This window comes from Canis lupus, chromosome 2 (genome assembly GCF_003254725.2).
Source record: "Canis lupus dingo isolate Sandy chromosome 2, ASM325472v2, whole genome shotgun sequence".
Lineage (NCBI taxonomy): Eukaryota > Metazoa > Chordata > Mammalia > Carnivora > Canidae > Canis > Canis lupus.
In genome coordinates this window covers 35099919-35362967 of record NC_064244.1, presented here as the reverse complement: position 1 = coordinate 35362967, position 263049 = coordinate 35099919, and the positions used below count along the sequence as shown (strand labels likewise).

Genomic DNA, 263049 nt, shown 5'->3' with positions numbered 1-263049 from the left:
CTCCTACTTTTGAGCCCTAGACAGTGGAAAGGACTTGCCCAAGGTCACAGAGAGAGTGTCTGAACCAGAAAAAAAACTCCGGTGTTCTAACTACTGAGATCTTGGCCTCCTATGGTGGGCTCTGGGGGTGGGGAATGGGAGTCGGGGTGCAAAGCAGGAGTGCATAGGGGCGTGCAATGGGGGGAGGGTTCAATCTGAGGATCCCCCAGCAGCAGCACTTGTAGTGTGTGTGTGTGTGTGTGTGTGTTTGACTGGTGGGGAAACTTCCTTCCTTCCTGCTGCCCCGTGGTGAGGGGACCTTGCTCCCTGGGGAGGAGCCCACTTGGATCTGGGTGACAGAGGTGCTGGGAAGCCAAGCTGTTCAGGCCCTTGGACTGGTGATTGACGTCATCCTAAGCCCCCCTGGGGAAGCTGAGAGTAGGTACCCATGGGGCAAGGCAGGCCCTGGGGAAGCAATCAGAGGCTAATAGCCTCCCAGGCTGAGATGCAATTAGGGGCAAATACCTAGGGGACCTGGAGGCTGGAGGGGGGCAGGAGGCTGTTTGGAGTTGGAGGTGGGGGCACACCTCTACCCTGGGCTCAGGGTCAGACTGGCTAGGAGGAGGACACATGTTCTGTAAAGAAACCCTCAAATAGAAGGAACGGTAGAGACACAGGTGGGTAGTGAGGCAGAGGGGGCCCTGGAGGTGAAGCACAATCATGGAAGATTAAGTGGGGAGGGATGTCTTCCCAGAACCCCCGATAGAACAGTGAAAGCCAAGCTAAGTAGCTGAGATCCTTAGCCTTTCTGAGTGGCAGTTTCCGTCTCTGTACGATGAGCATAATAACAGAATCTATCTCAGAGGGCTATTGGGAAAGTCAAATGAGAAAAAGCATGTAGAGTGCTTAGCTCAGAACCCAGCCCTTACCAAGCGCTCAGTAAATCATCATGATGATGATGGAGGGAAGTGGTGTCACATTTGAGGCCTACATAACACATTTGGGTATCATGCAGACCTGGGTTCAGAGCCCACTCCTCCACTGACCAGCTTTAGGAGGAGGTCTGTAAACACATCTACTAGCACTACTTAACCTCAGCCCGGGAGGGGTGAGGTGCATGAGGAGAGGCAAACTGCCTGGAAGCAGGTTCTCCCTGTAGCTCCCCAGGACTGACTGACTGATGACCACTGACTCCTGGACCCCAGGTTGCCACCTCAAATCTTCTGTCCCTGAGACCACAAAGCAGCTCTCCCTGACTGTGACCTCAGGGGCTCCAGCAGGGGCCACTTCCCCCTCTATCCAAGGTCTGCAAAGCTTGGCTTCCTTCCAGAGCCTTGAGGGGCTGCTGACAGGGACAAGTGACTGTGATCCAGAGGTGAGTTTTTTTTAAGATTTTATTTCTTTATTTACGAGAGAGAGGCAGAGACACAAGCAGGCTCCGTGCAGGGAACCGGATGTGGGACTTGATTCCGGGTCTCCAGGATCACTCCCTGGACTGAAGGCGGCGCTAAACCGCCGAGCCACCCGGGCTGCCCTGGAGGTGAGTTCTATTTAGAAACTCCCACCAGATACAGTGCAGCTGAGAGGCCCTGAGAACTTGTTGGACCAGTTCAGTCCTCCCGGAGCCACAGCCCCAGGCTAGCCTCAGCCCAGAACAGAGAAGGGAGGGTGTGACATTCTTCCCGAGTGGCCTTTCCTGAGCACTTTATCTACGTCATCTCATCATCTTGTGCAATCCTCACAACCCCCAGGTATCATCCCTAGTTTGCAAATGGGTAAAAGAGGTCGTAGAGATGAAGTACAAGGCCCAAAGCTGCCTAACTAGTGTCAGCCCCAGCATTCAGAGGCAGGTTTGTTCCAGGGCACGGCGCAGCAGTTCTGAATTGGAGGGAGAAGCTTGCAAATGACCTGGCCTGTGCCACACACACTCCTCCAGGAAGGGGACCCCTTCCCCTGCCCAGTTCTTGAGGTCTGTAGGCATATACAGGTTGGCAGCATTAACAAGCCCTGGATTTGGATGCTGGCAGTCTGAGGAAACGTGGGTAAAGGCCCAGAAGTGGAGAGCAGTGTCCAGCCCACGAGGCAATGGGCTGGGGTGCAGGTGTGGGTGCCCAAGGACACAGGATGGTGCCCAGTTCTGTGGTCCCTTTTCACCTGCCTCCCAGCCAGGGAATGAGTCCAGGTACTTTGAGATAAAACAGCCCCAAACTGGGGAAATACAGCCACAGACCTGCTGCGGTGGCTGCCTTGCGGTAAATATGAACCTGGATTTCCTGGTCTCCGGATGACTCAGCATAGCTAGGCCCAAGGTTTTCCTCTCTGTTGGTGGAGAAGGTGGAAATCGGCCACACCCACCCCCCTAGAGGCAGTTTCAGTGAAAAGGTCTTCCTCCCCAGCTCCCACACAGGCTGAGCCAGAGGGAGCCACACTCCATCCCCAGGGCCCAGCAGAGGCTGGAGATCCAGCCCAGTGTGGCAGCAAGAGCATGGCCCTGACCGGACCCGAGTCCCATCCTAGCCCTGCTACTTACCTGCTGTATGGCCTGAGTCCCAGTTTCATCTGTAAAATGGGAATAATCATATCCACCTCCACACAGATTAACCTGGAACATTTGCAAGGGAAGCACAGGTATTCTACGATTGTCTGATTCCTTTCCTCCCCAGCTCCCAAGGCTCTCTGGCAACTGAAATCCATCCTTAGCAGCAGAACCATCCCAAGACTCCCCTTTACAATGCACGGAGCTGGGAAGAGAGGAACAGCCATTAAGTCTGCCTGAGATGAAGCAGGCCCAGAGTCTGACTTTTACAGCTGCGGGATAGAAATGATGATGTTGTCCTTGTTATTGAGCTACTGACACCTGAGAAAAGCAGTGCTGATAAGGCCTTAGAATGCAGATTCTGGTCCCACTCCCTTATTTTAAGAAGTGGAAAGGCAGAGATGGGGGAGCTGCTGGTCCAAGATCACCCAGAGGGCCAGGGACTAGTGGGGCCAGGCCACAATCCAGTTTGCCCGTGGCTTGGCTTCCTTCACGTTGGGAGACACAGGTCCTGGGAGGGGAAGGGCCCTGACCCGGAGGCCCCGCTGCTCTTGGCCACTTCTGGGGCACGTTGGAACTGGACCTGGCACGTAGCGGACATCCAACAAGTATTTGTGGAATGAATGACTGACTGAATGAATGAATGAGGTGGTAGGAAGACAAAGGTGCGCTTCCAGATGGGAGGCTGTCTCTCTGAGACTGTGGTCACCTTGACAAGGAGCCCTTAGAATGTCCCCAGGGTTGAGTCCTCATATCTGTTCTGCTTGCTTTGCCTCCTGCAGACGGCAGCTTAGAGAGCCTAAGAGTCCTTAGGGACAAGGACTGGGGCCTCCGCTAGAGGGGTGGGCTTAGGCAGTGGGAGAGTTAGTTGAAGGAGGCAGGGAGGCTGGGCCGCTTCTTCTGCTGTCAGAGCTCTGTGAGGGAGGAGTGCTCGGAGTCTGGGGCTGGAGGGAAGGCTTGGTGAAACTGGGGGGTGGCTCGGGGAACCTGAGTCACACTTGCTCAGAGCGGGACACCTGGGGGGCTCTGCAGGCAAAGGCCACCTCCATTCCCCGCAGGTAGACCCAACTCAGCTCCCAACTCAGCTGGGCTGCTCCGGATCCTGTTGCTGTGGAGACACAGGGAGCAGGAGGGGTAGGGGTGCAGTTAGGGCGATGAAGGGGTTTGGTTGGGATGGGGTCAGGCACAACACCCACTGGCCTATGCAAGGTGACAGCCACTGGGTTTAGAGTCCACAGCCCTGGGCTAGAATCCCAATTATGAACTCGTGACCTTGGACAAGGGATATCACATCTCTGACCTTCAGTTCCCTCATCTTTAAAATGGGGTTATAATAGTCTCCCTAGGGGGGTTGTGCTGTTCACTTGAGCCTACATGTGGACAGCACAGTGCCAGGGCATAGTGAGACCCAGTAAACAGTAACTATTAATTCTATAATTGGGGTTAGGATTGGGGCTCTGCAGGAGTCTGCCCCGAAGGCAGCAGCTCCCTGCCCTCAGCCTGTTCTTTGGGACTCCTGGGTGAGGCTGGAGAGAAGCCTGACTCATTCTCCACAGACACAGGCGATCAAGAGTCAGGAGTTATGTCATCCTTTGAACATGGGCCTGGAGGCTCTGCCGCAGGCACATCTGAAAAATAAATAATAACAACTTGAATAATTCACAGAATCTGTGTGAATAATTCACCAGGGCCTCCCAAGCACCAGCCGATTAGTCACCGCAGACCCAGGCTCTGGGCCTGTCTGCCTCTGGCTGCCCCAGCAGCCTGGGGAGTGTGGCCTGGCCACAAGTGCAGGCGATCGCAGGCGTGAAGGAACAGTTGGAGGGGCCCTCCCGAGGCAGCTGGGTCGGGGGCAGCCTGGGACGTCGGACCATGGTCTCTCCAAGACAGAGACCCATGGCTGGGAAGCCAAAGGGGGCTGTACTAAAGTCCCTGAGTTAGTGAGACGCTGTAGCTGGCCACCCCTGTTTCTTCCCTCTGGCCTGCATTTTGGAGACCTGGAAGAAGGGGAGCCCCTTCTTGGTATATTTCAGTGACCAGTAGCCAGCCCCATGTAGCCCCATGTCCACAGGGACCCCAGGTTTCAAGGTCTTTGGGTCCTGAAATCTAGTCTGCAAAGCCCACATTGACCTCTCATGTCTCTTCTGGGAGGTAGTATGAGTCAGGCGTTAAATGCCTCTGCTTAGGACTCAGATAGACCTCAGTTTAACCTCTCAATGACCTCCTGTCTGTCCTGGCCAAGTGGCTCACACCTGCCAGGACTCCATTTGCTTGTCTGTAAAATGGGGATTAAAAATGCCCACTTCAGGATGGCCAGGTGGCTCAGTGGTTGAGTGTCTGCCTTAGGCTTAGGATGTGACCCCAGGGTCCTGGGATCGAGTCCCACATCAGTCTCCCTGCAGGGAGTGTGCTTCTCCCTCTGCCTGTGTCTCTGTGTTTCTCATGAATAAATAAATAAATAATCTTAAAAAATAGGGCAGGCCAGGTGGCTCAGCGGTTTAGCACCACCTTCAGTCCAGGGCCTGATCCTGAGGACCCAGGATCGGGTCCCACATTGGGCTCCCTGCATGGAGCCTGCTTCTCCCTCTGCCTGTGTCTCTGCCTCTCTCTCTCTCTCTCTCTCTCTGTGTCTCTCATGAATAAATAAGTAAAATCTTAAAAAAAAAAATCTTAAAAAATAAAAACACCCACTTCATAACATTGCTGCTGTTCTGCGGGTGACATGATGTAATGACCATCAGTTGCTTAGTGCAATGCCTGGCACATAGGAAGTGCTCAAAAACAGTAGCTATTGTGGATACTCACGTTCTTCCCAAAGTTAGCATGGTGGAGACTCAGAGTAGGAAGAGGGCTGCTCAGATGTCGCAGATGTTCATATGACACATGCTCTGCAGGCCCAGGAGACAGGCACAGACTGCTGGCCAATCCTATCTATTGCCATGTGGGTGGCCTGCGAGGTCCTCCAAGTAGACACTCCACTCAAACGCCTACCATCCTGTTTATTTGCTCCTCAGCACTTGCCACAACTTGTGATTATGTTCTTAGTAACTTATTCACTTTTTGATTGTGTGCCTTCCTCACTAGACTGTGAGCTCCATGAGGACAGGGGCCTCAACTGTCTTGTTTACCAATATCTCCCCAGGCCTTGGAATACTGCCTGGCACATAGTAGGTGCTCAATAAATATATGTCCATAAATTAACAGATTCATCAGCCTATTGGAAGAGAGCCTCCATCACTGGGGGTCAGAAGATGTTTGGGGCCAGTAGCTAGGTGTGCAGCTCAGAGTGAGGACAAAGGTTTTGGGGCTGGCCCCTGCCAGTTTGGCTGCAGGGGTGAGAAAAATGTCTATCTCTCCCTGTCTTCCCCCCCTTCCAGGTAAGTCTTCCCCAGACCAACGGTACCAGGGACACTTAATGGTGGCACAGGCTTGCTGCGCCTTCCCCAATAATGATTTAATCGCTGTTTAGAGTTTCCTGTGGCATTAATGATTACTCCCCAGAACAGGAGGAATAATTGGCTGCATTCTCACCGTGAGCGAGCTCCCTGTTAGTGGGGAGCTGAGCCTGTTCTTCTGTAATCTTGTTCTCTCACCTGCCTGCAACTCACTCGTAGGGTGATGGAGATGGATGAGCTCATGTGTGCAGAGTTGCTGGGAAGCCACCTGGAGGCTGCAGGGCCTGGCTGGGTCTAGGAGGCTACAGGGACAGGGGGAGACTGAGGACAAGATACGCAGGAATCCAGAGACTGCTGGAGGAAGAGCAAGAGCCGAGAGACAGTGAGAGAGAATGGTACTGCGAATCCACGTTCTTGGACCAAGTGACCCCCAGGCTCAGCTCCTAGCTTCCAGTTCTTCCAGCCGCCTTGCCCTTGCTGTTCTGCACAGGCTTCTGTGCATGAATGTGTACCCTCCAGTGTGCGTGCATCTCTAGTGCACTGGTTCTCAAAGAGCAGAACCCTGACCACCAGCAGCAGCACTTGGCATATGCTTAGAACACACATTCTAGGCCCTACCTCAGACCTACTAAATCAGAAACCCAGATGTGGAGCCTAGCCCTCTGATGAGCTTTTTTGTTTGTTTGTTTTTTAAGACTTTGAGAGAGAGTGGGCCAGCGAGAGAGAGAGAGAGAGAGAGAGAGAGAGAGAGAGCGCACGTGCAGAGGCAGAGTTAGGGCAGAGGGAGAGGGAGAAGCAGACTCCCTGTTGAGCAGGGAGCCCAATGTGGGGCTCTATCCCAGGACCCCGAGATCATGACCTGAGCTGAAGGCAGATACTCAACTGACTGAGCCACCCAGGCACTGCTCTAACGAGCTTTCTGGATGACTCTGGTGCACCCAGGTATGAGATGCCCTGCTCTAATGTATAGAGTATGTAGAGATGTGTGAAGTGGGTGTGTGTGCTGTGTGGGCATGGCCACTTGCACATACATATAAGGTGTCGAGCATGTAGAGCTCTATCCCCAGCCAGAGGCCAGAAAAGATAAGTCCCAGGCAGAAACCAGGTACCACCAGAGAAACCAGGACTTCTTGCTTCCTGGGTGGCCGCAGGACCCCCTGGCTGGGAATCGGAGGGGCTAAGAGAGGTCAACTGTCCCTGTCAAGGCCTCCATAAAGTAGGCCTGGGAGCAGAATCTGCTGAGGGGTGCTGGCCTCTGTTCTGATTCCTCCATGTGCTTCAAGTAAGGACCCAATCCTGGCTCTGCTACTCCAGGGATTTAGAGTCTTAAATCCTTCCCCCATTCCACCCCTCCAGGAGCCATTGCCTTTGGGCTTCAAGGAAGTGAATTTTCAGGGATTAAGCAATTTAAGAAGGACTATGCAGGGCTAGGGGGAAATGAATTATCAGTTGAGAGCCAAGAGAGGCGGTACCCACCCACAGGAGCGGCAGGCAATGCAGCACAATTTGGGGCTACACCCAAATATTTTATATTTTAGAGAGGAGGAGTGGGAGGCAGGGTAGAGTGAAAGCAATCCCTGGAGGTTCCTAGGGTAGCTCTGGGGTGTGAGGGCATTGCAGGGGAGGAGAGGGAAGGGATGGGAAGGGGAGGGTAAAGATAGAGGATGGGGAAGGACAGGGCATTAGGAAGAAGTGGGTGAAATGGAGAGTAGGAGACCATGAAACCATGGGCAGATGGGAGGAGTAAGGGAGGAGGGTAGAGGGGAGGGGAAGGGACAAGAGAAGAGAAGTGAGGCTCAGGTGGAGGAGAGGAGGGAAAGGGGTGGAGGAGGTCCAGGCAGCAGGAGAGTGAGAGTGGTGATCCCACCACAGGCACCTACAGGGGGCAGGATGGAGGAGAGTCACTAAGGATTAGGGATGCCCAATCCTCGGGGAGGAGGGGGCACAGGGGCCTCTTCCACCCTAGGCTAATCTGAAGAAAGGGGTGTGGGCCTGAGATCCATTAAGAATCTGAAACAACAACAATAAAAAAGAATCTGAAACAAAGGAGAAAGCAAGCTGCTTGTTGGGTTTTGTATTTAACAAGGCCAACAAATGGAAGGAGTATGAATAATTAGGAAGTAATGAAGACCTTGCAAAAATAGCTTTTTCCTTTGGAAAAAAAAAAAAAAGTAACAACAACAAAAAAAAAAAACACTCAGAAAACCAGAACATATGCAAATCGCCCATCTTGGGCAGGTGAGTGAGTCAGCAAGCCAAGTCACCCAGGCCCTAACAGCCCAGCTGGGCCTAGGGATATGGGGTGGGGGAGGTGGAAAGAAGGGGGCAGGGGGGGAATTGGCTGGGTGGCCCAATCCTGCCAGAGTAAGTTGGGAAGTTGAGATCCTGAACCTTTCCCATGCTTCCCAGCCTGCTGCTCTCTTGACTGGAGCACCCGGGACCCATTTGGTGGAGACCATGACAGTCCCCAGCAGTGATGCTGACTTCAAAAGTCTATCCTGAACCCCAGTATCTCTCACTTCTTCTAATTACCACCGGGGCCCCATCATCCATTAATTCTATGCAACCCTTTCTGAACTCCTTTCTATTTTCAGCTTGCAAAGACCCCTTGAGGGTAACAAATTCCTGGAGTTGGACAGCAGCTGTGTCAAGCAGGACTTCCCTTTAGAAATCCTAAATTAAGTAACTAACTTCAGAAGGGACCTCCCTGTTCTGGGCTAATGTTTCTTTATCAGTAACTTGGGAGGTTGGGGTCAACACCCCCCTCCCCCTCAGAGTTTCCAACAGCCCTTTTGCTCTCACATCCAAATATTGGGGTGAGACAGAGTTGGGTCCAAATAGAGGCTCTACCTCTTCCTAGCTGTAGGACCTTTGGACAAGTCACTTATCTTTCTGACCTTAGTGTTTCCATCTGCAAAATGAGAAATAATCATATATATATATATATTATTATAAACTATATATATGTGTGTGTGTGTATATATATATATATATATATATATATATATATATATATATATACACTTTATTTATTCATGAGAGACACACAGAGAGAGGCAGAGACACAGGCAGAGGAAGAAGCAGGCTCCCTGTGGGGAACCTGATGCAGGACTCAATCCCAGGACCCCAGGATCATGACCTGAGGGAAAGGCCTATGCTCAACCACTGAGCCACCCAGGTGTCCCTGAGAAATATATTGCCTCTTTCAAAGATCAGGACATGATGGAATAATGTACGCAAGTCATCTCAAACAGTTCTTAGCACCTGAGAAGGTGGCTGTAGCTCTGTGCTAGGCGCTGTTCTAGGCCTTAGAGGGAAAGGAGTGAGCAAGATAGGGAGGTGGCTGCCCTTAGGGAGCTTATATCCCAAGAGGATGTGGGGAGATCACCCTAAGCCAGGAAACCATTCATTACAGTGATTCCAAAGAGTAATGGAGCTCTGAGGACAATAAAGAGGTGATGGAAGGGTGGGAGACAGATGGCTGATCTGGGAAGGCCTCTTTGTTGAAATGACATTTGAGCTGAGAAGAAGCCAGATAAATGGATCTGGGGGAGGAATTTGTGTAACTAGTCTCAGGATTTGCAAGTAGTTCAGGGCCACATTTTCTCAATCCTGTAGGATTTCATAGAATTTTTTTTTTTTATTTCATAGAATTTGACCCCCCCCCAACCCTCATCCCACTCGGCTTTCCTTCTCAGATTTCTCTCTGTGCTTAGAGTCCTCCTTGTCTGTTCCTGGGTCCCAGGCCTGAGAAGTGGCAGAGGGAGCAGAGGGGCTGACAGCTCTACCTCCTCCTTCCCTGGCTCCCTCGCTCCCACGCTGTCCCTCCCCTGCTTCTCTCCCCTTGCTGCCTGCCCAGGGTGATGGATGCCTCCTTCCCAGGGCTGAGTCACGGGCTGCTTCTTACAAGCTCTGGGCCAAGCCTCTGCCACCACCCTCCTCCAGGCCCCTGAGGGGAGGCAGATTTATAGGGGGTTTCCCTAGGGACCTGCGTAAGCTCTGCTTCACGTTGCCTCTGAGGCTGCAGGAGAGGAGGCCACCACTCAGGGCTCAGAGCCACTTTCTTCAATGCACTCAAGCACACTGAGGCCCAGAAGGGAGAGGTGCTCCTAAGGTTGCACCAGCACCGGCAGTGGCTGAGCAGAGGCTTGAGGTCAGAGATTTAGACTCCATGTCCAGTGCTCTTTTTCCTGGCACACCAGGCTGCTTGCCTACATTTAGGGCTTTGTAGCCCTCTCTTCTACAGATATCTTTCTACAGATATCTACTGAGCCCCTACAATGTAGTAGGCACTGTGTTGGGCCCCAGGGGTCAATAATAAGTAGACAAAATGCCGAGTCCCTGTCTTCCTGGAGCTTATCGTCTGGTGGACTAAACAGGGGTTCATCAGCCAGTCACTCACGTGTAACAGAAGAGGAGCATTTCTCACACAATAGCATTCTCGGCGAAGGGAACAGCTGAGGTAGGAGCGAGCGGGGCGTGTTCAGGGAGCACAGACAAGGTGTGACGGCTGAAGTGAAGCAGGGGAATGGAGTGATGATGGATAGGGCCGCAGGGTCAGATCATCAAGGTCTGTATGTAGAGTGTACACAGGTGTAGCTTAAAGTGAGGAGGTGAGCTGATGGGTTAAGAGGGTCAACCCTGACTGCTCCCGGGAGCAGGGCTGGCAGGCTGCACTCAGAGTAATGGTGCGCCGGACGATGCACCCCCAGGAAGGGCCTGAAGGAAAATCTGCCTGCTGCGTCCTTGCAGCCTTGCAGCCGAGTACAGGCACAGCAGAGATACAGGGCCTCTTAAGAGATTTCCTGGACAGCCCCCCACTCCGCACCCTACCACCCCCCACCAAGAAAAAAGCAGGCTGTGCCTCAGGCACAGCGAAGAACAGGTGGTGTTTGGCAGGCATTTCCGTGACTGGAGGGTGTTTCTGAGTTGGGGGGACTGAGCCCCTCTGTCTTGGCCTCATTTCTGGGGCTCACGCTGCCCCTCCCCGGGGGCAGCCAGACTTGAGGGGGGGTGGGGCTTCAGCAAGTGCGATGCAGCAAGGAGCTATTTAAAGCTGCCGGCAGCTCGCCCCTTCTGTTCACGGCTCTGCCGCTCTGCCGGGTGGGAGCTGCCATCGTCACGCACCCACCGGCGCCACAGGAACACAGCAGCCCAGTGCACCCACACAGAGACGGGGAGGGGGGTGTCTCCGTGCACCTCCACAGCTTGCCAGAGGGGCCCGCTGCCTGTAGGACAGGGCTGAGACAGAAGTGGACCCTGGCCAGACCCTCACTGCCCTCCCCCCCACCTTGTTCGCATCCACAGCCCCGGAAGGTAGCCTAAATTTAGGACATCCCCCCCATTGGCTACGAGCATAACCAATTAACGGCTTTCTGAGGGTGTTGGTGGAGGCAGGGGCATCTTCAGGTCCATGTGGGACTGGAAGTGCTTCTTGCTTCCAGAAGTCTGTCCCAGGCCTTGGGGGAAGAGTCATGAGCACCCAGCTCCATCACTCACACCTCCCAGGGTCCCACAGCAGGAGTCATCTGTGGGGGCTCTTCGGGATCTGCAGGGATTCAAAGCACAAGCTGTGGGAACAAATGGCCCCAGTGTGAATACAGGCAGATGACTTAACACATCTGGGCCTCAGTTTCTTTCTCTGGGAAGTGGGGATAAAAATAAGGTCCACCTCATTGATAGTTGTAAGGATTTTCTTTGAATTAAAAATGTACAGAGCTTCCCCATAGGCTAGCACAGAGTAGGCTCCCAGGAAGAGACGGCTTTTGCCAATATTACTATCATCATCACACTACATTTTGAAATGGGCCTCCTCCAGGCCCCTGTGGATACAGACATGGGACGAGGGTCCCTGGGACAAGAAGTGGCCAGTGAATTTGGCCCTGAGTTCACTGCACCTGCTCTCTTTGGCCTGGACACACACAGGCACTGGGCATGTCCTGAGGTCCTAGCAGTGCTGACTGTGATGTGCTAGAGTCTCCGTCTCTGCTCTGATCCTTACCAGCAGAGCACCCAACTCGAAGACCTCTGGCTCAGGAGCTGGACTCCTCAGGAGATCCGCTGATTCCACCAGACCAGGGCAAAGGGGGAACTGAGGCTCTTCTTTCTGGACCAGAGAGGTCTCTGCAAGGTCAACCTTGAAATACAGTCTGTTCACCTTCAGGACCAGACCAAAATGATGAGGGGATCTATAGGGGAATGTCCTAAATGGAAAGGACCATTAGCAACTCAAAACTGCTTGGGGGAGAGGATAGATGGGCAAGCCTAGAGATTGCTAGAAGCAGCAAAGGAGTAACAGGGGCAGAAGAGTCCTGGCAGGGGTGCCAGTAGGGAGACAAGTAAGGTTCAGGCAAGGGGAGGCCCCAAGGAGCCCCATACCATGGCCTTTCATGGCAGCTAGTTCTTGATCAATCCCATAGCCCCCTTACCCACACTTACCACCCCCTAAATCCTTACCCAATGTTCTGTAACTCTACTCCAGGTCCCCTCCACTCACCCAGAGTTCCTTCATCTCACCAACGCTGTCTTCTTCTAATCCTGCCTTTCACTGAAACTTCTTCCTTTTCACCCCATCTAGTCCACCTTGTTACATTCAATGACCCCCACTCCCCTCCATCATCCCACCCAGGGTCCTTTCTGGGTAGCCTGGGTCCTCTGTGATAGTCCCAGGACTCTCTCCCTAGCTCAGCTCCCTTTTCCGGGCCCCCATCACCCCCTTCCGTCATCGTGTTCCGCAGCCAGCCGCCCGGGAGCTGAATCAGAGCCATAGAGCTAACATTTGCACACACGTCTCTCCAGATGACAGGCAAGATGGGCCTTCTGCCCTCGGCCCACACACACCCGTGCTCAGGAAGCACAGAGAGCCAGGGCTGCGCTCCACACGGGCTGAGGAAGAGGGCTGAGGGGGCCCTTCCTTTCTGGATAACTGGCCTGACCTGGCCCCTTGGGCCTTTCCTTGCTCAAGGCTGGGACTCACTGTCTAGGAGGCAGAAAAAAGATGAGATGGAGAAAGATCCTGTGATTGGCAGAGAGAGGCAGCAAGAGAGTTCAGATCAGAGAGGGAACAGAGGAGGAAAACAGGGAAGAGGCAGGTCCAGAGACTGAATAGAGACAACCATCCAAGAGCTGGAAACAAGCAGAGAAAGAGAGAGGGACTGAGGAGGAAATGCAGAGCGAAGGGAGCAGATGAGCAAAAGGATGGGCGGGTGGTGCAAGTGGGGGTGGGGAGGAAGAGGGACCCCAAGAGGGAATAGGAGCTGTCACCTAGGAGTGAGAGCTCAGACACTGCCAGCAGCACTAGCAAACCCCGAGGGGAAGCCTCAGAGATCTGCAGGGAAATCAGAATCCAGGGCTTCCACAGAAGGATCTAGAGCTGTACCTGGACGGGGGGAGCAGAAGCGTTTCCCAGGCCTCCTGGGACTGGAGGGGAGCTGCTGGCAGGTGAGTCTGAAGACAAAGTGAGGACCACAAAGCACCTCGCCTGGCAGAGCCCAGACCCAGAAGTTCTGCTGGGAAGGGTTGGGCTGATCCAAGGGGAGGCCTCCGGATGCCAGCCCAATGGTCACCTGCTGGCAGCAACACTTCTACCCAGTCATAGTTACCATGGCCACCATTTATTTGAGCACCTACTATGTGCCAGGTGTTTACATCCATTACATTGTAATCCTTTCAGACAAAATGCTTTCGAGGCCAATCCCAGCATTACTCCCATTTTACAGATGAGAAAACCAAGACTCAGAAACAAAAAGGGCCTTGTCTAGATCTGTCTGACTCCACCACATAATCTGTTAGCCTCTGCTTTTCTAGCAGTACATGTGGTTTCATCTCTGCAGTTTTCCCAACACATACACATGGGCAGACCCCAGGAGACACACACATACAAGTGCTCCCAGGGGGGACTTGGTATCTGTCCTTCATCTGCCCCTTGGTTTTCCCACCCCCAGCCCCGGCATATCTTGCTTTCCCTCCGCAGTATCTCAGATCATCTCCTTCTAGCTCGGCAGCTAAGAACAAGGATGACGTCATTGCTTTTATTTAAAGAAAAGGGCTGAGCTGGAGCTTTAGTATGGGGGTTCACGTGGGTGCAGGAGCCAAGGGACTGGCAATCCCAGCTCGTGGCCCAGCCTCTTCTGTCCCCCCAACTGCCATTGCTGAGCTGCTTCATGACCCTGCCCGGTCCCCTGAGAAGCACCCCTGTGAGGGCTCTGCTTAGCCTGGGAGCAGTATGGGAGGGACCAATGTGTGAAGGAAAGAAGGTGCCAGAATTCTGTGAGGACACTGCATTTGTTATAGAGTGCTAGGGCCAAGGGACATGCTGTTGTTAAAGCCATACTACAGGGGAAACTGAGGCTCCAGGACAGAAAGTGAGTCACTCAAGGTGGTTATGTATGCATGGTATTCCACCCAGTAGGATGGTCATGGGCAGGAGGATTAAATGGGGCACTAACACAGAGGCTAGGTCCAAGCTCTTCCTCTTTCATCTAATGGTCTGAGTCTAATTACCTGTTTCTCTCTAGAACACCTGAGGGGGGCATCAGTGAGGAGAGAGCCCAGGAGTGGGATCTGTTCAGCTTTCCCTGGGCTCCCAGTTCCCTTCCAGGGCCTGTCCTCCTACCCACGCAGGATCTCTCAGCCATATCTCTCACCCTTTCTGGCCGCAGCCTTACTCCCTTACGGGAGGCCTCTTTTTGGGAGGTATGGAACATTTATGACCTCATTTCAATCTAGCAACATTGCTGAGAGGTTGGTATGGCTATGATCACCCCCATTTTACAGCCAAGGCCACTGGGGCTTGGAAAGAGTGAGCAGCCCTCGCTAGTTACCCAGCCAGTAAGTGGCAGAGCCAGGGTGCAAATCCAGGTTTGTCATGCTCCAAAGCCACCATCCTCTGCTTCTTTCTTGCTATTCTATAGGCCTCTCCCTCAGCTCCCTCAGTTTCTCTGCACTCCCCAATCCTCTAACAGGGCTGAGGAGTCTCTCAGACATCTACGACCTTGTCCCAGCAAAAGGCTCCAGAACAGAGGATTGGGACCACCATCTTGTGCTCCCCAGTCCATTCCTGGGGCCCCTAACCCAGGCAGCTTTCAGTGAGTTACTGCCAGAAGCAGGCAGAGATGCTTGTTCTATATTTTATTTAGCCACTAATTGCCTGCATTTAAAAGGCATTGCAGTGCCACAGTCGTCCTCTATTTCATACCCTGATGCCTGTTTCTGCATGAAGAGACACTGGGGCAGGGGAACAAGTAGGAGAGGGGCCATGGTCTCTCCATGACAGCTTTAAAAGCCTGACCCCAGCACTCAGTGCTGGAGGATGTCAGGTTGTCACCCTGAGAAGCGAGAGGGGGCATACAGGGGCTGGGGCCTCTGCCGAAAGGAAGAGAGAGGTCGGAGCCCTGGCAAGGGCCAGGAAGGAGTGGGAGGGGGCGCTCCATGTCCCCACTCACCCCTAGGATGAGGGTCCAGCTGATGGAGCCCTACCCAAAATGCCTCGGGTCTAGCTCTGTTCTCAAAGCTGGAGGACTCTGCAATAAAGCAGCTGCTTGAAAAAAGGACACAGCACAGCCCTCAAGCTCCATCTGTTGTGATCAGGAAGGAGACAATACGTTAGCCCTGCCTTTGCCCAAGAGCAAGAGATGAAAATTTAAGGAGATGAGGGTACGGGTGGGAAGGTGGAGGTAAGTGGATGAGACGAGTGGTCGATGGCAGGTAAGCTCTAAGACAGCCCAGTCTTCCCACTTTGGGTTTTCCTCCTGCTGGGGAAGTACATACATTGGTCAATGAACAGAAAACTTGGTTCCCACCCTTTCCCAGTCTAATCCTGAGCCAAATGTCAGCTCTCACACTAACAGCAGACCTGTTGACCCTCACCTCATCTCTGACCCTAACTCCAAGCCCCATCCCAGCTACAACTTTATCCCGATCCTGTTCTCTGGCACCAAAATCAAGCCAAGGTCCACCCTGAATTCTTACCCTAACAATGATGACGATCCCAATCCCAACTCCAACTCCACCCCCCACCTACCTCCACTCCCAACCTCTCCCTGTCCCATGTGTCCTCATTCTAGTTTCTACCTATAGGGAAGGGGGGCCCTGCCTGGCCCTGCCTGCTTTTCCAGTGATTACCTATCATCTGACCCAGCCCTTTCTCCAACCCAAGTTGACTAGCTGCACATGATGCTAGCCCCTTATCCTGGCACTACACCTGGCGCCTGGCTTGGTCCTGTGGCACCCGACAAGGTTGCATGTGGATTAGAGGACTGCCACCTTGGAGCCAAGCTGCCCAGCCAGAGGAACTCTGGGGTGGTGCCTCCCATTTCTGAGTGCTCCAGGTCCCAACTCTGAGTGCAGGAATCTGGGCCCCCTCTGCTGTATTCAGCTCTCAGCAATCGGCCTGATGACACCAGGACATGGGCAGGGATGTGACAGTGCCCCCAGCTGAGGAGCCATGCTTCTCCTGAGGAATGGTGAGAAATTAGCACTCTGCAGAGCAGCCCCACCATTGCCACTCCTCACACCTCACTGGGTAATTTCTACAAGGCCGAAGGCTGAGCCTAATGGGCAGCCTGCTTCCAGCCCGCTGGACAATCAGGGAGAGCAGCCCCCAGGGTCTCCCACTGAATGAAGGGCTCTGCGCACTGCTAAAATGATGACATTTCCATCTGGCAGGAGAGAAGGGCACTGTGAAAGCTTGGAATCCTGTAGCCACTGGGAGACGACGAGCAAGTCAGAGTGCTTTGCTGAGCCCTTAGAAGCAGAAAAACGGCCTCCCTGGGGATGGGCATAGAAGTTATCCCTGTCAGTGGCTTGAGTGCCAAGAAGCCACCATCTGAGCTCAGCAAATGCTGAGTGATTAAGCCTCCAATGTGCAAAGCCTTCCAAAAAGCCCCTCCAAGAACAGCTCTGTGTACCTGTGCCCTGTTCCCGGGGCCCACCGCCTTCCACCCTTGAGCCACCAGTGACAAATGCCAGCTGTTGCCACCACGTGGGCTGGCAACCCCCAAACCAGCTATCGTCACCCCGCCCTCTTCCTGGGGTCTGTCTGTCTGTCTGCTCAGATGGAGAGCTGGCTGGCCAGGCTGGTCGCCAACACTGCATTTCCTGCCGGGCCCCGTGCGCTGTGGTTGCTCACCAAACACTAACTGAACGTTTGGTCTGAACTTTCTCCAGCTTCGTTTCCCAGCAACTTCCACTTCCTAAGAAGTGGGATGGTGACTTCCGCTCCAGCTTGCAGGGGGTGCAAGATGGCCTAGTGGTTAAGAGCTCCAGCTCCAGGATCAAACAGACATGTCTGGACACTTAGTGCACTCCCAGCCCCATCATTGGCTAGCTGTGTGACCCTGGACAAGCTGTCCTCGCTTCTCTGGACCTCAGTTTTCTGTTTTCTATAATGAAAGTAATTATGGTGCTTATCTCACAGAGCTGCTTGAAAAATGAGGAAGCATACGATACATGTGTGTATAAAAAGTTGCACATAGTAGCTGACAGTAAGTCCTAGTAAACACTACCTATGATGATAAGTCTGCAGACACTGGTGGCCTAACTTCAAGACTGGGTCCCAAAAGAGGAGGTCAGCTTGGGTCCATCTCCTGGGGAGAGAATGTTTAATATTGTTTATATTCCTGCCTGAAGATGTCTGTTCCCCTTTCTCTTCATCCCACCAGACATTCTACTCCCCTCCCCCAGCCTGGGCCAATCCAGTTATTCGTGCGTTCATTCACTCATTCACACCTTCCTCTAATAAATATTTATAGATTGACTTTTCTGGATCAGGCCCCATGCTAGGCTGGGAGATCGGTAAACAAGTCAAAGACCCTACCCTCACAGTGCTCATGGCCCAGATGATAGGGGGCTGGGTGCTTATCAGCACCAGAATGGAAGGCGCACAGAACCCCCTGCAGTAAGGGAAGGCAGGATGGTCCACGTTATGGCCTGGAGGCCAGGTAGGAGCTAACTGGGGAAAAAGCTTTCCAGGCAAAGTACACAGACCTGGTGAAGGCCTGGCAGTGGATGGGGGGAGGGGGGGGGGAGAGAAAAGCAGATGTACAGCTTCAGAAGTGTCCGGAGTGGAAATGGGGCCAGAGGCAATAATGTATCAGCATGGCATTCTGTCCTCAGAGCTCTTCCTTTGAAGATCAGACATGACCTGATGCTTCCTCCTCTCTGCACATACAGTCTCTGCCTAGGTAAGAAGACCCATCCTGAGTCCCTGCCTGGCTGCCGAGGTTTTGGAGATACGGGGGAGAGCCGAGAGAGGAGTTCACACCCTGGCTGCAGATGGACATAACCCAGGAGGAGGAAGATCTCAGCTGTAGAGACTATGACAAGAGCCAACATGATAAAGCATTGACTCCGTGTTCTTGCTCAATTTTCTTAACCACATTATAAAGAGATACCCTTATCGGTTCCATTTTATAAATGAGGACACTGGGATTTTCAGCAACACGCCCACGTTTCCACACCTACAGGATATGGCCCTGCTGTCAGTCCCCAGGGCCCGTGACATTAACTGCCTGGCTGCTCTGAATATGGGACAGCGCTGGGAGAGAGGACCTGGGACAGGGCAGGGCAGGGAATGGAGCCTTCTTGGGGGTGACCACCTTGGCCTCCTGACCAGCCCAGTCTCCCAGACACAGACCCTGAGAGCAAGCACCCTCCAGTCCCCTGAGGGGACAAAGCCCCTCATTCAGGGCTCCGAAGATCTCTGCTCCCAGCTGCTCAGCTCCTTGCAAAGCATTTTCCCTTAATAGCCTCCCATTCAGCTGGACGGCTGCAGCCCACATCTGCGGAAACCAGGGCACGGCAACTCCTCCTACCAGGCCAGCAAGTCTACCACGGCCACGGTCACCACATTCCAAAGTTTCTCCTTCTCCTTCAAGTCAGGAACCTTCCCGTCTCTGTCCACTCCACCTGCTATTTCCAGACTCCTGGGTTCTGATCCCTCCTCTGCTTCTGTGGGGCCTTGGGAAAATCACGTCACCACCTCTCTAGCACTCATGTTTCCTCAACTGTACAATGGGAAGGAAGCGGCCCAGGTGTGGATTCAGACCACCCAGGTTGAAATGCTGGATCCACCACTAATAAGCTGTGTGACCTTTGACATACCTTTCTGAACCTCAGTTTCCTGATCTGTATAAATGGAAGATCTGCCTCAACAGTCCTTGAGAAGATTAAAGGAGTTAATCCACATGAAGTATTTAGCATAGTGCCTGGCTCCCAGTCAGCAATCAATAAATGTTAGCTGTAATTATTATTATTACCTAATACATATTTTCCAATCTTTTTAGCTGCAGAATTCATTCTTTTTTAATACAATTTTTAGCAGAACCCTGATACTGCTAAAAGGGGAGGTGATTGTGGGAGAGCTTGTCCAACTCTTCTTCTAGCTCTTGCCAGCTCTGACCCACAGTGGCCTGTGGTTTATCAGGCCTTCCTGGAAAGGTGTGTGTGTGTGTGTGTGTGTAAGATTTTATTTATTTGAGAGAGAGTGTGAGTCGGGGAGGAGCAGAGGGAGAGGGACGAGCAGACTCCACCTGAGCACAGAGCCTGATGCGGGGCTCGATCTCATGATCCTGAGAGAATGACCTGAGCCAAAATCAAGAATCATATGCTCAACTGGTGGAGCCACCCAGGTGTCCCGTTCCTGGGAGTTCTTTATTTTTTATTTGTGTTTCTTAAAGATTTTATTTATTTATGAGAGAGAGAGAGAGAGAGAGAAGAAGAAGAAGAAGAAGAAGAAGAAGAAGAAGAAGAAGAAGAAGAAGAAGAAGAAGAAGAAGAAGAAGAAGAAGAGACACAGGCAGAGGGAGAAGCAGGCTCCCTGTGGGGAGCCAGATGCAAGACTTAATCCTGGGACTCTGAGATCATGTCCTGAGCCAAAGGCAGATGCTCAACCACTGAGCCACCCCAGGCATCCCTCCTGGGAGGTTTTTAAAACTGGTTTCCCAGGTTCCACCCCTGAGATTCTCATTCAGGAGATGTGGAGTGAACACAGACAATTGATCTTCTGGGATCATCCCAGTTAGTCTTAATGTTCTCTCAGGTTCAGGCTACACTAAGTCCTTTCTGGCCCTTAGGTGACATCAAGACTTTGAGTACAAGGACTGCCTCTCCCTTGAGGCTGAAAAGCCTCCTACACAGGCTCGGCAAGTACCCACTGTCCTCACACCCTGGCTCAGTTCCCAGCCTGTCCCCTGCCTTCATCGGGGCTCTCTTCTGTAGGTTCTTTGTCTTGGAGCCCTGATGGAGGGTAAACGTTTCTTCAACTGCCTCTGGGTCCTGGCTCAGTCACCCTCTGCCGACCCCTCCTTTCCAGGGCTGTCACTTTCACTAATAATGCCTACATGGCTATTGAGTGCTTACGGAGTGCCAGGCACCATTCCAAGCTCCCTACACTTATTATCTTCTTAAAGCTTCACAGAGTCCTAGGAGGTAGGAATCTTCACCATTCCCATCTGAGAGATGGGACAAACCAAAGCATAGAGAGGTTCGGTGACTTGACCAAAGTCACACAAGTGTAAATAGCCGAGCTGAAACTCGACCCTAGGTTGGCCTGACCCTGTAACTCATGCTCTTAACCTCTCTGCTGCCGCCCTCCCCTTGATGTCCCCACCCCTAGCCTGGCGCCATTAATTTCCACTCCCTGCCTCCTGCATCCCCAGGGACTTGCTAAAGCTTCTCCCAGGAATGTGGCTCTGGCCACAGCTCAGACGGCAGGCACTCAGATGGGCAGGCAAGAAGTACCACCAGGGCTTGCTCAGATTAATACCTCAGAATGCCTGGGTTCTGAGTTGGGGGACAGAGGCCAGGCACCCCCTTGGGAGATCACAGATGTACTGGTGAGTCCAGGCCCAGCCAGTGCCTCTTAAGTGGACACTCATCAGCCTTTCCATCTGCCATGTGGCAGTCATCCACCCACCGGGCTACCAGGTCAGCCTGCACCCACTAGCCCTGGTCATCTGTCAATCTTCCTTCTGACATCAGAGGCCACCAGATGGTCCTTATATACTTCTTGGTTCATCAATCTGCCAGTCCCTCTCTATAGACCAAGAGCCTTGATTTGTGAGTCCTCAGGGCAGAGATCCTTGACTCAAGGTCAGTGGGAACAGACCTAGCCACTGTCCCCACAGACCTTATCATCACAAACCCTAGGAGCCAAGATTTACACAGCAGCCTCCTAGGTCATGATACTGAGCAGCTCTCCCCCACTGCCCTCCCCAACACCTCACCTCTCCTGGGCCCCACTGTCCCCCATCACGGAGACCTTTCCCTTTGTGACCTGTCTAGGTAATTTGGAAGGTGATTAACAGCAATCACGCTTGAGGTTGACATCCAGGCACGGCTGCTAAATTGAGGCTCACAAAGCCTCCTTGACATCCAATATGTTATATGCTTTTCCCCTTAATTAGGAGCTAAAGTGGATAAATATGAAGTTGCCATGGCAACAGCCTCCCGGGTTGGTAGAGGGATGCAGCTCAGTTTCTGTTGGCTGGCTGGCTGACATGTTGGCTGATGGACCAAGTCAGCTTCTAGGAAGGGGTAGGATAGGGCCCCGTTTCACTTTCCTGAGGGCCTGCCTCCCAAGCCTCAGTTCTGGTTATTCTCTCTGTCACTGCTCATTAAACTTCACAGAGTCCTGGGATGACCCACCTGGATCTCAGAGCTCAGTCTAACCCTCATGGAGCAGGTGGGTGAACCCGGAAGAGGAAGGCTGCTGCCTGAGGAGTGAGAGGCAGACAAGATCTAATGCACAGATCTCCTGACTTCTGGACCAGAGTTCACAGTGGTTCTTAGCCGATTTGGGGTCCCAGAGCCCTTAGAGGATCTGCAGAAGGCTATGGATCTTCTCTTGGAATACACTTTCAGAAGATTCATGGACACCCCCCCAAAAAAAAACTGGTCTGTGTACCTCACCTGGCAGTTCCTCCAAAGTGTTTACCACCCACAGAAACTCTCACTCTGTATTTGCGCTGTCTTCACTGCTTCATTTCTGTTCTCTTTCCTGGGACTGTCTTGTCTGAGATGGCCTTCAACCTTCTCTCCCCAACCCCACCCCTGACAAGGTGCCTCAGCCCATTCTCCACCAGGATTCACCTAGGGGCAGGGGTGGGCTGCTGGGGGTGAGAAGCCCTTGGAACTGCAGCTGGTGGCTAGAGAGAACCATTTTTCCAGTTCTTCAGGTAGAGGCTGAGGTATATATTTACTTTTTGTCTGGGAGTCAGAGGCTTGGGACTTTGGGCGGGGGGCGGGGGGAGGGCAGTAATGGGGTGAACAAAGCCGGCCAGATCTGAGAGGAAATACTTGCAACATGGGCCTGGGAGTGGCCACACCGTGGGGCTCAATAAGATTTTGCTTTTAAGATTTCATTAACTCATAGTTAAGTACTTACTGTGTGTATTTTCTCACATTATCTCATTTGATCTTTAGCAATCCTATGGGGCAGGTGCTATAATAATCCTTCTTTTACAGACAAGAAAACAGACATCCAGAGACATAGCCATTTCCTCAATGTCACACAACTGGTATGTGGAGGAATAAGGTCTTGAACTTGGGTCTGTCTGACCACAGAGTCCAAGCTCTAACAACTACACTCTACTGTCCCCGAAACTGCCTTTCCCTGTCCCACAGGTAATGGCCGCAGCAGCTGTGGAGTTTAAGCCAGGGAGTCCTTCTCCTGCTGGGGAGGAGGCAACGCTGAAAATCTGACCCTCTTTGCCTGCAGCTCTGCTACTGGGTTGGGTGGAGTAGAGACTAAGGGCTCATGCCTCATACAAGTCCTCCACTGAGGAAAAGTAGGCCCCCAAATACCTAACAGAGGTCAAGATGTTTAAACCTTGAAAGAGGAGGGGGGGAAGGCTCCACTCAAAGAGCCAAAGCACGAACAAAAGTGCTGCTCTACCTAAGTCCTGTTTCAGGAGACTGCCATAGCAGGGGGACCTAGTGCAGAGCACTGGTGTTCAGGCAGGGAAGGGAGGCAACATTTTCTCCGCAGCCCCAATCCGACATCCCCTCATCATATCCATCAGGCCCAGCACCTGTGCACCTGTACTGGCAGGTGACAGAGAGCACAGTCCTGCCTCCCTGAGGAGCTGGGGCTCCCCCCCACCCCCCGCCGCACCATGTGGTATGGGTGCTGGCAGCAGGAGATGGGGCTGGTGGCTTGGCCCCCGAACTTCCTTTCCTTCCAGTTCTGACTAAAAATAGAGACACAAGGACGCAGCTCATTCCATCAGACAGTGTGGTGGGGGGACGCCTGTGCAGACATAGCTTCCCCCTTCTGGGCACGTGAGACTCAGCCAGCTCCCAGTCCCCCCCGCCATACCCTCTGCCTCCCTAGGCCTTCCTCTACCATGACAGCCCTGGCCCTGGACGCAGGGTTGAGGTGGAGGGGATCTGCTGCTTCCCCCAAAGCCTCCAGGAACGTTCTCACTGGTGTCTGACTGGAGGGAGGGGTCCAGGTCAGGGCTGCAGTGTAGAGGAGTGGAACACTTGACTGCAGGGGTTTCGGTCCCCTCTTCCTCCAAGTCAGGTAAGGTGGAGGGGCCAGGACTATCAGGACTGGGACCCCTCCATACCTTTCAATATTGGAACGATGCCCAGAAGCCCAGGCAGCTAAACGGAGCAATCTCAGCAGTAGTGCTAGGGGAGGGGAGGTGTGTTCTAAGAATGTCTCGGCATTTTTCAGGGAGGATGCCTTTCAAGCCCTAGGGTCCCTCCTAATAACTGCAGACCTTCCTGCAGGTCCTCTCCTGAGGTGATTGAGAGAAACCACTGCTGACCTGCATTTGGATGCTCCCTCCCTATCTAGCAGTAGCACCCAGCAGAGAGGCCTGGGAGGGGTCCACAGTTGGGGTTGCGGGAGGTGTCTGGTGGCTCTGCTGTTCCCCTCTGGCATCTCTCAGCCCGCTCCAGCTGCCCAGTCTGGAGCTTTGCTCAGGGAGAAATACACACACACACACACACACACACACACACACACACACACACACACATCTTCCTGAACACCGTATGAATTTATAAGCACACACCAGGTCCTGAGGGCATGAAAAGCTGGTTGCTGGGCTGGGGACAGGCATGAAAAAGATACCTCTACTGCAGTTCCCTGTCGCCCAAGGAGATGGTTTTCTCCTGGGACAGAGAACAGGCCAGAAACCTCTTCTGATGCACCACCACCACCACCACCCTTACCCCCTCACCCACCTTCCCCTGCCCAATCCAATCTAGGCACACAAAAAACTCTGGATCTCTGCTGGCTCAATCACACACAGGGTGCTGAGCAATGGGAGAGAGGAAGCAGTTTGCTGTGTGTCCCCAGTACCTGGAATGGCGCCCAGCACACAGTAGGTACTTTGGGAATATCTGTTGGATGAGTGCCTGAAAGGATGAGTAAATGCTTGAACAGCATGCAGTCAGGACCCAAGACAGGAAAGGAATCATTAAAGCTATTATTATGGTACTTTTGCAACAGGACTGGACTAATGAATAAGAGAGCCAAGGGCATGCTAATAATTCGGTGCCTCTTTCAACCAACACTCTTTCAATATTTGTTTAATATTTATTTGGGAGACAGGCTGCATAGGGACTGGGCAGGAAGCCCCCACTACTGCCGGGGCTGCGGGCTGCCACACACAGCCTCTCTTCCATCAGCTCAAAGATTTCAGCTCTGGCCCTAACCCTGCCAGTTCCACTGAGCTACACCAAAATCCTTTGGTTCTCCAGGACTCTCCTGCTCCTAAAGGAGTTTAACGAACAATTGTCATAGTTGGAGCACCCTGTGGGGATCTTACCTCCCTGCCCCGCAGCTTTTTGAAGCGTTCCTGCCAATCTCCATCCCCCACCCTGACGCTCAAGCCTGGTAAATACTCTTTTTTTTTCCAACTCATTAAGTGACTGGTGAAGCTTTAGCACCCCGTAGAGATGGGTACCCCGGGCAGCTGCCTGGTTGGCCTCCCTCCATTGATTGAATCTCCTCTCCAGGTGACTAAGGAGAGGAGACGCATGGAGGAAGGTGCCCTCTTGAGGTCCTAACAACCTCATACCCCCTATCTGTGAGGGAAGGTCAGCATGGGGAGGTTGAGCCTGTGGAGGAGCCAAACCTCACTGCTTCTAGCTCTGAGCAGATGCGAGGAGAGTGACAGGCAGGTAGGTTCCTACTCCCTCCCAGTGAGCTTTAGGGATAGACCTGCTACTCTCTTGGCTCCTATCCTGGAGGGTAGTGTCCTGAGTTCTGTGAGGCGGCCAGTGTAAGTGAGCCTGGGATAGATGGCATTGAAGCTGGTGAAGTAATGCTGTCTGACTTACATTCCCTGGGGATGTCCAGGAAAACCAGATGTCTGGCCAATGAGGTGATCACTGGAGCAAAATCTTTAAGTAAATAGTCACTCACTTCCTTTTCCTCTACTCTGCTTGCTCCATCGTCCCCAGCTTTCTGCATTCAGCCCTCACTTCCTCCCTCTGCCCTTCTGCCCCCTGGACCACAGTCTCCCTACAGCTGCCTTCCCAGCCCCTAACCCCACAACCAGCTTCTCCTCAGCTCTCTGCCATCTGAACAGCCTAAAAGGAAAGCTCTGTGCTAATGAATAAATGCTAGCAACATTAACACTATTTCTTGAGGGACACCTGGGTGGCTCAGCAGTTGAGTGTCTGCCTTAGGCCCAGGGCGTGACCCTGGGGTCCTGGAATGAGTCCTTCAGGCTCTCCACAGGGAGCCTGCTTCTCCCTCTGCCTAGGACACTGTCTCTCTTTCTCTGTCTCTCATGAATAAATTTTGTAAAAATCTTAAAAAAAAAACAACAACACAAAACACTATTTCTTGAGCACTTGCTTTGTGCCAGGCGCTGGGCTAAACACCTCTTTATGTGCATTATCTCATCTTCTCCTAACAGTAACCGTGAGATGTGGGTACCAGATACATTCAGTATAAGGCTCTGAAATCCAGTGGAGTCCCAACCTTGTCACTTACCAGCTGTGTGACTGTAGGAAAATCACTTAACTTCTCTGAGCCTGTTTTTTCATCTGTAAAACGGGGAGATCAATAGTACCTACCCTAGAGGGCTGTGTGAGGATATAAAGAAAATGCTTGGCACATAGTCAGTCAGGCTGGCTCATGCCACTGTTATCATTATTATTATCCTTTTTTTAGGTGAGGAAACCAGGGAGCTTGAGTCATGTGTCAAAGTCACATGCATGTTAGAGTCAGGGTTTGAACTAAGTCTTTCCAGTCCTATCTGAGGGGCAGACCGGGTCAGATATCTCCCCTTTCCCTTGACTCTGCCTGCTCTCAGCGTCATAGGCCCCTCTTTTTCCTTGCTTGTGGAGCAGGAGGGAGTCTCCTGAATCCCTAGTGACAGCCAGCATCCCACAATGCTCCTGGGAATGTGTGCATACGCCCACCTACAAGGCCCAGAGGAATCCGGGCTTTAGACTTGAAAGGTAATTTAATCTGCCGAGCTCCCTCCCCTCCCCCGCGGCACTGGGTGTTCATGATGGAGATGCAGACCCAGTTTTAGAGGAGCAAACCCAAAGTGCAGAGCCTGTGTGGCCTTGCTCTCAGGCAGCACCCCCTTGGTGCAGGCACATGTTGCCCTTCCTGGAGGCGCAGCTCACCCCTGGCCTCTCCACACCTCTGGCCTTGGCAGCTCTCTATCCTTCCCAGCTCCCTGGGTGCAGGCTTCTTATTCCAATCCCTTGCCCTTCCTCCCAGGCCCCAGACCCAGGTCACTTCTCATTCAAATGGACAAAGACAGCCTGTGTGTAGCCCTCTTCACCTACCACCTCTACCCCCATCCTCATCCCTGTTTCTCTCCACTCAGTGGTCCAGCTCAGCCTGGGCTCTGAGTCTGGTGCCCAGCCCTTGGGACTGGGGCAGGAGGAAGTCTGGAGCAGCTCAGAGCTCCTGTTTAATGTCAACATGCAATTGAGGGCCTCGGCTGTGCTCCTGTGCTCTGTGGACCCTGCCCTAAGGGAGTGGGCTGGAGCCCCTCCATGCATGCCCCTGTACACCTCCAGACTCTTGTCTCTGGCCAGATTCCCCTCTCCCTCACCCTCTCCAGTTCATCCAGGGTCCTGGGGCTGGCTCTCTGACCCATCTTCCCCATTCAGTGAGCCTTCAGGAACTTCCTCACTCAATGCTGCCCCAGCTCCTTGTCCCCTGCCTTCTCCACTGGGCAGAGGCACCCATTCCCCAAAGTCACAGGGCTCTCAGGCTCTCCTGGCATCACAGCTTTGTGAAGGGCTGTGCCAGCCCCCCATCCCCACCTAGGCCTTAAGTACTTGCAACAAGAGGTTCTCCAAAAGAATCCACATCTCTTCTGCCTCTTCCATTTGGCTCCCGTAGTCTGTCCCCTTCCATCAGCATTTACCCCATGCTTCTCACCCAGCCTGTAGGGCCAGAGACCTCTGGAGACCCTCCCAGTTCCAGGCAGTCCCCTGTCCTCTTCTTCCCAACTCCTGTGAGAGCTTCTTGGGTGGTGGGAAGGCAGCGTCCCCTTCCTCTCCCTGCCCTCCACACACCATTGCAGTGGCCTAGGAGGAAAGGGCCCAGAGGAAAGGGTGCCCAGGCTGGGGTGTCTGGGGTCCAGTTGGTCTAGAGGTGAGAGCTGGGGAAAGAGAGCCCTGCCTCTCTGCCCAGAACAGTTTTTGGTACTTTCTCACCAGTTCTCCAGATCTTTCACATACTCTACCCACATACTCCCACCCAGCACTGTCCAGCAAAGGGCCTGGCACAAAGGATCAATTAACTATAAAAATGATGACAAACAGGATCAACACTTTCCTAGAGCACATCATGTGTGTGTGTGTGTGTGTGTGTGTGTGTGTGTGTGTGAAGGGCCTGTCAAGCCTTGGGTTGCTCAGTTGCACAGCAGCCCCACAGCCCTGAGAGGGGAAGTCATCAGCCCCGTTTTACAGAAGAGGAAACAGTCTTAGAGAAATTAGATGATTTCCTGGCTCCCTCAGCCAGCAAGGGCTGAGTTGAGTCTGAGCACAGTGCCCAATGTTTCACCAGGAGATATTCAGCCCTCGTGGTTATTGAGGGAGGGCACAAGTAGGTGAGAAGGTGGTTTGGCACCTGGTGAGGGAAGAGGCTCATGTAGGGGTGAGAGGAGTGAAGTTGGAGGTGACAGAGCATCAGGAGCAGGAGAGGGTTTCGGAAAGCCATGTGAGGAAGGGGTGAGGAGGAAGGGAAAAGTGTGTGAGGAGTGAAGGGGGGCAGCCCGGGAAGAGTGAAGTGTGAGGAGTGAAACAGGAGGTGAGGAGTGTGTCGGGTGTGGGAGAGGGAGTATGGAGGAGTGGCAGGGCCCAGGTAAGGGAGGGAAAGGAGGTGAGGGGTAAAAGGGCAGTATAAGGATAAAGTAAGAGGTGCGGACAATGCCAGGTGTGTGTGGGTATGTGAGGCAGAGGGTGGGGAGGCATGAGGGGTATGAGGGGTGAGAAGACAGTGTGAGGATGAGAGGGAGGTGGGGGGAGTGTCAGGTGTCTGGGGGTGTAAGAGGCACAAAGTGATTGAGGGAGAAAGTGAGAAAGGTACAAAAAGGTGTGAGGCTTCTGAAGATTCCTGAGGATCCAGAGGACCTGAGCAGGGGAGAGAAGTGGAGGAAGAGGGGTATGGGAAGAGGAATAAGGGGAGGGGTGAATAGGTTTTGACAGTTTGGCTTTTGTCCCTGTCCACATTCCCAGCTGCCGCAGCCCCACCAGACCTGGCCTCACTGCCAGGCTCATTTCAGGGATGGGTGGAAATTTCCATTTCAGCAAAATCCATTTGTAAAGCCCTAGAGCTTTGAGGCTCATTCTGCTCTGCCTGCCTAGCTCTGCCTGCCTGGCTCTGGCCTGACCAGCTAGCCTCACTCTCTATCACAGACCTCCTTCTGCTTTCCCTCCCCAGCAGGCAGAGCTTGGCCTCCAGGCCTGGCTTCCCCCAGACTCCACTCGAAACCCACCACTATAGCCTACAGAGGAGCTCACCCCTGTTGAGCATCTTAACATCCTCCAGTGCCCCAACAGTGTGGCAGATGTGGGGAATTGGTCACTGCCAATTGGTCACTGCCTTGCCCTCAGTACCATCGGTTCACAGTCTGTCCCCACTGCTCCCCCTCTTCAAAATAATCCTATTTACAACTTTTCATTTTATAAAGAGGGAAATGGAGGTCCAGCAAGGAAAAGGTACTTAATAGTCTGGAGCCACACAACTGGTTGGTGTACACAGCCAATGTTACCCCCTTGCCTAGAGGAGGAATTGTAGGGGGAAAAAAGTCATGCAAACTTAGGTTCAAATCCTGGCTCTGTTGAAGAGGTGTGCCTCCAACAAGTGATTTCACTTGCATCTCAGTTTGCTCATCTGACAAATGGGGCTCATGACCATTCTCCCAGGCTGGTGTGAGGATGGTGAATTGACTACAGCCAGATACGGCAAAGGGAGGGTGGGGAATAAAAGCCCCTGGGACCTCAAGTCCTCAGGGCAGGCAGGAGCAAACACCAGTTCTAGATTCTTTGCCTCATGCTCTACACTTTTCCCAGGAACAAAGAAACTGCACTGATCAGCAAGGATGACATGAGGACTGAGGCTCTGACTGGGTAGATGAGCTGTGGATTCCTAGGGTAGAAAGTGACAGACAGGGCAGCCCGGGTGGCTCAGTGGTTTAGCTCTGCCTTCGGACCCAGGGCTTGATCCTGGGGACCCAGGATCCAGTCCCACGTTGGGCTCCCTGCATGGAACCTGTTTCTCCCTCTGCCTGTGTCTCTGCCTCTCTCTCTCTCTCTCTGTCTCTCATGAATAAATAAATAAAATCTTTATAAAGAAGAAAGAAAGAAAGAAAGAAAGAAAGAAAGAAAGAAAGAAAGAAGAAGAAAGAAAGAAAGAAAGAAAGAAGAAGAAGAAGAAAGAAAGAAAGAAAGAAAGAAAGAAAGAAAGAAAGAAAGAAAGAAAGAAAGAAAGAAAGAAAGAAAGAAAAGAGACGGGGCAGCCCGGGTGGCTCGGCGGTTTAGCACCTGCCTTCAGCCCAGGGCCTGATCCTGGAGAGCCAAGATCGAGTCCCACGTCGGGCTCCCTGCATGGAGCCTGCTTCTGCCTCTGCCTGTGTCTGTGCCTGTGCGTGTGTGTGTGTGTGTGTGTGTTTCTCATGAATAAATAAATGAAATCTTTTAAAAAAAGAAAGAAAGAAAGAAAGTGACAGACAGGTTGGGCCATCTCACTCCAGCCTCTTATCAAGGCTTTCCTTCCTGAGTCCCTAAGGATCAGCCCTCAGGGAGAAGGGTCAGGTCTCCCAGGTCCAAGCCAAAAATCCTGCATTGGAGGAAAGGTTGAGCTCTCCAGAGATAGGGGCAGGGTCTGTCTTCCCCACTTCTGTATCCTGGCATAGCACGTGGAGGAGAATTTATACCTCACAGGCCCTGCCACAGCTAGAGGGAGCTCAGGACAGACCTTAGTAGTAGGTCCAGGGAAGGTACCAAGGGCTACCTGACCTAGCCTGTACTCTACCCAAGTCCTACGTCCTAGGCACACCCTGTGGTGTGTGCCCGACCTCAGCTCTAGCACGTGCCCTAGCACATATTCCAGCTGCTGCCCTCCTCCTCTCAACCCCCTCAGGAACCCCAGGCCCCATCTGCTCCACTTCCCTGCATCTCCCCTGAACATCTGGACTGCTTCTGAAATCTGGCTCCTGGCTCCATCCAGAGGGAGCTGCTGGAGGGAAGAGGAGACTCCAGGGTCCCATTAATCCTGAGCTGGGGCCAGGGAAGTCTCTGTCTGACTCCCTACTCCCAGCCTACAGCTGCCAGAATGAACAGACCTAATAGGACTCTGGTCCCTATCTTCTACTTTCCCTACCCTTGGGCACCCACTCACCTGTAGGGTTGTAACTATCCCCTTCTCTCATGCATAACCTCCCTAATGTCGGCCCAAGGGTCACTTCATTCTCTTGAAAACAATATATAACATGAATATATTTAACATCACTGAACTGTATACTTAAAAATCGTTAAGATGGTAAATTTTATATGTACTTTACCACAATTTAAAAATTGAAAAAAAAAAAAAACCTCACCCCAAACCATAATCTGTCCATTTGTTTAGCTTTGCACTCTACACACAATGGGTTCCCAGAGCTTTCCCACAAGAACTGTGCTCCAGAACCTCGCACCCCAGAGCACAGGCTGCTCTTCCCCCTCCCACTCTCCTTGATGTGGTAGTGGGGGGCCTTTGGTCTGGAGCAGCAAAATTTCTCAGTCCCAGTTCAGAGTCACCCAGCCTAAGGGGGCCAGGCTGGGAATGAGCCTCACCTTTGTCTGTGCCTTTCCCCACCATTTCTCCCTTACCTCCACTTCACCAGCTCTCCTACCCTCTACTGGCAATCCAAATTCTTTTGTTCTGGGAGAGGGCCTAGCCTATGGAGGATGCTCTCCATGGTCCTGAATCAGCTGGTCTGGGGGCAGACTTGCTTCTCCTTAGCTTTGAGGAGTGGGTCACACCTGGCCAGCATCTCCAAGGCATACTGACCCAAGTAAGGAGGAGACAAAAGTGGAAGAGAAGACAGTGCAGAGACACAGAGAGACAGACAGCGTGAGACACAGGAAGAGAGAAAGGGATCAACACGAGCCTGCCAGGAAAAAAGAAAGCGACTATTGTTCCCTTCTAAGGAAGGTAATCTTCCCTCTGGATATTTGGGTGTGGGTCAAGGCCCCTCCCCTACCTCATGCAAATGCCAGCTCCTGTTTGTCCCTGGAACTCTCTAGTAGTACCACCTTCCAGTTCCTCTTTTCACTTTCTGTTTCTTGCCCCTCCCTGGTTGAGGTAATTGTGTGTTGGCAACCACTGCTAGCCCTGGCCCTAAAGGCTCAGCTGTTGCTGCCTTCTCCCTGAATCCTGAGAGAGACCTCTCTCCAGATTTCTCTCATCCTCTGCCTCTCCAGGAGCAAATCAGGGCACAAAAGGCCTGTTCGGTCACCCTAAAAGTGCCACCCTCAGTCCCCTCCCAAGAGGAGGGATGCCTGTAGCACTAGGGGTGGGAGGAAGGGCGCTTACAGATGCACCCAGCCTGGGAGCCCCCAGGACCACTCCTGAGAGGAATGAGCTGGGGAAACAGAAAAGAGTGGAAAGCGGTTTCCCACTCAGTTATGGCTGTTATTATTTATTTATTCATGTATTTTTTATTAAGGAGGAGATGTCAGCCTAATGAGCAAGGAGCCCAGCAGGCTCTGAAGGGAGGAGTTGGGGGTAATGGGGCGCTATCCATGCATGCAGTGTTCCTCTCCAGCTACAGGGGACCACCTCAGTGGCTTGAAGTCTCTAGAAACTCTTCTGGCTCCCTCTTCCTCTGCACTGCACCTCTGCTTCTGCTGGAGGGCCCCTCAGCACACACCCATGCCCCTACCCCATCCTCCTAACACTGGACTGGGATGTTTCTCCTCCTCATCCCTACCAGGCTCTGGGGATGCTAGAACCAGAGACATAGCCTTGGAAGGGATTCTCCATGGAGAATCCCCTTCTTGCACTTGACCCTTTAATATCCCATATATAAATCTCCCCAACTGGTCCCCCAAATCCTTTACAGTTGGTTTGTCAGAACCCAGTTTAGGGCCATGAATGGCATCTGATCATTAAGTGCATTAAATTGTTTGAGATGATGCATTCTACCCCCGGCCCCTTTTTTCCTTTGGTCACTGACCTAAACATCCAGATCACTTTCCCCATAGAATATCCTTTTTTTTTTTCTTTTTAAGATTTTATTTTTTTATTCATGAGACACACACAGAGAGAGAGAGAGGCAGAGACACAGGCAGAGGGAGAAGCAGGCTCCATGCAGGGAGCCTGACATGGGACTCGATCCTGGGACTCCAGGATCATGCCCTGAGCCCTGGCAGGGGCCAAACCACTGAGCCACCCAGGGATCCCCAATATCTCTCCTTTCAGATGTCTGGTTACTTCCTTGCACTGGTTTACTTCCTATAAACCAGAAATTAGATCTAAAGGCTGACAATAACTCAAGTTAAACATTTTCAGCTAGCACACATGTGAGGTGATGTCATTTATTTCACTTTGCATCACATCAGAAGACACATAATATTAATCCTTCCACCATTAGAAACACTCAGGTGGACACCAGCTTATTTTCTCTGCACCTTGATTCTAGAAAATAACATTTGTGGGTTACTCTAGCTCTAAACAAATGTTGATTTCCCCATCAACAATTCTCCTAAAAAAAAAAAAAAACAACAATTCTCCTAATGTTTTTTAATACTGGTCCATAATCTTTGCCCGATTGTGGATTTTTAAAGATGAGAAAACTGAGACTCAGGTTGGGGAAGAAAGTCCCTCAAGCTCACATAATCAACAAGCTAGGAATCTGACTAGTAGTCAAGTTTCTGTCCTCTTTTCCACCATACCAAGTCAGCTAGGTATACATTAGGTGCTTGGTACACATTTAAATGCATGAAAAGGGGGAAGCCCGGTTGGCTCAGCAGTTTAACATTGCCTTCAGCCCAGGCTGTGATCCTGGAGTCCCAAGTCTCATGTCGGGCACCCTGCGTGGGGCCTGCTTCTCCCTCTGCCTATGTCCCTGCCTCTCTCTCTCTCTCTTCTCTCTCTCTGTGTGTGTCTCTCACAAATAAATAAATAAAATCTTTTAAAAAATGCATGAAAAGTAGTTAAAAAGGGTGCTCGCTTCGGCAGCACATATACTAAAAAAAAAAAAAATGTAGTTAAAAAGGGATCTTCCCTCTTTGTAAATTGGTCTGATCAGAGGTAAAGAGGCCCCTGGTGAAGCCCAACCTGCCTCCGTGCCATCAATGAGACTGCCAGCTATGTGGTAACCCATCTAACATCAGCTTCTTTAATCTTCCCAACGAACCTTCGAGGTATGCATTATTACTACCCTTCTCCCCATTTTACAGATGAAGAAAATGAGACCCAGAGAGGTAAAGTACTTGCCTAAGGCCACACAGCTAGTGATCAATAGAGTCAGGACTAGTTCTTACAACCCCAAATTCTAGGCACTTTATAATCACCCTGACCTGGCCTCTCAGGCTGATCTTCCTCCATCCTGATACTGAAGAGTAAGTAAAGCTAGCGAGAGTCTTTGGGTCTCCTTATGTGGGCTGGTTCTGACACTGCCCACAGGTCTATAGCCATCTGTCAGCATTAACCAGGGCATCAGAGGGTTCCCTGGATTTCCTCTGCTGGCCTCTACTCACCAAGCAGCTCTCTCCAGTCTGTGAAACTGCCAGAATCTCATCTGGTTCCTCCAGCCTCTGCACCCAGCGAATCCCTTCCAGCCTCCATTCCCATCCCCACCCCCACCCCCACCCCCATGCCCATGCCCACCCTAAGGCTCAATGCCCTCATCACAGCTCTTCACACTGCACAACAACCCACAGCTTAGGAAACACTTCCTTTTTCTCTTTGGAGCCCCAAAACTGTTCTGTGAAGGAGGCAGGGACTACGGGCTCCATTTTAGAGATGCAGATATTGAGGCTTAATGAGGAAAGCTCTGGGGCCCAGAGCTGCTCACTCCCTCACTTATCAGCATTTTTAGAAAGGGATCTTTGTCCCCACCTCCCACCCTCATGCCAGCTCAAGACCAACCCCAGAAAATAGTACTTTGCTGCTGTTTGGAATGTGAGGCTTGTCTTAGGCAGGGGCAGAAGGGTGGGGGAGTGGGTGGTGCTGTGGCCTAAGCCCATCTGAGCCTGGATCAGGGGCCAAGGGGTCAGCTCTGTATCCTCCAGCCCCCTCAGGGAGCAAGTCTCTGAAATGTCACCAGCACCTAGGGCATCCTGAGAAATGTCAACAAATGCTGATTTAGGTCCCTTAACAGAGGGTGGAGCTAGCCTTTCTCTGCAAAGCCACCCTCCACCATTTCCCAGGAGCAGGAGGAGCAGAAGTTAAAGAACCCTTCCAGAGAGCTCAACCCCACCATTTTATAGATGAAGGAACTGAGATCCTGGCTCACAGAGCAAGCTGGTGGTTTTTGCTCTGGATATGCTGAGGATCCCAAAGGATCTCCACTGACCCATCCTATTCCTCATTCCTTCTTACTTTCTCTCTTCCTCCAACCCCTGGAGCCTGTACCCCCTTGAGTCAAGATACTGCAGCAAGGAGAGCAGAGAGAAGGCCTGAAGAGCAGTTCAGGGCTGTGAGCTCAGCATTAGGGGCTGTAGTATGGAGACTAGCTTGAGCCAGCACCTCTGTCCTTCCCACCCACTCACTGGACTGACATCTGGACCAGGCTCTTCCAGGAGAGAGAAAATAAAGGTCTTGCTGAATGGCAGAGCGTGGGCTGACAGTAGCCTCCATGTGCTCTGGGAACCTGCCAGCCTCTCCAGGCCCTGAGTGGCTGGCACGCCTGCCATCTCTCACTTCCTCTGTGGGAGTCCCTTACTCCATTATTCCCATATCCTAACCAGGGAAGGCTGCTCCTCGCCTCAGCCCAGTCAGTGCTACCAAGGCTTGGCCCACTGATTTTCATCTCTACTGGTGAGCCCCCCTCCCATCTCAGGGACTCCTCCCTGAAGCTCCGGGGAGTCTGGGTCCCCTGTTTTCAGCTGCAGAGTTCACAACTTTCTCTTTCCTGGCCCTCTCACAGTTGTAGTATACAGTGAAAGCTGAGCTCTCTCGGTGCCATGCCTGTTTCTGCACTGAGAAGAGTAAAGAGGAGGCCTGTCTGCATTTGTGCTGATCCTCTACATCTGCCAGATCAGAGGTGCATAATCACTGAGGAAATAAATACTGAGGTTCCCCATCAGGCCTGGACTTTACTTGATAGTCTGCACTTCCACCCTGGAACACTTTGCAATTGGTCTTCCTGGCAGATTATAAGCTCCTTGAGGGCAGAGATCATGTATTTCTGATTCACTTCTACATCTTTAATGATTAACTCAGTACGTGGCCCACAGTGGGCCCCAAATAAATATTCATGCAAGGGAATACATAAATGGATGGACAGACATATAAATGAATGAATGATGGAGGTAGGTTATTTTTATCCTCTTATTATGGTGGGGAAATAAGAAAGGATGGAAACCTGGAAGAGGTGTCCCAGATGTTAAACAGTAGATTCAGGATTTTAACACAGGGAAAGCTGGCCCAGGAAGCTTAGACTACTGACCAAAGAGTAAGGTGACAAGGGTGGGGTGAAGAACCAGATAAAGAAGCCTCAGGGCTGAGGCCCAGGCAGATGGAGCCTCTGCCCAGGAGAAAGAACTTTTCTGAAATTATCTTGCCTCCAGGTAGAGAAGCAGAGAAACCTAATTGGTTTTTTCAGCTCCTGGAACTGGGTCCATAAATCATAGCTCCATTTAAGACACGAGTACCTCCTCTCTAGAGACCTGGGTGTGACTTGATACACATTTCCAGGGACATGGAGAGGCTTACAGCCTCCATGTGCTGTTACACATGCCCCCACCCCTTGCCCAGAAGAGAAGGCACTGCTCGATAGGGCCTACCAGTCTGCTGCTGTGTGTGAGGTGTGCAGTCCCATGGGAGGAGCAGGTCGGGGGAAGGGGCCCAGGAAAGCCAGCCAGCCCAGGGAGGGGGACAGCAGGAGAGTGGCAAAGGCCTTAATAGCCCTCCTTCGGTGAATTCAATCCCATCCACCATTTACTGAGTGCCTCGCTTGTGTCAGACATTGTGCTGGGCACTGGGACCCCCAGGCTGGCTCAGATGCAGGAGAGGGGGAGGGAGATGCAGCTACAGAGACAATAATCACAACACAGGTGATAAGTGCTTAAGAGGGATGTACAAAGTGCTCTGGGAGCTCAAAGCACCAGGCCATTCATTCTTCCCTGGTGGGGAAAGATTTTGGAACACATCACAGAGGAGGAGGTATTTCAGCTGGATTGGGTCCTCTCAGAGGCTGGAAGAGGGAGGGAGGGGTATTTTAGGCAGAGGAATATGTGCAAAGGCAGGAGGTATGAAAGTAGGAACTAGAAAACTTCTGTATGACTGGAGCAGAGGGGAAACAGGAGGAGAAACTGGACAGTGAGCCTCAGGCTAGCATTTGCGAGGCCATGAATTCTACTACAGAATCTGGACTTGATCCAGTCGTGGGCAAAGGGGAGCCATTGAAGAATTTTAAGCAGGGGTGTGACAGGACTAGATTTGTGTTTTAGAAAGCCTTCTCTTGGGGAGATAGAATGAACCAGGATTGTGGCCAAGGGGCAGAGAGAAGGGAATGGATTCTGGAATTACTTTGGAGGAAATGAGCAGGACTTTTTCCTTCCTCAGTAATTATTTTGGACCTTCTTGCCTTTCTACCCAGACTCCATGTTCCCCAGGGGAGGGAGCTGCTCCTTCCTTTCTCTGTGTCTGGTGTAGACTTAAGCATTCATAGAGCTGAATTATAGGGTCTGATTGACAACAACTGAGCAACAGAACTGGTTCCCAGTGGCTAGGGAGTCCTGCTCTGAGCGTAAGCTGGTGACTTTTCTGCAATTCTGTCCACAAGCCCCAGAGCAGGGTGAGGCTTAGCCCAGGCCTCTGGGGAAGGCCCATGAGGTCTTCCCCTCCTTCCTTTCTCTTCTATTCTTTCCCTCCCTCCTCCTCCTCCCCAGAGCCCAAGCTTTCTTGCTGGGAGGCTCTCTGAGCCAGCAGAGCTGTGGATGAAATGGTTCGGTGGCTCCAGCCCAGCTGCTGCCATGGCAACCAGGCTGCCTGCCAGACCCACAGTCAGGAGCAGACCCAGCATTCCTGCTCTAGAACTACAATTCCCAGAATGCAAAGCACATAGGGGCTATGACAGAAAACCACCTCTTTGCTGGGTATCTAGTCAGAGCCTTCCAGCTTGTAAAGGGGCATATATGGGCACCCCCAGAGAAAGTAGAGAATATGGGAAACTGAGGGGCCAGAAAGCAAGGCATACTTCTAGGGGAGGCCTGGGAACCAACCCCTCTTTATGGTGGCCCACTGGACATTCCAGAAGGAGGCCATTGGCTACAGGAAAGTGCAAAGCCTGGGGATGGGTACTAATCCTGGTTTTGCCACCAGCCTGGGATGTTGCTTGAAAACTTTCTTTCAAAAACTATCTACTACTCTTGATTGCCACCAGAATCTTCACGGTCCGAGCCCCGGTGGCTGCCCTGCACTGCTTACTGGTCCCTTTGCCTCACTCAAGCCCCACCCTTCCTTCTTCATACTGAAGCCTGAGTGACCTTTTCAAAATGCAATTCTGATTATATCACTGCTGCCTGTGCCTGCCCCCCTGCTGTTTAAACTCTTCAGTGTTTAAACCCTTTGCTCTTAGATGAAGAAATAAATTCTTTACCTCACCTGGCAAGGCCCTGCAAGGTCTGGCTTCTGCCTGCCTTCAGCCTCCCATTCAAACCCACAACTCCAGACCTTCTGGGTTTTTGGTTTCTTGTAGAAGACACACTCCTTCCTGCCACAGGGCCTTCACACATGCTTTTCTGTCTCTTCAGAATGCTCTTTCCTCTACTGTTGCTCTATATAACCTTCTCCATCTCAGAGAAATACCACTTTCTCAGGAAATTCCCTGACCTACTTAACCAAACCAAATCCCCCTTTTGTATACCTTGTTGGCAACATCAACCTCCACAAAGCACCTGTCACAGTTGTATAGAGTCATCTATATGATTATTTGACAACTATCCATTTCTCCAACAGATTGCAGCCCCTGTGAGAGGAGGGAGAGTGCCCTTTTGCCTGCCACTGCATCTTTAGGGTCTGGCACTGTGCTTGACACATAACTGATGCTCAAGAACCATTTGTTGAACAAATTGCTCTAAGCCTCTGTCTTCCAAGCTGAGTGCCCACCACATGTTGGGTGCTGTGAGTGGTGGTACCAGGGATATGGTAGTGGACAACGCACAGGTGTGGTCCCTCTGGCCATGGAGCTCACAGTCTAGTGGGGAAGATAGATACTGAGTATATAATGACAAGAGAGCTGAGTGTTAAGCAGAGATTGTAGAGCTGTGGTATCAGAAGCCAGGGGGAAAAAAAAAAAAAAAGAAGAAGCCAGGGGATCTGGAAAGGTCCAGAAAGGAAGAGAAGTAGGAGTTATCAGATAAGAGGGATGGAAGAGTATAAAAGAGCACTGCAGGCAGAAGGAACAGCATGAGTAAGGGTACTACTGAGGCAGAAGAGAACCCAGAATTCTCCAGGCATGAAGTAAGGGCAGAGTTGCTGGAGCATAGAATGAATGGAAGGTGGTGTTAGTTCCATCTATATGCTCTGATTTTACTGGGCATAAGCGGCACAGAGCGAGCTATCTTTTAAAACTGGCTGGCCCTTGTCTTCCATATTCCCTCTCTATTCTCAGGCCCAGGCAGAGGTCCAGCATGAACATATCAAGGTGGTCCCACTGCTTGAGCATGCTGTCCTTCACCTCTAAGCACACACTGTGTATTTCACATGTCCTGTGTGGGCCATGCATGTATCTGGTATGATGGGGCTGTGATATTTGAAGTGTCGGGGGGGTATATGCTAGGGGAGCAGTCAATCAATCCTGGAGTATACATTGCTGATAAGTCTGGGGGAGGTCTCCTGAAGAGGCAGAGAGCCTGGCCTGGGGCTTGAGGCTGATCTGCTCAGCTTGCTTAGGAAATGAGGCATGACTTACCAGCTGCAGAAACATCAATGTGTTAGAGAGCAGAGGCCTCTGAGTATGAGACTGCCCCTCCTCACACCTGTTGCTGCCTTCTTCTTCCTCTAGGCTCCTGGATCAGGTGGGAGAACAGTCTCCAGTTAGGCTCCACAAAGGAAGGGGAGCTTTCCCTTTGAACTTCCTTTCACACAAGTAGCTCCCAGTGTGTGTAGAATGCAGTGACAACTGGCTGGAAATAATGGATTTTAGCTTCCTCAATCCCCTGCAGGTATTCTAATAATGACCCTTATACACACATACACCACACACACACACACACACACACACACACACACACACAGAGCAGCCGAGGTCCCGGGTTCTGCTGAGACCACCCTGGAACAGGAGCCTCCAGTCCACCCATTCCCCAGAATAGGGTTTCTCAAAGTGGAGTACTTGTGAAGATACAGGTTGCCAGGGGACTCTGATGCAGTGAATCACGGGCCACATTTGGGAAAACTTTGTTCTAAAGGATACCTAATTCTGTCCAAAAGACTAATGAAGCATTCCCTTCCCCAGAAATGTTTCCCCAAATCTAGTCAGTGATGATACCCTTGGCAATCCCACCCTGGACCTCTGCCAGGAGGGCAGCCAGCCCTGCCCCCCAGACCTTCCACCTCATGCAGTCAATAAGTATTTAGCAAGGACCTACTAGGTGCTAAGTGCTGGGGTCCTAGGAAGAACATAGCAGCCATGATCCCTGCCCAATGGGTCTTCTAATTTAGAGGTGAGGAAAACTATTTTATTTTTAAATATTTTATTTATTCATGAGAGACAGACACAGAAAGAGAGAGAGACAGAGACACAGGCAGAGGGAGAAGCAGGCTCCATGCAGGGAGCCCGACGTGGGACTCGATCCCGGGTCTCCAGGATCAGGCCCTGGGCTGAAGGCAGGTGCTAAACTGCTGAGCCACCAGGGCTGCCCAGGAAAACTATTTTAAAAGCAAATAAATAAACAAACAAGATAATAGTGCTAAGGGCTCTGAAGATGATAAAACAGAGCTATCAAAGAAAGTGGCCAGGGGACCTGATTAATTCTGGGATTCAGGGAAGGAGGCCACCTTGGTTCTTGTGGAGAAGAGGGTTCTGAAAATAAAAAGAAAAAACCGTTCTTCTCCCTTTGCTACTGTTTTTTTTTTCCCCCTCTAGTCTTTCTTTTCTTTACCTCGGCTTGGCATTGTTTCTCTGGTTAGACTCCCTCTTTGTCTCCTTCATTCTCTCCTCCTCTGCTTCCCTCCTTTCCTTTCCCATTGCCTCCCTCTTCATAGAATACCACCTCCTGCTCTTCTGCTCCCTCCAGAGAAATGGAAGAAATCAGATCTCCCCACCTCTTGGGCTAGCCAGCAGTATTTGAGCTGTAGGCTTGCTCAGCAACTGGCCCTGAGACCAGGGCTAGAGGAGGTCAGAGGGAAGCTAAAGGTGGAGGGAGAGTGGAGCAGGGAGGGGCCCAGAGAGGGAGAGAGCACTCAGAGGGGCTGGAGGTGGCTGCTGAGCCAGGTAATCTAATCAGGGGGTGAGTCATAAAGATCACTCGCTCCTGTGCACAGGACGGCCTAGGAAATCACATTAATTTGAAGAGGGTGTAAAATCCACGGAGAATTCCCCTCTCTCCACCACACACATGAAGATAAACTGTCTTCAGCTTCCAATATGATCTTACAACAGCTTGTCAGTGACAAAACAGCCTCAAATCCTCCCATTTATCAAACGGCCAATCCTGTTAGCAGCTTAAAAGAGACATAATTACCTGCGGCCTTTTGTGTGATTCTTTATACTAACGCCGCTTCCTTCTTCCTGGCAGCGTTCCAGAACGTGAGCTCAGAATTCATTCTCGGTGACTGGGGAGATCATCAGAGATGTTAAAGTTGGGGGGACAAGAGCAGATGGTTGGGGTGGGAAGTTCTGCACGGTGGGCACGTGTCGGGCTGCGATGTGGGCTAGCACCATGGACAGAGCCAGGGCGGGAGCCTGGAAGCGGCTGCCAGGTCGGTGGCGGTAAGGAGGGGCCAAGCCCAACCAGCGTGGCAGGAGCCCGTAGGCCATTGGGCCAGTCAGGAGCCGGGCAGGCATCTAGAGAACTAAGTTTCAGTGATGGAGACTCAGCCCATGGCACATCAGCACCGACAGAAGGTACAGGGCACAGAACAGGCTTGGCCTGTCGACGGGTCATTTGGGTAGAATTCTCCACCCTCAGGCAGAGCCAGGAGTTCCTTCTTCTGACTCCAGTGTGGCTGACACACTTTGAGTTTTCAGGACTTCAGACTCTGCCATGCTGCTACTGCGGGAGAATAATGATGTTCCCAGCTAACATTTACTGAATGCTTGCTATGAGGCAGGTCCAGTTCTAAGTACTTTATATATGTGATATTAATTAATATAAATCTCATGAGAAATCTGTTCTCTTATCCCATTTTATGGATGAGGAACTAGAAGGTGAGTGAGGCTAAGTCACTGTCCAAGGTCACCCAGAACTAATTCAAACTCATGGTCTAGGAGTTGGGTTGTCCATAAGGCAGGATCTGGCCATGATGAGGGATCACCTCTATGGCTCTGGGTTGATCTCTCTCCCTCTCCGCACTTTTTGCTATTCCAGCCCAATCAATGCAGGTTTCTGCTCTCACTGCGTTTGGGAGACGGATGAGAAAACCACATGACTGACCTTTCCCTCTGTGAGAAGTGAGACATTAGAAACTGGCTTCTCTCTGGTCAGGGCTGCTCTGCAAATTCATATTTTCATTCCCCCAGTCCCATCCTCTCTCTGCTGCTCTGCCCCTCTCTATGCCTCCCCCCCCATGCTAACTTTTACCCATTTCAAGAGGCCACCTAACTCCATTCCACCCACTGCCCACTGCCAACCCTCTACTTGCTACTCCTCACACTCTTTTCCATTTCCTAGCAGGCCCAAGGGAATTTTCTGCTGGGAGAAAACCATCAGAGTCCATTTGGAAGGCAGATAAAGAGGCAGACAATGAGACAGACAACAAGAGACAGACAAGAGACAGAATGAAAATGAATTTTGAAGCACTGTTGAGTTCATGATTGTGGTCAAATCCTATTGAAAGATAAAGCCAGGATTAGCTATCCAGGGGTATCTTACAGAATATCTAGAACTCAGCTTTAACTCACTTGGCTTCCCCTGCTCACCAACCCTCCAACTGACCCCTGTCCTCTGGAATTGCCTCCCAGACCAGCATCCTTTCCCCCACCCCACCCGGCCTCAGGGCATTCATCACTTGGGTTAGTGATTTATCAAAGGCTCCGACAGTCGCTGTTGGCAAAAATCGATCTGTGAAGAATGGGACCAACCCAGGATCCCCTGTTCTCCTGAGCCCCTACCATCAATTTGCCCCAGAGGAACTCCATAGCTCTGATATCAGCACTGCCCCCCCTGCCCCACCCTCACCCCAGCTTTGTTTGGGTCTCTGGGTTCCTTTCTGTTTTTAGAGAGAAGGAAGAAGAAAGGAAGGAAGGCAGAGAGGTGAGTTAGTGGTTTCTCTTAGATGTTTATTTTGTTGTTTTTAAGTGAGAAAGTCCCAGCTCTATTAAACACAATCAATAGTTGGCCCAAAGAGAAGCTTCCCTTCTCTGAGACATTTGGAATCTGGTCAAATCATTTTGCCCCAATACAAAGTAATTTATCAATTTCAAAACCCTTCTAATCAGTAGAGACTGTGGAGTTCCTGCTATCTTCTGCTGCAGACACACACACACACACACACACACACACACACACACACACACCTGAGCACAAACTCTATTCTCTAGTCAAACCCCCTTCCCTTCCTACTTCCTCCCTCCCTCTTCCCCAGGATGCAGAATGTCTTCTTCCTCAGCTCAGCCTCCAGGCTGGGTGCCATCCTCTGTCTCCAACTCAGCCTGTGTGCCCCTGGCCCAGAAAGGCTGTAGACCCCTGCAGGTCTGTGACGCTTAGCCCTGGGAAGGTGGAGGTGGGCAGGTGCCCAGCCACAGAGCACTACTGAGTGCACTTTTATTCACCCAGGTAAAAACCCAAGGTAGGGAGATTTTTGTTCACAGACACAGCCCAGAACTGGAGTCAGGGGACTGGAAGGGGCCCAGGGCCACCAAAATCATCCCCTAGGAGCTTGGCTCTGGTCTCCAAGGGGCAAGCAGGATCATCTGTCTGGAGAGGGGTTTGCTGGCTGAACCTGGGGATGATGTCACAACACTCCCGCCTCTGAAGCTGCTATTTTTGCCCTTGAGGACAGCCTGTGTCTAAAGGGAGAAAGCAACAGCAGTGAAATCACCTTGCAACTCACCCTTGGGCTCCCAGGAAGAGTGGCTGGAGTCTTTGCTGTTCCATTAGATTGGATTCTCAGCAGGTCTTTTGTGGCCACCAGCTGCAGTGGCCAGATAGGCCACTGACCTTTGGAAAAGGACCACTGAATGGCTGATTCAAATGCTCTCCCTACAATGGACTCGGTACACTGCTCCCTCAGAGAGTGACTAAGGAAATTGACTGAGTGAGCCAGGGACCTGCCTGCCCCACAAGGGAACTCAGGAGCACAGATGACACATGCTTTCAGAAACCTCCACCCCCAGACCAGTTGATCCAGGGGCCTTACCCTGACCTTCCAGGCTCCCCAGAGGGCATAGCCTAAAACCTCCAACAGACCTATAACAGCATGCCTAGTACTCTGTAAATATGTGTGCAATCAATAAATGTGAGGGCAGCCGGGTGGCTCAGCGGTTTAGCGCTGCCTTCAGCCCAGGGTGTGATCCTGGGGTCACAGGATCGAGTCCCACGTTGGGCTCCCTGCATGGAGCCTGCTTCTCCCTCTGCCTCTCTCTCTCTCTCTCTCTTTCTGTGTCTCTCGTGAATAAATAAATAAAATCTTTAAAAAAAAATCAATGTGTGCAACTCTGCGGAGTTCTGCCCCTGCTTTGTGCCTTCTATCCCCAAATCTCTCACAGCTCTTCCAGAGCCAGGGCCAAGGATTTTGCATATCTTTGGAGCCCTCATAGTTCTTCACCCAGGGCTTTGCTCAAAGTAATATTAAACCAGAGTGAGCACAGTGCCCTATGGTTTACGAGGCATTTTAATATTAACTGTCTATTCTGCAGTAATGCTGGGGCCTAGGTATTATCTTGTTTTCTACTGAGAGATCCCGAGGTTCTGTGGGGATCAAAGGCTGGCTGCCCCAAATGTGCCACTTTGGCATACCAATTATTCAAAATAAAAGTTCCTTAAGAGACAGCCTGGGCAAGAAGGACACTCAGGCCCTTCTCTGTGTCCCTGAAAGCAAGAAATAAATCTCCCATGTGAAAGGTACCCTTTCTATACCAGGAGGTAAAGAGACATCTTAACCACTAGAGATGGGAAATTTAGAGCCAAGAAGACTGTATAAACAACCCTTGTTACTTATTACTAATTTACTACCCCAGCTCAAATTCCATTGAGAATCCCTTACTAATTGAAGCTTTCAAAGTTCATTTTTGTCTTGTCAATTCCTCACAAGTTTATTGTCTCTTCATCTAAGAAGTATAAAAACTGCCTGCCTTGGTAATTTCTTTAGGTCTCCATTTCATTATTGGGCCTCCATGCACATGTAATAAACCTTTGGGTTTTCTTCTCTTGTTAACATGTCTCATGTAAATTGAATCCTTAGTCCAGCTGGAGGACCTTGAGGGTAGAGGAAGAAATTTTCTTTCCTTTTGGTTCAATGAGGTGAAGTCATTTGTCGCAAAGCACGCTGAAAGTAAGTGATAAAACTGGGATGCCAATCCAAGTTCTTGGAATCCATATCCTAAAATCCCCCACATCATTCACCCACTCCCCAGACACATGTGGAGCATCCTTCTTATGGCAAATGTTAAGCCTTTTTAATGGCAGTCTAAAACCAGCTGACATTATCCCACTTCCTCCAGTTGGGAAATAGAGACTTCCATGGTGAAGTGATTTGCCCAAGGTAAGACAGTAAATTAGGAGGTGGAAGTAGATTAAACCCAGGCCTTCAGATCCCAAATCTGGAGTCTTCCCCATCCCCCACAGTACACATTCAGGAGGGGCTTGCTATATGCCCAACAGTATCCTACAATCTTCACATTTGATGTGGTTCTATTAGCTCTCTCATCTTTTTCTTCTAAAGATTTTATTTATATATTTGAGAGAGACACAGAGAGAGGAAGCACAAGCAGGGGGTCGGGGAGGGGCAGAGGGAGAAGGAGAAGCAGGCTTCCTACTGAGCAAGGAGCCCTACTGACCTGGGCTGGATCCCAGGACCCTACGATAGTGACCTGAGTCGAAAGCAGACGCCTAACTGACTGAGCTACCCAGGCACCCCCAGAACTCCCTCCTATACATGAAGAAAACAAAACTTTGAAAAGTCCAGTGTCTAGAGGCCAAGATGGGATTCAAACTGTTTCTCCAACTGCAGAATCTAAGCTCTAGGTTTTTGGTTTTTGTTTTAAAGATTTTATTTATTTATTCATGAGAGACACACAGAGAGAGGCAGAGACACAGGCAGAGGGAGAAGCAAGCTCCATGCAGGAAGCCAGATGTGGGACTCTTTCCCAGGACTCCAGGATCACACCCTGAGCTGAAGACAGGTGCCCAACCACTGAGCCACCTGGACGTCCCTGAGCTCTAGGTTATACTGGCTAACTGACGATGATAAAAGCACTCACTACACATCCAAATAACCAATGTTTATTGATTGAGTGACTGTTCACTATAGATATATCTTTATAGATATAAAGTTCATAGCACAGCCAGGAAGGCAAGCTGTAAATTCTGGACTTCCAGGCCAGCAACTGACCCTTTGTTCACCCTATCCCTCACAGCCTTCTCTGTACCTAATAATAACTGCCCACATTTCTTGAGTATTCACTTCACGTCAAGTGCTGGGTATGGCCCCTTACATGTACTCTCTCTTTAGATCTACGTCATAGATATAATTTTCCTCATTTGAAGGATATGGAAACCAAAGCTCAGAGAGATTCAATCATTTATCTCTGGCCACACAGCATATCAAAGAGATATCAAGGTAGAGATGCCATCCCTCTCTTCTGTCTTGCAAGCCATTTGGGAACAGCTCTCCAGTCCTAGATCCACACCGGGACTGTACCTGGGGATTATAAATAGCATTACCCCAGGAGTTTGGGAAGACAGTAGGAATATGGCACGAAGGGCCACTACAGCTGGAGGAAGTGTCCAATGCTACAGAGAATAGACAGACACATAGATTCAAAACTAGACCCTGCTGGGAAACCTGTGATAACTGAGACTCATTGAGGAAGTGATTGAGTGAGCAGCTGACTTTGGGGAACTACAGTGCCATTACTGGGTTGGATCTCCCAACTGTACTGTTCTAAAGTGGACGACTGCCCAAACCTCCTCCAGAATGGGCCATTCCCCCACCCAGAGAATGGATGCAGCATGAGCCAGCTCCAGACTTGCCCCGATTGCTTCCCACATTGATGGATGAAAGTGCCTCTGCAAATTGGAAAAATAACTAATGTACTACTCCCAGACCCTGCTGCCTGTGAGTGGAGGGGGCCCTTCTGGGTTAACCCAAGAACTGGGAGGAATCAATCCCCTGAATAACAACCCAAAGCAGCAGCAGGAAGAGGCTCCCAGCCTGGTGGGGGTGGAATTACATTTCCTACAGGGTATTCTCAGTGTCGCCTCTCATCACCATAATATTTACATCAAATGCAAAAGGCCTCTTCGGAATAAAACCCTGAGGTTGTAAATGCCAAATCCAAGAATGTCAGCAAATGCAAAAGATCAGTTTCTTTGAGCAGCAGTCTCTCCCTCCCCTCCAGGCAATGCCTGCCACCAGCCCCTGGCGTGACCATGACTGGGTGGACTCCTGAGCAGCCATGAACCTCAGCCAAGATCAGGAAAGGCTGGGAGCACACAGGGAGCTTAAGGGTACCCAGCTCTGGTCCAGATATGCCAGGCAGCCTTGCCTTCCACCTGGCTTCACGCAAAGTCTGAGAACATGTGTCTACACATACTTCCTATGCAGAAAGGCAGGCCAGGTCATCTCATGGACAGATAGACAGGTGGACTATCTTCAATGGGGAGAGCCTCAGGGATCAGTCCTCAATGTAGCTTGCAAGCCAGCAGCCAAGTTCTCTGCCCAGTGTGCCCCCTTCCTCCTCTAGCTGCTCCCTTGGGGCCCAAGAAAGATTTTCTGAGGTCATTTGTCCATCAAACATTTATTGAGCACTTACTAAGCACCGGGCCCTGGGGATACAATGGTGAGCACTCTGAAGGAGCTTATGTTCTAGTGGCAAGACACAAGGAACAAGCTAACATGTAAATAGATTCAGATACTAAATGGTGTAAAGAATAAAAATTGAGATGAAGGAATAAGAGAGGGAAGGAGGAAGAACACAGTTGCTTGGGTAATCAGGGAAGGGATCTCCAGGGAGGTGGCATTTCGCCGGAAGGATGAGAAGGAGCAACTCCATGAAGATGTTCCAAACAGAGGAATGGTAAGTGTAAGAGCCTTGAGTGGATAATGAGCACATGTGCTAGGGGAACAAAAAGAGGCCTGCAGCAGGTTCAGGGGGTGTGATGAGCAGGGAGAGGAGGTGAGGTCAGAGGTGCAGGTGCTGGGTCTCACCAGCTGTGGAAAGGAAAAAGTTTTCAGGCAGAAGGCAATGGGAAGTGGTAGGAGTGATTTAGGCAGGGGATGGCACTATGTGATTTACATTTTTAAGTTCTGCTCAGATCATAAAAGTCTTGGTTGAGTTTTGGTTTCACAACTTATTCACCATGTGATCTTGGGCCAAGTTCTTGCATTATTAAACCGGAGTTTCCTTAAGAACTTCCTGGAGAGTCAGAGGATAACACGAGCTCTAACATGCACTGTGTGGCTAGTTCAGGACTTGGTGTCAGTAAGTGCACAATTAATGTCCCACACTGTTTCTCCTGTTCTGGATTTCCTCTGAGGCCTAGGCCAGGCCCCATCTCTCCATGGCAGTCCATGCTGTGTGCATCCAGGGCTTAGTGGGGTCCCATTCCTCGGGTAACAAGAGATCAGATGGCACAGGGACTCTCCAGGAGCCCCAGGCTGTCAATGGAGTGGCTAGGATGCCTGGGCACATTTGCATGCAGAAACTGCACTCCAGGTCATTCACTGCACCAGTAGGGCAGGCATAGCGTCCAGGAGAAAGGTCGTTGGTGCCACCCAAGGTCATGTTCTTCTACACTCATCTGTATCCCTTCTCAAGTCCTTTGTGCCTAATCTTTGAGCCCATAAGTTAGTTGCCTGAGGAGGAATGAGAAAAATTGACTGGTGGGAGCAAATGGAAGGAGTAAATGATACAGGTCTTGTCAGGCAGTTTGGAAACTTAGCCAGGGCTAAGAGCAGATGGGGTGACCCCCACTCCTTCCTGGAGCTGGGCTCACACTGCACGCAGCTCCAAAGTGGGGGAGTGGAAGCTCTGAGAGAAACTTGCCTAGCAGCAGCTTGGGTAGCCATTCGTCCACTTGACTATCCTCAACGGACAAGGTACTTCTCTTCCCTCCCTCCCTCCCTGTTCTGGGCTCCACAGAAAGGATGTGATGAGATTAATTAGTTGCTTATAGAAAGTTCTTTAGAAAAAGGAGAAGGAAAAAAAAAAAAAAAGAAAAGAAAAAGGAGAAGGGGGGATCCCTGGGTGGCTCAGCGGTTTCGCACCTGCCTTTGGCCCAGGGCGTGATACTGGAGTCCCAGGATCGAGTCCCGCGTCGGGCTCCCGGTATGGAGCCTGCTTCTCCCTCTCCTCTGCCTGTGTCTCTGCCTCTCTCTCTCTCTCTCTCATAAATAAATAAAAATAAATTTAAAAAAAAAGAAAGAAAAAGGAGAAAGAGCAAGGGAGCCATCATGTCTGGGAGCCAGAGGGTTCTTGACACAGTATAAGCAGTGAAGTCCTGTCAGCTACAGGGGTTGAGGAGTGTGGGGAAGCAGAGTGGGCAGTAGGACAGTGGCTGCAGGCAGGCAGGCACAGGAAGACAGTTGGGCAGCAGAGGAAAGGGACTTGGGAGAGGTCTTGGAGGACAGCATCAGGCAAATCCCCAATCCAGGGATGTTTGGGGAGTCCATAGGAGGAAGAGTTTGGTTGTGTAGGGATGTGTGGGGGCCAAGGGCTACTAATTGAAGCTCCCAAAGTTCAGTTTTCTTTGTCTTGTCAATTTCTCATCTCTTGGTCTAAGAAATATAGAAACTGCCTGCGTTAGTCATTTCTTTAGGTCTCCATTTCATTATTAGGCCTCCATGCACACATGATAAAACTTTGAGCTTTTTTTCTCCTGTTAACGTGTCTCATGTAAATTGAATCCTTAGCCCAGCTGGAAGACCTGAGGGTAGAGGAAGAATTTTTCCCCTCAGGTGGCAAGGTCCAGGTTGGCTCGGCCCAGTGCCTGAGGCAAGGAGGGGAGAAACCCACCCAAGCCACAGGTATATCCTCCTTCTCTTCCCACCAGCTGAGCCTGATGGCAGAAGCACAGCCACCATGCCTCCACTCCACCCCCAGCCCTGAGCCCTGAGTCTTGGGAGATCCCTTTCCCCTCCCTCTTTTTAGGGATCAGCATACTTCATTATCCATAAGAAGCTCTCCTGCCCTGCCCATCCAGCTTCTCAGAATGTAGCCCCAACAAGTCCCCCAACAATAAACTTAATTTTATATGTGGGTCTGTTGTATTTAGCACTTCACCTTACCCAGAGGCATTAACATGGGGCAGGCTGGGGGGCACCCGGGTGGATCAAGTCAGTGAAGCATCTGCCTTCGGCTCAGGTTAATGATCCCAGGGTCTAGGGATTGAGCTCCGCATCAGGCTCTATGCTCAGCGAGGAATCTGCTTCTCCCTCTGTCTTGTGCTTGTGTTCTCTCTCTCATTCTCTCGCTCAAATAAATAAATAAAACCTTAAAAAACAAAACAAAACAAAACAAAAAAACATAGGGCAGGCTGGCAGCAGGCAGAGAAAGCTAATGCTGCAGGAACCAATTCCCACCCATACAACCACCCTGCTACATCTCCAACTCTTCATCCTGAATGTGAACCATGTAAGGGCTGGTGAGTCACGTAGCTCACCTCAAGGGGCTCCTTCAGGTTACAAGCTTCCTCCAGAAAGCACCAGCCTCCATCCCTCCCATCCTGTCCTTAATACTGGCTCTGTCTGTTCTATCAGTCCTGTCAAGGACAGCCCCCTGCAATCTGACCATGGCAGCAGCTGGCAGGGCCCGGGGCTGCACTTGACATCCTGATCCAACCATATTCTCGGAGAGGAAGCAGGTTGAGAGTTCCGCATGCTTGCACACACCTGCACATACCACTCACACACTCCCTCCTTCAATGTCAGCCGAGACAAGAAAATTGGTTCTTAGATTTCCTGGGTCACAGACCCTCTGGCCATGATGGAAGCCAGGCACCCTCTCCCCAAGAGGATGCATGCATATACATTTTGCATGTCCTATCAGAAAAGCTGGGAATAGGGGTGGCTCTTACCCTGATTTCTGCCCTCAGTAGCAATCCTTGTTCAGGGTTGGGGTTCCAAGCAGGTGGGCATTTGGCCAAATCCCTGAGCGCCCTTTTATGGACTGAGTTTTGGGGACTGCCTAGAAGCAGCACCAGTGGGGTTGGGCCAAGGGGCAAGAGAAATCTGAACCGTCTCCAAGGCCACCTCGGACTCTTAAACTTAAGGACTCCACAGTTCTGTCCACACATGCCTCCTGCTTACTAAGGTAGACCAGGCATAGTCATCCCTGCATGGTCTTCTCCAACCTCGATAGGTGAGCTCAGAGCTCTGGGTGTCTACCTTAGTCATTACACAGTCTGACCAGGATTTTGCTATCCACAGTGAGCACCAATCATGTAGACAAGGATACTAGGCTCTGCCTGGCTTCAAAATTTCCTGAGACTGGGCACAAACCTTCTTTGGGTTCACTGCATACCTGCAGACCACATACATGCACTGGCATGCAGACCACACACACACACACACACACACACACACACATTAAGACACACACAAACTATGTGAGAGCATACAGAAACACACAAATCATAAACATAAGATGAAAAATGTGAAACTCCAAAAAGCACATACAGGAATATACAAACAGTTCACATACATGTAATCATGTCATGTGTACCATATGTATACACATTCATGCTCTAACATGTAACTCTCATTCATTCCTACCTCCTAGAGACCCTTCCAGCCCTATTGAGCTTTCTTTCTTTTCTTCTTCTTCTTTTTTAAAGATTTTATTTATTTATTCATGATAGACATAGAGAGAGAGAGAGAGAGAGAAGCAGAGACACAGGCAGAGGGAGAAGCAGGCTCCATGCCGGGAGCCCGACGTGGGACTCGATCCCAGGACCCCAGGATCACGTCCTGGGCCAAAGGCAGGTGCTAAACCGCTGAGCCACCCAGGGATCCCCCCCTTTTTTTTGAGCTTTCTATTTCTTTCTGCTATGCTCTCTCTGTAGTCTGCTCAGTGTGAGAGTCACTCTTCCCTCCTTTTCCTCATCTGGTAGATTTCCTTGTTAGCCTAGTAAGTCTCTGTATTAGGGCTTTCCTAGGGCTGCCATAACAAAGTGTCATAACCTGGGGGGGGCGGGGGGAGGCTTGAAACAACAAAAAATTACTCTCTCAAAGTTCTGGAGGCCAGAAGTCCAAAATCAAGGTGTCAGCAGGGTTGGTTCCTTTTGGGGGGCTCAGGGAGAAAAATCTGTTCCATGACCCTCTTAGCTTCTGGTGGTTGCAACTCTTGACACCCCTTGGCTTGTTGAGACATCACCTCAATCTCTGCCTCTGTAGTGGCCTTCTTCCCATGTGTGTGTCCAAATTTCCCCTTCTTATAAGGTCACTAGTCATTGGGACGTCTGGGTGGCTCAGCAGTTGAGCATCTGCCTTTGGCTCAGGTTGTGATCCCAGGGTCCTGGGATTGAGTCCCACATCGGGGTCCTCTCAGGGAGACTGCTTCTCCTTCTGCATATGTCTCTGCCTCACTCTCTGTGTCTCTTATGAATAAATGAATACAATCTTTAAAAAGAAATAAAAAGGACACTAGTCATTGAATTAAGGCCCATCCTTTTTTTTTTTTTATTGTTATTGGTGTTCAATTTGCCAACATATAGAATAACACCCAGTACTCATCTCATCAAGTGCCCCCTCAGTGCCCGTCACCCAGTCACCCCCACCCCCTGCCCACCTCCCTTTCTACCACCTCTTGTTCATTTCCCAGAGTTAGGAGTCTCTCATGTTCTGTCTCCCTTTCTGATATTTCCCACTCATTTTTTTTCCTTTCCCCTTTATTCTCTTCCACTATTTTTTATATTCCCCAAATGAATGAGACCATATAATGTTTGTCCTTCTCCGACTGACTTACTTCACTCAGCATAATACCCTCCAGTTCCATCCATGTCGAAGCAAATGGTGGGTATTTGTCGTCTCTAATGGCTGAGTAATATTCCATTGTATACATAGACCACATCTTCTTTATCCATTCATCTTTCGATGGACACCGTTTTTCTTAGTTTTTAAAAACTTATATAATCTAGGGAACAAGAAGGAGGGGGAGGCATTTCATTTCTTTTTTTTGTATATTCTTTTATTGGAATTTGACTTGCCAACATATAGCATAACACCCAGTGCTCATCCCATCAAGTGCCCCCCTCAGTGCCCGTTACCCAGTCACCCCGTCACCCCGCCCACCTCCTTTTCCACTACCCCTTGCTTGTTTCCCAGTGTTAGAAGTCTCTCATGTGCTGTCACCCTCACTGATATTTCCCACTCATTTTCTCTCCTTTCCCTTTTATTCCTTTTCACTATTTTTTATATTCCCCAAATGAATGAGACCATATAATGTCTGTGAATTAGGGCCCATTCTAATCCAGGATGACCTCAACTTAACTTGATGACATCAATAGAGATCCTATTCCCAGATAAGGTTGTATTCACAGGACCTGGGGATTAGGACTTAAACATATCTTTTTTGGGGGACACAACTTAATACTCAACAGACTCTTAGTCAAATATTTCCTTTTTCTTTTTTTTAAGATTTTATTTTTACATAAGGTATATAATCAACATGGGGTTATAACCCAAAATCCTGAAATCAAGAGTCATATGCTCCACAGAGCCAGCCAGGCAGCCCCCAATTCTTCCTTTGTCTGTGAGTCTTTCCCTGACCTTCTTTCTAGACTGGCTAAAGTACTTCTGCCATTTGCTCCCCCATCATGGCACTTAGCTCATATTATTGTTATTGCTTTTTTTTTTTTAAAGGTTTTATTTATTTATTCATGAGAGATAGAGAGAGACACAGGTAGAGGGAGAAGCAGGCTCCATGCAGGGAACCTGACGTGGGACTCGATCCCGGGTCTCCAGGTTCACTCCCTGGGCTGAAGGCAGTGCTAAACTGCTGAGCCACCCAGGCTGCCCTATTATTGCTTCTTTATTTTTTTATTTTTTTTATAAATTTTTATTTATTTATGATAGTCACACAGAGAGAGAGAGGCAGAGACACAGGCAGAGGGAGAAGCAGGCTCCATGCACCGGGAGCCCGACGTGGGATTCAATCCCGGGTCTTCAGGATCGCGCCCTGGGCCAAAGGCAGGCGCCAAACCGCTGCGCCACCCAGGGATCCCTATTATTGCTTCTTTAATGGTGTCTCTTTCCAGCTCTGAGGGGCTGGGCAGTTTATTCCTTTACTCACTATTAAGTCTAGCACCTGGGATAGTGCCCAGTTGTTACAGGATCTCAGTAAGTGCTTGTTGAATTGGTGAAACCATTTCTATACATGGTATAAATATGTTAGTCATATTCACATGCATAAACACATACTCTACATATGTGTACACATATGTGTAAATCAAGCATATACACAGACACATGAAAACTATGTACCCACACAAATCCAGGCCCTGAACACAGTCCAACAAGTTCTAATTAGTCAACCAATCACGGCTGGGTTCCAAAAAGTCCAACCCTTCTCTAAGTGCACTGGGAGAGGCAAAAAAGGGTCACCCTTGGTCTCCTGTCCTCAAGAGACTGACAGACTAATTGGAAAAACAAGACTAATATATGATGAGAGATACTATAGTATTTAGTTCTATTTTGTGAGCTATGAAGGCTCAGAGGAAGGAGCTCTTGCAAGCTGGAGTTGTCAAGGGAGGCTACCCCGGAGGAGGTGAAGGTTGAGTTTGACCCTCCTGCGTGGGTAGGATTTAGGCAGAGAAGAGAGAGAGAAGAGATAGTGTGTGTAAAGGCCCAGAGGCTTGTTTATAGGACTCTTCTAAGAGGAAGAATCCCCGCTAGTAGCTGGAATATTGAGGGGAGATCTGGATGCCAAGGCTACCAAAGCCAGGCTAAGGATCTCTAGCTTCTCAAGGCACCATCAGTCTCTTCCTGCCAGGTGCAGGGAGTAATTTCTCCAGGGTCTTGTGACCCTGGACTTCAGGGAGCTGAGGGTAGGCAGGGATATGCTGTGTACCTCAGGCCCTGAGAACATGGGGGCAGTCCCTGACAGGGCTCCTCTCTTACCTCAGAAGCTGTAGGTAGCAGCAGTACCTGCTGAAAAACATGGTCAATTTGAATGACTGGCCCCTCCACCCACCCCTTCCCTGGGGGAGGTAAGTGACAAGCTGGCAGAGAGCTTCAGTGATACCTTTGTTGGCAAAGCTGCCCCTGTCACCCGCCGATGACAGGGTGGGGGCGGGTGGCCAAGGGGCAGAGAGAAAAGCCTCACCAAGCCTCCTCACAGGCCCTGCCTGAGCCCTGGCACCGAAAGTCTCCGAAGGGATGGGCCATGCAGTAATGAGAGGCACAGCAGGGAAGAGCAGCCGCAGGGTCTGTCCTCACCAGTGAGGCTGGGGAGACAGCGAGCTCTTGCTTTTGGTCCTAGAAGAAGTGATAGTTGGTTCTCTCAAACTGCAGGGATGGAGACAGGCTGAGTCTAGCTCCTGACAAGCAAATATAAGGCTTCTATTATGTGACAGCCCCTGCCCCCATTATGAAATTGTCCATTTCCTAGGGACATGGAGCCAGAAGTAGAAATTGTCACAGGATTATGGAAAAGCCACTAAAAAAAGGGTGGAGACTACCAAGAAGAAGAGAGGTACTAGGTGTTCAAGGATAGGAAATGTGGCCTGAGCACCTTTGGACCATCAATACTCTGTCTCTCTCCCTTCATTGACTGCTCAGAAAGACCCCCAGTAGAGAGGAGGAAAGAATAAGGCAAGCTCTGTGTTTTGGAAGGTGAAGTGGTTTTCTTATACTTGCTGGATAGGGTTCTAGAAAACTGTTCTCTGGGGGCACCTGGGTCCCTAGAGAGCATCTGGGCAAGTAGGTGGAGCTGGAGCCAGGAGCCAGGGAAGGGATGAACACTCACTGGCTCCCGGGCATCATCGGTGGCTGCTTGAAATGCAGTGGTCCTGGACACAGCCTCCACGCAGGAAACAAGAGCAGGTGGGTAGAATCCAAGGCCACCATTCCAGGTTTGCTTTATGGGGCAGTAGGTATGCGTCACCCCAGATAGCCAAGCTCCCAGATTCTCCCCGGGTCCCCCCACAAGCCTAGGAATGTCAGAGCCCACTGTCTACCTTTTCCTCCTCTCTAGAGAACCAGTTTCCTGGGCCACAGCCTAGAGATAATGGTGGGGGTGGAGTGGGGGCAGTCCTAGATGTCACCTTCTCTCTTCTTTGCCTGGCCCCAGACCACCCTGCCCTTGTGGCTGCTGGGCCCCATGAGCTTCTGTGAAACCCCATTTCCTTTCCATTCAATGACAGTCCCTCCCTCAGACTCTGACTTCTGTCCCACATCCTGAGCATTTCTAGGCCAAAACCTCTAGCCACCAGGATCCCAAAAGCCTGCTGGCCCTGCAGCTCCAAGCAGGGAGGAACGCTAATTGGCATTAACAGAGGCCAGGCCAGCAGCTCACAAAAGATCCTCTCTTCCTGACCAGAGTCATGCCTGGGGCACAGCCAGCTTCTGGTGTCTGCTCATGGGGGGATGGGCTCCCTTGGATGGTGGCAAACAAAGAGAGGGGGGTGCCCCACTGGGACTCTGCTGCTGGTGCTCACATACACTCAGCAAGAACCTGGCCCTTCTTGCTGTCCCTTAACACAACTTCTGAAGCAGCCTAGGGCACACTAGGGAATTTGTCCCCTTGGAGCCCACTCTATGCTCATTCTAATCTGATCTCACCAGGAACAAAAAGCTCTGACGTCATATTGGCTGCGTTGATATTCCAGCACCACCACACTTAATCTGTGTGACTGTAGACCAAAAATTGGTGTCTCTGTTTTCTTGTCTGTGAAGAGAATAATACCACCTATCTCACTGGATTGTCATGAAGATTAAATGCTATCCATAAAAAGCTCCTAACATGGTCCCCAGTGTGTAGTAAGCACTCACTCAAGAGATGGTCATTACAGGGCACCTGGGTGGCTCAGTGGTTAAACATCTGCCTTTGGCTCAGGTTGTGATCCTGGGGTCCTGGGATCGGGTCCTGCATCAGGCTCCCCACGGGGAGCCAGTTCTCCCTCTGCCTATGTCTCTGCCTCTCTCTGTGTGTCTCTCATGAATGAATAAATTAAATCTTTAAAAAAAGAGAGAGATGGTCATTGCAGTTGTACAATTATGATTATTTTTTCTTGGATCCACTTCCCTTTGTTATAGACAGTTCTCATTTCAGGATTTCAACATTGGGCATAGAGAATGAAACAGGGCAGGCCCCCCAGAGATATTTGTTGAACAGATGGAAGGAAAGGAAGGGATAGGACAGGAGAAAGGAAAGTGGATGTATTTGTCATAGGTAAAACCCATTTTATGAGTGGACAAGAAAGACTCCCATTCAATCCTCCATTTAACAGATTGTCTGTCATGCCTAGAAGTTCACCGATTCATTCATTTGACTAAACCACTGCCCTCTTCCCACTGGTCTCCTTTAAGATGCAAACAATCACACTTTAGTTTGAATGAGTGACTGACCAATGACAAGAGGTGGTTTGAAGCACTAGAGCCTCTGTGGGGGAGGAAGCGAATTTTGACATGGAAAGTGCCAAAGGGATCATACAATTTCTCAAGAGGCTGGCTCTAAGAAAATTGAGTGCAGGACACTGCAATTTCCCTTCAAAACAGTTCAGATGTGACTGAACCTCATATGCAAAAATGTGTTCCTTGTCTCTGTCCTAAATCCTTCATGCTATGGATTACAGAACAAAATGATCATCTATTTCTCCATGTTATAGGCCCAGCACAGAATATATGACTGTATTTGTTCCTGAAGATTTTTTTCTTTTTCTTTCTCTCCCCTTTTTTTTCTTTTTTTTTTTAAGATTTTATTTATTTAATCATAGACAGAGAGAGAGAGAGGCAGAGGGAAAAGCAGGCCCAATGCAGGGAGCCTGACATGGGACTCAATCCTGGGTCTCTGGGATCACGCTCTGGACTGAAGGCGGCGCTAAACTGCTGAGCCACTCTCTCTCTTTCTCTCTCTCTCTCTTTCTCTTTTTAAGATTTTATTTATTTATTCATGAGAGACACACAGAGAGAGAGGCAGAGACCCAGGCAGAGGGAGAAGCAGGCTCCATGCATGGAGCCTGATGCAGGACTTGATCCAGGAAATCTGGGATCACACCCTGAGCCAAAAGCAGACGCTCAACCGCTGAGCCACCCAGGTGTCCCTGAAGACTTTTTCTTTTTCTCAAGGTACGAATTATCCACATGCAATCTCAATCCTAAAGTGATTTTCATTTACTGGGGAAATTTGAAGACTATCTGTAGCCAGTCTGAGGTTAAACACAGAGGAAAATCTAAATGCAATTTTCCTGTTTGAGAAGCAGTTACAATATTTTTAAGCAATTGAAGCTTCAAAATTTCAGATTCAACATGCAGTTAGGCCTCCATCACAGGAACTACAGATTTTGCAAAATTTACAAAACAGTAGAGTATCTCAGAGGCTTTTCCCAACTGCTGAATCTTTGAGTGTTTCATAAATGAAGATGTTCTGGGAGACTAGGTGCAGTTTTACTGGCGTTTGGCTTTTGGCTAGGGCATTTTAAAGCAAATGTTACACTGGGAGAAAGTAAGAAGAAAGATTCTATAACAAAGTATCAGAACAAGAATACATTTTAATAGCATTATTTATCAACATGTATTGGCGTTTGGAATTAACACTCTGGTCCATCCCATTGAGCATTTGCAATAAATTTAAAGGGCTTGTCTTGCCTTTGGCACAGTGAAGATGACCCAGCTAAGATCCTTGTGTCATTTTGCAAAGGCAGATTATCAGATGTGGGGATAGAAAGCATAGATACACAGACTGTAGTTAGTCTCCATGTTTTCCCTGGTCCATCCCCCAGGCCTGGAGAACCTAGTCTGCTTTATGAGTTCCCCCAGTTCTTCTCATGAACCTCACCCACTACAGCAAGCAGACAAGAGGGCTCTGAAGACATGTCAATCATATTGCCCCTTCTGCCCATTAAGGCAACTAGAGGGGCAGCAGTAGGGGCCTCGTCTCCATAGCCACAGCCGATTGGACCATTACCAAGAATGTGGTAGATGATCTACAGGCTGCAAACCTCTGCTGAGGCCTGGTGAGAGGAAGAAGGTGACTTGGGTCAATGAAATTTTCTCTTGAGGGAATCTAAATAGACAGGCATAAGGATTACAATGGCCATGTGCTGGTTTTGCCTGTGTAGCCTCACTTCACATTTTCTGGTGATAGACCCCCATACTCCTTAGGGAGCAACTTTTGAGTTAAGGTGACCTGGTTCTGCCCCCACATTCAGGGATACAGCCCCAATCCAAGGTCTGGCCTATCATCAGATTTTATCCCCTGACTACAGTGATGGGAGAAGTGAGAGAAGAGGGAAAAGTGAATTAATCAAGATTTTGATCTGGCTACTGAAACAAAGAGACTCATAGAGCAGTAGCTTCAACAAGACAAAAATTCATCTCTTTCTCATATAAAAGCCCAAGTGGATGTAGTAGCTCTGCTTCACCAAAATCCTTAGGAGCCCTGGCTCCTCTATCTTGTTGCTCTGCTCATGTGGGCAGTACTTTTTTTTTTTTTAAGATTTTATTTATTCATGAGAGACACACAGAGAGAGAGAGAGAGGCAGAGACGCAGGCAGAGAGAGAAGCAGGCTCCATGCAGGGAGCCTGACATGGGACTCGATCCGGGGTCTTCAGGTTCATGCCCTGAACCTAAGGTGGTGCTAAACCGCTGAGCCAACCGGGCTGCTCTGGGCAGTACTTTCATCACACTATGACCACATTCCAGCTAACCAGAAGGCAGAAAAATGGATGGAGGAACATGGGCTTTCCTTTTAAGGGAACAACCCAAAAGTTACACGTATCACTTTTGCTTATATCCCATCAGCCAGAATTTAGTCCCAAACCACATCTTGTTGCAAGGGAGGCTGTATGGCGAGCTGAAAACTTCTAACACATTAGAAGAGGAGAATGGCGATTACAGGACCACTAGGGGCATCATCACCATGTCTGGAGAGGGTGTTCAAAGATAGAGTTAACACTGAGGAAAGACAGATGACAGATGGCAAGGACGTCACGGAGGCTTGCAAGTCCAGCCATGCCGAAAGGCTGTTCTATTCTATTTTTGATTTTTCAGTTATACCAGCCAATACATTCCTTTCTTTTTTTCTATTTTCATTATTATTGTTATTATTTTGCTTAAACTAGTTGGATTTGGGTTTCCAGCACCCAAACCTAAAGAGTTCTGGTTAATTCATGGCAAGATCAGAAGGTAAAAGGATCCTTCATCTTTTCCTGGATTTTCAGGCACACATTCTTTATAGTACACTTTTTTCTCTCCATATAACCAGGATCTAACAATGAAGCCAGGAATGACAGGCCTACATTTCATGATCAAGTATTCCTTATTACTAAGTCCTTTTCCAGTTCTTATTCCCTAATTCTTCTTTTTTTAAAAACTATTTATTTATTTATTTATTTATTTATTTATTTATTTATGATAGTCACACACACACAGAGAGAGAGAGAGGCAGAGACACAGGCAGAGGGAGAAGCAGGCTCCATGCACCGGGAGCCCGACGTGGGATTCGATCCCAGGTCTCCAGGATGGCGCCCTGGGCCAAAGGCAGGCGCCAAACCGCTGCACCACCCAGGGATCCCTTCCCTAATTCTTCTGTTAGTCCTGGAAGGACATAGAATAGGTCTGATTATTATAAAACTGGCATAATGTAAATAATTTCACATTTGTAAATTTGATGGAACTTTTGTAATACAAAATCAAAAATGGATCATTTTACAGATGCTAACTTCTCAAACTTAAGGACATTGTAGGTTAGGGTACATGCTGCACTAGTGATGATAATGATGATGGTGAAAATAATTTGTGCAACACTTTTATGTTTCCAAAGAGTGTCACATATTTGCTTGCTTTAGATTCACAATAGGCTATAGATTTTATCCCCATTTTACATACAGGGAGACTGAGGATGAAAAAGTTGAAAAGACTTAACAAATTATGGAGCTGGTACTGCATCTTCTGGCTCCTCATCCTGCCCCCTCTCCTCTGCCTGTTGCTTAGTTATTGCAGGCATCTTTGCAGAGGAGAAGAGCACACACCTCCAGGACATGCTTGGAAAGGGCAATCAGGGACACCATGATTTGAATAAATAAGTGAATATATGACTAAATTAATGGCTGGCTGGCTGGATGATAAATGACAAGTGGATTGATGAGCAGATAAATGGATGGATAGGTAGATGGGTGATGGTTAGATGAATGGCTGGATGGATCTCTTTTGTATGGATAGACAAGTGGTTGGATGGGTGGATGGATGGATTTCTGTGGTCTGAGACAAAAGGCAGTGGGGTTCTCCCAGAGTCTGGAAAGCATGCACACACACACTCCTAATATTGTACCACCTAGAATGCCATATGTTTGGCTAATATCTTACCCTGCCTGCCCAAGTATTTTAATTCTGCCTCACCCCTAAGAAAATTAGAACGTGTTTTACTCATAAGGTTGTCTATTGCTACTCTACAGCTGATTAGCCTTGTTCGCTTCACCTGTCCATACCTCAGTTTCTTCTTTTATAAAATGGAATTGAAAAGAACACCTCCTTCCTAAGATTGTTGTGGGAACACATAACATATTGAGATCATTTAGTAAAGTGCCTACCATATCAAAAGTCCTTTATAAATAATAACTATTATAATTATTATTCCCTGAAGTTTAGGATGATTGCCTGTGGAAGTCAAGGTAAGTCCCCCATAAGCATACCATATTGTGATTCCAGTCTTTAGCCCTTTTTCATTAGTGGTGGAATCTGTAATAATACAATAACCTTTATTTTATTACACAGCCCTTGGAAATTGAGGGTTTCATCCATGTCAATTAATTCCTTTGCAGCCCACGTTGGCAGTGACAATCAGAATGTCAAAATGTCTCAGAGGATTCCTAGAAAATCTGAGGCACTTCAAGATGAGCCTTCCCCAGGCGAGAGACCAGCCCGAGTGAATCGTTAATACACTTCACAGGAAGGGGGACTCTTCCGAAATGCTAATACAATCAACCTGAAAGGCAAACTTCCAGCTTCCTGCTCAGTGATCAGACCTGCGATCCCAGAGCTGAGGTGCTCTCCACAGACAGGCCAGAGGCTCTGCTTCCTCACCTAGCTCCCTGGGAGCAGCAGGCTTTGTCCTCAGTCCTCAGCACTTCCTGTCACAGCCAGTCAGGGCAGCATGGACTCTGGCCGCCTGGACTGAGGTCTGTTCCATGGAAACAGCAGGAGGAAGCTTAGCCAAGAAACCACACGAAGTGAAAAAATGAGATACGTGGGTGAGTGAGGAACTGCCTAACTCCCAGCATGTGCTCCTGGGACCCAGTTTGTAACATCTTCTGGAGCCAGACTGCTTCAGTACAAACCGTGACTGCCCCCCCCCCCCCCACTTTTTAGCTGTGTGGCCTTGGGTACAGTACTTAACCGTGCATGCCTTATTTTTATCATTTGTAAAGCGTGTATGATAATACCTGCCTCCCGGGGTTGTGTGAGGATTTAATGACTTCATAAATATAAAGCACTTAGAACAATGCCTGATGCATAGAAAGCACCATATACATATTTGTTATTATTATCCATTCTTATATTCTTTCCTTCATACATACCTTACTTCTTCTACCCATCAATTTATTCTTGTTCTCATGCATACATCTATCTAACATTCCCATCTGAACCTCTGATGAGGTCATGTTATAAACGAATAGGTTTGAGTAACAAAGAGCTTTCATAGGTAGCTTGGGGAAGGTATCCTAAAGTTAGGCAATATTCTACAAAATCTCCAACTGTATGGAATTAATAGTGTTAAAATATCCATACTACTCAAAACAGTCTACAGATTCAATGCAATCCTTATCAAAATACCAACAACATTTTTCACAATACTAGAATAAATAATACTAAAATGTGTATGGAACCACAAAAGACTCCAAATAGCCAAAGCAATTTTCAGAGGGAAGAACAAAGCTGGAGATATTATAATCCCAGGTTTCAAGATATACAAAGTTGTAATAATCAAAAGAGTATGATAGTGGCACAAAAGTAGACACATAGATCAATGGACCAGAATAGAGAGCCCAAAAACAAACCCATGCTTATGGAGTCAATTCATCTACAATAAAGGAGGTGAGAATATCCATTGGAAAAAAAGACAGTCTCTTCAATAAATGGTGCTGGGAAAATTTAGACCACTTACACCATACACAAAAATAAACTCAAGATGGATTAAAGACCTAAATGTGAGACCTGAAACCCTAAAACCCCTTAAAGAATACACAGGCAGGGATCCCTGGGTGCCTCAGCAGTTTAGCTCCTGTTTTGGGCCCAGGACATGATCCTGGAGTCCTGGGATTGAGTCCCACATTCGGCTCCCTGCATGGAGCCTGCTTCTCCCTCTGCCTGTGTCTCTGCCTCTCTCTGTGTCTCTCATGAATAAATAAATAAAATCTTTTTAAAAAAAAACAAAAACACAGGCAGTAGTCTCTTTGACCCTGGCCTTAGTAACATTTTTCTAGATATGTCTGCTCAGACAAGGGAATAAAAGCAAAAATAATCTATTGGGACCACACTAAAAATGGAAAGGAAATTAAAAGTGAAAAAACCATTGGGGCTCCTGGGTGGTTCAGTCGGTTAGTATATTGCCTTCAGCTCCAGTCACGATCCCAGGGTCCTGGGATCAAGCCCCATAACTGGCTCCTCACTCGGCATGCTGCTTATGCTCTCTCTCTCTCTCTCTGTCAAATAAATAAATAAGCTTTTAAAGAAAAAAAAAGAAAAACCATCAACCAAGTGAAAAGGTAACCTACTGGATGAGAGAAAATTTAAACAAATGCCATATCTAAGAAAAGGTTAGTATCTAAAATATGTAAGGAACTTTTACAACTCAACACCAAAAACCCAAACATTCTGATTTAAAAAGGGGCAGGGGACCTGAATAGATTTTTTTTCAAAGACATATAGAAAAAAAAAAAAAAAAAAAACAAAGACATATAGATGGTCACCAGACACATGAAAAGATGCTCAATATCACTAATCATCAGGCAAATGCAAATCAAAACCATGATGAGATATCATTTCATACCCGTCAGAAGGACTAGAATCAGAAAGACAAGAAATAACAAGTGTTGGTGAGGATGCAGAAAAAAAAAGAATGCTTGTGCCCTGTTGGAGGGAATGCAAACTGGTATAGCCACTATGGAAAACAGTCTGGAGTTTCCTTAAAAAGTTAAAAATAGAAATATCATATGATCCAGTAATTCCACTACTGTGTATTAACCCAAAGAAAATAAAAACATTAATTCAAAAGATCCATGCACTCCTATGTTTATTGCAGCATTATTTATAATAGCCAAGATATAGAAGCAATCCACACATGTGTGTGATACATGAATAAATAAAATGTATATAAATATATATTTTTGGTTGGTTTGTTTCAATTTTTTATTTAAATTCTAATTAGTTAACATATAGTATAGTAGTGGTTTCAGGAATATATTTATTTATTTAAGATTTATTTATTTGTTTATTTATTTATTTGATTTTTGCTTTTTTTTTTTTTTAATTTTTATTTATTTATGATAGTCACAGGGAGAGAGAGAGAGGCAGAGACACAGGCAGAGGGAGAAGCAGGCTCCATGCACCGGGAGCCCAACGTGGGATTCGATCCCGGGTCTCCAGGATCGCGCCCTGGGCCAAAGGCAGGCGCCAAACCGCTGCGCCACCCAGGGATCCCAGTTTATTTATTTATTTGAGAGAGAGAGTGCAAACAGAGGGAGAGAGAGGGAGAGGGAGAAGCAGATTCTCCATTAAGCAAGGAGCCCGGTGTGCGGCTTGGTCTCAGGACACCAAGATAATGACCTGAGCCAAAGGCAGATGCTAAACTGACTGAGCCACCTAGGTGCGCCTCAGGAGCAGAATTTAGTGATTCATTACTTACATATAACACCCAGTGCTCACTATTATAAGCTCCCTCCTTAATGACCATCACCCATCTAGCCCATCCCCCACCCATCTCCCTCCATCAACCCTCAGTTTGTTCTCTATAGCTAAGAGTTTCTTATGGTTTGCTTCCTTTTCTTTTTTCCCCCTTCCCATATGTTCTTCTATTTTGTTTCTTAAATTCCACATATGAATGAAATCATATGGTGTTTGTCTTTTTCTGACTTATTTCACTTAGCGTAATACATTGTAGCTTCATCCGCATCATTGTAAATGGCAAGATTTCATTATTTTGATGGCTGAATATATTATATATATATATAATGGTATAACCGTGTATTACCTGTGTGTGTGTGTGTGTGTGTGTGTGGTATATATATAGTGCATCTTTATTCATTCATCAGTCAATGGACATGACTTTTGGGCTTTTTCCACAGTTTAGCTATTGTTTGTTTTTTGTTTTATTTGAGACAGAGATAGAGCAGGCATAAGCAGTGGGGAGGGCCAGAGGGAGAGCGAGAAGCAGACTCCCCACTGCACAGGGAGCCTGACTTGGGGCTCAATCCCAAGATCTTGAAATTATGAATTATGACCTGAGCTGAAGGCAGATGCTCAGCCAACTGAACCACCTAGGTGCTCCTTTAGTTTAGCTATTATGTGTAATGCTGCTATTAACATTGGGGTACATGTTGTCCTTCAAATCTTTTTGTATTTTATATACTTTGGGTAAATACCTAGTAGTACAAATGCTGGGTCGTAGGGTAGTTCCATTTTTAACTTTTTGAGGAATTTCATACTGTTTTCCAGAGTGCCTACATTCCTACCTCTTACTGTTTTCCAGAGTGCCTACATTCCTACCAACATTGTAAGAGGATTCCTCTTTCTCAGCATCCTCACCAACATCTATAAAGAATTTACCAAACTCAATGTCCAGAAATCAAATAATCCAGTTAAGAAATAGGCAGAAGACATGAATAGACATTTTTCCAAAGAAGACAACCAGATAGCCAACAGACACATGAAAAGATGCTCAACACCACTCATCATCAGGGAAATGCAAATCAAAACCACGATGAGATACCACCTCACACCTATCAGAATGGCTAAAATTAACAATATAATGTGTACATTTATACACATACACCGGAATAATACTCAGCCATAAAAAAGAATGAGATCTTGCCATTTGTGACAACATAGATAGACCTAAGGGTATAATGCTAAGTTAAATAAGACAGAAAAAGACAAAACCAATATGATTTTACTTATATGTGGGATCTAAAAAACAAAACAAACCAGACAAACAAAAAACCAGTTCCTTAAATACAAATAATAATGGCCAGAGGGGATAGGGGTCAGGAGATGGGTAAAAGAGGTGAAGGGGATTAAGAGGTACAAACCTGGGGATCTCTGGGTGGCTCAGCGGTTTGGCCCAGGGCATGATCCTGGGGTCCAGGGATCAGGTCCCGCGTCAGGCTTCCTGCATGGAGCCTGCTTCTCCCTCTGCCTGTGTCTCTGTCTCTCTCTCTCTCTCTCCGTGTGTCTTTCATGAACAGATAGAAACAGATAGATAAAATCTTTAAAAAAAAAAAAAGGAGGTACAAACTTCCAGTTATAAAATAAATAAGCCACAGAGATGAAAAGTACAGCATAGGGAATACAGTCGATAATATTGTAATAATGCTGTATGGTGACAGATGGTGACTGTATTTATTGTGGTGAGCACTGAATAATATATAGAATATGTGTACACTTGAAACTAATATATTGTATATTAATTACACTTCAATTTCAAAAAATCTTGGACCATATGCCTTTGCCCTTGTGGTTTTCTCTCTTTGGATACTTCTCTCCCTCTTTTCCCCTCAGAAAACTCTTAACTCATCCTTCAAGGCCTAGTTCAAAGGTGAAATTTTATAACTACCAGTCATAACTGTTTTCCATCTCCTTTTTAAAAAATATTTATTTATTTATTTATTTATTTATTTATTTATTTATTTATCTATTTATTTATTCAGAGAGAGAGAGAGAGGCACAGAGACACAGGCAGGGAGCCCAACATGGGACTCGATCTCAGGTCTCCAGGAACACACCCCGGGCTGCAGGTGGCGCTAAACCGCTGTGCCACTGGGGCTGCCCTGTTTTCTATCTCTTTAATAAATGCTTGTATCAATGAGTAACCAACTTATTAAATAAACAGAGGCTTCCTATGCTCTTTGTTCATATTAATATTATAGCCTGTGTCATTTGTATTATAATTAGATACTTATGCTCTTTCATTTACCTGGAACACTCTTTCCCTGCCAAGTAGACCATTTCTATTTATCATTCAGATCTTGGTTTAGAAGTTGGTTCTTCCAGGAAGCCTTCTTTGACTTCTCAAATATAATCTTGCCTCTCCGGCAAGCTGTCACAGCTCTTACTTCAGTCTCACCACACTGCCAGGTAATCCCTGGTCCATCTGACTATCACCCCTATGAGACTACATCTTCTGCGAGGTTAGGGACAAGGTTGGGCATTCCCAGTATCCAGTAAGGTGTCAGGTACACGTGGCCACAGTATGAACAGGCTCTCAGAGGGCTGTTTGCTGCACAAGTACCTATGGCAACTCTGCCCTGAGATAGTGCCTGACACTGAGTGAGCACACGGTAAATATTTGGTCAATTCATAGATGGTGGCAAAGATCAGCCATCCCCAGGTCTCTGCGCCTGGCGTCTTCCCATTGCTACTCCAGGCCCCACCCAGATGGGGCAAAGATATTGCAGGCTCCCTCTCTGCTCTCTCAGCAGCTATCCTGTGTTTGGGAGGTCTCAGAGCACTGGAGGTAAGTGGATGTTGGAATGGAATGGGATGGAAAGGGACGGGTTCCCTGAGCCTGAGAGTAAGGAGGGGACTGCTCTCATCCTGAAAACAGGAAACTCTGAGTGCCTTCTGGGAATAATGCAGGCCCTACCCATACCTCCCTCCAGCGCAGGCAAAGGCTACCTGAAGCCTCTCCTTCTCAAGATATTTAGGCATTGCAGGACTAATCCTACAAGAGGCCAAATAGGGGAGTGGTGAAGAGCAGACCACATTTCAAACTCCAGACCACTTCTTATTAGCTGTGTGGCTTTAGGCAGGTTGCTCAGCTTTTCTGTGCTTCACTCTTGTCTGTTTAAGAATATGTCACAGGCAGCCCCGGTGGCGCAGCGGTCTGGCGCCGCCTGCAGCCCGGGTTGTGATCCTGGAGACCCGGGATCTAGTCCCATGTCGGGCTCCCTGCATGGAGCCTGCTTCTCCCTCTGCCTGTGTCTCTGCCTCTCTCTCTCTCTCTCTCTCTCTGTGTCTCTATGAATAAATAAATAAATAAAATCTTAAAAAAAAAAAAAGAAATACATTGCTAAAAAAAAATAATATGTCACATCTTGAGATGTGAGGATTAAATGAAATAGTTCATGTAATATGCCTGGGTAAATGCTCCATGAATGTTTGCTGATATCGTTTTTGGGGTTGTTGTTATTAATCATCTAGTCAGAGCCAAGGGGGAGCTCAGAACAGAGGCATGGTGTGGTGTGGATCCATGCCCACCTCAATCCAGCCTCTCACTGAGGCCCAGAGGAAAATAGGGATCTGTCAGAACCACCATCTGGCAGCAGAACCCAAACATTCACATCACACCTTACATCAATGTTCTTCCATCACACGGCCTATAAAATGTCACTGCTGAGTGGGAACTTATGTCATTCCTTTTCTGGTCGTCTGGAGGCTACTTATATAGTGGAGGCTGAAACCGGATTCTGGATTGAAATTCTGTCTCTTTCGCACCTGCCAGTCATGTGAACTTAGGTGAGTTTCTTGGTCTTTCTGAGCTTCAGTCTCCTCATCTATAAGATGGGAATAATCATAATAGTTCCTGCCTTAATGTAAAGCATCAGTAAGAGAATCAGGAAATGCGAGGAGAGCACTTAGTACGCTGCCTGGCTCAGAGTAATAACTGTTCATTATTATTACCTTATTTTACCAGCAAATCTTAGTGTATGTGACCATTGAGAGAGAGAACATTTAAGCTGTGTCCTTGATGGAGGCTTTTTCTCTTCCCAGAATCCAGGCTCTGGTGCTCCTGACAAGAGCACACCCTATTCCCATCTCAAGCCTGGGGATATCTGCTCTCCTCTTTGTGGGATTGCTTCCCATTCCCTCCTACATTGTACCTCCAATTCCACCTAGGCAAGCTGTGGCCTTTCTCTCCTTTCCTGGTGACCCCACCAGGGGCCACTAACTTCTGAGCCCATTCTCCAGCATTCCAGCATATGTGAGATGCAGTTCTTACCCAATACCAGAGGAACCCTTAGGCTGGGCTGGTGGCTGGGGCTTGCTCTGTCTCCCACGGGCAGACACAAGCCTGCTCTGACCATGTTAGACGACAACACACTGCTAGGTGGCTTCTGTGTGCTTTGCTCCACCTGTCTGCAGGCAGAGCTGGGGGCTGGTCCTTGGGGATGGCCTGGGGTTTGTTGCCAAGTTGGCATCAACCACCCTCGCTCCAGTGTCACTCAAAGAGCTCTTTGTCTTTGTAGGTCCCTGATAACCTGAAATGGGCGGGGGGGGGGCTGGACTCTGTTCTACCTGGGAGGTGGAGTCCCAGAACTGGGGGTTATATTGGAGGGGAGGATCCTTGGACCCACCCCTGGCCCTCACATCTCCCATCAGGTTCCTTTCCAGGAGCAGGTCTAGGGCCTCCACATCTAGGTGCCCAGAGGCCTGAGGAGTTGTTGAAACTGCTGAACCTGACATGTGTAACTGTAGGAGACGCCAGCCGTCTCTTCCAGATGCGGGCTAAAAATACAGAGAGCGAGGGCCCTCGGTAATGGAGACTGTAAGAGCCTGTGACATGTGGCAATGGCTGTGCGGCCGCTAATGAGCTCTGAGCAGTTGGTGCCTGAGCCCTGAATGAGTGCGTGGGCTGGGAGCATGGATGGGGGTGTCACTCAGCATTTGTCTATCGTGGCTCAGAAACCTGGAATGTTGGTGTGGGCCCGGTGTTTGGGGACCAGCTCAAGCAACCCTAGGATGTCCAGGTGGGGGCACTGAGGCCACTGACCAGAGGGGAGAAGACGCATCTGACAGAGGCAGAGACTTCAAGGGACCTTTGCCTCTCTGGATCCGTGTCTTGCACCCAGCCCTGTGCCCCACAGCCTAAAATGAAACCTGCTCTGGGAAACCCTGGTGAATGGGTGATAATCGACTGACTGAATGAACAAATGAATGAATGAATGACAACCATTTTATTCACTGTAGCATGAACCTTCCCAGTAATGGGGACTGTAACTTAGTCACTGCCACTCCGGGAGTGCCTGGCACAGAGGAAGTGCTCAAACACTGCTTGTTGAATGATTGAACACCTGATCTGTTTCTTGATCTAGCCCCTCTCTGAGTGTGGAGACAAGAAAGCCTATGAAAATTGTGCTGGGGGTCTCTTTCCCCTGATCCTACCACTCAAAGAGCCAAGGTATAGTCCCTCCCACCAGAGAGAATAAATAACAACCGCAGCACAGCGGACTTCTATTAAATGTAATTGGCACAGCCCTAAGAACTTTGCACAAAGTAACTCATTTTGGCCTCATATCTAACGTTATGAGTGAAATTCTAGGTTTATGCCCATTTTACACAGAAGGAAACTAAAGGGCTTAAAGAGGTGAGATTTGCCTGGGTCTTTGGTCTTCCTCTAGGAAGAGTTGGGGTCAGTTTTCAAACTTGGACCAGCCTGCCCTCTTTATTTTATTTATTTTTTTAAGATTTTATTTATTTATTCATGAGAGGCAGAGAGAGAGAGGGAGAAGCAGCCTCCATGCAGGGAACCTGACGTGGGACTCGATCCCAGGGCTCCAGGATCACGCCCTGGCCTGAAGGCAGCGCTAAACCGCTGAGCCACCAGAGCTGCCCCCCCCCTTTAACCACTGAGCTACCCTGCCTTCCCCAGAACACAGCAGGAGAGGAGATGAGATTCGTGGGCCAGAGAAAGCCATGCAGAATAGAGGCAGAAAAATACCTGCAGGGCCCATAAAGTGTTTGATAAATTCTAGGAGAAGAATAGGAAGAAATAATGAGCATTTGTCAGAGCCTTTTATAGCATATAAGACACTTTTGCCTGCATTCTCTCATTTGATCTTCACCACAGGCCTGGGAGGAAGGTATTATCATTATCTACATTTTATTAGTGAGGAAAGTAAGGCTCCCACACCTCCCAGCTCGGCCAGGCAGGCTGCATCCCTGGGGGTGGGGGTGGATAGTGGTGCCATGATGGGGACTTGCTTCTCCTCTCCTGCAGGTTGTCATAACCTCTCCCTAAATTGTCATTGACCTAAAGAGTAAATCCAGGCTGAGGGCCATATGACATTTCTGGGCTCCCTGTAATCACAGGGGAAAGGCCAGTGGGGGGGGGGGGCAGAGGCTAGACTGAAGGCTACCTCCTCCAAGGAGCTTGCCTGGACATGCCTCCTCAAGAATCTTGCTCTTCTATGAGTTAGCTGTCCATCTTTTCCATTCCTTTGGCAACCCCTGCCAAAGCAGGGCAGGGTTTATTATTTCTGCGTCACCATCAAAGGTATTAGTCAACAACTAGCCACTCTGGCAGTTGGAAAGTAAACGCAGGTGCCGCAGGTGCCGGTTTGCTGGAGCACTGGTTGTTGATGTTTTAAGGAGAGAAGGTATGTGTGGAATGAAACCAGAGCCCCTTGCCCTCTCTAGGGCCCCTCTGGCTCTCCATCTCCTTCCCTAAAGGTCCCCTGGAGAAATGCAAATTTAGATCAAACACGATGGAGGACTGGTATGGGGCTCCTGGCCTAATACCCAGCTGCACTGAATGTGCACTTCTCAAAAGTGAATGGAGGTACCAAGAAGTGACTGCCCTATCATCATTGGGAATATCTTCAGTTCAGCATAGGATCAGTTGTGTACAGATAAGCTTTACCATCTTTAGATGGTAGAAAAATGGATGGAAAAATCCTGCTTCCCACCAACCCTACAAAAATGAGAACCCAGAATTTATGTGATGGAATTTTTTTGTACGCCAGTTAATGCATACAGTGGGGCTTTGCAGTCCTTGTCATTGAAAAGGGGGAGCCAGAGGGACACCTGGGCACTCAGTGGTTGATCCTGGGGTCTGGGGATCATGCCCGGCATCTGGCTCCCTGCGAGAGGCCTGCTTCTCCTTCTGCCTATGTCTCTGCCTCTCATGAATAAATAAATCTTTTAAAAAAGGGGGGGAAAAAGAAAGAAAAGGGGGAGCCAGAGCAGGAATGTGCCCAAACAGGTTTCATGCAGGCATCCAACAAACATATCTGGAGCCCCTCCTGTGTGCCAGGCACTGTACTAGGGCTTGGAGGCCATAGCAATGAACCAGGCAGATGCTCTCTATTGTCAGAAGTTTCCAGACCAGCAGGGGACAGGCAAGCAAACTTGGTAGTGCGGTAAGTGCTCCTAGGAGGCGGAGGGAGAGATGTTGTGAAGCATAGAGAGCTGTGCAAGCCCACAGGAATCTCCTGACCCTATCAAGGAGAGTGGAGGTAGACCCTCGCCTGCATCCTTAAAGGATCTCTAGGAGACAGGTGGTGGAGTGGTGATGAAATCCTGAGCTGGAACCTGGCTTCTAGCTGGTGACCTCGAATAAGTCACTACACCACTCTGTGCCTCGGTTGCCTTAACTGTAAAATAAGGATTGTGATGGTAACTTACCCTATGGCGTTGTAAGAACTAAGTGAGTTAATACATATAAAGCTCTTGGAACAGTGCCTGGCAAATGGTGGGCATCTACTACCTGTCAACTGCGATTATTTTTCCTTGTCATTGTTGTGAGGATTAAATAAGATAACATTTGGGAAACACTTAGCACAGAGTGAGTGCTCAATAAATGTAAACTGCTATTATTTTTGTTATTAAGTAGGTATTTGCCAATACCAGCCAGGTGGTTGGGAGGGGTGAGGAGGAGACAATCCAAGGCAGAGACAACAGGATATGCAAAGGCCTGGGAGCCAGAGAGAGCCTGGTACACGTGGCAAAGTTGAGAAGTTCAATTAGACTGGCACACAGCCTGGGTTCCAGGAGGGATGCAGCATGGGGCTGGAGAGAGGAGAGGCAGGGGTTGGATCTGGAGGCTTTGGTACTAATGAGCCTCCCTCTCTCATGGACATTTCAGCCAACGGTGCCTAGGATGATGCAGGCTGGCCTGGGGGAGGGGGATGGCACTGGCCCATCCCCCACCCTACCCGTGTGGAGCTGCAGGCTGTCAATTAGGCAGCCTCACACAAGAGGCTCTCTTTCCTCATGCGAAACATGTCACATCCGGGAACGATCAAAACAGCTTTGCTTTGGCAAAACGTCTTGTGCTATGTGTTTGTTCTTTGGTGTCTGAGTGTAACTCCTGTTGTTTCTGAGACACCTGTGATTTGCTGGTCCCTGACAGCCATTACCTGCTCAAAGTCTCTGCCTGCCACACAACCCACCTGGTGGTACCCTCACTCCTTTCACTGCCATTCCCGAGGCATTCACTGCCTCCCCAGGGCATGGGGGTTGAGGCTGGCACTGAATCAGACACAGCCGACAGGGATGGCCAATTTTAGAAATTACCTCTACCATTTGGGAATACCTACTGTGTGCCAGGTGCTTTGAATGCCTTATTAACCTGCCCAACCACCCCACGGTTAGGCCTTATGATCTTTATTTAACTGAGGCACAGTAAGGCTGAGGTACTGGCCCAAGACCACCCAACTGATAAGTACCAGAGGTAACATTTGAATGCAGATCCCTCCACACCACAGCCTGTACCCCTGCTAGGACACCAGGCTCTCTCTCTCCAGCTCACTTGTTCTACAGCCCACCGACTCTGAGGGAAGGAATTGGAGGGTGGCTGAGATTGAACAAGGGCAGGTCAGCAGATGAGAAGTCAGCTCACCTGACCCTAGACGCCCCCCAACCCCAGCCCCTGGAAACAGGTTTTTCAGAGGTACCAGCCCCCCAGGGTTGATTTCTAGTGCTCCAGCCCTGAGCAACAGTTCCTGCAGGCAGCCCCTCCCCTTTCTTTCAGATCTTGGATTTATCCTCTGGCCTCTGCAACCTACCTACTAGATCTCCCTTTGAGTTTATACCTGTCAAGCATTTAGTTTGAGTTAACTACTACTACTACTATTATTATTGGTGCTATCATAGCTTATGTAAGGCTTGTGGACCCACCCTCCCCCACCCCCCGACCACCACTTTCTGGGACCTCTGAGAGAGCAGAAGCCAGAGGAGGTACAGATCCTTCATTCTGTGATAAGCTCCTTGAGGGCAGAGCGCTCTTATTCAGCTTTGTTTCCCCAGTGCCTTGAACTACGGGATATTCAGAAAATATTTGTTGAATAATCATATCGACAGCTGCTATGACTGAGCTGCACTGAGCACTTCATTTCATGACCCGTTTAATTGTGATAGTAACCATATAAAGGGGGTATTATTTTCCCCAGATAGAGTCTCTGAAAGATGTGCCATGGACCCCAGTGAAGAAGTGGAGGAGCCAGGATTTAAAACTCAGTGTTGCCTGACTCCAAGCCTGTTTCTTCACCTCCTCTCTTCTCTGAAAGTCCCCCTTCGCATAATCAATCAATGAATAATCAATCAGTGAATGAAAGGAGGAGTCTCACTGCCCTCTGCAGCCAGCTGCACCCAGCCTGACCCTCCCACACTCTCCTAGGACACTGGAGCCCTCTGCCCATCCTGTCCCCTCCCCTGACAGGCTCGGGGCAGAACCTCTCCCAGCGAGGCTTGTTATTTCTAATCTTAGGAGAGAAGCCTCAGTTCAAAGGCATTTCAATTCCTTTCGAGTCAAGGAACAGCTCTCGATTTGCCTCTTTGACCCCCTGCCACCCCCACCTCCTCCTCCAACTGGCGCCAATAACACAAGATAAATCTTTCCTCAGAAATATAATAGTTGTTCTTCCTCTTTCCGTTGAAGCCTCTGCCAGGTAATTAGCATACGCTGACACCTTGATAGCCGAAAAGAAAGGCATGAGATAATTCCCTTTTTCTTTAACCATTATAGTATGAAACAGCCTTTCAATTTGCCAGTTACCCAATCCAGCATTCCCGAACGCAGCCCACCGTGGGACATGTTATTCTAGCTGAAACCACCGTCTCTGGTATTCATCGCCAACCCCAGGTCACACTTGAGAGAGCAAATTCTCCCTCTTCACATTGACACTTCTCCAGGAGGAGGGGCAGCGGGGGGGGGGGGGGGGGGGGGCTCAGTTGGTCTGGAAATTTGTGCAGATGATGTGGTCATACTTGGTTGGGTGCCCCCAGCTGGCAGTATGAGGTCGTGCAAGCGCTGCATGCCTCTAGGGGCACCTTCAGAATCCCTCCTCTTCGCTTCCTCTCCCTCCTCATCTCTTCCTCTCTCCTGCTCCTCAAAAGAAGCGGGCCTTTGAACAAGTCTCTGGGACTCCCTGCCTTTGAGGCAGCAGGAACCTCAGCTTGCAACTGGTGGTCTTCCCCCTTCTCATCAACACACACACACACACACACACACACACACACTACTTGTCTGAGCTCATGGGCCTTACAGCTTGAGGTTGTGCCCAATCTCTTTAGATATGACTCCATGGTCATATCTGTGACCACATATATATGATTTCCTCCTTGTCCTTTAGGGTGTGAGAGAGAGGGGAAGGAACTCCTTCACTCACTTAATTCCTTCATCTTACAAATAATTTATTAAGTGTCTATTATATGCTAGGCACTATTCTAGGTTTTTTTTTTTAATTTTTATTTATTTATGATAGTCACAGAGAGAGAGAGAGAGAGGCAGAGACACAGGCAGAGGGAGAAGCAGGCTCCATGCACCAGGAGCCCGACGTGGGATTCGATCCCGGGTCTCCAGGATCGCGCCCTGGGCCAAAGGCAGGCGCCAAACTGCTGCGCCACCCAGGGATCCCCTATTCTAGGTATTGAAGACAGAGTAAGATGGACAAGAGACAGGTTAGGGTCCCAGCCTTACAGAGTTTATAATCCAGTCCAAGGAAGCGTACAAGGAATTATTAATAAGTCAGTAAAAGATATGATTTGGTGACACATGCTTTCTAGGGAAATGAAACAAATGAGGTGACAGGCAGGGAATGAGAGGACTACCTGAGGCAAGGTGGCCAGAAAGGGCCTGAAATTTGAACTGGTAAATGGATGAAGGCTTATAAACTGGCTAGGTATGAGGTGGGGGGAAACATTCCTTGAAGTGGGAACTAAGTAATCACAACTCACAAACCAGACTGAGAACCTACAGTTGGGTCCATCACTTTGGAGAAGTCTGTCCCATCCTGACACAACTTTGGCTTTCCCTAGCACTAGGGAGGGTGGAGCAAGGGACAGGCAGCTTACTCCTGTTTTTAGTGAGGTCTGGAGAAGTAGCTGCCTGGGTCTACCAGTCACCCAGGCCCTCAGCAAGGCTGAGGACTAGGCCCTGCACACCAGAACAGAAACCAAAAACTGAATCAATCATGTCATCCTGTCAATGGCTGCCCAAGGGAATCTCCAGCCCTCCATTCCTCAACCCTCTTCCACTCTGGGCAGGAGGCTCAACTGCCCCAACCTTTCCCTCCCCTGTTTGCCCATCTACTCTTTCTCTTGGCTGGGACAAGTTCCTTATACCCTCATTGGGCCCAGGGGCTGGGCAGTGATGTTTCTGTCCAATTACTCAGGATTTGCCCTCTCTGTCCCTTGCCTAAGGATTACCATGATTCTCTCATTTGGCAAGTGAAGGCAGGGAGGAGGAGGTCCAGTGGTGGTCATCATCCATCTCATATCCAGGGGTCCCTGCATACCACCAGATCTCCAAACTACCTTGGGGCTTTTATGCTCACAGGCCTCTAACTAAACCCCAATCTGTGCTCTTGTTCCCCTTTTTCTCAATCCAACATCTGTCCAGATCCCTTCTCTGAATAGCCTCTGACAGCTCAGGCCACAATGTTTTCTCCCTCCCTGACCACCCGCTGCATATATCGACTTAACTATGCTTTCTGGCATTTGCTTTGACCTAGGCTGGCATTTGATTAGGTTCTGCCGCAGGTTCTCATCTCACTTGCCTGTGAGATCTCCCTAAATGGACTTTAATAGTAATAATAATAATGCTCCTTCATAGATGGGAACCCACTGGGCATTCATACAAAAGGTTTACATTTCTTTTATCGGTCTCCATAACTACCCCAGAAAGTAGAAAGTGGGGATGTCGAATCCTCCCCGTTTTACAAATAAGGCAACTGAGGTTTAGATAGGCTCACATCAACAACCCCTCACCTCAATTTGCTTCCCCTTCCCCAGCTCAGTCATGGGCACGACTGTTCACCAAGATACCTAGACCCAAAAATGGGGCAACATCACTGTCCTTCACCTCATCCTTTCTCTCACCACTGGACAGTCCCCAAACTCTTACAGACACCTAAGTATCTCTCCAGACCACTCACTGCTTCCCAACTTTATCACCTAGGCCCATGTGAACTGTCTATCAGCCCTCCCTGGGGCAAGTGCAAAGTTCTCCCATCCTGCCCCCACTATTGCCCCACTCCTCCTTCATTCTGTACACTGCATCACAATGGCCTTTCTCTGATGTACAGCCATTTATTTACTCATCCATTCAACAGGCAGTTATTAAGAGCTTACCATATGCCATGACACTGTCCTATACACTGGTGGCACGTCAATGAACAGGACAAAGCCCTTGCCTTCATGGAGCTTATATTCCAGCCGGGAGGTGGAGGACCAATAAGAAATAATCAAGTCAATATATAATATCTAGAGAGTGATAACTGTCATGGAAAGAAAAAAAGCAGAGGAAGGAACTAAGGAATGCTCAGGCAGGAGAGAGGCCTGTTATTCGCAAGATGGGCAGGGTGGGGTGGGGAAAAGCCCTCACAGAGCAACATCTGAAGGAAGTGAGGGAGAGAGCCTTGCTGACACGTGGAGCTCTAGCTTCCAGGCAGATGGAACAGCAAGTGCAAAATCCTCAGCTGGGACTGTGGTTGGCAGGTTTATGTTTGAGGAAGTGTACAGAGAGCAGCAAAGATAGAGGAGTAAGAGTAGAGGGAGAGATTTGGCAGGAGGCCACACCTTGCAGGGTTTGTAGGCCATTTTAAAAACTTTGGCTTTAACTCTGAGCGAAATGTGGAGCCATTGGAGGGTTTGAGCAGAGGAATGACACAATTTGATTTACATTTTAACAGGATCCCTCTAGCTGCTTTGCTTGGAGAACTAACCCTTAGGGAGCCAAGGAGAAAAGGAAGGAGATCAGTTAGGAGGCCACTGGAACAATGTGTGGGGAGATGATGGCTTGGACCCGGGTGGTGGTTCTGGAAGTGGTAAGAAGTGGTCAGATGCTGCATGATTTATGAAGGGAGAGCTGACAATATCTGCTAATGAACTAAATGTGGAGTGTGAAAGAGAGGAGTCCAGGGGGAAAAAAAAGAAAAGAGAGGAGCCTAAAGTGACGCCAGGGATGAGTGCAGATTTGATCTGTCACTCCACTAATTCTCTCTTGCTTCTAGGTTTGTTCAAACCCCTTAACATCGATTATAAGGTCCTTCATGATCTGACTCTCCCACTCACCTCTCAATGCTGTGGTGTAATCTTCACCAAATATTACTGTTCAACAGTTATTGAATGTTTACCTTATGCTAGGCCCTGGGCTAAGCCCTTTACAGATGTCACTTCATTAATTGTACACAACAATCCAATGAAGTGGGTACTATTATTAATCTCTTCTTGATAATATACCCATTTTACAGAATAGGAAACTGAGGCACAGAGAGTTTAAATAACATGACTAAGGTCACACAGCTGGTAAACAGCAGACCAAGGATTTGATTCCAGATATCTGATCCCAAAGCTGTTTCATTTACCATCATGAAAGACTGAAATTTCATTTCTAAAACCAGCCAGGAGCTCATTCTCTTAACCTCTGTGCCTTCCAACAGGCAGTTCCACATGCCTAGAAATTCCCTCCCAACCCTCACACATCCTCACCCCGTCCCCCACACCTCTGTCTGGCTAAACTGCCTTCTTCTGGGAAGCCAGTTAGTGTAAAGTACCCCTGCTCTGAGCTCCCACTGCTGCCTGTACTTTGCCATATTACAGCTCTGCCCACCCTGCCACGGAAGAGCCTGTCTAAGGACCCAATCTCTCCTACTAGACACAAACTCTCTGTCCATGGAGGCGGGGTCTACCTGTCTCACCACTGCATCCAGGAGGCAGAAAACAGTGCTTGGTACCTAAGCATTCAGCAATTATCTGTTGAAGGATGGCTGGGACAGAGTTTAGCTAGGTCTGTGTCCCACTGCTTCGCCTTCTCACAGCCCCTACACTGCTAACCACGTGGTACATAACAATACTAGCATTTATTAAGTGCTTGCTTTGTGCCAGGTACAGTACTAAGCACTTTACACCTGCGATCTCATTTTCATCTCCATTAAAAAAAAAAAAGGTTTTAAAAAAATTTATTCATTTGGGAGAGAGCGAGCAAGCAAGAGCAGGAGCCATGGGGGCAAGGGCAGAAGGAGGAGAAGCAGACTCCCTACTGAGCAGGGAGGACACTGCAGGGTTCAATCCCAGGACCCTGGGATCATGACCTGAGCAGAAGGCAGACATTTAACATTTAACCAACTGAGCCACTCAGCCTCTCATTCTCATTCTCATCTCCATATCACAGGTGAGGAAATTGTACCATTCTGAGTTTAATTCTCCAGGGTCAAAATGTAGTCCCAAGAGATGCTAAACAAATAGTTGATGCTGAGGACACTGATATGACCCTGTGCCTGTTTTCTCTGTATCCATGGCTCTCAGCACAAGGCCAGGCAGGCACAGAGTGGGCACTTGCTTAACCAGTGGGTGAGCAAACCCACAATCCAGCTTTCCAGCCTGAGAGGAAGCCTTCCTCCTTTCCCTGAGAGCTTCCCTTCCCCTCCATCATCTCCCCCCTCACACCCTTAATAAAGGCCCTGAGAGGGACTGACTGAAGGGTGTGATTTCCTCGGGAGAGCAGCAGCATTTACATGGGAACATTCAAACAGGAACAGAATTCTTTCACAGAGCATGGACTCCAGAAGACAGCTGTGGATGGAGAGCTGCTGTTGGGGGAGGGGGTGTCAGGGGGTGGGGAAATGATCTTTTATTTATTTCCCTCTCAGAGCCTTCACCTTTCATTAAAACAGCCTCCGGTTGTAGGTGCACTCAAACATTCATTAGACAAGCAAGGTGCATTAAAAAAAAAAAAAACTAACAATGCCCGAAGGAACACACACACACACACACACACACACACACGCACACACGCACAGCAATAATCAATCTTCGAAAAGAAACCGGTCCTTCAGGCGAGAACAGCAGGCTGTGTTCCTCGGCTCGGCGCTCCCTGGGCCTGCGGCCGCTAGGGGCCGTGGCTCGGTCCAGGCCGCCCACGTGCACGCCCGGGTCACCGAGTGGACCGGCCCAGGAGCTCTGACCCCGGGATCTGGCTTTCGCGCTGCAGCGCCGAGCAGTGGTCCCAGCCAGCCCCGCTGACACCGGGGTCCTTCCAGGCCCCCCCACTCTCCACCTCAGCAGGTTCGCCCACAGAACTGAAGCACACGCGGACTTCTCTCTTGCATCTGTTCGCACATCCTGACTCGAGCGAGGCTGGGAGTTTGGCCCTGGGGATCGTCGTCTGCACAAGGCAGCGGGCATTTTCCCAAAGGTCGGCGGCTGCAGGAGTGGGGCGTGGAAGGCGGTTGTCCCGCGCGACGTCGGCCCTCCTCCACTCCTCAATCACGACCAGCTTCCCGGAGGAGGGGACGACGCCGAAGACGAGAACGGGGGCAAGGAAGTGGCTAGACAGATGGGGAGTGGGAGGCTCTTCCAGCATATGGGGCCGCGTGGGCGGAAGGAGTCTGGGCCCGGCAAGGGGGAGGGGGCACGGGGCTCGGAGACGGTCCCCCCAGCAGGCACGCGCGCCGGTAGTGGGGTGGACGTGTGCATGGGCTGGAGTGGAGAAGAGGTAACCCTCCACAGGTGGGGGCGGGACACCAGGGGCGGCCTGGGTTGCAGGCGCTCGGAAGCCGGCGGAGGGCGCAGCGCGACCGGGGCCTTGCACAAGGGCGCCCCCTGATGGCGACTCACGTGTCAGACACATTTTCCATTTCTCTTCATCAGTAATAACCCTTTCTAGGAGCCAGGGGCTGGATTGGATGTTTGGAGGATACCACTACCACTGTGCCCATTTTTCAGCCAAGGGGACGGGGGTCAGCGAGATAATACACTTAAAGTGCGTCGTAAGAGCCAGGGTTCCAAGCCATGCGTTCATTTACTCAGCAGTTATTAAGTCCCTACTGTGAGCTGAGGGCTGGGGACACTGCAGAACACGAGACCTGCAGGTCCCTGGCATCGTGGGGCTTACAGTCTAGGTGAGGAGACAGCACACAAGTAAACAAATAAATGAGCAAAGTTATTTCAGTGCCGTGTAGGAAATAAACCAGGGTGTGGAGCTAGGCAGCAGCTCTGGTCTCCAGCTTCCCCAGGCTGCCTCCCCCTCACTGCTCCCTGAGGGACTGGGATTTGTCAGCTCTGGCTTCAAGGCAGGCAGCAAAGGTGGCTCTGAGGGTGAAACCCAAGGAGGGGGAAGTGCAGATTCCCAAGGCCAGGAGCTGCTTCTGCCCTGGCACCCCTCACCTGTACCAGCACTAGCACCTGCAGCCGCAGGCTTTCCCTCTGTGGCCAACCGGCTGAATTATTTCCTTATCTCAACCCAATGAGTTTTTAATCTGTCTTTATACAGAAGCCTGACTGCCTGCTCAGGGATTATTACCGAGTTCTCTGCACATCGATCCTGCCTCCCCTGTCTGTTCTGACCAAGTGAGGCTCTGAGATGGAGGCAGGAGGGGTCTGTGTTCTGGAAAGATTTAGGAGAGCACCAGTGCTTGCTATGAGCAGGGGTGCCTACAGCATTCCGGCACAGATGTTTGGGATTTTAGGAGCACTGTCCTGCAAGGGGTGGGGTGCAGGCATGGGTTGGGGAAGGGGTATGAAAGGGTGAAGCCCTCCATTTGAGCTCAGGAGATGGGGCTGTTTCAGCACTATTAGGTCACTATCTGCTCAGGAAGACTGAAGCAACAAGAGGAGAAATGAAAGGCCCAGAGAGGCTGTGATGGCCTGGGACAGGGACAGGAGATGAGGAGAGGATTCTGGCCTCAACTCTGCTCTTTACAAGCTGTGTGCCCTTGGGCAATGACTCCTCTGTAAAATGGAGGTGGTTACGAGGCTATTTAGTGAGGCGGTATACGCACATGGTCTTCACACAGTTAAACTCTCAATAATGTCAGCTACTGTTATTAATACCACTATCTGTAAAATGGGAGTAGGAGTACTGGCTCTACTTCCTGGACAGATCTCTTGTGAAACTCAGACGGACAGAGGCGCCAGGCCCACGAGAGGACTGCTGTAGATCCAGGGCTAGCTCACCAACACTAATAAAGGGGTGAGGAGGCGTGAGGCAGACACACAGCTTCAGTCACTCCTGCATTGGGTCAGTGACAGACAGTCTGACGGCCGTTTAGACGTGCAGCCTAGATACACCCTCCCCTGCCTTCACACCTGGTCTGATAGCAGGGAATGTGGGACAGAAGCTCCCACATGTGACTTTTCATCTGCCCTGGTGCCACTGGATACTTGAGAGTGGCCTTCCAAGTATGCAAATCCAAGCATCTCATTCACTGCCCAGGCACAAGCCCCAAATACCTTCCAGGGCCTGGGGAAGGTCTTCTGTTGCCCCCTGGCCTCCCACCTCTCCTGTACTTGGTGCTCTCTGTGGTGCATGCGCAGGGGGTATCCTTGGGGAGGGGGGGCGCGCCTCAACCCCTCTGGCCTCTGCCTTTGCAGATGCAGTTCCTTCCTCCTGGGAGACTTTTTCCTTCAATCTCTAAACTCTTGAGGACAGAGACTGGGTGTATTGGTTTATCAAAAGTGGTTGACCCATAAATATTTGTTGAATTCAACTGATTCCACCCCCAGTCCTGGCCAGCCAGCCAGCCCACTCTTTCTGGCCTCAGCTCAAAGCTCCCTTCTCAGGAAAGGCCCTTCCGCTGTGGGGCCTGGGTAGAGCCTCATTTCCCCTTCTAAAGCCCCCTGCGCTTCCCCTGGGGGAATGTACATGTTTGATATCCGTCTCCTTCGCTGGACTAAACTCCACAAGGTCAGGAGAGCTCTGTCTTGTTTACTGCTTTATCTTCAGTTACCCAGCATATAGTAGGTATTCCGGATGTATTGTGGATGAGTAAATAAATGCATGATGTCACTGGGACTCCATGCCTTCTCTTTTAGTCCCTCCCACTCACCCGCCTTCCGCATCTTCAGAGGAATAACTTCTGGCATCTCAGGGCTAGGTTTTTGCTTTCCAACCTGTCTTTTATCTCCTCCTTCCACAGCCATCCACTCTCAGACCCTGCCCTGCTAGGGACACCCCTCTGGCTGGTTGCCTCTCCCTGATGAAGAGCTGGGCCTGCTCTGAGCTCCTGGGGGCGAGCCTAGCCTTGGGCAGCCTGGACCCACCTCCCTTCCACCCTCCAAAGAACACAGCTCTGGGTCTGCAAACACCAGGAGGCCCGGCACCTTTCCCTCACCAGCCAGCCAGGCCTAGCAAATGCCGAGTCATTGCCAGCTGCTGCCTGTCTCCAGCTCCTCCAGCCTAAGGAGCCACCAGGAGCAAACCCAGAACAGTGGCCCCTGGCAGCATCTGAAGCCCTTCACCCTTGAAGCCAAGGAGTTTCCACTCCATCTCTATAGCCTCCCGCCTCTGCACCGGTGGAAGGAGGCCCTAGAACCAGGGATCAGCTCTGGGGTGGCAACACCAATGCCATGCTCTCTGTGCCACCTTGCCACCCTCTACTCTACTGCCGAGGGCCTTTGAACACATGCCAATGACTCAGCCTCAGTTTCTCCACAGGGCCCTTCCATTACCAAGGAGCTACCAAGGTAACATTTACAGGACTGCATCAAAGCTTTGGTGCCTGTGAATGCTGACTAATAATTAAGTCCCTACGAACTGGCTGTAGATAAGCATAATCCCTTGCATTTATACAGCCCTGAACACATTTCAAAGCCTTTTCACATATATTATCTCATGATCTCCCACAGTAATCCTATTGGGTAGTTAGTAGAAGGGAAATTAATGCCCTTATTTTGTAGAGGAGAAAACCAAGACTCAGAGAGGGAAGAGTCTTGTCTGAGGCCACACAGCCTGGGGGCAGGCCAAAGCTGGGCCCCAAATACAATCATCCCCTGACCCAGGATCCTGGAGTAGCTTATATAGCTCACCTCCTTAGCTATCCTGCCTAATTCAGTTTTCAACAGCAGCAGCAACAACAGATAGCTGTTGAGCACATATATATGACCTGACTTGCGTTATCCCCTTTAATTTCTAACAGAACCTCATGATATTGGCTATATTATTAGTCCTCATGTCACAGGTGATGTGGCCAAAGCTCGAAGAAGCTAGTTACATCCAGGGCATAATGCTGGTCTGTTTGAACAATCTGACTTTAACCCCATTCATAGGCTCTCCCTGCCTTAATTGAGGCTCCTTCTCAGACCCAAAACCTCCAAAATCTCCTCTGTGGAGTCTGGGATTCTTAGGAATCTGTATTTTCTATGGTTCTATGCACTCCCAGTTCACTCATTTAACTTACATGTTCATTTGACATTCATTGAGGCCTTTCTGTGTATGCCTGGCATTAGGAATACCACAGTTGTCAGTGGCTCAATCTCCTGCTCTGAAGGTGCTAGCCCAGGCTAGAGAAATCTGGGAAGACTTCTGGAAGGAAAGGGAACCCAAAATGAATCTTGAGAGATGAGTTAGGAGGCGGACAGCAGAAAAAGAAGGAAGAATGTTCCAAGTAGAAAGAGCCAGGGGCAAGAGACAGCAGCATCTGTTCAGGGACCACATAAGTGAGACAGTTTGGCTCGAGGAGAGAGGTGGTGAGGTTTGTGCAGTGTTGGAGAGGGACATGTGGCAGGGCAGTGATCTGATCAGTTAAGGATGCTGTGGAGGCCATGTGGAGGATGGGTCTGGCACTGGGGATATAGTCCACTCTTGTGCAAGATCTTTTCCAGTCATGTTTTGTCCTAGACCCTTGGAGCGAGTCCTGTAGGCTGTGGGAATGTGGGAGGGCAGTCTTCTAGGGGCACTCTTGGATGAGCTTGGGGGAGACTCTGGAGGCCAGGGGAGGGGTTTGATTTGTCGATGGGGTAAGATGTGAGAACCAAAGCTTCTCCACAGTTGTCCTCAATGAGATACCCATCTGAGAGCAAGCAGAAGGAAGGGCATTCTAGGCAATGGGAACAGCTTTTGCAAAAGCCCAAAGGCAGAGATCCCAAGACCAGCTGTGGAGCTACAGTATTTCAATATGGCTGAAGCCCGATCTGGGCTGGGTGGAGCCACTTCTGTGCAATAGGAGAGAATTCAGGCCTTAATACGTAAGAAGAGTCCAGGGGCTTTGTAGATTGTACAGCTAGGTTCAAATCCCAGCACCTACTAGCTACTAGCTACATAATTTGCCCACCTCCTTGGGCAGATTACTTAATTTCTTTGGTTCTTAGTTTTCTCATCTGTAAAACGGGACTGTGAGGATTATATGAAATAACACACACACACACACACAAAAAAAAAGAAATAACACACAAAGCACTTAGCATATAATAAACATTCAATAAATGCAACTAATATTATTATCACTATCATCAATATTATCATTAACAGTTCCACAGTGGAGTACCACTTTGTAAGGGAGAATCTCATTTTAAAAAGTAAAAACAAGCTGCAACGTGTGCTTATCTATAATCTCTACATTCATAGATAATGTGTGAAATTTCATCTGTAACTGTTTTCTCAGAGTGTCATCCCATCCCAAATCAAATGATGGTGTTGGATGCTAGATGCCCTCATAGGAGTGATGGGGGCATTACAGCATCTGGCAGCAGGCTGGAGGCTGGGAGCAAGTGCAGAAGAGGGGAGGGAGGCCTCTCTCAGGCCTTGGAGGGGGTGACAAGACCCACAGTCCTCAGCCAGGATGGTAGGGGGCATTTTGGGGATTGGGAGTAGCTCTACGTTGAGAGATAGAATCAGTGTATTTTTCTGGAGTGAACGTAGTGAGCAAAGAACATAGGACACAGTCTCTGTTTCCAGAAGTTTTCAGTCTTCTAGGCTATAAATTAATCACTTAGAATCTGAATTGTTTAGAGGATTAAGATTTTCAGGTGTTAACCATGAGACACATAGCTCCAACATGGTCGAACAGGCAAGCCAGGCCCAGAAGGCTGTGCTCCAGAGTCCTACCTGGTTGGAATCCCACCTCCCACTATTAAATTGAGAGGCTTAGAAAAGCTACTTCTTGGAGTTTTGGTGTTCTTACTATACAGCTGGACTGAACATTAGAACTACTGCAAGGGGGGCAGCCCCGGTGGTGTAGCGGTTTGGCGCTGCCTGCAGCCTGGGGTGTGATCCTGGAGACCTGGGATCGAGTACCGCATCGGGCTCCCTGCATGGAGCCTGCTTCTCCCTCTGCCTGTGTCTCTGCCTCTCTCTCTGTGTCTATGAATAAATAAATACAATCTTAAAAAAAAAAAAAGAACTACTGCAAGGGTGGTATAAGATTCAATGAAATAATGTATGTAGAGTGCTTGACACAGGGCCTGGTAGGTGATCAGGGCTCAAAAACTAATAGCAGTCATTGCTGATAGGATGTCCTTCCCCTTTTGGGAAGTTTGATAGGCTTTCTCACAACTTCATAGAGGGAGATGAGAGTCAGGGGCCTCCTTTCTGCCTGGGGATGGCATATGTCTCAACCAGACTACTGTCCCTTTAGGCAATGGCAGGTGTGGGGGGGTCCCCCACCTACCCAAGAGGGCACAGGGTAGGGTGAGGTCTGCATCAGGAGTGCTGGTGTGTGAGGCATCCCTGGGTGGCTCAGCGGTTTGGCGCCTGCCTTTGGCCCAGGTTGTGGTCTTGAAGCCCCGGGATCGAGTCCCATGTCAGGTTCCCGGCATGGAGTCTGCTTCTCCCTCTGCCTGTGTCTCTGCCTCTCTCTCTCTCTCTCTCTATCTCTGTGTGTGTGTGTGTCTCTCATGAATAAATAAAATAAAATAAAATAAGATAAGATAAAATAAAATAAAATAAAAAGGAGTGCTGGTGTGTGGTCTTGGTGGAGATAGGGAACAAGGCCAATCATTTTCCTCCAATCATGTTTCTGAAATTCAGAAACATGAAGTTTTAAAAAACAGCACATACACAAAGAAATGTGTTTTTTTGCAGCTGTCTTGGCATTTGGGGAGTAATTTACCAACTTCAAGTTCAACTTAATGAATTTGGGGGTAGGCAGCTTCCCTGGGAGTTCTGCTTCCTAGTAATCTGCGGTTGCCCAGCCGGCAAAGAGGGCCGAGAGGGTGGTCGGCAGGGAGCATTAACAGTAACACGTTGTGTATTTGTCATCAGAATGGAGCCCCCGGGCACAGGGGTAGTGCCCATGGCTGCTCAATGGTGTATTTGTCATGTGGCCACTGACACAATCAATTGACCCCCTTACACACCGGTGTTTATTAGCCATTGTATAAATATTTTACCCCTCCCCGGCTGACACATAATCTCTTCTTTGCTGCCTCTGACAAATGAACATTTCTCTGTAGACTCTTAAATGAGTATGTGTCACAGCTATGTCACTGATTAATTTTTTTTACCACCATGAACAACGATGCATAGAAATGTAACTTATATTCATTTCCCGGCTTGAGCCCAGCTGTCTAAAAAATTCCACCAGCTTCTACAACTGACAGACAGCTATCCCAGCACTTGGGCGTGCCGACATGTGGTTGTGTGAGTGCCAGCTTGTTAATTACGGGCTTTTTCTTCCGGCCTGGCTGCCGAGTTACCAGCCACAAGGATCTTAATCACTGTTGGGGCCGGGAAGGGCCTGCTTCAGAAGGCTCCAGGGGCCGGCTCCCCAACCCAGCCTAACCACATGCAATTTTTTTTCCTCCAAATGTTGGCCACCTTTTCCTCTGGGCCTTGGTTTGGGAACACCCCTGAAGGTACCCCGGTAACACTCATCACCACCTTAAACTCTTTACCCTCTGATCTATCGGACCATGAGGGTAGGGATGGGATCTTATTTGCTGAGAACAGAAATATTTGCTGACATTAAATCACCTAAGGTGTAGTTATTGACCAATGTACCAGCCAAGTGACATGTATTATTTGCTTCGTCTTTTCAATGAATACTCTTGGAGCCCCCACTATGCAGGCCTTTTGATCTGGGGCCAGAGGAAAAGGTGACTATTGCTTGGAGAAATGATATGGTTAGACGTGAGTGGGAAGCTGCCCCTGGAGCCTTCTGAAGCTGGCCCTTCCTGGGCCCAATAGTGATTAATGTCCTTGTGGCTTGTTCCTTGGCAGTTAGGCCAAAATGAAGTTTAGGTTCTAGTGGTAGAGAACTGGAGGTTCTCGGGGTACAGACTATTTGTACCCTGGTTTGCAGCTGAGGAAACTAATGGACCATTCTTGCCACTGGAATCATCTCACCCTAGAGCCTGTATACCTAACCATTTTTGGGCAAACGTCCTGACCCCACTATCCTTTCCCTCTGGGTTGCCTCAGTTTCTCCTCCACTACAGCTCCCCTCCCCTCCCTTCCTTTCTTCTCCTTCACACTTGCCTCTTCTTGGCAGATTCTCAAGTCACCTTGGGCTTCAGAGCCGACTCAGCATCCCTCCCCAATCCTGCCCCTGTCCATCTGCTGCTTCCCCCTCCTCACCCACCTACCCACTGGCATAGGACTGAGCCTCCAGCAGGTGTCTAGGATGCCCCCACCCCACCCCCTACCTCCATGCACCTGTGTCCCGTGCACCTGTGTCCCTTCCCTGATATCATATAACCACTGGCTGGGAGCCAAGTGTATGACACCTGGGGACACTTCCAGTATATTAACTAGCTCACACCAGCTCTGCCATCACCCACAAGGCTCTCAAGAGACTGACCCAAGAAATAGAAAACCTTCCCCCTGCACATTCAGGGAATTGATACTCTTGGATGCTATGTCCATGAATCAGTTAAAACCTCTGAAAGATGCGGTAAGGCAGAGAGCATGGAATGGGAGTAGGTCTGCATCCTGGTTCCTCTGTTTACCCACTGTGTCCTTGGGCAAGTCACTCATTTTCTTCTCAGGACTGCTGGAAAGGTGAAAGGAGCTCACGTGGAACAGCACCCAGCATGGTACCTGGCACGTTACAGGAGCACAGTAAATGGCAGTTTCCTTTCAAAGAAAGAATTTTCAAGACTGTCCCATCATGACAAGTATATTTCCCCATCCAAGAGAAGAAAAGCTGGCCAAACCTGTCTCCAGAGACACAAGCATGATATCCCCACCCATGCCCAACCTAGGAGGTGGCCCTCTAGGACCCCATGTAGCAGGTAGCACTGTGGCTCTCCTCCTCTCCAGGCCTGGGTAATGTGGGAAGAGGGGCAGCTCCAGCTGCTAGGGGTGGGTTGCCCAGACCATGTGCCCTTACTTTTGATAAGCATCATCCAAAATAATGGCCATGTATGTACATTCAGTCCATGCGGCACTGAAGAAAGTATCTACTTATGTGCATCATCTCATGGAAAAGACATAAAGCCCTTCTGAGTTGGGTATGACTGACTTCATTCCCTGAGTGAAAAAATTGAGATACAGAGGTTAAGAAAACTACCAAAGGTCACATAAAACCAGGACTTACTTGAACTTGAACCTACCTGCTTCCCAATTAAGGGCTCTCAACTACCACCACATGTTAACTCCCCCAGATCTTCTTCCCCGCTCCCCAGGCATGCTCCAGGGAGTGGGTGGCACCTGCTTTATGATGTCATCGAGGCCTTGCAGTATGATGTCAAGGACCCAGAGTGCCTACCCTGCCCTTCCTGTGGGGAGTCAGTGGCATTGAGAGCAAGGTCAGAGGAAGGAGAGCCTAGATGACACAGAGCTGGGTGGGGACCAGCTGGGGAGGGGGCTGATCCAAGAAGGCCCACACAATGAGCTTTGGTTGGAGGCTTGGCTGTGCCATCCCCCATAGATTTTCTTGTTTGAAATGGAGCATGGAGCCCCGGAAATCAGGACAAAGGCACCACCCACAGTTCTGGTCTCGATGACTCAGATTCCACCTCCCACAGCCTCCTCCTGTGTGTGTTTCTGAATGTGTGTGTACCGGAGCATGTGCCCCGCCAGTGCGTGAGGCTGTCAGCTGTGCACGCGTGTATGCGCGTGCATGCACAAGGAGGGGGCCACATGTACACATGCCTGAGCTGTGTCCCCCTGCATACCAGTCTCCAAGCCTGAGCCCTGAGAATGTGATGACCAGTGGTGTCAATGACAATAACGATGTTAATAGCTAATGCACTTCTTTTGTTTAGAGACACTGTGCTAAGGCGCCTTCCATTGTGTGGAATCTTTACAAAAGCCTGGGGTGAATACTATCATTATTGCCATTCTACCGGTGATGAAACTGAGGCTTAGAGAAGTTAAGCTGTTCTTCCAAGGCCACACAGCCAGAAAATGATGTAATTTTCAGATGCCAAAGTCTGTGCGCATTAAGATGGGGTTCCCTCCTTGCCCTCTCTAGAGTGTGGAGGTAAGACCCAAGGGTCCTTTGTAACCCAAAACCACCCAGCGCTCTGAAGGAAAGGGGGCCAGAAGTCAGCTTTGGAAGAGAAAGGGGGGTAAATAGCAGATAGATGCCTGAGCAGGAGGGGGGCAGGGCAGTTGTCTCTCAGAACAGGTGTCAGAGAAGCTGTGACAGCCACTTAGAACCACAGTGGCAAGCCTCCTTTACATGGCTATTTGCATATATTTGCATTCATTTGCATCACCAAATCTGTGGAAACGGCCTTAATGGTCCCTGCCTCAGAAGACTGGCAGAAGCTGAGAGGGTGGGAGTGACAGGGAGGGCCTGGGGAATTCAGGAAGGGAACGGAGGGAAGAGGCAGTGCTGTGGAGGCACTGGGAGGTGCTGGGCACTGCTCAATTTGCAGGAGAAAGCAGGAAGATTCTCTCCCAGGTGCCCTGAGTCTCCTTCTCGCCCAGAGTCTATCCCTTGAGGGCAGCAGGAAAGGGGGTGGGAGATTCAGAGAGCCGGGAGCAGAGCGAGGTTTGGGACCTGGGTTGGTGGGCAGCGCTCAGGAGGAAGGCCGAGGCTCAGACCTCGGTCGGGACCCCAGCCGCCGGGTCCTGGGGAGGCTGGCCAGAAGAGAGAAGGCCTCGCTCTGCGTCTCTCCGCTGGGGGGCCTCCCACTTGGCTGCCCGAGCTCATTGGCTCGGTGTTGGAGCGCCATCTAGTGGACATGCTCCAGAAAGCACACCTTCCTCCTGCCCGCTCTGGTGCAGCCCCTTCCTTCCGGTGCCTGCACAAAACCTGTTTCGACTTTGCTAATGCCGAGAAAGGGCATGGTGCTGAAGTAGGAAGCTCCGTTTCAGAAGGCCTCCGTCTCTGCTGTTTTTCTGCTCGACCCAATTTACTCATGTTTCGTATTTTGCCTCTGAATAAGCCAAAGAAGCTATGCTCACACTTCAAGGCGGAAGCAAGAAAATTAATCATTCTCTGAGTTTTGTCCTAGGCCCCAAATACCTGATAACATCTAAGAAAAGCCAGATCCCAAACATGTTCCAGTACATTACGTTCAAACAAACCTTAGCTGACCCCTACCTTCGGTAATTTATGAGATAATGCCTATTGTTCATTCACCTGATACTGGCCTTTGATTGGATTGTACCACGGACTCCTGAGGAAACAGTACCCCGGACCCTTTGCCAGAATAAACCCCTAGCTCCAAGCAACAAGACTCATTCTTCTCTCCTTTCTGAGTCTCCTGGACATTCCCTCTGCTATCCTCTGTCACTCACATGATTCAGTAAACTGTTTTCACTTTCTTTGGCTCACATTTGATTTCTCTCCTACATGAAGCCAAGGACCTTTCTGGTTGATCCTGTGGGACCTAGGTCCTTGGACCCAGCCAGCCTGCATCAGTGCAATCTGGTCCTGCAGCCCACATCTGAGTGGAACCTCGACTTTCTGGAGGATCACCCTCAGGGAGCTTCCCACAAGGCTCAGGCCAGCCTAAAATTGGCTGATAGAGCTGAGAGGTTAAGAGCTCAGGCCCTAAAGGCAGAAAACATGGCTGTGCCGATTGCTAGCAGTGTGACTTTGGCAGATGAACCTTCATTTTTTTTAAAGATTTATTTATTTATTTATGATAGACATAGAGAGAGAGAGGCAGAGACACAGGAGGAGGGAGAGGCAGGCTCCATGCCGGGAGCCCGACATGGGACTCGATCCCGGGACTCCAGGATCGTGCCCTGGGCCAAAGGCAGGCGCCAAACCACTGAGCCACCCAGGGATCCCCCAGATGAACCTTTAAATCAGTAATCTCATCTGTAAAATGGGGGTAATAGTATTTACTTGTGAGAATGAAAGAAGATAGATGTTAAGAGTTTATCAGTAGGGTCAGGACTGAGCAATGCAAGTGCCTGGAACCCCAAATGTAAGGAACTTGGGACTTATATGACACTGGAAGCTTCTTAAAATTTGTGTCCTAAGCTCCTGATTCTTTTCGTTCTAGCACTGGCCCTGCTTATCAGCACATTGCCTGGCACACGAGGAGCACCTCATCAGCAGGAGTTATGGGCGATGTTGTTATCATATGGTTACTGCTGTGATGATGTTAAGGGCTTGGGAAAGGCAGCACCCTATCTCCAAGACCCAGGAGAAAGGAGCACCCCAACTCCCATCTGGCCTGGTCTGGCAAGGATGTGAAGCGAGATCAGAGGCCAGAGGGGTGAGGGACCACTTCCCAGTGATTCAGGAACAGAGAGAGAAAGTCAGGGGCAGATAGGAATGGAGGGGAACATGGGATCATAAATCTCTCATGGCTTCTCAGATGACAAGGAAGAGGCTCACAGATAACTAGTGTGGTATGTTGGTGAGAGTCTGGGGTGGACTGGTGCCACATTATGGCCCTCTGAGGGGCAACCCTGAAGGACATGGTGAAGGGAAGTTCCACCCAAGGAGCAAAACTCTGAGCAGTACATTTGGTAATCAGCTTCATCCAGAAGAAGCAGCAGTCTGAGATTGGATATTCCCTGACTCCTGGGGAGTAGTGAATGACTTGGCTCATTCATTGGTCAGGAGCCTGGTAGGAACAAAACCAAGATCACTGACAATGAGGGCTAGGGAAAGGTAGATGGACAGACTTCTGAAAGCGGGTACCAAGTGTGCAAACTTCTAGGTCTCAAACACCCTCTAAAGCATCTGCTGCCAGAGGCTCTCAATAAAGCAGACAGAATGATTCATGAGGTGAGTGAATCTCTTCCTGTCCACACCAAATGCCTGCACAATAGCTTTTGATGCTATCAAAAGGCCATGGTACCAGGAATGGGGACAATATATGGGCCCAACAGCATGGACACCTCCCACCAAGACTGAGCTAGTCCTACTACTCTGAGGGCTCAATCTGCCTGCAGCGAGACCCACGATGAGCAGCTGGTGTGGTTCTCTTCCTCAGAAGACCAGCCAAGCCCCTGGTAGCAGATGGATTGCACTGAATCCCTTCCTTCCACACTGGAGGGGACAGTGATGATCTGTCCTTACTAGAACCAGGGTATGCTTGGGTTTGAGCTTGTCTTCCTTGTCCACCATGCTTCCACAAAGAAGGTACAATAATGAGGTCACCTAAGACTTATATACTTTCAGCTCTTATATTTAGATTTCGATTCATTTTGAATTAATTTGTGCATGGGATACGAGGTAATAATGAGATGGTACTCAATTCAACAGATTCACTGATCTTACGTAGTTGTACCTCATCACCCAGAAGCAGTGGGCCTGGAAGAACAGTGGAGCAGCCTGTCAGATGCTCAGAAGTTGCCGGCAGGAACATAACACATGTGGGTTTGGGCCCTGAACGTGGTATTTGTTTTGAAGAGCACTGTGTCCCCTATACCTAGAAATTACAAGTCCCAGAATCAGCGTGGAAGTGGAAGCGGCCCATCTCACTCTCAGATCTGTACAATTTTTGCTTCTTGTTCTCAAAACAGTAGGCTCTGTCAATTAGAGGTCCTAGTTCCCAGAAAGGGAGAACTGTAGCAGGGAACATAGTAATGTTTTGCACTAAACTGAAAGCTGTGACTTCCACCTGGCCCCCTTCTGCTCCTCATGCCAGGGGACTGATAGGAAAAAAATGACATTCATTACTGTACTGGTCAAGGTCATTGATTTTGATTATCATGAGGAATAAGAGCTGTAGATAGAATGCATGTAGATGCAAAAAGGGCAGGGAAGGGTATGTCTGAACCCAGCTAGGAGATTCACTGGGTATCTCTTAGAATCTCCTACCCAGTTGAAATTGACAATGGACAACCTCAACAATGACGATCTCCAAAGGAAAGGCAACCAAGGGCTCAGAGCTCTCAGGGATGAAAGCCTATATAATCTCATTAGGTAGATCTATAGAGGTTTAACGGAAGGTAAGAGGAGGTGGGAGACAATATCAAGCATGGAGTCAGGACCAGCTACAGCAGTGGGGACTGTGGCTTGATTCATTAACCCTTTGTCTTTATCCTCCTTGATTCACATCTAGCATTATTGTGAAGGGGCCTTGTTTACAGTGGATTGTACCTCTCTTTCTGGGGAAAAAAATGATGACAACTTTGTTCTCATGGACAAAAATGGAGGCCCCATATGTAGTGGGGAAGTCAGATATAATGCAAAGGTGTGAGTGGATCTCGGTGGCTCAATGGTTGGACAGTATTGAGACACAAACCTTTTCTCTCAAGTGCCTTAACTACCTCCTTGCTTTCTTGGACGCTGCCCCCCACTTTCAGGTATAGATGAAAGGCCACACTGTGTGATGTGGGATCTGGTTTCTGGGTGCCACCAAGGTTGGTTGACAGAACCCAGAAGCTTGGGGTGAGCCCTGGGCCATGGGAATAGGCTGTGGTTGGAAGCTATGGGCTACTCCAAGGTAAGCTTCCTCTTTACAGCCTTCTAGAGGAGTCTGACCACATGCTGAGTGCACACATTGGCCGAGCAATCTGCAGGGTTTCTCTTTGGCCCCCAGGAAGCAAGTCAACATGGTAAGGCATTGAACCACCTTGCCCTGTGTCTTCCTTGTGCAAATTTCCTTCTTCCTCACCCTCAGCCCCGTGGGCTTTTACCTGAATCCTGGCCACAAGCTCTGCTTCTAGAGGGCTTAGGACAAGGGGTTTCTCACCCTGTGTGGTCCACACCGGGGTCAGTCTCAGAGCCTGAGTCTCACCACTCCAGCATTGCTGTTGAAACCAAAGGAATAAAGACCCTATGGGGGCAGGAAGTGACCAACTACTTTTTTGCAGATGGGGGCACAGGAATGGACATCTAAGAGACAAAGGAGGAGAGGGCAGGCAAAAACAGCAAGGAGGGAAAGGGAGCAGAGGATAGAAAGTTAAGTCCCAATGAAGGTCATCCCCTATACATGAGTCTATGTAGGAAGTGTCCTGGGGAGGAGTGGCTGGATCCAGCAGGACAGGGAAGACAATATTCCCTCCCCACAGTGAGAGGACACACTCATCCATGCAAGGCTGGGAATGAGTTTCTCTGAGCACCTCCAGACCTCCATATTGGTGGGTGGGAGCAGTGTCTGACTCTCAGATGACCTGGAAAAACAGTAAAAACATCAGGAGTGAGTAGGTAGTGCTGGGGGCAGGAGGAGGCAGCACCAGCTAGAAGGTCCAGAGCAGCACACAGTGATAGCTCCCTTTTCCACTGCCAGTAGGCCAGGAAGGGCTAGACTAGAGCCAAGGGATCCACCATCTTGGCCTAGGCCTCCCACTGTCTGACTACTCCAAACCCTTCAATTCATAAACACTGCGGGCCCATGGCACAATCTCATCTCCAGAGCATAGCCTTGCATTCCAATGGAGTTGTGTGCCCCAAGAGGACCTGGCCCAGTGGCATTTGGGTGGCTTGCCAGGAAGCAGGGCAGGAAGAAGTTCAGGTCAAGACAGAGAGAAAAGACTGAACTTCTCTCCTGTCACCCCTGCACCCTGCCCTTCACCACCTTGCCTTTCTTTAGATGTATGGGAAATGCACTAGGCTGGGGGCAGAAATCTTGGCTTAAAACTGTGGTCTGTTAGTTCCTGGGGTCATCCCAGTCATTCTACCTCCAGGCAACGACCCTCTTTTCCTGCATTTTCAAGGCAGAGAGAAGGCCAGAGCAGCTGAGGGATCTGAACTCCAGGCAGTCAGCTATGCTTGCCTGGGATATATACATGGGACTGGAGAGGCCCATCTATGATAGAGTATATGGATATTTTTCTAAGGAGGAGTCCTTAACTGTCATCAGATTTTCATAAAAGTTTAAGATCTGCCTGTGCTGTCCAGTATGGTAGCCACTAGTTGCATGTGGTTCTTTAAGCACAAATTAAAAACAATAAAGTAAAATAAAATAAAATTAAATTAAATTAAAATGTAATCCAGCTCTTCTGACTCACCAGCCACATTTCACTGTCTTAATGACCATATGTAACTAGTGGCTACCACGTTGGACAGCACAGATGCAGAACATATTCATCAGTAAGAAAGTTTTTTTTTTTTAGTAAGAAAGTTCTATTAGACAGTGCTGCCCATTGCAAATTTTTTACCACTTTATTAAGGTATAATTGATAAATAAATTGTATGACTTTAAAATATACAACCTAATGACTTGATTTACATATATATTATGAAATGATTACCATAATGAAGTCAATCACCTCACAATTACCATTGTGTGTGTGTGTGTAGTCAGAACATTTAAGATCCACTATCCTAGCAAATTCCAAGTATACAATACTGTATTGTTAACTATAATCACCCTGCTGAACATTAGGTCCCTGTCCATTGACCTTGCACAGGGAAACTGAGACCTAAAGAGGGGGTAAGCTGCCCAAGGCCCCAAGGGGAGTCAGTCGTAGTGGCAAGACTAGATGCCCTTCATAAAATGTAAAATTGTATAAAAATATCTTCTTGGACATACAGCTAGCTGTTCCACAACAGTCTGGGATGGAAGGAGATAGGGCTCCAGTTGGGGCTCCAGATAGGGCGGGGTACTGTGTTTGTCCCTCCCCTTCCACCCCCTCTCAGGGCTGCCCTAGCCCTTTAGGATAAAGGAGGCTCAGAGGTCTAGAACTCCCTCCCCTCCCCCACGATGACCTAATCCTCACAGAAATGTGAGAAGGGGAGTGAGGAGGGGCTTCGAGGAGGGAAGCTGGGGGTGGGGGTGGAGATGGTGCAGTCCTCAGGCCATAAAAACTGGAGGTAGGGCGCAGCCCGGGTGGCTCAGCGGTTTAGCGCCGCTTTCAGCCCAGGGCCTGATCCTGGGGACCCCGGATCGAGTCCTGCGTGGAGCCTGCTTCTCCCTCTCCCTCTGCCTGTGTCTCTGTGCATCTCTCTCTCTCTGTCTCTCATGAATAAAAACAAAAAAAATGGAGGTGGGGAGAGCTGTGCTGATCTTAACCATTCTGCATGCAGCCATCTTCTAAAATCCAAGTCTGCACCTATTACCCCATGCTTACACTCTTCTTGGAATGGAGACCAAATCCCAACCCTATTACTAGGTTTGTTCTCACCTCAGGACCTTTGCACTTCTGGTTCCTTGGCCTAGGACTCTCTCCTCCCACACTCAATTGACTCCTACCCACCTTTCTGATCTCAGCTTAATTAAGCACATACATCCCCATCCCTCACCCCCCACCCCAGCTAGGTCAGCTTCCTCTGTTACAGATTTTTTTACTGCTTCCCTTTAGAACATTCATCTTGTTTTTTTTTTTTTTTAAGATTTTATTTATTTATTCATAAGAGACACACACAGAGAGAGAGGGAGAGGCAGAGACACAGGCAGAGGGAGAAGCAGGCTCCATGCAGGGAGCCTGATGTGGGACTCGATCCTGGGACCCCAGGATCATGCCCTGGGCTGAAGGCAGGCACTAAAACTGCTGAGCCACCCAGGAATCCCCCTCATCTTGGTTTGTAATTCCTCTACACATTTATTTGGGGGTTCTTTGGTAAATGTCTCACTCCCTAGTAGACCAACCTCTCCATAGTCTATTTCTGCTTATTATTATATCTCTCAACCCTTGAGCAGTGGTTGGTCCAGAAGACATGCTCAATAAAAATATGACAAAATACAGTATCCATTCCTGATCAAAACTCTTCAGAGTGTAGGGATAGAGGGAACATTCCTCAGCATCTTAAAAGCCATCTATGAAAAACCCACAGCAAATATCATTCTCAATGGGGAAACACTGGGAGCCTTTCCCCTAAGATCAGGAACATGACAGGGATGTCCACTCTCACCACTGCTATTCAACATAGTACTAGAAGTCCTAGCCTCAGCAATCAGGCAACAAAAAGAAATAAAAGGCATTCAAATTGGCAAAGAAGAAGTCAAACTCTCCCTCTTTGCAGATGACATGATATTGTACATAGAAAACCCAAAAGACACCACCCCAAGATTGTGAGAACTCATACAGCAACTTGGCAGTGTGGCAGGATACAAAATCAATGCCCAGAAATCAGTGGCATTTCTATACACTAACAATGAGACTGAAGAAAGAGAAATTAAGGAGTCAATCCCATTTACAATTGCACCCAAAAGCATAAGATACCTAGGAATAAACCTAACCAAAGAGGTAAAGGATCTATACCCTAAAAACTACAGAACACTTTTGAAAGAAATTGAGGAAGACACAAAGAGATGGAAAAACATTCCATGCTTATGGATTGGAAGAATTAACATTGTGAAAATGTCAATGCTACCCAGGGCAATTTACACATTTAATGCAAGCCCTATCAAAATACCATGGACTTTCTTCAGAGAGTTGGAACAAATCATCTAAAGATTTGTGTGGAATCAGAAAAGACCCCGAATAGCCAGGGGAATATTAAAAAAGAAAACCAGAGCCGGGGGCATCACAATGCCAGATTTCAGGGATCCCTGGGTGGCGCAGCGGTTTGGCGCCTGCCTTTGGCCCAGGGCGCGATCCTGGAGACCCGGGATCGAATCCCACGTCGGGCTCCTGGTGCATGGAGCCTGCTTCTCCCTCTGCCTGTGTCTCTGCCTCTCTGTCTCTCTCTGTGTGACTATCATGAATAAATAAATAAAATCTTAAAAAAAAAAAAAAAAAAAAAAACAATGCCAGATTTCAGGTTGTACTACAAAGCTGTGGTCATCAAGACAGTGTGGTACTGGCACAAAAACAGACACATAGATCAATGGAATGGAATAGAGAATCCAGAAGTGGACCCTCAACTCTATGGTCAACTAACATTCGACAAAGCAGGAAAGACTATCCACTGGAAAAAAGACAGTCTCTTCAATAAATGGTGCTGGGAAAATTGGACAGCCACATGCTGTCCAGAATGAAACTGGACCACTCTCTTATACCATACACAAAGATAAACTCAAAATGGATGAATGATCTAAATGTGAGACAAAAATCCATCAGAATCCTAGAGGAGAACACAGGCAACACCCTTTTTAAACTTGGCCACAGCAACTTCTTGCAAGATACATCCATGAAGGCAAGGGAAACAAAAGCAAAAATGAATTATTGGGACTTAATCAAGATAAAAAGCTTCTGCACAGCAAAAGAAACAGCCAACAAAACTAAAAGACAACCTACAGAATGGGAGAAGATATTTGCAAATGACATATCAGATAAAGGGCTAGTTTCCAAGATCTATAAAGAACTTATTAAACTCAACAGCAAAGAAACAAACAACCCAATCATGAAATGGGCAAAAGACATGAACAGAAATCTCACAGAGGAAGACATAGACATGGCCAACATGCACATGAGAAAATGCTCTGCATCACTTGCCATCAGGGAAATACAAATCAAAACCACAATGAGATACCACCTCACACCAGTGAGAATGGGGAAAATTAACAAGACAGGAAACAACAAATGTTGGAGAGGATACGGAGAAAGGGGAACCCTCTTGCACTGTTGGTGGGAGCGTGAACTGGTACAGCCACTCTGGAAAACTGTGTGGAGGTTCCTCAAAGAGTTAAAAATAGAGCTACCCTATGACCCAGCAATTGCACTGTTGGGGATTTACCCCAAAGATACAGATGCAGTGAAACACCGGAACACCTGCACCCCGATGTTTCTAGCAGCAATGTCCACAATAGCCAAACTGTGGAAGGAGCCTCGGTGTCCATCGAAAGATGAATGGATAAAGAAGATGTGGTCTATGTATACAATGGAATATTACTCAGCCATTAGAAATGACAAATACCCACCATTTGCTTCCACGTGGATGGAACTGGAGGGTATTATGCTGAGTGAACTTAGTCAGTCGGAGAAGGACAAACATTATATGGTCTCATTCATTTGGGGAATATAAAAAATAGTGAAAGGGAATAAAGGGGAAAGGAGAGAAAATGAGTGAAAATATCAGTGAGGGTGACAAAACATGAGAGACACCTAACTGGGAAGCGAACAAGGGGTAGTGGAAAGGGAGGTGGGCGGGGGATTGGGGTGACTGGGTGACGGGCACTGAGGGGGGCTCTTGGTGGGATGAGCACTAGTTGTTATGCTATATGTTGGCAAATTGAACTCCAATAAAAAAAATATGAGAAATAAGTGAAATCTTTGAGTGGAAATGTTCTTCCTGCAAGAAACATGCTCCTCGGAGTCCATTCCCTCTTCAACCAGCCCATCTCATTAAGACCCAATGTGGGTGATGTATGTGCCCTCTAGCACCCAGAAGGAGAGCAGGGGAAGGAATGAGCCCTGGAGGCCTTTGGAGCCAATGGAGGTGATCAGGAGTGCAGTGCCAGGATACTGGATGAGGAGTAACAAAAGTAACAAAACCGACAAGATGACAACTGGGGACCTTGGGAGATGGTAGAAATACAATGATTGCAAAGTGGTCTAATATGGCAACAGGATGCCATGGGATGGTTGATTAAAACAAGATCCTGGCATGTACCAGAATGAGGGAGTAATAGGTATGCTGGTTATGCAGAGTCACCGTGGAGGTGACTAGCAAAAATAGAAATAAGGAATGGGAAACATTTATTGAGCACTTAGAGTGAGTGCATCAAGCCCTTTCCACACACCCATATATTTCCACAGATTAATCTTTACAACAACCCTGTGAAGTGGGCACTATTCTATCATCTCCATTTTGCAGAAAAGGGAACAAAGGTACAGAGGGATTAAGTAACTTGCTCAGGTCACACAACAAGTAGAGGTGGATCAGAATTGGACTTTGGAGACCACTCTTACTATGGTCCCCTAACTGACGGTGGCTGTGATGTTCTAGGATTTGGGTGGAGAGGTGGAAGAGCAATGAGAGACATGGAAATGGGTATTGGAACATTCCTTTCCACAATCCCCACTGCTTAGTTCTGCCCTTCTGCCCACTGGTACATGTACCCCTTTTGTCCCTAGTGTCAGTCACATTTATTCTTACTCCTCTTTCCCTGTAAAATGCCAGAGAGGCTGAATCAAACGGCACAATAAAGAGTATGAGTGAGAGAAAGACTGTGCTGGTCAAGGGGAGGACTCTGGGGAAATGGGGTATAACTGAGGGAAAAGTTCCAGACAACTGAGGTTTGTGACTAACACCAAAGGGTTACTGTAGGTTATAACAGCTTTTGAGAGATGAAACACTGGAGAACTGGTTCACTCTTTTTGGTTTCTGGACTGTACCTTTCTTTCTTTCTTTCTCTTTCTTTCTTTCTTTCTTTCTTTCTTTCTTTCTTTCTTTCAGATTTTATTTCATTATTTATTCATGAGAGACACACAGAGAGAGGGAGAGGCAGAGACATAGGCAGAGGGAGAAGCAGGCTCCATGCAGGGAGCCTGATTTGGGACTCAATCCCAGGACTCCAGGATCACACTCTGGGCCGAAGGCAGGTGTTAAACCACTGAGCCACCCAGGGATCCCCCCTTTCTTTTTTTCTTTTTTAAAGATTTTATTTATTTATTAGAGACACAGCGAATGAGAGAGAGAGAGAGAGAGAGATACAGGCAGAGGGAGAAGCAGGCTCCATGCATGGAGCCTGACACGGAACTCGATCCCAGGTCTCCAGGATCACACCCTGGGCTGAAGGCGGCGCTAAACCACTAAGCCACCGGGGCTGCCCTCCCCCCTTTCTTTTTAAGATTTTATTTACTTATTTGACAGAGAGAGACAGACAACACAAGCAAGGAGAGCAGCAAGCAACGGGAGAAGGAGAAACAGGCTCCCATTGAGCAGGGAGCCTGATATGCGGCTTGACCCCAGAACCCTGGGATCATGACCCGAGTTGAAGGCAGATGCTCAACCAGCTGTGCCACCCAGGTGTCCTTGGACTATACCTTATTTTTTACTGTGGGTCCATGCATACACTGGGTCACAGGAGCCCTGCAAATGTCATTTGGATTAGACCAGAGCAGCAGATCAGATGGTGATGGTCAATAATGGGTCTCTCTTGCCAGGGCGAACTGTTGGAGTCCAGGGTTACGGTTTGGAGACGGTCCTTTCCTATCACCCTGAGCCCATCAGGCCCTGAAGGAATCACAGACAATACGCCAAAACGGAATGGTGGGTCAGCCCAGGTTCCCAGGCATGGCAGTTCTTGGAGTAAAGCGAGTTCCCTGGCTCAGCCTGGCATTGCTGATCTTGCTGTAGGTAAACCCCTTGGACAATGAGGATGAAGGAGATCTGGCTAAAGAGCAGGGACCCTTGACACCCACTCAGAGAAGCAACCCCTCCAAGGGATACTAGCCACCCACACAGTCTCGGTCTCACAGCTATGAACTGGTTCACCTCCCACACTACCATTCCCGCTACTCTGTTTTCCTAGGGTGCCTTCAGCTCTATTAGGACATTCCATGACTACTCTCTGTCCCCATTTTACTCAGACCAACAAACCTCCTCTCTCTAAATCTTTTTGGGAGGTATATACTGTCCCAGGGGACCAGTTGATTTGGTTGTTTTACCCTACTCTTATGTACTCATAGGAAAGATCAATCCAGAACTCTGTGCTCCCTTTTCTTGAGCCCAATGAGGGTTCGTTCCCTTCTGCCCACCCGCCAGGGGCCAGGGCAGACATCTGCCGCAGGCTTAACCTCTGAGTCCCTGTGCCTCCACTCCAGACCTGGTCAGTATTCTCCCCTTCTCTGCTCAGGTATGGAGGAGGGCAGAAGACAGCCTAGCCTCTTCACCAGGATTCCTGAGGGTTTGGAGAAAGATACAATGTTCAGGGTCACAGAGTCTGGAATGTTTCCATTCACTGCCTTCATTCTCACTCATCTCTGTATTGACCTGTTTCTGCCCTTAAAAAAGTTGAGAATTGGGATGCCTGGGTGGCTGAGTGGTTGAGCATCTGCCTTCAGCTCAGGGCGTGATCCTGGCATCCTGGGATTGAGTCCTACATTGGGCTCCCTGCAGGAGCCTGCTTCTCCCTCTGCCTATGTCTCTGCCTCTGCGTCTCTCATGAATAAATAAATAAAATATTAAAAAAAAAAAGAAAAAAGAAGGTTGAGAACTAAAGAGGGAGAGGGGAAGGAAGACCCATGCCTGCCAATCCAGAACTGCAGGCTCAGAGATACTCCCTCTTCTAGCTCTCAAGGACCCTAGAATTGGCGTCACTGGGCTCAGGCTATAGGAATCCTTTGAATCTTCCCTGTCCCCTCAGTGATGGATTATGGAAAAAAGAGAGAGGCATGGACATAGACAGAGGTACAAAGAGAGATGAGGCAGGGAGATAGACCCACAGAGAAAAACCACAAGGAGATTCATAGTGAAGAAAGATAGAAATGTATTCAAAGGAAGACAGAAAGACAAAGAGACAGAAATAAGGGAAACAGCAAAATAGATATGGGAGGTGCATGTTAGAGAGAGCCAGGAGAAAAAAGAGAGAAGGAAGGTACAACCCAGGGACCAGAATCTTCACCCACCACCAAATTGCTGAGCCAGACAAGGAACACGGAGTCTTGGGAGAGAGCTGGGTCTCCCTTTCTGCATCTCTACCCTGAGCCTCTCACTCAGGTGTCCTCAATGTGGATTCTCTAAACTTGGATGGGAAAAAAATATTCTATTATTTCACTAATCTGTAGCTGGAATTTAGCATTTCCTTCAATTATGACAGTAGCCACAGACCACTCCTATTAACTACAACTATGGGTTTCTCACCAATAAAAATCATATATTTTTGTATGGTATTACAGTATTGCAGATGTTCTGAAATATCATTTATGCTCCTCCCTGCTTCAAAATTATGTAAGGTATCAACCTACTGCTAGATCTTATCTAAAGCATTAATAAAGAAGCCCATATATTACTGTATCACATTAAAATAGTTTTACAACTGTATTACTATATAATTGGTTTCCTTTGTAATCCTACATATTTCATCTTAGGCATTTTAAAACATTATTCTGAGACTGAGTACATAGTTTTACCAGATTGTCAAAGGGGAATTTGACACAAAAAGTGTCCAGAACTGTATCTGGCCCTCCCAACCCCACCCCAGTAACTAACCCCACCCCTCCAAACTCCCTGTGCCCTATAGTAATTCACTGGATTTCCTTCTCTTGCTGGGTGACTGGGAAATGTGGGAGAGGAAGGGAGCCAGAGAGGGATGAAGGAGAGAGTGAAGGAAGGAAGGTCGGGAGGAAGCATCCTAGACCACTATGCAGTAGAATGAAAGTTCATCAAGGGTACGGGGTGGGAGGGGGAGGGGGGAATCTCAAGTCAAGGTCAGCTGTCAAAGGAGTCCCCTTATTTCCCAGGAATGGGACGACCTTAGGATCTCTGCTGAGCTCGGTCACTGGCTGGGAGCGGCCCTGTGGGATGGTGGCCTTAAACTAGGAGCTCACGGATTTCAGGGAGAAGCAGCTGAGGTCCATTTCCAGTCTTTATTAAGTAGGAGGTCTGTGAAAATCATCCTCCTGGCCCTGCAGGTGTCCATTCAGAAAAATGTCTCCTAATCTGTAAAATGGAGGTGTTAAAATTCCCTATCTTAAGAGCTGTTTTGAGGATTAATGGAAACTTGCAAAGCAATATTTGCACAGGGCCTGGGACAGAGTCAGCTCTCTGTAAGTGGTAGTCATTAGGATGGCCATATTAATGATTAATTATTATTATTATCATCACTCTCTTTGTCAGAGAGAAGAGCTCCAGGAAGCTGAAGATGGCAGATCCTCTCCAAGCTGGGGCAGTTGGGAGAGGTGAGGACCACTTGTCCACACACCCCTCACCTTCTGCTGAGGCAGGGGTCTTCCACTAGCTACTGACTGCGCTTGTGTTTGCTGACTCACAGCCAACTTCCTCTCCTACAAACAGGAAAACACAGCCAGACAGCGGTGTCCCCCCTCCCCCCTCCCACCACACGTAGCTGAGCCAGTGCAGGTCTGAGGGGGAAGTGCCTCGGGCTCTGGGGGACAAGCTCCAAGGCTGGGGCTCCAGGCAAGATTGGGGAAGAGCAGAGGAGCCGTTTCTCCTCAGGTAACTCCCCCCCCCGCAAAAAAAAAAAAAATTACAGTAGGAGGATGAGAAGAAGGGGTTTCTCCGACGAAGAAAAGACTGCTTGCTGGCTCACTGCGCTTGCAGGGCACCAGGCTTGTCCCCGAGAAGGCAGCCCCGAGCCCTGGTTTGGGAGGAGGAATGTTGCCTTGCCCACCTTCACCTCGAGAGGAAACCTAGGTGTGGCCCCTGGGGAGGGAGAAGCGCTGGGGGCTCCTGTGCTCCCCACCGCAGGTCGCTGGGCCGCCGCTGAAGGCTCCCGGCCTCCTGGAGGCTGGCTTCCGTCCTCTCACTAGCCGGGTGCCGGGGTCCGGCCGCCGAGCTGGGCGTGGGAGAGGGCCCGCCGCCCGGCGCTGGGGCCAACCGCCTTCTGGGTCCCGGCACCTCGGGGCGGGCACAGCGGCGGGGATGCAAAGCCTCCCCCTCACGGCGCTCTCCCTTCTGCTCGGGCTCTACCCTGTCCCATCTCCAGCCTGGTCTCTGCCCCGGGTCCCGCTGTCTCAGGCTGTCTTGGCCTCCAGCCCTGTTCCGGTCCCTCACTCGGCCTCTAGGAGGGCAGAGCCGGCCAGGCCCCGAGATAAGCGCAGCGGTTGGGTAAGGAGCCCGAACCTTTTGAAGGCCGGCGCTTGCACAAGGAGTGGCCGGGGGCCCGCGGAGGGGACCGGCCGGCGGGGCGGGGCGGGGCCGGCGGGAGCGCCGAGGGGAGGCGGGGCCGGCGCGGCGCGGCCCGAGCCTCGGACGGCGCGACCCGCAGCGGGAGCGGACGGCGGCCGCGCAGTGAGGTGAGGACCCCCGCGCCCACGGGCCCCTGCCTCCCAGACTCCTCCTCCCGTCCCCTCCTCGAGGGCTCTCTCCGCGTCCCCTGCCCCCTCCCCGCCGCGACCCGCCCCTCCCTCCGGTGGCCCGGCCTCTGCCCCCTTCCTCCTTGCCCCCTCCCCTGTCGCAGCCCGCACTGACCCGCGCGCCCGCCCCCCCCCCGCACTTCTGCCCAGCGCACCTCCGGGCTCTCAGTCCCGTGCCCTCGGCTGGGTCTGAGTCACTGGGAAACTGGGCTCTGAGTCAGGCCCTAACAAGGTTGGGGATGGGGCCCAGCTGTGGAGAGGCCGAGAGGCCAGAACTGATGCTGGGGCGAACGGCAGTCCTGGTCAGGTCCCCACAGAGAGAAAAAGAGAGGGAGCCTAACAGGCAGAGGCAGAGAGACAGAAATCTGGAGTTAGATACAACTAAAGATCTAATTAAAAGTGGAGATTGAGGCAAGGAGAGGCTTAGTGATAGAGAGCAAAAGAAGGAGGGGAACAACGATGGATTTAGTAGAGACAGACAGATGGAGTGCAGTAGAGACAGGGACAGGCAGAGAGAAAACTCCAGGGAGAAAGAATCTGAGACAGGCTCAGAGGATAGGCCAGGATCAGGGTCAGCTTGGCAGAATGGGACAGAGCCTCAGAGACCTGAGCCCAAGGGCATGGGCAGGGAAAGGGAAGGCTCAGAAGAGGAAGATGTGGAGAAGGCAGAGATAGGGGGATGTTATTTCACACTTCTGGTCCCTGCAGGGAGTGTGCTCAAGTGTGCATACACATGTGCGAACATGCTGCAGGTTGGTGGACAGGGAAGACCCTGGAGTACCCCTGGCCCCTGGTCTGTCATCTCTCTGGCCCAATTCTCCACCCCTATCCCCACTCCCCAAGTGGCCTCTTCCCAGGGCCAGGACCCTACTTGCTGAGAAGAGTTAGGACTCTCTGGCCAGCCTGACCAAGGCAGACAGGATGTGGGGGTGGCCAGGACCGGAGGGACAGGAAGGAAGTCTGACCAGAGACAATAGGTGGAAGGGGAGGAGGAACTGGGAATGACCAGGATTAGGATGGTGGAGACTGGACCTCAGCTCTGGAAACCAGGGGGAGTGGGATCTGCAACTCCTCCCTCCTCCCATGCTACAGCTGACCCTGTCCCCACCTTATGCTACAGCAGAATCAGGCTACATCATGGGGGCCTTCCTCCCTACCATCCCATTCCATTCTGCCCCTGCAGGCTCTGTCATCTTGTCCTGGGCTTACTTGGTTGAGTGTACAGTAAAGCAGAGGCAGAGCTTTGATCCAGACCCAGAGTGGGCAGGCGTTTAGGGGCCAACACTTTTACCAACTCACTGTGAGCCTGGGGCAAGCCTCTTCTCTTCTCTGGGCCTCAGTGTCCTCAACTGCAAAGGAAGGGATCCTCCTATAATAAGAAAGCCCTTTCTGATGTTCTGGGACGGCTCTTCCTCCAGATTGCTGGCCACTGGTCATTTTTCTTTCGAGGAAGACTGGAGTCTGGTACCTACCCCCTGTCTAGGCCTCAGACTTTGGGACAGGGAGGGGGAATCTCAGCCTGAGCCCTCCCTTCACCCTGCCGCTCCCCCCAGCAATGGCCTGAGCCCCCATGGCTGCCCCTCAGGACCTGGACATCGCTGTGTGGCTGGCCACGGTGCACCTGGAGCAGTATGCAGACTCATTCCGGCAGCATGGCCTGGCTACGGCAGGTGCAGCCCGAGGCCTGGGCCACGAGGAGCTGAGGCAGTTGGGCATCAGCGCCACAGGTCACCGGAAACGCATTCTGCGCCTGCTGCAGGCAGGTGCTACAGAGGGCTCCCTGGATCCCCAGTCAGACAGTGCCATGGAGCCATCCCCCAGCCTAGCTCCCCAAGCCCAGCCCCCCAAGCCTGTGCCTAAACCCAGGACAGTATTTGGTGGGCTCAGTGGCCCTACCACCACCCAATGGCCTGGAGTGAGCCCAGCCCTCTGGAGGCCAGAAGTGTCCAGGAGCCCAGAGTCCAGCCCGAAGTCTCCTCCTCTCTCCACCTCCTCCTCTGAGCAGACTGCAGCCTTGAATACTATGGAGATGATGCCTAATGCCATCTACTTTGGTCTGGATTTAAGAGGCGGGGTACAGATGACTCAGAACACGTGAGTGGGGTTGCTCCCTTGGGATCCAGTGCTGGGTGGGGGCAGCAGGGAGGAGCAGGACATGAGGGCTAGTTCTTTCTCCTCTCTCCCTTAATGATCACTAGACTTTTTCTCTTAGGGCCCCAGACAGTTCCCAGGCAGCTGCCCCCACCCCTGCCCTCAGGCCCACAACAGGCACAGGTAGGTGGGTTATTGTGGGTTTTGAGGAGAGGGACAGGGCCCTCCAGGATCCCAGACATTCCCACCTGAACTCCTCTTCCCTGTCTCCCCCTTTCCTGCCAGTGCACATCATGGACCCTGGTTGCCTGTACTATGGTGTCCAGCCTGCGGGGGTCCCAGGGCCACTCGAGAGAAGAGAAGGCAGAGGTGTCTCTCAGGACAGGGCTGAACACAGGTGAGTAGTCAGTAGAGTGGTGATGGCAGGAAGAGGGAAGCTTGAGGAGCAGTCGGTGGTGGCCATGTATCCAGTTATTTATTAAGTGTGCATTGAGTGTCCACTGTACTCAAGATACAGGAGGATTATGACAGACCCAGTCTCCTCCTCAGGCAGCTTGTGACTCGGTGGGGCAGACGGGAAATTAAACAAGTAGACAAACAAATGGTTATAGGATTTAAAACAGCGAGATGTGCTTTTCATGCTTTCATTTAAAAAGTCTTTACTGAGCACTTACTGCCTGCCCGATATTGTTGTAGGTACTTGGGATAGACCAGAAGTCCCTCCCCCTATGGGGAGATAGTCAAATAACAATAGATATAATAAGTAAGTTACATGGTATGTTAAAAGATGGTAAGTACCATGGAAAAAAATGGAGCAGGGTAAGAAGGCTGGGTAGGATTGAAGGGGAAGGGCACTACAATTCTTCATTAAGAGTTGCCAGAGTGTTAAGAAGATGACACTTGAGCAAAGTGAAGCGGGTGAATTAGTCATGATGTATCTTGGAGAAAAGTGTCCCAGGCAGGGGGAGTGGCCAGAATAGAGGCTTCCAGGTAGACTCAGGAGTGGTGACAAGGCCAGTGTGACTGGGACAGAGTGGCTAGGGCAGGAAAAGTGGGAGGAAATGATGTCAGAGAGGTAAAGAGGCCAGATCAGGTAGGACCGTGTAGGGACTTTCACTTTAACTCTAAATGAGATGGGAAGCCTTTGGAAGCGTTTTGACTTACATTTTAAGAATCCCTCTGGTCACTGTGTTGGGAATGGTCTATAGAGGGCAAAAGCAGAAGCAGAGAGACCAGTTAGGAGGTTGTTGCAGTAATCTAGGTGAGACATCTCAGGCAGGCGTCCCAGTAGTGGAGATGGTAAGAATAGGTTGGATTTTGGTTATATATTGAAGGTAAACTCTCCTAGGGAATTGGGGTGTGAGAGAAAAGAGCAGTCAAGAATGACTTCAGGGATTTCAGGCTGAGCCTACACTGTCCAGGGTGGCAGTACTAGCCACATATGATTACTGAACATATGAAATGTGGCTAGTCTGGAGTAAGGTGTGCTGTAACTGTAAAACTACCAAATCTCAGAGACTTAGTGTGAAAAAAGCAATACTGGATGAGTATAATAGAAGTAGACATAAATTATCTTACTTTTCACACAGATGGCATAATAAAATGTTAATATTTAAGGTATGTTGGAGTAAATAAAATGTATTATGATAAATAGTTTACTTGTTTCTTTTTATTTTTTAATGTGCCTACTAAAAAATGGAAAATCATATGTGTGGTTCTCACATTGAGTTCTGTTGGATAGCGCCATTTGAGCAACTGAAAGTTCCTGGAGTTGCTCGGTCTGAGATGGGGAAGAAAGCCAGGGGTGGTGGGGAAATCAGGAGTTCCATTTTGGACGTGTGGAATTTGGGGTATATATTATAAGCCTGAGTAGAGATGACAAATAGACCACTGGATTTACAAGTTTGGAATTTGGAGGAGATGTCTGAATTGGAGATCTAAATTTTTTTTTTTTTAATAAGAATTTTTTTTTTTTTTTTAAGATTTTATTTATTCATGAGAGACACACACACACACAGAGGCAGAGACACAGGCAGAAGGAGAAGCAGGCTCCATGCAGGGAGCCTGATATGGGACTTGATCCTGGGTCTCCAGGATCACACCCTGGGCCGAAGGTGGCGCTACACCACTGAGCCACCCAGAGATTCCCTAAAAAATGTTTTTAAAGATTTATTTATTCATTTGAGAGAGAGAGAGCACAAGTGGAAGGGAAAGGCAGAGGGAGAGGGAGAAGCAGACTCCTCAGTGAGCGGGGTGACCCATGCAGGACTCGATCCCAGGACCCTGAGATCATAACCCGAGCTGAAGGCAGATGCTTAACCATCTGAGCCACCCAGGCATCCTGGAGATCCAAATTTGTGGGTTGTCAGTATCTAGGTGGGTAGATGTAGCCGGGAATGCATATCGATAGAGCAGAGAACCAAGATCAGAGTCCTGGCATACTCCAGTATCAAGAGGTTTGGGAGAAGAAGAACCAGCAAAACAGACTGAAAAGGAATGGCTAGTGAAGAAGAAGGAAAACCAGGAAAATGTGATGTCACAGGAGCCAAGTAAAGAAGGGAGGAGGGGGGAGGTCAGTGGTGTCAAATGCTGCTCAGAGGTCAAGGAAACTGAAGACTGAGAATTGGCCTCTGGTGGGGCGCCTGGGTGGCTCAATCCATTAAGTGTCTGCCTGTCTGCCTCAGGCTCAGGTCATGATCTCAGGGTCCTGGGATGAAGCCCCACTTCCTGCTCAGTGGGGAGCCTGCTCCTTCCTCTCCCTCTTCCCCCTCCCTACCACTACTCATGTGTGCACTCACTCTCTCAAATAAATAAAAAAAAATCTTAAAAAAAAAAACCTTGGCCTCTGGAATTGGCAACATGAAGGTCACTGAGGACTTTGACAAAGGGTAGAGGTGAAAGTTGGATCAGAACGGTCTCAGGAGATAACAGAAAGGAGTTGGAATGTATAGACAACATTTTTTGAGTTTTTCTGCAAAGAAGAGCAGAGAGTTGAGTGGTTGTTGTTCGTGGAAATGGAGTTAAGAAGTGGTTTTTGTAGGATGGAGTCAAGAAATGGCTTTTGTAGGATGGAGTGTTACATATGTTGACAGGTGGATCACAGTGATCTGGGAGAGAGGGAAAATTAGCTGCTGTAGGGGCTTCTCACCCTAGGGGAGAGAAGGTGGAGAAAGTCTGGAGCAATGTCCTTGTGTAGGTGAGAGGAGAGTATCCAGAGGAGGGACTGGTTTCAGACGGGGATGTTTATTATGGTAGCAGAAGGAATGCAAAATATGTGTGAAACTTTGTAGATGAGGCACTGTGAGTCTGTGGGGTTCTTGTCTTATTGTTTCAGTTTTTCAGTGAAGTAGGAAACAAAGAAGGTAGAGTGATGGTTCTTAATCTTAGCAGCACTATAGCCTGGGGAACTTTTAGAACTAGAGATGCTTGGGCTTCATTCCCAGAAGATCAAACTCAAGTGTCTAGTATGTGGCCCACAGACCAATATTTTAAGCTTTGCAAGTGATTCTGTGCTACTGAGGTGAATGACTACTGGAAAGTGACAAAGAATAATAGAGGACTTTCTGGCATAAGCAAAGACCTAAAGGATGAGAAAAGGCAGACTGGGGAAGCATGTTCTAGGTAGAGGGAGCAAGCAGCATGTGCAAAGGCTCTGAAAGGAAGAGAATGTGGCTGAATGCAGGAAGCGAAGGCAAGGGGGATAGAAGAGGTCAGGGGACCGGCTGTAGGTCTCATTCTACAAGGTTTTGCAGCCTATGGTAAGGAATTTGGGTTTATCCTAACTGCAAATGGGAAGTTATTGCAGGATTTCATGTGGGGGAGGAGTGAAATGATCTCATTTTCATTTTTAACATGTCAAGAGTGAAGGCCCGAGTAGAAGCTGTTAGGCAGTTCATAGCACCCTGGTGAGAACTGAGGGCAACTTGGTCCAGGGACAGAAGGTCAAGCCCTTTTTGGAGAAAAGACCAGAGAGCCAGCTGTACAGCCCTTCTCCAACTTTTCTACCAAAGTAACACTAGTGGCAGAGGAGAGGGACTGAAATTGCTCCAATAAAAAATCTAAGTGTGCTCAGGGAAGAAACTCTATGCTAATCTTTGGGTTCCCAACTTCCCTATTTCCCTGTTGAAAAGTGATCCAGTACCTGTCAGGCATTCTGTGAAATGCTGCTGATGGAAATGTCCAGGAAACTGGGTCTAATGTGTATTCCTCTGTCTTGCCCCATATAAGGCTCAGCAGGCAGGATCTGGAGGTGCGGGAGGACGCTGGCTATGCTAGCCTCGAGCTGCCTGGGGATTCCACCCTCTCACTGCCCACCCTCGACGTGGAGACCAATGATGACCTCATTTCACCCTATGCCAGCTTCTCCTCCACAGCAGACCGCCCCACGCCCCTTCTCAGTGGCTGGCTAGACAAGCTCTCCCCTCAGGGGTGGGGCTGCTAGGGAGGGAAAAGGGGGGAGGGGAGGGAGGAGCAGGGGGAGGAGAAGGGGAAGGGGTGGTGGTGTTGGGTGGTGGTGGTGGTGGGTCAGGTCCCATGAGCTCCCAGACCCTAGGTGCCCCCCAGATACAGCCCCTACCACTCACTCATCCTGACCCTTCCTTCCCATCCCCAGAAACTACGTTTTCCAGAGGCGGTTTGTGCAGTTCAATGGGAGGAGTCTGATGTACTTTGGCAGTGATAAGGTGAGGGTCTGAGAGATGCTGTGTTGGGCCTGGCAAAAGAGAGGGAAAGGGAGGGCTCAGAAAGGCTCAGGATGGTAGAGGGGAAGCCCGTGGTAGGGGGTTACCACATGGCTGATGTGAGCATCAAAAGTAGCTAGGTTAGCAGCTGTACCCCACTGCTTGTGAAATGAGTGCTGATCTCATTAAAAGTTGGTGTTGGCTCCCAGGTCAGCACACATGGCTGAGTTTCTGTCCCTATGCATCCCTGGGCTCTCTTCTCTCTACAGGATCCCTTCCCCAAGGGTGTGATCCCTCTGACAGCCATTGAGATGACCCGCAGCAGCAAGGACAACAAATTCCAGGTCATCACTGGCCAGAGGGTGTTTGTATTTCGCACAGAGAGCGAGGGTGAGAATCAGAGCCTGTTATGTCAGGGTGGCAGCGAAGGCCACATGAGCACACAGCCCACAGGCTAACCTGCTTCTCTGTCCCCCACCAGCCCAGCGGGACACGTGGTGCTCCACGCTTCAATCCTGCCTGAGGGAGCAGCGCCTCCTGGGCCACCCCCGGCCTCCTCAGCCACCCCGACCCCTCCGCACAGGCATGCTGGAGCTTCGCGGACACAAGGCCAAGGTTTTTGCTGCTTTGAGCCCTGGAGAGTTGGCACTGTACAAGAGTGAGCAGGTGAGAAGGGCCGGGCTGAGGTCAAGGAGTCTGGCCTAGCCCATGCTGGCACCTCACTGCCTGCTCCAACCCCACACACCGCCCCTTCTGTTCCCACCAGGCCTTTTCTTTGGGCATCGGGATCTGCTTCATTGAACTGCAAGGCTGCAGTGTCCGGGAAACAAAGAGTCGCAGCTTTGATCTGCTCACACCCCATCGCTGCTTCAGGTGGTGCCCAGACTGGCAGGAGGCAGGGCTGGGGGAAAGACTTTGGAAGGCGGCACAGGGCGGGCAGAGGACTGGGGGCCTTTTCGGTAGGATGTCAGTGGGTATGCACTGACGAGAGTCCAGCGAGCAGGGTCAAGGTCTCAGAAGAGTCTGGGCTGGCCCAGATGTGGCCTGTGGTGGCTCCTGTGGGAATGGCCAGTGGGATGGGACAGGTCAAAGGGGATATCCATGCCCACGGATTGGCTGTCCACCCCTCAGCTTCACAGCCGAGTCTGGGGGGGCTCGGCAGAGCTGGGCGGCCGCTCTGCAGGAAGCCGTAACTGAGACCCTGTCTGACTACGAGGTGGCCGAGAAAATCTGGTCCAATCGGGCAAACCGGCACTGTGCGGACTGCGGGGCCTCCCGCCCAGACTGGGCTGCTGTCAACCTGGGGGTGGTCATCTGCAAGCAGTGTGCAGGTGAGGGCTGGGGCCTTTAGCTGAAACAGGGAGAGGGCGGGAGGCTAGGGCAGGGGGCTCTGGTCTCCATGCCACGTATCCTTCATACCTGAACAGGTCAGCACCGGGCCCTGGGTTCTGGGATCTCCAAGGTACAGAGCCTGAAGCTGGACACAAGTGTCTGGAGTAATGAGATAGTGCAGGTGAGGAGTCTGAAAAGGGAGAAGGTGGGGAAGAGGAAAGGAAAGCATCCAACAAAGGCCTTGGGTCTAGCTTGGGGACTGAATGTCAGAGATTCTTGAGTTCCTGTCACTTGCCTTTGCCCCTTGTCATCCTGCAGTTGTTCATTGTCCTGGGAAATGATCGTGCCAACCGCTTCTGGGCAGGGGCACTACCCGTAGGTGAGGGGGTGCATCCAGATACAAGCCCTGGCCCCCGGGGAGAGTTTATCTCCCGGAAGTACCGACTGGGTCTCTTCCGGAAGCCCCACCCTCAGTATCCAGATCACAGCCGGCTTCTCCAGGTAGGAGGGACAGATTGGGGCTGATAGGGAGGAGGGTAGTCTCTAAGATGAAATACCTAGACTTGGGGTTGTGGGGGCTGCTGTTTTTGATGACTGGAAGACTGTCCCCATGCTCTCAGGTTGGGTCTTAGGGCTGACAGAGGCCCTTCTCCCTCTATAGGCACTGTGTGCAGCTGTGGCAGGACCCAACCTGCTGAAGAACATGACCCAGCTCCTCTGTGTTGAGGCCACTGAGGGTGATGAGCCCTGGTCCCCCTCAGCCTTGGATGGCAGCTTCCCTGGTCTCCTAATCCCAGGTAATTCTCACAAGGGTCCCCTTTCTCACCCTCCAAGAATTCTCTGCCCTGACCTGTGCCTTGATTGTTTCCATACTCAGGCCATCACAATAGCCTAGTCTGGGTAGTTTCCCAACCTTCTAGATCCTCTGGGGTCTATTTCCTGATGTCATGAAATGACCAATGGTGGCCACTGCCTGGGGTGGATCTGGATGTTTGAAGTGTTACTGCTGGTCTACCCCTGACAAGGTCAACCCGTAAGTGAGGTCTCACCTCCCTGTGGGAAATCTGATCATAGAAATGGTCATCCAAAGAGGTTTTCTTCCAGTGGTCAGGACAGACTTACAGGAAAGCTGATGCTCAGAGGCCCCTGCCGCTGGCTGACTGGCTGGTTGACTCATTGGTGGGGAGAGGCAGTGGGCAAGGGCTGGAGCTTCACTTCCTGCCACCCTCTTTTCTAATTGAGGTGGTGAGGGGTCCAGCCCCCTGGGCTCAACTTGGCCATGCTGCCAGTGGAGTTGGGTCCCTCTGTCTTCCTCAATTTGACCCTTCCCCTCAGGAGGCTCAGGCCATCCCACTGCCCTGCCCTAAACTGACCACTTCTCCTTCGTCTTGCAGACCCTTCCCCTGGTGTGTACAATGAGGTGGTGGTACCTGCCACCTACAGCAGCTTCCTGTACTGTGGTCCCATCAGCAACAAAGCTGGACCCCCTCCTCCTCGGAGGGGCCGGGATGGTGAGAGAGGAGCGAAGGTGGGCGGAGATGGGGCAGAAACTGGGATGAGCAAGAGTATACCACAGAGTCTTGGAAGGGCATGTAGGACCACGCCCTGGAGTGGGCTGGGTACTGGGAGTAGGAGAGGGACTATGCCCGGTGGCAGTATTGGGTGATAATTGAGAGCCTATGCTGTGAAGTCAGACTGCCTGGACCAAATCCTAGCTCTGCTACTTCCTGCTTATGTGACTTGGGCAAGTTACTTAAACTCTGGGCCTCAGTTTCCCACCTCAAAGGGTGAAGATTACATCAGATCATATAAAGGCAGGAGGGTTTGGCACAGATAGTATAAATATCTGGCAAATGGGAATTATGGCAGTAGGGACAGAGGACTTTCTTCCTGCTGACCATCAGCCTCTCCCTTAGCTCCACCCAGACTGTGGTGTGTGCTGAGAGCGGCTCTGGAAATGTTTGTGTCGGAAAGCAGTCCTGAACCCCTCAGCCTCATCCAGCCCCAGGATGTTGTATGTTTGGGTGTGAGTCCCCCACCCACTGACCCAGGTGACCTTGACAGGTAACTGCACCTGTGCTCCCTGTACCCCCCTTTGCCCTTCCTGATCCTGAGCCTGCCAGCCCCCTGCTGGTCCCCATTCTCCTCCTGGACCTCCGTTTCTCTCTAGGTTCCCCTTTTCCTTTGAGCTCATCCTCACAGGGGGGAGGATCCAGCATTTTGGCACAGATGGAGCTGACAGTCTGGAGGCCTGGACCAGTGCTGTGGGCAAGGTGAGCCAGCTGAGGCCCCTCCCAGACAGCTGGTGGTTTCCCTGTCCCCAGCTGCTCCCATCCTGCCCTCTCTCATTCCTACAGTCACTCCCACCACTTCCACTCACAGCTAAGGTTAACAGCTGTGTGAGGACCAGTGTTAGGCATTATCCACTCAAAATCTCATTTAACTTTCACAGCAACCTTCAGAGAAAAGGATTATAAATATTTCACATAGAGGAAAGTAGAGTCACAGAGGTTATGAAGTCACTCGGTCAAGGTCACAGAGCTGTGAGGTAGCAGAGGACAGGATCAAAAACAGACCTCTGTCTCCAAAGCTCATGGCCTAAATGTCAGTGTGCAGGGCCTCTGCTCAAGGAAAGGGTGCCTCTAACTCCTCTTCCCCTTCCCCAAAGTTCTCTCAGTACAGAGGGAAGGCTGCGTTTATGTGGCTCAGCATCTCCATTCCCAGGCAAGCTGGTCTCTGCATCCTGCACCCTCTCCCTGGAGTTAAAAGTTCACACCCTAGAATCAGACGTGCTGGGATCAGAGTCCTCCAACTCTTAGCCTCAGGAGCTTTTCCATATGGATAGAGTGGGTGTAGAAGACACACTCTTTGGGGTTGAGGAGTAAGTGACACGTGAGGCCTGTGCTGCATGGCACATAACAGGCCCTCCATTCGTGGGTGTTGAAATAGTAATGGTGATGAAGATAACAATCATTCCCATCTTTAGCCAGTTTTTCCCTCAGCCCTGCTCTACTTTCACCTCATCACCCTGACACCCTCCTGATAACCCCTCAGAAGTGTGTGTGCCCTGGCAGGATCGCACTTCCTCCTTAACCCCTCGTGGCTGCCCTCTTTTGCCAGACTTCTGAGCCGCTTCTCTGTGGGGATGGCTAGTGACTTCCCATTGCCAAAGTCCCAGGGCCTCTTGGCTTCACCTGGTCGGCTCTGCAGCATGTGACACTCCTCTGTGGGAAATGCTCAACTGCTCTCTGGCTTCTGACCCCACTCTTCTGGTTAGAGGAGTAGGACTCTCACCAAGAAATTGTCTTCATATCCTTTCAGGGCTCTGTCATGGTCCTCGTAGCCACCTTGCGATGTCCTCTTATTGTTAGCTACACTTTCTAAAAATGTAGCTTATCCTTGAAGGCTGTACCACCCCAGGTGTGGTCTGCAGCCTGTTACACCACACTGGTTTACGGACTCTTTGTTACCGCCTCTGACAGGATAAGAACAGAACTTGAGAGTGAGCATTCAGACTCTTTCATAGCAATGTGACAGGGTTATTTTATGTGTAGAATCTAATTTTTTAAAGTGGGAGCTTATATTTTGTGTTTCCTTTTTCATTTTACTTTGCTAGTAGTTCTTTTTCTTTCTTTCTTTCTTTCTTTCTTTCTTTCTTTCTTTCTTTCTTTCTTCTTTCTTTCTTCTTTCTTTCTTTCTTGAAAGTACTGGTTAGTAAGAGATTGGAACTTTGAACAAAAAAAGAAAAGAACGCTGTTCCTTCACCACAGGTAGTTGAGGAAGCGCTCCTTTGTGGACCACCTCAAACACTTGTTTCTCCTTGAAGCCTTCCCTGGCCCCTCAGGGTGGTGGGATTTCCCAGGGCATTGTGACTCTTCAGTTACAGCACTTGGGCTCCCCATTCTTTCTTGCCCCGACATCCCACAAGGAGCAGAAGGCTGCCACACAGAGGTCTTTTCTGTGTTGGCAGAAGCAAATGAAATTGAACTGAATTTCTTTCCTGTCTTTCTCCACCCATCTCCTGTCTCCTTGGGTCTTTCTTTTGCTCTCTCCTGATTCCTTTTCATTTTTCTCTTTCTTTTGCTCTCCTCCTGTCTTGCCCTATCCTTCTCACTCTTATTTCTCTCCCCCATGTCTTGTCTCTTTCCCCATACTCCTTTTCCTCATGTCTTCCTCTTGCCTCACAGTGGTTCTCCCCGTTGAGCTGTCACCAGCTGTTGGGCCCTGGGCTGCTGCGGCTGGGCCGCCTGTGGCTGCGCTCTCCCACCCATTCAGCGCTGGCCCCCAGCCTCTGGCTGTCAGGGTTTGGACTTCTTCGTGGTGACCACCTCTTCCTGTGTCCAGCACCGGGCCCTGGCCCTCCAGCCCCTGAGGACATGGTGCATCTGCGGCGGCTACAGGAAATCAGTGAGCAGGGGTGGGGATAGGGATGAAAGGTGGCCATGGAATGGGGAGTAGTGGACCTTCCTCTATTTGAGGTCCCTATGGGAAACAGCAGAACATAGCAGATTCAGGCACAAGCTCTGGAGTCAGACTACCCAGATACAGACCCCCATCTCTATCACTTCCTAGCTATATGACCTTGGATAAGTTACTTAACCTTTCTGTGCCTTAGTTGCCTCATCTTTATAATCTTTACAAAAGAGTTGTAAGTTTCAAATAAGACAATGCATGTAAAACACTTATCACAGAGCCTGGCAGGAGGTATCTTACAAGTGTTTAATAAATATCAGATGTTACAAATGTTACTGTTATTATTTGGAGCCACTTGCTGGTTGGAGACTGGGAGAAGGGACTGGGTACTCTCACTTCTTCCTCAAAGAGGAACAGTGTGGGATAATATGGCAGAATTTGGGAACAAGAGACCTGAGTTCAAGCTCAGCTTTGCCATTTTTTAAAAGATTTTATTTATTTATTCATGAGAGACACAGAGAAAGAGAGAGAGGCAGAGACACAGGCAGAGAGAGAGAAGCAGGCTCCATGCAGGGAGCCCGACGTGGGACTCAGTCCCGAGACTCCAGAATCATGCCCTGGGCCAAAGGCAGGCACTCAACCACTGAGCCACCCAGGGATCCCCAAGCTTTGCCATTTTATAAAAGTAAAGGGACCAGAAACTTAACCTCTGAGCATTAATCTTTCATCTGTAAAATAAGGATAATAGTATGTAGCTTATAGGATTTAATGCAACATTGTTTGTAAGGCTCCTACTCTAGGACCTATATACCTTAAATATTTAGTGACGTATTGGTCACTCTGATGAAGACAATTACAATGATAATGTCTGATGATTCTCCTCCCAGGTGTGGTATCAGCAGCTGACACCCCAGACAAGAAGGAGCATTTGGTCCTGGTGGAGACAGGAAGGTAAATGTTGTCCCTATCCTTGATCCTGGGTCCCTCTTTTGAGAGCCCAGCCCCTACCCTCTACCTTGGTCTGCTATACCACTGCCAATTTCCTCAAATTCACCTGTCTACTTGGTGCCTGGGTGTGGCTCAGTTGGTTGGGCATCTGACTTCAGCTCACTTCATGGTCTTTGGGTCCTGTCCTGGGATTGAGCCCTGTGTTGGGCTCCCTGCTCAGCAGGGAGTCTGCTTGTCCCTCTCCCTCTGGCCCCTCCTGTAGTGTGTGCATGCACTCTCTCTCTCTCTCTCAAATAAATAGACAAATATCTGAAAAAAAGAAAGAAAAGAAAAAAATTCATCTGTCTAGTTCAGGGGCCCCATCTGGGTTGAATGTTGCTGCCCCCTGCTGGTGGCTCTGGAAAATCTGGTCCTTGTGATCCTGGGCCTCCTAGTTTAAAGGACCCTCTGGAGCTGGCTCTGACTCAGGCCTCTCGGGTCTCAGGACCCTGTATCTGCAGGGGGAGGGCCGGCTGGATTTCTCAGCATGGAACACAGCCATTGAGGGGGCAGCTGGCGGGGGCGGCACAGGGCTGCAGGAGCAGCAGATGAGCCGGGGTGACATCCCCATCATCGTGGATGCCTGCATCAGTTTTGTCACTCAGCACGGTGAGTAGGTACTGGCCAATCCTGAGCCAGTAGGGGATGCAGGACATGGGCACAGCCAGAGGATATGATCTGTCTACAAGAGCTTTGCCTCCAGAGATTAACAGCCTAACACGGCAACCTGCTGTATCACCCTTGGCAAGCTGTTTACCTTTCTGAGCCTCAGCTCCCCTGGCTGCAGGATGGGACTACTAACATTCCTCGTTTCTAGAATAGCTGTGATAGTAAGATAACGTATGTAAAGCATTTAGCACAGCACCTGGCAGGTAGTAAGTGTTCCAAGGTAGCTGTTGGTGGGGCATGGGTGTGGAGGGAGAGCAGCGCTGAAAGAGGACTGGAGATGGAAAGCCATAGAGAACAAAGAGGGGGCAGCCAGAAGGCAAGAGCCAAGCTATGCAGCAAAACCCTTGAAGGTCTAAGCAGAATTATTCTGTGTGGGAGTTTTTCCAGGCACAAAGGATCAGCTGTGCAAGTGGTTTCCAGAATTCTTTGTGACACTTTGCCCTCTTCTTTTTTCAAGTAGAATCTAGCTCCTTGGCGAACCCCCCTTTTAGGAGGCTGGACTCTTGAGAAGGAAAATTCATGGAAAACCAAGGAAAGCAGTAAAGGGCAAAAAAAAAAAAAAAAAAAAAAAAAAGAGAGAGAGAGAGAGACAGCTATCAGCTACAAATAATTGTGCTTACAGCATGGATGGTGGATAGTCAGTGGCTACTGACATTTTCCACATCTTGGTAGTAGTTGCTTCATTTAGTGAGTTCTCCTACTCCCTAGATCCCATTCTCTTCTCAGTCTCTCTCAAGCTCAGAGGAAGAATGAAGTCAGCAGTCCAGGGGAAAGCCCTGGAGAAAGAGTATGGGTGTTTATACCCACTCCACAGTTACTGTGCTGCCACTCTTCATTCCGCAGATGCTTGCTTGCTAAGTTGCTCCCATGTGCCAGACACTGGAGATATAGCAGTGAAAAGGGAAGGTTCTATGAAGCTCAGAGGCTAGTGGGAGAGATGGGTAATAAGAAAAATACAGTCAGTTCTCGTTATCCACAGTTTTGTTCTATGAACCTACTGCAAACACTGAATTAATGAATCCTAAATCATTACCCTAGTGGAAATACAAGGTTAGGTTCCTAGGAACCTCTGGTCACCTTCTCATCAAGTGATCAACATGTAACCTTGTTTTGAACGTGTTTCTACTTAAAGATCACGTATTTGTGATCTGTTAATTTTGAACTCACAGCCAGCAGCAGTATAACTCACACAGGGGCAAAGCTTATGTGACACACATAATCTCTCCATAAGGCACACACAGCCTTCATAAGCTGAGGAATACTTGACAGCACTTCAGCACTTTGCTTGGGGGCCATTTTAAACAGTGGAACCACCCCCAAAAAAGCACAAGAATGCAAAAAATGTGGTTCTATATATACTGTGAAAACTACACTTGTTTACCATATGAGTGCCTCGCTGGGAATGTGTCCAGCAGGCAACTCAAATTCTCCTCCATTCTGTGCCTATACAGAAATGACTGGAAAAATGCACAAAGTATTGATTTGGGGGCTACAAATAAATTTTAGCAGTAGATGAATTCACAGCATGGAATTTGTGAATAGTGAAGGATCAACTGTTATGTCATTTGAGAGTGCTATTTCAAATTCAAAATAGTGAGGAGACAGAGTGTCGGAGGCTGTGTGTAATTTCATGGTTGGGGAAGGACTTTCTGAGGAGGACTTGGGCAGGGTTTTAAGAATCAAGACTCTGGAGGCAGACTTCCTCCTCCCTGGCGCCCTTACGCCAATAGCCATATAGCATTGGCGGGGGGGCAGTCAGAGATAATGGGTGGGTAGTTGGGTCTTTGGGCAGTGGTAAGCAGAGATGCTGGCTATTCTCAGGGCTCCAGCTGGAGGGCATATACCGGAAAGGGGGTGCCCGTGCCCGTAGCCTTCGGCTCCTGGCTGAGTTCCGGCGGGATGCCCGCTCAGTGAAGCTCCGGCCAGGAGAGCACTTTGTGGAAGATGTCACCGATACACTCAAACGCTTCTTTCGAGAGCTTGATGACCCTGTGACCTCTGCACGGTTGTTGCCTCGCTGGAGGGAGGCTGCTGGTACTCCCAAGATTCCTAAGAATTTCCCACAGGAGACAAGGGGCAACCAGGAACTCCACCCCACCCCCCAGAGTCCCTGAGGCTGCTTTGTGGGATTTGGCAGCCCTCCTCCCCAGTCCTCCCCTCCTGCACCCCTAAACCCCAGGATCACTCAGGGGCTCAGCTTAGGTCAAGGTGGGAAGGGGCAGAGGGACATCCATCCTGGGTTTGTTTCTCTAAAAATCTCTCCATGCTTCCTTCCGTGATCCTCTCCTCTCCTTCCCATTCCATCCTAGAGCTACCCCAGAAGAATCAGCGCCTAGAGAAATACAAAGAAGTGATTGGCTGCCTGCCACAGGTCAACCGCCGCACACTGGCTACCCTCATTGGGCATCTTTATCGGTCAGTATGGCCAGACCCCCTGCAGGCTCCTCACTGACCATTTATCGCCTCTGTCCAACGTCCCTCTCCTGCCTTGCCACCTTACATTTACTCATTCATCCTGCAAACAGTTGTTAAGTGTAGCTATCCTAGCACAAAGGTTCAGAGTGTGGACTTTAGGGTCAGGCAGACCTAGCTTTACTCTGGCTCTATGATTCTAGTGTGTGACTTTGGGTAAGTTACTTGCACTCTCTGAGCCTCAGTTTCCTCATTTGTAAAGGAAGATGGTGTAATGAATAGTATCTGCCTCCTAGGTGATGAGAGTTAAATGAGATAGTCCTTATAAAATTCTTACTGCAGCACCTGGCATGTGTGTAGTAAGCATTCAGACACGGTGAATAATCAGTGTTATTTTTGTTTTATTATTCTATGCCAGGCAAAGGATTAGATGGAGGAGACATAGAGAATAAGATGCAGATCTACCTTGATCAGTCTAATGGGAAGACAGGTCTTTAAATGATTCTAAAGTGACCCCTGGCTGTGTTGTACTGATTACTCTATATCGTAGGGATAGGCCAGCGATGGCCCATGGGCCAAATCCATCCCATTGCCTGTTTTCTCAAATAGTTTTGTACAGGGGCACCTGGGTGGCTCAGTTTAAGAATTTGACTCTTGATTTTGGCTCAGGTCATGATCTCAGGGTTGTGAGACCAAGCCTTGTGTCAGGCTCCTCACTGGTTGTAGAACCTGCTTAAGATTCTCTCCCTCCCTCTCCCTCTCCCCATTGTGCACTTGCATGCATGCACGCTCTCTCTCTCTAATAAATAAATCTTTAAAATAAATAAAGTTTTGTACATGAAGTGTAAAAGCACACCCATTCACTTATATATTGCCTATGGCTTTTGTCATATTACAACAGTAGAACTGACAAATTACAACCATAAATGTAGGGCCTACAAGCCTAAAATATTTACTATCTGTTCCTTTACATAAAAAGTTTGCTGCCCCCTACTATATTTATAATTACCCATTCCTTATCTGTCTCCCTGCTAGACAGGGAGCTCCTTGAGGCCAGTATTGTGTTTTACAGCTGTATCCCAAGTGCTTAGCCGAGGCCCCTCAGCATATAGTAGGGACTCTAAGTATTTCCTGAATGAATGGATGCATCGACTAATAGGTGAGCACAAGCCATATCCCTTATGAACCGTGTCACACCCCTCTGCAGGGTGCAGAAGTGTGCCTCTCTAAACCAGATGTGCACGCGGAACCTGGCCCTGCTCTTTGCACCCAGTGTGTTCCAGACGGATGGGCGGGGGGAACATGAGGTGCGGGTGCTACAGGAACTCATCGATGACTACGTCTCCGTCTTTGATGTAAGCTCTCCCCACACCTGACTATAGTCCCTCTTCTTGGATTCTTGATCCTGCTCACCACAGAAGCTCCCAGCCCAGACGGCTGAAGGCCCTCTGCATCAAGAATCATTTCCCATAGCCCTGGGTCCCTCTATCCCATAACCTCACTCCAAAAGCCCATGCCTCATTGGTTCTTAGCTCTTCTAGCCTCTAATGCTTTCATACAGGTCTTGTGGTCTTGCAAACTCTGTTTGCCTCTTTCCTAGCACCCCACTCCTGCCGCCCACCTGCCCTACAATACACACACTCCTTTCTGGCTCTTCCACAGATTGACTCTGACCAGGTAGCTCAGATTGACTTGGAAGTCAGTCTTATCACCACCTGGAAGGATGTACAGGTAACTTGTCCTGACCTTAAACTCCTGAGTGGGCCAGGAGGAGATAGCAGGATAGGAAGGTGACCTTCTGCTGCTGGACATTGGCCCTCAGCTCCCTGAGGCAGAGGGGAAACCCAAGGAGGGGAATGCTTTGGGGGGAGGGGTTTGGTTTAGGATTTGCTCTACTTATTCCACCACAAGAATTCTTCATTACGAAATGGTGGCAGAATATTCTAGTTCCGCGTGTAGGAGATCCAAGGAATAGTTGGCTAAGTTAGACAAAGCGCAGAGAATGATAGTAATAAATAAATGTGATAGTAGACAGCTAAGGAGTTATTATCTTCCAAGCACCCATGATCCTACTTTAGCCTCATACAACTCCATGAGGTAGACAGTCCCATTTTTTCAATAAAGAAACAGAGGCCTTGAGGGTCACTTATTCAAAGTCATACTGTTAGCAAATGGGAGTTGAAACCCAGAGAGTCTGACTCTAAACCTGTTCTTCCAAGCATATGCTGCACTGCCTTGGGAAGCACCTATGCAGCCTGAAGATGTGGTTCTACCACTCTTGGGGTTCTCCCTTTTAAGGGCCTGAGCCACACTGGGAATGATGGGTAGGAGGAGATTTTGTGTGTGGGGGGGACGTGCTTATGAGGCAACATAGGAGACCTCTGATCTTGATATTTTGCATCTTCTCATGTCCTCCTGACTTCTTCACCCCTTCACCTCAGCTGTCCCAGGCTGGAGACCTCATCATGGAGGTTTATATAGAACAGCAGCTGCCAGACAACTGTGTCACCCTAAAGGTCAGTCCTGAGGGGACAAGGGGGGAGATGAAAGGATGGTAGGGGGAAGGATCAGTGGACTGACCAGCACGGGTCCTCTGCTCTTGCCCTGACCCCAGGTGTCTCCAACACTGACTGCTGAGGAGCTGACCAACCAGGTTTTGGAGATGCGGGGGACAGAGGCTGGGATGGACTTGTGGGTGACGTTTGAGATTCGTGAGCACGGAGAGCTTGGTGAGCAAGACCATGCAAGGGCACATGCATATGTGATGGGCGGGGGGTCAAAGTCCTCAATGCCTTCTGTGTTACCAAATATAGTCACCCTGTCCTTGTGTGCATGAGGGGACACTCTCTGCTGCTGACCACTCTCTCAGTAGTCCGTACTCTCTTCTTTCCTGACTTTTGTGGACCTCACAAGTCCTTGGTATCCCTTCCTCCTCAAAGAAGGCTTTTCTTCCTCCTTTGCCTGGATTCCAAATATTGGAGGGACCCAGAGTTCCACCCTGGACCCTCTTCCTTTCTCTATCTACATTTCTCCTTGGATGACTCATCCATTCCAGTGCCTTTAAATGCCATTAATAAGCTGGGTCTCTGGCCCAGACCTCTTCTCTGAGCTCCACGCTCACATATCCAACTGTCTACCGCACACCTCCACTTATATGTCTGTCTCACAAGCATCTCTGATTTATTATTATTATTATTATTATTATTATTTTGATTGTGGGGAGGGGAGAGAGAGAGAATCCTAAGTGGGCTCCACACCCAGTGTGGAGCCTCACGCGGGGCTCAATCCCAGGACCCTGAGATCATGACCCTGAGCCCAAATCAGGAGTTGGACACTTAACTGACTGAGCCACACAGGTGCCCTATGCATCACTCTCTCTCTTTTTTTTTTTTTTTTTAAGATTTTATTTATTCATTCATGAGAGACACACACACACACACACACACACACACACAGAGGCAGAGACATAGGCAAAGGGAGAAGCAGGCTCTTTGCAGGGAGCCTGATGTGGGACTGGATCCCGGGACTCCAGGGTCATGCCCTGGGCCAAAGGCAAGTGTTCAATCACTAAGCCACCCAGGTGTCCCGCCCTATGCATCTCTAATTTAATACATGAAAGAATGAAATCAATTCCCAGACCCTTCGCCTAACAAAAAACCTAAGCCATTTCCCAGTTTTCCCTTACTCAGTGGCACCTCTGTTCACTCAGTTATCAAAACCAGAGACCTGAGAGTCCTCCCTTTCCTTCAATTTCACAGCTCATGCAACCAGCTAGCCCTTTTGATTCTATTAGAATCTGTTGCTTCTCTCCATCTCCAGCCATCTCCATCACCACCAGCCAGGTTAAAGTCACCACTATCTCTCTGCACCCAATATTAACCACTAAAGGAACAGCTGGCCAGTGCTCCCTTCTTACCTCTGACAATCCATTTTCCTTGTAGCAGTCAATGTGCATTTCAGGCATAAGTCAGAGCATGCCATTGCCTTCCAAAGGCTTCTCCCTGAACTTGAAATACAATTCAAATTCCTTATCATGGCCCACAAACCCCGAATGTCTGGCCCTTGTTTATTTCTTGGACCACATTTCACATAACTCATTCTCTGTGCTTGAGCATGCTAGCTGTTCTTTACACACATCTTTCTTGACACAGGCCTTTATTCCTACATTGTGTCATGCCCAACATCTTCTTCCCTGATTTTTTTTTTCTTTTAAGGATTTTATTTATTTATTCATGAGAGACACACAGAGAGAGGCAGAGGAACAGGCAGAGGGAGAAGCAGGCTCCATGCAGGGAGTGTGATGCAGGACTCGATCCTGGGACCCCAGGATCACACCCTGGGCCAAAGGCAGGCTCTAAACCACTGAGCCACCCAGGCGTCCCTATTCCCCTGATTAGCGTGGGTTTTTCTTCCATCTCCTCCAGGCTTCAGTCTCCTCTTCAAATGCCCCCTTCTGAAAGACCTTGCCCAGTCATCATGCTATCCCAGTAGCTGCCCTCCTACTTTCTCTGAACTTCTTATTGTTTCTTTCAAGTATTTAATTATCTGCAATTCTTTGGTTTACTTACCTGTGTACTATCTGCTCCCTCACTTTGCTGTGGGCTTTGTGAAAGTAGGCCGTGTGTATCAGGCTCACCGTTGTATTCCCAGGGCCAACAGTGCCTGGCATAGAGTTGGTGCTGAAATAAATAACTGTAGCTGGGCTGTGGGATGGACAAACAAATGTGACACTGGTGGGAAAGGAGTTGGAGGCTCCAGGGTCTGGATACTCTGGTTGATACCTGTCCCCACTTTACTCCTTAGAGCGGCCACTGCACCCCAAGGAAAGGGTCCTAGAGCAGGCGCTTCAATGGTGCCAGCTTCCAGAGCCCTGCTCAGCTTCCTTGCTCTTGAGAAAAGTCTCCTTGGCCCAGGCCGGCTGCCTCTTCACAGGTGAACCTCCTTATCAGCCCAGCACCCTCAAACCAGGTCTCTTCCCCAGGACCCTCCACCTAGAATAGGTGACTGTTTGTGCCCAGGTATCCGGCGTGAGAGCCCAAGGGTGGGTCTGTTGCGGTGTCGGGAGGAGCCGCCCCGCTTATTGGGAAACCGCTTCCAGGAGAGGTTCTTTCTCCTGCGTGGCCGCTGCTTGCTGCTACTCAAGGAAAAGAAGGTGAGGTGCTGGCTTTGGAGCAGCTATGACTGCATCAGCTCTCTTACTCCACAGCCCATGTGCTTATCAGTTAACCCCAGTGCTTCCATGACTTCTTGACCTGACTGTGATCCTTCTCTCACCTCTTGATCTCGCTGATGGCCTTCTTGTTCTCAGAGCTCTAAACCAGAACGGGAGTGGCCTTTGGAAGGTTCCAAGGTCTATCTGGGAATCCGAAAGAAGTTAAAGCCTCCTACACCGTGAGTTTTCTTCCCCAGCCCACATTTCTAGGGCCTTCCTGCCATCATCCCTCTGTCTTTTCTTATTGCCCGCCCATCTCTGTTCTCCTCTGCCTCCTAGGTGGGGCTTCACATTGATACTGGAGAAGATGCACCTGTGAGTACCTCTCAGCCTGGCTTCTCTGGCCCACCCCTGCACCTTGCCCACCACCTCCCTGCTTTTTCCATCATCCATCCCTATAGCTATAACCCCTCCTCTCTGGCTCATTCCCCTCTGATCACCCCCAGCTGCCTGTCATGCACTGACGAAGATGAGATGTGGGACTGGACCACCAGCATTCTCAAAGCCCAGGTGAGGCAAAGGAGAAAGCTGGGGACTAGGTCTGAGGTCCCAGCTCTAGCCCTCCATATTTCCCCCAGTCACTGTGCCAACTCCTTACTCTCCCTCCAGCACGATGACCAGCAGCCAGTGGTCTTACGACGCCATTCCTCCTCTGACCTCGCCCGTCAGAAGTTTGGCACCATGCCTTTGCTGCCTATCAGAGGAGATGACAGTGGGGCCACCCTCCTCTCTGCCAATCAGACCCTGGTGAGGTACCCTCAGCCTGCTCCAGCGCCTTCCTGATCCCTGCCCATGTCTTTGCCACCCCGCAGAAGGGAGCGGTGTGCCTGCCAGCCTGATGCCCCCCTCTGCCTTCTTTGTGCCCCCAAGGCCCCACCCCTGCCTTCTGTTGCCAGGCCTCACTGTGTCTCTGTGTCTCTCCCTCCCCTCATCCCCATCCCACCTGTGCCCAGCGGCGACTTCACAACCGGAGGACCCTGTCCATGTTCTTTGTGAGTACTGTACCCGTCTCAGCTGTGCCCATCAGCCCTGTGCTCCTCTGTCCTGCCTGAACCAGTGTGCCCTCTATATTTGTTCTGATGCAGGCCATCTGTGTGTATGTGTATGTGCATGAGAGAGAGAGAGAGTATTGTGAGGGACCAGAAAGAATGAGGAAAATGAGGGATGGTAGGATGTGATAAAGAACAGGGGAAGTAGTCATAGGATCTGAGAAATAGAAGGAAAGTGGTTAAGTGAATATATTTTGGAGTCAGATAGACTTGGGCTGAAGCCCCAGTTCTTCCATTTACTCACTGTGCGATCTTGGGCAACTTACTTAACCCCTCAGTACCTCAGTTCACTCACCTGCACTGTAACCCATTGTACAGAGTTGTTTTGGTATCATACGTGCAAAAAGTATTTACAGCATCTGGCCCAGAGGAAGAGCTCAATAAATGTTAGCGATTAATAATCTAGTAACTCTAACTTTGTGCCTGCATCATGCTACCCCATTCCCATCCAGCCCATGAAGTCATCCCAGGGGTCTGTGGAGGAGCAAGAGGAACTGGAGGAGCCTGTCTATGAGGAGCCAGTGTATGAGGAAGTGGGAGCCTTCCCTGAACTGACCAAGGACACCTCTACTTCCTTCTCCATGATGAGAGAAAAGACAGCCAACCCAGAGACCCCCCTCACCAGCCAGAGGTCCTTTGACAAACCCCTTTTCCCCAAGGCAGGTGGCCCAGGCCCAGAGGAGAGGCCACCTGAGCCCCCTCCAGGTCCCCCTTCAAAGAGCAGCCCCCAGGCACATGGGTCCCTGGAGGAACAGCTGCTCCAGGAGCTTAGCAGCCTCATCCTGAGGAAAGGAGAAACCACCATAGGCCTGGGCAGCCCCTCCCAGCCCTCCAGCCCTCAATCTCCGAACCCCAATGGCCTTCTGACACAGACACCTGGCTTCCCCACCCAACCTTCTAGTTCGCCCTCCAGCCAGCCCCTCACATGACCCTAAGACGAGTAGTCTAAAGGGGTAGATAGCCCGAGGACCCAAATTCTCACCATGGCAGACACTGCTGGGAGCCTCCTCTGTTCTGGCTGGAAAGACTCTAAAATCCAGTGTGGTGCTATGGAAAGAGCACAGGACTGAGGGCTCTGGACTCTCCTGCCCAGAGAGGGTCAGGTTATGGCCCCTCATTGAACCTCCACTCATTTATATGTACCATGAAGTCACTGAATTAAGGAGAGCAGTGAACATCAAACTGTTTCTTAGAGCTGTAAGCCCCACATAATTTCCCTCAACAAGGGCAACTCCTGCTTTATATATTTGATATGTAGGTGTTCAGTGAGAGATTTGGGGTTTGAAAAGAACGATTTTCCTGCATTAAAGAAAAAAAAGGATTTGGAAGCCCGAGAGCTGAATGATTTCCAAGTCTGTCCTACCCCACCTCCTACACTTGGGAACTACACTGAAGACCTAGAGTAGGGTGGTTGATTGGGGTTGGGAGCTGGTGCGAAGAGAAGCAAAAAAGGTTGTGTCACTGTTAATAAATCTTGGAACCAAAAGGCTATTATTGTTTCATTCATTCATTTATTCATTCATTCAGCAAATATGTTTTGAGTACCTAATTGGGTGTCAGGTATTCAGGATAAAGTATGAACAAAATAGATGGGTCCTGGGGCACCTGAGTGGCTCAATCGGTTAACGGGTTAACCATCTGCCTTTGGCTCAGGTCATGACCTCAGGGTCCTGGGATCGAGCCCTGCATCCGGCTCCCTGTTCAGTGGGGAGCCTGCTTCTCCCACTCCTTCTCCCTCTCCCTGCTGCTTCCCCTGCTCATGCTCTCTCATGAGGTCTGTCAAATAAATAAACTAATAAAATCTTTAAAAAAATAGATAGGTCCTGTTTTTATGGACCTTCCACTGTAGAGGAGGAATAGAAATCAGAAAACACACAAACTGGGCAGCCCAGGTGGCTCAGCGGTTTAGCGCCGCCTTCGGCCCAGGGCCTGATCCTGGAGACCTGGGATTGAGTCCTACGTCGGGCTCCCTGCGTGGAGCCTGCTTCTCCCTCTGCTTGTGTCTCTGCCTTTCTATCTTTCTCTCTCTCATGAATAAATAAATAAAATCTTAAAAAAAAAAGAAAACACACAAATTAATTCAGTGCTGTGAAGAAATCAAACCAATGTGATGTGCTTGTGGAGGTGGCCTTTATTCTGGGAGGATGAAGAAAGACCCTGTGAAGAGTTAAAGAAGCCAGACATGTAGAGTGTTGGGAGAGGGAGAAAGCAGCAGGCATGCAGGCGTGAAGGGTCTGCAATGGGGAGAAGCTTGGCCTGTTCGGGTAACAGCAGGGAGGCTAGAGTGGCTGAAGCACAGTGAGTGGGGAACCAGAGAGAAGAATGGGCTGAAGGGGGAAAGACTGGCAGGGACCCAATGATGGACCTATAAGGGACCCAGCCTTATAGGTCATGCTAGGGTGTTTGGATTTTATTCTGAAGCAACTAAGAAGTTTTAAGAAAGAGAGTGGTGAGATTTTATTTCCTTTTTTTAAAGATTTTATTTGAGAGAGAGAGAGATAGTGAGAGAGCGAGCATGAGGTAGGGAGAGGAAGAAGCAGACTCCCCAATGAGCAGGGCGCTGACACAGGGTCCACCTCAGGACCCTGAGATCATGACCCGAGCCGAAGGCAGACACTTAACTGACTGAGCCACCCAAGCACCCCTTACTTCCTTAAAAAAACAAAAACAAAAACATCAATCACTCTGGCTGTTTTGTGAGAGGGTTATGTTGGGGGTAGGGTGAGGGGGGAGAGTGAGAAACCACATATTAGGTGACTGATACTGGGGCTTGGACTAGGTTGGTGGTTTTGGAAATTTTTTCTCTTAAACATTTTATTTATTTATTCATGAGAGAGAGAGAGAGGAGAGACACAGGCAGAGGGAGAAGCAGGTTCCACGCAGGGAGCCCGATGTGGGACTCCATCCCGGGACTCCAGGATCATGCTCTGGGCCAAAGGCAGACACTCAACGCTCATCCAGGCGTCCCGGTAGTTTTGGAAATTGAAAGATGGTGATTAATAAGAGATCTTTTAGCAATAGAACCTACATGACTTGCTGATGGAGGGAACATGGGAGAGGAGGGGAAAGGGTATAGTGACTCTGGGTTTCAGACTTTCCTAACTGGCTGGAGACAGGTGCCATTTAGTATATTGTCTGGGGGAAGATAATGCAGGAAGGATCGGTTTTAAGTTTCAGGTACCTCAGGTACCTATTAGATCCACAAGTGGGGGTGGGGGGCGGTCAATGGGCTGTTGGAAATGTGAATCTGGAGTTTGGGGCCGTAGATAACCGCTTTTTCCGAGTCAAGGGCGTGGGCCAAGGTCAGATTGAGGGGAATGAGGAAAGGGTGTGGGGATCCTCAGGAACAGCGACAGGGCTGGCAGAACCTGGGGTGCAGAGCCTGAAAGGCAGGCCCTAACGGTGACAAGGGCTTTCTGGGCCACAGAGCCCTAAACCCATCTCCCCGCTTACGTCCGCTCAGTAGACTCATTTAGTTTCTACTGGCCCCTGACATACCTGTCTCCCTCTGGGACTGGCTTCCTCCTGGCTCCAGGCAATTTTCTCACCACCACTCACGCTAGCTTTTCCAGTTCTGTGGGGATTTGGGAAAGGCCTGTGACCAACCCTGTTTCCCTTGTCAGAAGCATCCGCGCTGAGGCATCCAGTGAGAAACTGGCCGCAGATTAAGTTCCTCCCCGCCAAGCTTCGTGCTTTCTCGTCACTCTTCGCGCCGGGACTGGAGATCTGCATATGCAAATGAGTGATTAGAAGTATAATTACGGGCTGAGTCAGTGGCTCTACTAGAAATAGAACCCAGGCGTCTCGACTCAGAAACTTAAGGTTCCCCGAGCGCGCAGCGGACGCGGCGTCCACTCGCCGGTCCGGACCCTTTCCGGGGTACCAGCAGCACGAGCCCGGGTTTATTTGGCTTCCCCGCGGCACCTCCGCGCTTCGCAGCCTTGCGCTTAGCCGGACCGGGCGTGGGCGGGACGGGGGCGGGGCTGGGCCAGGTCCGGGGCGGGGCTTTGGCGTGGGCGGGGCTTCCTCGAGTTCCGGAGTTGAGTCGCTTCCCTTGGCCGGCGCGGAGATGCAGCCGCCGCCCCGAAAAGTGAGCTTGGCCTGGGAATGGGGACTCCTGGTGGCCTGGGGGAATGGTGGGAATTGAGGGGGGCACCGGACCCGCAGTGGGGGACGAGGAGTTGTGAGGGTTCAGGGCCTACCCCTGAAGGAACCCAGGAAACACCCCAGTCCCTCCCCGGTCCCGCCCCCTCACCGCTCCCTGCGCGGAGTGTTTTTCTGTGCCGGTGCCGGAGGTCTTCGACCTTTTCTTACCTCTACAGGTGAAGCCAGCCCAGGTGGTGAAGCTTCGCTTCCTGGAGCAGCTGAGCATCCTTCAGACCCGGCAGCAGAGGGAGGCAGATCTATTGGAAGACATCAGGTACCTCCACGTACCCCCAACATCACATACCCCTACCTTCGCTGTTGCGCGTCCCGCCTCTCCACAAACAGACGTCGGTCGGAATCCGACCGGGGAGGGGGAAAGAGGAGGGTGAAGAGTTCTCCAGCCTCCCCATTCCTGGCCTTCACTGTCGGCCTGTCTCTCCATTTACCAGCTAGGACTTACTAACCCAACACACAGGGAACCTTTCTCCACCCACTGACTCCACACCACTTCCTCTATTGCAGTCAGGCTTGGGGCAGAATCTCTTCTCCGTCTTCCAGATCTGTTGGAAGGCTGGAATGTATCCAGGCCCCCCTCAGTCCTCACCTCCAAACTCAGAGATGGCTCTCCAGGGGTGGGGAGGATCCTGCTGAGGCTCTGAGCAATGAGGTGAGGTTGTTCTGGGTTGCAGCTGCCTGAGGTGATCTCAAGGACTCTCTTCAAGTCTCATTCCCTCGCGGTGTACTCACACTTTAGGCCTGGCTCCCCTCTTCCTTCTGCCCAGGCTAAGGAGAGGATTGAGTGTGGGAAAGCAGGAGCAAACATTGACACCATGGTGCCCCTCTCATCTCCATAGGTCCTACAGCAAGCAGAGGGCAGCCATTGAACGGGAATATGGACAGGTATGTGACTCCTTTTTCTGGACTTTCCCTTTTGGTGTAGTCTCCTTCACAAACAGCATTGTTTCTCTGCTCATATCCCTCTTCTGGTCAAGAGGGAAGGCCTAGAGTTAGGCAGACTGGTGTCAGATCTGTCTTGTGCTACTTGTTGGCTGTGTGACTTGGACAAGGTACTTAGCCTTCTTGGCCTCAATTTCTTTCTCTGTACAATGGAAGTAATAATCGTACCTTCAGGTAGGGTTGTTGTAAGGATGGAATAAGTTAATGCACATAAATCACTTAGCAAAGTGAGTGGCACATAATATGCAGCTGGTGAATGGCATTACTATACTCTGAAATGGCATTACTATACTCTGATTCCATATTCTCCCAGTTGGTGAGAGTCTTTGAATGGTAACTGGGTCTCTGATGACTTTCCCACCAGGCACTCCAGAAACTGGCTGGGCCGTTCCTGAAGAAGGAAGGGCACCGGAGTGGGGAGATGGACAGCAGGTGGGTCCCCTGGAAGGAGGAGTTCAAGGGGCCTAGAAGGGATGAAGAGCTTAACCCCAGGAACCTATGGGAATGAAGGGCCAGTGAGGGGAGAGGGTATGTGAGCTGCAGGTAGAGCTGACACAGCAGCCAGAGAGGAGCTGACCTAGCAAGGACACTGTGGGTGCAGGCGGAGGACATGAGTGATCCTTGTGGCTGAGCTAATGTGTTGATCGATTGATAGGCTCCCAGACAAGGGGGATGGGAAAGCACTCTGTCTCCTATGGTGTTGGGTTTGGGGAGGGGTGTCTCATGAAGCTCTGGAGTGCTCTCCTCAACACAGACCTTCTCTGGAGAGAGGCAGGATGGTGTTTGGTGCCTGGCGCTGCTTGCTGGATGCCACCGTGGCCGGTGGCCAAGCCCGGCTCCAGGCGTCTGACCGATACCGTGACCTGGCAGGGGGCACAGGGCGGAGTGCCAAGGAGCAGGTGCTTAGGAAGGTATGGCTCAGCAGATGGGATGAAGAAAGGGCTGACTTGGGGTTGGAGGTGCTCTGGGTCAGGACTTTTTTTTTTTTGGGTGGGGGGGTCAGGACTTTGTGTGTTCATGCCCCTAGGGAGCAGAGAGCCTCCAGAAGGCGCAAGCTGAGGTGCTGCAGTCTGTTCGGGAGCTGAGCCGGAGTCGGAAGCTGTATGGGCAACGGGAACGTGTGTGGGCCTTGGCACAGGAGAAGGCAGCTGATGTACAGGCTAGGTGGGTCATGGAGATTTGGGAAGCCTGGCTAGGGGAAGGGAGCCAAGGCAACCATAGCCAGGCCTGGCCTTGACTCTTCTCTCTTGCCTGCACAGACTGAACCGAAGTGACCATGGGCTCTTCCACACTCGGACCAGTCTCCAGAAACTCAGCACCAAGGTTTGGGGGATGTGGACATGAGTGGAGGTGGGAAAGAGGTGGGCAGGGTAGTCTAGTGGTTGGAACCCAGAGGCATAAATCTGAGAGACTGAGACAAATCCAGGCTTCCCTACATCCTCCGTGCATGACCCTGGTAACTTGAGCTCTCTGAGTCTCGTTTTCTTCATCTGTAACATGGAAATACATGTTTCTTTTTTATCCCTTTACTGTGCATTTGTTGAGCAGTCTGTGGAGTTCCTGCCTTCAGAGTCTGGTGAGGGGCAGACAGATAGTAAGTTAAGAAACAATCAGATTAAGTGAAAATGAAACAAGGTGCTATGGTAAAGGATAACAGGGTGTAATTTAGAGAGAAAGCCTGTCTGAACACGTGGCCTGAATGTCAGAAAGGAGCCAGTTATGCAAAGATCTAGGGGAAGAACATTCCAGGGAGAGAAAATGGTGAGTGCAGAGGCTCTGAGGTAGAAATAGCTTTGTGGGCTTAAAGAACTGAAAGACAGCCAGTGTGGCTGGAGCACTGTGAGCAAAGGGACGGGCACTGTGAAAGAGGTCAGAGATTGCAGGGGCTAGCTCTTGTTGCACCTGGTAAACCACGGTAAGGAGCAGTGGGGATTTTATTTTATTTTTTAAAAGATTTTATTTATTTATTCATGAGAGACATACAGAGAGAGAGAGAGAGAGAGGCAGACACACAGGCAGAGGGAGAAGCAGGCTCCACGCAGGGAGCCCGATGCAGGACTCGATCCTGGGTCTCCAGGATCATACCCTGGGCTGAAGGCAGTGCTATACCGCTGAGCCACCTGGGCTGCCCGGGGAGTTTATTTTAAATGGATGCAGATGCCACTGGAACATCTTGAGCAAGAGTTGCTGAGTGTGCAAAAATTTTAATATGGGGCCAGGCGCATAGTAAGCACTTGATAACGTGAGAATCCATTCTGGATCGGGATCGGTCTTGGAAGGACCAGGGCTTTCTGCTGACACCTGTTTTCTCCTCCTAGCTTTCTGCCCAGTCAGCCCAGTACTCCCGGCAGCTGAGAGCAGCCCGCAATGAGTACCTGCTCAACTTGGTGGCCACCAATGCTCACCTTGACCACTACTACCAGGAGGAATTGCCAGCCTTGCTCAAGGCCAGTCCCAGCCCAGATGCCCTGGCCTCTCAGTGGAGGGGTGGGGGCTTGTGGGAGGGCCTCTCTCCTTGCTTCCTACCACTGTCACGCTGGGTGGTGCTAGGGATGTAGCCTGCTTTGAGTGGGGAGAAGATACATTCTTGGGTTCTGGTTTGGGTTCTGCTTCTAGCTGGCTGCATGACTGTGCAGGACACTTAGCCCCTCTGAACCACCTACTTGCCTCATTAGAAACAACTTCTACTCTGCCTACTTTATAAGACTAATGGGGCTCAGGAGGAGAGAATGGAAGTGAAAATGCTTTTTAAACTGTCAAGGTCTCTGCATACGTGAAGGCCTATTATTAGAAGGAGTAAAATGTCTCATTCCTTCCCTGTTTCCAGTTCCTCATGCCCATCACCTATCTAACCCTGGGCAGAAAGCCTATTTTGCAGTAGATACTGGAGGAAGGGTGGTGTCATTATCTTGGGATTCTCTCCAGGCCCTGGTCAGTGAGCTGTTGGAACACTTGAGAGACCCCTTGACCTTGCTAAGCCGCACTGAGCTGGAAGCTGCAGAGATGGCTCTTGAGCATGCCCGCCGAGGAGGACAGGCAACCTCCCAGGTGAGTGCTGTGCCCTGTAAGAGCTCCCCAGAGATTGTACCCTGCTCTTTCAGTAAAGACCACCCACCGTGTATCTGCGCCTTTTCTTCTCACCTGTTCTCCTTCCAAGATGGGCTGGTGATAGGCTTGGAGTGGTAACCATTGAGTGGCTACTTTGACCTTTGCTATCCCCCAGGTAAGCTGGGAGCAGGATCTGAAGCTCTTTCTTCAGGAACCTGGAGTATTTTCCCCCACACCACCTCAGGAGTTTCAGCCTGCAGGGACTGATCAGGTGAGACTTCTCTGTTCATTAGAACCAAACCAGATGTAAAGGTTTAGGCCTCCTCCCTCATCGTCCTTGTCCTGGCAATAACTTAGTGACTGTTTTAACTATGGAGAAGGGGTTTCAGAACTCTAGTTCACTTCCCTCCCACTAGGACACAAACAAATTTTATTCCACCTTTCTGGCCCCTCACTGCAGTATCCTCTTCCTTCTACCTCTTTCCCTCAACTCAGATCCCATTTTTGGGACTCTCTGTGTCCTTATGTCCACAGGAATATACACCTGTGCCCTCACTTCTTTGTCCCTGTCCCTGGAGGTTAGGACAGAGAGGACAAAACAGGAGGGGACTGTAGAGAAGGAACAACATCAGGTCTTCCTTTCAGCATCTGTGTACATTGTTCACTCAGGTGTGTGCCCTGGAGTTGGAGGGGGATGCAGGAAGCATGGCTGGGGACACTAGCCTGGAGAAAGAGGTTCAGCGCTGGACAAGCCGAGCTGCCCGAGACTACAAGATCCAGAACCATGGACATCGGGTGAGGTGGGGGGTGCAGGTGTTGCGGGTGGGCAGGAAGAACTGAGAGATGGGGACCCTGGAATCAGTGGCGGATGTCATAGGGCTGCAGACAGGAGGGAAGGAAAGGTATTGTAAGCCGGTAGTGTGGCATAGTAGTTAAAAGCACAGCTTTTGGAGCTAGACTCATCTGGGTTCAAATCCTCTCTGTTGTTTCCTCATTGTGTAACCCTAAGGGAGTGACTTAACTTCTCTGGACTTCAGTTTCCTTATCACTAAAGTGGGGCTAATACTACCCACCTCATGAGGAAGATTAAATGACATGTGAAGCAAGTAGCAAAGTGCCAGATCCATAGTAAGTTGTCCCGCAGAGTATTTCTACCCACCCTTGTTCTCTGCCTTTCCAACCAGGTGTTGCAGCGGCTGGAGCAGAGGCGACAGCAGGCTCCAGAGCGGGAGGCCCCAGGTATAGAACAGCGGCTACAGGAAGTGAAGGAAAGCATCCGGCGGGCACAGGTGAGGCATAGCCTCTATTCTATCTGCTTGGTGGGGAGCAGGGAGGCTGGAGGTAGAAGGTGGACATGTTTGGGGTGGCTCCACTCACTGCCCAAAGGCAGGCCCATCTGTAGCCTTGATTGATTTCTCTTCCCCATGCCAGGTGAGCCAGGTGAAGGGAGCTGCCCGGCTGGCTCTGCTACAAGGAGCTGGCCTAGATGTACAGCACTGGCTGAAGCCAGCCATGACTCAGGCTCAGGATGAGGTGGAGCAGGAGCGACGTCTTAGTGAGGCCCGCCTCTCCCAGAGGGACCTCTCTCCCACGGTGAGTGCCCTTTGCTCCTTACCCCTCTACACACAGGAGGGTAAAGGGTAGAACTCCCAGAGGAGAGCAGACCTTATAAAATGGGAATCACAACATTCCTATGTCAAAGATGTTGTCTTGAGGCTGGAATGAAATAACTTAAGTGTAATTTTTTGCATATTTTGCAGCAGATAGGGTTCTGAACGAACTTTTATCATGAATATAGAATGGCCCTTATGAACTAAGGTTCTAAGTATGGATTCTAAGTGGTTCAAGTACCAGCCACTGCATTTACTGGCTGTGTGATCTTGGAAAATGACTTTCTGAGCCTCAGTTTCCTCAGTAAAACGAGGTGGGGGTGCTGGATGGCTCAATCAGTAAGCATTTGACTCTCAGTTTTAGCTTAGATCCATGATCTCAGGTTGAGATCGAGCCTCAACATCAGTCTCCATGGTCAGTGTGGACTCTGCTTGTCTCTCTCCTTCTCCCTCTGCCCTGCCCCCCCCCCCCCCGCCCCGTGCATGCCCGTATATGCCTGTGTGTGCTCTCGCTCTCAAATAAGTAAAGTCTTTTAAAAAAAATTTGAAAGTAGGTAAAACAAGGTGATAGGTGATATAGTTATGCAAAATATCACTGGGTTATTGTGAAGTTTATTTTTTTTATTTATTTTTTTTAAAGATATATTTTTTTAAATTTTTATTTATTTATGATAGTCACAGAGAGAGAGAGGCAGAGACATAGGCAGAGGGAGAAGCAGGCTCCATGCACCGAGAGCCCGATGTGGGATTCAATCCTGGGTCTCCAGGATCGCGCCCTGGGCCAAAGGCAGGCGCCAAACCACTGTGCCACCCAGGGATCCCTATTGTGAAGTTTAAATGAGGTGATATACGTAAGATATTTGATGTTGTACCTGGCACATAGTAAGCACTCAGTTCTGTAATTGTTGGTATTACTCTGCTCTGTGATTTTGCTTGTGGTGCATGGTGGACAGATGGGTGGTATCACCTTGGGGAGTGATCTACCAGTGTTCTTTAAGGGTAGAATGGAGGAGTGGGAGATAAAATTGGTAAGTAACAGTGAGCTCCACACTGTTATCTGTTCTTTGCTTCCTCCAGGCTGAGGATGCTGAGCTCTCTGACTTTGAGGAATGTGAGGAGACAGGGGAGCTCTTTGAGGAGCCTGCCCCTACAGCCTTGGCCACTAGGCCCCTCCCCTGCCCTGCACATGTGGTGTTCAGCTATCAGGTACCTGGTGGGCATGGGGGTGGGGACCTCAGTGGGGAGGAGACAGCCATGTCCTGAATCCTTCCTTGTGGGGGCTAGGCAGGGCATGAGGATGAGCTGACTATCACAGAGGGCGAGTGGCTGGAGGTCATAGAAGAAGGAGATGCTGATGAATGGGTCAAGGTGGGTATGGGCCTTTGATTCTGATCTTGGTGGTGGGTGGGGGGAGGGTCAGGGGGAAGGACTTCTCTGTGGCTATCAAGGACCCAGCCAGCCAAAGCTAGAACTGTGGAGGAGCGCTAATGCCATGGACTGCTGAGGCAAATCTGTTATCTGTTCACATTGCTGGGTGAATAGGCTCGAAACCAGCACGGCGAGGTAGGCTTTGTCCCTGAGCGGTATCTCAACTTCCCGGACCTCTCCTTCCCTGAGAGTGGCCACGACAGCGATAATCCCTCAGGGGCAGAGCCCACAGGTGAGAATGGGAAATTCTGGGTCAGGGGACCTTGAGTGGTTGTGGCCCTGAGATGTCATGGTCCTGGGGCACTACTGCCCATCAGCACCCCTCACCATCTCTTTCGGGCTTCTGCAGCTTTCCTGGCCCGTGCCCTATACAGCTACACAGGACAGAGTGCAGAGGAGCTGAGCTTCCCTGAGGGGGCGCTTATCCGCCTGCTGCCCCGGGCCCAGGATGGAGTGGATGATGGCTTCTGGAGGGGAGAATTTGGGGGCTATGTTGGGGTTTTCCCCTCCCTGCTAGTGGAGGAATTGCTTGGCTCCCCAGGACCCCCTGAACTCTCAGACCCAGAACAGGTGAGGCTTCCTTCTCCCTGGGTCCCCAGGCACCTCTGGATTGAGCCTTCCACTCCAGGGAGGCCCCATATTCCTCTCAGTGCCCCGTTCCTTCTCCCGGTTTACCTCCTATATTGTCTTGGACCTCCCAATCTCCTTTGGCTGGGCAGTGAAGAGGAAACCCAGGCAGTCTTCATGAGTTTGGTGATCCTACTTTAGTGCTAAATAAATCTGAGTTCAGATTCCCATTGCATTACCTTTAGCAGTGATATAACCTCTAAGCTTATTTCTTCATATGTAAACCAGGGGTAGTAATACCTACTTTAGCAGCCCAATTATCATGATTTAGCTATGAGGGTAAAGTCCTTAGCACAGTAACCCCCAGGAGGTCCTATTGGTACCTACTGATATAGCAGGAAGAGCCTAGAAGTGGGAGTCAGGAGAGCTAGGTTCTTTTTTTTTTTTTTTTTTTTTTTTGGAAAGCTAGGTTCTAGTCGGGACTCTACCACTAACAGGCTCCATGCCTTTGGATAGATAGCTTAGCCTGAGTCTCATCGAGGTAAGAAATCATAAAAATCCCTACCTCATGGGATAGTGGTGAGGAATGAATGAATTAGGGTATGTGAAGTGCTAGCAATGTCTGGGACATAGCGTCAGTACATATTGGCTATTGAAATGTGTATCAGCTAAAGCCCCCACCTGGATATAAGCATCTGGCTGCCCTCCCAGTCAAGGAGTGATAGGACAGGAATTGAAGAGGAGAGGAGAGGAAAAGCTGGTGAGACCTTCCCATATACCAGGAATAACTCCCATGTGCCCCTTGTTCCCAGATGCTGCCATCCCCTTCTCCTCCTAGCTTCTCACCTCCTGTGCCCACCTCTGCCTTGGATGGAGCCCTTGCATCTGTGCTGCCTGTGGGTGAGTAAAGGGTACTGGGGGCCCTGGAAGGGGAAGAGATGGGGAGAAGAAAGGTTACACTCGGCTCCTCTTCCTGCCCTCAGGAACCTCCTCCATCAGGCTCACAGAAGCATGATGGTGAGAAGAGCTTGGGCTTTGGAGGGGAGGCAAGTGCATTGTTGAGACTTTGCCTGTGACTTCCCAATGTGTGGGTTGGGGTGGGATGTTTAACCTGCCTGGGCCTTTACAGAGTAAGGTGAAAGGTCCCTACCTCACCTGAGTTGTTATGTGCTAGAAAGATGGGCCTAGCACTGTGCCTGGCACATAGTAGTACCATGGCTATAGTAGCCATTTTCTCATGATGATTAGTTTACAAATTAGGCAGCATTTCCCATTATTTTCCCACTATGTATCTTCTGCCTTTAATGTTCTTGAATACTGCAAACACCTTGGTTTGTGTCATTTTCCTTCTTGGAATGTCCACTTTTTCTAAAACCTTCTGGTACTTTCACTTTCTTCATGGAGCCTCCCTGATTCCCGAGGTCCCTCTGAACATCTTCTGCACCCCCTTCTCCAGTACCTATCGTTCACTTTGAATGATTTAGCACTCAGTCATTCACTGTTTGTTGGCTTTTCACTATTGGGTTCCTGACAGCCATAGGGAATGGGGGTGCTGTGAATCTCATCTCCCCCTCTCAGCAGGTGCCAAATAAGTGCAGAGGATGGATGGATTGATGGATTTTATGGCTCTGAGATTAGTGACTATTTGTTAATTCATCAAATATTTACAGAGTTCCACTCTCCTAAGTGCTGGAGATGCAGCAATGAACAAAACAAAGCCTGAAGAATGACTTGTGGTTCTTGTTTGCAGACCAAGACCTGGGCTGCCCTGCACCCCTGGACATGATGGCACCTCGACTCAGGCCGGTAAGGGTCCCCCCTTGGAGGAGACTGTGTCATTCTACTTGTCCTGCTTTGTCTGCAGGGCTGAGAGAATGGACAGGGATAGCTCCAAGGAGGGTTCTGGAGCACTGACTGTGTTCCCTACAGATGCGCCCACCGCCTCCCCCACCAGTTAAAGCTCCGGATCCTGGCCACCCAGATTCTCTCACCTGAAGCCAGGGGGACTGCCATCCCCCAGTGATGCTGCTGTCCCATGATGTCAGAGACCACCCTCTCAATGATCTGGAGTGACAAAGCCAAAAGCTGGAGTCTCCCCCATTTCCACTCTCACCTCCCTGGGTAGAAACTTTCTCTCTCCCCATTTCTGGGGCTGGAACTCACTCCTTTCCCCCCCCGCATCATACTTCTCTCTTTAGGGTTGGAACAACCCCTCTTTCTTCTGCCACTAGCCCACCTTTAAGGTGGTGAAATATCCTGAAATATCTGGGGCTGGAACCCGTCTTCCAAAGTCTTGAGTGGCTCCAGCCCATCCGTGTCTCCGCCCTGGCTCTTTGACCCACCCCACTGTGTCTGTGACCCATGCCACATAGGTTGGGAGCTGGGATAGGGGCGGGCCTGTCAAAAGGAGCTGGAGCCAGTATGCAAAACAGCTGTAATGGTCTGAGTGGATTTATTGACAGTGAATAAAGGGCACTAAGCCCAAGCCTGGGCCTGGGCCTCTTGTGCCAAGAGGGCAGGGGGCCTAAGGTGCTATTGCTTTAAGGGCCCACCGAGGGCAGGGTCCTGTTCCCAGCTTCCACGCTCTAGCAAATGGAGTGAGGTGATGGGGAAGGGGTCAGGCGGCCTGTTGGCAGGCAGGTGAATTGAAAGAGACTGAGGGGTGGGAATGGGGAAGACTTCTCCCGAGGTCCCCCAGCCTGAGACCATGCAACTCCAGGTGGAAGTAGAGCTGGTTCCTCAGCTGGGGAGCAGTGCAGTCCAGTGGAGAGGAGGGCCTTCCTGCCCACCCACCCCCTGGCCCTGCCAGCTGGTAGTCCATCAGCACAATGAAGAAGGAAGCTTGGAGGAGAGGAAGGGTAACAGTTTTGCTTTCTATTCAGGATGTGTCTCAGCTTTTCCCCAAGGGCTGCAGGACCTTCCCTATCTCCTGGAACACATGCCCACTCCCCACCACTAGACCAAAGAATTTGTACCAAAGGCCAACCCTCAGAGTACAGCAAGCTAATGGGCTTAGGGAGTCTAAGTAGGGGATGGGAGGATGACATTATCCAACTTGGGGCCAGGGCAGACTCACCTCACACACCCCCTGCTCCCCGTGGTGGGGACACCTGTGAGAGAGAAGTGGTCAACAATGGGAGAACAGGATGTGGGTCATAGCAGTGATACCTCTCCCACACCCAGGGTAGGAGGCAGTGGGAGCTGAGCTCACCAGAGCCCTGCCCATGTCTTCATACCTGGTGATCTGAGGTGTCCAGTTTGCTTGGCTGTCCAATTGCCTCTTGACTGGCCAGTCTTGGGCTTGGGCCCTTCCCTCCTGCCCCTCGCAGTGGCTCTGGAGAGGCTCTAGGGTTCCCCTCAAGTGCACAAGGGACTAGGCTGCCATCTCTGAGTCCTCCGTTCTGCACTGGGGGACTGGCGAGGGCTGGGGGCTGTGGCCTCTCAGGGGGCACACTCTCAATGGCAGATATCCCTGCCCTGGGCTGCCCTCCCCCAGACCCCTGACTACCCCCTGTGTCCTGCCCTCCACCAGACCCCCAGCTCCTGTCCGTGGGAGAGCCATCACGATGCTCATGTAGCCCATAGCGCTTCTCAATGTGTGTCACCCGGAACCTGAGAAGGGAGGGAACATTGGGGCTTAGGACAACTCAGAGACTGGTAGGCTTCCCTCCAACCAGGGACATCCTGGGTTTCCTGGCCACTTCCCTCTGGGCTACGGTGGGGGAAACCTCCCCAGATTGTGGAGCACATTATACAGCCTGACTTCTGCTGTAGCTCATAGAACAGAGCTGGGGCCCACCTTTGGAGTCAGGGGCCTGATAAGTGGGGATCCCCACCTCAAACTCCCTTTCTCTGGGGCTTTCTATCCCCACCTGCCTACAGAGAACACGGTAGTCTCTCCAGGCCGAGGGCGGCTCTTTCCTTCCTTGGAGCGTCCCTGACGGACAAGTGGGGGCCTCTTGTTGCGGCTGCAGTGGATGCAAGGGGCTGCAGAGCCCAGATGCACTGTGTGATGATGGGAAGGGGCTCCATCTTGCAGGCTGGAGGTAGCATCCACGCTGGACAATAGGGAAGAAGGGGGCAGCAGTGACATTACCATTTCCTTTCCATTTGCTGTTGTTCTTTCAACTTCTTAAACCCCTAGATGCCTCACTTTCCTCAGGCCCTGGCACTCTTGTATTTATCGAATAAACATGATATTAAGGTTTTAGCAGTCATGTGTTTTTCTTCCCAGGGTTGTTTGCTAAAAAGATGGCAATGTTTAACCCAAAGAGATGGCACAAGGGATAAATGTTAGGCTTGATGATATCCAGATGAGAAGTTTGGCTTAAAGGACTCAGATTTGTACAAAACTTCTGTTTTCCTATATAGGTTAGCCAGCTTTGCCTTCCCCCCAGCCCCAGACATGCGAGGAGATTGGGGAAGGATTGTGCTGGAGGAGAGGGTACTCTCCAAGGCAAGCTAAGTCATGCTGGCCCTTATTTCCAGCTCACCTGGACAGCTGCACTGTCCCTTCTCCTTCACTGTCCCCCAGCATCTCCTTCAAGGCCTCAGCATTGGCTGAGGGGAGAAGGAAAAGAGGGAGTCAGTGGAGGTGGAGGTCAGGGCAAGAGAAAGTTGAGTGGGGGTTGGAGAGAGTAAAGGGCCAGCCTACACCCACCTTCATTTTGGATGATGCAGCGAACAATCCTCTCTACTGTGTCTTCATTCATGTCATCGTCCTCAGCTGAAGGATGAGAGGTTGACAGGGAAGCAGGAAATGAGTCAGCTTTGGATGGCTATTACCTGGTGGCTTCTGTGGCTTACTGCTCAAGACACGTCCCTTTGTCTATTTGTCATCATGCTGGATGTTAGCATTTCAGGGGCCAGGACAGAAGAGATGGGAAAGTCAGTGGGAGCCCAAGACTACCAACAGTGGACACTTCCCACCCATGCTGCCTTTTCTAGCATTGTTTTCAGGGTGGTGTCATCCCACTTGCTGACTCAAGAAAGGACCATTAAACCTCTTGAAGGCTTGGTTGGGATTTGGCCTGGGTCTGTTGGCTAGGAAGGCAAAAAGAGGTGTGGGGTGAAGGGTATGGGAGAAAGGTGACTGAGCCAGATTCTAGGCTCCTCACTCACGGGGCTGGAGCTGGGCATCGTCAGGCTCCGAGCCCCTCGACGTGCGGCAGCGGTAGCCCTTCTTCTTGAGCACGTGGCAGATCATGAAGCCTACGAGGCCCATGAGGAAGAAGACCAGCACAAGCAGGAAGAGCATGTATAGCCCATGTTGGGGCGGCTCCAGGTCAGGCTGTGGTTCCGACATGAGGCCCTGGGGGACGAGCGCGGGCCAGGGCGCCTCCTGGGGTTAGGGGGCTGCAGCTAGGGACTGGGGGAGGGATAGGAATTCGGTCCTCAGGACCCCAAACCGACGAGCCTCTGAGGTCCGGCCCCACTCCCCCTACCCAACCAAGGAGCTGTCCGTGCCAGGGGTGCTGGTCCGGGGCAGGGGTGCCAGACGGCGGCTGCGCAAGCCCGCTTCCACGACCCTGATCCTGCTTCCCCGACGCCCAGAGCGTTCCCCTTTCCAGCTTGTCCTGCGCTTCCGTCCCTCCCAAGGACACTGCAGAGCGAGACGGGACGGAATTCTCAGGCGGCCGGTGCAAGAATCGCGCCTGAGTCAGCGTCCGCACCTCCTCCGCGCGGGCCTGAGCCAGGCCTCGGCAGCCCCCTCCCCTGCCTGTATTCCCGCACGACGCCACCCTATTCCCTTCCTCCCATCCTCACCACCTGGCCCACTCGGTACCGGTGGTTTGGTTCTGGCTCCGGCTCCGGCTCGGGTTCCGGCTCCAGGGACGTCCTAGTCCGGCTCAGGGCCCCCGACGCCCTCCCGGCGCTCATCCCTTGCTTCCTCCCCCTCCCCCCTTCGCCACCTCACCGGCTCCGGGCTCCGGCTGCAGATACCGGTGCCGCGGCAGGCGGGGGGAGGGAAGGATGAAGAGGGATGCGGGCTGGTTGCGAGCGGCGGCTGGCTCGGGACAACTCCGGCTGTGGGAAGGGGATGGAGATGGGGGTGGGGGGCGCCGCCGCAGCTGCCCTGGGTTCCCAAATGCCTCCGCCAGTCGCCAGCCGCCAACCCGGGACCAGGGGGCGGAGCGCAGGTGTGCGAGGCGGAGAGCGAGAGGCTTGCGCGCTTGTGAGCGCAAGTGTGGTGCGCGCGTGACTGCGCCGTCCCCCGCCGCCCCCCTTCCGCCCCCCCGGGGGAGTGTGCGGCGCCGAGTCTGGGTCCGGGTGGGGAGGACAGGCAGTCAGAAGAAAGCGCGCTCCACTGGTCTATCCCGCATGTTTGGCGCGGCTCCCGCCCTCAGATGCCTCGGTCGGGTGGGTAGCCGGGAATCTTCCCCGCCGGCAGGGGAAGTTGGCTTTCTGCACCCGAGAGGGACGGCGTGGCCGGTTCCCCGAGTCTCCTAGACCTGCCCCGTTTGGGGCAGGTGGATGGACGAGACGGCTCAGATTCCTGAGGATTTGACCCCCGCCGGAAGGAAATGACTAGCATCCTAGCACCGAAGCCCCCGGTGCTCCGTAGAGCCCAGACGCTCAGGCTCCGGAACTTGGAAGGGCGAAGCCGAGCGAGGGGCGGAACTCCGCAGGGGGCGTAGCCTGGGAGGCGGGGCCTCACCTTCCCGGTTCCGCAGAGGCAAGCTGCGTGCTTACGCAGCACGTAGGAGCGGGGGTGGGGCAGGCGGCCGGGCGGGTGGTGGTGGAGGCGCGGGGCCTGGTCCCGCCGGCACCATGGCCAAGACTGTGGCCTATTTCTACGACCCCGATGTGGGGAACTTCCACTACGGTGAGGAAAGGAGGTTGTAGGTGAGGGGTTTCGGGACGCGGAGGTTTCGAGGCGGGGGCTACAACTCCAACGACGGGAACTGACGAACTCTCTTCTCCCACCCCAGGGGCAGGGCACCCTATGAAGCCCCATCGCTTGGCATTGACCCACAGTCTGGTCCTGCACTACGGTCTCTATAAGAAAATGATCGTGAGTCTCGCCGTCGCTGCTGGGTATTAAGGGTGCGGGCGAGTTGTGTGGCCCTACGATATAGGTGGGCTGCCCTGAATGCACCAGGTGCGACCCACCCTTGGGGTGGGGGTTGGGGGTTGGGGAGGCTGGATATAAGGAGCCTAGAGCACCCGCCATATGCCCAGTGTTGGTGGGTGGATCCACCGCCTTAATGGGAGTTACTTTTTCAAACCTTAGGTTGGCCTCTTTTGACCTCAGGTGGACCAACCTCTGGCCTGTGGTTAGGGTGGAATGGGGCTGGTTTGAAGACAGAGGTGTTTTTCTCCCTAGCGTCTTAGGATGTGGGCAGTGCTGTGGCTTCAGGAGAGAGGGGCTGGGTTACTTTATCTGGATGTGACGTGTTCCCACCGCAATTCTCACCCCTTCTCTGCCACCTCTCTCCACCTCCAAGGAGCTATAGCTCCAGGAGGGACTGCAGCCCTGTGTGCAAATGTGTGTATGGAAGAGAGCAGGAGATGTTCTGGGAATTTCTTTGTCAACTTAGCATACCCTCACAGGGTTATATTTAATTGCTACCCAGTCCTCCATCTCCCACATATGCACATGGGGACAGACAATCCCCATTTATAGGAATGTATAGTTGTGATAGGCAATTATAACAGTTAAGCTCAGCCCTCATGCGTCACAAGGGGAATTAGTCAATAGTATGAATGAGTGTTGTCTACTGTTTGTGCTGAGGCACAGTCTAGCGAATTAATTATAGAAAAGACCAAGGTGATATTAGTGCATGAATCTCTGAATCCCTTGAAATTGTTTGTTGATATATTCCTGTGTATATATTATCTCGGGAGAGAAGCTTTTTGTTCTTGCCCAATTTCTAAAGAAGTATGTGAACCCCTCAAAAGGTAATACATTTCTGGCTTCACACCTTGGCACCCTGGGGTTTTAATTAGTAAGTTGTCATATAACCCATATTATTTAACTCTAAAATTAAGAATTCAGAGAAGAGAGAGGATGGAATCAGAGCCAGGGGGAAGAGATGAGTATGGCGGAAAAAAAATAGGAGATCCAAGGAACAGGGCAGGTGGATAAGGGCTCAAGGTTGAGAAGGCGGGAAAGGTTTGGCTGGAAGTAGGAAGGAGAAGGCAAGCCCATTAGTTTTTTGGATGCTTGATTGTAGTACCCCACCTGACTAATCAGAGCCTCTCTTCTTCACTGACCTTTGCTTCATAGAATAACAAGAATTGGAGGGGTGAGGGGACTGCTGATGTGTGGTTTTTGGATAGTCCACAGGGCTGGGTTCAATGTGGGGAATCTCAGCCTGATGAATAGGACTGACTTTGCCTGGGTTCACCTTATGTTTCCATCCCGAGGTCTTCAAGCCATACCAGGCCTCCCAGCATGACATGTGCCGCTTTCATTCTGAGGACTACATCGACTTCTTGCAGAGAGTCAGCCCCACCAATATGCAAGGCTTCACCAAGAGCCTTAATGCCTTCAACGTGGGCGATGACTGGTGAGGGGAGAACTGGGATTTTTTAATGCCAGAATTTCAAGGAGAACACTTGAGTGAGGTCTTGTGACAGCAGTGGGAACATATGAATGGGGTCCTGTTTGTCAGTGAATCATCATTTTACTCATTTGGTTATTCAGCAAATGTTGGTCATTTGCTCTAGGCCAGGCCCAGTGCTAAGTGCTGGCAATGCAATGATACACAACAACAAAATTTTAATATTACAGTTGTGCTAAGTCCTGTGAAGGAGAGGTATCTGGCAGACTGTGAGAGTGTATACATGGGGAATTACCCATCTTGGGAGTGGGCTGATCAGTAGAGGCTTCCTAGAGGAAGTAATGGAGATTAAGGTAAGATCTGAAGAAAGAGCAGGGTTAATTAGATGAAATGTGGTTGGGAGGATAGGAGGTGAGGTCAGGAATGTTGTGGGTATTAGGGACAACATGTGCTGAGGGTCTGTGAGAGGTTGGTGTGTCACTCACTTGAGGAACAGAAAAAAGGTCATTCACTGAATGAAAATGAAAAGAAAAATTATCTGAATTGTGGCTAAAGAGAGGGGCAGGGCCTGTAAAAAGTAAATAACCCTATTATGAATTAGGGCTCTTATCCCTAGAGTAGAGGGAAATTATCAAAGTGCTCTCAAAGCAAGAGAGTGATTTACATTGTGAGAGGTTTATACCGAGCTTTATCATACAAAGAAGGCTCGGAGTTAGGCCCTGTGAGGAAGGGAACAGATAACAAAGATAAGCCGTTATCCTGGCTTACATTCTCATGTATATTCATGAAGATGTAGTGATCATAACAGCTACCATTTATTCAATTTATTTTTAGCCTTTGTATTAGGAAACTTTCAAATATTTCTGAAAGAATAGCATAGTGAACTCCCATATATCCATCACCACCTGTAGCCCTTATGAGCCAATGGACAGTCTTACTTCATCTGCATCCCAGATTATTTTATTTTAGTTATTTTTTTTTTGGTTTGTTTTAGGAGAGAGAGTGTACAGGGGTGGGGGTGGGGGAGGCAGAGGAAGAGGGACAGAGAGAATCTTAAGCAGGTTTCATGCCCAGTGCAGAGCCCTATGGGACATGGGTAGATGTGGGGCTTGATGCCAGGCTCGATCTCACAACCCTGAGATCATGACCTGAGCCAGAATCAAGAGTCAGGTGCTTAACCAACTGAGCCACCTAGATCTCCCTGCATCTCAGATTATTTTATTTTATTTTTTAAAGATTTTATTTATTTATTCATGAGAGACACAGAGAGAGGCAGAGACATAGGCAGAAGGAGAAGCAGGCTCCATGCAGGGAGCCCGATGTAGGACTTAATCCCAGGACTCCAGGATCACGCTCTGAGCCAAAGGCAGCTGCTCAACTGCTGAGCCACTCAGGTGTCCCCATCCCAGATTATTTTATTTTATTTTATTTTATTTTATTTTATTTTATTTTATTTTATTTTATTTTATTTTATTTTATTTTATTTATTTATTTATTTATTTTTAAAGATTTTATTTATTCATGACAGAGAGAGGCAGAGACACAGGCAGAGGGAGAAGCAGGCTCCATGCAGGGAGCCCAACATGGGACTTGATTCCCCCGGGTCTCCAGGATCACGCCCTGGGCTGAAGGCGGTGCTAAACCACTGGGCCACCAGGCCTGCCCCCGGATTATTTTAAAGCAAATCTCAACTGATAGATTTTTTTAACTGGTGTCTCTAAATGATACTCTTAAAAATACACATGCACACTGTCATTATCACACCTAAAAAATTAACAGTAATTCTTTAATATCATCATAAATGTAGTCAGTATTCAGATTTCTCCCAACTGCCTCCTAATTTTTTCTTTTTTTAAGTTGATGCATTTAGGGTCTACACCAAGTCCATGCATTGTATTTGGTTGATAAGTCTCTTAAGACTTTTAATCTGTAATGTTTCCTTCTCTACCTTGAATTTCTTTTTTTTTTTTTTTAGATTTTGTTTATTTATTTGAGAGACAGAGTGAGTGAGTGAGAGAGAGAGAGCACAAGTGGGAGTAGGGGCAGAGAGAGAGGGAGGTACTGACTCTTTGCTGAGCAGGGAGCCCAGTGTGGGGCTCAATCCCAGGACCCTGGGATCATGACCTAAGCTGAAGGCAGACGGTTAACTGACTGAGCCACCAAGGTGGCTACCTTGAAGTTATTTCTTGAAGAAACCAGGCTATTGGTTCTGTAGAGTTTCCTACAACAGTTACTTTTTATTGAGTGCATACTCTGCTGTGCTGAGGTTTGCTGGTATCCACTTCATTCTCACACCTGTAAGAGCTGTAATAATCCTTTGCCTTAATTTAGGCATAAAGAAACCAAAATTTGAGGAGATTTAGGTAACTAACCGGAATTAAAAAACTGATCAGTGGAAGTGGCAGGATTCAGATCCAGAGCCCTGGTTTTTAAACACTACACTTTTCCTGAAAGATGCTACTGATGGAAGCACTCTGACCTGCAAGGTAGAAGCCAGCTTCTTAGGCTGGCATTAAGTGCCTTCCCCAGCTTATTCCCACACCTCTCCTTGCACAGGATGCCTTCCTGGAATGCCCTTTGTTCCTCATTCAACCTCTCTAAGGCCTTCCTGGCCTTCACCCTACCTTGAAGCTTCACACCACTAAACCTTTCTTGACCACACCAGGCGCAGAGATCTGCCCTGCACACACTGCTCTAGTCATCTGGTGTTTAGTCGTATGTTATCTTGGGAAATTTCTTGTTTTTTTGTTATTGCTGCTACTATTGTTTCTGAGCTCACTTTACAGGTATGGGAATGCAGAATCAGCCCTCAGGACCCAACTGGGGCTCTGTAACTATTCTCTGTGCAGTTAGGGAATACTACCACTGGGCCCTTTGCACTATATTAGTTATGCTATCAAACTTAAGCTATAGTCATGCTTATCATTCTCATTTCAGGTGAATCAGGGATTTTCCCTTTTAATTAATTTCTGATTGTTTTCTAATTAATCTAATATAAAAAGCCCAATTATCCTGCAAGGCTTTTAATGGGGGAAAAAAGCAGTCCCAGATCTGTGCCTCTCACCCAGAAATCCCATTCCCAGAGGCAGCCACTTTCAGCACCTTTAGCTGATTTTTCTGATATATATCTTTGGATTTCAAAGCAATGATGCTAATCTACTACTGGTACCGATCATCTATAGTACTACGTAATGCCTACTCCATGTCAGGTATTATATTAAATGCTTCACAGCTATTAGGTCATTTGATATCATCAATCTCTGTGAATCAGGATCTGTTATTGGCTCCTTTTCACAGATGAGGAGACCTAGACACAGAAACTTTAAGTAACTTGCCCAATCTCATGATCGTGGGTAGGTGTTAGAGGCTCAAGCTTGAACCTAGGTAGTCTGGCTCTAGAATCTGGGCTCTAAAATCATGCTACCTTATTATAGTGTCTCATAATATGCTTGTATTGCTATTTTTTCACTTTTCAACTTCAAGCATTGTCTATAAAGCTCTTAGTTTGGGAAATGAGCATTTAGGCTCCTCATACCATCTCCCCAACTTACCCTTCCCTTCCGGCTTCATGATATAGCTGTATCACAATTTTTATTAAATAAGTATTGTATGTTTACATTGTTAAAATTTTGAAAAATTCATTTACTACCCAGGTAAATAATATACTGTGGCTTAATATTATTACTTGTACACTTTTTTGTTTTTCCTGTACTTGGTAATTGCATTTTTTTCATTTGCTTAGTTTTCTAGGTATCAATCATTAGTTCTTTCCAGAACTTTTGAGAAACTATAAAATTCTCTACAGTTCTCTTTTTCACAGTCAAATGTGTCAGGTGTACTATTTTTTTTTTAAACCTAAAAGTAAGGATCTTTTAAGCCTATCCTTTTTCATAAGTCAAGTTTTTGAAGATATAATTTGCATGCAGTAAAATTCACCCTTTTTAGTTCTGCAGTTCCAAGAGTTTTGACAGTATATATCAAAGTATAGATTATTTCCATTATCCCACAAAGGGCCCTTATACCCTTTTATAGTCTATGTCTTTTCTCCAGCTTAGCTCTGGGCAACTACTGATCCGAGGTCTGTCCCTACATTTTGCTTTTTCCAGAGTGTTATATAAATGGAGCTTTATAGTGTATAACCTTTTGTATCTGGCTTCAAGCGTCTCTTTTTTATAAAAAAAGAAAATGGTAATACTTATAACTAATATTTATCAATGTGTAGAATACTAGGTATCACATACTATGTTAACTGTTTTAACAGCTTTCTGTGGGTTATCATTATTACTATTTCAGGTATGTAGGAATGCAGCTTTTTCTTAAAAATATATGACTCTAAAGAATGTTTTTGAACATTGTGTTAAAATATGATACCCATAAAAGAATCTTTAAAGATAAAGTTTATGTTCCCTCTCAAATTATTTCCTTTTTGGCATGTGTACTTAAGTACCTAGAAGCTGCCTACTTTTCTCCCCAACCAGGATACAAACTCCCTGACAGAATTTAATGCTTTTTTACTTCCCATCCGATGCCTTACATAGGTCTTGGTACCTGGTCTGGATATCTGTTGAATAAATTTGCAGATAACTCAGGCATATAGGGGCTGGGGAGAAGTTTATTGAAGAATGGGGGTTAGAGGAGTTTGGGGTCAGGGGAGAGGTGTAGGAAGGGCCTAGAGAGAGGTAAAGGGCTCTGACTTACTTCTCTTTCCTGCAGCCCAGTGTTTCCCGGGCTCTTCGAGTTCTGTTCTCGTTACACAGGCGCATCTCTGCAAGGAGCAACCCAGCTGAACAACAAGGTGCCTGTGGCCCTGAGTCCTGTTCTCCCTTTCCTATGGGCCCTTCCAGCTCAAGGCCTTAACCCTGACCCTGAGCTTCCAGCTTTGGGGGTGGGCAAGTAGGACTATGAGCTCGGTGTTTGTTTTTCAGATCTGTGATATTGCCATTAACTGGGCTGGTGGTCTCCACCATGCCAAGAAGTTTGAGGTGAGTGAAGAGGTGATGGGGGAGACAATGAGTGCCCTAGCATAGGTGGTCGGGATGACATCAGGGGCAGCTGGGTAGAGGAATTGTTACTCTCTTCGTAAGACCACTGTCTCACCATAGGCCTCTGGCTTCTGCTATGTCAATGACATTGTGATTGGCATCTTGGAGCTGCTCAAGTAAGTAGCCTGGGAGGAGATGGAGGGATATGAGACCCATGGCCGAGGAGTTCTATTACACTATGCTGGCCCTGACCCTTTCCTCTGCCCCTACACTAGCTTCTTCATAGTTTTTAGTGCTTTACTCAGACTACCTATTCCCTGCTCTGCTGCAGACTCCCTGCTGCCCACTCACATTTCAGTCTTCTCTGCACATCCCTCTCCTGTCCCTGCCTCCAGGCAAGAGTCCCAGCGTTGCCTATAGGGAACTGGTATTAGGTTTCAGGTGATTTGGGCTTAAGTAGAATCTTCGTAATTCCAGATCTTGTTTTGGGAGGTGTGAATTGGGGGTGTTCTTGCTGGGGTTCCCTTCTACCTCAGACCCTGGCTTGGCTCTCATTCCAGGTACCACCCTCGGGTGCTCTACATTGATATTGACATCCACCATGGTGATGGAGTTCAGGAAGCGTTCTACCTCACTGACCGGGTCATGACAGTTTCTTTCCACAAATACGGAAACTACTTCTTTCCTGGCACAGGTATGGGAATAAGGATGATCATCCCCTTCACACCCTCAACTCTTTACCGTGATAGCCTCCTGCTCAGCCTTCAGGTCTTGGCTCAGGTGACTTCTCAGAGAAGTGTGTCCTCACCACCACAGTTAGAGTAATCCCTCCTTCCCCATTACTACCCCATGTCACTGCTTGCTTCTCTCAGAGCACTCATTGCTGCTTGTATTTATTGCAGTGTTTTGTTTTGTTTACTGTCTTGTTTCATCATGCCCACCCCCCAAGAATATAAGCTTGGTGGGATTTCATTAATTTCATCCATTCTCTCTATTGCTATATCCCCAGTATCTACTGCACAGGTTGGCTCATGGTAGGCCCTCAAAGATTATTTGTTGAATGAATGTAAGCCACAAGAGAGTAAATGTCTATAGGGAACATGCAGTGGAGGTACATAGATATAGTGAGAGGCCCTCAGTGTACAGATTGAAGTTAAGGCAGCTGCGTTGTGGGTACTTCCTGTGTATGGCTCCTACCCCCTCCTCCCACCTCCCTATAGGTGATATGTATGAAGTTGGAGCAGAGAGTGGCCGTTACTACTGTCTCAATGTGCCCTTGCGGGATGGCATTGATGACCAGAGTAAGTATTGAAGTCTTTTCCCTGCTTACTAGGCCCCTTCTTCCTCTCTTTAAATTAACCTCTTCTGCCTGGTATTGTCTACTGTTGGGCCAGGTGTCCTTAAGGATGAATGGCCTTCAGAGGGACCATTAACCACCCCTCCCTCCCCCGGAAATTGTATGCAACATATTAGGTGTATGTGCATTTTTCTGGGAAAAGGGTCATTGGCTTTCATTAGTCACTCAGAATGCTCTGGGACCCCATCCAAAAGTTGAGAACCATTGATTTGGTTCTTTGGGTTGCCCCTTTCCCTGGGCTACATGCTCGCTCAACCCCTTTTTTCCTTTTGTTCCCTGTCTCCCCATCCCCTTGGGGTGCCAGGTACCCACCTTTGGCCCTCTCCCAGGTTACAAGCACCTTTTCCAGCCAGTTATCAACCAGGTGGTGGACTTCTACCAACCCACGTGCATTGTGCTCCAGGTAATACTCTAGGTGCCTCCTCAAGAGGGTTCTGCTTGGGCTTAGGGGAAGAGAGCAGGGAGGAGGATAGCCCTTGTGTTTATTGGGGAAGTGAAGTGAAGGACATCTGGGACATTCTGGTCAGTTATCCCCCTGCAGCTGCCTGGGGTTTTGCTTTTTTGCAGTGTGGAGCGGACTCTCTGGGCTGTGACCGTTTGGGCTGCTTCAACCTCAGCATTCGAGGACATGGGTGAGACTTGCCCTCCATCTCTGCCCCCAGGTTTTCAAAGTGGCTTTGGGTCTCAGTACATGGAGTAGGTAGGGGTAGTTGGTGAATGGGCCATAGGAAGAATAAGAGAGTCACTCTCAGGCAGAGAGACACTGAGACATGGGAGAGCTGGTGTAGCTGAGGATGTGAAGTAAAAGCAGTCAGACAAGAACACATGTCAAACCATCTCCGCAAGCTGGAGGTGTGGTAAGGTTGGCCTAAGAAGTTGGCAGTGGTAAGATTGTGCAGAGCCGTTAGACCCTGGTGAGAATTCTGGATTGCATTTCAGATATGATGGGAAACTGTTGGAAGATGTTAAACAGGGAAGTGACATGATCCAATTCATGTTTTAAAGCTACTGCTTGGGGCATCCCTGGGTGGCTCAGTGGTTTAGTGCCTGCCTTCAGCCCAGGTGTGATCCTGGGGTCCCGGGATCAAGTCCCACATTGGGCTCCCTGCATGGAGCCTGCTTCTCCCTCTGCCTGTGTCTTTGCCTCTCTCTATTTCTCTCTCCCTGTGTCTCTCATGAATAAATAAATAAAATCTTTAAGAAAAAAAATAAAGCTACTGCTCTGATTGGTGAATGGAGGAAGGTTTAGGGTAGGGGTAGGGGACAGGAGTGAAAATGAGAAGGCCAGTTAGGAATCCCTTGGTGTTGTCCAGGCAGCAGATGTGGTACCTGGGCTTAGGTGGAGATGGCCAATGAGAAGTAGGTGATTTGAGTTATATTTTAGAGGCTGGAGCTGACAGCACTTGCTGGTGCTTTGATGAGAATAGTTGGTTAACAAATGAGATGCCAGGATGGGTATTGAGCAGGAGGGAGGTGGGAAGGTCCTCATTTCAATTTTTACTGAGACACAACATACATATATATATATATTTTTTTTCTTGCTCCACACGCAGGACTTTATTTGGACTGGGGCCGTCACAGGCCTACATACATATATTAAAGTACACATATCTCAAGGGTACAACTCAGTGAATTTCACTACCTAGATCAAGATACGGAATCTTTTCTAGTTCCCTTGTGCCCTTTCCAGGCAATACCTAGAGAGCTATACTTTGGCTTTTGATAACTTCCTCCAGCCATTCCTTTGGTTCCTTTTAACAGAGAATGTGTCGAATATGTCAAGAGCTTCAATATCCCTCTACTGGTGCTAGGTGGTGGTGGCTATACTGTCCGAAATGTTGCCCGCTGCTGGTGAGTATGCTTCCTGATTTTTCTCTTCTTTCTTATCCAATGCGAGTTGGTGAGTTGCGGGCTCCCTGAGATGTGGCCAGATAGGCCCTTCAGTCCACTTGCTCAGGTAGCCCACTCTGCTGCTTTGTTTCAGGACATATGAAACATCACTGCTGGTAGAAGAGGCCATTAGTGAGGAGCTTCCCTATAGTGGTAAGGACCACTGCATGATACTGCCACAGTAGGAGGCATTCTCAGAAGACCCTGGAACGCCTGATTTGAAGACAGATGGGAATTAATTTTTTTTTTTTTTTTTTATTACTGATGGGAAATTTGACACTCTAGGAGCTCTGCAGACTAAATTCTTGAGTTCAGAGCAGGGAAAAGATTAGAGAGCCATTATGCAGGGGTTTGGGATGGGAAGGAAATAGATTGGGAAGTCTTGGGACCTCCCTGTCTCTGATATGCCTTCTTTTCTAATCTCCCTTTCCCTGCTTAGAATACTTCGAGTACTTTGCCCCAGACTTCACGCTCCATCCAGATGTCAGCACCCGCATCGAGAATCAGAACTCACGCCAGGTCAGCAGCTTGGAGAGGCTGAATACAAGGGTCGAGGAGAGGCCAGGAGAGGTCCAGGATGTGGGAAATTGGAGAAATCAGAGAACAGAAAGAAGTTCTCAGCTATCACTATCACTTTTATCAGCTAGGAGGCAGCCCAGGTTAAAGTAGAGGTGACTGGGGCTGGGAGAAGAGACAGTTATCAGGTGGGGATTAGAACAAGGATGGTAAGGGTGAAATGCAGCTAGAAGGATAGATGCTCTGGGAATCATTCGCTCTCTTTTCCAAATCCCCAACCAGTATTTGGACCAGATCCGCCAGACAATCTTTGAAAACCTGAAGATGCTGAACCATGCACCCAGTGTCCAGATTCATGATGTGCCTGCGGACCTCCTGACCTATGACAGGACTGATGAGGCTGATGCAGAGGAGAGAGGTCCTGAAGAGAATTACAGCAGGTCTGGGGTGGCGACTTGAGGGCAGGGGTTTCCAGCAGGCTTGTCAGGGAAGTTAAGGGGAAAAAACAAATTGGAAGGCATGAGCTTAATTGTCTCCAGCTTACTTCCTTTAGTGTCACTACTCTGGTCAGTTGTAATTCCCCACTCTTTGTGTATATGTGTGCCATAAATAAGTAACTTTTTTTTTTTAATAAGTAACATTTATTGTCAGAATTTTAAACAGCACCAAAACATGGTAAGTTTGCATTCACACAATCCCAGACCAGTTCCACAAAGTAACCATTGTTGATAGTTTGATTTCTATCTTTTCAGATAGACTTTTCAGTAGATTATAATAGTATATTCAGCGTGCACATATGAACACAAATGTACATAAACAGTCATTCTTAGAGTTTGTGCATCTTTTTTTTAAAAATGCAAGTTGGATCATTTTGTACAGGTTGCTCTACAATTTACAACTTTTTTTTTTTGGTAAACAGTATATCTTTCCATGCAATTATATAGATCTGCTTCATTATTTTATCTGCTGTATAATATTCCATTATATGCATTGTGTGGTTATAGCATAATTTTAACCAAGTACCATTGATGGCATTTATAATATTTCCCATTTTTTCACCATTACAAAGAATGTGCCACTGAACTCCTTGCATGCATGCGTGTGTGTGTGTGTGTGTGTGTGTGTATCTTTGCATACTCGTTGGAGTAAGTTAGATTCCCAGAATTGTTGCTGCTTAGGTCAAAGATTGTGTGCACTAAAATTTTTTGTATCTGCTACCAAATTGCCTTCCAAAAAATCTTCCAAAAAATAGTTTATAATCCTTATAGCATTTTATTTGCTCCTTCCAGGTTCAGAGCTATACAGGTCACTGGTTGTATACTGCTCTCTAAGGCCCTTTGGTTTATTTCCTTTGTTCATTTTTTCAGATGTAACAATTACACTATGGCTATTTTTTATTTTTTATTATTTTTTTTACGTTTTTATCTTTCTGAGATACATGCTAAAATATTTACAGATGCATTGAATAAGGGAAAAAAAGAGATTAGGATAGAGTTGTGTTTTTTTCATCCCAGAATTGGCTTTTCTGAAAAATGAAGGGAAAAGACAGCAGAACCCAGAAGTGGAGAAACAGATGCACTTAATGGAGAACAGATATCCTTATATGACTGAGGGCTAACCACAGCTGGACACTTGTACCTCCCACGCAGTGTTAGAGGTTTGAGCTGGCTCTGCTGCAGAGTCTGATGGCCTTCTCAGTCCCTTCCAGAATCTGCTTCTTTGTCTTAGAGATCAGCTTCTACATCACTCCTTTAGACCTGGGCTTTACAGACTTGGACTTTTGGGACCAGTCCACTCCTCTCCTCCATGAACACCCCCTTACTCCCACTCCTGGTTGATGAAGTATATGAATATCTGGCTTAAGGATTCCTTTTTAACGTTATCACCTCCTTGTCAACTTTTCCAGGTCTCTGAGGCTTGACTTCTAGAAATTGATTTTCTTAAAAACTTGTTTTAAGTTACTCTTTTAGGCAAAGTTAGGCTTTTTTGTCTCTGGTTCTAGGCTGGTATCTGGGCCTAGTGTCTGTATAATACTACCCCCTCCCAACAGCCAGCAGAAGCCTCAGGCCTCTTCCTGTCCTAAGCCCTCCCTCAGCCCTCCCTCACTGTCAGACCACCCACCAAGTTCCTGTTCTTTGACGCCTATAGCTCCAGCTTGCATATCACTTGCAGAGTACTAATAATAGGAGTTACTGACTTTGTGGGTTTGCTAAGCACCAAACTCAATACTAAATGCTTTATATTAAGACATGCCATCATGTCATCATTCTGGTATCATCAGACACCCCTGAGAGGTGGCTGTTAGCCTTAAATTGCAAGAGGAGGAATCTAAGGCTCAGACAGGTTAAGTAACGTGTCACAGGTCCCACGGCTAGTTAAATATCAGGGCTGAGAGTTAAACCTGAGTCTGTGACTCCACACCTGCGCGCCTGATGCACTCAGAGGTAACTGAGACATTGCTTACCAGGCAGGGCCTTTCCTAACTTTGTTCCCCAACTTTTCTTTGTTGACTTTCTCCCGTCTTTCTCAGTTATTACCTGGGGTCAAGGTAATTCAGTTTTCAGTTATTCGTGTTCTGCCAAAGAAGAGTTTCCCAAAAAGAAAGAAAGCAGTATTGAGTACTTACAGTCCCTGTGCTGCTTTCACATCCCTTCACTCACTCCCCGGCTTACAACTCTTCTTTCCACTGCTCTTAGAACAAAACCCGATTCTCTGAGCATGGCTTTAAAAGACATGCAGGTGCTTACTTACGTCCACGGTCTTATCTGTAACAACTCCCTTCCCTGCACACTGCTCCCTTGGTGCTCTTCCTCGAATACATCAGTCTCCCTCTGCCTGATAACTCTTGTACTAGCTTGGAATGGGCTTCCTAAGATCTCTGCTTGGCCAGCCCCTTCTCAGACTTGAAGTCTTACCTTCCTAGAACAGCTGTCTCTAATAATTCTGCCTGCAATTAACCATTTTCCTCTCTTCACTCTCAGTCACATCCCTTTATTTCATTGTGTCAGAGCACTTTCCACCATGCGAAATTATCTTTATTTATTTACTTTGTTGTTGTCAGTCTTGTTTATCCGGTAAGTTTTTTGAGGATAGGCAGAAATTTTAGCCAACTTACTCTCTACTGTACTGCTGTGACTTATGATGGTGGCTAGCACAGAGTAATGTCTCCATCTATTGACTGCATGAATGAATGGGATAGATAGCCACCAGTATCTGCCAACAGGAGAGGAATGGTTCTTTGACAGAAGGGGCCTAAGAAGTGGCTCCAGAGGGGGTACCTGTGTCTTAGAGAATAGGACCCTGATTCCTCTCCCTTGCTTTGCAGGCCAGAGGCACCCAACGAGTTCTATGATGGAGACCATGACAACGATAAGGAAAGTGACGTGGAGATTTAAGAGCAGCTGGGCTTGCTGTGTCTCAAGGAACTCCTTTTTACTTCTTGTTTGGGCAGGAGGGAAAAGGTGTGGCACCTCCAGCCCTGGATGGTCACCTTCTGGGCTTTTACTGGCGCCAGAAAACGGTTTGGAGACCACATCTGGTTTTTGAACCAACTATCCCCTTTCCTCTTCTTTGCAAGGCCTGACGATGGTACTATCGGGGACTGGATGGGGACAAGGATGACTTCCTCTAGGACATCTTGGGCAATGGGCCCTAGAGGCCTGTCCCAGCCATTTTGGCCCCCTTACTCCTTCCCTGCTTCCCTCCAACCCAGAGACTTTTAGGGATGAAGGTATAGACAGGGCTGACATTGTCTCTGATTTTCTCCTTTCCTGGGTTCTCCTATTGCAGGCCTTGTTTCCAGTGAAGGTGAAGAGTGAGGGATTTTAGGGGGCTCTGGCTCCCTAACACCTTAACCCCAGATGATGGAAATTACGGTTTTGAGTCCGGGTAGGATGTGAAAATGTCCTGTTCTAACTTTTGGCTTTATGTCCATTTTACCACTGTTTTTATCCAATAAACCAAGTTGGTATTTTTTGTACCTTTTGCCTTCCTGGGAATATTCTTAATTCTTGCTCGCTGACTATATATGAAGGAAAAAGGAAGGGGTCTGATGCTGTATATAATAAAAATCATAGTTAACATTCATTCACTTATGTTAGGCCCTGTGTATGCATTTCTACATGGATTATGTTACTCATATATAAGGAGTGAATAGAGTATTCTGGTTAAGAGACAAACCTGGGATTACTGGCTTAAGAGGGGGAGTAGAAGATGACTTCAGGTTTTGGAACCTGGGTGTTTGAAATGGTGTGATGCTAGTTGATGAAGATATACTGGGATATAACATGTCAAGTACTTAGCACAGTGCCAGACATAAGTAGGTGCTCATTATCTTAACTGTCTACATGACAAGTGATGGTAGATGCTATAGTAGCCACAAAAGTGGACCTTTCCCTGGAGGAGTTCTACAATCTAGTAAGGAGTGAGGTAAATGTTACAGTGGATGTAGATAATAGTATGCTAAAGAAGAAGAATAAATGGATCACTCCTTCTATGCTTTGAACCTGTTTGTTAGTAAACTATTTTAGAAAGTAAGTAGCTTTTGAACTGTTTTTGACAAATTTGAGTTTGAAATGTGGGATGGACAGTTCTTTGCAACTTTCCACCAGGCAATTACAAAGTGGAACACAAGAGATGAAGGACAAATTTATAAGCCAGCCACTGTTGGAGAGTCCCTATAATATCCCAGGTCCTAGACTGAGCACTGGGGTGTCAGAGATGATGAGCCACTGACTACCCTCCAGGAACATATATTTGAAATTTTTTTCCAGCTGTGGGTAAGATAATTCAGTCCATACTTTGAGGGTCTACTGGGTGCTCCATAACTTTTCACAGGAGGAACAGATGTACCTGGGAATCGATGAAATTACTGAGGGAGAAATCGAGCTGGTCAAGCAAATACTCTTGGAGAACACCTCTTTTCACTCAGGTTTGGTTTCTGTCAGTAGGAAATCCTGGTCAAACATAGGACTTCCAGGCTTACCTGGGTTCAAATTTTTTGCCATTTATGTCCTTGGGCAAGTCACTTTATGTCCTTGGGTAAGTCGCGTTAACTCTCAAAAGTCCAAATTTTCTACCTGTGAAATGGCGAGATCACATGTCATCGATCACATGACAATGTGAGGCTTCAGTGAGGAAAAACAAGAGTTTTACTTAGTGCCGGGCTTAGACCAAGTGCATGGTAAATGGTAATTATTATTACTGTGTAGTCACATATTAGCAATAACTGGTTTTTCAGATTAAAAAACACAACCAGAAAATGGCAGACCTGCTATTCAAAACTAGATAATGTAACTCCAGGGTTAGTTGAGCTCCAGTCTAGCACTTGCTTGTCACATAGCTTTTAATAAATGACAGCTGTGGCTTTCAAATTTTTTCATATGCTTCACTGATATTATGCACATAAAAACTGTATTATCCTTGAAAGACTCGCACTGGATTTTCGTCCAAGATGACACTCTTTCTTGGCTTTTGGTTCAGATAATACCCTGGTCCGGGGTGTGAGAGGGTCTGGGCTTTACAGCCACGTGGGCACTGCACAGGAGCGGGGAGACCTGCGCCGCGCAGACCGCCAGGTGGCGCCATTCCCAGTTGAGGCCTCAGAGCCGCCCCGCCCACACACCACCCCCCAACGTGGGTCCGAATGGTTAGGCCCGCCGGGCAGGTAGCTTGCTTCCGCGCCTTCCCTCCACCCCCTCCCTTCCCCCATTGGTAGGAGCTGCGGGTCCGGGCGGAAGTGGGGCAGGAGGGCGGGAGCGAGGCGTCGCCGTTGTATATTCATGAGGCGCGCGCAGCCCGGCATACTAATGAGGCGGGGCGCGGCGGCGGGCTGAGGAGCTGCTGGGCTGCTGCGGCGGCGGCGGCGGCGGCGGCGGCGGGTTGGGAGCTACCGGGCGGGAGCGGGGTAGGCGCGGGGTCATCTGGCAGCGCGGACCTGGACATGGAGCCGCTTGGCGGGGGCCAGGGTCCCGGCCGCGGGACCCGGGACAAGAAGAAAGGCCGGAGCCCGGACGAGCTGCCTGCGGCGGGCGGCGACGGCGGCAAATCCAAGAAATTTGTGAGTGTCCCTCCCACCCGGTTCCCTCAGGCTGGCCCCGTAACCGCCCTCCGGTCCGCAGAGACCCCCACAGTTGGCCCCAGGGGTGCACGCCCGTCTCCAGGGAGCCGCCCCCGCGCCTCTCTTCCTGGGTTTGCTAGGTCCCGGGCCCCACAGACCGACATCCTACCCCTCCGGGATCTCGGGGAGCCCCGAAGTCCCGCCCGGCTCTGGCCCCGGCAGCCTCGGGCTTCCTTCACCACCCCCGGGCCGCCCGCCTGGCCCGCACGCTCTGCCCTCCGCCCCCATAGCCCGGCGGGTCTTAGCCCCATCCTTTCCCTCTCAGCCCCACTTCCTTTCTTCTTCCTCTCTTACCCGCACACGCCTTCTCTACCTTGTCCTCCGTGCTTTTCTGAGTCCATTTTCCCTATTACCCTTATTCCCCCCACCCCCCTTTTTTGGTATCCTCTTATTTGCTTCTTCTAAAGGTCACTTCCTTCTCAAGATTGATCCCTTTCACCTGCTAACTTTCCTCTCTCCTAGCCCGGGCTCTGGGCCCTCAGCCCGGTGTCACCTGATAATCCTTCCCCTCTGGAATGTTACCTGACTTGGGCCCTGCCTTCCCTCCCTTGCCCGTTTGTCCTTGTGATTGCAGGAATGGGTTCCTGCCTAAGTCCTATGGTCATTGGGCATGACGTTAACTTGCTTCCTAGTATTCCTCTCTCCAGACAACCTGCCTCATTGCCCTGTTGCTTACGACTTTTCACGGGTTAGAACTTCTCATGATGTTGCCTCTCTTGACCTAGGATAGTGATTTAAACCTCCCCGGGTAGGGGAGGAAGTTAGGCTGCAAGTCCAAGAAGTTTCTGAGTAATTGAATTGCTTTTTATGTTTCCCGTGATAACCGTCTCAGCTCCTCTGCCACCTCCTGTGTGACAGGCTAGTGACATTCTTTTTCTTCTTTCTTCTTCTTTCTTTTTCTCCTCCTCCTCCTTCTCCTCCTCCTCCTCCTCTTCCTCCTCCTCCTTCTTCTTCTTTTCTTCTTCTTCTTTCTTCTTCTTGACTTGTAGAAGACTATAGCTTTTCTTCAGGTGCCAGTGACTTCCAATCCGAGTCTGAAGGAATACTGATATTCGTGTAACACTATCATGTTTCCTTACCTTTGCCTGATCTAAATCTTTTTTACTCCTTTCTCCAGGGAGCTGTTTGCTTTTTACTGTAAAGGCTTTGAAAGATATGGGGCACCATCCAAGAGAGGGAAAGAGTCTTGGGTCTTTTTTTTTTTTTTTTTTTTTGAGTTTTGGGTCTTAATAATCATTTTCTAGTTGTACATGTAGTTATTTATAATTTAGTCTTCTCTTCGAGGTAATTATGCCCCTACTCCAGTATCTCTTTCTACTAACCAAATGAATTCTGACTCTTTGGTCTTTCTCTTTTCTCTGATCCCCAACCTTTAGTATTCTGACCCAGCTCCACAAATTTGGGGAGAAAAATGATAAAATGATGGAAATAAGAAAAATGTTGCTTTGGGACTTAGAGGATTGAGATGTGAAAAGTACTAAGCTGGATTAAAATAGTGACTCATCTCTTCCTACCTATTTCTAGCAAGGCAGGTGCTTCTGGACTGTCCTTTCCATTGACTTATGGGCTGTCAGTAACTGCCTGTTTTTTATCTGATGAACATCTTTTTTTCCAGAAGTGTAAGGTTAATGGTAGTGATGACTCTCCCCCTGTGGTGACTGAAGCAGCATTTCCTTATGTTTCTTTAGGATAGGAATTGACCCTCTAGTTAGGGAGCTTTCCTTCTAAGATTTAAGTTCTAGGGCCCGTGTTCCTCTTTTATTTCTGTATATATATCTGTTATTTTTATTTTGCTGTTGTTTCCATGGGTACTGTTTGACCTTCCTAACTTGAATTTCAGCTATTCCTGCTGATATATAGTGAACTCTGTGACTTTTGTAAATGTTTTTCAAGTCCTTAAATAGAATTTTTTGTTTTTATTTAACACTTGTGTATTTCACAAGTGAAATGGGGTGGGGAAATCAAAGTGCATGGTGCTGAAAGTAGATATGTGAGGTAACTCAACTTATTTTCACCTGTGTTTTGGAATGTCCATGGAGTCTGTATATGCCGAGTGGATTTGGCTCAGTTCTTAGTATTTGCTTTACAGAGGGTGGAGCCAAACCAAGTTCTCTTTTTCTTTCTGAGGTGTTGGTTTTAACTCTTAACCTGCAGAATCGTTTTAAAAAACAAAACACAAAGCCTTAGCACTGTAGCAGGGGTAGTGGAGATTAATTGGATTCAGAGCTAGGGAACTGGAAAGTTTCCAGAAAAGAAGTGCTATTTAACCCCTTTCTTGCCAACTGTAACTCACCTCAAGGCATTGGAATATTCTCTTTCTCATTGTTCTTTTTATGAGAACTCTGTGGCAATGAGAGACTAGGAGAAGTACTGCAATCCACTTCTCTTTGTGTCTGTGTATGTATATGTGGGTGGAGGGGAAGAGATTACTGGTGTGCTTTTGTTACCCGTGGCTTAGTTTTTTGAACAATAGGCTAAAAGCAAAATCAAAGCTGTTTTGCCTATTACCACCTTTGCTAGAGTATGTGTCCTCTAGAATTAAGAACGTACTTTATAAAACTGCACTGATTTGGACCTTGTGTGCCTGAAGGTTGTTTGCTTCTGAGGAATTTCTTAACACTTCTTAACACTTCAGCAGCGACGTACCTTTCCAAGCTTATGCAGGTTCTAAGTATAGATTAACTGAATGGAACGCAGAGCTTACATATTGCCAAAGATACGCTCTTCTCTCTGACACGTCTTGGGTGGAAAGCACATGGAGTCGAAGTTTAAACAGTGGTTGGGAATCACCTTTTAAAAACATTTGGTTGCTAGAGATGTTGATATGTGACTCAAGCCAGGCTGCCTGGTATTCCCCCTTGGTTTTTCAGAAGTCTTTCTCCTCCTGGGCCAGAAGCATATTCCTTCTCCAGTATTATTGCCCTTCCTTTCAGAGATCCTTAGGGTGAAGGAAAATAAAAATTCAAAACGAACAGAATGTTTTCTGATTTCTCAGCAGCGATGAATCTGGGTGTCAAATAGACTGCTGGCTCAAACATGTGTAAAGGTAGTAATTAGAACCAGGGTGTTTAGGACGCTGCAGAGTATTCCTGTATTTTATAAATTACATGTCTTACACAATCAAGAAGTTGATGCAGTCTAAGAAAGAGTATTGCTTCCTGATTCAGCTAGGAGCATTACTATAAAATATGAGTTTTAGTTTGGGATTAGAGAGAATAGAGGATAACATAATTTTTAAAATCTTGTTTAATTTTGGATGTCTATATTGAATTTCCACCAAGTGGTGGTTTCATGCCCTTCTGATAAAAGCAGAGTGATAGTGAAAATACAAATGTTTGGTTGTAGACCTTTGTCTATCCAAAAAGAGAGGATGTCAGGCAGAATTTTAAACAGATATTAGGGGAAGTAGAGAATATGAAGTTGTTCTTGCAGTTATCTGCTTCTCTCCTCTTAAAGAAGATATTAACGTTGACCCAAAGTGTTCCAGAAAACCAAGGAGTATACAGAGAGCTTTATACAAGTCATATGATTTTTTTTTTTTCTGAACAGTGATAAACACAGGGATTACTTAGTTTGGAAAGAGAGAGGGGAGCCTACAGGAAATGTTTTTGAGGTGACAGAGTGGTAACTTAAAAATTGTTGCCTTTTTTCCTGCCTTGTCTTTAAAGCACAAGGATCCACTTCATCATGTTACATTTACTTGTCTCAAAGGATATCCAACCTCTCAAGAGGTCAAACTGAGGGAATGCCTCAGAATTAAAATCTCTACCTTGGGAGAGTTGGTAAACGTTGGGATACTTTTTAAAAAATATATATTTTTTAAAGATTTTATTTATTCATGAGAGACACAGAGAGAGAGAGAGAGAGGGGTGCAGCGACATAGGCAGAGAGAGAAGCAGGCGCCATGCAGGGAGCCCGATGTGGGACTATAGATCCTGGGACCCCAGGATCATGCCCTGAGCCAAAGGCAGACACTCAACCGCTGAGCCGCCCAGACTTCCCTACATTGGGATACGTTTAAAAAAAGAACTGAAAATTTTATGACTTGGGAATTATGTTTATTATAAAACCTTAGAAAATAGTAATAAGTGAGAAGTTTGTTGCTGGGCATATAGGTCAGAATAATTTTATTTCCTATATGATAGAATAACGTTTTGCTATCCCATGGGACCCTCTGTTGTTTTATAAATGGATTGCCAAGTTATTCTTGGAGAGTGTTATATTTTTTCTTTTTTTTTTTTAATGTTTTCAGTGAAATATAATGGAGGTTTAAAATTTAAGGTTATTCTGCATATGATTGAGACGAACAAGTTAAAATCATGTTTATTAATAAGAAATAGTAGGTATTGGGGGTGCCTGGGTGGCTCAGAGAGTTAAGCATCTACCTTTCTCTCAGGTCATGATTCCAGTCCTGGGATTGAGCCCAGCATTGGGCTCCATGCTCAGTGGGGTGCCTGCTTCTCCCTCTTTCTTTGTCACCCCCCTTACCCACTGGTGCTCTCTCTGGCTGTCTCTCTTTTTCAAATAAGTAAAATCTTAAAAAAAAAAAAAAAAGTAGGTATTATAGATAGAAAAAAAGTCTTGTATATGCAGATAGTGTTTTCTCCCATTTTATGTCTCAGTTGAAGTCATTCATGACTACAGAAAGCATTTCTATTTGAAACAAGCCATGTATTACTAGCCTGTTTTTCTTCATTATGTTGAATCTCCTATTCTCATTCACTTTAGTTTGAAAGCAGTAGGGAAAAAATTCACCTCTTACTAATGAGCAAGGTAACTTTGGGTGTTTGCCCCTAGTGGGGTTAGAGGAGACAAAGCCATCCTTCTCCCCTTGCCCAGCTACTATCATCCCCTCCGTATTTGTTTTTATTCACTTTTTGCTTCTCTGAGGGCTGGTCCTAGTCCCATATGCAACTAGGCCTTTGAGGAATCAGGAATGGTAAAAGTTGTTGATACTAAAATTTCTTAAAGCTTCAAAGCTAAAATTGAAAATCAAAGAATGTTTAAACACTGGTAACGTATTTTACCTTATTTTCCTCTTTTTTTCTTTCGCAAACATTTTATTAGAGGAGCCCTTTTTAATAAAGTAAAAGGATTGCTGAAGGAAAAGAGAATTGTTAGGACCAGTATTTTTATGAAATTAACCACTGATTACAGGATAATTGGGTGTATCGTTGTTCTTTCAGCTTTGAGATTCTTCCATCCATTATTAAAGCTTGCTATGAATGGTAGCCTTAAAATTTTAGTGTTGGAAGGGACTTTAAATGTCATCAAGCCCATACACCCACTCAGTGCAGCAATCTCTTCTTACATTTGGAGTTTGGAAACATGAAGGGGCTATGGGGTGGATATTTGATAAGTGAATGAAGGAGGAGAAGCAGAAATTTTGGATTCTACATTTCTTTTAGTAAATTTCAGGATCTTGGAATAGCTAGAGTAGTAGAAAGATTATATAAAAGTAATGGATACACTTGAAGCTATGTGACTGAGACAGAAAAGATTGAAGAAACTGGCTCTGTGTTGCTTGGCTCACTAACAATCATGGAATTTCAATTTGTCTTATAATATTTGCTTAAATTTTTTTCCTCAGAGAAGGGGGATGGAACAGATAAGGGGACACAGAAGAAATTATATATAACAGAACTGAATTAAGAGGAGCACATGGCATTCTTATGTGGAAGCATTCTTTTTGGGGGGGGCAGGATCAGCAGTGCGGAGAGAGAGAGAACCTCAAGCAGGCTCCATACCCAGCACTAGCCCAACATGGGGCTTGATTTCACAACCCTGTGATCATGACCAAAATCAGGAGTTGGAGGCTTAACCAACTGCTGAGCCACCCAGGTACCCCTGTAGAAGTGTTCTTAATATGGAAGATAGGAAATTCCGTCCTTGGTGGTGATTATAAGTTGTCCTTAGTTGGTAGTGACTTTGGCATTTTGTTAAGGTAGCAGATAAAGGTGGAGTGTATGGTATCCTGGATTATTTTATTTTTCTGAATTTCTGATTCTGTGATTTGTTCCCTATTTTAGAAATACTGCTGTGTGAAAGCATAGAATTTGCATTTTAAGATTTAACATACTTTAAGAATCCAACAGAGGATGATTTATAAACTGTCTCTGATCCTGAAGGTCATAGAAAACCAAGAAGTATATCTTGATATTGGGCTTACATCTCAGATAAAACTGCCTCTTTTTTTGTTGGGGGGCAGGTAGGCTTATGTTCAACTTTCTAAAAAATTGTTAAACTGTTTTCCAAAGTGACTGTACCATTTTACATTCCCACAAGCAATATATGAGTTCCATTTCCTTGCTAACTCTTACTATGATGAACCTTAAATTTCTAGTGAGTATGTAGTGGTGTTTTAGTGTGGCTTTAATTTACATTTGTGTGATGATGTTGAGCATCTTTTATGGTGCTTATTTGCTATCTGTATATCTTTGCCAAAGTGTCTGTTCAAAATTTTTGCCCATTTAAAATTTTTCACTGGGCAGCCCGGGTGGCTCAGCAGTTTAGCACTGCCTTCAGCCCAGGGCGTGATCCTGGAGACCTGGGATCCAGTCCCATGTTAGGCTCCCTGCGTGGAGCCTGCTTCTCCCTCTGCCTATGTCTCTGCCTCTCTCTGTGTGTCTCTCATGAATAAATAAATAAAATCTTAAAAAAAAAAAAGTTTCATTATGCTCTAAATGCAGGTCCTTTGTTGGATATGTTTTGCAAGTATTTTCTTTGTTCTATGAATAGCCTTTACATTTTTTTTTAACATTGGTATGAAGAACAGAAGTGTTCAATTTTGATGAAGTCTAATTTTTTTCTTTTTGTGTCATATTTCAAAAATCTGTGCAAAAATCACAGCCCCTAAGATTTTCTCCTTCTGTTTTCTTCTAAAAGTTTTATAGATGAAGCTCTTAAGTTCTGCACTTTCCTACTATGGATATGTTAGGTATATTCCACTCATGCTTCTTGGGGTGTAAATTTTTACCTATAGGCAAAAAACATTTCTGATACTCAGGATTGGGGAGCCTTTGAGATTCCATTTATCCTGGAGGCATTTCCATCTTAATATGTGATGTTAGAAACCTTTTGTTCTCCTGTACTCCGTGTGCTACTGTATAATGCCAATCTTCCTATCTATAAATATTAATGTATGTTCAGTATCTTGATAGATAGGAAGATGAATTCCATACCAGACTGGAAGGACAGGGAGTAGTAATAACAGTACCAGTAATAAGAGCATTTTTTTGTTGAGTACTTATTACAGGCCTAGCACTGTGCTAAAGAGCTTTAGATTCATTATCTCATTAATCTCTACCTCAGTCTTATAAAATAGGTGCCATTGTTATTCTCATTTTATAGGTAATTCAGCTGAGACTCAGTGAGATCAAAGAACTTGCTTTAGCTTGTAGAACTGAGATTCAAACTGAGATCTAGCTTTTTTTTTTTTTTTTTTTTTTTAAATCTTATTCCCTACATTGTACTGACATTTTACAAGTGTCCAGTCTTTGCACCTGCAGTATGAAAGACTATTCACTGCTAGGAATTTCACAGAAAATTTTGATGTCATCTCTTCAGTCTCTTGATGACTGTAGCCAATTAAAACTGGGCTCTCCTTCAGTTCATTTGGTGGGAAAGAAGTATTGGGTTTAAATGGACAAAGTGCAGTGGTTAAATGGCTAACTGCTTTTTGCATCTAGTAATGTAGACTTTGAAATCATTGCAAGAATTATATAATTAAACCTTTCTTAGGCATGAAGAGATAGCTGTTTCAGTGCATCAAAACCAATCTTTCTTCTGGCTCATGAGTTATTAAGAAGTTGCCAATTACTATTTTTAAAAATGCAACCTTCTTTATAGATGAAACACCTCTAACAGCATCGCCTGTCAGTTGTTTTAGTTGTTGAAATTGATGAGAGCAGAGGTGGTGGTGACAAATGGGAGGGAAAGGGCTGTTGCTAGACCACCTCTAAGAGTTAATCTTTTCTGTATTTTAGGATTGGCCTATTTATCCTTAAAATCCTCTTTTTGTGGCCCTAAACTTGACTTTAAGGATTGTGAATGGTGAATAACTTCAGGGTCTTTTCTGAGTCTGGGGCCTACTGATGTTTGTTCTTTAGACCTGGCAGTTATTTCCTTGTGGTTAATAATTAAGACATTGTCTCAGAGATCCAGGTACCCGGAACTAGGATTTTCTGTATGACTGGTGGCAAAGAGTAGAGAAGGGAGTTTCTCTTGTTTGTCTGAATCCACATGGATCTATCCTAGATCCAAAAGGCTAAAGATGAAGTCATGTGGTTGTCCTATCAGGTTCAGTCCTTGCTTTTTAATAGATTGTCATCTCAGTCACATAAATAGGAGAATGGGTAGGAAAAGTTCAATGGCTGTGCACACAGAATTTAAGAGCTGTAGAATTTTCAGAGACGTGAAGGAATTAAGTGGAAAGAGTACTGGACTGTGGTTCAGAAGAAATAGGTTTCAGAATCTTTGAATGCCAAATATTATTTCATTCAAACTGTTTATTTTACACATTAAGACATGCGGGCTTAAAAAAAAAAAAGACATGCGGGCTTAGGGAAGTGATCTGTCCACATTTATGGCTACACCTAGGACTAGACCCCTTATCTTCCACTGAAGTATTCTTCCCAAATATTGCTGTTTAGTCAGACTGTGCTACTAATTAACCATTTGAACTCTGGGCAACTCATTCCACTTTTCTTGGTCTTTTTTTTAGTAATATTAGTGACTCAACAGGAATGATTTTTTTTTTTTTTTTTTAACATGAATGATTTCAAAGGTTTGTCCTTATGTCCCCAATTCTTTAAATGACCCAGGATATAATTGTGGACAGTTTTAGTTAACTTCATAGATGTGTCAGGCCTTGGAGGGAAATACAAGGATTGGTATTTGGTAGAAGAGAAGGTATTTCACGGTGTGGAGAGCAGTGTGAACAGAGACTCAGAGATAAGAATGTGTAGCTGTGGTAAAGAAAATGGCTCACTTATAGCAGTCAAGAGGGTTTATATGGGAGAGCAATCATTTAAAAAAGGTGAAGCCAGGGGATCCCTGGGTGGCTCAGCGGTTTAACGCCTGCCTGTGGCCCAGGGTGTGATCCTTGGGTCCCGGGATTGAGTCCTGCATCGGGCTCCCTGCGGGGAGCCTGCATCTCCCTCGCCTCTGCCTCTCTCTCTCTCTGAGTCTCTCATGAATAAACAAAATCTCTAAGAAAAAAAAATAATTATAAAAATAAAAAAGGTGAAGCCAGTTCATAGGGATTATCTTATTCCTGTTAAGGGCTTTTAGGTTCTCTTTCTGTAGAAACATGGAAACAAAAAAAAAAAAAAAAAGAAACATGGAAACAGCAGGACTGAAAATTAGTGTTTTGTAGCACATCGTGATGCACATTGGTGCAATTTTTTGTCATGTGAATGTGTGATTTGGACAATAAATCAGCCTGTCCAAGAACAGAATAGATAAGTGTTAACATTCCAGTGGAATATTTTTTGCTACCTAGATGGAGTTTAGATAGTTAAGTTTGTTTGATTTACAATCCTTATCAGTTTTAACACACCCATTTTTCAGACCTTGAGTGATAAATCTAGATTTTAAAAATTATAATTCTCAGCTGGATCTCAAAGCTGTATAGCCAAATTGTGGGTTCAGGTGGGAAATCCCATTGTGGGAACAATCAGAACTTATTTTTGGGCCCTATTATTTTTTCTTAAAGGTTTCCTAGGGTTTGATTGCCTGCTTATTTGAGATGTTCTTTAGTCCTGTGAATGAAAAACAGAAAACAAAAAAACCTCCCCAAAAACCTGTGTGTGTGTGTGTGTGTGTGTGTGTGTGTGTGTGTATCGTAGAGAAAAAGGGAGATAACTTTTTTGGGGGGATCTCATTTCACATCTTGCTTATGAGGTGCCTGAGCGCATTGGTGGTGTTTTGCTTACAATTGGTGATATCTTTTTATGTATTTTAGTTTTAATGTTAGTCTTGGGAATCTTGAGATGATTTTGAAGGTTCTCCATTTCTGTGGTCTCATGTAGGAGATTGGCAGTTTCAAAAACATTAGTCCTCTCTCACCAAGGCGGAGAGAACCACTAATGTTAACTATATCCGATCAAAAGAACTCTGTTGAGAAAAGTTTATTATTCTTTAGAGATAGTATCTTCTAGTTTTGTGTTTAATGAAGGAACATATCTATAAGATTAAAAATCTCTGCATTATTTTACATAGTTGAGGGTTACCAACTTACATCATTATGAATGAAAATAGTATTTGACTCATTGCTGTAGGAATTGTTAACATACGTTTAAAGTGAACACTTGGTAAATCCCCATTTTATTTTAATCTATTTGTGTCATAGTCTTTCAAGGCTCTAGAAAGGCTTACATAGACTGTTAAAGGAGATAAGGATGAGTCTTCAACTATCAGGATATGTCTAGGTCTCCATAGAAAGTACTAGTGACCTTTTTTTCCCCCTTCTTAAACTCTTATATTCCTACCCATAGTTATTCTTCAGTTTTTTCATTTGGTCATAGAAGCAAAGTAGATTGAGACTGTTCTTTTTTTTTTTGATTGAGACTGTTCTAAAATTTTTTCATCATATTTGGATGCATGGGACCTACAGAGATATTTTTAGTTTTGTTAGTTTTTGTGAACGATGTGTATCAGACTCCCCAAGCATAAATTCTAGTGACTCCTTGATTCTTGTATTTTAGAAAGATGGGAGTTGGCCCTAGTTGGCAGCTCTTTGCATCCGCTAGGGCTCGTTCGTTACTTACTTCTAGGCCCATGGGTGACGTCTGTTTCCTGTGATTGAAACCACAAGAAGAAGTGGTGAGAAGCCACTGGAGGATATGTACTATCAGGCAAACAACAGGCATTGGGCTACCCTCAAAAAGAGCAGTAGTAACTAAGCCCAGTCTTTTTTTTTTTTTTTTTTTTAAGATTTTATTTATTTATTTAGGAGAGACACAGGCAGAGACATAGGCAGAGGGAGCAGGGAGCCTGATGCAGGACGTCATCCCAGGGTCTGGGATCACACCCCGAGCCAAAGGCAGACACTCAACTCAACCGCTGAGCCACCCAGGTGTCCCCCCTTCTTCTTCTTCTTCTTCTTTTTTTTTTTTTTTTAAGATTTTATTTGTTTATTTGAGAGAGAGAGAGAGGGAGAAGCAGACTCCCTGCTGAGCGGAGAGCCTGATATGGGGCTTGATCCTAGGACCCTGAGATCATGACCTGAGCTGAAGGCAGACACTCAACCCACTGAGTCACCCACTAAGCGCAGTCTTTAAGGGCCTCTTAAGAGACCCTGGAAATGATCTGATCCAACTTCCTCATTTTTTTTTTTAAAGATTTTATTTACTTATTCATGAGAGACAGAGGCAGAGACACAGGCAGAGGGATAAGCAGGCTCCACACAGGGAGCCCAATGTGGGACTCAGTGGATCCCGATCCTGGGTCTCCAGGATCAGGCCTTGGGCTGAAGGTGGCGCTAAACCTCTGAGCCACCTGGGCTGCCCAGCCTCCTCATTTTAATATGAGGAAGCCACTGAGGCTTGGAGGTACTAATTTGCTCAAGGTCATGTAATTAGGTGAGCTAGCTTTTAGACTATTCATTATTCTTTCATTGCTTTGTCACCCTTAATTTTTCTAACTGTGCCCTGCCAGAGTATTGACTTAAGCAGAGTACTACTGGAGAAGAGTAAATACTGGTGGGCATCTTGCATATGGGTATTGGATGATGTTGCTTTGCTTTAAAGTGTTGTGCTATGATTTTTATGCTTTTCTTTTTGAAAAAACATTTTTTCAAAATAACAGTATCTAAACCCAAAATTTCTAGTTTTCATTTTTAGTTCTCTTAGTATTTGAATATTCTAAATTATTTTGTGTGCAGATATTTTACAGAGTTGCAGCTATCATTTACACAAGTTTTCTACTTTTTTTTTTTTTTTTTTTTAGTTTTCTACTTTTAAAACAATGTATCTTAAACATTTTCTAGCTTTTCTAATCTTTGCAAAGTGCTTTTATTTGAAAATGGAAATATATTTTTTAGTATAAAAGTGAAACACCTATTTATAAGAAACATAGATGTGTATAAAAATAAAGCAATCCCCTACCTTGCTTTCCAGAAACTACATTTATTTTTAAATATATCTATTATATATGAGAGACACACAGAGGCAGAGACACAGGCAGAAGGAGAAGCAGGCTCCATGCAGGGAGCCCAATGTGGGACTCCATCCTGGGTCTCCAGGATGACACCCGGGCTGAAGGTGGCACCAAACCGCTGAGCCACGCAGGCTGCCCCTCAAATAAATAATATCTTAAAAAAATAAAATGAAACAAGGTGGCCTCATGCTTGATCCCTGTATGTATAAGTAATATCAGCTGCAGGAACTTCCTGTCAGTCAGGCCTTGGGTGTGTCATACATGTGCTCACCCTTGAGGAAGAGTAGATGTCCTGCTACTTACATCACAACATGGGAGGAGAAAACAGTTGCTATGGAGATTGGGAAACAGCATTCCTGAGTCACTGACTCTTTCCAAATGAATGGACAACACCCCCTTTTTAAAGGAGCAATTACAGCCCAGGCAGTAAAGAGAGAGGCCCAGTAAGAAAGTGAGGAAGAAGTATCAGTATTTGGAACTGGAGAAATGTGTTGAAATTTTGGAAAAATAGGTTAACATTATTTATTGTTTTCTACACAGTTCTCACTCCCCTCCCTCCCCCCGCCCCATATTTGAAAGTAGGGTATTCCTATGAAATCTTTCATAAACCAAAATGACTAAAGCAAAGAAGCACTTACCATTAATTTGTATGGAAAAATTTTTGAGCATTCCTAAAAATAACCTCTCTCAGGCTTTCTTGGTAACTTAGGCCACATTTTGCTAATGGATGCACAAAATAAATGGAGATAAAACACGGATGCTTACAGACATACTTATTTATTCATTCATTCATTCATCCATTCATTCATGATAGACATAGAGAGAGAGAGGCAGAGACACAGGCAGAGGGAGAAGCAGGCTCCATGCCGGGAGCCCAACGCGGGACTCGATCCCGGGACTCTAGGATCGCGACCTGGGCCAAAGGCAGGCACTAAACCGCTGAGCCACCCAGGGATCCCTACAGACACACTTCAAAGCTGTGGTGGTCTGATGCTGAGATGCTGAGTGTAGTCTTGCTCGGGATGTGCGCTGTGTCTCTCATAATCGCTTGCTGCAAAACAAGCACTGGATGCTATTTTCGCTTTTCACCTGTTTTCCTAAAAGTGAAGATCTTTCATGGATTTCTTTGTTAGCAAAAACAGGTACTAATATAGGTCTTCCAAAAAAGTGAAGTGGCATAATGTGAACTGTTGAAAAGTGGGGAATACTTCTGTGTGTGTTCAGAAGTTTTATCAGAACCCTAGGATGTTTGAAAGGGAGGAAGTTTTGCTTACTGATCTCTCACCAATGACAGAATATACATCTACTTCCTTCCTGACAGCAAAAGAGATGGGTCATGTCTGCCACACCTTGTGACACTTGATAGGAAACTAGGATTTCCAGAATCTGAGCACTTTGTCTGTTGGCAGTCTGTTGTCCCAACCCATGAGTGATTCAAAGTGCAAGGGGCTGGCAGTTAGTTTGGATGGACTTGTAGGGGGAATACAATGTTCCCAGCCTGGTTTCCACCTGCTCTGCTGAGCTGGAATAGTGAAACCTGAGTGGACTTCCCTTCTTTTCTCTAGGCTATCAGCTATCTAGGATGCACGCTCTTGCCAGTCTCAGACTTTAAAATGAACTAAGTGGTAGACAAAATGTTACCTTCTCCTTTTCCCCAAGAAGCTTGCCTTATTGAACTAATAGAGGATTATTAGAATGCATTTTGGACCTGTCAGAGAATTGACTCTTAATATTAAGAAGTTTTTCCTTCATTTTAATCGCAGTTGGGAAATGTGGTTTATTTGAAATGAGACTCACCAACTGATTTAGACAGTTGTGTGGATATTAAGTTTGTTGCTTTGCATTTGTAAGTAAATTGGCTCAAATTTATAACTAAATTATTGAAACAGGGAATGATTAGTTACCTAATACCTTTGTAGGACATTTCTTACTTGAGCTTAAGAAGCCCCACTACTTGGAATCTCTCAGGACTCCCTGGGTGGTATCAGTAAAAAGATACTGGTTCTGGAAGGCAGGATTAGATTGAATGGACTCTCTTAATTAGGTTTAAAAGAGCTTGGACTTTCCTGTACTGTGTTCGATTTGTTTCTTGTATAAATTCTGACAGGTTAACTGTCCAGTTCTAAATTGAGCTGTGGGGCTGCTGAGGCAGCAAGAAACCAAATGGATGAGCTGCTAAGGTCTTACTCCTTTAGCACCTTTCCCATACTCCTCATGGGGAGCATGAATGAGCCATCTCTGTTTTGGGGGACTGCTAGATAATCTTTAGGTTTCTTTCCTTTAAACCCATTTAACTTAATGGTACTAAGTGAGCTTTATAGTTGATGTTTTTTTTTATTTCTGGTCATTTTTGTGCTTTTCTTTTTCTCAGTGATACCCTTTTTTAAAAATTTTCTTTTTGGGATCCCTGGGTGGCGCAGCGGTTTAGCGCCTGCCTTTGGCCCAGGGCGCGATCCTGGAGACCCGGGATCGAATCCCACATCGGGCTCCCGGTGCATGGAGCCTGCTTCTCCCTCTGCCTATGTCTCTGCCTCTCTCTCTCTCTCTCACTGTGTGCCTATCATAAATAAAAAAAATAAATAAATAAAATTTTCTTTTTGGAGGTGGGCGCTCCAGTTTTTGGCACCTGTAAGTAGTGATGTCAGAATCTAGTCTGTTTCTTTGTAAATAGTAGATGAGATCCTGACTTAATGCAGTGTCATCCTTGGGCCATTCCTTGAAAATGGAAGGGAAATTTCTTCTCTACATTTGAAGATATACCCGTTATTATCTTCTTTCCAGTTGTAATTGGCTTGCGAATGAGGAGTGGGAACTGAAGAAGGGAGGCTGAAAAGTGTCATAGGTTCCATCATTGTATTATTATCTAACTTTTACAAAGCAATTTGCAAGGCAAAGTGCTTTCCGTCCATTTTATTATTTACTCTTCATACCAGCCCTATGAAATGACACAGTCCTAAAGACTGAAACTGTGATTGATAAAAAGAAAGTTCACCCTGCCCTTATTGTCTCTTAGTGGAAATGTGACAAATTTTTTGGCCAAATTGGAATGATATTCGTTGGTAATTGAATTCAAGTGCACATGATAACCTTCTGTTGCCTAAGGAACTATCCTTTTTTTTGTTTTGTTTTTATTTTTAAATTTTTTTATTTTTTATTTTTTATTTTTCTAAGGAACTATCCTAAGTAACTTAATGTCATCACTGTGATAGATAGAATAAAGAGATGAATCAAAGCCAGACCATGCTCTCTGTTCTTTATGGTTCTGAATGACACGTATCCTACCTGATCTTTTCTGGGTAGGTAGTTGAGGATTTGAAAGAAGATTGTTGTTGGCTATAGTGACACTTTACATCTTACCTGTAGGTAGCCTGTGTCTTAGGGCTTATAGCTTTTCAAAGGAGGTGGAAGACTCTAGGTGACATGTGTCCCATAGTTGGATATTTTGCTCAAGGACGGCTCACAATGTGTCATGTGTCATGCGTCATGCATCATGTGAGAACATGCATCATGTTCTCATTTATAGGGAAAGACATCACCCTTCAAGGTGTGGTCTCGTGGTTGACTGACTTGTCCATAACAATCACACTGTCACAGACTTTGACTTGAAGTATTTCCTCGGTTTGCCCAACTTGAGTAAAGGAATTAATGAATGAATATACTGTGCTTAGGATGATGTTCTTAAACATCAGTGATGCTGATTTTTAAAATATTTAAAATATTTTTATTTTATTTTTAAAATATTTATTAGGGCAGCCCGGGTGGCTCAGCGGTTTAGTGTCACCTTCAGCCCAGGGCGTGATCCTGGAGACCAGGATTGAGTCCCACGTCAGGCTCCCTGCATGGAGCCTGCTTCTGTCTCTGCCTCTCTCTCTCTCTCTCTTTCTCATGAATAAATAAATAAAATCTTTTAAAAAATATTTATTAAATACTGTACTCATCAAAAGAACAAGACATTGCTGCAACTTACAGTCTGGTCCACAGAAGCAGTTTCAATAAACAGTCTGTAAAATATATTGAGAGCCTGGCATTGATAAATTCTTTAGTTCTTTTTGCAAAATGACTGACTATGGCTTAGTGTATAGTTGATAGATGAGGAATAGCTTTTTGCTCCTGTTGTTTGGAGCACAGTGTCAACTAGTCCATTCTTGAAGTGTGTATTTTATTTTTTATTTTTTAAAAATTTTATTTATTAATGAGAAACACATAGAGGCAGAGACATAGGCAGAGGGAAAAGCAGGCTCCCTGTGGGTAGGCTGATGCAGTACTCAATCCCAGGACCCCAGCCAGGATCATGACCTGAGTGGAAGGCAGATGCTCAACCACTGAGCCTCCTCACCAGGCATCCCTTGAAGTGTGTATTTTAAAACAAGTCTTTCTGTAGTATCAACAGCACACTTTACCGAATGATCTCTTTTAGCACTGTGCTTTATGACCTCATAGCTGCCAAGAGGTGTGTATGTCTGCTTTTGCTTTGTTTTTAATAAATAAGGGAACTGAAGCATGAATAATTAAAGTGATTTGCTCAAAATCATACTTGTAGTTTTTTGGGATAAAAAATAAAAAACCAGGACTCACAGTCTTTTTCCTTTAACCAAAGTTCTAGATAAATTGTAGATTTCATCAGTTTGTTTAATGTATTAGTTTCCTACTGCTACATAAGAAACTCAACAGTTTAAAACAAAATGTACTTATTAGCTCACAGTTCGTAAGTCAGAAGTCCAGAATGAATATGGTTGCATTCTCATAGTATTGGAGGGCTGAAATCAAAGTATGACAGCTGGGCCAAAGATCTGGACTCACCCAGGGGAAATCTGCATCTAAGCTCATTCTGGGTGTTGACCGAGTTCAGTTCCTTGCAGTTGTAGAACTGAAGTCCCTGTTTCTTGGCTGGCTCTCAGCAACTAGATGCTGCCTGCAGTCCTTGCATTTTACCCCCTCCTGCTCAAGCCAGAAATGACATGTTGAATCCTTGTGTCCCTAACATGTTCCCTCAGACTTAAAGGGCATGTGTGATTGGCTCAGGCCTGTGCTGATTATTTCCCTTTCTTAAAAGTCATTTGTGCCAAATAATATAACTTAATCACAGGAGTGATATCCTTTCATAAAGTCCTGGTAATTATACAGGGTGCATATGTCAGGCTAAGACTCTCAGAAGACATCTTAGAATTTTATCTACCACTCTGAACATGTCCCTTACACTAGACAGCCCTTGAACAAGAGTGAATGTCAGAAGAGGGAGAGGTATGAATTGACTATCCTGAGGCAGTCAGTGAATTGCTTTGTGATTAAAGGTATTATAAGAAAACCTGTAGTTCCCGGGGATCCTTGGCCTCTTAGAATCTTCACACAGTGGGGTCCAAAGTGCATTCATCTGTGGTGTTCTGGTGGTAGTCATTTAGCCAAGAGCTTAGATATGTCTGTTATTAGCCTAACCAAAATTTTTGTAAAAGATGGTGGAGGAAGAGTAGTGGTGGAATGGGCAAAAGAAATAGGCAAAGGAGATTATAAATTTGCAGTTATAAAATAAGTCATGGGGATAAAAAGTACAATATGGGGAATATAGTCAGTAATACTCTAGTATTTTGGTAAGCGTTTCATAACATGTAGTTGTTGAGTCACTGTACTATACACCTGAAACTAATACTGTATATTAGCTATACTTCAATTACAAATTTTAAAAGATTAGATAAGTTAGCCTGAACAGGGTATTTTAGAAAGTACTGAGATCTAGGCTTGCAATTGTAGGTTTATATTACCTGTGTATAAGCCACATAGTTCATAGAATTATCATCCATGATTAACTGTTCTTGTGAAGCACAGTGGTAGGAATTGGAAACACTTTTTGCTATGTAATGTACTCTCTTCAAAGTAAAGTTCAATCATATTCTCTTTTTAGATCCTTGCTCACCTCTCTGCTACTAAGGATACTACCTAATTACTTTTTGTTTGGCTACATGAACACCTTGTGCCAAGAGACCATCCTTAATTGTTTGAGAATTCTGTCCCCTTTTTACGATGAGTGGGGAAAATTAAAGATTCAGGGAATTGGGTATAGTCTCTGGAATGATTTTCCTATATTCTTGAGTTTAAAAAATTGCCAGTTCTGTTGCTAGGCAAACAAACAGAAGGAACCTCTGTCTAGAAGAGAAGACTGCCATGTTTAGTCCCTTCACTCACTTTTAAAAGATCTATTTATTTAATGTTTTTAGAAAGAAAGCACATGTGGGCATGGACGGGAGGGGCAGAATGAGAGGGAGAGAAAATCCAAGTAGACTACTCACTGAACATGGAGCCCAACGTGGGGCTCATTACCAACCAAATTACCAAGAAGAATCCAAGAGTTGGACACTCAACTGACTGTGCCATCCAGGCGCTCCAGTATCTACTCACTTTTAAAAAGCTGAAGTGTTAAAAGATATAACCATCACCACAACAAATCCAGTATGGAAGAGAAATCTTACAGTTCATTTGCATTTATTATGATAACAATTGATCAGGGTATGTTTCATACTCAATAAGTCATCTGATTAGTTTGGCCTCACAGGGCATATCTTGGGGTCTTTTGACTTTTTTGTTTTGGGTTTCTTAAGCCAAACTATAAAGTGTCTAGGAAGTTTCTTATTTCCTGTAGATGTTAACCAAAAGATTTATCTTACCACATATTACATTAGGATGTGGTGAGTGAATCAGAGTTTTGAGTTATTCTCTGGAAGCGGGGAGTGAGGGGACAGCTTTTAATTTTTATGTTGATTGATGGTCTTTTTTTTTTTTAAAGATTTTTATTTATTTATTCATAGAGACACAGAGAGAGAGGCAGAGAAACAGGCAGAGGGAGAAGCAGGCTCCATGCAGAGAGCCTGATGTGGGACTCGATCCAGGGTCTCCAGGATCATGCCCTGGGCTGCAGGTGGCGCCAAAGTGCTGTGCCACCGGGGCTACCTGATTGATGGTCTTAATGGAGAACAGTATCCAGCCAAATATGTTTATTTTATCTTTGAAATATATTTATGTTTGGTAATGTTATCTTTTTTAAGACTTATTATTTATTTTAGAGAGGAAGCGGGATAGGGGAAGAGAGAGAGGGAGAAACTCAAGCAGACTACTCACTGAGTACAGAGCCAGACTCAGGGTTCGGTCTCTCAAACCCAAGGTCAGAACTGAGCCAAAACCAAGAGTTGGATGCTTAAATGACTGCACCATCCAGGCACCCCATTTGATGCTGTTACCTTTGATGCAGTGCATCTTTGAGCAATTTGTGTTGATTTAAATAAGATTTGATAACATGGAGCATCTTTTGGAGAAGATGAAGGTCATTTTAATAAATGCAATTTGGTTGATCTCTTTTCTGACACCAGCTAATGGCCTTTAGAAACTTATTTACTCATCTAATTCTATTGAATAAATTCCTATTAAAAAAAAGATTTTATTTATTTATTCATTAGAGAGACAGAAGGCTGAGACATAGGAAGAGGGAGGAGAAGCAGGCTCCATGCAGAGAGCCTGATGTGGGACTCAGTCCCTGGACTCTGGGATCACACCTTGAGCCAAAGGCAGTCACTCAACTCTGAGCCCCCCAGGCATCCCCTATTAAATAAATTCCTGTAGAATAAAAATTTTTTTACTCCTTTTTTTTTTTTTTTTTTAAGATTTTATTTATTCATGAGAGAGAGAGAGGCAGAGACACAGGCAGAGGGAGAAGCAGGCTCCATGCATGGAGCCTGATGTGGGACTCAATCCTGGGTCTCCAGGATCATGCCCTGGACTGAAGGCAGCACTAAAGTGCTGAGCCACTGGGGCTGCCCTTTTTTACTCCTTTTAAGTTTATTTTTTAAGTAATCTCTACACCCAACTTGGGGCTCGAATTCACAACCCCGAGATCAAGAGTTACATCCTCTCACTGAACCAGCTCGGTGCCCCTCTTTTACTCTTTATTTTATTTTTTTTAATTTATTTTTTATTGGTGTTCAATTTACTAACATACAGAATAACCCCCAGTGCCCGTCACCCATTCACTCCCACCCCCCGCCCTCCTCCCCTTCCACCACCCCTAGTTCGTTTCCCAGAGTTAGCAGTCTTTACGTTCTGTCTCCCTTTCTGATATTTCCCACACATTTCTTCCCCCTTCCCTTATATTCCCTTTCACTATTATTTATATTCCCCAAATGAATGAGAACATATAATGTTTGTCCTTCTCCGACTGGCTTACTTCACTCAGCATAATACCCTCCAGTTCCATCCACGTTGAAGCAAAGGGTGGGTATTTGTCATTTCTAATAGCTGAGTAATATTCCATTGTATACATAAACCACATCTTCTTTATCCATTCATCTTTCGTTGGACACCGAGGCTCCTTCCACAGTTTGGCTATCGTGGCCATTGCTGCTATAAACATCGGGGTGCAGGTGTCCCGGCGTTTCATTGCATTTGTATCTTTGGGGTAAATCCCCAACAGTGCAATTGCTGGGTCGTAGGGCAGGTCTATTTTTAACTGTTTGAGGAACCTCCACACAGTTTTCCAGAGTGGGTGCACCAGTTCACATTCCCACCAACAGTGTATGAGGGTTCCCTTTTCTCCACATCCTCTCCAACATTTGTTGTTTCCTGCCTTGTTAATTTTCCCCATTCTCACTGGTGTGAGGTGGTATCTCATTGTGGTTTTGATTTGTATTTCCCTGATGGCAAGTGATGCAGAGCATTTTCTCATGTGCATGTTGGCCATGTCTATGTCTTCCTCTGTGAGATTTCTGTTCATGTCTTTTGCCCATTTCATGATTGGATTGTTTGTTTCTTTGGTGTTGAGTTTAATAAGTTCTTTATAGATCTCGGAAACTAGCCCTTTATCTGATATGTCATTTGCAAATATCTTCTCCCATTCTGTAGGTTGTCTTTTAGTTTTGTTGACTGTATCCTTTGCTGTGCAAAAGCTTCTTATCTTGATGAAGTCCCAATAGTTCATTTTTGCTTTTGTTTCTTTTGCCTTCGTGGATGTATCTTGCAAGAAGTTACTATGGCCGAGTTCAAAAAGGGTGTTGCCTGTGTTCTTCTCTAGGATTTTGATGGACTCTTGTCTCACATTTAGATCTTTCATCCATTTTGAGTTTATCTTTGTGTATGGTGAAAGAGAGTGGTCTAGTTTCATTCTTCTGCATGTGGATGTCCAATTTTCCCAGCACCATTTATTGAAGAGACTGTCTTTCTTCCAATGGATAGTCTTTCCTCCTTTATCGAATATTAGTTGCCCATAAAGTTCAGGGTCCACTTCTGGATTCTCTATTCTGTTCCACTGATCTATGTGTCTGTTTTTGTGCCAGTACCACACTGTCTTGATGACCACAGCTTTGTAGTACAACCTGAAATCTGGCATTGTGATGCCCCCAGATATGGTTTTCTTTTTTAAAATTCCCCTGGCTATTCGGGGTCTTTTCTGATTCCACACAAATCTTAAAATAATTTGTTCTAACTCTCTGAAGAAAGTCCATGATATTTTGATAGGGATTGCATTAAACGTGTATATTGCCCTGGGTAACATTGACATTTTCACAATATTAATTCTGCCAATCCATGAGCATGGAATATTTTTCCATCTCTTTGTGTCTTCCTCAATTTCTTTCAGAAGTGTTCTATAGTTTTGAGGGTATAGATCCTTTACATCTTTGGTTAGGTTTATTCCTAGGTATCTTATGCTTTTGGGTGCAATTGTAAACGGGATTGACTCCTTAATTTCTTTTTCTTCAGTCTCATTGTTAGTGTATAGAAATGCCACTGACTTCTGGGCATTGATTTTGTATCCTGCCATGCTACCGAATTGCTGTATGAGTTCTAGCAATCTTGGGGTGGAGACTTTTGGGTTTTCTATGTAGAGTATCATGTCATCGGCGAAGAGGGAGAGTTTGACTTCTTCTTTGCCAATTTGAATGCCTTTAATGTCTTTTTGTTGTCTGATTGCTGAGGCTAGGACTTCCAGTACTATGTTGAACAGCAGTGGTGAGAGTGGACATCCCTGTCTTGTTCCTGATCTTAGGGGAAAGGCTCCCAGTGCTTCCCCATTGAGAATGATATTTGCTGTGGGCTTTTCATAGATGGCTTTTAAGATGTCGAGGAATGTTCCCTCTATCCCTACACTCTGAAGAGTTTTGATCAGGAATGGATGCTGTATTTTGTCAAATGCTTTCTCTGCATCCAATGAGAGGATCATATGGTTCTTGGTTTTTCTCTTGCTGATATGATGAATCACATTGATTGTTTTACGGGTGTTGAACCAGCCTTGTGTCCCAGGGATAAATCCTACTTGGTCATGGTGAATAATTTTTTTAATGTATTGTTGGATCCTATTGGCCAGTATCTTGTTGAGAATGTTTGCATCCATGTTCATCAGGGATATTGGTCTGTAATTCTCCTTTTTGGTGGGGTCTTTGTCTGGTTTTAGAATTAAGGTGATGCTGGCCTCATAGAACGAATTTGGAAGTACTCCATCTCTTTCTATCTTTCCAAACAGCTTTAGGAGAATAGGTATGGTTTCTTCTTTAAATGTTTGATAGAATTCCCCTGGGAAGCCATCTGGCCCTGGACTCTTGTGTCTTGGGAGGTTTTTGATGACTGCTTCAATTTCCTCCCTGGTTATTGGCCTGTTCAGGTTTTCTATTTCTTCCTGTTCCAGTTTTGGTAGTTTGTGGCTTTCCAGGAATGCGTCCATTTCTTCTAGATTGCCTAATTTATTGGCGTATAGCTGTTCATAATATGTTTTTAAAATCGTTTGTATTTCCTTGGTGTTGGTAGTGATCTCTCCTTTCTCATTCATGATTTTATTAATTTGAGTCTTCTCTCTCTTCTTTTTAATAAGGCTGGCTAATGGTTTATCTATCTTGTTAATTCTTTCAAAGAACCAACTCCTGGTTTTGTTGATCTGTTCCACAGTTCTTCTGGTCTCGATTTCGTTGAGTTCTGCTCGAATCTTTATTAACTCCCTTCTTCTCTTGGGTGTAGGATCTATTTGCTGTTTTTTCTCTAGCTCCTTTATGTGTAAGGTTAGCTTTTGTATTTGAGTTCTTTCCAGTTTTTGAATGGATGCTTGTATTGCGATGTATTTCCCCCTTAGGACTGCTTTTGCTGCATCCCAAAGATTTTGAACGGTTGTATCTTCATTCTCATTAATTTCCATGAATCTTTTTAATTCTTCCTTAATTTCCTGGTTGACCCTTTTATCTTTTAGCAGGATGGTCCTTAACCTCCACATGTTTGAGGTCCTTCCAAACTTCTTGTTGTGATTTAGTTCTAATTTCAAGGCATTGTGGTCTGAGATTATGCAGGGGACAATCCCAATCTTTTGGTATTGGTTCAGACCCGATTTGTGACCCAATATGTGGTCTATTCTGGAGAAAGTTCATGTGCGCTTGAGAAGAATGTGTATTCAGTTGAGTTTGGATGTAAAGTTCTGTAGATATCTGTGAAATCCATCTGGTCCAGTGTATCATTTAAAGCTCTCGTTTCTTTGGAGATGTTGTGCTTAGAAGACCTATCGAGTATAGAAAGAGCTAGATTGAAGTCACCAAGTATAAGTGTATTATTATCTAAGTATTTCTTCACTTTGGTTAATAATTGATATATTTGGCAGCTCCCACATTCGGGGCATATATATTGAGGATTGTTAAGTCCTCTTGTTGAATAGATCCTTTAAGTATGATATAGTGTCCCTCTTCATCTCTCACTACAGTCTTTGGGGTAAATTTTAGTTTATCTGATATAAGGATGGCTACCCCTGCTTTCTTTTGATGACCATTCGAATGGTAAATGGTTCTCCAACCTTTTATTTTCAGGCTGTATCTTTTACTCTTTAAAAAGAAAATATTTTATGCTGTAAACAAAATTTAACTGAGTAAATTTGAAGATCATATTGGCTTTATTCAACCATTCTTGAATTGGGCAGCATCCTATCTGGCAAATCAGGAGGTCTGAGGAGCTGTACAAAATGGAAGAAGGTGGTGGAAAAGCAAGTGTTTAACAAATAATAGATTGTTTCAGGCAAGGTCACCTTAGTTTGGGGTATGATGCATATTATCTCACTAGTGCTGATCACATAATTCTAAATTAATTGGTTAAAGGTTACATTCTTGGATGAGGTTGAAATCGCAGTTAGGTTAGATATTAAGCCTTAGCTTGCTGATATGGGATTTAGCACAAGTGACTCCATTTTGGGTCCCCCCCCCTTTTTTTCCTTAAAGCTTCTTGTCAATAATTGTTTGCATATATAAATGAAATGCTATTTTAAAAATTAAGTAATAAGTAAAAATCTACTCTAATGTGTAAATGACAGTATTGCCACTCTTAGATGGAAGCTCCCAGAAGAAGATACAGAGACTGACTTTAGATTCTCTGAGTGTTTACAAGGGCTTTTTCTGAGGGTATCTGGGCCAAACCTGGGAAGCACAGAGCTCATCATACTTGTGCACCTGGCAAAGTTGCAGTGATGATCAAATATTAGACATCCAACAAGAATATGGTCAGAGGAGTACACTGCTTTGTATTTTCTTTTTCTAAGCTTATTGTGACCAATCTTAGTTCTTCTGGATAAGTCAGAGTAGAAAAACTGTAGGGTGGAATGAGTGTCCTTGCAGTCTGGGCAGTAGAGTAAGAAAGGAAGGGAAGAAATTATTAACATATGGTACCAATAAGCCAAAAAACTGGGTCAGGTTCACCAGGTATTGTCAGTTTAAAAGCCCAGAACAAAAGTGAATGATGGTGATGACAGTCTTGGAGGCTTAGGCTCAGGTCTCATAGTCCTATTTTATTTTATTTTATTTTATTTTATTTTATTTTATTTTATTTTATTTTATTTTATTTTATTTTTTTTAATTTTATTATTTTATTTTATTTTATTTTTTAATAATAAATTTATTTTTTATTGGTGTTCAATTTGCCAACATACAGAATAACACCCAGTGCTCATCCCGTCAAGTGCCCCCCTCAGTGCCCGTCACCCATTCACCCCCACCCCCCGCCCTCCTCCCTTTCCATCACCCCTAGTTCGTTTCCCAGAGTTAGGAGTCTTCATGTTCTGTCTCCCTTTCTGGTATTTCCTACCCATTTCTTCTCCCTTCTCTTCTATTCCCTTTCACTATTATTTATATTCCCCAAATGAATGAGACCATATAATGTTTGTCCTTCTCCAATTGACTTATTTCACTCAGCATGATACCCTCCAGTTCCATCTACATCGAAGCAAATGGTGGGTATTTGTCATTTCTAATGGCTGAGTAATATTCCATTGTATACATAAACCACATCGGCCACAGTAACTTCTTGCAAGATACATCCACGAAGGCAAAAGAAACAAAAGCAAAAATGAACTATTGGGACTTCATCAAGATAAGAAGCTTTTGCACAGCAAAGGATACAGTCAACAAAACTAAAAGACAACCTACAGAATGAGAGAAGACATTTGCAAATGACGTATCAGATAAAGGGCTATTTTCCAAAATCTATAAAGAACTTATTAAACTCAACACCAAAGAAACAATCCAATCATGAAATGGGCAAAAGACATGAACAGAAATCTCACAAAGGAAGACATAGACATGGCCAACACTCACATGAGAAAATGCTCTGCATCACTTGCCATCAGGGAAATACAAATCAAAACCACAATGAGATCCCACCTCACACCAGTGAGAATGGGGAAAATTAACAAGGCAGGAAACCACAAATGTTGGAGAGGATGCAGAGAAAAGGGAACCCTCTTGCACTGTTGGTGGGAATGTGAACTGGTGCAGCCACTCTGGAAAACTGTGTGGAGGTTCCTTAAAGAGTCATAGTCCTCTTTAAATTGTGCTGTCTGGCAGAGAACAGTTGTCTGGAATCTTTGCCCTAGAAATTTCCTTTACCTCTTTTATGGTTTAAGTCTCCTGTTGCCCTTCTTTCAAGTCCTTTACATCCTTGGTTTGGTCCCTCATTTTGGTGGAGCATATCCTACAATAGCTTTCTGAGATGCCTGGTGATAAATTTTTTGAAAGCTTATTTCTGAAAATGTCTATTCTGAACCCAATATTTGATTGATTTGTTGAATATAGAATTCTAGATTTGAAATTACTTTTCTTGGGATCCCTGGGTGGCGCAGCGGTTTGGCGCCTGCCTTTGGCCCAGGGCGCGATCCTGGAGACCCGGGATCGAATCCCACATCGGGCTCCCGGTGCATGGAGCCTGCTTCTCCCTCTGCCTATGTCTCTGCCTCTCTCTCTCTCTCTCTCTCTCTCTGTGACTATCATAAATAAATAAAAAATTTAAAAAAAAATTGAAATTACTTTTCTTCGTATTTTTAAAGGCCTTATTCCATTATCATCTAGCTTTTGGTATATTGTTAAAAAACCCAAATCTGTTCTTATTACTTTGTATATGACCATTTTTTTCTCCCTTCTCTCGGATCTTGTAGAATATTCTTTGTATTCATTGTATTGAAATTTTGCCGTAATATGCCTTTGTGGTCTATGTTTATCCTTTGTGCTGGAGATTTATCCTTTGGTACTGGGAAATATTCTTGAATTTTTTTCATTGGTAACTTGCTCCCCTGTTATCTCCTATTGTGTATTGAGCCTTCCAAACTGATCTTATCTTTGCTTATCTTTTCTCTCTTATTTTTCCATCTCTGGGGTTTTTCTCTGCTTTTTGGGAGATTTCCTCAATTTTAATCTAGTCCTTCTATTGAGCTTTCTCTTGAGTTTCTGTTCTCATATTTTCTACTTCTGTGGGTTCTTTTTCTTCTGAATGTTTCTTTTTAAAGTGGCATTATGTTCTCTTTTCTGGAATTAGTGATTTTGAACATCTTTTTGCATAGTCTGATAAGTTGTCTTTGTGTTTTTTCTATGTCGTATATTAGTGGCTTTTCTCAAATGTCTGATAACCTGGCTTGTCTGCTAATGTTTAAGAATGAGGGACTGACAGAGGTGCCTGCATGGCTCAGTTGGTTAAGCGTTTGGCTCTTGATCTCAGGGTCACAAGTTCAAGCCCTGTGTTGGATGCCACGCTGGGCATGGAGCCTACTTTAAAAAAAAGAAAAATGAGGGACTAACAAACTGATTGGAAACTCTTGATGCACAGGTTAAGATTGTTAACTGTGCAGTTTACTATAGAACAGACCTGTACAATAGAGATATGAGTCCCATATGCAATCTATGATTTTTCTGGCAGCCACAGAAAAAGGCAAAAAGAAACATGTGAAATTAATTTAAATAATATTAATTAGGTAATCAGCATATAAAAAGATTTTAGTATGTAATAAATATAAAAGTATTAATGTTTTTTTTTTAAAAGATTTTATTTATTTATTCATGAGAGACCCAGAGAGAGGCAGAGACATAGGCAGAGGAAGAAGCAGGCTCCATGCAGGGAGCCTGATGTGGGACTCGATCCCAGGACGCCGTGATTATGCCCTGAGCTGAAGGCAGATGCTCAATCACTGAGCCACCCAGGTGTCCCAAAGTATTAATGTCTTATATTTTGCTTTTTTAAATGTTTTATTTATTTGACACAGAGAGAGAGAGAACAAGCAGGAGGAGTGGCAGAGTGAGGGAGAAGCAGGCTGGAACAGGGAGCTGGATGCGGGACTTGGTCCCAGGACGATCCGAGGACACTGGGATCATGACCTTAGCCGAAGGCAGTCATTTAACTGACTGAGCTACTTAGGTGCCCTTATATTCTGTTTTTCATATTAAGTTGTTGGACTCCTGTGTATATTTTACATTTACAGCACATTTCAATTTATATACTAAGTTTTCATAATAAATAGTTGAGATACATTTAAAAATTTTATTATTTATTTATTTATTTATTTATTTATTTATTTATTTATTTATTTTAAAGAGAGTGTGAGTGCATAGGGGTGTGGGGATTGGGTGGGGAGTTGAGGAGGGGCAGTGGAGGAGAGAGAAGGACAAGCCAACTGGACCCTGAGCACAGAGCCCTGTATGGTGCTTGATCTTATAACCCTGAGATCATGCCCTGAGCCAGAACCAAGAGTTGGATGCTTACCTGACTGGGCCACTCAGGTGCCCCAAGTTGAAGTATATTTAGACTTCATAAAATTTACAGGTGAAAAGAGATTCACATACCCAGGATATTCCAAACATACTTAATTTTAACAATAATATATTAGTTTTTCAATTTAAATTTATTTAAAATTAAATACAATTTAAAATTCTTCCCTCAGGCATACTAGCAACATTAAAAGTGCTCAATTAATACGTGTGGCTGGTAGCTTCCATATTGTACTGCAGAATTCCCAAGGTGATCTACTTGGACTGTGTCAGGAGTTTTAGGTCATTTTTCATTTCCCCTGAGAAGTCTTCTAATTTTCTGCCTCAGGGCTAATGGCCACTCAGGCTGCTGGAGTTCTCAGAAACTATATGGGAAAGGTGCTAGGTGTCTCAGTATCTATTATGCCTAGATTTAGGTATAAGATTCCTACCCACAATTGTGCCTGGCATCTCCCAATTCAGAGACCCTGTAAGAATAAACTTGCAGACTTCTGTTGGAGTAAGGGAGGGTACTGTCTCACTTGTATGGGCCAGGAGGACAGCTGGGGGAATTGGGATTGGAAGGATCTACAGACCAAAATGCTTCTTAAACAGCTTCCAACCAATCTGCTTATTTTTAGGCTCCCCCTCCTTCCAGTCTCCAGGTACCTCATGTTGTTAATTCTTCAGCCTTTTGAGGATGGTTAAATATAATTACAATTGCTTATTGTCTTTTCCTACTTCTGGTTTAGGACTCAGCTTTCTTAGGTCTTTTATTTTTATTTTTTAAAGATTTTATTTATTCAGAGAGAGAGAGAGAGGCGCAGAGACACAGGCGGAGGGAGAACAGGCTCCATGTAGGGAGCCCGACGTGGGACTCGATCTAGGGTCTCCAGGATCACGCCCTGGGCTGCAGGCGGCACTAAACTGCTGTGCCACGGGGGCTGCCCTCTTAGGTCTTTAGGTTTATCTCTAGTTTATTTTTTCCCTAGCTTCAAAATTTGGTTGCAATTGTGCTTTTCTTGCTCTTCCCAACCTTGTAGGCTCTTTCCTTCCATCATTGTTTTCTTTCCAAGAAATCTTTTTCTGTAGATTTAGAAGGGTTTCAAGAGGGGAAAAAATTAGGTGCTTTGTTCAGTCTAGTGTCCTTTATCTAGTAGTTCCTATTAATCTGTGTTTGTGAGCAGATTTTGATATTTTAAAAAGATCTTATTTAGTATCTATGTTTCTTTTAATATCTTTATTTGTAGTTAAAAATTTTAGTAAGACTCTGTAGGACGGACAGGAAGATGAAGTATTTCATGCCAACAGGTTAAGAGAGTAAGGGTTTGGTTTGGGGAATTGACTGCAGGCAAGGAGAATGGTGAGAATAAAACCATTAAGAGGGGATCCCTGGGTGGCTCAGCGGTTTGGTGCCTGCCTTTGGCCCAGGGCGTGATCCTGGAGTCCTGGGATCGAGTCCCACGTCGGGCTCCTGGCATGGAGCCTGCTTCTCCCTCCTCCTGTGTCTCTGCCTCTCTCTCTCTATCATAAATAAATAAATAAATCTTTAAAAAAAAAAAAAAAAACATTGAGACAGGTGGGGCAATTAGAGAACTTAAAGACAAAAACTTGGACATCGAGGTGTAGTGTAAAGCACAAATACAGCTCTAGTAGCTTTATCTTCCTGGACCCCACTAGTTTTAGTCATTTATACTTTTTATGATCTGGGAATTTCTTGTTCTGTATCTCAGAGAAACCACAGCACAACTAATGATATAATTAAAACACTGAGTAAACCTTACTGTTTGCAAGCACAGTGTAGAGGATCTGTAAAGAAAACATAATAGTGAGTAGACAATACACCCTCAATACACTGTAGTAACAGGTTACATTTCAGTAATTGAATTGAGTTTGCTGTTGGGGTGTTCTGTTGGGTTCTGAAACAGAATTTTGACTAAAGGAGGATTTGCTTTGCTGGTAGTTGCTTCCCTCTGTTGGACATTTTGGGGAAGTGCAACTTTGATCCTGCATGCATCATTTTTGCTGTCCTTAAACAGAGTGCTAATTGGGATACTTTTTTTTTTTTTTTAACAGTTTTTAAAAAAGAATTTATTTATTTATTCCTGAAAGACACAGAAGGAGATACATAGACAGAGGGAGAAACAGGCTCCTAACAGGAGCCCGATGTGGGACTTGTGGGACTCGATCCCTGGACCGGGATCTGCCCTGAGCCAAAGGCAGACACTCAACCACAGAGCCACCCAGGCGTCCCTGGGGTACTTTTTTTAAAAGTAATTAAATCTGTTTCTAATAATGCACCAAGAGAAACAAGGGAATGTGGTATCTTCTTCTTGTGAAAAGTATATTCACTTTTGTTTCTAAAGGCAAGAGTTAGTCAGTATTAAATGGAAACAAGGCAGAAGAATTTGGGGAATGCAAAGATTTTAGGCTTTGGCTTCTGGAGCCTAGAGTTCATACCCAGCCTTTTCCTGATCATGTGACCTCAGTGATTTATTCTACCTGTCTAGGCTTCAGTTTTCTTCATTGAAACAATGAATAGGTTTGAGAGCTTCTTCAGGACTTGGTATTTTAGGAAAGCAGCCCCAGACTGTGGTATCTGTCCATAGGAAATATAATGACTAAGTCTCAGGCTCTGCCCGGAAAGAACTTAGTCTGGAAGAGGATAGAAGAGTCACAGTCAAGAACAACTGTAATCCACAACTAGGGCTATGAGACAGGCAAGTACCTATTATTGTGGAAACATAAGGAGAAGAAGCACTTCTCCAATTAGAGTTGGTATCATCATGCAGGGCCTGTTGGAGTTAGCCTTGAAAGCACAGTCTCGCTTGAGGGAAGGAGCAGCCTAGGGAAAGTCTGGGGTGGCATGAACTGTTTTTGGACCTGCAACTGATTCAGGATGCCCAGAAGATAAAGTTTGAGGTAGAGGGTTTGTGAGGGATGAATCAAGGGAAAGAAGCCAGGAATGTCCTAGACCACACTAGAGAATTTGGATTTTAACCTGAGGGCAATAGGGAGCCATTAAAAGATTTTAAATGAGAAAATAACCGTGGACAGTATGGCATTTTAGAAAGATTACTCTTGGATATGTTATGGAGAATGGATTTAGTGTGGGGTCGACAGGACTGGAGGCATCAAGATCAGTTAGGAAGCTGTTGCAGTTAAGTCAAGCGGAGATAATAATGGCATAAGCTTATGTAGTGGTAGTAGAAATGAAATGGATAGAAATGAAAGTCTGTAGGCAGAAGGAACCTTGGTTCCTTGTTTAACTTAGCCTGCAGCTGTGAGCAATCTATCTGGCACTGATTCATTAGCCTCAACTTCTGTTCCTATGTTACATCCATCCCAGAGTTGTTAGGGTTGTTGCTTGATTCTGAATGAACATTTTGAGTTTGGAGGACAAGCTTCTGGAAGCAGTTGCTTTCAGTGCAAATAAGCTTGACCTTGGCAGTGGTTAAATTGTATGTACTCATCCTTTTTGTAGCCTGTATCCCCTAAGGGGTTGTGACAAAAGGACCCGTTAGTCCCCTTCGGTGTTACTGTCTGCCTCACTATCCTCCCTGCATTCCCCAGTGAGTAGCACACACAACGTAGCTTTAAATTCTGTTGATGCTGAGCAAGGTTCTTACAGCTTTAGGTATCTGATTAGCCCTCAGTCGGTGGAAGCTTGGCCTCTTCCAGACCGTGGAGGGGGAGTTAAGATTTATAGTTCACACCAAATGTAACTGAAATCTGACATGGGGAATGTGAACATAATGGTAGAGAGTTTTCTTGTCCATAAAAAGGTTAGTTAAAGTAGCTTTGTGGCAGGGTCAGAGCTAGTTTTTCATTAGTTGAGGAAGTTAGTCAAGAGGTATTTACTATATATAATCTTGTAAAACATTAGCAGAAGGAAATATGACTTAAAATTAAGTATTAGGACAGAGGATTCCTACTTACCATCCCTGCTCATTTTCTTTTTAAGTACAGCATGTATACAGAAGAGAACATAGAACTATGAAACCAAACACCCATGTAGCCATCATCCATGTCAAGAAATAGAACATGTGAGTCCTTTAGAAGCCCCTCTGTCACCTGCAGTCACAACACGGTTTTGACATTTGTGATAATCATTCCGCTTATAATTTTATATCCTAAATAATATAGTTGATATATAAATGAAATAACACATTTATTTTAAAGATTTTATTTATTTATTCATGAGAGACAGAGACAGAGAGAGAGGGGCAGAGACAGGCAGAGGGAGAAGCAGGCTCCATGCAGGGAGCCGGACGTGGGACTCGATCCTGGGTCTCCAGGATCACACCCTGGGCGGAAGTCAGTGCTAAACCACTGAGCCACCTGGGCTGCCCTGAAATAACAATTTAGTTTTAATGCTCTTGGAGTAGCTGTAAGTCCATTTAATTTCTCTGTGTAATTAATTGTTACCCATTGTATGGTACCAGGTTATCTATTCTATTCTTGATGACTCTTTGGATTGTTTTCTGTTTTAGATATTAGAGTATTGCTGCAAACATTCTTGTTATGTATACATCCTGGTACATACATGCAAGTTTCTGCAGGGTAGATTTATAGAAATTAATGTGTTGAGTTGTGTATATATATGTATTTAACTTTATTAGATAACGTCATGCTATTTTCCAAAGTGGCCATTGCACTTTACATTACCACTGATAGCGTATGAGAGTTCCTGCTGATCTACAACCAGAGAGACCTGAAAATGTTTGCCAGTCCTGAGAGTGTGAAGCGATATCTCATTGTGGTTTTAGTTAGCATTTCCTTATTTACTAATGAAGTTGAACATGTTTCATAGGCATATTGGTCATCAGATTTAGAGTCTTTGCAGTTCTCTACTTGTTTTGCCCACTAAAGAGTCATATGTTAGTGACCTTAAAACTCCTTCATGCCCCTTACACAAGAGAATGTGCTAAGGAATAGTTTGCTGAAATCTTCTAGCTTGTAGAAAGTAGCTTAGATCCTTTCAACTTACTCTTTTTTCCCCCCAACCCATCAGGTGTTTGGGAGGTTCCCTGGAATTTCACTGATCTATCTTTTCTTCCTTCTCCCTCCTTTTTTCCTGTGTCCTAGACTCTGAAGCGGCTCATGGCAGATGAGGTAAGGAAATTTTAAGTATGTGCATGTTCTAGCAAATTTCCTTCATTGTGATACTTACTATTTGTCATAACTTTGACTTTCTGTAACTCGAAATGGTGATATTGGTTCTATTCTCAGAACCTCCCAAAGCTTTTTCCTAACTCTTTGCTCTGTGTTTGGCCCATTGCATGCATTCCCCTGGGATATCATTGGCTTCCAAGGGTAGGCATGTTCTTTAAACTCATAACTGACTTGCAGTCTGAATACTACTTCTATCACTTAAAGTCCCACAGTGCTTGAAGATACTGTCATTTTCAAACAGGTGGAGCTAACAAGCTGCAGCTTATTGGTGGCTCTTTGTTTTGAGCATCTGTACTTGAGGTTTGGGGAATGGTTCATGAATCTTTGGTTAGCACAGAGGTGGTGGCATATATACCTCTGAAGTACACTGTATTCTTTGCAGAAGGGATTTTGAAGACTGTATATTGAACTTTTGCTGCCTGCATAATGGGTTTTAGAGTATCAGAAGAAAGAAAAAGTAATGGTTCCTGGTTTTAAGGCATTTGTTTATTCTGCATAACTTACATCTACTAAATTCTATGGTCATACTCAACCTCTGGAAGGGAGGGATCCTCTGAGGGAAAGAAATGGCATTTTATTCAGATAATTCTATACATGAGGTGTTTTCAGTTCTGTATTGCTGGAAGACTTAGAAATGGCAGGAGAGCTCAAGAACAAAGTTTTCTCTTTGTAGAGAGGTTTCAAATCCTAATACTTTAGTCCTCTTATCTTTGGATGAAGATGAGAGTACAGAGTCAGTGTACTAAATTGGATGAGAGATTTCTTGTTTTTATGTCAGAAGACTTGAAGTGCCCACAAACCAGAGGAACCATGCACAAATAAGAAGTTCGAAAATTGGCTACTTCATGTGTGGTTTGTTGTGCAAATGAAAATGGATCGCTGCTAATACTTTTTTCTCTTTCTCAGCTGGAGAGATTTACCAGCATGAGAATTAAGAAGGAGAAGGAAAAGCCCAATTCTGCTCATAGAAATTCCTCTGCATCATATGGGGATGACCCCACAGCACAGTCATTGCAAGACGTTCCAGATGAGCAAGTTCTAGTACTCTTTGAACAGATGCTGGTAAGTTTCCCCACCTCAAAATATTCCTTTTTTTTTTTTTTTCTGAAAATGCATTTGTGGGCGTGGTGGGCACTCTTTTGGGCATGATCCCCCTTAATTGGCTCTTAATTATGAAGAATTTCAGGCTTAACAGAGAACTTAATAATCCTATTAACAAAGTGGCTAAATATACACCCACCTGTCCATAGCAAATTTCTAGCAAATTTCCTTCACTGTGATACTTGCCATTTGTCATAACTTTGACTTTCTGTAACTCGAAATGGTGATATTGGTTCTCAGAACCTTCCAAAGCAATCGATGAGTTAGGCTTGGAAATACCTGATCAGTGACCACTTTGTTAATGTCCTTCTGCACAGCAGTATGTTAGTTACAAAGACATAAAGTGAGTGGACCAACTCATGTGGTAGTGTGGAGACCACCTTTGGGTTAGCCAGGGTAGATAAAGTTTTAGAGCATTAGCCATGAATTTTATGCAAAAAGAGACTGAGGAATGGAAAGGCACTTTTATTTAGTGGTGAATCTGAAAAGAAAATTCTGATGCTATAATTCCTAGAAGATCTTTGAAGATTGTGGCCAAAGTCAGTTGAGTAATGAAGTACTCATTGTGGCTTTCCTGTCCTCAGTGAGGGACATTGAGTGAGCAGGGCCCTCAGTGAATGTGCTGTAGTGCTAAGTCTTGTAAAGTTTGGAGTACATGGTTCCAAAGCTTCATAAGACCTGTATGTTGCCTGAATAGTTTCAGATGCAAACAGAGACTAGCAGCAGGCCTAACTTAATTAAAAGCATGGGATTTTTTTTTTTTTTTTTAGATTTTATTTACTCATGAGAGTAAATACACACACACACACACACACAGAGAGGCAGAGACACAGAGGGAGAAACAGGCTCCATTCAGGAAGCCTGACATGGGACTCCATCCCGGGTCCCCAGGATCACGCCCTGGGCTAAAGGTGGCGCTAAACCGCTGAGCCACCCAGGCTGCCCTGGGATAAGAATTCTTTTTTTTTTTTTTTTTTGGGATAAGAATTCTTAACGCTGGACCTGGTATGTAGTAAACACTAAGCCAGTACTATTATTATTATTTTTTTCACTACAGCTTTCAGTTTTTCTCTCAGTCCAAGTACTGTAAGAACTAAGACCATCCCTTGGACTTGGATTGCAAATGTATGTGTCTTTAGGGCCAGGGAGGCGGCAGGAATAAGGCCAGATAGCAGATGAAAAGAAGAGGAGACTGTGGCCAAATGCAGAAGAACTTTGGGCCTTTCTGTTAGGAAGGCCAACTGTGATTCAGTGCCAATAGCTTTTGTAGCACTCCAGTTGGAAGTGCTAGCCCAATAGTGTCAGGTATTTTTATTTTTCTAAAGAAGCCAGAAATCTTTAATTCTTGAAAACCAGTAATTCTTTATTATTTTTTATTTATTTTTTTAAATTTATGATAGTCACACACAGAGAGAGAGAGAGGGGCAGAGACACGGGCAGAGGGAGAAGCAAGCTCCATGCACTGGGAGCCCGATGTGGGATTTGATCCCGGGTCTCCAGGATCACGCCCTGGGCCAAAGGCAGGCGCCAAACCACTGCGCCACCCAGGGATCCCCCAGTAATTCTTTATTTTTTATTTTTATTTTTTGAAATTATAACTATTTTAATATACTAAAAACTTGACAAAATGCAAAGATGAACATACAATGAACATTATAAGTTTTTTTTTTTTTTGAACCAGTAATTCTTTAATAGAATTGCCTATCATGGCCAGCATTCAGATTTCACCAGTTGGGTCTTTTTTTTTTTTTTTTTTTTTTTTTTTTCAGTTGGGTCATTTTTAAAAAACTGTTCATTCAAATCACAATTCCAGATAAGGTCTCTTGTACTAATGTTCTTTTTAAGTTTTATTTCATCAGAGTTTTTCATCTTTTTTTTTTTTTTTAAGATTTTATTTATTTATTCATGAGAAACACAGAGAGAGAGGGAGGCAGGGACAGGCAGAGGGAGAAGCAGGCTCAATGCAGGGAGCCTGATGTAGGATGCGATCTGAGGACTCCAGCATCATCCAGAAGAGATTTCTAAGATCATCCCAAGTACAGGATGTTTGGGTGGCTCAGCGGTTGAACGTCTGCCTTTTGTACAAGGCGTGATCCTGGTCCCGGGATAGAGTCCCGCATCAGTCTCCTTGCGAGGAGCCTACTCCTCCCTCTGCCTGTGTCTCTGCCTCTCTCTCTCTCTGTGTCTCATGAAAAAAATAAATAAAAATCTTAAAAAAAAAAGAGACCATCCCAAGTACAAAAAACATTCTATGTGCTTTTCTTTCAATAATAAAAAATAAATTTTTCATCTATCATCTTAATATTTAAGAAAAACATTAAATGTATAAAAGTGTCTGTAAGAATTTATGCTAAAATGTTAACCATTAACATTTATCCCTGAGGAATTTTCATTATCTGCAATATGTAATAGATTAAATCTCAAGGGATCAGGAACACTTACTTATTCAGTAAGCATTTGATGTGTTTAACTCTTTACTGAGTATACTAAATATTAAACACTGAAAACTTATAAGGACTTTGATACAATTTTGTTTTTTCTTTTTTCTTTTTTTTGTCTACTAGCTGGATATGAATCTGAACGAGGAGAAACAGCAGCCTTTGAGGGAGAAGGACATTATCATCAAGAGGGAGATGGTGTCCCAATACTTGCACACCTCTAAGGCTGTGAGTCCTGGGGCAGGTACCCATGACATGGGAGACTGCCCTTATCTTGGACCTGTTTGTTTTACCAATTTTATAAAACATTTTATGCCTTCATCACTCTTACTTTATTCTGTCACACAAGCCTACTCATGTTTTACTCTCATTCGAGTTAGCGTCATTGACATACTTTTTGCCTGATTTAGTCTTCATGAAGTGCATATGGGGAATGGGATGGAAAATTCTCAGTTCCATAGAGTTTGGTGGTATGTATGATGTGTGTCTTCCTTGATATTCAGAAGGTAATGACTAATGCTAGTCCAGTTTATGACTGGGTCCAGTGTTGACTAATTTCTTCATATGCTCCCATCTAGGGCATGAGCCAGAAGGAGAGCTCTAGGTCTGCCATGATGTACATTCAGGAGTTGAGGTCAGGCTTGCGGGATATGCCTCTGCTCACCTGCCTGGAGTCCCTTCGTGTCTCCCTCAACAACAACCCCGTCAGGTAAGGATTCTGAGGTGGTAACAAGAGTAAGAACCCAAGGTTAAGGTTTACTGATGAGGATTGAAGATCAGAGGAGTCAGGGCATATGAGAGTTCTCGATTGGGAGGAAAGACTGTCAGGGTAGAATTTGTTTGGGTGAATAATTGCTGATTGATTTGATTTGATATTGCATTGTCTCTTTCAATTCCTTACAGCTGGGTGCAAACATTTGGTGCTGAGGGCCTGGCCTCTTTATTGGACATCCTTAAACGACTCCATGATGAGAAAGAGGAAAGTGCTGGGTGAGGACTTTGAACTTTTGACATCTTCCCGGTGAAGGGTAGTGGGGGACTTGACTGCTCTAAGGGAGAAAGTGGCACTAAAATGAGAAGTTGTGGACCAGAATATGCTTTTAGTTGAGAACAGGGTTTATCTTTGAGCAACTAGAGGATGACTGATGATTATAGACACAGGAAAGAGAAGAGGAACACAGTGCATAGCACAGGCTGTGGACCACATAACACTGTGGGTCTTGCAGCAAAGGTTCTTACCCGATGTGGAAGTGGGCTCGGAGTTCATTCAGAGCTCCCCTGGGACCTGTTCTTGGGGACTAACTTTCTTTCTTCTCTTTCTTTTTCTTTTCTTTCTTTTCTTTTCTTTCTTTTGTTCTTTCTTTCTTTCTTTTCTTTCTTTTCTTTCTTTCTTTCTTTCTTTCTTAAGATTTTATTTATTCATGAGAGACACAGAGAGACAGAGACATAGGCAGAGGGAGAAGCAGGCTCCCTATAGGAAGCCCGATGCAGGACTTGATCCCAGGACCCTAGGATCACACCCTGAGCCAAAGGCAGACTCTCAACCACTGAGCCACCCAGGCATCCCTTTCTGACAGTCTTTAGGGTTGGAATAGTTCTCAGGATATCTTGGACTATCTTAGGCTACATTGAAGTCAGCCTGACCCACAGTGACTTCTCTGTTTCTTGAGATCTTTCCAAAACAAAACACAAGGCCTATACTTCCTGAATGAACAGGCTTAAAACCTTTGACGTAGTGAAACAAGCAATAATGGATAGGATGTTATCCTGATTAGATTTAGCACTTAGAAAGAAATCTAGGGAATTAAACAGAAGATTTTAATGTTGTACTAAATTCTGTGATTACGAGAAGATTAACCAAAGATCTGATGGTGGCAATCCCTCTTCAACCACCTGTTTTTGCCAGTGCTTCAAGACAAATTGCTGTGTGCTAGAATTTACTCAGCTACTAGTTGGGGATGTTCTAAAGACCTGTGTTGTAAAACAGAAAAGTCAAATGGGAGAGGTGTATACAATAAAGGGAACTCACTGATTATGTCTTCTACAAACAGAAGCTACGACAGCCGTAACAAGCATGAGATCATCCGTTGCTTGAAAGCGTTTATGAATAATAAGGTGAGACTTTTCCCATTCTCATTCCAACCTGCATCATGAACCCTATTTTTTCTTCTCTATTGGAAAACTCCAAAAGGGCCTGGGGTTATGAGCTTTAAGACTTCTAGCTTTCCCTTTTAGTATTAGGACTTTTTGATTGCCACATAGGTATGTCTCTATGGACCATTTTTCCCAGTTCTGATGTCTGTTTCAGAACATAGGCTCACTGTCCTTCCTTTTTTTTATACTTTGTTTTGCTAATGCTTGTGAATTTCCTGATCTGTATTTATTGATTTTGGAAGGTTTATTTTATTCTCTGCTTATTTGTTTGTTTTCCATACTGTTCCTACTTAGAATCAACCTACCAACCTTCCTTCTTCACTCCTTTCTTTCTTCCTGGCTTCCTTTCTTGCTTTCTTGCATGCTTTCTTTCTTCCTTTCTTTCTTTTCTTATTTGAACTCAAGGCTCTCACAGTTGTTTGTTCCAGAATGCAGATCTATCTTCCTCATTGTTTAATTTTGTTACAGTTAACTTATTTCATTGGATGTGAGGGGACATTTAAAAGAAATAAAAGAAACAAAGATTTTTATTCTTAAAGACCTATAATTGTGTTGTATCAAATGTAAAATTGTGTTGTATCTATGCTCTTATCTATTTAGCTGTGGAAGAGGTCTGCCTCTGTATTAGTTTGCTGTGGCTGCTATAACAAAGTACTACACATTGTGTATTCAACAACAGAAATTTATTGTCTCATAGTTCTTGGAGGCCCTAAATCTAAGATCAGGGTGTTGTTAGGATTGAGTCCTTCCAAGGGCTGTGAGGGAGACTATGGTCCATGCCTTTCTCTTGGCTTCTGGTAGCTTGTTTGCAATCTCTGGCATTCCATGGCTTTTTGATACCTCATCCCAATGTCTGCCTTCATGTTCACAAGGTATTCTTGTGTGCATGTTCTGTGTCAACACGTTTCCATGTTATAGGGACAACAGTCGTATTGGATTAAGGGTCCATCCTACTCTAGTAAGACCTTGTTGTAACTTAAGCAATTGAATCTACCAATGACCCTATTTCCAAATGAGGTAATATTCTAAGGTATTGGGGGTTAGGACTTCAACATAAGAATTTAGAGGGGAACTCCATTCAGCCCCTAACAGTTCCTAAGTTTAGATGCTGTCATCATTAAGCCTCCCTTCTCTGTTCTTGTCCTACCAGTTTGGAATTAAGACCATGCTGGAAGCAGAAGAAGGAATCCTGCTGCTGGTCAGAGCCATGGATCCTGCTGTTCCCAACATGATGATTGATGCAGCTAAGCTGCTTTCTGCTCTTTGTATCTTACCGCAGCCGGAGGACATGTATGTGACTGGGTTATAGCTCTTCTACATTCTCTTTTTTATCATCTTCCCTAGTCTAGAGGAAAATTGAGTTGCTTGGGTATCCACTTTGTCTTGAATACTAGGTAAGACCAAGGCATGAACACTGTGAATCGTAATGTTTAAGAAGGACCATGAGGTGTTTAGTGCTGTCCTTAGTGTACTTCTGGTTATCAGAGGGGTAATCTGTAGGGCATCTCCTAGAGCTCCATTAACGTCTATGTTACCTAGAACTGGGGTTGCTTTTACTTTGCTTTTCTTAAATTCAGAAGTAATACAACTTTATTTTTTTAACTCAAACAATATAGAAACATATAAAATAAAATTTAACAGCCTCATCCCTTCTGTAAAGCCTGTTTCTGCAGAGGTAACCAGTGTTAATGGCTTGGTATAGTCTCATAGATTTTTTTACTAGTACAGGCAAATTGTATTTCTGGCTTCTAAGATATTTTCTGCCACTCCTGAAGATGGTATCTTAGAACTAAGGGAAGATGGCTTATACCTATAAAACAAATCACATGCATAGGATAGATTTTTATTGTTGTGGAGCAGTTTGGTTTAGTAAAAACTGAATCATATCATTTGTTTCCTCTCACCCTTTTTTTTTTTTTAATTTTTTAATTTAGCAATTGGTGTTGAACATTTTTCTGTTTTGGTACCTAGAGATCTACCTTATCTTTAGTGGCTGTTTAGGATTCCATAGTATGTATATCCCATAATTTATTTAAGTTTCCTCATTGTTAGACTTTTTAGGTAGACATTTTTTTTTTTTCTTAGCAGATTCTGGCCCCTGCTTTAGGTGATAAGTTGTTTTACTATTACAGATGATGTTTGTACATATGTTCCTTTCACATTCATGCATTTATGTTGAATAAGTTTCTAGAAGTAAGCCAAATGTTATGTGCATTTAAAACTGGTAATATTAACTACCCCTCCAAAACTTAAACAGTTTATGCTCCATAGAATGAGTGTCTTAATTTGGTATCCATAGATAGGAGTCTAGGAATAGGGTTTTAGGGAATACATTTTTCTGAGGAGATTGTCCTTAGTTTTCAGTAGATTCTGGTCCCTACCCTAGGTGATGAGGAGAATAATGTTGGAAGTCTGATGTTTGATAATGTTCTATTTCCTAACTGATCTGTGCCTCTGTATAATCTATTGGTTGTGCCTGTCTGTGTCAGAGCACCTGGACATTTCTCTCCCTTTCCTTTCTCCTGGGCAGGAATGAGAGAGTTTTGACAGCGATGACAGAAAGAGCTGAGATGGATGAGGTGGAACGTTTCCAGCCATTGTTGGATGGATTAAAAAGTGGGACCTCCATTGCACTCAAGGCAAGTATATCCTCTGAAACTGGGCCCAAGAATAAAATTCAAGATGGAAGGACTTAGGTTCGTTTGACTTTTTAATAGAACACATGGAATAGTTCCCAGCTATAGGCATACCTTGAAGATACTGCAGGTTTGCTTCCAGAACACTACAATAAAACAAATATCTTAGTAAAGTGAGTTAAATGAATTCTTTGGTTTCCCAGTTTCATGCATGTAAAGTTATGTTTACTCTATACTGTAGTCATGTGTGCTGTAGTATTATGTCTACAACAACACTCTACCTACCTTAATTACTTTGCTTAAAAATGTAACTATCATACAGGCTTTCAGCAAGTCATAATCACTGATTACAGATTACCATAACAAATAAAATAATGAAAAAGTTTTAAATACTCTGAGAATTACCAAAATATGACACAGAAACAAGAAGTAAGCAAGTGCTATTGGAAAATCAGCACTAGGGGCAGCCTGGGTCGCTCAGCAGTTTAGTGCCACCTTCAGCCCAGGGTCTGATCCTGGAGACCCGGCATCCAGTCCCACGTCAGGCTCCCTGCATGGAGCCTGCTTCTCCCTCTGCCTGTGTCTCTGCCTTTCTTTCTCTCTCTGTCTCTCTCTCTCTCAATCTCTCATGAATAAATAAATAAAATCTTAAAAAAAGGGAAAATCAGCACTGATAAATTTGCTTGACATGGGGTTGCCACAGACCTTCAGTTAGTAGGAAAAATGCACTACATAGAGCAGTGCAATAAAGTGAAGCGCACAATGAAACAAATTTTGCCTGTATATATTTCAGGATTTGTTCTGAAGGGAAGATGATTATCCTTCTCTCCAAGAAGGCAAAGAAAAAGCAGCTTTCCTTATTTTGAGATGGGGGAAAGGGCATGCTATGTATTTATATGCTAGGAAAGCCAAGGCCAAGAACAAAGTATACCATCAAATCCTTGGAATCATTTAGACCTCTAAGCTCTCCAGACCTGGGTTCAAATGAGGTCTTACTGCTCTAGCAGAAAGTTCTTGTAGTTTTGTAATACATCTTCTTTTTTTTTTTTTAATATTTTATTTATTTATTTATTCATGAGAGACACAGAGACACAGAGAGATAGAGAGATGCAGAGACATAGGCAGAGGGAGAAGCAGGCTCCGTGCAGGGAGCCCGACGTGGGACTCAATCCCGGATCTCCAGAATCAGCCCCTGGGCTGAAGGTGGCACTAAACCACTGGGCCACCCAGGCTGCCCCTGTACTACATCTTCTACATTACATTACAATCAGTACGCACGTAAAGAAAATGGAATCTGGATCTCTAGGAATCTACAATGACATACTGCTGAATTTTCTCACTTTAGGTGGGCTGCCTACAGCTGATCAATGCTCTCATCACACCAGCAGAAGAACTTGACTTCCGAGTTCACATTCGAAGTGAACTGATGCGCCTGGGGCTGCATCAGGTGTTGCAGGTGAGATTCAGCTCTTTGTTAGGACAGCCACACTGTGTCCTGCTTGCTCTGATAGTCCTGTCATTTCTGGTGTAACTTCAGCTTTCAATTTAAGAACCAGGCTGAAAGGCTTGGGTTTCTAGCCAGCATAGGACACTTCTGGGTTCCCTGACTTGTACTTTTGTCATTGACAGGACCTTCGAGAAATTGAAAATGATGATATGAGAGTGCAACTAAATGTGTTTGATGAACAAGGAGAAGAAGATTCCTATGACCTAAAGGGACGGCTAGATGACATTCGAATGGAGATGGAATATCCTTTTTATGGACTGGGTTCAAGACATATGAGACATTCAGTGTAGATCCCTGAGGACTCAGAACAGGGCATCAGCCTGTGTATCTTCTCAGTAGGTAAGGCAGATGTCTTTTGATTGCAGTCGGCTTTATTTACCTCAACTTGAAGCAGAGAATTGAGGAAAGTGATCTGAGGATTCCTCAGCATGGAAGTAACTATCAAAATGAGCATGAACCTCCTAGAACATGAGATCTTAGCTTACTAAAGTATAGAGCTAGCCTTTGGAGAACATGTACAAGTCGGGGAGTGGGCTTGTAATTTGCTTTCTTCTCAGTGTCCCTGAGACTGACAGAGGGAGTAGTTTGGCTGCATATTGCTATTTGACACAAGTGACTTGTAGGCAGTTTTCTTTTCTGCCTACTGCTTTATCTTCAAGCCAAGTACTGGCAATCCTCTTATCTCCATGTATAGTACACCCAACTCACCAGTCCTTTGGCCTGAGGAAGTTTATGGAACTAAAAATTTTGGGTAATGTTTATAAGAGAAATGACTGTTAGAAGTGGCATTTTGTGACTTTTGCCAAGAGTAGGGCAATCCACCTATTAAACATGGTTTCTAAAAAATATGCTTTCCTTAGCCTCTTCCTCTTTTCCACTGACTTCAGTGATGTCTTCCAGATTCTCTTAAACACAGTGAAAGATTCAAAGGCAGAGCCACACTTCCTGTCCATCCTGCAGCACTTGCTCTTGGTCCGAAATGACTATGAGGCCAGGTAAGATGGTATACTTGTGAGAAGTATTGAATTTGAACCTAAGTAGAGAGAGCAAAATCCTTAAATTCAAAGACTGTCTCTAAAGGGGAAAAAAGGGACAAAGACAAGGATTACAGTTTATTTTTAGTCACATATAAAAGGAGCAGTTGTCCTTTTAATCTGACTGAATGGCATCCTTATGGAAGTGATCAGAATGTATAAGGTAAAATGTCCTTCGTTTTTTGAAGAGGGGAGGTAAGGTGGAGTAAAGATGATAATCAAGGGAGGTACCATATAAGGTTCTTTCAGGTTGCCTAGCACTAGAGATTCAGCAGCTAGCTATCACAGAAAGGATCAAGTCTGACTTTTAGATGGGAAATGATTGGCACCAGATGGTAGATGGCAACAAGTTTTGATTATCTGAAGTAGATGGAATAGCTGTTGTAGAAGTGGGAGTTTCCTAGCATGGCAGCAGACTTCTGTTAGTTTTATGAGAAGGTCTTTTAGGGAACACTTCTCAGGTCCCTCTGTTATGAAAGCAGTCAACTTTTCCTAATCCTGAATGCTTCTGAAAATTATATTTTGGTTTTCCTCTAATAACCTTGTTCTCTTCCTTCCATAGACCTCAGTACTATAGGTTGATTGAAGAATGTATTTCTCAGATAGTTTTGCATAAGAATGGGGCTGATCCTGACTTCAAGTGCCGACACCTCCAGATTGATATTGAGGGGTTGATTGGTAAGTATATTCTTCTGTCTGGCTCCTTAAAACCATACTCTACCTTCCATTTTTTTTTTATCTTCCAGTGAAATTTTTAGAGAAGATATCTTTCTAGTTTCCAGGTATTTCTGTTTTTATCTTTAGGTGTTAACCAACATCTATACTAGGAATATAGAGAGAGTTACTGCAAGGGCTATTATTTTTAGGTAATGAGGCATAGTTATCTGTGAAGAAAGGGCTTTGTTAGGGTGGCAGAGCCCGGTAATTGCGTAAAACTTAAACCTTTATTCTCAGAGATTCAGTATTGAACTATGAGAAAGTTTAGGGAGCCCATGGAATTGTGGATATAATTGGTTTAGTGTTGGTTTAGTGTTTCATAAATGTAAAAATTTACCCCCGCTCACACATCACCCCACTTTTTGAAGGGACTTTACCTGTTATCTTTGCCTCCTGCTGGTCTCGGATATTCTTAAGTACCCCTTGTGGGCACTCTCCCGGCCACCCAGCATGGTAGCCTTACTGCATAAAAGGCACTCAGAAATTGCGTGTTGAACTAAAGATTTATTTCTTTGCTTACTGCAGAACATTTTAAGAAGGATAATACAAATAAGGAAATGGACAAAAGACTGCCCTTTTGTTATATTGAAGGGGTGTAGGTAGTGAGGGAAAGACGAGAGGATAGTAGCTTCACTTACTGACGACTTCTTTTCAGATCAAATGATTGATAAAACAAAGGTGGAGAAATCTGAAGCCAAAGCTACAGAGCTGGAAAAAAAGGTATGTGTGAGAGATCAAAAACATTGAGGCCTTTCTTTCTTTCTGCCTTTCCTTTCTTTTACTTTTTAAGGATTATGATTTTTTTCTGACATGTAAAACTGTTACCTGTGATATTTTGCAGGCATTCAGCACCCAGTAGCAGTTCCTAGGGGAAACCTTTCTGGTGTAGCTTAGTCACTGGAGAAACTAATATGGATATGATACTGAGGAGTTAGTAGTGTACAGTTCTTGAGCCCCTGGGTAGGACAAGAATGACAGATGACTCTTACGTATAACAGTGACAGCTCTTGCAGTTTTGCTGGCATCTCAGGCTTCTTATCTCTAAAACAGGGACAGGTTCTTTTTTTTTCCCCTCTTCATTTGTTAAGGACTTCCATTGTGGTTGATAGGGTTTTGCTCCTAGAGGCTGGGATTGTACACCATAGCTGCTCTGGTTTAAATGTCTTAACAATGTTAAATTTCTTTAAAATTTTAGGTTTATTTGTTGGGCTTTTTTTTGTCCCTCCCCAACCCCCCCCCCTTTTTTTTAACAGAGAGTATTGTGTGTTTGTGTGTGTGTGTGTGCGCGCGCGTAACTGCAGGATGGGGGTGGGGAAGGGAGCAAAGGGAGAGGAAGAGAATGTTAGTATATGTGCTGCCTAAGGGAGTGTGAGAGGGAGAGAATCTTTAAATATTTTTTATTTATTCATGAGAGACACACAGAGAGAGAGAGAGAGAGAGAGAGAGAGAGAGGCAGAGACACAGGTAGAGGGAGAAGCAGGCTCCATGCAGGGAGCCTGATGTGGGACTCGATCCCGGGACTCCAGGACCACGCCCTGGGCCGAAGGCAGGCTCTAAACTGCTGAGCCACCCAGGGATCCCCTAGAGGGAGAGAATCTTAAGTGTACTCTGCGATGAGCACAGAGCCCAAGGTAGGGCTCAATCTCATAATCCTGAGATCATGACCTGAGCTGAAATTAAGAGTGGGATGCTTGACCAACTAAGCCACTCAGGCATCCCTGTTTGTTTTTTAATTGAAATACAGTTGACACACAATGTTATGTTAGTTTTAGGGGCATAACATAGTGATTTGACCAACTCTGTACATTATGCTGTTCTCTCCACGAGTGTAGCTACCATCTGTCACCATACAACACTCTTATGATACCATTCACTGTATTCCCTGTGCCATACCTTCTGCTCTCCATCACCTATTTTACCCATCTCCCACCCCCTTTCCCTCAGGTAAATACCTCTTTGTTCTCTGTATTTGTCAGTTCATTTCTGCTTTTTTTGTTCATTTATTTTGTTATTTATTTATTTACTCATGAGAGACCAAGAGAGGCAGAGACATAGGCAGAGAGAGATGCAGGCTCCATGTAGGGAGCCCGATGTTGGACTCAATCCCAGGACTCCAGGATCAGGCAGGCACTCAACCACTGAGCCACCCAGGTGTCCTCCCATTGTTTTGTTTTTTAGATTCCACGTTTAAGTGAAATCATACAGTATTTGTCTTAGGTTGTTTTTATTTGTTTTTTTTTTTGGGGGGGGGTTAGTTTTTATTTGTTAATCTAACTCCCCAAATTAGAAAGACTTGTAGAAATGATCCCCAGTTCCCCCTTCTTTAACTTGATTTTAAGGTCAAAATTACGGTGGTCTTTTCCCCCAGGCATTTCCTGGGAAACTGAGCTCCTTAAAGAATTAGAACAAAGCAAAGAATTTTGGGGAGTAACATTGTTTCTTGCTGGAATGGGGAGCTCACTAGGGGCCTGATTCTTTTCTGCTTTAGCTGGACTCAGAGTTAACAGCCCGACATGAGCTACAGGTAGAAATGAAGAAGATGGAAAGTGACTTTGAGCAGAAGCTCCAGGATCTTCAGGGAGAAAAGGATGCCTTGGATTCTGAAAAGCAGCAGATTGCTACAGAGAAGCAGGACTTGGAAGCAGAGGTGTCTCAGCTCACAGGAGAGGTAATGTCTGAGCAGGCAAGGCAGAGTGACCTCCATGCCATCAGCAGCCTCATGACAGGCCTGTCTTACAGCAGGAGTCAGTTATCTTACTCCGGGAGAGGGTTTGACTACCAGTAGGTGATCTAGTTAGATGATGCTTATTTTAAAAATCATTTACTTTATTTTATTTTATTTTATTTTAATTTATTTTATTTTATTTATTTTATTTATTTTATTTTATTTTATTTTATTTTATTTTATTTTATTTTATTTTATTTTATTTATTTATTTTATTTTATTTCAAAACATACGATAGAAAATTTGGGAAAGATGAGCAATACGGAGAATAAAAGAAGTCACAGTAATACCCAGAAATGAAACTAATAGTTGTCTCATAAATTCAGGAGTAAAATCCAAAAAAACTCTTCGTATGTTTGCTAATTTTCTCTTATTTTAGCTGTTTCTGAACAGATTAATGTTCACACTCTCTTTGCAGTTAATATGATTTAAATGATCTAATGATCTGTGGTATCTGATATCTTGATCATTTATGTGGTTATTTCTTTAGAATAATTGATTTACTTGAACTTTGCTTTTTCTAATTAAAGGGACAATTTCACATAAAGGTTGAAGTTGCCTTTTTAATGCAAAGCATGCCAAACTAAGAACATGAAGACTTGAGTTCTAGTTTTGGGTCTGCCACTAGATATCTGTGTGACTTTGGGGGAATCATTTCATCTGTCAGACTCCTTTTAGTGTCTTCATGTGTAAAATGAGAACTCTGGACTAAGTAGTTTTTTAGGTCCTTCCCAAGCCCAGTAGACCCTGATGTGGAGTGAGGAATAATACTTCCATTGATGTTGTTCCTCTAGGTTGCTAAGCTGTCCAAGGAACTGGAAGATGCCAAGAAAGAAGTGGCTTCTCTCTCTGCTGCAGTTACTGCTGTGGCCCCTCCTAGCAATGCTACTATTGCCCCCACTCCTGGCATTGTTATTCCACCTCCAGCCCCTCCTTTACCAGGGGAGCCTAGCATACCCCCCCCAGCTCCTCTTCCTGGAGATGATACCATTCCTCCTCCACCACCTCCCTTTTCTTTGCCTGGGGGTGTTGGTATCCCTCCACCCCCTCCTTTGCCTGGGGATGGTAGCATCTCCCTACCCCCTCTGCCTGGGGGTGCTGGCATCCCCCCACCCCCTCCTTTGCCTGGGGATGCTAGTATCCCCCCACCTCCTCCTTTGCCTGGGAGTACTAGCATCCCCCCACCTCCTCCTCTGCCTGGGAGTACTGACATCCCCCCACCTCCTCCTTTGCCTGGGAGTACTGGCATCCCCCCACCTCCTCCTTTGCCCGGGAGTACTGGCATCCCCCCACCTCCTCCTTTGCCTGGAGGAGCAGGCATGCCACCACCTCCTCCTCCTCCTCTTCCTGGTGGTCCTGGAATCCCTCCACCCCCTCCATTTCCTGGAGGTCCTGGAATTCCTCCACCTCCTCCTGGAATGGGTATGCCTCCACCTCCGCCTTTTGGATTTGGAGTTCCTGTAGCCCCAGTTCTGCCATTTGGATTAACCCCAAAGAAGCTTTATAAGCCAGAGGTGCAACTCCGAAGGCCAAACTGGTCCAAGGTGAGAATTTCTCTCCATTTTTTCCTCAATAGGTAGTAAGAAACCAATTCAGTTTCCTATTTTGTATTTTGTGCCCAGATAGGCTTCCCCCCCTTTTTTTTTCTTACAGATTTTATTTATTTATTCATGAGAGACACAGGGAAAGAGAGAGGCAGAGACATAGGCAGAGGGAGAAGCAGGCTCCATGCAGGGAGCCTCATGTTCCAGGACTCAATCCCGGGACTCCAGGATTACACCCTGCGCCGAAGGCAGGCACTAAACCACTGAGCCACCTAGGGATTGAAGGGCTTCCCTTTCTTAGGGCTAGCATCTGTCTTTCTCAGGTTCCACTCACGCTTATGTTCCTTCAGCACATATTAGGCATCTTCTGTATGCCAGACATCACTTTGAAGAATTCTTTGGGCCCTATACTCTGCTACAAAAGCTAAACAAATCCTTAAGTTAATGTTTTGGTCTTTCTTTCTCAGGGTATGAGAACCCTGCCATAGTAACAGAGAATTTGACAACAGTCATTTCATCAGTCTGCAAGCTGCTGATAGTAGTGCTGATCTGAAAATGGTGGATTTATGGATACACCCTGCTATCTCACTCCCCTATAAATGAGCTAAATGAGAGGATATGTTTGCATGGCACAGTATTGTCCCCACTATGTAATTGAGGCCCCTGTGATTCTGCATCACCCTTCTGCTTCCAGAAACCAAGTTAAAGGAGCTGAGGGATTTATTTATAAATTGAACAAATTTGTCATAGTTAGCCAAATTGATGGGAAAAAATGTTGTAGAACAAGGAAAGATGTAAAATAAAGCCTCGATTTTTCTAAAACTAGAGGATTTGAGGTTAGAAGGAGGGTAAGTAGCATAATTGGATCTAGCTCTTGAATAACACCAATAAAAAAAGTGGAAGCACTGTGTCTTGACCTTACCACAAAGAGTGCAGCTCTTCTGTGTCTCACATTAATCTTCCCCTAGTGAGACAATGCTGAGAACCATCACTCCCCTTTTTTGCATCTTAGTCAGTTTTCTAGGATGGAAAGTACAAGGCTCAGCTTAGTAACTCTGAACACCCTGCCTGTATCTACAGTTTGTTGCTGAGGACTTGTCCCAGGACTGCTTCTGGACAAAGGTGAAGGAGGACCGCTTTGAGAACAATGAACTTTTCGCCAAACTTACTCTTACCTTTTCTGCCCAGACCAAGAGTGAGTACCTTCCTCTTCCGTGCACAGGTCCAGTATAGGACTTAGAATATCCTTTAGGTGGATCTCCCATTCCATTCCTTTCCCTGGGTGAGAGTTGAAGAGAGGTAGTTTTTCCCCTTTGGAAGAAATTCAGATATTTTTGGATCCCAGGGATGCTGGGGTTGGGAAAGAAAACTGTTGCATTTTGTTATTTTTCTTTCCCATTTTTTTTGCATGTAGGTATTTTTTTTTTTTTTTGTCATTATAACATGTTGGGGAATGAGAGTAAGGTGACAGGAAGCTTATTAGGGGGCCCATTTTGATAATACTCTTGAACTGATTCTGGTCCTGTCTTTAAGGTACCATCCCAGACCTACAAACTTAATTAATAAGGGTTGGGCCAGTCTTTAACAGGTTAGGTGATTGAGTGACTGTCTACAATAACAACCATATGTGATGCTTTTTCTTTCTTACATTTCTTTCCAATATCTGATGCTTTCCTCTTCCTGGCCCTTTGCTCCTCCAGCTTCAAAAGGTAAGAATACAGAAGAGCCTATTAATTGGGTATCGTGAACATTAGACAAAAGATGTAACAGATGTAAAGGAATTTCTTAGAAAACTGAGTTGAGATAGAGGATTGATTTATTTTCTGCCCCCCCCCCCCCCCCCCTTTTTTAAAGAGTCCAGAAGGACCAGTAACTGTGATATTAACTGACAGCATAGACAGTTGTTTTAAGTTTAGGTCAAAGCTGCCATATACTTGCTACATTCTGTAGCATGTTTGAATTGAATAGGTAGCTTGCCCAAGGTTAAATGACCAAATCCAGGGATCTTGTCTTCTGGTCCATGTGTGTGGGGTTTTTTTTGTTTTTTTGTGTTTTTTTTTTTTTGGTATAAATTTTTGCTTTTCTTTTTCACCTTCATATCTTCCCGTTTGCTCTAGAAGAGCTGATCTGTTTTGCCCTCTTCTTTCTTCACTTCCTAATTCTTGTGGTTTTGTGCTATCTTGTGACAGGGCACTTGTAGTTATTTCCTTGAGGGATACAGTATTTGAATTTAATGACATTCGTAGCATAATCATTTTGTATTTCCATCTTACAGTGTCTCTTCGTTTCCTTAGAGGTATATTATGACCCTAGTGATGAAAATTAAGTGCAACTTTTGAGCATTTCCCCCTCTTCTCTCTGCCTTCTCCCCACCCCCAGTAAATAAACATTTATTCTTTTTTTTCCTTAAGTGAACTGATGGAACCAGGCTGCACTTTGTTCTCTTACGGAGCCTAACATTGCTAGGTGCCTTTGGTGGCCTCTAATTATGTGTGTGTATCTGAGAGTGTAAGATCGCTGTACCCAGGTGTGATCTCTTGCCCTTCACTCAGCGCAAAGTGGCCTTGTACTCTAGAAGCACTGTCATCTTCTGAACTAAAGCTCAGTCAAGAGGATTACTTCTACCTGTTTAGTGAAAAATACTGTGATAATGACCACTTAGGCTATTCTTGTATATCAGTGAAGACTAGTTGACCGAGAAACTCAAAATCAAATGACTTCCTAATTTGTAAGTTCACAAAATATACACCTACGTTGGCCTGTGGCATAAGGCCCTTTCTCTGAGCATCTCTGTCCTCTGAGCATCACTGCACACTCACACTGGGCAGCCCTATTCCTCCTGCCTGTCACCCCCTTCTTCTGTACATTTGCATTACTAGGGATTATAGTTAGGTGGTTTGCAGTTTCATGCTCTTCCTTGGCATTTTATTCGCACTGTGAATTGATAGTGTTTTAAAAATACCCAAGAAGACCATATCTCTTTCGTCATTTTTAGCAGTGTAACCAGATTTCTTTTTTTTAAGATTTTAGTTATTTATTCTTGAGAGACACAGAGAGAGAGAGAGAGAGACAGAGAGAGAGATTGAGGCAGAGACACAGGCAGAGGGAGAAGCAGGCTCCATGCAGGGAGCCTGACGTGGGACTCAATCCCAGGACTCGAGGATCACGCCTTGGGCCGAAGGCAGGCGTTGAGCCACCCAGGAATCCCAAGTAACCAGATTTTTTAATGTTCCTTCAGCTCTCAGATTCTGCCCTGGAAACTACTTTCTTTTCATGGAAGGTTCTAACTTTCTACCAGCCTTGGCTCCCCCCTCTAATTATTCTTAGAAAACTCTGTGTATTACTCTGATTTTAAAAAATGAATGTGAATTAGTCATTTTAATTTAGTGGAATACTGATCTTCAGGTAGTAATCTGCACTACTAGATTGCTGCTGTTGTGATGGAGGAAATTTCTAGCTTGTCTTTATCTTTTGCTTCAGTTAGCACTTTGAGGTGTTAAATTGACACTCTAATTTCTTCCTCTTTTCATTAGGACACACTAGGGGATGTGTTCTTGAAAATTACTAAATCATGAGCAGTTTCCCACACATTCTAAATCTTAATGATTTTAAAGAAATGCCTGGGAGAGGTTTGTTTTTTTTCCCTGTCAAATATAATCCTGAGTATTTGTTTACCTGTTTCTGACCTACTTGCAGCACTCAGCACATCAGAACTTGCCTGCTGCTTGTCGCCCTTGCTACGTCTATATTTTCATTCATTTCCTCCCGAAAAAGAACTACCTCCCCCTTTTAAAAATTATTTCTTCTTTGGATTTTTAATATTTTACCGACTTTAATGCTACCTGTTTTACTTTTTTTCTTCTCTCTACCTGCTTTCTTTTCCTTTGAGTCAGTGTGTTAATCTGTGGTGGTACAAGAGGTGTTTGAATGTTGGGGCTTATTGAACGTGTCTCTTGGGAACAAAATGGTTGTCTTAAATACCATACACAGAGGCCTCAGGTAGCAGCCAGAAGTGCTGTGTAGGGACCTGATGCCATGTGTAATTACCACTGTAATCGTGGTAGCTAATTTGCCTTTGTCTTTCCTAATGCAGTTTTGAACTTCCTTCTCTTGGTGTTCAGGCTGGCAAACTCAGTGCAGACTTCCCAAGTAACCCCTTTGCTCACAACATACCCAAAAACACTTAAGTAAAAAAGTAAACACTTAAGTAAAAAAAACTTTGAGTTTCTTAAAGCTTTTATCAGGTAGAGAAATTCAAGTTCTAGCAACTTCAGAGGTGAGCACTCAGAAGACCCACATCTCCTCAATATGAAAGCAAGGTTTCTTTTGTTCCTGGTACTTTAAACATGACCAGTATAAAATTTCAGGAGATCTTCATCCTTAATTGTTTTTCAAGTAAGTAACCAATTTCAGTTACTAAGTCTCTTATTCATACTCTTAATATTGATGATATAATTAAATGATAGTAAATCATTTAATTTTACCATTCCATAAGTATTCTGTCCTTCAGATAAAGAATTAGAGATACAGCGTGAATAACTTTTACAAGGCTATATAATAGGTGCCACAACCAGGATTCAGACCATGCATGGAGTGTGTGATTCCAGAGTCCTTACTCCAGCCCTCTGCTTCCCAGAAGCATATGTCCCTGTCCTGAAAACTTTTGGAAGCTTAGACCCAGACAGAAGATGAAAAAAGAGGATATGCTGGCTTTTGCAACCACTTCATTCAGGCACTTCTTAGTACCTGGCAGTGACTCTTAGTACAAGAAAGGAACAGCAGATTAGGGAAAGTAGGTGAGATGCTGGATATTTAGAGGTGAGAAAGAGGAGACATATTCTGATTCTAGTATATTCAATTATAGCAAAACGAATCTAGTTGGAGAAATAAGACCTGCTTATGTAGTACAGTGAAAGTCTTACTTAGATGATTACAAGCCAGTAGTTCCCAGGCTTGATGAGGAAGTTATTTGGACACTAGGTTTTCATAACATTGCATTATTTCCTCTCTTACTTGCCAAATACAAGTGTCTATTATTTGTTAGATATGGCTGTATTCCTTATGTTTTACTGATAGCCAAAACTTCCTGTATACCTACTCCAGGAATGGACATTAAAGAAAATACCCACCTCATACTTTACATCTGCCTCCTGTAATCAAGGGTCTCTTGCTCCTGCATCATTATGGTTCAGGAAGATGTGAGCCTTTTTACTAAGAGAAGAGCCCAGAATGAGGAACCAGTCCTCAGATGTATACTACAGATTCTCTTACACTTTTTTCTCTCTTAAGGATTAGTCTCTTGTTTTTGAACTCTGGTCTTCCCATATTAATCATGAATTTACTCAGTTTATTCCTTGCCAGGGAATATTTTGAATTCAGACTTGATGGGCAGTACTATAAAACTTCTGGTTCTTTTCATTTTTTCACCCTCCTTTTGGTGATCAGCAAGGAACCTTTTATCATAATGTCTTTGTTGTCTCTCTTGAATTCCTTGGGAACATGTTAATTTTTTTTTTTTTTTTTCAGTCTTTTCCTAGGGAGCATTTTCTTCACTGCGGTGACCTCCGGTCATTATTTCTTTGAATAAGATAACTAGTTTTTCATTCAGCTTTCCTTACTCCCTTGTGTTGATGACATGATCTCATGAAAAGTAGTATCTCTTGAAACTGTGTGAGAAGTGGTAACTGTTGTCCTGAGTACAGTGGCAGTTTCCTTTTTAGGTTTATTCCTTGCTTCCAAAAACCTTTTGGGCTCATGAGATCCATAAGCTAATTACGCTGAGTAGGTGCACATTGGACAACATGTAGTGTTAGACCCCCTCTCCCTGTTAAAGTGTGAGGTACATTATGGAAACTGAATCAGAACAGTTCTCCAAGTTGTTTTCAGCAGTGATTCAGAAAGAACTGGCTAAAATAAAAAATAAGGTATTGACCAAGAGCTTAGAATTTTATAAACAATAACAGTATTCTAGTTAGGATTTGACTGTGCGTCAGGTTCCCAAGATTTGTGCTATTGTCCCACAAGTCAGAACTATTGGCAACAGCCGTCTTTTGCTCTCCCAGAACTTTCTTGGTTCAGGCTTTAAGAGGAACCTGTGGTGGGGAAGCAATCCCTTCTTTCCCCCTAGATTGTGAAAGGTCTTTTTCCCGTGATCCTCTCTGTCTACTAGGTGGCACTCCGTCAATTGGATCTTTATCAGGAAATGTCCAAGTGAATCTCTTTAGTTCCTTCAACTTTAACTCCTAGAAACAAGACTTTGTAACCCCTAGAAACAAGACTCAGCATGCTCTACATTATTCAGTGAGTCTTTTGACAGAAAGATGTCTGCTCCTTCAGTTCCTTAGTGTATAGGATTCAGTTCCTCTCAAGTGTATAGGATTAGGACCCAAGGTGCTATTCAAGAGAATATTTGTTGGGATTGTTGTCTTTTTTTTTTTTTAAGATATCTATTTGAGAGAGAGCACGAGCCAGGGAGTGGAGGGGAAAGGGCATAGGGAGAGGGAGAAGCCACCTGGGTGCCCCGAGATTGTTGTCTTTTAATTAATTTTCTTGGTTCTAAGTAGGATCAGACTGTTAGTGCAAAGTACTTGGGAAGTTCCATAATATCAGATGATACATGCTTGTGATTTAGAAAACCTAAATCTGGGGTGCCTGGGTGGCTCAGTCAGTTAAGCATCTGACTCTTGATTTTGGCTCAGATCATGATCTCAGGGTCATGAGATCCAGATGCCCAGCATGGAGCTTACTTAAGATTCTCCCTCTTCCTTTCCCTGTGCCCTTCTCTCCCCATCTCCTCACGTATACTTTCTTCCTTTCTCTCTAAAAAAAAATAATAATAATTAAAATTAAAAACTTAAATCACAAATGTGCAGTTATGAGGAGCCCTGCACATTTGTGTTGTCCTCTCCCCATCATCAGGGGTATAAAAAATAACCTAAACTATCCCTTTCACATACCCTCTCTACTCCCAACCTTTCTATCACTATTTGCCTTGAATTCACTGTATCTAATATTAGGCTATTTATCTTGGTTTATATTACTCCCCATAAGAGCCCCAGACCTCCAGGTCACCCTCTCCTATACTTGAATTCCCGTATGGGTCTCTGTGTATCCTATTCGGTCTCCTCCTCTGATCCTACTTGAGTGCCTGAAACCCATTCTCTATCCTCTGGAATTCTGTGGTCCATTACTAGCAAAATCTCCTATGACATCAACCCACCTTGTTGCTCTAATAGAGACCTGTCTTTCCCTCAGCATTACTTTTCTTCTCGCTCTCTCATGCAGTGGACTTGGGCTGGTGTAGATGTCCTCTTTGTTGTTTGTCATGATGCCTTCTTTTCAACATGTGCAAAAAATACACTAAAAATATAAAATTAAAAAATCTTCACCTTGCATTGGAGTTACCATGGTTAACATACTTTACACCTGCATGTGTTATTCTAATAAAGGAACAGGCAAAATCCTCTTCTCTTTGTAGTTCAGGTGGGGAAATGTGGGAAATTTTCATAGAGCCTTACTGGAAACTTAAGAGGATTTAAAGATAAAACTACAGAAATATGAGAGTATACACATATCTTTTTTTATTTTTTAAGATTTTGTTTATTCATGAGAGACACAAAGAGAGGCAGAGATATAGGCAGAGGGAACAGTTGGCTACACATGGGGAGCCCAGATGCAAGACTCGATTCTGGGACTCCAGGGTCATGCCTTGAGCTGAAGGCAGACGCTTAACCACTGAGCCTCCCAGGCGTCCCAGTATACACATATCTTAATGTAATCTTTGTAATCCCAAGTGGTAGATACTGTTCTGCATTTTGTTTGACATGGCTCAGCATCTCTTAATATCATTACATACAGATAAACCTCATTATTTCTAATGGATAGTTGTATTCTTTTTTTTTTTTTTTAAAGTTTTATTTATTTTGGAGAGAGACAGAGTGAGCATAGAGGAGAAGGGAAGAGGAAAATAGAATCTCAAGCAGACTCTCCACCAAGTGTGGAGCCCGAGGGAAGAGCTTGATCGGAAGACCGTGAGATCATGACCTGAGCTGAAATTGAGCCAGTTGCTTAACCTAGCTGAGCCACCCAGGTGCCGCCCTGATGGATAATTGTGTTTTATCAAATGCATAATATAAATTTATACAGTTGATCCCTTACTGAGAAGTTACCAGTTTTTTATATTATAAGCAGTGCTGCAGGAAAAATCATATTTATCTCTGTATTCTTGCATTTCTGCACGGTATATTCTTAGAAACAAAATTTCTGGACCTACATTGCTGGGTATAGGATTTCCCCTTCCATCAAAAATAAGAAATTACTTATTGTAACATCTGATAGGGGAAACTGATGGTTTGTTTTAATCTGACCACTAATGAGATTGCACCAGAAATTTTCCTTCGTACCTTGATTCCTCATCTGTAAAATGAGACAGATTAACCTAAAGATACCTCTCAATTTGAAACTTCTGGTCTTATTATATATATATTTTTCTTTTTGCTTGCATAAGCTTTCTTTGGTTTTATTTAGTCATCATCTCAAACTCCTTTGATTGTTTGCTAAAATATACCTCTTGTATTAGTTTTCTTTGTTTTGCTCTGAGTTTCATTCTTTTTCCCTGCACTGAGGTGTCTGTCATTAGAAATTGCTGCTTGTTTACAACTAGTATTTGGGGGTATAGAGCTATACTAATGCAAAACTGTAGAACTTTTGCATGAAGGTTGCAGTTTTAGTTTCCACAGAAGACTTACTGGTGGGGATTTAGGGAGGGTGTCATCAGATAAAGATAATTAAACTTTAATTCCTTCTAAACTGGGGGAATTTGATATATCTGCAGTGTGCACTTTCTCCTTTTCGCCACCAGATGGCACATGGATCTCTTCTGTTTTAGATGTGTCATTGTTACGTAGGGGAATGATACAGTCATGTTAGAGAGTGACCGCCTCTGTTGTTTTCCAATACAAACTGCTTGGTATGCTGCCCTCTATCTGTCAGGAAATTCCTTTGGAGGACTCATCAGTAAAATAAAGACAGAAAGCCGAAGCTTGCTATTCTGCAAAAGGATCTTTTCCCCTTGCAGCTAGTATCTTTAATAGGAGCAACATTTGTGTTTTTTGGAGGACACAGAGGCTGGAGAATGTTTTCATTTTTGTTTTAGTCTGATAACTTCATGAAAGCATAGCCTTCCTTTTAGCCTTCATGAAAGCATAGCCTTTCTATTTAGCTTAAATAGAAAATTATTTTTTACCAGCTTGGTAGTTCATTATATACATATTTGTAACCCCATGATATTCATATTCTTAATCCCATCTCTGTCTCTACTGAATAGCTACTTGAAGCACGTAACAGAACTAACAGCTAATTATATACTTATAACTTCCCAGAGACAGTATACTGAATTTATTTCCTTGAAAGAATTCCCCAGACCTACCTTGGGTAGAGTTTGCTGGTGCAGAAAGGCTTTTATTGTCAACCCTTTTGTATCATTTGTTAACTCCTAATTATCCCAAGTTAATCCCAGTTTTAGAGCCTCTATTCAGACTTGTGTGTGCCTGTGGTACCCAAGTATCATCCAACATTACCTGCTGAATTTCAGATTTGATATCTGACAAAATGTCCTTTTAAATGGCCTTGTCTGAGGCTTCAACCAAACATAAGGTATCACTATTGTCTAAACTTCTCTGTCATCTTACACTTAGTCCCTACATTTTTTTTTAAGAAAAATTTTTTTAAAAATTTATTTATTTTATTCAGAGAGAGAAAGAGAGAGAGACTGAGAGGCAGAGACACAGGCAGAGGGAGAAGCAGGCTCCATGCAGGGAGCCCGACATGGGACTTGATCCCAGGTCTCCAGGATCACACCTCAGGCTACAGGCGGTGCCAGACCGCTGCGCCACCGGGGCTGCCCAGTCCCTACATTTACATGTCTGTTTCTATTGCTAATTTCCAACTTTAGTGTAAGGATTGCATAAGGAGCTTGTTTTGCTAGTTCTGTTTTTTTTATTATTATTATTATTTATGTATTTGAGAGAGACAGAAAGAGCACAAGTGGAAAGGAGAGGGAGAAGCAGGCTCCCCGCAGAAAGCCCAATGTGGGGCTCCCTCCCAGGACCCTGGGATCATGCCCTGAGCTGAAGGTAGATGCTTAACCAACTGAGCTACCCAGGCACCTCAGGAGCTTAAAGGTATAGATGTAATGTAACTCTTGTTCTTGCTTACCATGCAGAGTAGGGATCGGAAATGTGTTGAGGAGGAGGAATGGGATCTCTAGGAAATGTCAAGAGTAGAGCTGGACTTTGGGATAAGCAGGAGAGTGGGTGATCCAGTGCTCCTAGACTGCTACTTGCTGGAGCCCAAAGCATCTGCCTCAAGGGAGCAGCACTGTTCTCAGCATCATCCCTCATATGCTTCAGGAATTAATTTTCTGCAATTATGGTACTAGTTTTCCTGTAAACATAAGGTTATAGACCAGTTTTCAGGGAGTACTCACGATGTCTCCACCATAGGATGATTCCTCTGGGGCTTTTTGCTTCTCTGTTACCTGTTTTATTCTGCATAAGTAATCTAGGTGGGCAGCCCTGGTGGTGCAGCAGTTTAGCGTCGCCTGTGGCACGGGTTGTGATCCCAGAGACCCGGGATCGAGTCCCGTGTCGGGCTCCCTGCATGGAACCTGCTTCTCCCTCTGCCTGTGTCTCTGCCTCTCTCTTTCTCTCTCTCCTCTCTGTGTATTCTCATGAATAAATAAATAAAATCTTTAAGAAAAAATAAAGTAATATTCCTTTTTTTGAAATGGTAGTTGCAAAAACTTAGCATGCCTGTGTATCCTCTCATTCTCCCTATTTTCCCTGCAAACTCTTTTATGTAATAAATGATTGAAGACACCAACTCTAAATGTATAGCATTTCCTCCTGGAGCCTTCCAGCCATTGTGGTCAAGAGAAGAGAGACTTGGAAAGTTCTGGTCTGAGCCCTTCCAGACATTTAACAATTCTGGAGCATTATATTCATGAGCAGGAGCAGAGCTTTGTATCACTAGCATAGAGGAGCTACTCCAGAGAGGGATATGGTCTTTAAAGGAAAGGGATGACCTACCTCATTTTTTTCTTGCTTCCTTCTCAGTTTTTGCTCTGGAGATAACTGCTCCAGAACTTAGTACACTCTAACTGTACTGTTTTAGAATTCCGGCACATTGCCTTTCAGAGCAACTTGAAAGAATGCTCAGGAGGACACAGTGCTAGGCAGGAAAAGCTGGAAACTATTATGTACAACCCTTATTGCAATTGTGTTTACAGAAAAAAATGCAGAAGTAAAAGATTAGAAGGGAATATACCTTATTCCCTAAAGAATACTATAGCAATTATAGTATTGCTAGTATGGTATAGTATATGCTATAGTATGCTAATATAGTATGGTGCTAGATTTCTTTCAATTTCTCTATAACGTGGTCATCTTATTTTTTATTTATTTATTTTTTTAACTAGGAAGAACAGAAGGGTTAAGAAAGTTTGCCAGCTTGAAAAAGGTCTTTAGGGGCACCTGGTAGGTTCAGTCAGTTAGGCGTTTACTTTCAGCTCAGGTTGTGATCTCACAGTCCTGGGATAGGGCTCCACATCAGACTCTGCTCCACCTGGGGAGCCTGCTTCTCCCTCTGCCTCTGCCTTCCTCCCTCTCATGAATAAATGAATAAAATCTTTTTTTTAAATGGTGGTGTGTTTCAAAGTGTTTGGACTTAAGAAATGAATATTTACAAAGCAGAATGCTAATATCCAGCTCTACAGGATAGGTAACAATATCTGTGCTTCATTCTGTGTTATACTCTTAGCCTGCTTATCTTTGAAAAATCAGGTTCCAATTTTAAAAGCTTTTAAGAGTTCTTCTGTAACATCATCCCTCTGGGTGAGGGAACCCCAGTTATACAACAGAAGGGCACTGGTAGCCCTATGTATGTATGCAAGATAGGATGGAATCTTTCCTCCTTCCTGAGATCCTACAGTAATCTGAACTAGGTTTTTAGAGTCTTATCCTTTCCTTTGCTATCTGTTAGATTAGAAGTGAGATGTTATGTGTGTGTGTGTTTAAAATTCCTCTTGGAAAGAACTGCTGAAATTCTTCAAAGAAAAGTGCCCCCCTTTCTTCTGCTTCCATTCTTACTCTGCTTGCATTTTTCTTTTCAGCCACGGGGTGCGCGCAGTTGAGCTATTTTGGCTCAGGTTCCACATTGTGAGGTCAGAGACTAGGGATTGGAGGAGAATATCAGGTGACTTTCAGTAACTGATGACGGTGCTGTCCTCATTCCCCACCCCTCTTCCCGCCCCCCTCCTGCTTTCTCCACCCTTTCCTGGCTTCCACCTTAGGAACAAAGAAAGGGAAAAAAACAGCAATATGACGAAGGAAACCAGCTGCTGCCATGGCAGACTCAGGCTGGGGGCTGGGTATTTATTGCATGTGTTCTCTTTGTTAGTTTCTTACCCTGTTATTTCGCCTCCCAGGACCCTGACTAAAATGGAGGGTGTTTCAAGGATTCTTTGTTACAGAAAATACCTTAGAAATGTGCAGTTTACTCAGGATTTAGATGAGACACAGCAGAGATTAAAACTGTTACACGCACCTAGAAAAAGATGAAGGTATTTTGCCTTCTCAGTCTGATTCAAGAATATCTGTTTGATATCAGATGCTGTGAGTGGTAGGAGCTCTTTATCTGTTCTTTCCAGTCATTGTAACAGTGCTGCCTAATAGGTGGTATCTTCATTTTATAACTGAGAAATTGAAAGTACAGAATTAATTTGTCTTTTGTTTATTAATATTTCTTAGCAAGTCAATACCAGGCCAGGTTTTGACCCCTGATCTGTTAGATTTAGAAACTAGCATTTAGGGGAAGGCAGGCCTGTTCAGAGGTGCCTGCTTCTAGGGACTGCTATGGTACTAGGCCAGCACTTTGCTTTTCACCAGTGCCCTGTCCTGATTTCTTCAACAAATAAATCTCAAGGGAAAAATGAGATGGAGGGGAACTTACACATTAAAAGAGAATTTAAAAATATGTCAGCCAGTTGCAGTGTGTGGATCTTAGTTATATTCTGATGGCTTTCTTTTAAGAAAGGCAGAAATTGTACACCTAGTGCCTTATTTTGATGCTTTTTCTCCTGCCCTCTAGCTTTTACTGCCCCTTGCCTATCCTTCCAGCTCACCCTCACTCCCATCCCTGACTGATCTCTTTTTGAGCACTGCTGTACTGAGTCATTGTCCTGGGTGTGCTGGGAAACTGTGTGAGACACTCTGACTTCTTGTCTAAGTGATCAAATGTTTTGAGAAGTGCCCAGATTTCTAAAAGTGCTTTTCTGCCACCCTTTCAGACTTCTACTTGCTCCCTTCTTCCTAACTCTTAGCATTTGATTTTTGTCCTTTTGGAATTGAGTTTGCCTTTGTTCATGTCTTTCAGGTTTATCCATTTCTGCCAATTTGTTCAGTCTCTCCTTAAAGCCTGCACATCCATGGTGATCTAGTTCTGTGGGACTTAGCAGCTGGGTATTTGTTTTGGCCAGGAAGTTAGTGATAGGAATCTGGTTTTTTTCTCCTATAGTGTATACTTGCAAATGGCTTTGAGGTGCTGAATTTTTCCCTCATGTATATTATAGCTGTGGGAAACATAAAGTAGAAATATTCCACATGGGCACCTTCTTAAATTAGCAGCACATGATCAGGCCTTCTTGCTGTGTCCTTTCCTCAGAATCAGAGAGCTCATGTAGAGCTTTAAGACATGGCTTATTATATGCTGGGAGGATTTGATGATTTCATAGCTATGTTACCCTCACAGAAAGTTTGTTGTTATTTCCTGGGGATCTTACCACTAAGTGTTCAGAGCTTTTAGGTAAGCTAGGCAGATCTAGAACTCTTCCCCAAAGGCTCTGTTATATCAGAACTATATTGGTATTAGAGCCCCCCCACCCTTTTTTTAACCTGTGATTCTTTGCTCACCTGTATTATATGTACTGCCTTTTATCTCTCTTCATGGAGGTTGGATAAGCTCACACATTGGTTCTGCTCCATTTAAGTGAGTAGAAGCCAGTGGTGACTTGGATCCCCAGATTTCTCAGCATGTTTCCACTTTTTCCACCTTTCTCATGTGTTCCTTCTTAGTCATAAAGTACTTGGGTTACTCAAGGGAAGTATGAGATTATGGAGGGTGTTACCTGTAGGATAGGGACAAATACCTCAGGCTTCATCTCAGGCAGAGTAAGTAATATGTGGTCCTGAGTCAGGGTGTGAGAATGAAGGTTAGGTGGAGTGGCTGTATAAAGCAGCCTGAATCTTCCAGTCCTACAGAATCTTAAAGCCCTGCACGCTCTTTTGAGCCAGGCTGTGTTCTCAACAGTATTTTCCCAAGGTCCTTTTTTCTAGCTCACTTACTCACTCCCACCTGCCATTTTTAAGAACTTAGTTTCCAGGATGTCAGGCAACTCCCTGTCCTCCATTTCCTGTTTGTGGTCTTCATTGAGAGAGGCCTACAACAGGAATTCCTGGGGAAATGATGGCTTCAGCTGTGGGACTCCGGGGGCCATTAGCTCATTACTGCAGTTGGGGAATACTGTGCTACATAGGACCTCCTTTCCATTCTGGGGGCACTTAGAAGCTGTTACTGATCAGAACTAAGCAGTCCCTGGGACTCAGGCCGCTGACTTTGTGCCTTGACTCTTTCTCTTCAGAGACTAGAAATTATCTTCCCTTCTTGTGCCTTAATCTGCTTAAATTTTAGAATTCAGCATAATCTAGATTCATGACAAAATTAGCTTGGACTCTGTAGGATGGATTATTTTAACATACCCAAAAATGAAGAAAGAGAAATAGGGTCCTTCTGTTGGACAGCAGGGGGTGCCCTTTCCCTTCACTTTATTGCCTGGCACTCCCTACTGCATTCAGCCATTTTAGACAGATTGTTTTTGCTCCCAGCTAACTCCATTTTGTGTTTGTGACGCAGGAAAAAAAAGAATTGGGCAAGGGAGGAGCCCGATTGGGGGAAGAGTGAGACAAGCAGAGATGCATCCAACAGACTCCTCTACTCAGTACTTGCTCACCAGGGACTTACCTTGCTGTAGGCTCTCTGCATCCTGAGCCACAGATGTAGCAAGTCCCCACCCTCTGAGCAAAAAAATGTAATGGTGTCTGGCTCCTGGACACCTAACAGTGACAGGGTGCTAGCTTTTTTTTTTTTTTTTTAAGATTTTATTTATTTATTCATGAGAGACAGAGAGAGAAAGAGGCAGAGACATAGGCAGAGGGAGAAACAGGCTCCATGCAGGGAGTCCGACGTGCGATTCAATCCCAGGACTCCAGGATCATGCCCTGGGCCGAAGGCAGGCGCCAAACCGCTGAGCCACCCAGGGATCCCAGGGTGCTGGCTTTTTTTTTTTTTTTTTTTTTTTTTTGGTGCTGGCTTTTGAGACAGAAGGCATCTCATCCCTTCTCCCTCTCCAAGAGTCTAAATCTGAGTTCAGGTGGTTTTTTTCTTACAGAGATGGTGAGGGTGGTTTTCTCAATTATAGGATCAGTTAAGAAAAGGTACCCTTTCACTCAGTTGTCTGAGAAGAATCAGACACCCTAATGATCTCAGGGAAGCAATCTGGCTTAAAAAAGAAAAAACCCAAAACATTTATTTTGGGAAAGGTAAAAAAAACACACATTCATATGTAATACATAAATATATATATGTGTGTGAAGAGAAGAATATGAATATGTATATCACATTTGGGATTTTTTTTAAAAAGATTTTATTAATTTGAGAGACAATGCACATGCACAAGAAGGGGGAACAGCAGAGGGAGATGGAGAAGCAGACTCCCCACTTAGTGGGAGTTCTTTAATATCATCAGATATACACTCACTGTTTCTCAAATTATCTTAAAGAGTTTTATTTTGTTTTTTGTAGTTTGTTAATCCATGTCTCTGTAGGTTCCCTCTCCAGCTTGCACTGTCACACTCTTAATTTTTTATCTTGCAATTTGTTATAGGCCTAATAAACAATTGTTTATAGGCCTCCTTTCTTAGGAAAGAGGGAGGATCCCTCAGGTTGGGACTAGGAAAGTGTAGAGCCAGACTGCTCTTCATAGAGCAGTTTCCCATTTTCAGTACATCCCCCAGAAGTGATGGGAGAAGAAGTAAAGGGGAAATGCCCTGTAGCCTTCAGAGAAAGGGCTGGAATGTCTTACTCAGGGAATGACTTCTCCTAACATGATAGCTTATTACCAAAAGTCTTTAGAAAAGTTTACAGATTGCTCTGAACATAGTGGACCATGCTCTTTCCTAGGAATTAAAGGAGCACTTTTAAGCTTTGGAGTACTAGATTTATCTGCTGTATAATAGCTGATGTCCTTAGGGTGATTTCAGATCCTCAGCTTTATCTCCCAATCACTCTCCTTTTTGTTCAGTAGCAACCTTCCTCCCTGCCCAGACCTAATGAGTTAGCATTACTTCATAGACTGTCTTACAGAAAAAAAAAATCCTATGGTGTGTTGGGGACAGGCACATGTGAAAATTCTTCCATGGCTTCAGCAAGCACTGTTACCTCCCTGCTCTGCCCCATGACCTTTTAAAGATTGTCTTTGAGTCTGATTTAGATGATGAGGTGAAGGCTTTTGTTTGATGGTATTTCTCTCCCTTCTGAAATATGAAATAGGTCAGTGACTGGCATAAAGCAACTGCAGAAGTCAGTCTGTTCCTTTGCTTGGAGGAAGAGCATAGGTTACAGAAGGGAAGTTGCAGTCTCAGACTTCTTGGCAAAGCTGGCAGGGCACTCGGCAAGTTGGGTCCTTAGAGACTACGTTGGCTGCCTGCCTGGTTTGGAAGCTGTAGTTCCCATTTGCACAACTGCTTAGAATCTGCTAAAGAGGTCAGGGTTGCAGCAGCTAGAGTCATGGACACTGGCACTGACATACTGTCTTACCTAAGAGTCAGCTGATAAGAGTTTCTTTTCTGCTCTTGTCAGCAAAGAGGCAGTCATTGGCTGGTAAGAGTATCCTCCTTCCCTCTCTGCTAAGGTGCTAAATGTACTCCCTTGTTTTTGTCGTGTATGAATTTCATACAATTCTACAAACTGAAATTACTCAGCTCTTGAGATAATTTTTAGTGTGAGACATGGTATGAAGCCTTAGCTGTGGGCTTCCCATCCTTGCTGTGGCAAAAATGAGAGCTGGAATCCAAGTATTGGTAAGTTTATATGTTGAGTGCTGTAATATTTGTGTACTAAATCAATACACCATTCCAGCAACAGAGTGGGAAGACTGCTAATGGGAGTATCCTATCAATTCTACATATTGATTTTTTTATCTTCATTTAAAATTTTTTTAAAGTAATCTGTGTCCAACATGAAGCTTGAACTCATGACCCCAAGATCAAGAGTCCTGTGCTCTACGAACCAAGCCAGCTAGTCACCCCTTGACTTTTTTTTTTTAATTTACTTTTTATTGGTGTTCAATTTGCCAATATATAGAATCCCATCAAGTGCCTCCCCTCAGTGCCCGTCACCCAGTCACCCCTACCCCCCACCCACCTCCCTTTCTACCACCCCTTGTTCGTTTCCTAGAGTTAGGAGTCTCTCATGTTCTATCTCCCTCTCTGATATTTCCCACTCATTTTTTTCTCCTTTCCCCTTTATTTCCTTTCACTATTTTTTATATTCCCCAAATGAATGAGACCATATCATGTTTGTCCTCTGATTGACTTATTTCACTCAGCGTAATACCCATCCAGGTTGAAGCAGATGGTGGGTATTTGTCGTTTCTAATGGCTGAGTAATATTCCATTGTATACATAAACCACATCTTCTTTGTCCATTCATCTTTCGATGGACACCGAGGCTCCTTCCGCAGTTTGGCTATTGTGGACATTGCTGCTATAAACATTGGGGTGCAGGCGTCCCGGCATTTCACTGCATCTGGATCTTTGAGGTAAATCCCCAGCAGTGCAATTGCTGGGTCGTAGGGCAGGTCTATTTTTAACTCTTTGAGAAACCTCCACACAGTTTTCCAGAGTGGTTACACCAGTTCACGCTCCCACCAACAGTGCAAGAGGGTTCCCCTTTCTCCACATCCTCTCCAACATTTGTGGTTTCCTGCCTTGTTAATTTTCCCCATTCTCACTGGTGTGAGGTGGGATCTCATTGTGGTTTTGATTTGTATTTCCCTGATGGCAAGTGATGCAGAGCATTTTCTCATGTGAGTGTTGGCCATGTCTATGTCTTCCTCTGTGAGATTTCTGTTCATGTCTTTTGCCCATTTCATGATTGGATTGTTTCTTTGCTGCGGAGTTTAATAAGTTCTTTATAGATCTTGGAAACTAGCCCTTTATCTGATACGTCATTTGCAAATATCTTCTCCCATTCTGTGGTTGTCTTTTAGTTTTGTTGACTGTATCCTTTGCTGTGCAAAAGCTTCTTATCTTGATGAGGTCCCAATAGTTCATTTTTGCTTTTGTTTCTTTTGCCTTCGTGGATGTATCTTGCAAGAAGTTACTGTGGCTGAGTTCAGAAAGGGTGTTGCCTGTGTTCTCCTCTAGGATTTTGATGGAATCTTGTCTCACATTTAGGTCTTTCATCCATTTTGAGTTTATCTTTGTGTCTGGTGCAAGAGAGTGGTCTAGTTTCATTCTTCTGCATGTGGATGTCCAATTTTCCCAGCACCATTTATTGAAGAGACTGTCTTTTTTCCAGTTAATAGTCTTTCCTCCTTTGTCGAGTATTAGTTGACCATAAAATTGAGGGTCCACTTCTGGATTCTCTATTCTGTTCCACTGATCTATGTGTCTGTTTTTGTGCCAGTGCCACACTGTCTTGATGACCACAGCTTTGTAGTACAACCTGAAATCTGGCGTTGTGATGCCCCCAGCTATGGTTTTCTTTTTTAAAATTCCCCTGGCTATTTGGAGTCTTTTCTGATTCCACACAAATCTTAAAATAATTTGTTCTAACTCTCTGAAGAAAGTCCATGGTATTTTGTTAGGGATTGCATTAAACGTGTAAATTGCCCTGGGTAACATTGACATTTTCACAATATTAATTCTGCCAATCCATGAGCATGGAATATTTTTCCATCTCTTTGTGTCTTCCTCAATTTCTTTCAGAAGTGTTGTATACTTTTTAGGGTATAGATCCTTTACCTCTTTGGTTAGGTTTATTCCTAGGTATCTTATGCTTTTGGGTGCAATTGTGTGAAAGGTCTTAATTCTTCCACAGTGGTTATAGATTTGCCCTTTCTTCCTTTGGTTTAATCAGTTCTTACTTTATATATTTTGAAACTAAATTATTGAATGTATTCAGATTTAGAATTGTCTTCCTTGTGGATTGACCCTTTATCGTTATGAAATATGTGTTCAACAATAATAATGCCACTATATTATTAAAGAAGAAATCTTTATTTGATATTAATATAAGTACAACAGCTTTCTTTTGTTTAGTATCTTTTTCCTTTATTTACCTTTAACATTTGTGTCTTTATTTGAAGTGTGCCCTTTGCAAGCAGCACATACTTAATGTGTATGTTTTTTAAATCCAGTCTGATGATCTTAGTCTTGCATTGCAAAGAATTTGATTCGTTTGAGTTTATATATACCATATTGCTATATGTTTTGTTTGATTTTTTTTTTTCTAGTTTGTGTCTTTTTCTGTTTATATCTTCTTACAGGTTCGTTTGAAACTTATTTCACGTATACCCTATTCTTAGTTAAACATTCTTTTTACTATCTTTACAGGCACCTTAGAAATGACAAATGCATCCTTGATTTATTACAATCTAATATAAATTATAACTTTTACCATCTTACAAATAATGCTAGAACTTTACAGCATTTTAACTCTACTTACTACATACCTTCTTTTTGAGCATTGATGTCATGTATTTTAATTCTACATGTTTTAGGCTCCACAAACATTTCTACTATTAATTTATAATATCAATATTCACTTAAAAACCCTTTTCTAGTGTTTTTTTGTGCTTATGTGTGTTCCCATATTTCCTTTTGTGATAATTATTCATCTTCTGCCTGAATAATTACTCCCCTTAACATTTATTTTAGTTTAAGTCTACTGGTAATAAACTCTTGTTTTTGTCTGGATATATATTTATTTCACCTATGTTTTTGAAGGATATTATTTGTTTTCCCTTTTTTTGTTAAGATAACTCCACTGTCATTGTTAGTGTTGTTCATTTGAAGGTAATTATGTTCCACTGCCTACTACTTTGAGAATTTTTTTTCCTCTGGTTTTTAGCAGTTTTACTGTGATGATGTGCCATGATGTAGTTCTTGTGTTATTCTTTGGTATTCTCTGAGCTGCTTGAGTCTGTGTATTGAAATCTTTCATCACTTTTGGAAAAGTCACCACTATTTTTCCTTCAAGTATTCCATCTTTTTCTTTTCTTTTCTTTTTCCTTTCTTTTCTTTTCTTTCTTTTTTGGCACTTTCTTTTACTTTCAGGTTCAGTGCCAGTGAATATCATATTTAGCCCTCCACTTATTATGTTGTATATGCATGGCATTTATTTATTTTCATTATTTTTAATATTTTTCTCTCTGCATTTATTCACCCTGGAGTTTAGGCTTTCTAGGACTTCGCCTGTGAACCTATTATGTTCACCTTTCCTCAGGATGTAGCCTTTTGGGTTCCTAGCTACTGAGGAGAGAATCTCATATGAGACTCCCCACATTAGGAAGAAACTGAACCTTAATCCCTGTCCACCCTTGCTATACACAACCACCAAAGTGGTATTGGAACAGTGTTACAGTGCTGTGGTTACCTTGGAGCAGTTTGTCACCATCTTAGCACTTCTTCCATGCTTTTAAGGTGTTTTTTTAAACATTGTGTCAGCATTTTTAGATGTTTTTCCATGGGAGTTTTGGCATTGTTAATTGGAAGTTGAAGTTCTCTTTTCATATTTTACATGATAATTGTCACCACATTGAAAAATGAAAATGTTATGTAATGAAACCAGTCTCTTTCCTTGATACCATCTTGATTTTGTGTTATTCTTAGAAAAGTTTTTGTTTATTCAAAACTATATTGCTTTTCTATTTTTAACACTTAGTGTTTAATATGTCTGGAATTTATTTTTGTGAGCACCATAAAGTGAGGATCTAACTATTTTCCTTCAAAATGGAGACCCAGTTGTTCCAGAACAGTTGGTTAGACCAGAAGTCAGCAAACTATGACCAGCCTCTTTTTTTTTTAAAGATTTTATTCATTTATTCATGAGAGTCAGAGAGAGAGAGAGGCAGAGACACAGGCAGAGAGAAGCAGGCTCCATGCAGGAAGCCTGATGCGGGACTCGATCCCGGGACTCCAGGATCACTCCCTGGGCCAAAGGCAGGCGCTAAACCGCTGAGCCACCCAGGGATCCCTGCCCAGCCTGTTTTTGTTTGAACATGGCTATACCATTTGATTACATATTGTCTGTGTCGTCTTTCATATTACACTAGTGGAAATAGACTTATTCAACAGGATACTACTTAAGACTAAACAGCCATTAAAAAAAAAAAAAAAAGAAAAAGAAAAAAGGTTAACTAAACCAAGCACGCAGATAGAAATCCTTCGAGTTGAAAGGGAACCCAGACCAACATCTACTTATCACAAACTATTTCACTTAGAGCAAGTGTATGTGTATTGCCTCTCCTTTGAGACTAACCTCCTCAAGCTTCATTACCATGTTGGTATATTCCTTTCTCCCTTTGCATCAGCAGCCAAAGCCATCTTGTGGCTAAAATGAAGCAGAGAAAAAGAAACACAGGCTGCCTCACTTACTAGTAAACTCTAAAAGGTCTTAGACACAATTACTTTTAAATCATTAAAAAAGCATTTCTATATTGATTACCCTCAGAAAATCAGTCTGGGTGGAGAGTTTTTCTAGTTCAGTGAAATTTATCCTTTTTACAACCAAAACTTGTTTTTAAAAATTAAAACATTAGGAACTCTCAAACAACAAAAAAAAATCCACCTTGAAAGTGTACAGTTCCACAGTTTGAGTATCACACAGTTGTACAGCTACTGTCACTATCTCATTCTGGAACATTCTCATCACAAAAGAAACTCCTGAATCCATCTGCAGTCACTCCCCACCTTCTCTTCCCCCAACTTGGGAGTCATTGATCTGTTTTGTGTCTCTCTGGATTTGCCTGTTCTAGACAGTTTGTATCAGTGTAATCATACATTATATTCCCTTATATGTCTGGTTTTCTCACTAATAATGATGCTTGCAAGGTTGATCCATGTTGTAGCCTTTGTCAGCTTTTCATTCTTGCTTATGGCTGAAAAATATTCCATTGCTTTAGATATACCACATTTTGTTTTTCCATTCATCAGGTGATAGACATTGGGTTGTTTCCACCTTTTGGCTATTACAAATAATGGTGCTGTGAATATTTTCCTTTTTTTTTTTTTTCTTAACTGAACAGTTTGAGATAAAGTACTGACATACCGTGCCTCTCCCACATGTAAGACTATTCTTTTTGCTAACCGTAACCACAGTGCAGTTACCACATTTAGGAAATTTATCATCAATATAATATTATTAGCTGATATACAACCCATATTCACATTTCTTTTTTTTTTTCTTTTTTTTTTTTCATATTCACATTTCACTGATTTGTGATTTTATGTATTGTGTTTTGTTTTGTTTTGAGATGTTATTTATTTACAAGAGCAAGCAAGCGAGCATGAGTGGAAGGGCAGAGGGGCAGAAGGAGATGGAGCAGCAGACTCTCCACAGAGTAGGGAAACCTATATGGGGCTCTCCCAGGACCCTGGGATCATGACCCAAGCTGAAGGCAGACACTTAACCAGCTGAGCCTTGATTTTACATATGTTAATTACTAATTTTTTTATTGAGGTGAAATTTGCATAAGATAACTATTTAAAGTAAACAGTTCAGTGGTGCTCATAAAATGAAGTAGAAAGTTTCCCTTCTGTCATTACATAAAATTGGCATTCATTTTTCTTTCATCGTTTTATAGAATTCTCTAGTGAAACCTTCTGGACCAGGAGATTTCCTTTTCCTTTTTTTTTTTTCTTTTTTTTTTTTTTAATATTTTATTTATTTATTCATGAGAGGCACACACACAGAGAGAGAGAGAGAGGCAGAGAGAGAGACAGGCAGAGAGACAGGCAGAGGGAGAAGCAGGCTCCATGCAGGGAGCCCGACATGGGACTCGATCCTGGGACTCCAGGATCACACCCTGTGCTGAAGGCAGCGCTAAACCACTGAGCCACCTGGACTGCCCTACAGGTGCCCTCTTTACTACCCATCACCTGTTTAGCCCATCTCCCACCCACCTCCCTCCACCCCAGAGTTTGTTCTCTATCATTAAGAGTCTCTAATGTTCTCTCATGGTTTGTTCCCCTCTCACCTTTTTTTTACCCCCTCCCATATGTTCATCTGTTTTGTTTCTTAAATTCCACATACGTGAAATCATGGGGTATTTCTTTCTTTGACTTATTTATTTTACTTAGCGTAATACACCCTAGCTCCATCCATATTGCAAATGGCAAGTTATCATTCTTTTTGATGGCTGAGTAATATTCGAGTGTGTGTGTGTGTGTCTGTGTGTCTCAAATATACACCACATCTACTTTATTTATCAGTCCATGGACATTTGGGCTCTTTCCATAATTTGGCTGTTGGTAATAATACTGCTATAAACATCAGGAGACATGTATCTCTTCAAATCCTTTGGGTAAAAAACTAGTAGTGCAATTGCTGGATCATAGGGTACCTCTATTTTTAATTTTTTTGAGGAACCTCCATACTATTCTCCAGAGTGGCTGTACAGTTTGCATTCCCACTAACTGTAAGAGGGTTCCCCTTTTTTCTACATCCTCACCAACACCTGTTGTTTCTTATGTTGTTAATTTTAGCCATTCTGAGAGGTGTGAAGTGTTATCTCATTGTGGTTTTGATTTGTATTTCCCTGATGATGAGTGATACTGAGCATCTTTTTATGTGCCTGTTAGCCATCAGGATGTTGTCTATGGAAAAGTATCTATTCATGTCTTTAGCCTATTTCTTTACTGGATTATTTGTTTTTTTGGGGTGTTCAGTTTAATTTCTTTATAGACTTTGGATACTAACCCTTTATCAGATATGTTGTTTGCACATATCTTCTCTCCCATTCTGTAGGCTGCCTTTTAGATTTGTTGATTGTTTCCTTATATCCAAAAACTTTATATTTTGATGAGTGCCACTAGTTCATTTTTGTTTTTGTTTCCCTTTCCTCCAACAATGTGTCTGGTAAGAAGTTGATGCAGCCAAAGTCAAAAGGTTGCTGTGTTCTCTACAGTTTTGACGATATCCTTTCTCACATTTAGGTCTTTCATCCATTTTGAATTTATTTTTGTGGATAGTGTAAGAAAGCTGTCCGGATTCATTCTTCTGCATATTGCTGTCCAGTTTTCCCAGCACCATTTGTTGAAGAGACTATCTTTTTTCCATTGGATATTCTCTCCTGCTTTGTCGAAGATGAACTGACCATATAGTTTTGGATCCATTTCTGGGTTTTCTATTCTCTTCCATTGATCTACATGTCTCTTTGTCTCATGTGTCTCTTTTTGTCTCCATGACTGCAGCTTTGCAATATAGCTTGAAATCCAGAATGTGTGATACCTCTAGTTTTCTTTTCCTTTTTCAGGATTGCTTTGGCTATTTGGGATCTTTTGTGATTCCATACAGCTTTTAGAATTATTTGTTCTAGCTTTGTGAAAAGTGCTGGTGGTATTTTGAGGGGGATTGCATTAAATGTGTACATTGCCTTAGGTAATATAGGCGTTTTCACAATGTTTGTTCTTCTAATCTATGATCATGGAATATTTTTCAATTTCTTTGTGTCCTCTTCAGTTTCTTTCACAAGTGTTCTGTGGTTTTTAGAATACAGGTCTTTTATCACTTTGGTTAGGTTTATTGCTAGATATCTGTTTTTGGAGCAGTTGCAAAAGGGATTGATTCCTTGATTTCTTTTTCTGCTACTTTATTATTGGTGTGTGGAAATGCAACAGAGTTCTGCACATTGATTTTATATGCTGTGACTGCTGAATTCTTGAATTCTAGCAACTTTCTGGTGGAGTCTATTTTATTGATTTTTTTATAAAGCACCTTTTTCAGTCATTAGATTTTCTTTCTTGTGTTCATTTTTATTGATATGTGCTCTTAAATTCTTTATTTCCTTCCATTTGCTCTGGGTTTGTTTTGGTTTTTTTTTTTCTAATTCTTTGAGGTAGAAAATTGGACTACTGACTTGAGTTTTCTTCTTTTCTAATGTAAACTTGGTGTGTCATTTTCACTGTCAGCATTGCTATAGCTGCATCCCATATGTTTCAATGTATTGTACTTTCATTTTCATTCAGTTCTGTGTATCTTAAAATTTTCTCTTGAGACTTTCTATCCGACTCACAAATTACTTAGAAGTGGTTCTTTAGTTTCCAAGTGTTTGGATATTTTCCTGTTATCTTTTGGTTATTGATTTGTAGTTTGATTCCATTATGGTTAGAGAACATACTCTGATTTCAATTCATTAAATCTATTGCAGTTTATTTTATGACCCAAGATACCATCTTTCTTGGTAAATGTCCAATGGACGCTTGAAAAAAATTTTTTTCTGCTCTTGATGGGTGAAATGTTTCATATACCTCAGTTAAACCTGTTGATGGAGTGTCACAGTCATTTGTTCTGTATCCTTGCTGATTTTCTGCCTACTAGTTCTACCCCTTACTGAGAGTAGAGAGGGTATTGATTTCTTGGAGTATTGTTGTGGTTTGCTATGTCAGTTTCTCATTTCACCTGTATCCATTTTTGTTTCTTATATTGAGGGGGGCCCTATTGTTTGGTGCATACACATTTAGAATTGTTATGTCTTCCTAGTGGATTGATCCTTTAATCATTATGTAATGTTCCTCTTTGTTTTTTTTTTTCCTTTCTCTTTGTATCTAGTTATTTTATTTGCCCTAACTTCTACTTACCTGTAATTTATAGATGATGTTTTGTTTTTAATGTTTGCATGGTGTATCTTTTTTCAGCCTCTTAATTTCAACCTACTTCTATCTTTGTATTTGAAGTAAATTTATAGACAGCATATTGTTGGGTCTTTTATTAATCTACTTGTCCATTGTTTTATGTCCATCTGAGCCTGTCAGTATCACTGTCATCAAGGAATGCCAGGAGGTACTCATTTGTTCCCCCACTACCTGTAGCACAGGAAAATATGCAGGGAGACCCCACACATAGTTTCCTGACCAGACCCAGTGCTGTAGCTGAATGAACCCTTGTGGTTCTTAATGACCATAAGATGCACTTCAGCAATGGTTATCAGGGAACTTTGAAAAAATATTTATTGCTACAGGTCCTGGAGGATGCAGAACACACTTGGACTGTACAATGAAGTATCTGGTAGAGAGACAGTGAGAGAGAGACAGAGACCGAGAAAGGTAGCCCCCAGAGTTCTGCATATATTGGGGTCAAGGGTAGGGTACCAAGGGTTTTGCTGGTTTACTCTGTTGGTAAATTTAAAACATAAAAGCAAGAATTAAATTGCAGGAAGGAAAAAGTGGGGTCATTCAAACAATTATTTAGGTTACCTGGAGCTTTCTAAAAGGGAGACTTCATGGGTAGGTGGCCTGGCTCTCAAACTAGTTGTAGAGATGGCAATATGGAAATAGATGTCCTTGAAGTGGATGCCTCAGCAAGCAAAAAGTTAAAGCTAATTGTCAGGCACCTAACCTACAGCCAATCTCTGTTGTTGTATTTATATCATTTGTATTAAAGGTGATGATGGGCAGCCTGTGTGGCTCGTGTGGTTTAGCACCACCTTCAGCCCAGGGCCTGATCCTGGAGACCCGGGATCAAGTCCCACGTCAGGCTCCCTGCATGGAGCCTGCTTCTCCCTCTGCCTGTGTCTCTGCACCCCCCCTTTCTGTCTCTCTGTCTCTCATGAATAAATAAAATCTTTTTTTTTTTTTTTTTTTTAATTAAAAAAGGTAACTACTGAATGTTAGGGCTTAAGTCTGCCATTGTGTTTTCAGTTTGCTTCCTCTATTTCTTTTTTCTTAATTTCCTATGGTTTCTTTGAATATTTTTAAAGATTCCATTTTGATTAACGTATAATACCTGATTGTATCACTTTGTATGGTTTGCTTGGGTTTTGCTCTAGGTATAATATTATGCATACATAATTTATCCTGGTGTGATGATACTGATATTTTTACCAGTTCAAGTGAAGCATAGAAACTTTATTTTCATTTAGGTCCCTTTACTCTCCCCACTTTTTAAAACAGTTGTATTTCTTCTACATAAGGTTAGTTCATTTTGGTAGAGCTGATAAGGCTGTATTGTGGTGTCTGTCTTGACTGGAGAGGAGTTCCCAAAACTGGGGCAATGATTGATTGGGTTGAGGCTGGTGGCACAGGCAGTGAAGGAATTCACTGGAGGCAGAAGAGAGGTGAGAGAAGTTTATTGAATGTACTGCTAGGGAGCAACAGGATAACAGAGGAGAGGCTATCTGCCATGAGGTAGTGGGTGCAGGCTGTTTTTCAAGAGGGAAGGTGAGGAAATATGGCCGACATAGGGAATTCTCACTTTTTTGGTAGCTGTGTCTGGTTGTGGATAGCCCATGGGTTAGTGGATATTTTAAGGTGGGTCACCTGATGGGCCTGTCTGTATTCAGTCAGGGCGTCGCTGTGGGCTCTTTCTGCCTTCCATCGTTCCAGCCTGTGGTCTAAAAGCAGCCTCTCTACAGATGATTGTCTTTTCTCTGTAGCCCTCCTGAGTTACAGGTTCTTGTAGTTCTTCATTAGTCTAGTGGTTGTTGTGAATTACTGCATGGAATTACATCTTCCACAAAGGGACCTTTTCATCCCTTTCTTTCTTGTATATGTACCTTATATTTATTTTTATCTTATTGCCAAGCACGAAAGCTGAGTCTGTTTTTTAATCATCAGTAATGATTATGTATCTTTCTATTTTGCCAGTATAAAATGAGTGCTTTACTTTTCTTCTTCCCTTTTTCTTTTCTTTTTTCTTTTTCTTTTTTAAGATTTTATTTATTTATTCATGAGAGACAGAGAGAGAGAGGCAGAGACACACAGGCAGAGGGAGAAACAGGCTCCATGCAGGAAGCCCGACCCGGGACTCAATCCCGGATCTCCAGGATCAGGCCCGGGGCTGAAGGTGGTGCTAAACCACTGAGCCATCCGGGCTGCCCTCTTCTTCCCTTTTTCTAAGTTTTTGTGATACAGTCTGGATGTTTTAACTCTCCATTTTAATCTGACCACCCATAATTTCCATTTTGTTATATGATCCGATCCGTCTTTAATACCTCTCTGACTTTTCCTCACCTCCCCCTCACTCCCTGCAGCCATAATGATCCTTTTGCTTTTCTTTGAGCTCACCAGGCATGCTCCTTTCTTGGGCCTTTGTATTCTTTGTGCCCTCTGCCCGAAATGCAATGAGTCCTCTTCTCCCTAAAGATACTCCCTTGGCTTGTGCTGTCTCTTCCTAAAAGGCCGTTTTTGTTTTTGTTTTTTTTCTAAAAGATCTTTTTTCAGAAGTCATATTCTAAGACTTTCCCTCATCCCTCTAAAGTATAATCCATCCCCTATTAAAGCCCCATTTCTTCTCTACTTGATTTTTTCACAGAACTATGACTAGCTAATACAGTAATTTAAGTATTAACTGATTGTCTCTTTCTCTTGATTAGAATATGAGTTCCATGAAGACAGGAATCTATATCTGTTTTGTTCACAGTTATTTTTTAAAAAAATATTTTATTTATTTGCTTAAGAGAGAGAGCACAAGTGAGGGGAGGAGCAGAGATGGAGGGAGAGGAACAAGCAGACTCTGCCTTGAGCTTGGATCCCAAACCCCCACCCCAGGATCCTGTGATTGACCTGAGCCAAAACCAAGAGTCAGACACTCAACTGACCAAGCCACCCAGGCACTCCTCTGCTTTGTTCACAGTGCCCAGAATAACCAGGCACATACACATAGATTCTCGATAATAGGTGCTCAGTGTTTAGATAAGTACCTAATCTTCATGTATTTAAAATTTTCCTTCTTTAGATTGGGACTGTCAGGCCAAAGGATGAGTGTTTTTAGTAGTTCTTGATACTTTTTGCCATGTAAATTTTTTGTTTGCTTTATTTCTTATTTGTACCAGGTAATACTTTTTGTATGATTTAAAATTCAAACAGTGTGAAGTTTGTGTTGAAAAGTATTCCTTCCGCTTCCATATTTAAGCACCTCATTCCTCCTCTCCTTAGAAGCAACTAGCTTTGTCCATTTTTGGACACTCCTTGGGGAGATATACCAATTGAGCCTCCTAAAAAGAGTTGATATCAGGTTATATTATAGGACAGAATATTGTACAATTCTGTCTGTCCAGAACATTCCTATTTCCCTTTCTATCTACCTCCCAATCCCCTTCAATAGCCAGTGTCAACCATTTTTTAGAGAATGTTCCTGTCATGCTAGTTGCTAAGAGAGTGAGATAATAAAATATTACTCTGTCTATGCTCTTGAAGTTCAAAATCTAGGTAGGATGGTAAAGTATACACACTTAAAAAGTAACAGAGGGTTGGGCCTCCTGGCTTGCTCAGTCAGTGGAGTGTGCAACTCTTGATCTCAGGGTTGTGAGTTCAAGCCCCATGTTGCATGTAGAGGTTCTTAAAAATAAAATCTTTTTTTTTTTTTTTTTTAAGTAATAAGGGCACCTGAGTGACTCCATTGTTTTTGTTTTTGACTCAGTTTGTTAGGCATCTGACTCTTGGTTTCTGCTCAGGTCATGATCTCATAGGTCATGAGATTGAGTCCCACATCAGGCTCAGGGGAGTCTGTCAAGCAGATTTCCCTCTGCCCCTTACCCCACTTGCACGCACACAGGGCACACTCTCTTGCTCTCTAAAATAAACCTTTAAAACAAAGAAAAATTTCATAGAGAACTCCTGTTCATGATGGAGCTTGAAAGATAAATAGAATTTTTAATAGACACAAGAGGATAACATGGTGGAAGTCTCTAGTAACAGTTTGGCAAACTACATCCCTCAGGCTATTTCACTTGTATATTGTCTTTGCTCTCATGCTGTAGTGACAGAGTTGAGCAGTTGAAACAGATCATACGGTCTGCAAAACCTAAAATATTTACTGTCTGGTCCCTCAGAAGGCTCTGTGAGCAAATAATAGGTTGTAGGTGGGAAAATGTTATTGATAACAGGTAAAGAAAGGAGAATAAGATGTTGACTATAGTTGGGGGGGTATCAGTAATAGAAGAGTGGAGGGCTAAAGCAAAGGAATACAATTAGGGAAACCATTGTTAAGAGGAAGTGAGGAGTCATTCCAGGCTAGTACAGTAGTTCAGTAAGGCTCAAATGTGGCTTGTCCATAATCATGCTTTTCTTTCTTTTTTTTTTTTTTAATCATGCTTTTCTAATCTTTTCTTTACTAGCCAAGAAGGATCAGGAAGGTGGAGAAGAAAAAAAATCTGTGCAAAAGAAAAAAGTAAAAGAGTTAAAGGTGTTGGATTCAAAGACGGCCCAGAATCTCTGTGAGTGACTCTGTGATTCCTAACTATTTGAAATGTTGAAGGGGTTCTTCTAAAAGCTTAATTTTGGTAGATCCAGGGTCCCTTGATTTGTTGAGTTCCTGATGTATGCCAGGCAATGTATAGGGAATTTCCAGTATCTTGTTTAATTCCTCAGTAGCACTGCAAGATTATTCCTTACCTTAAAACTAGATACAGCATTTAAGACTTTTAGGAATTTTAGGTAAGGAAAGACAGGTTTGGGATTTGAACCTCGGATTTTTTTTTTAATTTCAAAGCCCTTACTGTTTCCATTGCATCCACAGAATATTGTAGCCACTGTGCATTTCTTTCTTTCTAACTTTCTTTTAAGTACTTCCTTCAAATACAGGCACTAGTTTGCCTTCACTTAAATCTAAAACAACTTTGTGGTTTAGAATAAATAATGTAAATCCTGTACTTCTCAAACTAGGATCAGACTCTCTTCTGCAAAATTGGTATAGGTAGTACTTACTTGATCAGGATGAATGTTGATTTTGTTTGTTTGTCTGTTGATCTCCTTTATATTGAGTAATAGAGATTTAAATATTTGCTCAACAAATATTTGAGGTTCTGCCATATTGCAGTCTCTGTTAGGCACGTATGAGACAGGTTTTCCAGAGATGAGAGGGTATATATTCCATAAAAACCCATTCACAATCTTGAAATGTGGCGGTTGTACCCATTTTTCAAAATGAGATTTAAGTTTAGATTTTGTGACTTGGCCAAGGTATACATACCCATAAGTAAAATCAGGGATAGAATGATAACAGTAAGCCTTTACATTATTCTTTGTTCTATAGTCCTAGATCATTGGCAACAAATACTACTAAATATTGTCTGTGGGTAAGTCCTTTTATGGAGACCAAAGTAATGTGAGATAGTTCTCAAGATTATCTCTGGGAATAGAAAACATGAGTAACTCCTATTTTAGAAAATGATACAAGACTGGGTAGTACATAGTTCTTTCCAGCTGGGTGATAACAACATAGAAAACACAACTCACAAAGAGAATTGAGATTTGTTTAGAGAGGAGGGATGGCCTAGGAGATGTGATTTAGTGATTCAGAAATTATTATTAAGTGCCTCTTATGTGCTAGGGACACTAAGCTGAATAAGTCATAGTCCCTGTTTTCAGGAAGCATGCATCTCATGGAGACAGAAAAGTAAATAACATAACCACGCAGACTAAGTGCTGTGATGGAGGTGTGCTAGGGTGCCGATGAAAGCACCAAGAAAGGGGCATCTGAATTGAATAGGGGGAATATTGGAGGGAGAATGGCATTCCAAAAGAGGTACTGCTTAAACTGAGTTGAAAGGACGATGAGTCATGAGTGAAGTGAAGGGTGAGGGCTGTTTTCATGCAGAGGGGTCAGCATGTATGAAGGCATAGATGCACGAAGTGACACTGTGCTGATGGAAAACTGCAAGTTGTTGAGTACAGCTGAATAAAGGATGTATGTATGTGGGGGAGTGGTGACAAAAGCAGCTTTCAAGAAACCCATAGAAGCTAAATTATAGAGAATTCTGACAGGCTTAGGTTAAGAAGTATCTGTTATCCTGAAAGCTTTGGAATTTATTAAAAGGATTTTAATCTCAAAAATGAGTAATACGCCCTGTGTAACTTAGGGGAAGGCTACTTGAGCAGTGACTTTGAGGTTGGATTGCTAGGGTCCAGGAAGACTCCAGGCAGATAGATGAGTTATGTTCTTGCTTTAAACTAGGTGAGAGGTAATGAGGGCCTGAAACTAAAATGGTGAGAATGACTAGGAATGCAGAAGATACTAAGGAGATAGAAATGGAACTTAATGACTGGCTGAGGGGTGAGGGAGATGTTTTCCTTGGTTTACATCACTCTGTAGAGAGTGGTACCATTTATTAAAACAGGAAAATCCAGCCAGGAGCAAAATGCCTTTTGGGACAAGAATGGTGAGTACTAGACATGAATGAGAGGCAGCAGGGTGGTGGGTAGGAATGATTACTTATAGGATAGAATTTAAGGTACCTATGGGACTCTTCCAGAAGGATGAGTGTATTAGGCATTTGGGTGTAGGAATCAGGAGGAAGGTTTGGCTAGAGGTGGGAATTGAGGAGGTAGCATAGGAGTCATAGCTGAAGCCATGAGTTTGCTTTGAAGGCCACTAATATTTAAGGGGCAATAGAAGGAGGGCGGGCGGGTAGAGAACTCAAAGACTGGAAAAGAGCAACAAGAAGAATGGTATGGCATAGTCCTAAGAAGTGGGGGGTAGTCGGTAGTGTCAAACAAAGACGAAAGTGGTAAAATCAGGACAGGACAGGAATCCCTTGGATCTGATGTGAAGAAAGTGAGTAGCCTTAGCAAGAAAAATTTCAGTATAGCATGACTAAGAACAGAGGCTCTGGAATCCTTTAGTATTTAAATCCTGTTTCCAGCCCTTACTGGCAGTGTGCCCTTGGATTTGAGTAGCTTAACTTTAAGTATTAGTTTCCTTTTCTGTCAAATGGGGCAAATAATACAGACATACAGGATATTATGAACAGGGTTAAATGAGATCACGTATGTAGATTATGTTTAAGGTACCGTGTGTGACATTTAATAAATAATTTTGGTCTTTTCATTAACTCTGGGGACAAGAAAATAGATGAGAGCTGTGGATGTGAAGAGAATAGACTTTGTATTTTTATTTTTTATTTATTTATTTTTTAAAGATTTTATTTATTTATTCATGAGAGACAGAGAGAGAAAGGCAGAGACACAGGCAGAGGGAGAAGCAGGCTCCATGCAGGGATCCTCACGTGGGACTCGATCCCGGGTCTCCAGGATCAGGCCCTGAGCTGAAGGTGGTGCTAAACTGCTGAGCTACCCGGGCTACCCAGACTTTTGTATTTTTAGAACGTTGTAGAGTGGTGGAAAGAAGTTGGTAATTAGAGAGGATTATCAGGTCAGGGTCTTTGGTTTTTTGTTTTTAAGATAGTAGAAACTTGATTATGTGTATATGCTGAAGGCCCTGGTCCTCAGGGCCACCTGTTCTATTGAAATAGAAGAAAAAGATGAGTACATGGGTATAGTTGCTGATAAGCTTACATAAATGTTGGCACAAGTTTTCTTCTGGATAATCCCAAATAGTCCTTACCCAAGCCTTTTCTGGCTTGGCTCTGGCTGAGAGCCCCCAGTGCATAAAAGAATGCTTAGGAAGTAATTTGACCAGTGGCTTCAAGTTTGTTTTTTTCTTCAGTGAAGAGGAACAAGATTTTTTTTTTTTTAATCGGAAGTGGTGGGACATGAGGATACTTTGGAGGAGCTTCCAGGAGGGCCTAGCACAGAACAGGGATGCACAGAAGGACTGCTAGGCAGCACTGAGCCCTCCACTATCATTGGTGCCACTCCACATTGATGAACCGTGATCTACAGAGTCTTTGCCAGCAGGGTTCATCAACTCAGGTGCAAGGAGAGAGGTGACATGGCTGGACTGACCAGGAACTGGAAGGAGAAGGAAACAAGAATGGGAATAGTAGTAATAGAAATGTCAGTAATGGCTGAGATGGGACGAAGCTGTAGACTGTAGGCTCTGGGTGAATAGAGAAAGCAAAGTAGAACTTTGGAGAAAATGGAACGATTGGCGCTCACACCAGAGAAAGCGAGTGCTGCTTTGGTGAGGTTGAGGGGCCGTTGGTAGAGGCTAGTGAGTGAGAGAGCTGGGAAACAGAAAGTGTTTGTTGGGGAACAAGAGATGGCAATTTAAGAACCAGAGCATTTGAAGGCAGTGGCAGCTTTGAGGATAGAGTCATGGGAGTGGGGAACTGAAAATAGAGTGGGATGAATATCTTGGATATGTCTAGATAGAGAAGATCAAAATCTTCCTGTGTAAGCGAAGGCCAGGAGCCACAGTGTTTGTAGAATGTGGTGCTTGGAGCAGTGTAGCTGGCGTGTGGGGTTTCATAAGAGAGGAAACTGGAGGGTGGGGATCTGAGACACCGGACTCCAGAACTTGGATTTTAACTACACAGGCAGTGGGGAGCTGGTGGAGGTTTCTAGAGTGACTTGAAATGAATACTCTTAGGCATATAGTCCAGCAGAGGTTTGTAGAATAGGCTGGAAGGGAGAGGAGAAAGAGAAGAATATGGCTTTGTGTCTCATTTTCCGGCAGCCATCTTTCTGGGTTCCTTTCGCATGGCCTATCAAGAGATTAAGAATGTCATCCTGGAGGTGAACGAGAGTGTTCTCACTGAGTCTATGATCCAGGTAAGGAGCAAGATTGTTCTGCAGGAGCTGGCTCTTGATGTCACAATACACAAGCCTCATCTGTTTAGAGGGTGAGGTCCTCTAGGACTGTAGCTTTACAGAATGCTGGCTTTGGGTAAGCGTCCATCTCTCCAGTGGTTGGGTTATTTCTGGTATTATTTTTCAAAAGTCCTGCCATCTTACTAGCTGCCTCTCAGCCAACCCCCCAGCCCCTACCCCATTTCCTTCTTTGTGGTCTTTGGGCAGAGTGGGAGACTGACAAGAGGCTCAAGCTGTCACATGACACAAAGGCATATGACACAGTCCCTTCTCTCTTTCAGAACCTCATTAAGCAAATGCCAGAGCCAGAGCAGTTAAAAATGCTTTCCGAACTGAAAGATGAATATGATGACCTAGCTGAGTCAGAGCAGTTTGGTGTGGTGGTGAGTAAGGCCTGTGGCAATAAGCTCTTCTCTGACTCTGTCGCCCGCTCCTTCTCCTGGAGCAGCCAGGGCACTTGTTCCTCCCCTCCTGTCTGTTTTGAACTTGTCTCTCTCTGCGCAGTACTCTGAACTCCCAGCCTCCCATACGAGACTCAAGCCTGTATGTTTCTCTTGATCTGCCCTCTCCCTGCTGGCTATCCTGGAACTGTTTGTCTTCCCCACCAGATGGGCACTGTGCCCCGCCTGCAGCCTCGCCTCAATGCCATCCTCTTCAAGCTACAGTTTAGTGAGCAAGTGGAGAATATTAAGCCAGAGATTGTTTCTGTGACTGCCGCATGTGAGGAATTACGTAAGAGTGAGAGCTTCTCTAGCCTTCTGGAGATCACCTTGCTCGTGGGAAACTATATGAATGCTGGCTCCAGAAATGCTGGTGCTTTTGGCTTCAACATCAGCTTCCTCTGTAAGGTGAGCCAGGTGGTTAGAGCAGAACAACAGAAGGGAAGGCAGCTGGCCTCTATGAGTACAGTGTGGCAAACTGCTATGGGCCTCAGGTCTTGGGCATGTCCAGACTAACAAGTTACTCCTCTTCTCCCCTCCACCCCGCCCCAGCTTCGAGACACCAAGTCCACAGATCAGAAGATGACATTGTTGCACTTCTTAGCTGAGTTGTGTGAGAATGACTATCCTGATGTCCTGAAGTTTCCAGATGAGCTTGCCCATGTGGAGAAAGCCAGCCGAGGTGGGGCAGGTTGGGGCGAAACTAGAAGGCTGTTCCAGGCCCCCAAAATCTCTGCATTAGGATGGAAATAAGACACAGTCTAGATCTTAGATAATTTTCAGTTCTGCCTATTTTAGGTGGGAATGGGAGAGGTGTAGGCCTGATGTCAAAGCCACAGAGGAGAGGATTATCAGGCAGAAGGGAGGTCTTCATGTATAGAACTGGAAAACACTTTTCCCTTCTGAGGGAAACACCAAACACTAAAAAAGAACTGTAAGAAAGGTAGGTGTTTTTAGTCTAGATCAGCAGTTCTTTTTATTCAGAAAGCATGGAATTTAAAAAAAAAAAAAAAAAAAAGCATGGACTAGATTAACAAAAATCAGGCCTTACCATCCTGATCGAGGCACACAAAAAACAGCATTTAGTAGAAACGGGAACAGATTTCTGCCCTTCTGTATTTCTCTGTATAGCTCCTTCCTCCCAAACTCTGCTCTCTAAAGGAGACCAAGATCACAGGTTCTTATTAAATTAAATGAAGCCTCTCTTCTTGTGGAGGCTGTAGGTTTCAGTCATCAAGTAATTTATGTATGATTTAACTGGAAAGATAAAAACTGCAATGTGTGAAACATCTAAAGGAGAGAACGCCAGAGCTAAAGTCATGAGGTACAGCTCTGTGTGTACTGACGCTGTGCCTGGAAGAGCAGATGCTGATCGTCTTGGAACTGGAAATAAACTCTTGCTTTCTGTTTTTGTGTTTCCTTTAGTCTCTGCTGAAAACTTGCAAAAGAACCTAGATCAGATGAAGAAACAAATTTCTGATGTGGAACGTGATGTTCAGAATTTCCCAGCTGCCACAGATGAGAGAGACAAGTTTGTTGAAAAAATGACTATATCCTTTCTTACAAGGAGGGAATTGCATCCTAGGCAGGGAAAGAAAGCTTCCTAGGGGGAGGACAGCAGGATAGTTCTGGTGATAGACAGTTTTTTTCCTTCTTTAAAAATATATTAAAAAAAAAAAAAAAACCTCTTTTCATTAAATATATAGTTCTTGAAAGCATTCTCACTGTTGTGGTCAGGACGTCATGCAGCTAGACTCAAATTCCTTGCTGATCCCTGACTCTCTGTCCCATCTCCACCACACACACACACACACACACACACACACACACACACACATTCTCTTCTCTTTCCCCTCTCAAAGGTAACCTCTGTGGCTGGGCTCCTGATTCTCAACTCATGAGTTTATTTTAAACAAAAACTGTGTTGGATTGCTTATTGCACATACTGTTTCTTAGCCCTGGCTCCACAGCAGGGTATGCAAAACCTCCTCTTCTGTAGGTGGACCATGGTTTATGGTTGACCATTCCCCTGTTTAGGGTATTTAGATTGCCTCTCGCTTTTGCTCTTACAAACACTGCTGTACTGCATATCTTCGGGTGTGGCAGTGTGCATCTCTGAGGGTTCCTCGGGGCTAGAGAAGTGGGTCTGCTTTCCAGCCCTGGGCCTTGACTTCCTGGCCGCACAGCTTTGTGAAGGACGCGCAGGAGCAGTATAACAAGCTGCGGATGATGCACTGCAACATGGAGACCCTCTATAAGGAGCTGGGAGAGTACTTCCTCTTTGACCCCAAGAAGGTGACTGTGGAAGAATTCTTCATGGATCTACACAACTTTAAGAATATGTTTATGGTGAGCCAGGGACTCCTGCCGATGGAATCTTTTGTGGACATTTCTCACTTTTCACGTTGGTTGGGTTCACAGGGTGGGTATTGGGTGCATGTATGTATAAGTGTATACACGCCCACGTGTTTTGTTGTGTTTCCCTCCACAGCAAGCAGTGAAGGAAAACCAGAAGCGGCGGGAGACAGAGGAAAAGATGCGGCGAGCGAAACTAGCCAAGGAGAAGGCAGAGAAGGAGCGGCTCGAGAAGCAACAGAAGAGAGAGCAACTCATAGACATGAATGCAGGTGAGAAGCAGACAAGGGCTAGGGCTTCTCTGCCTAGAATCTCGAGTCCAAAGACAACAGCTCATACCTGAGCTCAACTTCTGGCAAAAGATTGTGGGCAACCTTTTACCTCCAAGAGCCTGATGCTGCGCTTTGGCCTCACTCGGCTCCCCTGGATGCACATTCCAGTGCTCCGTGGTTGGCCCTTCTCCCTCTGCCAGCTCCTGTGTTATGTCTCATCTCCCCCAGTGGTTTTAGTATTACAGTAACATGTACTCTTCTGCCTGGCAAATATTCTTACAGCCTGTTTTTGTACCCTCTACTAAACCTTTCATTTTTTTCCCCCAAAATGTTTTCCTGGCCTTGCTCCTTTTACTGGTAGCTTGCCCTCTCTTTCTGCTTCTTTTCAGTAAGTACTGTGTGCTCGATATCTCAGCACAGTTGTACATGCTGTGTACACACAATTGCGTGTACCTATCAGATTATAAAGGGATTGAACTTCCGGAGAAGGGGGCATGGGAGCTGGCCACTCTCTTCTTTCTTCAGCAGAATGTTTCACTACCAGAAGCATGTCTTTGTTGAAACATATGGGCTCAATTACTGGCCTTCTGTTTCCTGTCTCTGCTGCCTTCCTGCTGCTGATGCCCTGCACCCCCTCTGTCTGTTCCTTCTGTGGGGAGCAGAAATATAGCATACATGGTACATGGCACTGAGCTGATGCCACCCTTCTTGAACCCGAGGGACTAAGAGCCATCTAAGTAAATGGGTTCTTAAGGCTGCCAAGTCTGGCGAGAATCAAAGTGCTTTGCTGAGCACAAGAGGCCAGAGCTGTTCTAGCACCTCTTGCTCACAAGGATTTTCCTTTGGCAGCTCCTATTGTAGTAAGGTCAGCGACCCTGAAGGGGCTGAACAGCCTACATTTTTTCTTTATGTCACACTTTTCTGGGAAGCAGTCCCACAGTTGTTTAGTTCTATAGAAGCCACACATTTTGTTCTATGAATACTGTTCACATCAGGTATCCTTTACCTTCCCCCATTCTCTCTTGCTGGCCGGGGTTTGTCCCCAGGTACTGTTTGGGATGCATCAGGGAAAGGTGGAGTCCAGCTGACATGCAGGATGATGGCTGCACCCAGTCATCTGGTAGTACAACGAGACCTGACCCTGGCCCTGGTCCCCAAGGCAAGCAAATGAGGTCGGAATGTAGGTCAGCTGTACTAGTGATGTTCAGCCAGCAGGTGGCGCTGGGAGCAGTGAGCCCAACCCTGTAGCAAGCAGCCTGCAGGCTCCTTGGGATTTCAGTTTCAGATTTCAACACCCTGAGCTGTTGCCATGGAAACAGAGCCAGGCTGGAAGGAGGACTCTACGTTAACTCTTTATATTCCAGCCAAGATGCTTCTTGTACAGGCTGAGCTAGCTTCTGGAAGATGCAGCCACAAGGGGCAGTACTTAAGTAAAATTCAGTCTTGATGGGGGTGGGTCTCTTCTTTATCCTCAGCCCTGCTCTGAAACTGGAACCATGCTCTCCCTGACATGTTTATAGGAACTGGAGTGAAAGCAAGTAATATAGTAGCATATTAATTTCATAATCCCTGTCTGTGCTTAAACTGGAATTCGAATTGGGCAGTTGTACAATTTTCGGTGCTAGTCCCAGTTGGGATGGGAAGGAGGGTGCTGCAAGGAATTGGGATATTTCAGTGAAACTTTACTTTATCTGTTTGAAAGTCGTTGAAAGAAAAACATTGGCTATGAGGCTTGAGGTTGAACCTTCGGTCTGCTCTGAGCCCTCAGCCACCATGGGTGAGGGCAAAGCCAGGCAACAGTCATACACTTGGTATGGGGCTCAACGCTATATGCTGCTCAAGCTGAAGAGCTTACATCTCCATCTTTGTGACAGAGGGCGATGAGACCGGTGTGATGGACAGTCTTCTGGAAGCTCTACAGACAGGTGCAGCATTCCGCCGGAAAAGAGGACCCCGTCAGGGTAAGTAAGCAGATGGAGCCCAGCCTGAGTGTGGAAGGGGTGAGGTCTTGCTGCTCCTGGTCCTGCTTATTTTGGGCCGAAGAACAGGTAAAGATGCCCAGAGGGTTTAGGAACTTCCTCACAGTAGTCCCTGCATCAAGAGTGGGTTGTCCAGTCCTCTTCCTCCTATGTTAGAAAGCACTGACTTGGAGAACTAGGTTTTCAGGTACTGATAGCAGACCTATGACATCTGATAATTACTGCATTTCTCCCCATTCTTGAAGAAGAATCGTGGAACAAGTGAACCGTGGTGCAGGGCCCAGAGATTGGGGTGGGTGTTTGCATGTATGAACATAAACTGAGCTAAATACAAAAGCATACATTGGATGGAAGAAATAAGACGTCAGGAGCCCTTACCCTCAACTTCACAAGCAGAAAAGATCCAGAGAGGAGGTTAGGCATCATTATCCTCAGATGTAATAACATAGAGTAGCAATTCAATGGAAGAACTGTCTCTTTCCAAGAATTACTTTTTCCTTGGGTGCAGGTAGCCTGCACTACCTTTGTCTACCCCATCTATTCCCCCACAACCTCCTCTCCCAACCCTCAGAAGATTTCAATGGATTAATTTGAGCCAGAGCCTCTAAGAATAATTATGGGGATAGGAGGACAAATGATCCAGACATTAGTGTGGGGAAGAATCAGTGGACAAGTTTCCTTGGAAGGAAGGAAGCACACAGTGGCCAAGAGACTAGTCAAGGAGAAGGTACTGTAGCCAACACTGTCCCTCAGGTGGGGTGGACCTGCACCATTGTGGCTGGTGAAGGCCCTTTTGTACTAGGAGTGATGGCTTCTTTCCTGGGTTGAAGGGTGGAAATAATAGAAAAGGTGGTCATGAAAGGTTTCTACTTTCAGGAGAGTGCAAGCTGTGTTCCCTGTTCCCTGGCTGGGCTATTCTGTAGGTCTGTTTGTTAAGAGCTTTAAGATTACTGGAAGGAGGAGTTGGGTAGCTTGCTTTGACCAGGGCTGAGCTGTTAACACAGAAGTATCTATAGGGCTTACAGTTACTGTCATTGCCTAGACAGGGGTCCTCAGGATCAAGGGTGGAAAGCATGCTCACCCACATCAGTTTAGTGTCCCAAAGGTTATGGTCTATTTCTGCCTATACTCTCAATTCCCAGAGGAAAATTGCCATATGCCTCCAGGAAATTCTGTATGCCTCCAGAACCTTCCCTAAATAGGAGAAACCTACTTACAAGTCTTCCCCATTTTCTGACATCTTCTTGACAACAGGCTGTGTAGTGGGAGGAGAGGTGGTTATGATGGGCTTAGAATTTCCTGGCATAGTGCGTTAAGTATTATAGATTGTTGTTTGGGTAGAGAGTGCAGCTAGTAGTATTTCTTTTGTTTAGAGACTCTTATGGGAATGTTTTCTACCCCCCATATGAGGTGATATGGCCTTCCATTAGGCATTTCTAGCCAAACGAAAGTTTATTGCATCTCACCATTCACTCTCTCAGCTAAATGCCAGCATGTATCAGACTGTTGGCGGGGAATTCCCTTTTTAAGCTTCTTCCTATGAAACTGTACTAGAATCCCAGATGCTTCCTGTATACAGACAGCCAGACATCAATGGCTTCCCTCTGCAGGGGAGGCCCCATTCTCTGCTTTTTCAAGTAGGAAACCAGGACTCACAGGCAGAGGAAGCAGGGATTTTATTGGAACATAACTTTTCAGCAGAGGATCTGAATTAGTCAAGGTGCTGTTTCTCAGTGCAAGGAGGAATAGGAGAGTGATACTAGGAGATACTGAAACAGAGAACTACATACTTTTTTAAATTGGTTCTATCCTATAACCTAATCTTTCTGGGCTCTGGGTTCACAGAACAGGGCTGAACATAATCTGGGAAAATCTCTCCACGGAGAACTTTCTGGTTACTCTGGTATGCTGCTTAGGTGGTACACTGACGTGCTGTGAAGTGATGTGGCCTCGCGCTAAACGAAGAGGCTCCATCACAGTAACATGCTAAGAGCATCGGACTAGGTAGAGATTGAAAGACCCAAAGTCATGTCTTAACTCTGATATTGCCTAGGGTACTCTAGACAAGTTTTGGGGACTCAGTTTCTTCATGAGTTGGACTAAAATGGTCTCCTGGGTCTTTTCCAACTTTAATAACTTTTTTTGTCCAGCAACAATAAGATTAAGAGAAGACCAGAAAGAGGCTGGACTCAGAAGGCCCCATTCTCAAACTATAGAGGCTGCGGGTTTCCCTTAGTGGCTGCTGGACTTAGCTCATCCACTCGTTGCTTGACCGTCTCTGACTGTTCCTCATAGCCAATTGCCTGGAGCCAAAAAACTGCAGCCCGAGCAAGCAGATCTGCCTCACAGCCCTCGGTCCCAGGCAGCTGGCTGTCCCTGCCTCAAAGACACTGGCCTTTTCCATAGGATTTAAAGGAATGTGTAAAAAAGGAAAAAAAAAAAGTCATCTGGGCTCTGGAAACCTGAGGGAGTTTAGACAGGGTACAGAGTAGTGTACAAAGAACCATTGAGGAGTTGGAAGAGGAGAGTTACTATCAGGGCTGGTTCATTAAAAGTGACATGTGAACTGCTCTGATCTGCAGGGTGTGGGAGAACAATGGTTCGAGTGTCAAAGAGAAGAATCCATGTGATTGTATCACAGCTACTATTTCAAGCTGATGATTGAGTCAGCGTGTGGTTTTAATGACTCAACTTTATTTCCATGTCTGAATTGCGGCCTCTTCTATACCGGCCATCTGCTCACTGGGATAAAAAAGTCAAGGAAAGAAATTGGTCTTTTTCTTCCCTTCCTTCCCTCTAAGCTCCACCTACATTAACAGAACCTCAAGTCTGGAGAGCCTCTAAAGACTGACCTCTGGTGACTAGCATTTGACCTCTGCACAGAGGGGTAGCAGTTAAGACCCAGATAAGCTCATGTGGCCCAGCTCCACAGAGCTGGCTAGCGCTTGAGCTAGAACTCTAGCCTCTTTTTGTGATTCCAAGTCCAGGGCTGTTTCCACTAAGCCTACTGATGGAAGGAAAGGACAGTGACTCCTCTGTGGAGGCCAGAAGTATTCGTTCGTACCTTCAAGCCAAGAGAGCACTAAACACTGTACAGTTGGTATGAGAATTTTCTGATGACTACCTGTCTATAGAAGGTGAAGAATATTTGCTACACCACCACATACTCTCCACTTTTGTAAAAATAGGACAGGAATTGGGATCCCTGGGTGGCGCAGCGGTTTAGCGCCTGCCTTTGGCCCAGGGCGCGATCCTGGAGACCCAGGATCGAATCCCACATCAGGCTCCCGGTGCATGGAGCCTGCTTCTCCCTCTGCCTGTGTCTCTGCCCTCTCTCTCTCTCTCTCTGTCTCTCAGTCTTTCATGAATAAATAAATAAAATCTTTAAAAAAAAAATAGGACAGGAATTATAATTAGGTGACTTTTAGACAGTAATGAGTTCTCTAGGACAGTAATGAAGGCCCCATCTGTCCCAGTTTCCTCTCCCCTAAGGAAGCTTATTAAGAACACTTCCTCTTCAGTAGCAGTTTCTAGCCTGTATTTTATAGATGTCTTTTTCCAAATCATTGACCTTTTCCTAATTCATCTGTGCTGCTGTGAATACATGGTTGGTGGCTTTTGCTAGTGTTTTTATCCTAGCCCACCTGAACTTCTAGGAATGTGGCTTCTGAGAGCTTTGGCCAGTGTCTCAAGATCATTCCCATTTCCCCCACAGACTATGAGACCCTTCTCTTGTGAGTTATCTAATATAGCCAAATTATGTATCTGTTTCTATGGCTACTTTTCAATAGTCTCAAGTACTCAAGCTAAGGAAAGGAAGGGAAAAGTCACTTTCAGAACAAACTGTTGAGTGTAATTGTGGCTCTGAAGACAGAGTAGAAACCAGATTCTTCAGTTCTTTTGATTCTCTTCCCAGTTCCAACAAGAGCATTCTTGTATCTAATTCTGACCATAGGCCGCATCATGGCCATTCCTAGTATACCTACTTCCTAGGCTTAACAGGGAAGTTTTGGTCTTCTTCCCACATACTCTTAGTTTTCGTGAAATCTATAATGCATCAGAATCTTTTGGAATCTAGAAAACCTAGAAACAATGCTTGATGAGGTACAACCAGTGTCCTCTTAGTTTAGAGGAAGAAACCAAAGAGATATAACATAAGACATGCCAGACTTGAACTCTGACTTTCCCATGTTGCCCGGGAGGTGTCTCTGAAGACCCAGTGTTCTTTTTCCTCTGGGGTCTGAAGTCAGAAATTATTTCAATACAAACACATCTATTTAGTCACACACAAATAAATAGTTGGCAGTGCCTCCTCAACTGCTAGGGACTGAATGCACAAGAACACCCAAGTGACATCCAGCCACTGCTTTTCTGGACCTGAGAAGTAGGGTCCTAGAGGAGGGAATAATTCAGGAAAAAGCAGAAACTCAGTGGAGACGAGGAAGACTTGGCTAGAGAGATGAAGAAGACAGAAGCATCTCCCTGTTTACCTTCCTAGTCACACCCTGGTGGGCTCCTTTTCCTCCCCCGTACGTCACTGAGGCCATAGCAAGTGCTCCTAATCAAAGGAGCGGTTTGTGTAAGGCCTGGAGTCTGGGTCACATGCTTTCCCCCAGACCAGATGATAAGCCCTTGAGCTGGTCAGTCAGGGCCTTCACTGTTCCTTCTCCTCTTGTTAGACAGTCCTGTGTACCCCTGGGAGGAGGAGTTGGAGGAGGAAGAGACCTATAAATTGGTAACCTGTGGGCATGCCGTGTGCTCCCTGACCTGTCGGGGGGCCTCTGTCGTGTGAACACAGTGGTGCTGCGTCACATTTCTGAAGAAGCTGACAGCCCCGCTGAAAAGCTGGGCCTACTGACCCTGTTTGGCTTCTGTCTTGTCTAAAGCTTCTTGCTGGTCTAAACAAGGCAAGGCAGAGGTATTCTGGGTGCTTCGTTCGCCACCTCCTCTGGACCTCGCCTTCACGTGCATGTCCTGGAGCTGCCCCAGCCCTGCCGTCTTCCTGTTAGAGCTCTGGGCTCCTCTCACTGGCCCTGCTTTAAGCCTTAGGCGCTGCTTTCTTCAGTCATCTTGCCCACGAGCCAGCAAGTGGGGTTTGAGATAAAATCAAATGCTTAAAATTCACCCTTTAAAAAGTATGTACTTCAGTATTTTAACAAGTTTGTGCAGATATCACGACTACCTAATTCCAGATTATCATCATCACCCCAGAAAGAAACCCCATCGCCATGAGCAGTCATTTCCCCCAGCCCCTGACAGTCACAAATCTACTTCCTGTCTCCCTGGATGTGTCATTCTAGACATTTCATAGAAATGGGACTCCTAGCACATGTGGCCTTCGTGTCTGGCTTCTTTCAGCCCCGGCAGGCAGCTCTTTGTGTACATGTGGTCTCTCTCTGCTGCTTGTAGGGCATGGGAAGAGGCAGAGAGCATGAGCTGGGCACAGTCCCAAGGAACTGCCTTTGTGCTGCAGATTTATGGTCCCAGTATCTTCATTCCATAAATTAACACGAGAGTCTTAGAACAGAAACCCGTGGGTTGATTGGTTCTTTTCTTCCTAAGATGACAACTGGAGCTTCACAATCCCTTAGCCCTTTGGGCTGAGATTGCCTTGTGGGGGGCGGTCCTGGCCTTCCTTGACCCCAGCTCTGCATTCCCTGACAGCTCTCATGACCCACCCGCTCCCACACCCCCCATACATACATACCTTGTAGGGCCCTTGGCATGCGTATCTCAGCTGCTGCCCTTGAAGAAACAGGAAAGAGCTAGGATGTAGGCATGGGGAGAGGAAAGGAAGGCTCGGGGAACACTGGGGAATGTGATGTGCATGTGGTGGCAGTGCATGGCCGCTGCTGTGCTCCTCTTTGCAGGAGTCCCCCCGGGCAGCCTGCAGCAGGCCCTCCTCTGCTGGGGCCAGCCATCCGCAGGGCTGGCTGAAAATGGTTTTGGCCCAGGAGGATCCCTGGACGCTGCCAGGAAAACAAAAATAATACTCTTTTACTAACCTTGGGGCTATTTAACTCCAACAACCCTGTGATGAGAACACACATTTTGAGTACTTAATTTCTCCTTAAGTTACACAGCAGACTGGCTCCACGTTCTGGCTGGCTGGCTGCATTGACACCCGTGTAGTGTCCACCCAGGGAAGCACGAGCGAGGCTCGCTCTCCTGCCTGCACCCTGCCCTTAACATTCTCTGCACAGAGAAAATCTCTTCCCCGTGTTCTGGGATCCCCGCCCCTCCTGCTTTCAAATAGGGGCCTCCCTGAATCAGAGAGTGCAGCCACATTCGTTCGCATGGCTTCAGGCTGAGCCTCTGCCAGAGTGTCGGAAAGGGATTGGAAATTGAGCCTTGTGTGGTCAAGCTCTTTCATGTCTCCTCTTTGCAGCCAACAGGAAGGCCGGGTGTGCAGTCACGTCTCTGCTAGCCTCGGAGCTGACCAAGGACAACGCCATGACTGCTGTTCCTTCTAAGGTGCCCAGGAAAAGTGAGGGGGTCCCCACCATCCTGGAGGAAACCAAGGAGTTGGTTGGCCGTGCAAACTAAGCTGGGTCCTACGGCCATAGCAGCTCCTCCAGGAGCCCCAGACTGTCTGGTCCTGTGGCATGTGCCTCCAGGGTCGCGGAAGTATTCCTCTGGGGCGGCTGCTGCTACCACCCTGACCCTCTTCCTATGTCCATCAGCACAGCTTCAGCTGCCGGGAGGCCAGCAGGAGAGGGCAGAGCAGGGAGGCCCGAGCCCCACCCAGCCAGCCTGGCTGTCGTATTACCAAAGCAGGCTCCGTGTTTGCTGCCTTAACCCCAAGTGTCTCCTCTCTGTCACTGAGGCCTTGTCTCAGACGAGGCCCCACCTGCTTTCCCAGCCCCTGCCTTTCCAGTGGGCTTTCCCCTGGGTCAATCTCACTGGGTTTGTGCTTTTCTTTTGTGGTTTCTCGAGCCCTGCCAACAGCATGGGGCTTGTGCACCTTTGGGCTCTCTCCCTCCTTTCACTGCTGTCACCTCTGCTCTGCTGTTCCCTTTCCTGGTTATTGTTATTTATTACTAGTGGTGTGACAGTGGGAGCCATGCCTAGAGAAGTGGGGAGCAAGCCCCACCCTTACTGCACCTTCCTGGGAACGGCCTCCCAAAACAAAAAGGACCTGGACCACTTGATCTGTTCTATGGTGGCCAAGAGCCTGTGGAGAGGCAATGTCTAGAGACACTGTGGGACCCATCCCCAGCCTGCTGCCATGTCTTATGACTCTGCCTCTGTGAACTCTCTATACCTGCCTGGGCTCCTGAGCCGTGGTCACTGCTCACACCTTCCCCCAAGCTTTGGTGCATCTCATCTGGAGTATGGGCTGTACTGTGACCATCCCAACACCTCACCCTTTGTCTCCAAGGAAATGGGAGGTGGAGCCTCCTGGCTGAGAAATTGTTTTGCAAATGGATCTATTTTTATATGAGATTTTTTTTTTTTTTAAAGAAAATAACTATTCCTTTCCCCTTTCCCCTCCATAGTGTAAGAGGCTCTGATAGCAAGGTCCCAGCATCCCTGGGATTTATCCCCACAGGCCTCAATCCTGAGCAGGACCTTGGACCTTTGCCTCAGCCCTAAGCCTGGCCTGTGTAGATTCTCTCTCCCATTATCCAGTTCTGGGGCACAGCTTCTCTGGTAGAGCTGAACCAGGCCTAAGAATAATGGGAGCTCTGAGACCACAGTTTTTATAAATTTAATATATTTATCAAGCCAAATGTGCAAATGCTAACTGGGCCCTGGGCAAGTAAGCACAGGAGTATGGCCACACAGCATAGCCCTGCTCCCTTCTGAACAGTGGGCAGACCAAGCTGCTCAGTAGCCCCGGCTCCAGGAAGCTCAGGTTCTCTGGCTCCAGGTGACACTTTGCCCTCCTTGTGCTTTCAGCTTCCCACCCCCCAGGTAGGGAGAGAGAATGGTACTGTTACGGCTTACCCAGAATTCAAGTTTTGGAGCAAAGGGGGGACTTAGGCGACCGAAGCATTCCTGCAGGGAGGCTTTCAGGCCGGGAACCTGGGTGCTGGCTCAGCCTTCAGGCCTGTGTGTGAAGGTGCAACAGCAGCTCCTTTGAGCTCTTTCCTAGAAGGTGGGGGTGAGGGGGAGGCTGCCTCCCTGAGTCTGCTCCTCCTCCCTGCTGACATCTGGGGCTTTGACCCTTTCTTTTTTAATCTACTTTTGCTAAGATGCATTTAATAAAAAAATACACAAAAAACAAAATGCAAACTATTTCCCTTGCCTCTTGGGCTTCTGGGATGTCATCACCTCCAGTTTATTGGGTTTGTTTCCAGTTGTTAATAAAGCATTGAAACAGTATTACCTTACCATCTGCTTTGTGAGTTTAAGCTGTTTTCCAAATCCCTGGTTGACCTGACAAATAAGTGTCAAAAAGTTTAAGGTGCCTGTCATGTGCCAAACACCCTGCTTGGGCCTCTGCCCTTGAGCCTGCACAGCCTGCACCAAGTGCACCGAGGAGTCGCTCCAGTGCAGGCCCCGCCCCCCTCTGCACCGCCCATTTCTGGAATTCACTTCTAGCTCCCCACCTCCTCCTGCCCCCAATACCTGTGCCTCTTCTGCTGCGGGAAGCATTCTCCCATCTCTCCTCTACCCCCCCACCCCCCTTGGTGGCCACAGATCATACTTTAGACTAGAGGAACTTAACATTGGGGTGGAAACTGAGCCTGGCAGCAGAGGTCAGAAGCCAGGGGTCATGCTCCAGGCCACTTCCTGCCCAGAGCCATACTTGAGCACGTGGTGACCTGCACAAAGGAACCCTACACGCTGTGAGCGAGGAGACTAGAGAGGAGGGGCCTGAAGAGGACCAGGACACCACTGGGGCAGGCTCTAGAACTGGAAATAAAAGCCTTGTAAATAGCCCTGGAGCCTGGGCAGCTTCCTCCCCCCACCGGAGGCCAGAGCTTTACGGGCGCACATGCCAACTAGGGGACCAGCCACAGCTGCTCACCCGCTCTGCCAGTCCGCTGCTGCCGTGCCTGGAATAGAACCCAGGCGCCCGGCACCCCGCCCTCCGCAGCCTGGCGCTCGGAAACAACACCCTGCTTCCATCCCAAACCGCGCTCACCGCCCTTCCTCCCACACAAGAACGTCGCCTCCAGATGCTTAGTTGGGAGGCTTGGTTTCCATGACGACAGTCTTCAGGCGCTGGCAGAGCCGGCGAAGGGCTCCGAGGGCGAGCCGACGCGGCCCTGCGCCCCGCACACCCAGTGACGGTCTCCTTCCGCCCCGCGGTTAGGCATCCCCTCGCTGACCAGCGCACCCCCCGCCCCGCCCCGGGGGGGTCCGTGTGCCTGTCCTTCCGCTCGGCCTTCTCTCCACCTTCCGTACGTCCTGCAGGAGACCGGACTCCCAGTGTGCTTCAAGGGGGAGGCAGGGGAGGGGAGGAGGAGGACTAACTGAAGAGTGAAAGCGCAGAGAGGGCGGGCCACCTGGGTCGGCCGGCCACCGGCCTGCAACGTCGTTTCCCACGGCCCTTGACGCCGCGGTCCCCTCCCCAGCAACAAAGCGCTGAACCTTCTAATCTTGGCTTTGCTGCAGAGTGAGAAGCTCAATTCCAGATGGGTAAACTGAGGTCCAGGCTATAGCCTGGGCCTGTGCGCGCATGGCCTCCCACTCCCACAGTGTTCC

General features: G+C 46.4%; 5 protein-coding genes and 5 long non-coding RNA genes across 28 annotated transcripts; 5 read left to right on the top strand and 5 right to left on the bottom strand.

The window, feature by feature from the left end:
• Positions 1–3929: 3929 nt before the first annotated feature.
• LOC112658973 (uncharacterized) lies at positions 3930–41530 on the bottom strand. Of its 2 annotated transcripts, XR_004814062.2 has the most exons (4): positions 41242–41530; positions 39471–39567; positions 6109–6264; positions 3930–4143 (listed from the first exon to the last, which is right to left on the bottom strand). It is a non-coding gene; the product is annotated as an uncharacterized LOC112658973 (long non-coding RNA). The 2 variants fall into 2 exon arrangements; XR_003136067.2 differs by lacking the exon at positions 6109–6264 and having other exon boundaries at positions 41242–41347.
• Positions 41531–44944: 3414 nt separating this feature from the next.
• LOC112659029 (uncharacterized) lies at positions 44945–89806 on the bottom strand. Of its 3 annotated transcripts, XR_007406251.1 has the most exons (5): positions 89742–89806; positions 89519–89658; positions 52845–53012; positions 50168–50372; positions 44945–45205 (listed from the first exon to the last, which is right to left on the bottom strand). It is a non-coding gene; the product is annotated as an uncharacterized LOC112659029 (long non-coding RNA). The 3 variants fall into 3 exon arrangements; XR_003136118.1 differs by lacking the exons at positions 44945–45205; positions 50168–50372; positions 52845–53012 and adding an exon at positions 89041–89262; XR_003136117.2 differs by lacking the exons at positions 44945–45205; positions 50168–50372; positions 52845–53012 and having other exon boundaries at positions 89290–89658.
• Positions 89807–89870: 64 nt separating this feature from the next.
• Positions 89871–91908, top strand: LOC118354101 (uncharacterized). Its single transcript, XR_004814060.2, has 2 exons — positions 89871–89936; positions 90396–91908. It is a non-coding gene; the product is annotated as an uncharacterized LOC118354101 (long non-coding RNA).
• Positions 91909–106183: 14275 nt separating this feature from the next.
• ARAP3 (ArfGAP with RhoGAP domain, ankyrin repeat and PH domain 3) lies at positions 106184–130689 on the top strand. Of its 5 annotated transcripts, XM_025445170.3 has the most exons (34): positions 106197–106299; positions 107913–108118; positions 108365–108453; positions 108572–108633; positions 108736–108847; positions 112678–112878; positions 113063–113132; positions 113399–113519; positions 113611–113795; positions 113896–114002; positions 114261–114460; positions 114557–114642; positions 114780–114962; positions 115123–115258; positions 115856–115972; positions 116378–116525; positions 116632–116734; positions 118649–118868; positions 119762–119825; positions 120307–120470; positions 122352–122564; positions 122840–122945; positions 124150–124297; positions 124605–124673; positions 125384–125458; positions 125557–125671; positions 127746–127874; positions 127961–128094; positions 128251–128333; positions 128434–128469; positions 128601–128664; positions 128764–128901; positions 129108–129146; positions 129656–130689. In XM_025445170.3, exons 2-34 carry the CDS (start codon positions 107930–107932, stop codon positions 130130–130132), a joined length of 4383 nt encoding a protein of 1460 aa, XP_025300955.1. In that variant the 5' UTR covers positions 106197–106299; positions 107913–107929; the 3' UTR covers positions 130133–130689. The 5 variants fall into 5 exon arrangements, with proteins under 5 accessions (XP_025300956.1, XP_048957911.1, XP_025300955.1 ...); XM_025445171.3 differs by having other exon boundaries at positions 106184–106299; positions 107945–108453; XM_049101954.1 differs by having other exon boundaries at positions 106196–106299; positions 107913–108453; positions 128764–128906.
• A 2512-nt stretch (positions 130690–133201) lies between these two features.
• FCHSD1 (FCH and double SH3 domains 1) lies at positions 133202–145169 on the top strand. 5 transcript variants are annotated; one of them, XM_025445339.3, is made up of 20 exons: positions 133202–133293; positions 133526–133623; positions 134204–134249; positions 134671–134738; positions 135082–135217; positions 135334–135470; positions 135566–135629; positions 136625–136753; positions 137232–137354; positions 137530–137625; positions 138024–138149; positions 138539–138643; positions 138786–138947; positions 140042–140170; positions 140249–140332; positions 140507–140624; positions 140742–140962; positions 141772–141859; positions 142710–142765; positions 142889–145169. In XM_025445339.3, the coding sequence occupies exons 1-20, from the start codon at positions 133273–133275 to the stop codon at positions 142952–142954; spliced, it is 2073 nt and encodes a 690-aa protein (XP_025301124.1). In that variant the 5' UTR covers positions 133202–133272; the 3' UTR covers positions 142955–145169. The 5 variants fall into 5 exon arrangements, 4 of the variants coding, with proteins under 4 accessions (XP_025301124.1, XP_025301123.1, XP_035569776.1 ...); XM_025445338.3 differs by having other exon boundaries at positions 135061–135217; XR_003136054.3 differs by lacking the exon at positions 140742–140962 and having other exon boundaries at positions 135061–135217.
• Positions 141392–147248, bottom strand: RELL2 (RELT like 2). 5 transcript variants are annotated; one of them, XR_004814054.2, is made up of 9 exons: positions 146745–147248; positions 146081–146561; positions 145620–145685; positions 145453–145519; positions 144832–145017; positions 144196–144571; positions 144036–144069; positions 142951–143023; positions 141392–141882 (listed from the first exon to the last, which is right to left on the bottom strand). XR_004814054.2 is itself a non-coding variant. In XM_025445346.3 (9 exons), the coding sequence occupies exons 3-8, from the start codon at positions 146262–146264 to the stop codon at positions 144037–144039; spliced, it is 912 nt and encodes a 303-aa protein (XP_025301131.1). In that variant the 5' UTR covers positions 146265–146327; positions 146426–146561; positions 146745–147248; the 3' UTR covers positions 143395–143800; position 144036. The 5 variants fall into 5 exon arrangements, 3 of the variants coding, with proteins under 3 accessions (XP_025301131.1, XP_025301130.1, XP_025301132.1); XR_003136055.3 differs by lacking the exon at positions 141392–141882 and adding an exon at positions 142784–142825; XM_025445346.3 differs by lacking the exons at positions 141392–141882; positions 142951–143023 and adding an exon at positions 143395–143800 and having other exon boundaries at positions 146081–146327; positions 146426–146561.
• Positions 147249–147291: 43 nt separating this feature from the next.
• Positions 147292–162190, top strand: HDAC3 (histone deacetylase 3). 3 transcript variants are annotated; one of them, XM_025445342.3, is made up of 15 exons: positions 147292–147319; positions 147892–147974; positions 149330–149472; positions 154180–154261; positions 154392–154448; positions 154569–154624; positions 155009–155142; positions 155669–155749; positions 156135–156208; positions 156373–156437; positions 157567–157656; positions 157790–157848; positions 158135–158214; positions 158494–158651; positions 161537–162190. In XM_025445342.3, exons 1-15 carry the CDS (start codon positions 147307–147309, stop codon positions 161604–161606), a joined length of 1245 nt encoding a protein of 414 aa, XP_025301127.1. In that variant the 5' UTR covers positions 147292–147306; the 3' UTR covers positions 161607–162190. The 3 variants fall into 3 exon arrangements, with proteins under 3 accessions (XP_025301127.1, XP_025301126.1, XP_025301128.1); XM_025445341.3 differs by lacking the exon at positions 147292–147319 and adding an exon at positions 147642–147785; XM_025445343.3 differs by lacking the exon at positions 147292–147319 and adding an exon at positions 147682–147805.
• On the bottom strand, positions 157335–164870 carry LOC118354100 (uncharacterized). The gene is made up of 3 exons (XR_004814059.2): positions 164624–164870; positions 163196–163289; positions 157335–158690 (listed from the first exon to the last, which is right to left on the bottom strand). It is a non-coding gene; the product is annotated as an uncharacterized LOC118354100 (long non-coding RNA).
• On the top strand, positions 164038–261720 carry DIAPH1 (diaphanous related formin 1). 2 transcript variants are annotated; one of them, XM_049097668.1, is made up of 28 exons: positions 164056–164269; positions 197578–197604; positions 198571–198726; positions 201330–201431; positions 201782–201912; positions 202107–202193; positions 203255–203318; positions 204508–204647; positions 205888–205996; positions 207339–207449; positions 207623–207741; positions 208379–208495; positions 209097–209212; positions 209907–209971; positions 211740–211919; positions 212771–213520; positions 214601–214715; positions 243972–244070; positions 248213–248307; positions 248628–248729; positions 248955–249194; positions 249339–249468; positions 250212–250336; positions 250971–251135; positions 251278–251413; positions 253288–253374; positions 258072–258127; positions 259781–261720. In XM_049097668.1, exons 1-28 carry the CDS (start codon positions 164153–164155, stop codon positions 259817–259819), a joined length of 3780 nt encoding a protein of 1259 aa, XP_048953625.1. In that variant the 5' UTR covers positions 164056–164152; the 3' UTR covers positions 259820–261720. The 2 variants fall into 2 exon arrangements, with proteins under 2 accessions (XP_048953624.1, XP_048953625.1); XM_049097667.1 differs by lacking the exons at positions 197578–197604; positions 258072–258127 and having other exon boundaries at positions 164038–164269.
• Positions 214696–224778, bottom strand: LOC112658959 (uncharacterized). The gene is made up of 3 exons (XR_004814057.2): positions 224608–224778; positions 220740–220879; positions 214696–214831 (listed from the first exon to the last, which is right to left on the bottom strand). It is a non-coding gene; the product is annotated as an uncharacterized LOC112658959 (long non-coding RNA).
• Positions 261721–263049: the final 1329 nt, after the last annotated feature.

Excerpts from the sequence above, each read along its gene's own strand:
- ARAP3 (XM_025445168.3), top strand. The coding sequence starts at position 107,930 with ATGGCTGCCCCTCAGGACCTGGACATCGCTGTGTGGCTGGCCACGGTG. Across the intron at positions 115,259-115,855 it reads CCCTGGTCTCCTAATCCCAG|ACCCTTCCCCTGGTGTGTAC; the intron begins GTAATTCTCACA and ends TTCGTCTTGCAG. Across the intron at positions 127,875-127,960 it reads GGCCGGCTGCCTCTTCACAG|GTATCCGGCGTGAGAGCCCA; the intron begins GTGAACCTCCTT and ends GTTTGTGCCCAG.
- FCHSD1 (XM_025445338.3), top strand. The coding sequence starts at position 133,273 with ATGCAGCCGCCGCCCCGAAAA. Across the intron at positions 140,171-140,248 it reads ATGTGGTGTTCAGCTATCAG|GCAGGGCATGAGGATGAGCT; the intron begins GTACCTGGTGGG and ends TGTGGGGGCTAG. Across the intron at positions 141,860-142,709 it reads TGCATCTGTGCTGCCTGTGG|ACCAAGACCTGGGCTGCCCT; the intron begins GTGAGTAAAGGG and ends TCTTGTTTGCAG.
- RELL2 (XM_025445345.3), bottom strand. The coding sequence starts at position 146,264 with ATGTCGGAACCACAGCCTGACCTGGAGCCGCCCCAACATGGGCTATAC. Across the intron at positions 145,686-146,080 it reads CGATGCCCAGCTCCAGCCCC|CTGAGGACGATGACATGAAT; the intron begins GTGAGTGAGGAG and ends CTCATCCTTCAG. Across the intron at positions 145,520-145,619 it reads CTGCATCATCCAAAATGAAG|CCAATGCTGAGGCCTTGAAG; the intron begins GTGGGTGTAGGC and ends TTCTCCCCTCAG.
- HDAC3 (XM_025445341.3), top strand. The coding sequence starts at position 147,731 with ATGGCCAAGACTGTGGCCTATTTCTACGACCCCGATGTGGGGAACTTC. Across the intron at positions 149,473-154,179 it reads TTCAACGTGGGCGATGACTG|CCCAGTGTTTCCCGGGCTCT; the intron begins GTGAGGGGAGAA and ends TCTTTCCTGCAG. Across the intron at positions 157,657-157,789 it reads CGAAATGTTGCCCGCTGCTG|GACATATGAAACATCACTGC; the intron begins GTGAGTATGCTT and ends GCTTTGTTTCAG.
- DIAPH1 (XM_049097667.1), top strand. The coding sequence starts at position 164,153 with ATGGAGCCGCTTGGCGGGGGCCAGGGTCCCGGCCGCGGGACCCGGGAC. Across the intron at positions 208,496-209,096 it reads CGAAATGACTATGAGGCCAG|ACCTCAGTACTATAGGTTGA; the intron begins GTAAGATGGTAT and ends TTCCTTCCATAG. Across the intron at positions 209,972-211,739 it reads CTACAGAGCTGGAAAAAAAG|CTGGACTCAGAGTTAACAGC; the intron begins GTATGTGTGAGA and ends TTTCTGCTTTAG.